Raw genomic sequence first — 288358 nt, 5'->3', positions numbered from 1 at the left:
TAATTACAGCGCCACCATTTAGCCGATTGGGCTCATACTTCTTGAGAACCTGATGGACATCATTTCCAGTTATTGGGCAAAGTTTCATCATTTTGGCTCATTCCAGCTCACAGGAATCTAGCCCAAGGCAGAAGAAAAATAATAATAATAATAAACCGGGAGGAAAACAATAAGGTTCTACCCCTTCGGGGTTTTAACCCAATTAATATCTAGATCATTGCTTCCCAACCTGTGGGCTATGAAATTGTAAGTGAGTGGCCATTTTTCTCCACTGTTTTTGGGTCACATTTTTGGTTATTAATTTTATTTATTTTAAGTAATGTTATTTACAATGTTCTTTATTTTCCCTTAATTTTTATTGTGTGTAGTCGTCTTAAATGTATTTATATCTATATGTTTTATATCTTATTTTTGTTAATAAATGTTTTACATTTGATCTGTTTCATTATTAACATAATATTTGAACCTAAGGAACCCTTAAGACATTTTTCTGCAATATGTCAGACTTATACATGTAGTTGTTAAATTTTCACTGGTAGCCCAAATTCAGGTTTCATTTAGCCTAGACATAATTTTGACATATATTAGACATATATATACTTAATATTGCCTCGGTGTGTGAATATGCAAAAACGATGTCGGACTCCGTAGTTTTCTCTGGACCCCTCCCAAATCTGACCACTGATGGCATGTTTAGCTGCATGTCATCATTTAATCGCTGGCTGTCCAGGTGGTGTCCAGCAAACAAAGTGGGTTTCGTTAATAATTGGCAAACTTTCTGGGGAAAACCTGGTCTTATTAGGAGAGACGGCATTCATCCCACTTTGGATGGAGCTGCTCTCATTTTTAGGAACCTGGCAAATTTTATTAGTAATTTAAATCCCTGACAACCCAGAGTTGAGACCAGGACAGAGAGTCGCAGTCCTATACGCCTCTCTGAGCTTCTAGTTCAGTTACCCAGCCATAGTTTTCATAGTTTTATACAAATGGTGTCTGTCCCCCGACCACCTAAATTATTTAAATCTAAAATTAAACAAAGAGGAGTTGTGCATAACAACCTCATAAAAATTAAAACCTCTTCTGTGACAGAAAGACAAAACAGAAGAATTAAATGCGGACTGTTAAATATCAGGTCTCTATCGTCTAAAGCAGTGTTACTAAATGAATTAATATCAGATAATCATATTGATTTACTCAGCCTCACTGAAACCTGGCTGTGTCAAGATGAATATGTTAGTCTAAATGAGTCCACTCCTCCCAGTCATAATAATACCCACATTCCTCGAGGCAGTGGCGGAGGAGGGGGAGTTGCAGCCATTTTTAACTCTAGTGTGTTAATCAGCCCTAAACCTAACTAGATAACTAGATAAACTAGAAACTTCTTGTGTTTATTTGAACTCATTTGAAAGCCTCGTTCTTAGTCTTTTACATCTGACCTGGAAAACCTCACAGCCACTTTTATTTGTTATAGTGTACTGTGCTCCTGGCCCGTATTCTGAATTTGTATCTGAATTCTCAGAGTTTTTATCCAGTCTAGTTCTTAAATCAGATAAAGTTATTATTGTAGGCGATTTTAACATTCATGTCGACGTTGATAATGACACCCTGGCTACTGCGTTTATCTCATTATTAGACTCCATTGGCTTCAGTCAGGGTGTACATGAACCCATTCACTGTTTTAACCATACCCTCGATCTAGTTCTGACGTATGGAATTGAAATTGATAACCTAACAGTCTTTCCACAGAATCCCTCGCTATCGGATCATTATTTGATTACTTTTGATTTATTTTTACTCGATTACACGCCACTCAGCAACAGTTACTATACTAGATGTTTATCAGATAGTGCTGTCGCAGAATTTAAGGAAAGGATTACTCCGTCGTTAAATTCAATACCAAGTCCTTCAGTAACAGAGGTTTCCCGTACCGACTTTAACCTCTCCCGAATTGATCATTTTGTTGATAGCGCCGTAGGCTTGCTGCGAACAACACTCAACTCTGTAGCTCCTCTTAAAAAGAAGTTAACAAAGCAAAGAAAGTTAGCTCCTTGGTATAACTCTCAAACCCGTAAGTTAAAACAAATATCGCGAAAGTTTGAAAGGAATTGGCAATTAACCAAACTGGAAGAATCTCGTCTAATCTGGGCAGACAGTCTCAAAACTTATAAGAGGGGCCTCCGCAATGCCAGAGCAAACTATTACTCAGCATTAATAGAAGAAAACAAGAATAACCCCAGGTTTCTTTTCAGCACTGTAGCCAGGCTGACTGAGAGTCAAAGCTCTATTGAGCCTTGTATTCCTTTAGCCCTTAGTAGTAATGATTTTATGAGCTTTTTTAATGACAAAATTCTATTAGAGGCAAAATTCATGACCTCCTGTCGTCAGATAGTAGGCCTACCTATCTAACCTCAAACACAGCTGTAAAACCTAATATATATTTAGATTGCTTCTCCCCAATTTCTCTTCAAGAATTGACCGCAGTGATTTCTTCATCTAAATCATCAACGTGTCTCTTAGACCCCATCCCAACTAGGCTACTTAAGGAGGTCTTACCTTTAGTTAACACTCATGTATTAGATATGATCAATATATCCTTATTAACAGGCTGTGTACCACAGTCTTTTAAGGTAGCTGTAATTAAACCTCTCCTAAAAAAGCCCACCCTGGATCCAGAGGTGTTAGCCAACTATAGACCAATATCTAATCTTCCCTTTATGTCAAAGATCCTTGAGAAAGTAGTCGCAGACCAGCTGTGTGATTTTCTCCATGATAATAATTTATTTGAGGAATTACAGTCAGGATTTAGAGTGCATCATAGCACTGAGACAGCACTAGTTAAAATTACAAATGACCTTCTGATTGCTTCAGACAAAGGACTTGTCTCTGTACTTGTTTTATTAGATCTTAGTGCGGCGTTTGACACTATTGACCATCAAATTCTGCTACAGAGACTGGATCACTTAATTGGCCTAAAAGGTTCTGCACTAAGCTGGTTTAAATCTTATTTATCTGATCATTTTCAGTTTGTTGACGTTCATAATGAATCATACTTACGTACTAAAGTTTGTTTTGGAGTTCCGCAAGGTTCTGTGCTTGGACCAATCCTATTTATTCTATATATGCTTCCTTTAGGCAACATCATTAGAAATCACTCTATAAATTTCCATTGTTATGCAGATGATACACAGTTGTATTTATCGATGAAGCCAGAAGAAAGTAATCAATTAACTAAACTCCATAAATGCCTTAAAGACATAAAAACCTGGATGAGCACCAATTTCCTGATGTTAAATTCAGACAAAACTGAAATTATTGTTCTTGGCCTCAAACAACTCAGAGACTCTTTATCTGATGACATAGTTTCTCTAGATGGCATTGCTCTGGCCTCTAGCACTACCGTAAGAAACCTCGGAGTAACATTTGATCAAGATTTGTCTTTTAATTCTCATTTAAAAGAAACCTCACGGACTGCATTTTTTCATCTGCATAATATTGCGAAAATTAGGCCTATTCTGACCCGAAAAGATGCAGAAAAATTGGTCCACGCTTTTGTTACCTCAAGGCTGGATTACTATAACTCTCTATTATCAGGTAGCTCTAGTAAGTCCTTAAAAACTCTCCAGCTAATTCGGAATGCAGCAGCACATGTACTAACAGGAACTAAGAAACGAGATCATATTTCTCCTGTTTTAGCTTCTCTGCACTGGCTCCCTGTAAAATCCAGACTTGAATTTAAAATCCTACTGTTAACTTATAAATCTCTAAATGGTCAAGCTCCGTCATATCTTAGAGAGCTCATAGTGCCTTATTATCCCACCAGAACACTGAACTCTGAGAACGCAGGGTTACTCGTGGTCCCTAAAGTCTCCAAAAGTAGATCAGGAGCCAGAGCCTGCAGCTATCAAGCTCCTCTCCTGTGGAATCATCTTCCTGTTGCGGTCCGGGAGGCAGACACCGTCTCCACATTTAAGACTAGACTTAAGACTTTCCTCTTTGATAAAGCTTATAGTTAGGGCTGGCTCAGGCTTGCCTTGTACCAGCCCCTAGTTAGGCTGACTTAGGCCTAGTCTGCCGGAGGACCCCCTATAATACACCGGGCACCTTCTCTCCTTCTCTCTCTCTCTCTCGTATCCTATTACTGCATCTTGCTAACTCGGCCATTCTGGATGTCACTAACTCGGCTTCTTCTCTGGAGCCTTTGTGCTCCACTGTCTCTCAGGTTAACTCAAATCGCAGCCGTGCCTGGATAGCGTGACGTGTGCGGTTGTGCTGCTGCCGTGGTCCTGCCAGATGCCTCTTGCTGCTGCTGCTGCCATCATTAGTCATTAGTCATTAGTCATACTTCTACTGTTATTATACACATATGATTATTATCACACATGTATACTGCCAGATACTAATATATACTTTCAACATATTGTACCACAGTAGCCAGAACTATAACAATAATATTATTACTTTCATTAATGTTGTTGTAAGCTACTGTCATTACATCTGTCCTGCATCTCTCTCTCTCTCTCTTTCTCTCTCTCTTTCTGTCTCATTGTGTCATACAGATTACTGTTAAGTTATTATGCTGATCTGTTCTGTATGACATCTATTGCACGTCTGTCCGTCCTGGAAGAGGGATCCCTCCTCAGTTGCTCTTCCTGAGGTTTCTACCGTTTTTTTCCCCTGTTAAAGGGTTTTTTTTGGGGAGTTTTTCCTTATCCGCTGTGAGGGTCCAAAGGACAGAGGAATATTGTATGCTGTAAAGCCCTGTGAGGCAAATTGTGATTTGTGATATTGGACTTTATAAATAAAATTGATTGAACTGATTGATTGATATACATGTAGTTGTTGATTAGTCGTATAATTGCTGACATCTGTATTTGGGCTATGGTTAGACGTCTGCTAAATTTTCACTGACAGCCCAAATTCAGCCGTGATTTAGCCTAGACATAATTTTGACATCTAATAGATGTATACATGAAGTCGTTGATTAGACGTATGATTGATGACGTCTACACTATGGTTAGACGTCTATCAAATTGCTGGGCCCAGCAAGCATTTTTTGGTTTAAAAAAACGTCTAATAGCCGTCTACATGAAGACCTGACGTCTAGGCTAAATCACGGCTGAATTTGGGCTGTCAGTGAAAATTTGGTGATGTCTAACCATAGCCAAAGTGTAGACGTCATCAATTACACGGCTATGTAGAGACCATGTCCAAAAAATGGAGATAAACATATTTTAATTACTGTTGACTCTCCATACATGATTGAATATCATACTGCACGCCATCTGCAATGGCGAAAATTACATTTAATCAATTTCAAAATTAAATCGGCTAGATTTGGGTTACATGTAGCTAGACTAAATCAGAGCTAATTATAGCCAATACGTTTAAATCACGACTATTGCTTGCTGGGGAGTTTCACAGGAACACCTGATCACTGTATCACTGTGAAATGCCTGTGATCTGTATTTTTAGCATGCTGGGACTCAGATGGCAGCCCAGTCACACTTCTGCCATTGTGTGTGTATTGTGAGTGACTGACTGAAAATAGTTTTAATCCCACACAACTGGAGCAGGAGCAGAGCTGAACAGGCTCAGATAAACCTCATTCCCAGAAGAGGAGGAGCGGCATCTGATCTGTGGTCAGCCCTGTCAAGTCAATTTATACTGGACATACGGAAAATTGAAATTTCATAACTCTCAGACCCGTATTGCAGCGATGTACACATAAATCTAGAACTAAAAATAAAGAAATATATACAATATAGATCTAAGTAAGCTGTACAGAAAAAAAAAAGTCCGGAGAGAACTACAAATTTAAATAATAGAAAAATAAAGATGAGGGTCAAGAGCTTGTGTGTGCGGGGGGCAGCAGGAGGAGGGGGGGCAGAGCAGGGAGGGAGTTGAGTGCCCTGACAGCTGGATGTATGAAGCTGTCCCTCAGTCTACTGGTCCTGGCCCAGAGGCTCTGTAGTCTCCTCCCCAATGGCAGCAGGCTGAAGAGGGTGTGTGACGGGTTAGTTGCTAAAAGAACTTTTAAGCATTTTGTGGATCATGAATTTTTATATGACTTTTATATGACGTCTCTTAGGCCTCTAGTTTCCCAGCGTGGTGCAGGGTGGCGCAGGGTGGTGAACCCCGCGCAGAGCTAGTTTCGAGCAGCGCAACCCGAGGTGCGCTCAGTTTGGTTGTTTGGCAGACTGAGGTGCGCTGAAATGGGTGTGGCGGTGCAGCAGGGGGAGGTGTCGACAGAGCCAGCTTGGTGCAGTGACAGTTTGGTGCCAAAAGGCTTCGCCGAAGGTGCGGTAAAAGCTCGCCAGCTGAAACCAGGTCTACTGTCAGCGCAGGCAGAGCACAGCCGGTGTAGCAGAAGTTTGGCTGGTCACAGGCAGGTTTCCAGAATGTCAGGCACATTAACAATGCAATAAATACCCACAGAAACCACTATGCAATGCAACTATCTGCAATCAGAACATAAATGTATCTCTATATCGACTGTTCCGTCACATCTGATGTCAGATCAAAGGTGACTGACACCGTTTGGCATGCATAATGGAAACCCAACCTGATTTGATTAAAACAGCTGCAAACAAATGAGTTCACATCCCTCTCAGCCAACCACAAACAGCCACAGCATCAGATAGGGAGTATATATTCAGCATCTGTCATCTTAGAAAAGTCAAAAGAAAAGAAACAGAGTGAGACTGCGAGAGAGAAAGAGAGAGCGCGCGCACATGAGAGAAACACAACATTGATTTACAGTTGTAGTGACCTCCTCCCAGGCTACCTTTGCATCATCAGCCCATGGAGGTCTGCTCGCAGTTCCGTATTTTCGGACACTGCGAGCAGACCTCCTGGACCAAAACATTGGTTTCCTCCTGGGAGAAGTTTGGCCGTCTGACGCTGCTGCTCTCTTCTGCCATGGCATATTCAGTAAACTCTCATAACGCCTTCGCGCGGCGCATTTAAGAGCGAGGAGAGGGGCTCATTTGATTGGTGTGATGTGAATCGGCTGTGTAAAGCCCACTCCACGGCTTTTCTCCTCCCTCTTTCTGACTTGCGCAGGTAGGAGGGACAGAGGTGGGAAAGAGGAGTAGCTGCATCAGCGCACACGGTGTGCCAAACTTGCAAAATCTGCCTGGCGACACCCAGTTGGCGAAGTGCAGGTGTGCTGCGCCTCCGCCTCGCCCAGTCTGCGAAACTAGAGGCCTTAGTGATATCTGTTCTATAACTGCTATCCCTGACCCTAACATAGCTTTAAATTATTTTGTCAAAACATTTAATTCTGTTGCTGATAAACACGCACCTTTTAGGAAATTGAGAGTCAAGAACAGAAGTAACCCCTGGTTCTTTCCTGAAATTGCTGCAATGTTGCGTAATAGGGACATTGCCTGGAATAGGGCTTGTGCCTCTGGACTGAGCAGTGATTGGCAGTATTTTCATTATCTCCGAAATAAGTGTTTTGTCGCAATATGTAAAGCTAAATCATCTTACTATGTCACATCTTTATCAGACTGCTGTGGTAATCCATCAAAGTTCTGGAGAACTATCAAGACTCTCTCAAAGAGCCCCTCCTCATCCTTACCTGTGCAGATCTCCCAAGACTCTGTCTCTGTTTCCAATAAAAATGAATTATGTGACATTCTTAATAAACACTTTGTTACTGCAGGTCATATCTTCCAGAGCTTAGGCCCGAATGTACCAATCAGTAACTCTACATTTATGTCAACAAACACCGGACACCCTAGTTTTTCCTTTAGGCCCTTTACTACAGTTGAGGTGTTCAATGCTCTCTGTAATTTAGATCCTAGAAAGGCTATTGAGGCTGACAATTTGAACCCAGGACTCCTAGCACTTGCAGCACCTATTATTGTTGATGTCCTATGGCACATTTTTAATTTGACTCTCTCAACCGAATGTATTCCTAACTTGTGGAAAACAGCTTATATGACTCCTCTACATAAAAGTGGTCCTTCAAATGAACTGAATAATTATCGGCCAATTTCAAAATTACCCTGTTTGGCAAAACTATTAGAACGCCTGATAAGTGATCAAATTTGTTCCTTCTCATCAGAACATGACATCTTGAACATCTCCCAGTCTGGTTTTAGACCTGGGCATAGTACTGTGTCAGCAACCTTGAAGGTCGTGAATGATATTGCACATGCTTTGGATAACAAACTTGATTGTGTTGCCCTTTTTATTGACCTGTCTAAAGCCTTTAATACAGTTGACCATACTGTACTTCTAGAACATCTGTATAATATTGGGTTTGATAACAAGTCCTGTAAATGGATTGAGAATTATTTATCTGGCAGAACTCAAGCTGTGGGGGCTGATGGTTACTGGTCAAATTTTTTAAATGTCTGTAAAGGGGTGCCACAAGGGTCTGTTTTAGGACCACTGTTATTTTCCTTATATATTAATGATTTTAATGTTGGTATCAAAAACAGTTTAATTCATCTGTACGCGGATGACTCAGTCATCTACTCGCTTGCCCCCTCAGTTGATCTAGCTCTGCAAAACCTACAGTCTGATTTCTGTGTAATCCAAAGCACTCCTGCTAAACTTAAATTGGTGTTAAATCCAGGCAAATTGAAATATATGATTTTCACAAAACTTTCTGTTGATTTGAATAAGAGTGTCATAACTACTTTTGATGGGACTCCTTTAGAAAGGGTTTCCTGCTATAAGTATCTGGGCATCTGGATTGATGACAAGTTGTCTTTTAAACCACATGTAGCAGAACTTTTAAACAAGCTGAAGCCTTTATTAGCATTCTTTTACAGAAATAAATCTTGCCTTCCTCAGTACTGTAGGAAGCAGATAGTACAAGCTACATTTTTATCAGTATTGGACTACGGAGATGTCATTTATATGCATGCTTCTCCCTCTACACTTAAACCACTTGACACAGTTTATCACGCTGCAATTAGATTTATTAGTGGTGATGGGTTCATGACCCATCACTGCCAACTGTACCAAAATGTCGGCTGGACTTCATTGACTCTGAGAAGAGAACAACATTATTTACTGTTTATTTATAAGGCCTTTCTTCACAAACTACCTGTTTATCTAACAAACTTGCTTACTTTTAAGTTATTCAGTTACTCCACTCATGCTCATAATCCCTTGACTCTTAATATCCCAAATGTTAGGACTGAGGTAGGAAAAATTGCCTTTGAGTATTTCGCACCATTCAAATGTAATAATCTTTTGTTACAGCTCCAGCTGGATGCCTTGTTTCCCTTTAATCACTTCAAGCATATTATCATGGATTCCATGCATTCTGAGTGTACATGTACTTTTTGAAATTGTTGTTTTTTGTATTACTGCTTTATGTTAACACCTTGCATGTATATTGAATGTGTAGATTTGTAGATATATTTATTTAAGAAACAAAACAAGGAGAGTGCATATTGATCATAACCTTTACATGTAAATATGCAAGATTATAGCCAGTGGCTAATTTCCATCTTTAGTCCCGGGGGGCAGGTTGATGTTAAGTACAATAACATTTAAAAAAACAATTAGATAATAAAAGTACAGTAGTCAGACAGATAAACAATAAGCATAAAATCCGTGTACTCTTGACAGAACCAGAATTTGGGGAGCCATAAAGTGCTTGAGTGCTAAAGTGCTAGTTGCTGTAGTATCAAAACTTGCTGGTATTATTGCATATTTTGACATATTTCTTACACACAGATAAGTTTACAGGTATTATTGCACTTGTTAAATGTACACAGATGTATTTGTGTACGCACTATTCACAGTATTCACTTACATAATTATATGTATGTATACAAGGTCACAAGGACTGGTGTGACACCAGCAACATCACCAAAATTACAGCCCAACAAATAATCCCACACATTACAGCAAACAAATACATACAGTACATTCAGAGGATTAAAATAGGATATGAGTACAGTACTGATTATCTAGGAACCATGTTTTGAAGTGTTTAGTGAATGAGGTAAGGGTTGGTATATCTCGTATGTCACTCGGTACTGTGTTCCATGTATGCGACGCTCGATTGATGAATTGTTTGTAATCAGGGCGTCACTGGAAAAGAGAGCTTGCTCTCAATTGGCCCTCCCTGCATAAGTAAAGGTAAAGAAAGAAAGGTACCATACCAAACCATGATGCAGCTGGTCAAGACGCTCTCGAGGCTTGGATGTAGTGTTTACATGCTCATGTGTTGTGTTATTCTCAGCCAACAAGCTTCACATTCTGCTCAGTGGGAACATCTGTTGGCAATAAGCGAGTCAGTAATGACTTTGTTTACCGAGTGTTTGTGATGTTCATTTAGTGAATGTGTTTTACTGAAGGTATTTTACATGTGTTGTTTATTAAATAGCGATGATGTGAAGGTGATGAAGGAGACTCCGCTGACACTGTCTTGCTTGTATATAGAAAGGTTTATTACAAGAAGTACAGCATCAAATCAAGCACCTAGGATTGCCTGAGAGAGGGTTCAAAGCCAATATGAACTACTCTGAATAATAGCTCCAACTACCCTGCTTATATAGGATGGTTGTTTTTGTGAAGTGTGAGACAAAATGAAACAGATGACAGGGAGACACCATAGTTGGACTTCACCAATCCTTGACCTGGGCCATAAATACCCTCTTGACCCTGGCCATATATACCTTCTTGACCCTGGGCCCCAAACTGGGCCCCTAACTGATCATCAGACCCAGGACGTCACATACCATGTAGAACTTCAGATACTACACATGCACACACAAACACACTGCAGATTCTGCAGATTCCCTCCTGCAGTAGTGTTTGGTATGCTATACATGTTTGTACTGATGTGGATAACTGTTTCTTAGACTACACAATTTGACCACTGTATCTGTGCAACCTCAGCCCAAGGAGATTTGGATCTACAGCAATGACATCGGAATGTCATTCAAACTAGATAAGTGTGGTTGGATGGTGTCAAAGAGGGGAAAAATGATCAGAACGGAGGGGACTGAACTACCAGAAGGCAACATTGCAGATGTTCAGGACAGCAATAAATACCTTGGAGTCCTGCAGGCAAATGGGAACCATGTGGAGGCCACAAGGAAGTCTGTCACAGCCAAATGAAGCTCAGCGTAAGTTCAATCAGGAAGACCTTTCCGTGCTCATTCATTCACAATAGAGTGTGCCAGTAAACCCGGAACTCCGTTAGCGCTTTTAGTACTTCCGGTTCTCTCGTCTAAAAGTCAATATGTTTTTTGAATGGGATCTTGGTAAAATGCCTCAAATAAGGTCTGTGGTTAACAAAAGCTTAAGCGAGATTCAGGTTTTGTTCTACGACATAAAACACGTCAGTAAATACCCTACTTGTGAATTTTGAAGCTTTTACATGTCGTAAAAAAGGCGGTTGCTAACAAGTTGCTCAATACGGCTACAAACTCTGTCGGGGGCATTAAACGTCATCACCACCGAACAGGCGAGAGTGCTGGCAGTCCACCATTACAGCTTCTTATTTAGCTTAAACAGTCCGATTTCCCCATTATACAATGTTTTTAAAATAAAGCGTCCGAAATCAGTTGAAAGCTTTGTGGCGGTGACGTCAAGAGTCACGCGACAGTGGAGTAGTCATGTAGTCCGTTAAAGCCTAACATTAGCTTTTTACTTCTGGCGATCGCATTTAAGCTTCAAATGCGGTATGAAAGGTGTTCATATGTGAAGATTATCTCGCTGAACAAAACCTGTAAATATCATAAACTTGTGTTAGCCACAGAGCTTATTTTCTGACATAATCCAAAATGCAAAAATCACATTCACTTTCTCTTCTGGGAACCAGCGCAATGCTAAACTTCCGGGTTTTGACGTCAGCCCTGGCACACTCTATTCTCCCTCTCTCACTCCCACTGCTTCCTCCAATCAGCTGCCTCCGGGCGTGCACTCTTCTAGCTGTCCTATCGTAATTAGCCACGACCTCCATCAGCCAATCAGGTTGTCACTACGAGATTTTAAATCTGTTCTCTCCTCTTCCGCTTTCAGCTGTCATTCTAGGCAGAATTGCTCACTTTACCTTTATTCCCTGCAGTCTGTTGCTGATTGTCAGCCTCTTGCGATTCCTCAGCAGCAGCGGAATCATCTCTCACTCATCACTGTGGTGATAAGTTGTTATTCCTTCTATCCACTAGGTGGCAGCTTAGGCCTGTGTTGTACCAGTGTGCTACAGTTAAACCTCATAGAGATACATGATAAAGTAGCGTAGAAGAAGAACTGGACACAGGAGCAAAGGCTAACCTGGTGAATAAGCATGACATCAAGGCCATGAAGGTAAAACCGCACATACATCCAAATAACAAGCCGCACAAAGCCTACAATGGACAGCCCATTAGTACCGCAGGCACATGCAGACTTAAAGTAAGAGTCAAGGAAAGGAACACAGCCTCATGTTTGTTATTGTACCAGAGAGACACGAGTCACTACTAGGTAATACAGCATGTGAAAGACTGGGTTTAGTGAAAAGAGTGCACCACATCCACAGTAATGCACCAAACAGTGTGGAGTCAATAGCGAACCAGTACCCAGACATCTTTAAAGGATTTGGTGTTCTGCCATTCACCTACATGATACAGTTAAAAGAGGATGCAAAGCCTGTTATTCATGCACCCAGATGTGTTCCAGCACCACTGTGTGACAAGTTAAAGCAGGAACTCAACAGAATGACGTCACTGGGAGTCATCAAGAAAGTGGAGGAGCCCACGGAATGGGTTAACTCCATGGTGTGTGTTAAAAAACAGACTGGTGATCTACGTGTGTGCATGGATTCAAAAGATCTCAATGCCAACATAAAGAGAGAGCATTATCAGATTCCAACAAGGGATGAGATCACAAGTGAAATGGCTGGTGCAAGGTTCTTCAGTAAGCTGGATGCATCGCAAGGATTTTGGCAACTGAAGCTGCATGAAGACAGCACAAAATACTGCACATTTAATACACCTTTTGGCCGTTGCTCCTTTCAGAGGATGCTTTTCGGAATCTCCTCTGCCCCAGAGGTGTTTCACAGGTCTATGGAGCACACAGCATTGACGAGGTCCGGGTGTACGTGGATGACATCGTGCTTTGGGGGTCCACCCTTGAGCAGCATAATGAGAGGCTCACCAAAGTGCTGCAACGTATCCAAAAATATGGACTGAAGCTGAACAGAGCCAAATGTCAGTTTGGAGTGACTGAAATCACCTTTCTGGGAGACAAGCTGTCTGCAGCAGGTGTCGAGCCAGACAGAGATAAGGTGAAAGCGATACTGGAAATGCCACGCCCTGAAGATAAAAAAGGTGTGTTGAGAGCACTGGGCATGATAAACTTTATCAGAAAATTCATCCCAAACCTGTCTTCAAAAACAGTGCACGTGAGACAGTTGTTGCATGATGGATGTGAGTACCAGTGGACAGACAGTCATGTAAAGGAGTGGTCGCACCTGAAAATTACACTCACTACCGAGCCAGTGCTGGCATACTTCGACCCATCTAAAAAGACAAAGATATCCACTGACTCTTAAAAAAATGGGATTGGAGCAGTGTTACTGCAAGCTGATGGAGAGGATTGGAGGCCAGTGGCCTATGCCTCAAGGACAATGACTGCAGCCGAATGTCGATACGCTCAAATTGAAAAAGAGTGTTTGGGACTTGTGTATGGATTTGAGAAATTCCACAGCTACGTCTATGGCCTGCCAACATTTGTGGCAGAGACAGACCACAAGCCATTGATTGCCATCATTAAGAAAAACCTCAGCAGGATGTCACCACATATCCAAAGACTGATGATGAAGCTGCAGCGCTATGACTTCAGCCTGATCTACATACCAGGTAAACACATTGTGCTTGCTGACGCTCTCTCCCGAGCCACAACATACAGGGACACACACAGTGAGAGCTCCACAGGGACTGATGTAAACCTCCACATAAACCTGCTCACTGAATCACTCCCTGTATCTGACATGAAATCCAGGCTGACTGCGGTGGAAACAGAAAAGACGCATGCCTCCAGAAAGTCATACAAAATATGAATCAGGGCTGGCCTAGAGGTGACTGTCAACAGTACTATAACATCAGAGCGGAGCTGAGTGTTGTCAGTGGGCTTCTGCTCAGGAAGGACAGTTATCATTCCAACTGCAATGAGACCTGCCTGAAACATCAGGCAAAACAGCCAAAAGAGCCCTTAACAATAACCGACTTGCCAGAGGAACCGTGGCAGAAAGTTGGGACTGACCTGTTTCACCTGGATGGGAAAAATTACCTGCTGGTGATTGACTATCTTTCAAACTATCCCGAGATGGCACTGCTTCCTAGCATGACTGCTACATGTGTCATCAGACGAATGAAATCCATATTTGCCACACATGGAATTCCTCAGGTTGTGTACAGTGACAATGGACCCTGCTACGGTTGCAAGGAGTTTCAGACCTTTGCTGAGGAGTATGATTTTAGGCATGTGACTTCCAGCCCCCTTTATGCCCAGTCAAACGGTAAAGTGGAGAAAGGAGTGCACATAGTCAAACAGTTACTCAGAAAGGCACAAGACAGTGACTCAGACCCTTATCTGGCTCTTCTGAGTTACAGGGCCTCACCATTGAAACATGGTAAATCTCCCGCTGAGCTTCTGATGGGACGTAGGCTACGCACCACGCTCCCCTACACTGCCCAACAGAGGAAGCACAAGGAGGTCAGACAGAAGATGAAACATCTTCAAAAGAGACAAAAACTGAACTTTGACAGGTCCTCCAGAAGTTTGGCTCCACTGGCTAGACATGACACTGTGAGAGTGGAAGACTCCAACACTTGGAGCAAGAAAGCTACGGTGCTTGCAGAAGTCAGTCCAAGATCATATGCACAGGTGATGTGTTGGTCTGCTCAGCTGACACGCTGTTGTCTGTTACAGGAGGTAGTGTATCAGATGTTGCAGTGACACCTTCCTGCTGTGACAGTGTCTCTCTCATTTTCAGCAAACTCCTTAGATTTCTCCTCAATATCTGTCCATCCTCTGTTTTGACAGGTTTACAGTTAGTAGTGTGTTTATAGTATTTAGGTTAGTTGGTCAAGGAGAGGCGGTGAGGCTCGGGAGTATATGTGCGGGGTGGCGAGGGAGGGATGTGGAAGGCCACTGCGCGGTGAGAGAGAGCTGAGCCTCGGGGGTATATGTGTGGGGCCGCGAGGGAGGGAGGGGTGGATGGATGGATGGATGCGGTGGGCTGCTGCGCGGTGAGGGAGAGCCCAGGCTGTAAACCTACACTAAAATACACTATGCTAACAATACAATTCGACAAATTACTAGCTATTCTCTCTGCTCTACTACTCTCTCTGCTCTGATCCAACCTGCTTGCTATCAGTTTGATAACTGCGGACAGAATGGTTTTATAGTAAGGGGAGGAGGAGTAAAGGGAGGAGGCTTTAGCGTGGACGGTTAGTGACGTCATTCGCCTCGAAAAAGAATCATTCGCCTCCAGTGTAATGTAATGTAAATTCAAATGTAGTAACCAGGTTTCAAGCTGTAGAGGGCACTCCATACCACATTTTTAAAATAAAATGTAGATTTTCAACAGTTTGCACTAAACTGTCAAGATTTTGAGCAGGATCAGTCAGTAACACTACTATACAACCAGAAACAATGATTATCAGCTGAAAAAATGGTTTTAGGGTTTAGTTACGCTTTAAATGGGAAAACAATTACCGTAATACTGTAATAGCGGCGGACCTCGATTTTCGGCTCACTGGGTTTCATCAAAGTAAGCATATTAAGCAGGCACACTATGCCCTCCGTTCTCAATGGCATTCGCTTTAAGATAAGCGACTTTTCCTCTCGTCTTCATTCATAAAATAAATAAACTCACGTGTGCATCATGCCGCTATCTTACCACACTTCCTGTATCATTTCAATCATAAGCCCTTCAGCGATTCTCCAGTGTGGGTTGTGCGGGTTTTTCAGGTGACCGAGAATATACTTCTAGCACAATCAATTAAAAACGCCTCATTGCAGCACTCGTATTTACTTGCATTCCCTTTCTTTCAGGAAACACAGCGTAGTTTGCATGTGTGTCTACAGTATGCACGTGCCCTCACAACAGCTGTTTCATCAGGTGGCAATAAAATAAATAAATTATTTTTTTTTAAATACTCAAAAGATAAGTCTGGCGGCCTCTATTGCAATACCATTACCTCCATCTGCCTGATTCTTGTCATTTATCATATTTAGAACTCGGCCGCCCGGATCATCACCTGTATCTAATTATCTGACCTCATCACCCCTGTTCTCATCCAACTTCATTGGCTTCCTGTACAATACTGCATCCTCAAAAAAAAAAAAAAAAAAAAAAAAATGGCATATTCACTCTATCTGGACACTGTGCACTAGCCTACATTTGTTCCTATGGTGATGTTTTGTTTTAATGATGTCTTACTGATCTTTTCTTCCATGCTCTGTAGGTGACCTTGGGTGTCTTGAAAGGCGCCTCCAAATACAATGTATTATTATTATTATCATTATCATTATCATTATTATTATTATTAGTATTGTTATTATTATTATTATTATTGTCATTATATGCACAGTAATGCAGAAGTAGCCATTGGCACGTCTTGGGCTCCCTCCACCATGGTTGATTAACATGCACATTAAGAAAGGGGCAGTAAGCCCGCACCTGCAGGGCTTTTATTTAGTGAGATTTATTTCACCTAGTAGTGACGATGTTTTGAACCACCATTCTGATACACATCGTGGTCATGACGGCTGGGGCTCAATCATCGTAAATGGTCTAACGTAATTCTAGCTGTCCTTCACAATTATATCCATCACAGATTCACCATTCACGATGTCATCCATGAATCGGGCCCGGAACATGCCTCAAGCCCCGTCATGCAGAGCAGTATGCAGGGCAGCCTCTAATCAGCCTGATCTTTTCCTGTTTTCACGCACTTTAAGGACATGTATAGTAGTTGTCAACTCATTTGAGCTCAGCAAGTAGCTGTGCGATCGCCCCCTCATGCACATGGCATCATTGCACCATGACGCTCCGTTCGTATTTCGCAGTGATCCAGAGCATCATTCGTCGACTGCCTGCAGGGGAAATGTAGCTGGTCAGCATACACTCAAAGATGCCCATGCAATCTCTAATCCTTTTAGTGACATTCGTCCAGTTCAGCGGTAGGGCTTTTATCATAGGACCCACTACATCTAATTAGGCAATAATCTTGATGCACTTCCCAATCAGTGTTAATATCTATTAAGGCCGAGCAATATAGGGAGGAAGAAAATAAATAATTGAATAATAAATAAATTCATCTCTTTAAAAAAAGAAATAAATAAATAAAAAGTGATCAAATAACATACAAAGACTGGGATCTTATCCTCTTTTGAAAACATGCTGCAGCATAATGTTACTCCTCAAACACACTGTCAGCAGCGGGCCCCTTGGAGTGCTGCTAAGCATGACTGGTTCAAGACTCACCTGAAACATGCATTGGTTATGGCTAAGTGGTGAAATTTTCAAATGTAAGTTCACAATCAGCTTCACTATCACTCGCAGCATTCTCAGACATAACTGGTCTTTTCTGGACACTTTTTCCCCACAAATGCATCATGCTAATGTTTAGCACAAGCTAGAGCATTTTAAATTGCATAAAGTAGCCTCGCGGCTTGCAGACTCTCCCCTACCTATGTCAATTCTACCAAATAAAACCAGTAGCATGGCCATCTGACCTTTTCAAGCTGTTCTGGCCATTGGTGACCCTATGTCAATCATCATAATCCCAACTGCCACAATAATTGCCAGGGCAGAATTTTTGAACGGGTACACAGTAAATTCCCCAGTGTAAAATTGTCAAAGTTTAAGTACTTCTTTCAGAGTTCTTACAACAACAGCCTGAGTAAGATGCCCCCTAGTGTTGGTGAAAATTTTCGTAGTTAGAATACATGGTGTAAAAAGTACTCTGGAAAGCTCCGCCCACCTCGTCCTCGTTTCAAACGGACTAGAAGTTTCGCCAGCGCCATTTTTCTGTCATCGAAAGAGGGAAGGTAAGTTTCTCCTATTTACCTATTAAACCAATTATTTGGCATTTCAACCGAAGCATAATAAATAATAAATAACTTTATATTGTTGTTCTTTATGCACTCCAGCTGGTTTGTGTCTTAAAATACCAAATTTTACATGGCTAATGTGACCGAGTTGATAGCTAGCTTAAATGTGCAGTGGGTGGTGTTGGCGCAGTGGGCTCCTCCGTCGGCGCCTCTCCCTCCGTTGCTGCGTCCCTCTCTGGCCCGGCTTGTGCGCGATCCATCTCCACCCGAACGGGATTCGCTGTGATATACAACATTATTGATAGTATTAATTAATTATTAATGATATTCAAATTATCAAATTTAGGTTCGAACTTATAAAAAATATATATATTCGAATATATTTCGAACTTCGACAGCCCTAATGGCAGTATAACAGAAGTATGTGTAACTGTCTCCACCACCCTACACATTTGGTGCCCTTTTCCCATCCTTTCCTTCTGTTGTTGTATCTAATTTGTGTATGAGTATGACTTAATCATTTGAAGCATTAAAAAGCTACTGTTTGTGAATGAGAAGTAGTTTCAAATGCTGGATCATTTTGAATCAGTTGTTGCATTCACAAAGTCAAACCTGCATGCCTAAGGCAAAGATAAAACGTTTCACATGCATATCACCATGGATTACATACACTTGTAAACCTAGGAATTTTTGAGCTTTATCTTAATATCATTTTGCTGTTGAATTGGAAGTGACATCTGTCATTTATCTGTTGCAGGTAGAGCAAGACTTCATCCTGCTATTTGGAGAAAATGTAGCTGCCAAGTTTTTGGAGAGGTTAGTCCCAACTCTATATTATTCCTAGTCCAAAAACCCAGTTTGTGGGTTTTTGAGGTGGTCCTCCAATTGACCCTTTTATTGTAATCTCATTCTCTGTATATTACATCTACACTTATTCATTCCACACTGGGATACTTCAGAATGAAGCAGTATTTATATTGTGTAAATTGTCCACAAGTTGGTGCCATGTTGGCATGGCAAATACAATATGGTTACTTGATATTAGAGACAATGGGTTTTTATTATTATCACTAACACTACATTTATTTGCTTTTGTTTGGTATTTCAGCTATTGGTGTTTGAATTTCTCTATGTTGGATGAATATATTATCTCTCTATATCTAGGTGGCCTACTACATTTAAACAAAAGGTCATCCAGCAGAGCAAGGCTCTCCCTACCTCAAGCGACCTTGAAGAATTGATCCATTGCGCAGAAGCTACATCATATGGAGAGGAAATGGATGATTACACTCTTGACTCTGGTAGTTTGATTTAGTTCCTCTAGACTTTTTCCTGTTTCAATTTCCCAGATTTTTCTTGTTTCAACTTTAGCTTTAAAGGAATATAACATTTATCTCTTTTTTGTGTATAGGATGGGACAGTGATCTTTCTTCCATTATTCTCCTCCTCCACCTGATTCCTCCATCAGCCCAAGGCCGGAAAAGACCAGGCAAGGTGTCTGCAACCCACGCTGAGAAGCATCTTGTTGTGTTCAAGAAGGTTGGTAAAGATGTCAAAAAATATTTTTTTCCTTTTGAGACAAGCCTAGTGTTTTCCCCTCATTTGTAATGTATGAAATTGGTTCTGGTCTAAACATATTTTACTCATTTCTTTATCCTCAGAGTGGAACAAGCATCCAGGAGCATGTTGTACCATCAACAGCACCACTCAACCCTATCTACTTGCCGTCGGGATGAAGAGGAGCGCCATCCATGAGTTCTTCATCATTCTGGACAAGCAGGTCATACCATGCAAGTCGACCAGTTCTCTTGGAGCTTTTGATGAACTCTTTAAAGCTCACTTTGTATTTGGTATGATTTACAGTCCGGTGCTCCACAACATGTACATCTTCATACAAACAACTGTGTACAACATAGATATTGGCAAAGTCCAGGAGAGCCCACGTGTTGCCGAGGTCAGGGCTAGACTACAGTAGTTAATGCATACAGTGACACGGGGGTGGGCAACATATTTGCCGCTTATCTGTCGCACAATGGTATTGTTTTTTGGATATTGTGAGTGATTTTCTGATTTAACCCTGTCTTATTTGATATCATGGGTGTTTGATTTGTTTTGTATGCCAGACTCATTTTGTGAGTACCAACATGTTTGTGAGGCATATGTGATTGATTCATGGTTTCTGTCCTGGTAAATCACTTCGCCTGACATGTGCTCAGGCAGGATGTTGTCATGTTTTTGGTACCTTTTCAGGCTTCAGGAAACATCCAAACACAAAACATGCAGACAAAATTGATCATGTTGAAACCGATGATATAGTAGACGCGGATGGTGTTGCAGTTAATGTCACAAGATTGTGCAGTCACAAGATTTTGAAGAAGCAGCCAGTAGCTCTCAAGTCCTGCCAGTATTGAACATGAGTACTCGTGATATGTGTGCATCTGCTATTGCACAGCTTCAGGTTGCTGGTGTAGGCCAGTCTGCTTTAAATAGTTTTGTATTATCCATGGAGGAAGTAGTACTAGAGGTACAGAATCAAGCTAAAGATGCAGCTTTGAAATGTTTATCTTAGGATACTGGTACAAAAACTAAAATTGAACAGAGTTTTGAAAAACTTGGAAACCCTTTTAGTTCATTGAATTCTGAATCAAAACGAAATGCATATTTTGAACAGAAATGGAGAACTGTGGAACCTGTCGAAAAGGTACTCGGTGTCAGATTTGAAAACAGAAGAAACAGAAGTACTGGAACTTACGATCAGGAAGTTGTAACAGACAAATTTGCCTATGTTCCAATTCTAGAAAAACTGCAGTCTATTCTCAAAAATCCAAACCTCAGTGATATGTTTATGTCGAGTCACACTCCCAAGGACGGTGTATATTTTGATTTAAAAGATGGCTTGTATATGAAGAGACATCCTCTTTTTTTCTAATGAAAATGATGCATTGCAAGTTCAATTATTTTATGATGACTTTGAGACTGCTAATCCATTGGGTCCAAAAAGGTGTACATAAATTGGGGGGTATATATTTTACATTAAGAAATTTTCCACCAAAGTTAAATTCATCTTTAGTCAATATTCATTTGTGTGCTCTTTTTCATGCCCAAGACATAAAACCCTATGGGTTTGACACCATACTTGAGCCAATCATCAATGACCTGAAAGTGCTTGAAACCAACGGGATTAAAGTTCCCATGTTCAAAAGTCCTGTTGGTATACATGGACTGTTTGGGTTTGTGGAATCGTTCAGTGCTTGGAATTGTTGTCGTTTCTGTTTCATAGAGAAAAGTGATTTTCAAACAGTGTTCTGTGAAGATGAAGAAAGCGTGATATTATGAACAAAATAATAAAAATAATAATAATAAATCAATTTTATATAGCACCTTTCAAGAAACCTAAGGTCGCTTCACAATTGCAAACAACCACAAAATCACACAGACAACCACAAAATCACATGACATGAACAAACAGAAAACACAACTAGCTGGCAAAAGACATGCATACAGACCATTGCCATACTATGCAAACAAATCCACAACTACCTCATGTATATGGCGTGAAGCGTTCATGTTTGTTGAACTCTCTGAAATATTTCAACACAACTGATAATTTTTCAGTCGATATCATGCATGACATTTTAGATGGAGTTGCACAGTTTGAGGTAAAACTTGTATTGGAGTATGTGCAGAAGAACTTCTTAACTGCTAAGGAACTGGCTGGTAGAATACAGTCATTTAACTATGGCTACACTGAGAGGAGAAATCGTCCACCTGCAGTTAAGTTATTTGATGGAAGTAATGATTTGGGCCTGAACGCCATACAGTCCTGGTGTTTGTTGCGCAACATGCCATTGATATTTGATGATCTAGTGCAAAGGGACGATGAGTACTGGCATCTTTTAATATTGCTTCTGCAGATAGTGAATATTGGGTTTGCTCCTGTCCTAACGGATGGTATGACAACCTTTCTGAAACACATTATTGTTGAGCATCATCAGCTTTTTAAGCGCCTGTTTCCTGCTAGAAATCTCCTGCCTAAGCACCATTTCATGACGCATTATCCTCGCTGTATAAAAAATATTGGACCACTTCTGCACATGTGGTGTATGCGTTATGAGGCAAAGCAACTTTTTCAAGACCCAACTAAAGAGTTTCAAAAATATCACTAAGACATTAGCCAAAAAGCACCAAAGATACATGGCCTTGTATTGGGAATCTTTCACCCAGTGCAGATTAACTATTGGTCCAGGAAAGATGGCGCAGCTTGGAGAGTTGAAAGAAGGTCCTGAGATTGTTGCCAAACTTAACACTGCAATATCTACTAATGTTCTGTCGGTGAAGTGGGTAAAGCACCATGGCACTGAGTATGGCTTAATAGTATGTGTGGAGGTAGTTGATGAGATGCCAGTATTTTGTAAGATCAGGCATATTATTGTGAAAGATGATCAAGTTATTCTTACTAGCTCAGGTGTAGAGACCATTTGTTTTGATCAACATTACCATGCATTTAAAATTTTATTAAAGCCATTCCAGGCACTTAAGGTGTTTGATGTTGAAGAGTTGCTCTACTTTAAACCAGTGGATGTTCAAATGGCATATGGACCAACAGATTCCTCCCTTTTTATAGTTCCTTATTGCGCCATCTAATGCAATATTCAACACTGGAGTGTTAAAGCAATGTTGACAATTTTGCACATGGATGGATTTCCAAAGTGGAGCAAGTTTTAAGATGCTGACTTTTGCAGATGTTTCCTCTGGAGGGTAATCAGGTAGCAGGATGAGACGGAACAAGATAACCAAAGAATTTGTCAGTGTGAAATCTAATTTCTAACACACATCTCGAATATTTGATAATAAACGTCAGTCATTTATTGATGATCACCAAAGGTTGTTGGTTGTGTGGCTACAGTAATCCTGCTTCCATATATATCCTCAAAATTCCCTTTGTCAGTTGAATTTTCCTAAGGGTGGTTTGTTGCATTTTAGCGATGTTTTAAAAAGGATAGTTATTGTAATTCATCCTAAAGACAGTTTTCTATCGTCTGGCACTGTACTGAGTGATATCATTGATTCCAACCAGCATTTTTTCGATTGAGCCACTCTGGCTGTCACTATTCTTAAAGGAAAAATTTGCAGATTTTCAATCTTGTCTCTATCTATCCACATTGGGATACAGTGTGGAAAAACAAACGCCTGCAGTTGTTGCAGATGTTCTCTGTGTTTCTGGGGTACTGTGTCATGCTGTAAAATCTGTTTTTCCACTACCAGGGACATCATTTGACGTGTACAGTACCCCAAAGACACAGAGAACATGGGCAGCAACTGCAGGCATTTTTCACACCATATCCCTAATGTGGATTGATCAAATAAGGTTGCAAATTGGCAAATCTCTCCTGATTATGGCTAAGTATGTTCTAGGTTGAAAATGGTTGGAATTATCCTCTGATGTGTGTATCCTCCGAAATGCACTTTAAACACAGTGTTAAGAGAAATGGTTTAAAATTTACAATTTTAAATGTACAATGTCTTTTAAAAGCAATGTTTTTGTTTTGTTTTTCATCTTTTAAACTGAAAGTGAAGTTTGTTAGGTAGCATGTGATAAAGGAGCTGCCTGTCACACTTGAATCCCAAAACAAAGAAAATGTAAACCAAACCTGGAGGGTGAAGTATTTTATTTTTAATAAATTGGTGTTAAGACATGGATATAATGGTGTTTGTTGTTTTTTCACCCTGTAAATATTTTAAGTTTTACTTGTTTTAGTGTTAGTTAGTGTTAGTTGGTAAAGTAGAAAATTGCAAAAAAATAAGAAGTAATTCTATTAAAGAAAACATTATATTAAAAATGAGTAATCATAACACTTAAAGGGTGTAAATACATGAGTAAATTATGTTTAACACTAGTAGGAGTCAATCTAAAATCAACACTGTGTTGGGAGTAATTTCTTAATCAACACTTAGGGCTCTAGTTTCGCAGACCGGGCGAGGCGGGGGCGCAGCGCATCTGTGCTTCGGATTTTGCAAGTTTGGCACACCATGCGCGCTGGCGCAGCTACTCATCTTTCCCACCTCCGTCCCTCCTACCTGCGCAAGTTGGAAAGAGGGAGGAGAGAAGGCGTGGAGTGGGTTTTACACAGCCCATTCACATCACACCAATCAAATGAGCCCCTCTCCTCGCCCTTAAATGCGCCGGGTGAAGGCGTAATGAGAGTTTACTCAATTCGTCATGGCAGAAGAGAGCAGCAGCGTCAGACAGCCAGACTTCTCCCAGGAGGAAACTGATGTTTTGGTCTGGGAGGTCCAAGCTCACAGTGTCTGAATATACGGAACTGCGAGCAGACCTCCACGGGCTGATGATGCAAAGGTAGCCTGGGAGGAGGTCACCACAATCGTAAATCAATGTTGCGTTTCTCTCATGTGTGCGTGTGTTCTCTCTTTCTCTCTCGGAGTCTCACTCTGTTTCTTTTCTTTTGACTTTTCTAAGATGACAGATGCTGCATATATACTCCCTATCTGATGCTGTGGCTGTTTGTGGTTGGCTGAGAGGGATGTGAACTCATTTGTTTGCAGCTGTTTTAATCAAATCAGGTTGGGTTTCCATTACGCGTGCCAAACGTGCCAAACAGTGCCAATCCCCTTTGATCTGACATCTGATGTGACGGGCCAGTCGATATAGAGATACATTTATGTGCTGATTGTAGATAGTTGCATGGAATAGTGGTTTTTTGGGTATTTATTGCATTATTAATGTGCCTGATATTCTGGAAACCTGCCTGTGAGGTTTTGGTGACGTGTGAGCACTGTCCGCCGGTCAGCCAAACTTCGGCTTACACCGGCTGCGCTCCACCTGCATTGACAGTAGACGTGGTTTCAGTTGGCAAGCTTTTAGCGCACCTTCGGCAAAGCCTTTTGGCACGAAACTGTCACTGCGCCAAACTGGATCTGTCGACACCTCCCCCTGCTGCGCCGCAACACCCATCTCAGCGCACCTCAGTCTGCCAAACTACCAAACTGAGCGCACCTTGGGTTGCACTGCTCGAAACTAGCTCTGCACGGGGTTCGCCACCCTGCACCACCCTGCGCCGCGACGGGAAACTAGAGCCCTTAGTGTTAAGTAGGTTTGACACTGATGACGAGTGAATTAATAAGAGTAAATTCTGATTAACACTTAAACTCTACAGTGTCAAATGTAAATAACACTATGAGTGTTATATCCCTCATAGTGTAAAAGTTGATTTACACTTCTCAGTGTGGTGTAGTGTAAAATATTAACTCTTATCAGAGTTGAATTTACTCTGAAAATTCAACACTATGTTCAGTGTAACTTTTACACTCTGTAGATTAGGACCATATGTTCACTGACTCAGTGTTAAAATTAACTCTTTAAGTGTTGGATTAACACTGCCAATTTTACTGTGTAGCAAGTACCCACTGGTTTTGGGGGGGGGGGGGGCTAGGTATGGCTCCATTCTAGCACCAATTCATAAATCAAATTTCTGCTCCCCAAATTCTCACTAAGTCATTCAAATAGCTGGTGGTGGTCTTTCGTAGTTTCCTCTCCTGCTCCTTCAATCAAATCCCAGTTATGGTTTGTCCTATTCCCCACCTTTATATTTGATGGAGCCACAGTCATGCATCAGCCATTTGCCATTTCTGTTTGGTTTTCTTATTGTTATTGCATCTTTGCTGACCTGAAATTTGCTTGTTGTTCAGTCCTATGTTCCTTGCACTTGTTCATGTTTCCAATTCCGTCTGCCTCAGTTCGGTTAGGATGGCTGTCATTTATCCCACATTCCCTCAATACCCATGCTCTTCGCGTTCTCATGCCGCTGCTCAGTCATCCGTGGCCCTCTAACTACATGCTGCATGCATGAACACCTCCTCATCCGCTACTGCTCACCTATCATTTTATAATCCTCAATCATGCATCACCCATGAATATTCCATTTTGGTTATATAATCACAAATTCTTTCTGCTGATTCTCTATCTTCTGGTCCTGGGACATATCCTGCTGTATTCATTTATTCAAGTTGGCCGTGAATTAATGCAGTTTTATTGGTTCATTTCCTTTTACCTCGTTTGCCTTATCTCTCGCTCATTTACATGGTATTCGGGACCTCACGCAAATGCACAATCACGGTTTGTGGGACCTCATGCTGTATGCACTAACAACCTCAGTCTTCGGACCTCATGCAAATGCTCTGTCATGTTCTGTGGGACCTCATGCTGCATGCTCTAACACCCCTGGTCTTCGGGACCTCATGCCAATGCCCCACCATGGTCTGTGGGACCTCATGCTTTATGCTCTGCCTCCCTTGGTCTTCAGAACCTCATGCAAATGCCCCATCATGGCCCATGAGACCTTATGCTGTATGCCCTAACACCCTTGGTCTTCAGACCTCATGCAAATGCCCCATCATGGTCCGTGGACCTCATGCACCACACCAAGGTCATTGGACCGCCTCTGAATGCTTCCCCTGCAACACTTAATTTTCTTTGGTCGTGGGACCCATTTAATTTCTGTTTGTCATATTGGACGTAATTCATGTTTGGTCGTCGGACCTTATTTTAGTTTATCCATTTTATTTAAGTTGGTCTTCCGAAATTAGTTTCTGTTTGGTCATGTGACCCTTTATTTTGTTCGGCTTTCCGACCTTTTATTTTGTTCTAATGATGGTCTTTAGGACTCCAGTTTGTGCACCCACGTCTACGGGACCTCATGCTTATACACAGTAATTTCTTTTCGGCCGACGGGCCATAATTTCAGTTTGTCAAGATGACTTTAATTTCTTTTTGGTTGCCGGACCTTATTTTACTTTCACCATTTTATTTGAGTTGGTCTTATGATCTTAATTTTCGTTCGGTCTTATGACCTTTTATTTATGTTTGGTCTTTATTGATCTTTTATTATTTTCTGCACACATAGGCCCAGGTCACTAAGACCTCACACCAGTCACATTAATCTCAGTTTGGTCATCAGACCCTTAATTTCTGTTGCTGTCATGCTGAAAATTGCTGACTTTAATTTATGTTTGGTTGCCCCACCTCTTCCTTTTGTTTGCATTATCTTAAGTTTGGTCTTCTGACCTTACTTTATGTTTGGTCTTATGATCTTTCATTTCTGTTGGTCCTTGTTGACCTTTTATTTCGTTGAACATATAGACACCCATGGCCTCCAGAATCATGCCCATCCCCAGCCTCCCCTCTGCCACTTCCTTTCCATGCTCATCTCACATCCCCTGTTTTCTAGATAGCAGCTCCCCATTTGTTGTCCCAGTCTCATCCCGACCATATGTTCTCATCAAGGTTAAATTACCCCATTCAGGAGTCATGCAGGCCTGCATGTTCATTCACATTCACTGCCTCCTTGTTTCAGTTTATTCATGCTTCTTTTGCAATGCATTCCCTACTAATCTTTATCTGTTTGTTTCGTTAGAAGCCTGTTGCCTCCTGGTAAGGTAAGGATTGCCTCACGTCAAACGGTTTGTCGTCCCTCTCACTCCTTACACTGTTTTGGGGGGTTCCCTAATTGGCTACGGATCCATCACCCTCCTTATAGATCTCCATCTCAAAGGGGTCTAATCGCCAAAGACTTTTCACATTTCCACATTTTCACATTTCATTCTCATGTGCATTTGTAATTAAATATTTTCTTTCCTAACCAAAAAATGTGTCTCTCCTGATTGAAATGAAGCTCAGCGTAAGTTCAATCAGGAAGACCTTTCCGTGCTCATTCATTCACAATTCTCTCTCTCTCACTCCCACTGCTTCCTCCAATCAGCTGCCTCTGGGCATGCACTCTTCTAGCTGTCCTATCGTAATTAGCCATGACCTCCATCAGCCAATCAGGTTGTCACCAAAAATATTTTCTTTCCTAACCAAAAAATGTGTCTCTCCTGATTGAAATACCTACAGTAAGGCAGGTCCTGAAAAGTTGGTTGAATGGTAAGAACAAGGTCCGAGCCATCAACACGTAGGCCCTGCCAGTCAGCAGATACCCTACTGGTATAATACGGCCGTTAAGTCTGACGTCATGCATGACTTCCGGGTCCAAGCCAGTCCAGGCGTTGCTCAGTTACGATCGGTAAACAATGGTGGAACTCGTAAATCTTTTCACTATCACATCTTTCTTTCTGTAGTGAGACCTCTCTCAGAGTTAAGAAAGGATTAAATTCTTTTAACTCAAGTAGAGTGCTTAGTGTGTCAGTTCTTCCTGGCAGTTTAATCAAGGGTACTGTCCAGGCATCTATGAAAAACAAAGTTTACAAGGTTGAGGTGAGTTAGCAGTTAGTAGTAAGTTTGCTAGCAAGTAGGAGTGTGATATGTCGTTCACGATAATATCCTAATTGTTATTTTCACGTTGTGCCATTTCACAATCTAGTAGGCATTAAAAACCAATCAAAAACACATCAGTCCCAGTGATGTTGCTAGTGTAAGTGTAGGATTGAGCAGCTGTTCAATCCCACGCTTACACTAGCTACGTGTCCTGCTTCTCACACATAAATAAATAAATACTTGCTACTAGTCAGGTGTTGGAGGGTTACTGTTAGTGGAGTTAGGTTAGCTGCTACTCATGGCTAGCAGCAGAAGTGTTGTTAGGTTCATAAACTCAGAACTGTGTCCTGTAGGGTGAGGATGAATCATAGGGATGAAACTGTATACGTGCAGGTTAATGTTGAGAATCAGGCAGTTAGGTTCAGCTCCTGTGAATGCCCCATTGGTAAAGACAAGTGCCATCATATGGCTGCCTTGCTGATCTGGGTGGAGAAAAATGTATCCCGCACCGATGTTGAGGTGCGGGATACCGATGAGGGCGAAGACACCCACAACAGACCAAGAGAGCCAAGAGAGTGTCTGAGATTACACCTTCCACAACACGGGGTGAGTATTTAATAAGTAAGTGATCATTATTTGATTGCATGGTTTAGATAATTTTCTTAAAGCTATGCAATTGTATCATGTGAATATCAATTATGGGAATCAAATCATGTTAACATGCACTTGCAGAAGAAGTACAGCCAGCTTGGCCCTATTCACTACTAATCATGTAAAAGAATCTCAGTCACTATAAATAATGCTATTACCCTTCCTAACTATCTCAGCTGGCATCAAAAGACCCATCACCCAGGAGGACAAGGAATGGGCCCTTGCATCCTTGTCACAGCTTGGGCGTTTTACTGGGATGGGGTGGATCTTGTCTCCAGAGACTCTCAGGTATGACAGTTTGTCTTTTTTTAACCTCTGATGTGCCCTCCATGTTACCGGAAGCATAACATTTAGGCTCCACTATCAGTGACAATTCAGCTATGGTAAAGTTATCTCACAGTGATACAGCATTTTAAACTATTTTAAAACAAATATTACACAATTTTGGCCCATGCCAAATTTGATTTGATACATGTACTACACAGATACCTTTAGTGTTAATATACAAATGTTTTGTTAATGCTACGTTGCCAAAAGCACTGACTTTCATCTCATTTCAAGTATACATTTAAACATATACATATGTTTGTATTTTATGTGCTTAATTTTTAAATCTAGACTCTGCCTAGCAAGACCTTTGATGGTCTGGTGACGAGCCTGGGTTTTGCCCAAGCTCCAGACAAGGCCCTTTATGTAATGCAGTTGCTCGCTGTGAGTGATAAGGAGAAGCAGTAGATCGAGGAAGCCACATTTGGGCAAGCAAAGAACGCATCACGGTAAGAAAATAATTAATGAAAATAAGTACGTTTTTCAGTCAAAAAAAAACAAAAAAACTCTGGGTTTCAGAGGAAAGCTAAGGTGTTGCAGTATCCAAAAGGAAGTTGTAGTCACTGTATCCAGCAACTTTTTTGAGGAAATACAGCATCATTGTATTTCTGCAAATGTTGAAGGATCTGCGCTTCTGAGCAGTGGCGTGCACAGACATTTTGGGGGGCAGGTGCTCAGTGTGGAACCCCTGGCTGCCTTATTATAGCAGTATGAGATTAAAAAAAACAAAACATAGCTGTGTTCTGCAGACAAATTTTAATAGGCTATTTGTCATTGTCAAAGTTTTAACAATAGCCTATTAAGGTAAATACAAGATTACTGATGTGTTGTAATGTAGAAATAACTTATGGTTATACGGTACAGAATAATATAATTAGCTAATATAGCTTCATGCCTGATTTAGTACTGCCAAACCACTTTGTGTAGTTAAAATAAATCAGCTTTTAAGATATTTCAATAAAATTAGAGGAACAGTTCAACTTTAAAATCTGAGCTTTAAAAGGCCCTTAACAGTTAACATGACTCTGGTCTTGACTCTGACCTTTCTTCTTCATCAGTGGGAGGTACATCTTTTGGGGCATTTTGGGACATTGTTATTACATGCTTTTAATCGAGAATTGATCGATGATCATGTCAACATGGGCCACATACAGTACACTGTAAAAAAACAAAAAACAAAACTAACTTTCAGAAGGGCACTTGCTTGGTCCAGAGGGCAAAGGGCAGGTACTATAGCACCACCTAGTGTCTATCTGTGCACGCCACTGCTTCTGAGAGTACACTTAGTGAATGCTCTTTTCCTTTTCTTTAAGGCATGTAACTTGGAAATATGGCATGAGCCAACGCAAAGCAGTAGTACACTGAGCGCACTGGTGTCATTGTCCAGGAGAGGGGACTGTTCCTGTCAAACAGTGGACTGCTTGGTGGATCTCCAGATGGGACAGTATCTGCTGACTGCATTACTGAAGTCAAGTGTCCATGGGTAGCAAGAACCAAGACCATCCTGGAGGCAGCAAAGTATCTGGACTTTTTCCTGGGGTTAGATGAGGAGAGTGGCTCTCTGTCACTGAAAAAAACCCACGCCTACTGGCATCAAATCCAGGGCAACATGCACCACACCAACACCAGCAGCTGTCACCTGGTTGTGTGGACCCCTCTTGACCCTGTCATCCTGCCAGTGCTCAAAGACAACACATGGGCTGTCAACATTGACCACTTGGAAATGTTTTACAAAGATTTGTTCCTTCCACACATTTTGACACAGATATAAATTGTTCTGTTCAGTGTTGAGGTACTGAAGTATTTTGGTGCTACTTTTTACTGTTCTATGCCAGAGATTATAGTTACTATTGTGTTATAGTTCTGTACATATTGTGAAAATTGTAAATTCTCTTTGCACTTTTTCTTATAAAATGTTCAATTCAGTAAATTCATTTGGAATGTTTTTCTTACACTGCAGTACTACTAAAGTGAAACATCTGAGTATATTTTCCATCACTGATAATTATCTTAATTATCACAGTTATGAGAATTTTTTGGCACTTAAAAGAATGTGTTTGGGCATATGTTTCTGGATAAAAAGAACACTTGTGTGGCAAAGTGAGACGGGTATGGCTGCAGACTGGAGCCTCTCGTCTCATGGCTCTCGTCTCATGACCTCTCGTGTCATGACATGGACGTGTACAACAGCAAGTCTACAGGGTCAAAAATGCAAATTCGCGATTTCTTGACACTCTTGCCACCAATAAATCAAACCGAGAGGAGAAGAAGAAGATGGCAGCGGCGTTACAGGTAAATTCCCAAAGAGGCCAGTTTTTTTTTACAAAAATAAAACGGTTAAACTCTTAACTTTATAATTTTAACCATCTGGATAGTTTGTAATGTTGCATTTGAAACGTAAGATGATACTACGTGTCCCTTGGGTTAACACATACATCTTTATTTGAAGAAACGTTAGCGTTTACGGGGTTTTTTTTAGCTATTACCTAACGTTATGTAGGCTACTCTGTACAAAACTGCGCTCAGTGCAACTATACATTTAAGAGCTGCATGCCAGGTATTCACACTGTGCTTTTAACAGAATTCAAATGTTCAAATGTTACTAAGTAAAATGACTTTGTGTCTGCAACAAAAAAAGAAATCTTAACACCATGCACATGAATATGCTTTTGTTTTGTTATTGCTATACCCACAGGTTATGTTGGACGTGGGAAGTTGGGAGAGCTCTGGGGGATTTATTCTGAGGATCCCCACCCTGGATTTTGCAGCCAGTTCTACCAGCTGCAGTCTGGATGTTTTGACTAAAGAAATAAAAAAAGCTGCATTCTTTAAAAGACTCATTTTATTTATATATTTTATATATGTATTATATATTCCTTTCACACATCACAGGGAAATTGTTACAAGTGCTTATCCTGTAGTGTGAATGTGCGTGCATGTATGTGTGCATATGTGTGTGTCATCTAACACATAAACAGGACAAGCAGCAGTGCCAGGCAGATATCTACAGAGCCTGCAAGCTGAGACACACAATAACACTGAGGCAAGGCGAGGCAAGTTGTATAGCACATTTCAGACAAAATGCAACTCAAAGTGCTTTGCATAAAAAATAAAATGATTTTAAGAAAGGACAACATGTAAAAGCAACACAAAGCAACAGTACACCGAAGAGGATTCAATACTATGTATAAAACAACTTTTCAACCAGGATTCCTAAAATACAATAGGAGAAGTCATGAGACGAGAGACTCCAGGCTGCAATCATATGTTTAACACAGGAGAGGTCATGAGACAAGAGGCTCCATGCTGCAGTCATATGCTTAACACAGAAGAAGTCATGAGACGAGAGGTTCCAGGCTGCAGTCATATGTTTAACACAGAAGTCATGAGGCGAGAGGCTCCAGGCTGCACACATGTTTAACACAGGAGAAGTCATGAGACGAGAGGTTCCAGGCTGCAGTCATATGTTTAACACAGGAAAGGTCATGAGACGAGAGGCTCCAGGCTGCAGTCATGTTTAACACAGGAGAGGTCATGAGACGAGAGGCTCCAGGCTGCAGTCATATGCTTGCAGGAGAAGTCATGAGACGAGAGGTTCCAGGCTGCAGTCGTATGTTTAACACAGGAGAAGTCATGAGACAAGAGGCTCCATGCTGCAGTCATATGTTTAACACAGGAGAAGTCATGAGATGAGAGGCTCCAGGCTGCAGTCATGTTTAACACAAGAGAGGTCATGAGACGAGAAGCTCCAGGCTGCAGTCATATGCTTAACACAGGAGAAGTCATGAGACGAGAGGCTCCAGGCTGCAGTCATATGTTTAACACAGGAGAGGTCATGAGACGAGAGGCTCCAGGCTGCAGTCATGTTTAACACAGGAGAGGTCATGAGACGAGAGGCTCCAGGCTGCAGTCATATGTTTAAAACAACTTTTCTACCAGGAAACTCTACCAGGAATACATTACAAAACACAAGATTATGTTTAAAACAACTATAGTGTCAGGTGCGAGCTTTTATTCTGAAATTTAGAAGCAGGAAAATGTACCAGGATTCCTAAAATACATTACAAAATACAATATTACATTTAAAACAACTATAGTGTCAGGCGCGAGCTTTACAAAAAACAATATTATGTTTAAAACAACTATAGTGTCAGGCGCGATCTTTACAAAATACAATATTATGTTTAAAACAACTATAGTGTCAGGCGCGAGCTTTTATTCTGAAATTTAGAAGCTCGGGGGGCGTGGCTTCTTTATCACCAGAGGAGAGGTCATGATACCAGAGCCATGAGACGGGAGGCTCCAGGCTGCAGCCATACAGTCTTGGGCAAAGTTGGAAAACTTTAATTTACATTTGTCTTTGATGAAGATGTGTTGAGATTTATTATCTAAAACTGTCTGAGACTGTTGAGTCAAGATAGTTTATTTACTTTATTAATCCCCCTGAGGGGAAATTCAATGTTTTCACTCTTGCTTGTCAATTACACACAGGTCCGAAAGACACACACATGCACAAACAGAACCTATACATGCACAAGGTGGAGAGATGTCAGAGTGAGGGGGCTGCCCTTGGTGAGGCGCCCCGAGCGGTTGGGGGGTTCGGTGCCTTGCTCAAGGGCACCTCGGCAGCGCCCAGGAGGTGAACTGGCACCTCTCCAGCCACCAGTCCACGCTCCATATTTTGGTCCGGACGGGGACTCGAACAGACGACCCTCCAGTTCCCAACCCAAGTCCCTATGGACTGAGCTACTGCCGCCCCAGAAAAAGGGAAATTCAAGCTTTTGCTCCCTTTATTTTAGTTGAATACCCCTGCTCTAAAACATTAACAGCATTTAAGTATGATTATACAGCTAAATGAAAAATACCAATATATACAATACTTTTTTGTGATCAATTTTTTATTCAAAGATTATTTACATTATGGTGCAAAGTATCATCACATTCATAACAGTGACATAAGATGACAAAGTAAGATATGAACTCTACACCTCCCCTCTCCCCCCAGTAACCCTTCAGCCCTCCCAGTCAAAACCCACCCCAAGACCCTTGATATAAAGACATCACGGCAGAATATATAATTGGAAACAAACCAAACAACAACAAAAAACAAGACAGATAATATCAATCACTCACACACACACACACACACACACACACACACACACACACACACCCTAGAAGAACGCCGCTTTTTATTTTATTCTATTTTTTTTTTTACCAGAAACTTTGAATACAAAACCAAACACTTTCTATATATATAACCAAGCCAGATATCGTCTGATCCATAACTGACAGGGGTAAACAACTTTCAGAGAGAGAAGAAGGAAAGAGAAGAAGATGAAGAAAATAGGAACATGAAGTTCATAAAACAATCAAGCATGGGCATTTTACATTTATATACAATACTTGACAATACACATCAATTTCAATCAGTCTGACATTCATCAGGCAGCATCACACATCATTGCCAAATCATGCAATTTCACAGAGAATGGGTGTTTGTAAGTTTGTAAGACACACATAGACTTTTAATATTTTGTTGATGTTTTTCTGATATTGGTGTGGGATGTGGTGCAAAATGCCAAACAGCTTCAGCCTCTGAATAGATCGCTCCACATGTATCCTGGCCCTGGATATCTGTCTGTTTTTGCTTACTTCCTCCTGTGTAAACTGTCCATCAACAAGGAAAGATGGGATGTTAAGTGAAACTCCCTCTGGCAAAATGTCTCTGATGGTGGAAACCCTTGTCTGCCATTACCATATCACCTGGTTGAAAATGCTGGAGAATTCCACAGTCAGCTGTTATAGCTTTGTCTGAGGCACTCCCACCATAAAGGTCACTACCAAAGGTGATCACTCCATTGGGAGCCACACCAATCAGAGCCTTCAGTGTGGTATGTCCTTTGTGCTGTACAAATGACTCTGTGTCTCCAGGCTCACTGTGTTAGAGACAGCTACCTCAGTGCAGTCAAGAACTATTCTGCAGTTCTGAAAAGCATGAAAACAGTCTGGCAGTGAGGTCTGATTTTTGGCTGTGGAGGGGATGTTGTTTTCCATCATACCAACATACAAAATATCATACAGTGCACTTACAATGGTGGTAAACATATTTGTTACAGTGGCTGTGCTACAGTTAAACCTGGTTGCCAAGTCCATATGCCCACAATTTAGCTTGAGCTTCATGAGGGTAAGGCGAAACTGATCAACTAGGGGCAAAATTTGTACAGTCCAATCAGAATGATACTTTAGTTCAAATTTGGAGAGATGTGCTTCCAAAAATAGGACAGTGGCAGCATCAGGCAATCCGGTGTAATATTGCACTAGGTCAGGATTGGATGAAATTTGGTTGAAGGAAAAAATTTGTTTCTGTTTCTCGAATTGTTTTTTTCAGTTCTTCGTTCTCTTTTTTAAGCATCTCATTTGCTATCTGAAGCTCAAGACTTGTTGAAGTGCAGGGGGTCTGCACAGCTGCACTGTCAGCATCTTGCAGCAGATCTAATCTCTCCTCCTCCTCACCACCAGTAGCAGTAGCGGTGCTTCCTGCCTTGTGTTTTGGGGTATGGCTGGGACTGTCAGGGAAGTCTTCCCCTCGTTCCATTTAACACAGCAGCTTTTCCATTTGGGAAGTGCCAACTGCACACCCTGGAGTTGCAGTCTGGGGTGAAATTTTCACGCCTGTAAAATAACAATTAGATCTTAATTGGTTACATGCTTAGGTAAAAGATGAAACAGTGTTCATAAAGGCCTGGTGTGACTAGAGCAGTGTTTCCCAAACTTTATTTCTGGGGACACACTTTTTAAAAATGGCAAACCATTGTGACCCAGCTCACAACAGGTCTTATCTAAACAACATTCTCACGGTCATAGAAAAACTGGAAAAGTCCTGGAATTAAGTAAAATCATCTAAACTTTTGGAAAAGTCATGGAATTTTGTTGTCTGTGATGTTATCAATTAGGCTATCTTATATTAATCATGGGCACAAGAGCTCCATCTCTCCTAAAACCTTCTCCAGGCCCCCTAAACTTTCCTCAACTGGGCTGAAAAAAAATAGAATAAAATAAAAAGCGGCGTTCTTCTAGGCTGTGTGTGTGTGTGTGTGTGTGTGTGTGTGTGTGTGGTTACCCTGTGCCGCTGTGTGCGCATTGTGAACCATGGTGCGGTAATGTGTGGTGGTTATATAAACTGATCAGGGCTGATTAGCTGAAAATCTGCCGATCATCATGTTGTTTCCCCTTTCATAGCCACGGTCAGCTTGTTTCACATCGTATAATAATATTCACATGTACTATGCAAAATGGCATGATTTTCAACTCAGCCTTTAAATGTCTTGTTATAGTTCAGTCTAAAACTAAAGCTACTTCTTTATTTGTGTGACTGCAGTCGCTAGCATATCGGTATGTTTACCAGCCTATTAGCTTCATGCTAATTTCAGAGCGTCGGGTGTTATAAAAGTTATTTATAAAGTAGGCTGACCAAACATCCTCTTTTGCCCGGACATGTCCATTTTTCACATCCCGTCCGGGGCCTCCGGGGGGTTTTTATAAACTGATGATAATGTCCAGTTTTCCGTGTGTTTGTGTGTGTGTGTTAGAGTGCGGCACAGGCCGCATATTTCTGCCGAACCCGAACCGAGCCCGACATTATTTAATGACCAAAGCACTGAGTTTGTGTCACACAGTTGTTATGGTTACAGGCTATTTAACAGGTTGGGCGTGCGCCGGGCGTGCTCAGCGGAGAGTGAGACCTCCGTGTGTGAGACGGGAGCGGGAGGCGGGAGGTCCGAAGCTTCCAGCGAGAGGAGATGGAGACATAAAACAAAATAAGCTAAAATAGGAAAAACCTGTCTCCCTCTTTTATTTTATTTTCAGTGTTTAATCAAGGCGGAGGCGGGCGGCTGGAGGTCCGAGACTTCCAGCGAGGAGAGAGGTAGAAACAAACAGCCAATGTGTGTCTGTGTGTGCTATGTTCAGGTGTTGTCACGTAAACAACAGTGCCCAAGCAATAAACAGGACAGACAATAGGATTTTATTTATTTTTACACTACATTTTTACTGAAAGCTGACCAAATCCGACCTGAGCCCGAATACAATTTATATAGCTATAACGGGTCGGGCCGGGTTTGGTCAAAAATGTAGCTCTACATTTTTGACCAAACCCGGCCGACCCGTCAGATACCGTTGGGCTTGGATCACCACACTCTAGTGTGTGTATGTGTCTCCTATAGAGGCCTATCTGAATTTCTGTCTTTGAGAGATATTATTTTGTGATAAAAGTGAATTTTCTATTCATAGGCCTACATATAAATTTTAAATATATTAAAATGATAAGGCATCTTTGAGTAAACGGCAAGTATCATTTAAGTAGTCGTGGCCGGCTGAGTGTCCTCTTTTTTGGAAATCAAAATATGGTCACCCTAGCCTTTTTGACTGGAAAATACTGTTTCATTGATGCAATGATCCCAAATGGTCTCTTCTTTATCAGAAAGAGGTAGATATCCTTCAAACTGTTCCAGGGGTACCAGAGTACATTTAAAGGGTAGGTTCACATTTTTATTCAAGTCTACATCAGTAACTGCTGATCCTGGTACAGGGTTGCAGAGGGCTGGAGCCTATCCCAGCTGACAATGGGCGAGGTTGCCAGACTATTACAGGTCGGACACATAGAGACAGATAAACATTCACACTCACATTCACACCAACAGGCAGTTTTAGAGTAACCTAATCTAACCTGCATGTCTTTGGAATGTGGGAGAAAGCCAGAGGACCACAGCTGGCAGCTGGATTCAAACCCTCTTGCGAGACGACAACGCTGATCACCCTAACTAGGGGTAACTAGGCCGCACCCCCTCCCATCCACCCCCCCCCCCCGCACCCCATCAGCCTAAAAAAGCTTAAAAAAAAAAAGAATCTGAATTTAAACTCAATTTGTCTGACTTAGATTTATCTCTTTCATATCATTAATGCATAGATCTATGCTTTCAATGCAGCCTGCCTGACTACATACTGAGGCTGCGCTCAGAGGTGGAGCGGCGTTTTGATCAGGAGGGACTCGCGTAGCTGGCAGTTCTTGAAGCGGCTCAGGGGAAACGAGTGGATGTGGGTTCCCCGGAACTGACCCCCTTTCCACGAGAGTGGCTAATAGAGCTTAGATCGGGCCCAAAAAAATCCAGCCCGACTCGGCCCGAGCCCGTGCACGTTATGTCCGGGACCGGCCCGGCCCGTCCAATTAACTGTAATTATGGGCCCGAGCCCAATTTAAACCCGACATTTTTCAATAAGTTGGCTGTTATAATTAAGAGTATTAAACCGCAATTCTTGTTATTTGAATGGCGCAACACGGAAGCATGATTATGTAATAAAACAGGTGTTTATTTTAGGATCCAGGTGGTGAAGGGCTGTGCGTGCACAATGTCCCAACAGGGGACAGCCCTCCATTCCGAAACCCCCCCACTCCGAAATTGATTTTCAAGTCCATATCGAGTTTCCTGCATCAAACACTGCCGCCCGCTCTCCGTCTCTCGCACAATTCTGAAATTCGTTGTACTACAAAAGCTTGAAATGAACGTTCAACTCGTTGTTTTTTATTGAAAATGTCACTGTCTTCATTTATTAGGCTATGTATAATTTCTCTAGCAGCAAACACATTTAAAGGAGACGCTTGTCAAGTCTTTGTACACGCGCTGGTGCTGAAATCCCCGCTGCAGCCGCCGCTCTCTGCTGACAGCAGACCAGGGGAGAAAAAAAGACATTTCTTTGCTCTGTGCTTTTAGAAAATAGTTCCACTGTGTTTGCCAGGGCATATCAGGCTGTGTGATTATGCACAAAGATTGGTTAACGCATTGGAGCAATTTCATACAATTGCGGACATTTAACATGATAAACTAATTTCAATTCAACATGGTAATTTACTAAGAAGATTCAGCTGAAGCATAATGAGTGTTATATGTCATTAAGATGAAGTATTTGCTTGTTTTGTGGTTAATTATGCACATGATCCATTTGACCCCATCATGCGGCCCGTTCGTCCGTGCAGACAGGGTTATATTGTTCCTTAAATGGCTTGATTTAGTTATCAAAGTTTCATCCCCCCAGCTTGCTATGCTAATCAGACGTGCGTGCGTAGACACGTCGTCTGATCACAGGGGTCAGAAGTGTCAGCTGTTGAAGCAACAACGCGTCGTGTTACGGACGTGTGACACGTAGCGACGCTATGCTAACTAGCTTGCTATGCTAATCAGACGTGTATGCGTAGACACGTCATGTAATCAGAGGGGTCAAAAGTGTCAGCTATTGAAGCAACAACGCGTCGTGTTACGGACGTGTGACACGTAGCATCGCTATGCTAACTAGCTTGCTATGCTAATCAGACGTGCGTCCGTAGACATGTCATGTAATCAGAGGGGTCAAAAGTGTCAGCTATTGAAGCAACAACGCGTCGTGTTACGGATGTGTGACACGTATATATATATATAGACTATATAACTACTGTATATATATACATGTATATACTGTAGCCTATATATACACAGTAGGTATATATATATATGTATATATATATATAAGATAAGATAATATAAGATAAGATACACCTTTACTGATCCCATAGTTGAGAAATTCCAGTGTTACAGCAGTCAAGGAGAAAGAGTCAGATTAAAGATTTCAAAATTAAACTTAAAAAACTGAAATAACTAGGCATGCAAGTAAGTACAAAAATACAAGAGATGGCGATAAATAACAATAACAATAATAATAATAATAATAATAATAATGATAATAATTATAATGAAAATAATAGGAAGTGGATAATAATGAACAGCAGTGAATGAAAATGAGCAAAAAATGAGCAGTAGATAAAGGGAGCACATCTAGTGCAAGTGATTGTATGTGCAAAACAGCAGACAGCTGTGGTGTCCATAAAGTGTCCATAGTGGCAATAAAGTGTCAATAAAGTGTCCATGGTGCAGTCTACTGTGAGCAGTGCTGGTTATGTAGCCTGACAGCAGCAGGCAGGAAGGACCTGCGATAGCGTTCCTTCACACACTTTGGGTGAATCAGTCTATTGCTGAAGGAGCTCTCCAGAGCTTTTATCTCCTCCTGCAGAGGATGGGAGTCATTAGTCCTCAGAGATGACAGCTTGGCTGTCATCCTCCTTTCTCCCACCACCTGCACAGAGTCCAGAGAGCATCCCAGGACAGAGCTGGCCTTCTTCTTGATGACAGGTGGGGATGTGGTATGAAAAGTCTGCAGTGTAGAGGGTGAAGAGGAACGGTGCCAGCACCATCCCCTGCGGGGCCCCCGTACTGCAGACAACCAAGTCCGATACACAGTCCTGGGTCCTGACATACTGCGGCCGGTCCATGAGGTATCCAGGATCCAGGATGTGAGGTGATTAGCCACCCCTATGTGCTCCAGTTTGTCCCTCAGAAGCGCAGGCTGTATGGTGTTGAAAGCGCTGGAAAAAACAAAGAACATGATTCTCACAGAGCTTCCAGGCTTCTCCAGGTGGGAAAGAGCTCTATGCAGGAGGAAGATGATGGCGTCATCCACCCCAATGCCAGGCTGGTAGGCAAACTGCAGCGGGTCCATTGAAGGCAGCCGTGATGTCTGGGCCAGGGGAGGGGCAGACTGATCAAATCTACTGAAGAACAGATTCAGATCATTCACCCACTGCTGGTCACGTCTGGCCTGGGAGTCTGGTTGTTTGTGTCCTGAGATGGTTTTCAGACCTCTCCAGACTCCGCTGACGTCGCTCTGCTGCAGCTGTTCCTCCATCTTCTTTTTAAATCCTTCCTTTCCCCGCCTGATGTTTCTCCGTAGCTCCTTCTGCACGGCCTTCAGCTCCTCCTTGCTTCCAGAGCTAAAAGCTCTCTGCTTCTCCTTCAGGAGAGCTTTTAACTCTGGAGTAATCCAGGGTTTGGTGTTGGAGAAGCAGCTTACAGTCCTGGTGGGTACGGTGTTTTCCACACAGAAGTTTATGTAGTCCGTAATGCATGATGTCATACTGTCAATGTCCTCTCCATGGGAATCGCTGAGTACCTCCCACACAGTGGCCTCGAAGCAGTCTTTCAGGGCCACCTCGGCCTCCTCAGACCATCTTTTCACAGTGTGGGTGGTTGCTGGTTCTCTCTGCACCAGAGGTCTGTAGACAGGCAGAAGATGAACCAGGTTGTGATCAGCTCTTCCCAGGGGGGACAGGGGGGATGAGTGGTATGCCTCCTTGGTGTTGGCATAGAATAAATCCAGTGTTTTATTGTCTCTGGTGTGGCAGGAAACATACTGGGTGAAGGTGGGCAGCGTGGTGGATGGACAGGCGTGGTTGAAGTCCCCAGAGATCAGAAGGAGGGCCTGAGGGTGCTGTGTTTGCAGCCTACTTGTAACAGAGTGGACAATGTCACAAGCAGACTCAGCCTTTGCAGACGGGAGGGCATACACTGCTACCATAATGACATTAGAAAACTCCCTGGGTAGATAATATGGTCTCATGCCAACAGCCAGCAGCTCAATGTCCCTGCAGCAATGCTGTTCCTTGATAGTGATGTGCCCAGAGTTACACCATCTATCATTCACAAACACAGCCAGTCCTCCTCCTTTCCTCTTACCGCTGTCTGCTGTCCTGTCGTGCCTGATGAGCTGGAATCCGTCCAGCACGGCGATCGTGTCCGGTACTTCCGCGTTCAGTCATGTCTCGGTAAACACCAGCACGTTGCTCTGCCGGTACTCCCTCTGATGGCGAGTCAGTGCCGACAGCTCGTCCATCTTGTTGGGGAGCGATCTTACGTTCCCCATGACGACGGACGGGAGGACAGGCTTGTACTGTCTCCTCCGTTGTCGGCGCTGCACTCCAGCGCGACATCCCCGTTTCCTTCTCCGCAGCTCGCCGGGAATGTCGTGCCTCTCCTCGGGCCGTACCGCGGTGTGATGCAGTGCTAACAGCTGGTCCCGGGTGTAAACAATGGAGGCACGGCTGGGCGCCGGGTCCCCGATACGATCGTATCCATAGCAAAATGGGAGAAAGACCGCTATAAAGAGAGCCGTCTTCGTCTCCGTAACAAAACAGAACATAAGTGCTAACTAGCTAACTGAAAGAAAACTCAGTAAGAAAGTTAAATGAAAAGAAAGTGAAAAAAGCTCAGTGGTGAGCAGGAGCTGCTGTAACAGGCGTCCGCACTGGGGGCGCCATCTTGAGATATATATATATATAGGCTATCTATCTATCGATCTATATATATATATATATATATATATATATATATATATATATATATATATAGGCCTATATAGTATGCTGTAAGTGTAGCCTAGGCAATATATATTTACACAGTTTCTATCTATCTATCTATCTATCTATCTATCTATCTATCTATCTATCTTTTTATTTTATTTCCTTGTTCAGGCACTATTTTTAACACTTCTACAACAGATCATTTTTTAGCCTATACTAATAGGATACTTGCAGCTTTATGTTGTTAATGAATTTAAAACATAAATTTTAAGGTCAAGAAAGTCATACTTTGTGGTAAAACTGTTGAGATATACAGTGCCCTCCAAAAGTATTGGAACAGTGAGTCCAATTCGTTTACTTTTGTTGTAGACTGAAAACATTTGGGTTTGACATCAAAAGATGAATATGAGACAGGAGATCAATATTTCAGCTTTTATTTCCAGGTATTTACATCTGGATCTGATACACAACTTAGAAGATAACATTATTTGTAATGGAACACAAAATTTTTAGGTGAGCAAAAGTATTCGAACATATAAACTTAAAATAGATTAAAGTGAATGAGACTTAATATTTAGTTGCAAATCCTTTGCTTTCAATAACTGCATCAAGCCTGTGACCCATTGACATCACCAAACTTTTGCATTCTTCTTTTGTGATGCTTTTCCAGGCTTTCACCGCAGCCTCTTTCAGCTGTTGTTTGTTTTGGGGGGTTACTCCCTTCAGTCTCCTCTTCAGCAGGTAAAATGCATGCTCTATTGGGTTTAAGTCTGGAGACTGACTTGGCCAGTCTAAAACCTTCCACTTCTTGCCCCTGATGAACTCCTTTGTTGTTTTGGCAGTGTGTTTTGGGTCGTTATCTTGCTGCATGATGAAGGATCTCCCAATCAGTTTGGTTGCATCTTTCTTTAAATTAGCAGACAAAATGTTTCTGTAGACTTCTGAGTTCATTTTGCTGCTGCCATCATGTGTTACATCATCAATGAAGATGAAAGAGTCCGTCCCAGAAGAAGCCATGCAAGCCCAAGCCATGACATTACCTCCACCGTGTTTCACAGATGAGCTTGTATGTTTGGGATGATGAGCAGATCCTTTCTTTCTCCAAACTTTCACCTTTCCATCACTTTGGAAAAAGTTAATCTTTGTCTCATCAGTCCATAAAACTTTTTCCCAGAATTTTTGAGGCTCATCTCTGTACCTTTTGGCAAATTCCAGCCTGGCCTTCCTATTCTTCTTGCTAATGAGTGGTTTGCATCTTCTGGTGTAGCCTCTGTACTTTTGTTCATGAAGTCTTCTGCGAACAGTAGATTGTGATACCTTCACTCCTGCCCTCTGGAGGTTGTTGCTGATGTCACTAACAGTTGTTTTAGGGTCTTTCTTTACAGCTCTCACAATGTTTCTGTCATCAACTGCTGATGTTTTCCTTGGTCTACCTGTTCGACATCTGTTGCTTAGTACACCAGTGGTTTCTTTCTTCTTCAGGACATTCCAAATGGTTGTACTAGCTATGGCCAATGTTTGTGCAATGGCTCTGATTGATTGTCCATCTTCTCTCAGATTCACAATTGCTTCTTTTTCACCCATAGTCAGCTCTCAGTTTTCATGTTGGTTCCACCTCTAAATGCAGTCTGCACAGGCAAAACCTATCGTACCCAATCTGAAACTTAGCTCAGACATTCAGTGCTATTTATTGTTTGAATAATCAATGTAATTGGGAAACACCTGGGCAACAAAACACACCTGTCAGTCACATGTTCCAATACTTTTGCTCTCATGAAAAATGGGTGGGTTCAAACAAAAGGTGCTATCTTCTAAGTTGTGTATCAGATCCAGATGTAAATACCTGGAAATGAAAGCTGAAATGTTGATCTCTTGTCCCATATTCATCTTTTAATGTCAAACCCAAATATTTTCAGTCTACAACAAAAATAAAGGAATTGGCCTCACTGTTCCAATACTTTTGGAGGGCACTGTAAGCTTTTTAATTATAAAGACTAAACAGGAGGAGGTCGCGTATGTGATGTCATAGCTTTCGCTTGCTTCCTGCAGCTTGGCCTCCCTGCTGAAATTCCACTGTTAAATGATTAATCGATTTATGACTGAAGATGTCTGTGTGTTTTACATTGCAATTACGTTTTGTTTTGTTTTTTTTCAAAAAAAAGGAAAAAAGAGGCTACAGTAGCCTAATTAAGTAGTAAGTAAACAATAATGACCCCAGGGGGGTCTGAGGACTCAAACTCACCATCCATGGCACATAGTTTGATCGCATATGAATTAATGTATTCATTAAATATCACCCTTAAATAATGATATATCAAGTGGGTTAAGTCATAGTGACCTAACCATTAATTAATTAGGCTAATGTTGTGGACCATTAATTAATGATGAGTTAATGGTGAATTAATGTATTAAATGTATAAATGTGAGTTAGGCCTACCTCAATATCTTAAATCAAATTGTTCACACTATGAGGCTGATGTGGGCAATTGCTCATGAAACAGCCTTCACTGCAAGATAGGGCAGACATTGAAAGAAACTAGAAGAGTTGAACTTTCCGTAGCTGTGAGTTGCTTGTTGGAGCGACATCCCAGTGCTGAGAATTGAATTAACGTGATGGAAATCGTCTGCACACACATTTGCCTACATAGGCTAGCCTACTTGTTTACATAATTTATGAACTCGTTTGCACAGATATGAAACAAATGGAGGAAGAACTGAAGCAGCTTTGTGATGATGCTACTCAAATATTTTCACACGTTATGAGGACAGATCAAACTTATTCTGCAAAGTAGCCTATGGTTTACTAATTTCCCATTTAACTGTTATCACAGACTTGTCTCTCCGTTGTATAAATCAAAAAGTTCATATCACTTTGTGACTTGCTGCATATCATAAATAAACAGCAGATCAACCAAAGTATTTTTGAGAGATTCGGCTTTTAATCAACAGCACACTGATATTGACAGATTCCAGACAACCTCAGTTATACAGTTACATTAACTGGTTTGACTTACTACAAAAAATATGTAGTCAATAATAAAGGTGGTGATGTTTATTTTAAAGACATACATTTAATTTATCCAACAAAAGAAATTCTTAAAATGTACAGACCTTCTGTCTGAATCCTGTGTATTCTGCAAACTGACACAGAAACTATTGTTCATTTATTTTATGAATGTATTTATGTTCAATTATTTTGGATTGATGTTGACAATTTGATTCTTTCTGTGGGGTTAAGATTAATTTGCAAAAAAAGGAAAAAAGGACATTACTTTTTATTTGGAGAAAAACAATATGGACAGAAGACATCTTTTATTTTTAAACCATCGTATTTTAGATGGAAAGTTTCATATCCACAAAAGCAAGTGGACGGAAAGGAAACCCAATATACACAGTGTTGACGCACCGTTTAGTTCTGTTAAAGGACGCGTGGCTCCTCCTGTGGCTGGCGTGCTCTCATCCTCCGTTGTCGTAAAAAACACCAATATATTTCAAAATTCACAAAATCAGCCATCCACACTCATATGGCTTTTGAGGGGATATGTCAATCCACTGATTTTACCGCTTGGAGTTCACAAAATTCAACAAAAAAAGCACTGTCATCACACAGTCCATGCCACGGTCAAAACAATAGACCTCCAGTATGTGCCACGCCTGTGTCAATTAGTGTGGCCTTTAAATAAACAGGTATATTATTGTCACAGCACCGCCCAGCGGCTGCTGATCGAAATGGCTCCAACAACCAGCTAAAATATGAACTGACCAATATGAAAGCCATCAGGACTTTGAATGTTTATGAAGCCTTAAAATCCTCTCTGTAACTTGAATGTACTCACGACTTTGTATATTTGTTTTTTATTGATTTACATTCATGTTCATGAATTAAAATAAAATTGGAGGGAAAAAAACAGTTACACAATAATGAAAAGATATCCCGGCTGCCAGCATTTTCTGGTGAGATAGGCTATGTTAAACAGAAAGTAGTGGGGAAATGTCTGGAGGAACTCTAGAGGAAAGAGAAGTTGCAGAAGAGCGGGCTTCATTATTGAGCAGCTACAGTGGCAGTGGAATTAATGCAAGTGTATTTTCTAGAAAATAGCTTTTTTAAAATAAGAAAAGTCAAATATGAGGTGTTTTCTCATATTTGACTTTTTAGGAAGGCTCTTATTTTTTCTTATTCTACATCAGAATCAAATGAAATTTAGTGTGTGACATTCTGAGGTGGTCTACTATCAATCTGAAGTGAAACCATCCTCTGGAACCGTGAGATTTCATTTTTATTCAAAATAAAAATGAAATCTCTATACAGTCTGGTATTATGGCACTGACTCACAAACCCCAGACTCCACCTTGTGGCAGGAACAGGCAACAACACACAATACCCCAACTGCTGTGGAAATAAGTAGGTAGCTATAATAAATAATATAACAATTTCATGAGACACAATTTGTTCCCCTTGATATAAAGCTGCAAGTATCCTATTATTATAGGCTAACAAATTATCTGTTGTAGAAGTGTTAAAAATAGTGGCTGAACAAGGAAAGAAAATAGATAGATAGATAGATAGATAGATAGATTCTATTCCCCTGAAGGGAGTTGTTTTCCCAGTATTCACCAGCTCATACATTATCTGGCTTATTACACGGCTAATTATCAGTTAAATAAATAATTTGAGACAAAATATTGATTAATTATATGATTTTTATTGATTTATAAATTAAATCGGGAGGAGAGAAAAAAAACAACTGCGGGCAACGGCTGAATCTCCTTGGGCTACATAGCAACGGTCATTAATATCAGAACTCTGAATGCCGCAACTCAAAATCAGAATACAGCATTTAATAGAGCTGTGTAATATATATATATATATATATATATATATATATATATATATATATATGTACAGTATATATGGACCGTTTCATTGCTATTCTGTTGCTAGGGTAACAACTTTGGTCCCTGTTTACTTCCTGTCAGCTTCTGCATTTACATACATTCAAACAGGAAATACAAAGAGACCCATTTAGAATGTGTATGTTGTCCAGTTTGAAACGGTCTATATAGCCTATATAGTATACGTGTCACACGTCCGTAACACGATGGGTTCTTCAACAGCTGACACTTTTGACCCCTCTGATTACATGACGTGTCTACGCACGCACGTCTGATTAGCATAGCAAGCTAGTTAGCATAGTGATGCTACGTGTCACATGTCCGTAACACAACGCGTTGTTGCTTCAACAGCTGACATTTTTGACCCCTGTGATTACATGACGTGTCTACACATGCACGTCTGATTAGCATAGCAAGCTAGTTAGCATAGCGATGCTACTGCTCCTGATACTGATAAATCCGTGGAGCCTCCTTGGTGCACAGAATTATTTCAAAGTTAAGATCCGGGCTGTTCACTCCTGGTGTTAACAAAATGTTGGAAGCCATTCTTTTAATGGCGTTTTATGGTTTCATGAGGTGTGGGGAGTTCACCACTTGGTCTCTTTCTTTCAACCCTCTGCACAATCTGTTTTTCTGATTTAATATTAGAATATGATCATTTCACTGTTTATTTAAAACATTCTAAGACAGATGGGATAAATAAAGGAATGCCTGTGGTGATTGCAAAAATTAATACTGCTTTCTGTCCTTTCGCCTCCATGCTGAGCTACCTGAAAACCCGACCTGCTCCTGCTCCGAGTGACCCGTTTTTCACCATTGATGGCAGCAAGCCCATGACCAGATCTTGGTTTTCCAAAAGGCTGCGTGAACTCTGCTTGAGATATATTCGCTTCAACAAAAATGAAATTCTGCAGGCTCAAAAAATCAGAGTGCTCATGCCCTGTAATTCGGCTTCAATAAATGTTCAGCTGCACATTACGGTTGTGGTGGATTGCTGGGAAGTGGGTTTGCTGCTAATTATCCTTTTAGGCTTAAATAGACTGACAGGGATGATTCTATGGTAGATGCTCCACCATTCTCATAACTGGGCAGCTTCAGGCTCTGCATCTCAAGCTGTTGGGGGTCTTGCAGTTTTGGGGGTCTGCTATTCATTCCCTGTAATGTCTGTCATGCAGATCATTTTCAGGGAATGAATAAATTGAGATAGAGCCTGACGCCAATCTTGCTTCAGCCATGCTAAAATTACTCATGCTCTGCTTCAGTATGCAAATACTTATGCTCAATAAAAATGCTAAATTCAATCCAGAGTTGTCTGACTGAACTGTTGTAGTTGGTTGGTACCAGATATGCTTAAACCATTTTGTGGATCATAGACTGACACAGTACACTCCACACATATCAAATAACAATAGTCACCACTCTATTATCTACATTTCTTTTACAACTGGAAATATTTCATGTCATAACATTGATAATATGCATAAATGAATAATATAATCAAGCAAACATTGATGAAGGTGGCCAAGTCAGAGAGTGAGTTGAGCAGAGGGACGGTGAGAAATAGTGATTTGGGCCACAAGTGCTGGGTGCAGACCCTCAACCACTTTTCCGATGTCAGCTAGCACATGAAGGAAGGTGTCAGGAAACATGGGCCACTCCACAAAGACCTTGTTGAACTTGGCCACAAACGTTTTGAGGAGAACAATCCCTTCAACCACGATTGAGACAAGCAGTTGCTTGTGTCCTTCTCAGCAGGATTCACGAGCATTGCAGATGATGCAGTCAACATTGAGAGAGCGGCTGAAGTATGGAGGGAGATGCAGATAAAGCTGGGTGGACAGTCAGTGACATAGAACATGGAGGTGAAGTTCAAGGTACAGGCCCTGTCATCACCTGTCATGACAGGTCAATGACAAGAAGATTCACCTAAACTCACTCAAGTTGTTCAACTGACTGATAAGCTTTGGCCAACATTCAAGACAAGCATAGAGCCTATTTCTAAGCGGCAAAGAGAAATAGAGAAGTTAGTCAAGGAAAGGAGACAGTTAAGAAAGCAGTGGAAAAAGGCTACAGAAGAAGAAAGGGAGGGAATTAAGGTGTTGCAAGAGGAGTTGAGAAGCAGGCTAGCAGTTCTTAGAAGGGCAGAGCATCTCAGGAAAAAGAGGAGGAAGAAGGAACATGTCAGGACAGGTTTTTTCAGGGACCCTTTTAAGTTTGTGAAAGGATTGTTCAACCAGGAAAAAGGGAGGGCAGCTCAAAGCAGAAAGACTAGAGGTTGAAGAATATTTGAGAAATACATATTCAGATTTAGAGAAGAATAGGATAGTAGGTTTCCCACCCAATATCCCTCCATTAGGAGGGACAGAGCATGAGATGGATGTCAGGCCACCTAGGTGGAAGGAAGTTCAGGAGGTGGTCAGGCGTGCAAAGGCTTCTTCGGCCCCAGGGCCTAATGGAGTCCCCTACCGGGTTTATAAAAGCGCGCCTGATATCCTTAAATTTTTGTGGAAACAGCTAAGAATAGTTTCGGAGAAACAAATTATACCAAGAGCGTGGCGTAGGGCAGGAGGTGTCCTTATTCCTAAGGAGAAGGAGTCTGTGGACCTTAGCGAGTTCCGGATGATTTCTCTCTTGAATGTGGAGGGGAAGATTTTCTTTAGTGTAGTTGCGCAGAGATTAGCTAGCTACTTAGAAAGGAATAGCTTAATAGAAACCATGGTGCAGAAGGCAGGAATACCAGGTTTTTCAGGGTGTTTAGAGCATACTAGCATGATCTGGCACCAGATTCAGGCAGCGAAGATTAAGAAAAGGGACCTGCATGTAATATTTTTAGATCTTGCAAATGCGTTTGGTTCAGTACCGCATAGCCTCATTTGGAGTGCGTTTGACTACTTCAAAGTGCCACAGGTAGTTGTTAACAAAGTGAAAGCATACTTTAAGGATATTAGGTTGTGTCTAAGTACGGCAGGTTTCACAACAGGTTGGCAGAGGCTAGAAATAGGCATCATGGCAGGGTGTACAATTTCTCCATTAGCATTTACTATGGCGATGGAAGTAATCATCAGGGCTTCTAAGTGGGTGGTTGTTGGGGAGAGACAGCAGAACGGGTTGCATCTTCCACCAGTTAGGGCTTACATGGATGACATGACACTGGTGACCACAACAATGCCATGTACAAAGAGGCTACTAGAGAAGGTAAATAAGAACCTCAAGTGGGCCAGCATGAAGATCAAGCCTAGTAAGTCTAGAAGCATCTCGATACGTAGAGGGAAGTTAAGTGACAGGAAGTTTTTCATAGATGATGAGGAAATCCCAACAATTAGGGAAAAGTCAGTAAAGAGCTTAGGTAGGTGGTACAATGTAGAGTTGAATGATAAGGAACAGGTGGTGAAATTTAGAAAAGATGTGGCTGAAGGATTGGATAGAATAGATAAATCAGAACTTCCAGGAAAGTTGAAGTTGTGGCGTTTGCAATTTGGGCTATATCATAGGTTAATGTGGCCATTGTCAGTTTATGAAATTCCATTATCCGTTGTGGAGAGAATTGAAAGGTCGGTTAGCTCCTATATTATGAAGTGGTTGGTCACTCCTAGGTGCCTAAGTAGTGTTGCATTGTATGGAAAAGGGATACTTCAGCTGCCAATAAACGTTTGTTTTCAAAGCCATGAAACTTACCGAGTGGTCAGTGGTGTTCGTTGATGTTCTGACATAAAAATCGTATCGTATCTTGTTTTTGCTGCGTGCGTTCATTAGTGACCGGGCCCAACAGCAGTGGACTACTCACAAAGCAGTCCTCGCCGAAGGCGAAGACCCTTCCCATAGTTTTTGCTGCATTTATTCCTACAGACCAGTCCTTGCCGAAGGCGAGGACACTATTGTTTTTGCTCCGTTTATTCTTTATTATTATTAGGGACCGAGCCTAGAGGCAGAGGACTGCTCAAGGAGCAGTCCTCGCCAAAGGCGAGGACCCTCTTGTTTTTGCTGCGTGCGTTTATTAGTGACCGGGCCCAACAGCAGTGGACTACTCACAAAGCAGTCCTCGCCATAGGCGAGGACCCTCCCTATACTTTTTGCTGCGTTCATTCTCACAGACCTATTGTTTTTGCTGCGTTTATTATTATTAGGGACCGAACCCTAAGGCAGAGGACTGCTCACAGCGCAGTCCTCGCCAAAGGCGAGGACCCTCTTGTTTTTGCTGCGTGCGTTCATTAGTAACCGGGCCCAACAGCAGTGGACTACTCACAAAGCAGTCCTCACCAAAGGCGAGGACCCTCCCTATTGTTTTTGCTCCGTTTATTCTTTATTATTAGGGACAGAGCCCTAAGGCAGAGGACTGCTCACAGAGCAGTCCTCGCCAAAGGCAAGGACCCTATTGTTTTTGCTCCGTTTATTAGGGACCGAGCCTAGAGGCAGAGGACTGCTCAAGGAGCAGTCCTCGCCAAAGGCGAGGACCCTCCCTATACTTTTTGCTGCGTTTATTCTCATAGACCAGTCCTTGCCGAAGGCGAGGACACTATTGTTTTTGCTGCGTTTATTATTATTATTATTATTAGGGACCGAGCCCTAAGGCAGAGGACTGCTCACAGAGCAGTCCTCGCCAAAGGCGAGGACCCTATTGTTTTTGCTCCGTTTATTATTATTATTATTCTTTCTCCCGCCGCCTCTTTGAACTGGAATTTGACCCCCTAAACATGCTCAAAAACTCACCAAAATTGGCACGCAAATCAGAACAGGTGAAAAATTTTAGAAAATCATGACATTAACCCCTAAAGTGCCAAAATGGGCTCTCTAGCGCCACCTAGGCACACAAAAATGGCCGCTACGGCCTGTAGGAACGTCGTAGAAACATGAAACCAAAAGTGGCGTGTTCGTCTCATGAAGACCTAAAAATCACGCGCTGACACCCCTGACCTAAATCCAACAGGAAGTGAGCTATTTGCCCTTTCAAAGTAAGATTTTGCCTTAAAACTGCCTTTCATAAAAAATCTTCTTCTCATACAGCGCTTATCCAATCGGCTTCAAACTTGCACAGATGACAGATCAACTCGTTCTAATCAAAAGTTATTCGTAACTTTTCCATTACTCGCTTAGTTTGGATTTTATGGGCTCCATAAGGTGAGATGTCAGAAAAACGTCCTGACGATCTTCGAAAGCTGTCCCATAGGAAATGAATAGCAGCAGGGGGAAGAAAGACACCAATCTTAGGGCTTTTTCTAGCATTTACAGCGTCTCCATACTTTGTGTTACAGACTCCATTCCAACTCTCAAATATTGCCATAGGTCTCATCTATTCACTCATGTTTTCATCTTTTCCATATCTTTTACCGTTTTTGATCTGTGCCTCTCAAAGTACCATGAGCAAAAGTGGAGAAATTCTCAGTTTACAATGGGTGTGTATTGCACGGAATGCTGTGAGCTAGAGTGGAGAGGGCTCTAAAAATCATCTAAAACTTTTGTCTTTAACTCGCTGCCATGGCCACAATTTTCACTGTACACACACAATTTATACCACAAAACGTAGGAAAATTTGTCCAGCTCACAGATATGTTGACATGGAATCTCTCACACGTACACATTTTTGCTGAGTGGCTCCAAAGCGAAGGGAGCGCTGATTTTTTTCTCATTCACTCCCATGTAAACTCTGAGGAGAAATTTCTGGAAACAGCTTAGGTGCAACACATTTTAAACTCGCTCCCCTGACCACATTTTTGACTCGAGAAATATAAAACGCGACACGTGCGTTCACGAGACGTGGCTGGCTCTCAAAATCACTTTATTTTCTTGCTTGGACCAACGGTTTGGGTATGCGAAGCATTTGTTCCAAAAGTTAAATCCCTTTATAAACAGCCTTTGGTGATCTGCTTTCCTGACGTGTCTGTGTCTGCCGCAGGTGCGGGCAAGTCATTAATCGCCATGACAACGGCTGCACACACAGACACAGCCACAGGGTTCTCTGGTCTGTTTGTCTCACAATCTTTAAAGGACAGCTTACAGCAGCAGAAACTTCATTTGAAACAGAACACACACATTATTAACCCCTACAGTGCCAAAATGGGCTCTCTAGCGCCACATAGGTGCACTAAACTGGCCACTGCAGCCCGTAGGAATGTCGTATCAAGATCAAACCAAAACTGGAGTGTTCGACCTACAAATAACATGCTAACACCCATGACCTAAATCCAACAGGAAGTGAGCTATTTGCCGTTTCAAAGTAAGATTTCCCCTCAAACGTGCTCTTAAAAAAAAACACATCTCCTCCTACACCGTTTATTGTGTCGGCTTTAAAGACGCACACATACCAGTTCAACTGCTGCTAAACAGATCTTCTGTATAACTTTATCTCTCTCATGATCACATTATTTTGATGATTGGACCAACAATTTGGGAATGGGAACAACTTCTTCGAGGAGTTAAATCTCCACTAAAACAGGTCTCTCTGTGTTCTGTCTGTCTGTCTCTGCTCTTCTGCCAGGTGCACCTACTTCATTACCATGGCAACTGCTGTCACACACAAACTCACATGTTACATGCAGACATGACGGGGGCACAATCTCCATTTTAACCCTTTAGGTGCCAGAGTTTATTGAGGAAAATATTCCATTTTCATTTCAACATTTCAAAAGGCTGTGGCTTGAAAGTGGTGAGAGATAAAGGCATACTGTAAATGAGAAAACTATTCATCACGACCCAAAGTTTGTCATGGGAGTAAATTAACTTATCTAATTTGCATATTGTGACGTCACTAGGCGGCGGCCATATTGGATTTCATACATCTCAGTAAAACAACATTTTGAACATATTTACACAGTAAATTTATTTTGTTTTGTGTTGTTTTTGTTGTCTCTTCCGCAAAATAAAGGACGAGGAATCTGATGGGAATAAATTCACTCATCTAATTTGCATATCGTGACATCACTTATCCATACCTACAGCTACAGAAAGCATTCAAACATCAAAACGTTCAGCTCTGTGAGGATTTTTTGATGTTTGTGGCAATGTGTTTGATATTTCTAAATAACTGACAATGGCGACATAAGCTGGGGGCCGAAACGGGCGCGAGTGCGAGGTCCTGCCAAACACTGCTTGCAGCTTTGATTGTAATGGATATTGCAGCAACCGGCAGTGCAGCTGCAAGAAGAATGGTGTCAAGTGTGTCTCAGCATGCAGACGTTGTAGAGGAATTACATGCAAGAACTGTATCCATAATGATGTCTGGAGAAGACTCAGACCTAGACTCCTGAGACATTTGACTTTATAGAACAGTATTATTTTCTAACTAGTATTTGAGATAATGAAATAAATGAAGAAAGCTACTTTTAAAATTTACACATAAAATTAGGGAGGAGGGAGTGGTTTTGGTGCAAAACAAATGCTTGCAATCAATTCAGAATCCCTAAAAAAAAACCCTAGTTTGACCCCTTACAAACTACTTAAGGCAGAGGTTAACATTTTCAATTTTTCACCAAGGTTCCGGGTAACCCAACTTTCAGCAGCTGTCACAGATTTTCCTATGGGAGTTGAATTTAAACCTTTTTATATGTGTTATTAGACACCTTACAAACACATAAATTTTTTGGTAAGGAATTTATTCCCAGATTTTCACAATATTCCCTGACTACTGGGGACTTTGAGATTTGTTATTTTCTCTTGCCCTTCAAGTTACAATGTCTTCCACCCAGCTGTGTTGTGACAAGATTGTCACCATCAAGGTGAGAGGCAATGTACAGTCCAGTCTGTCTGTAGCTTGCAGTTAGATCAGGGGTGGAGATGATTATAAACTCATAAGGTCTGATCTGTAGCAACAGTGGTTAGAAATGTTACCGTCAGCAGTGAATGGCTCCTCTATGCTTGTATATACATATACATATATATATATATATATATATATATATATATATATATATATGTGCATATATATATTTGCATATATATAATGATTAGTTGAGAGCTGTGAGGTCTCGGTGCTTGTCTCAGCTTGTAGACACATTTTCCTCTGCCTCCCTGTAGTTCCATCTTTACTGAGCACACGTCAGTGTTTCATACTCTGAGTGGTTACTGAGAAACAGATAGCCAAGTGTTTACAGTAATCATCACATTCATGCACACACACTGTCTCTTTCTGTGTGTGTGTGTGTGTGTGTGTGTGTGTGTGTGTGTCTATGTGCATTTGGCAGCTTACACTGTGCTGCCCTGTAATAAGAGGAGGTAATAAGAGGCACTTTACCACTCCTCAGAGACATTAGTGGGCAAGTTGGTTGGTTGGTTGGGGTGGAGGGAGGGTGAGTAGGAGTGTTGCACCCCCTATCCACCCCTCCCCTCTCTTTCAGGTTTTTACTGAGCTTGGCAGCCTGCCAGAATGAATGGCCAAACTTGATGGTTGGACTGGGTTTCACACAGCAGCACTGATAAGAGGCTGCTGCTGTCAGTGTGAGAACTCGTAAACATTACATGCAGTCACAGCACAGCTGCAGCCAGGGCGGTAGAAGTGCTTTAGCTTGTTGCTGTCTGGTGAAAACCTACAATTAAATCTGACTGTGAATATACATGTTTAACTGGAGAATTAAATCAGATTGTTAATCCTTAAATGTCCACACTAAGAAAAAAGCAATTGAATTTTTTTTTAAAATTTTATATACTTTATTAGGGGGGAAATTCTATTCTTTTACTCCTTTGTCATTAACACAAAGGTCAGAAAGACACACACATACACAAACAGGACCTATACTTGCACAAAGTGGAGAGATGTCAGAGTGAGGGGGCTGCCTTGGTCAGGCGCCCTGAGGGGTTGGGGGGTTCGTTACCTTCAGCTTCTCTACCTTTACCAGAAAGGCAAAACGAAGTGTTCGGTAGATCATGTTTTTTTGTTTTTTTTTAAAATTATTATTATTAGGGACCTCGGCCAACGGCCCATTTATTCTTTCTTTCTCCCGCCATCTCCCAAAACCTGACTTTGACCCCCTAAACATGCTCAAAAACTCACCAAAATTGGCAAACATGCCAGGACTAGCGAAAAATTTGATAAAATGAAAAAAATAATGCCAATAGTGCCAAAATTTCTAGCTCTGTAGCGCCACCTAGACACACTAAAATGGCCGCTGCAGCCCGTAGGAATGCCGTAGAAAGATCAAACCAAAACTAGCTCGTTCGTCTCATCAAGACCTACAAATCACATCCTGACACCCTGACATAAATCCAACAGGAAGTGAGCTATTTGCCCTTTCAAAGTAAGATGTCATTTTTCAAAAATTCTCTTTCTCAAAAGATATCTACTCCTACTCCATTTAGCATATCGGCTTCAAACATGCACACATGACAGGCCAGCTCCTGCTAAACAGATTTTCTGAATCACTTTGTCATTACTCAAACGTTTTGGATTTTATGCCCTCTTAAAGGTGATGTGACACAAAAACCTCCTGACAATCTTCGCACCACCTAGACACACTAAAATGGCCACTGCGACCTGTAGGAATGTTGTAGAAAGATCAACCCAAAACTGGCTTGTTCGTCTCATCAAGACCTATAAATCACCCACTGACACCCCTGACCTAAACCCAACAGAAAGTGAACTTGTGCCTCTGAAAATAACATGAGCAAATGTGGAGAAATTATCAGCTGTGACCTAGACATGGGTGCAGATGGCACTGGGGACGGGGGGGGACATGTCCCCCCCCAGATTTATAGTGACCCCGATCCGTCCCCCCCACTGTCCCCCCCACACATAGGTAAAAAAGAGGATCAATGTTCCGTTAGTTAGGTTAACTTACATTGCAGCACAAAGTTGAAATGGCAGCGGCAGTAGCCTTGTCAGTAATCAATCCACATTACACCGATTCAAGAAGGGGAAAGGCTGGAGCAGATCCTTGCTGAGTTGGGAAAGCAAGGTGTTCAATTTTCCACGTAATTTTCAGTTAATAACACTGCACAGCTGATCCATTGATAGCCCGGTGTTTGTGCTACGACTAAAGGTGCGTTCAGTTGTACTCGTAAGTCGGAAAAGCATTGAAATCTAGCATCTACAATCATAAATGTTGGGTTTTTCATTTCATTTCATTGTCCTTTGTTTTTTCGAATTCTATGTTCCATGTCCCAGTTTTTAAATTGGGAAGCACTCACTTCGGAGGTTGCATTGTTCGGAGCTCCGAGTTCCGACTTCCAATGTAATTGTAACGCACCATAAGGCACAGGAGTCTTAAGAGGAGCTGGTAGCTGTGCCTGTGCCTGTAGCGCTAACCATAGTGATCATATACAACTGTCTAATGACTGAGCTGGTGATTTTTCTGCCACATGAAGCCAGAGAAGAAAGAAAAATAATCACAGCGTTTTTTTTTTTTTCAAGAACCAAAACATGTAAATATCCTATGCCTGATGACTTTCCTAGATGTGGCAAATATTTGTTTTGTAATGTTGAGAAGCTAGTCTGACAATAAGAAGGCATTTGGACTTACCTGAAGTAGGCTAAATGTAAAATAATAGCATTCTAGGCTGTAGGTGAATATCTTTAATGTTGTTATTTTTATGTATAATGTTATTTTAGTAAACAGCAACAGTTTGATGATGGATGGCTAGTGTTGATCAGGTAGGCCTTTGTTTACCAATGTTCATTCAGTCAGAAAACTCACGATTCTAATGTTTATTGCAGCTTCAGTACATATATATATATATATATATATATGTATATATATACGTATTTACACAAAATAACTAATTGAGTTGGAATCATTTGCTGACAGCTTGGTCACCCCCAGTTCAAAAATTCCATCTGCGCCCCTAGACCTAGACATCTGAAATCCGCATTTCTGACTCCACAAACATAAAAACTACATGGCTAACTTCAGGACGAGTGTATCTCTCTGCTGGTATACTCAGACTGACAATTGGACCCACAGTTTAGGAATAAAAGGGAGGAGTTTGAGACATTTTAAAGCCATCTCCATGCCTGCTCTCACACTGTCAGTGACGGACTCAGGATGTTTGAAGGGCAGGGGCGAAAAGGAAAAAAGGGCACCTACTGCATGACATGGGGCCCCATTGGTGCGCAAATGGCCACTGCCGCCCGTAGGAATGTCATAGAAAGATCAAACCAAAATCACATCCTGACACCCCTGACCTAAATCCAACAGGAAGTGAGCTAGTGCCTCTCAAAATAACATGAGCAAATGTGGAGAAATTGTCAGCTGTGAGCTAGAGTGGAGAGGGGTCTAAAATCATCGAAAACTTTTGTCTTTAACTGTCTACGTGAGCTGGAGTCCGAGGTCCTGTCCAACGCTGCTCGCAGCTTTAATTATTATTATTATTATTATTATTATTATTATTATTATTATTATTTGACCTTTGTTTTTTTACTTTTTCTATAAAGTTACATAAATCTGTTAAGTAAGACCTCTGAACTATAACAAACTACAACAAAAATACACACAGAGCCTTCATGTCTGGAGTTACTTTATGTTCATTACTAACCTCCTGTAGGAGGTGAACTGAAAGGCATACTTTTTAAAGACACAGCGACACCTAGTGGATTTTTTTAGCGTAACATACCTAAACTGAATGGTAGTGATAGCTCAATCAGTTTGGGTTAGGTTCATCACATTTTTCATGAAGATAGAGTGACTCAAAATATGCTCTACCAAATGGTTGAGCAGAACATTAAAAGTCTCCAGCGTTGGAGTGAGAGTGACAAGCTCTATTCACTTCTCTTTAACATTTCAGCCACTTTTATTGTCCTTTGTTCTGCAGCTGACCTCACCTCACATGCTGATATACGGCCACCTCTGTTGACATGCTTTACTTCATCTTGCAATAGGCTATTGCACCTATTGCAATATTTGAGGAACCACACTAGAGGACTGCAATGAGCATGAACCTGCGGGACCCAACGCAAATCTTGCAGGAACAGGCAGTCAAAAATAAACAGATGTATTTTTGGGAGATTAAATCTGAAGAAATTACTTCCTTTATGTTTGAGTCAGTGATCACTCTGTCTTGAAATAACTGCTTTGAGTGACGGGCTGTCTGCTGATACTGTCCTCAGTTTCCCAGTCAGATCCACCCTTCGCCCAAACATGGTCATTCCTGGCTCCACAAAAGCCAAGATGGTGAACAGCCAAAATGCTGAACTCAAGCCTATGGTCCTCCTACATGATGGTGAACTAGACTGAACCTGAGCAGGTTCATTGGCGTTGCCATTGGTAAATATATAAGGTATGGTAGCTTATAATGACCAAGGGCCTCATTTATAAAGCTTGCTTACGCACAAAACAGGGCTTGAAAGTGGTGTACGCCACTTCCCACGCAAAGGTTGTGATTTATAAAAATAAACTTGGCGGGAGAATGTGCACACCTGTAAGCAAACTCTGAGTCATGCGTGCACACATTTTAGAGGCACTGGGAAGTGGGGACTCAGACGGCGAGGTGGAGTCAGATTTTTATTGATGTCTCACACAAATTTAATGTAACGCTATCCACCTTAGATCCACGTTATCATTGAAATTAAATCCAGCAGCCTTATTTTGCGCTTGGAGTGAGTGATAATTGTTTCATAAAAACGTTGTAAAATCCAACTCAAATCCTGAATTGAAATTCTTTCTAAATATGTATTTAATCCGCACTGCCTCTAACGTCTCATTGTCCACTCTGTGAGCGTAGGAGGGGGAGAGGATGGTGCGACTGCATGGAATATATTTATTTATTTAGCTAAATATTTCCAGTGCATTTATCATGTCTTGAAATACAGCCATTAAGCACTCATTTCATCAGCCCTACTTAGACATTTGCTGTTCATGACAAAACCGGCATGAAGAAACGTGTTCGCCTATTACATTTTCATCTTTGAATTGTATTTCAAATTACACGTTGTATTTTGGGACAGGGATACCACTGGTCATGCTGTAATTCAGGCCGGGTGTCTGATCAGACTAATTGCCATAAACATAAATACTGCGGTGATCCTCGTGCGTAATTGCGCAAGATGGCACTGGCACATACTCCTTTTTGCCTCCACCTTTAATAAATGTGATTCTTTATGTTGCACATCAATGTCAAACATCCTCAAATTTAAAAGCAACACATTAACTACATGTTGGTAAAGGAGTAGAAATATTTGGTGTACCTTTAGATCAGACCACTTTTTTTTTCTGTCACTGTCCATGCAGTCCCACAGACACATCAGCTGACAGTATCAGCAGCGCTGATGTGTTGCCACTTTTCTCGCTTTCTTTTATTAGTGATCCCGCTGCTGTGGCCACCAAATAAAATCTTTCTTCAGTCCTCCACCTCCCGTTAAAGGGTCTCGAGCTCAGTCTCGGAGAAATTCCGTTTTTAGGTTCGTTTCTCATACCTGTCGCCGTGACTCACAACGAGAACACTCGCATGCCGTCTTATTTATATGCAGATCGCATGAGGTGATTTGCATGACCATTTATGGTTGAACTAGGGCGTGTAGAGGGCGGAATATGAGGCGGATTTGGGTGCGCAAAACTCCAGGAGGTCTGTGATTTATAAAGGGAACATTGCGTGCAAGTGTGCGTGCGCACGGTTTTATAAATCAGATTATTTTTTGGCGCACGCCATTTTCAGCTTTTGGGCGCACGTCAATTCTTAGTATGAATCCTAAGCACTCTTTTATAAATGAGGCCCCTGGACACTTGTTTAGTCAAATGAGCTTCAAAAATCAAAGTGTCATGTGTAAATGTAGAGGGGGACAACATAATTTCACTATGTTATTACCAAGACTTATGCATTAGAGGACTATTGAGATTAGGATCTCATGAAACCCAATGCAGATCTTGTGTGAGTGGGCGGTAATGGTCAGAAATGAGGAGCAGGATTAAGAAAACCGTTGGCGCAGGACTCCAGTGCACAAAATCAACACTCTGAAGGAACGTAGCATTTGAGGGGTAGCCCTCTAAACACAAGTGTTAAGGGCAAGTATATCGTATACTTGCCCTTAACACAAGTGTTAAGGGCAAGTATAAGTTTAAAACTTCTGGAAGTCTTTCTAACACATTGGATGGAGAAATTGAAACAGCATTTTGATTTTTTAAGAGGATGCTGACACACACCAGGGGTCTGGTCCACATTTATGAGATCATACAGTGGTCCTGAAACATTTAAAGGAAATTGCTCTTTTTTTAAATTACAAATCAGATTTTTAATGTAGATATTAGAAATGAAACTCCAGGCCCTTGTGCACAGCTCTGAACAAGTTAATTTCAAATGTATATGCCAAACTTACCTCTTCTATGAAAACAATACAATGAATGCAGTTGGCTGTTGATAAGGCTCAGGAAAATGGAAAATTTGACCAGTTTAGCTCACATAATAAAGATAATACACTATTGGTACTATATAAGATAGACTTTACTGTCCCGAAGGAAATTTGTCTACATGCGGTATTTGTAATTAAAAGATACAAAAAAGGGTAACACTACATAATACAGCCCGCGTCCTTAGTGTTATATAAATATGTGTATACATATGTACATAGATACACACATACATACATACATACATACATACATACCTACACATACACATTGTGTGGTTAAGATACAGTTAGCTTCCCAGGGGACAAAAGAGTCCCCAGGGAACTTGTCTTTGATTTAAATATTTCAGTGCAGAGACAAAACTGGCCAGCTGTGGCCCATCTATGTGGAGTTTTTTTCAGTCTTTGTGAGTTTTCTCCATCTTCCTCCCTTAGTCCAAAGACATACAGGTTAACTGATGACTTTAAATTGCTTACAGGTGTAAATGTGAGTGTGAACGGTTGTCTGTCTCTATGTGTCAGCCCTGTGATCATCTGGCAAACTGTTCAGGGTGTACCCCGCTTCTTGCCCTATGTTAGCTAAGATAGGCCCCAGCCCCCCCTGCGACCCTTAAGAGGTTAATGCATTCCAGTACAACAAGTCAGAAAGCCATGATGTTGTAAGCAACAGCAGTCATCACATACCAGTGCTTTGTCAGTGACTTCCAGCATCAGACACAGACAAAATAAGCTGTCCTTTCATGTTGGCATAATAATACCCAGCTGCGTCATGGGGAAACAATGCTGGACAACAACGTAAGTTAAGGGGGCAGAAGTCTGACTGGGACTTGGACAGGACTGTGTGTATGACTGTTTGGATGAGACACAAATAAGACAGAAGTGCTCATTAACAGTATATTACTACAGCTTTCACTAGTGTCAGTGGAGCAGCTGTATTGGATTTTGAGGTCAGGGTTGATGGAGTTCTGACTTCAGGGGGCGATGCAGTTTAAATTTCTGAAGGGGAACTTAAAAATTCTGACTTCCCATTGCAAATTAATGAATACATTTTTATTTTTATTGACTAAACCATCATTCAATGATCATTAATGTTTCATGGCACTGAGCATACTAACCACAGGTTACCTGGGTGTCTGTGGACTTCAAACTGAGCCACAATCATCACTGCTTATCATTTCTTATTTAAACCAGGTTATTTGACTTATTTTCAACCAAAAAGTCCTCCAAACATACACCACCATAAAGTGGAGTGAGAATTTTTTTTGCATCACATAGAAATGAAAGAATTACAAACAAACTTAGTATCAACAGTACAGAACAAAATTATGCAACAAATGAAGATGATGCCACGGTGTACTGTGCATGTCATGTCACTGGGTTGTTATGTAATGAAGTAGCAAACACATATAGTTTGTAGAAATACAGAATAAAAAGACTGTTCAATTCAATTTTGAATTTTATAAGTCCAATATCACAAATCACAATTTCCCTTAGAGGGCTGTACAACAACATCCCTCTGTCCTTCGGACCCTCACAGTGGATAAAGAAAAAGTTCCCCCATAAAAACGTTTTAATGGGGGAAAAAATAAATGGTAGAAACCTCAGGAAGAGCAATTGAGGAGGGAATCCTTTTCTAGGGCGGGCCGATACATAGAGAGACAGAGACAGAGAGAGAAATTGAGACAGAGAGAGAGAGACAGAGACAGAGAGAAATGCAGGGCAGACAGTAATCACAATAGCTACAATAACATTGATTTTAGTAATAATATTATAATAATAATAACGATAATTGTGGTACAATATGTTGTAAGTATATATTAATATATGATAGTATATGCATCTGACAATAATAATCATATGTGTATCATAACAACAGAAGTATGACTAATAATAACAGCAGTAGTAGGAGGCATCAGGCAGGACCACAGCAGCAGCACAACCACGACACACCATCCAGGCACAGCTGCAATATGAGGGAATCTGCGAGACAATGGAGCACAAAGGCTCCAGAAAAGAAGCCGAGTTAGTGACATTCAGTAAAGCCGAGTTAGCAATATGCAGTAATAGGACGTGAATGTAAGCAAGTGAAGAAGAACTAACTTTTCAGACACTGAGGAGAAAAGGGGTTTGGTGTATCATGGGAGGTCCCCCGGCAGACTGAGCCTATCTCAGCCTTATTAGGGGCTGGTCCAAGACAAGCCTGATCAAGCCCGAGCTATAAGCTTTATCAAAAAGGAAAGTCTTAAGTCTAGTCTTAAATGTGGAGACGGTGTCTGCCTCCTGGACCAAAACAGGAAGATGGTTCCACAGAAGAGGAGCCTGATAGTTGAAGGCTCTAGCACCTGGTCTACTTTTGGAGACTTTGGGAACCATGAGTAACCCTGCATTCTCAGAGCGCAGTGTTCTGGTGGGATAATAGGGCACTATGAGCTCTCTATGATATGATGGAGCCTGACCATTCAGAGCTTTGTAAGTTAGGAGAAGGATTTTAAATTAAAATCTGGATTTTATAGGGAGCCAGTGCAGAGAAGCTAAAACAGGAGAAATATGATCTCTTTTCTTCCAGGTTCTTCCTGTCAATACACATGCCGCCACATTCTGGATTGGCTGAAGAGTTTTAAAAGACTTCTTAGAGCTATCTGATGATAAGGAATTGCAGTAGTCCAACATAGAGGTAACAAAAGCATGGACCAATTTTTCTGCATCTTTTTGGGACAGGATAGGCCAATATTTTGCAATATTAAGCAGATGTAAGAAAGCAGTCCATGAAGTTTGTTTTATATGGGAGTTAAAAGATAAATCTTAGTCAAATATGACTCCGAGGTTGTTGACATAATGTTTCTAATAGTCCTCTTTGTTTGACATAAAGTAGGAAATATCAGTACAGATATAATGGCCACACACACACACACACACACACACACACAAACAGGAAGCTGGTCAGTTAACATTATGTTCAGCAAAGATCCACCTAGCGAGATCCACAGCTTTAATCTATGTCTGCGATGAATTGCATGTGTCTGGTGTAGGTAAAATGGATAATTACTTAATTTTCTATCCTTTTCAGAATTTTGTTTATTTTAGGTATCCTCTAATATCATGTTTTTCATGTAGATCCAGAAGCTAACACTGACCAAAGAAATTGCTTGAACTTCTTTGGTGGAAGTATGTGCTCTCAAAGTGCCATTTAATTCTTTGCAGGTTTTCTCAGCGGGCTAAAACTGTGTCTGTAACAAGACATCATGCAGGTCTGGGCAACTCAAACAGGTGATTAAATTCTGGACCAGTGTTATCAAGCATTGGGGAAAACATAGTAATCATCTGGAGCAGCATATTTGTGAATTTAGTCAGCACACGAGCATAAAGAACAGACTTTCTTGAGGAGAGTGGTTGAATTGGTTGAGGTGGTTCAGCCAAAAAAGAAGATAAAAGAATAAAAGAGTATGAGGTAGGGTAGGAGTTTTCCAGTATTCTATCCCAGTATGCACCATGGGTGGTAGTAGAAGTAGAGGTATATGTGCCCACTGGAAGACATGAAAGGCTTTTGTTTTGAGAGCCTGAAGGTCTTCAGGAGACCTTGCAGGCACTTGGCTTAATGGCTGTAGCAGACTCGTGTAGTGTAGTGAGCAGGAACCTACAGAGGCTGTGAGGGGTTGATGAATGGGATTCATAAAGTTCATAAAATAGAGCAGGTGAAACAACAACTTTGATTTACAGCTGGCAGGAAGGTATGAGAGACAGTGACACAGTGTGTAATCCTCAGGTTAGAAAGCCTCACAAACAACGCTGCTTCCCAGAGTGAGCAGTTTGTCAGGACATGAGTCAGTCATGAAGCTATGTGTTGTCCAGACTCATTATACGAGCTATTTATTACATGCAACCAACATGTCATTTAAACAACTGCTTTCCCATTTGGAGAAAATGACACGCAAATTGCCACTTTAAGCCTCTAGTAAATATTATCCACTATGTAAAACAGGCTGAACATCTGCAACAAAAGTTTATGTACAGAAACCAAACAGTCATATGCTGCTCTCAAGTCAGAGGATGTCATGAGGATAACTTCACACTTTTAGAGAGCACATTTGGCATGGTGAAAACCACATGTCAAAATTGGATGCAGTGAGTGTAGAAAACCTAGAGTGGTTGTTGTGGTGTTCCACAACAGTGACAGTGAAACCATTCACCCTGCACAACAAAAGTCATGATAAATCAGGTTAGGGCCTGTGTCAACATTGCACTTTTCTTCAGCAGAAAAGTGGTAGCAGGGCATTTATTTATTTTTCACACTCACAGATGTGAAATGTTTATGGGCTGCCTCTCCCTATAAAGGCAGTGGTTTGAGATTTCTATTATGAAAAACAAAAAAGGTTATTGAATATTCAAATCAGTCACGTTGCACTTTTAGAATGGTCTTTAACTACACTTGTAGTCCCAGGTGCATTGGGCAGACATTCAGTTCATTGCGCTCTCGACTGCATTGTCTTTTCTGATGATTTTGAGTTGACTAAAACTGTGAAATATCTGCCTAAATTGGCTTTCCAACATATCCAAAAACTGGGAGAAATACGACGATAATAGCTACCAAAAAACTGTGAATATCAAATATTAAACTCACCCTCAACTTTTCACCCCATGTCCTGAGATGCCTGTGCAGTGTTGACATGTTAATATTTATGTCGTCCTCATTTTTGGGAAACATTAATATTGCTCAATGTCTCATTCCCAGATAAAAGCAGATGAATTGCGATAGTGCCATAATTCACTGTTCAGCAATGATTGCAAGAGCTTGATCTTATAATTACAAGATATTTTTGTCATAATTACAAGATCAGCATGTCTTAATTACGTGATCTTTTCTCATGAGTACAAGATCTTCTCATTACAAGATAAGGTGTCAATTTTTTTTTCTGTTCAGTGAATGCAATGTAATATTCTGATGTAGAAAACTGAAATAATGAGTTGTTTCCAACCTGATTGCCAGAGAAAATCTTGGCGTTTTACATTTCTGCAAACCTTTAACATTTGCACATTATTATTTAATGGATAATGTAGTTAGGTTAGGCACAAATACATCATGGTTATGGTGAGAAAAAGATCATAGCTGACATAGGTGACAATGGCCGTGGCTGAGGTTGTCCGTTTGTCCATCCGTCTCATACTTGGGATAAGAACGCCCTGAGGAAATTCATTACATTTGGCATAAATGTCCACTTGGACTCAAGAAAGAGCTTATTAACAGTCAAAAGTTCAAAAACTTCCAGCACACACTAGAATATCAGGATTGACACAGAGTTTATTCAAAAATGTTTAAAAACAAAAGGAGCGAACAACGCGTTTCGCATGTTGCTTCATCAGAGTCGCTGATGAAGCAATATGCGAAACGCGTTGTTTTTTGCTGTGAGGAGAGCAGACACTACCTAAACCTTTCCCAAAGCTGCTGTCAGCGATCATCCCAGTTAGGGTGCAGTGTCGTAGGGTGGGACCACAGGGTGCAGTATGGTCCGTCTTCACAGAATATGACTGACATTACAGTAGCTTGGAAAAAAGCAATATAGAGCACTGAATTTGATGAATTTATGCATAATTATGGATTCCACTACTTTTCTTGCCAAGTCCCAGTCTGTGATATCCCCAAGAAAACAGACATAAGTCCACAGTTCCACATCCACAGGTAGGTTGATGCTACATGTGAAAGGAGGGAGGGAATGGTGGTGGGGTAAAATGTTATTTATGTGACCGAACCATTAAAGACTTGAACCAGAGACTGTTATACCAGAAATATTTAGCATAAAATATATTTTGATTCAACTGAGGAGCAACAAACGTTTCAACATGAATTAAAAGAGATCATAATAAACTTACAGCAATAATGTAGTTAAATGGTTGATTAATGTGATTAATGTGATTAATCTGTTAAACAAATAAGAAGTGGGAGGACTATGCTGCACCATAAGGGAGGCGGGGGTATAGGGCTACGCAATGCACAATGAAAAAAACAAATAAATCACAAATTATGTAGGCAAACTATGGATTAAACACAAACACAAAATAGATCAAATTAATCCACAACACTCAAAATTTACGTACTTATAGAAAAATCAAACCACACAAAGCACAAAAAGATGTTAAGGGCAATAGCAAGTGAACCCAAATGCAGACACGAGCAGGAGTCAGGAATCGGTTAATTGTAGAGCCAGGGATACGGGGTTTGGAGGTAGGGCAGCAGGTGGGGAGTGGATCCAGAGGAGTTGAGGGAGAGCGTGGTTGGGGACAAAGAGGTATGAGCTGAGCGGGTTGGTGATTCCAGTGGAGATGAGGAGGCAGGAGCGGTGAGGCTGGAGACACACAGGAGCAAAAATTAGTCACGGGGAAAAAACTGTCAAAAAACAGAGCACAAATTCAAGGCTTGAGCATAACACTAACTATGTAGAGATTACGATCTGGCAGGGTGGTGATGGCAGAGCTGTATAAGAAGAGGTCTCGATTATGGCAACGAGGTGCACCTGGTGGCTCCGCCCTGACTCCGGCACACCTGCAGGCACACACACACACACACACACACACACACACACACACAGAGAAAGAGAGAAGGGAGGGGGAGGAAGACTGCTACTGTGACGTTGTTCCAGGGGCTGATGTAACAGTACCTCCCCTTCTATGGGCGTCACCTGGCGTCTGACCAGGCTTGTCAGGGTGGGTGGATGGCATGGAACTCCTGAACGAGGGAAGGGTCCAGAATCTGTTTACAGGGCACCCAGCAGCGCTCCTCGAGTCCGTATCCTTCCCAATCCACTAAATACTGCAAGCCACGGCCCCGGCGGTGCACATCCAACAGCCGTCAAACCGTATAAGCCGGATGGTTGTCAATCATCCGGGGTGGTGGAGGCGCTGCAACGGGAGGGGACAAAGGGCTAGAGCGGACAGGCTTCATGAGGGAAACATGGAAGGTGGGGTGAATCCTGAGAGAGGTTGGCAGTTTAAGGCGTACAGCAGAGGGATTAATGACACTCTCAGTTTCAAAAGGACCAGTGAACCGAGGGCCGAGTTTCTTTGAGTCAACTTTCAGGGGGAGGTCCTTGGAAGAAAGCCATACCTTTTGGCCAGGGGCATATACTGGAGCGGGGGCACAATGACGATTGGCTTGAGTCTAGGACCTGGTGGAAGCACAGAGAAGAGCAGCCCTGGCCTTTTTCCAAGTATGCCGGCAGCGGCGCAGATGATCCTGGTTTGAAGGCACTGCAACCTCTGCTTCCTGAGATGGGAATAACGGGGGTTGGTAACCGAGTGTACATTCAAAAGGTGACATACCAGAGGAAGCGTTGACCAGGGTGTTGTGTGCGTATTCCACCCAAGCCAGTTGTGCACTCCAGGAGGATGGGCTGGTGGAAGTCACACAACGTAGAGCCGTCACCATCTCTTGGTTGGCCCGCTCGGTCTGGCCATTAGACTGGGGGTGATATCCAGAGGAAAGGCTGACATTAATGTCAAGGGCAGAACAAAAAGCTTTCCTTACTTGGGAGGTGAACTGAGGTCCTCTGTCAGAAGGGATGCCATGCAGACGAAATACATGAGTAACCATGAGGTCAGCAGTCTCCCTGGAGGAGGGGAGCTTGGGCAGAGGTATAAAGTGAGCTGCTTTAGAAAACCTGTCTATGATGGTTAGTATGACTGTGTTACCGTTAGATGGGGGAAGACCAGTGACAAAATCCAGTGCAATATGAGACCAGGGGTGGCTGGATATGGTAAGGGGGCGCAGCTAGCCAGTGGTGGGTTTAGTTGAGGTCTTATTTTGGGCATAGACCAAGCAGGCAGAGATAAATTCTTGAACATCCCTCTCCAAGGATGGCCACCAGAAGCGGCAACGCAGGAAGGCAAGTGTCCGATTAACACCAGGGTGGCAGATCAGATGGGTGGAATGGGCCCACTGGAGAACATCAGAGCGTACAGAGTCAGGAACAAACAAGGCATTAATGGGACCGTTACCAGGATCAGGCTGATTCTGCTGAGCTTGACAAACACGTGATTCAATCTCCCAAGCAGCAGTGGCAACAATGCATGTGGATGGCAGGATGGGGTCTGGCTTGGAACTGCAGCTGTCAGCACTGAACTGGCGGGAAAGGGCGTCTGGCTTGGCGTTTCTAGAACCAGAGCGATAAGTGAGTGAGAAATTGAATCAACCAAAAAACAGAGCCCACCTTGCTTGCCAAGAGTTGAGACATTTGGCTGTCTGGATGTAGGAGAGATTCTTGTGATCCGTCCAGACTATGAAGGAGTGAGCTGCACCTTCTAGCCAGTGACGCCATTCCTCTAAGGCTAACTTGACTGCCAGGAGCTCCCGGTTTCCAGTGTCGTAGTTATTTTCTGTGGATGAGAGTTTTTGGGAGAAGAATGCACATGGGTGAAGTTTATGGTCAGAAGGGGAACGTTGGGATAACACTGCACCTACCCCGGTGTTTGAGGCGTCCACCTCCACAATGAACTGAAGCTCAGGGTCAGGTTGGGTGAGGACAGGGGCAGAGGTGAAGCGGCGCTTAAGCTCCAAGAATGCTAAGTCAGCCTCAGGAGTCCAACAAACGGGAGTGGAGGTGGAGGTTAGAGCAGTGAGAGGTGCAGCCAGACTACTGTAGTTGCGGATGAAACGCCTGTAGAAGTTAGCAAACCCTAAAAAGCGCTGTAGCTGCTTCAGGTTGGAGGGTGTTGGCCAATCACTGACTGCAGAAACCTTGGCGGAATCCATTTGCACCTGTCCCTGTGCTATGACATACCCCAAGAAGGACACGGATGGGGCATGAAATTCACATTTTTCCACCTTGACAAACAACTTGTTCTCCAACAGCTGTTGGAGCACTTGGCACACATGTTGCTGGTGCTCTTCAGGATCTTTGGAAAAAATGAGAATGTCATCCAAATAGACAAAAACAAAACATCCAATCATGTCCCTCAACACATCATTCACCAGGTTCTGAAACACAGCTGGGGCATTAGTGAGTCCAAATGGCATTACCAGATATTCAAAGTGGCCTAGCGGTGTGTTGAATCCTGTCTTCCACTCATCTCCCTTTCTGATACGGACTAGATGGTAGGCATTCTGGAGATCCAGTTTAGTGAAGACTGTGGCTCCATGGAGAGGGGCAAAAGCAGAGTTGATGAGTGGCAAGGGATACTTATTTTTCACAGTGATATTGTTTAATCCCCGGAAATCAATGCAAGGCCTTAGAGTGTCTTTTTTTTCACAAAGAAAAAACCAGCACCCACCGGAGAGGAGGAAGGTCTTATAATACCTGCAGCCAGAGAGTCGTGGATGTACTTTTCCATAGTTTCACACTCAGGGCGAGAGAGGTTATACAGGCGGCTGCTAGGAAGAGGTGGTCCAGGCTGCAGGTCGATGGCACAGTCATATGGCCGGTGGGGTGGGAGAGACAGGGCATGATACTCAGGAGGAACAGCAGAGAGATCAGGGGGATCAGAGACAGGCTGAGGCACAGTCAGAACAGGAACCAGGGCAGATTGCAGACAGTTAGCATAACAAAACTCACTCCATGAACAATTCTCCCCTCAGACCAGTCAATTTGAGGGTTGTGCAATTTCAACCAAGGATGACCAAGAACGAGTGGGGAATGTGGGCAGTTAATAATATGAAAACTGATTTTTTCCTGATGATTACCTGAGAGATGCATGGCAATGGGGACAGTCTTTTCACAAACCCGGGCGAGGAGCTGGCCGTTGAGAGCACTGGCCTCGATGGGAGAGTCGAGGGGTACGGTGTCAATTCCCAAACTGAACGCTGTCAATGAGTGTTGGCAAGGTAATGGACTGACCTTTCCACACGAGGATGCCATTTAGCAAGGGTCTGGAGGGAGATGGGCAGGTAGTATGGCTCAGAGAGATATACCCCACTACTGCTGAGCCCCTCCTTTTACTGGACGTAGAGGACAGGTGGAGAGGAAGTGGCCAGCTTGACCACAGTACAGACAGCTCTTGTTAATGCGACGCAGTCTTTCTTCAGGAGAGAGGTGGGCCTGGCCAAGCTGCATAGGTTCAGGTTCAGAAACAGACTTGGGAAGAGAGTCAGGCAGAGGAGAGAGGCGAGGCACTGACACAGATGAAAAAGTATCACTCTTACCTGCCCTCTCTCTCCGACGTTCCCGGAGACGATTGTCAATGCGGATTGCCAAGGTTATGAGTTCATCCAGGTCGTCGGGTTCCTCTCTGGACACGAGTTCATCCTTGATGTTTTCGGATAAAGCCTTTTGGAAAACTTCCTGGAGTGCCACCTCGTTCCAACCGCTTTCAGCTGCAAGAGTGCAAAACTCAGTTGCCATCTCCGCGACACTCCGGGAGGCTTGACGGAGGGACAGTAGCCTTCTGGCGGCATCTTTACCACGAACAGGGTGATTAAAAACCTTCCTCATTTCCTCCGTGAAGAGCGTGTAGGAAAAGTAGAGCTCCGATTGTCACTCCCACACTGCCGAAGCCCAGGAAAGTGCAGCTCCGCGTAGGCAGCCCATCAGATAGGAAATCTTGGCTCGTTCACAGGCATATGTAAGGGGTTGTTGCACAAAAACTAGCGAGCACTGGACCAAAAAAGATCGACAGGAGCCGAGATCGCCATCATATGGCACCGGAGAAGGGACAAAGGCCTCACGAGGCGGGGAAGAGGGGCTGCTGGCTGCTAGCGACGGGCCAGGGTTGGGCTGGAGATTTTGAGTTGTGAGTTGGACATGTAAATTTGACAGGGTTTGTGACATCTCTGTTACCTGAGCTAGTAGGGTCTTGAGAGCCTGGTTGTGCTGGCTGAGGAGATATCCTTGCCCGGAGAGAGCTTGTTGAAAAGCGTCCAGGAAGGGAGCAGGTGAAGATGACGGGGAGGGGGAGGGTGAGTCTGCTGGGTTCATAATAATGGCCAGATCGTACTGTTAAGGGCAAGGAATCAATTAATGTATTTATTGTAGAGCCAGGGATACGGGGTTTGGAGGTAGGGCAGCAGGTGGGGAGCGGATCCAGAGGTGTTGAGGGAGAGCATGGTCGGGGACAAAGAGGTATGAGCTGAGCGGGTTGGTGATTCCAGTGGAGATGAGGAGGCAGGGCCGGAGGCAGGAGCGGTGAGGCTGGAGACACACAGGAGCAAAAATTAGTCACGGGGAAAAAACTGTCAAAAAAGAGCACAAATTCAAGGCTTGAGCATAACACTAACTATGTAGAGATTATGATCTGGCAGGGTGGAGATGGCAGAGCTGAGTATAAGAAGAGGTCTTGATTATGGCAACGAGGTGCACCTGGTGGCTCCGCCCTGACTCCGGCACACCTGCAGGCACACACACACACACACACACACACACACACACACACACACACAGAAAGAGAGAAGGGAGGGGGAGGAAGACTGCTACTGTGACGTTGTTCCAGGGGCTGATGTAACAAAAGATTTGCTGCCCTACCAATCAGTCTCCCCCTTTAATGTGGCAACAAAATAAATGGCCAATGAAATTAATATATCAAATGTGCAACTAAATCAACTAATTGTGGGAAAAACAGTGGTTGGCTCCTCTATTTAGGTGTTGGTTTTAACTAAAACAAACAAAAGAAAAATAATATAACAGAAAAAAAAACGTGGCAAACATTTTAGAAAATATGTAATGTTCAAACAAATGATATACCTTGTAAAACAAGAAGAAAGTCGTTCCTCTCAGTCAGAGGCTTGCAGGTGATTGGACTCTAAATTTACAAAGAACTGAGAAAGAACTTTTGAATAAAATAAATATAACCTGTTTTATTAGAAACTGTATTGTTTGGCATACCTTAATTCTTGGCTGGCATGCTTCCTCAACCACTCCAAGGTTTTATTTCAAACAGACTGACCTTAGTCAGACATTTGTAACCATTATTTTAAAAGTTTTCAAAAGATTTTTTTTTAAAAGAATCTATTTCTCCATGACCTAACAACTATTTTCTTTCTTAACAATCATGGTTTAAAATGTGTTTTATCCAATAAAAGCCTACCAAACCAAGCAGCAAACAATTGCAGGTCTCAGCTTGAGGAGTCTAAAGTAGTCTCCCGACTGTGGATGGAGGTAGCAAATGTATTGGAGCCATATAAAAATAGGATGACCTAAAAAAAATCACAATGAAGAGGCTTACATTCTCCACAAAGAAACACGCTGTGTATGATTCATGTATCACTGATAAGGATAATTACGTGTAAAACACAACTATACTGACCTCTGCAACCACATGGTTGTCAACGTGATAATAAGTCTAGATTGAAATTTGAAAATATAATACTGAGATTTAAATTAAAACAAATTAGCACCACAATTAAATAAAGTCCAGTAAATAAAAGTACAGAGAATTAAAGAGATTAAAAAGAGACAAAAACAAGATAAAAATTGTCCAATAAAGAAATTAAACACATACAACAGAGCAGAACTGTAAAGATCTTTGGGCTGATCATTTTTTAAAAAGAATTTTAAGAAGTGATTTAAAAGATGTTACTGTTTTTAGCCTCAGATCTGCAGGCAGTGACTCGAAAGCAGAATGAAGCAACATACTCAGTCCCTCCAGGATGTTGCAATGCTTTTGTTTTGTTTTTGTTTAAATAGATATTTTTTTTGGGCATTTTAGCCTTTAATTGACAGGACAGGTAAGCGTGAAGGGGGAAAGAGACAGAGAGGGAATATCATGCAGCAAAGGGCCACAGGCTGGGGTCGAGCCCGGGCCACTGCGGCAACAGCCTTGTACATGGGGCGCCTGCTCTATCCGCTAAGCCACCGACGCCCCAGGATGTTGCAATGTTGTGATCACAATGATCAACTGAAGTTTAGCCAATCAGTGTAAATTCTACACAGCCTTGCAATTTTGTCCATTCACTGTAACTTGAACTCAGATTTGACTGTTTAAACCAAGTAAAATCTTGTGTCATTGTTGAGCTGAGTGCAGCATATGGATTTGCTCAGCCCCTCTCCCTCTGTCAGTTTATTATGAGACTACTGCTGCGGCACTGGAGCTCTGTTACTTGGACAGAGTCACACATACAGTGACAGGGCTAACTGTAAGCATCACACGGGTAACATTACCCAATGCTACTAACAGGTTTAACATCAGAGTCAAGCAGTTTCCGTGTTAATGGCTCGGTATCAGATGTTAACTGCTGCTTCAGGAGTGGAGCTTTGGTCGGTGTTGGCGTGTGGCTCATCAGGATGAAGAAATCAACTCACCAGTCTGTAAACTCTCCTCTTGCCAACTTCTAGCTAGCTAGCCAGGTCAAGGTTCTAAAATAATAAATGAACACTGAGGAAAGATGGAGAAAACATTAGCATCAGCTTAGCTAGCACCTTGCTAACCATTGGAAAATAAACTGGATGACCCTCATGTCGCATCAGTCTCCAGTGGGATATCAGGAACTGTAAATCCTTGACAACACCATTCAGCTAGGAGGTTCTTGTTTTATATGCTGACCTGACAGAGCAGAGGACTCTGGCCAGAGAAGGAGAGGAGGTGTGTGCTTTATGAATAAGGACTGGTGTGACAGTGAGAAATGTGAGGTGCTGTCCTGTTCCTGCTGTGGATCACTGCTATACGCTGTTCAGAGGCAGCCGCAGGGCAGTAGCTTCACTTGTTGTGGGAGGAGCAACTATGAGGCTGTCTTGAGGTTGGGATATGTCGACGGTTAACCCTATGGGCCCGAATGACGCATAGTGCGTCCAAATTCACACCTGTTCTTCTCTATTGATTTTCTCCGCGACCGTGCATCATAGCGAGAAGCCATGTATATCACGTGAAACAGCAGAATCATAGCTTTCGGACAAGACCATGCACTTGTCGGTAGTCCAATGTTTTCACAGCGAAAAAAAAAAGATAAATTTACACTAAAATCATGAATAACAGAGCTTTCATACAGCTCTGCACACACATTACTCTTGGATGGATTACTTGTGAATGCAGGGTCGCACAGAAATGCCACGCATATCACATGAAAGCGCAGGGCCAGAGCTTTCCATTGATACCACACACATCATTGTGCTGTCATCCCATCATGCTGTAAATACAGATTGATTTTCTACAAAATAAAAACCTGACAAATTTCTTTACAATCCATCTTGTGATCAGTCACTTCATATAGTGAGGAATATCGTATCTTACCATGTCTTAGGCTTGCGTGTGTTTCTCCCTGTCTATCCACATTTGTAGTCTGGCTTTCAAGATGTAAATATCTCCATATTGTCCAGTTGACAGCCACTTCACCTTTGCACCCAGACAACTGTAGCCTAATTATGCATGCATGACAGGGCCGTAGTCACCATATACATTGAGGGGGACACATGCCCCCCCACCAACAACAACAAACTTTGTTTACTGCAAACAAAGTGGCAAATATTATCTTGGAGGACATCATTGCACTTGTGTAGCCAGGTGAACTAGAGGCAGACAGTGTTTTTGAGCTGCCCCAGTAGTATAACTGATACGCACACATGATTTGCCTGGAGGATCAGTATTATAGTGAGTATTTATTTTTGTTTTCATACTATGTTATCTGTCACATCATTTCATATGTTGGAAACTGGTTACCTTGCTGAGGTGACGCTGTCGCTTTAAGAGCTTCTTCCTGGCAGATCCCGCGCTACGCCTAGCTGTCGCGGGACTTTAGAAACAAGGAAGTCGGGAGGTTACCGGTAGTTTGGAGTGTGTGTTCCTGCACTTTTATAAGGAAATATCCAGGGAAACACTGCTAAGATACATAAATAGTCACTGGTGCCCATAGATAAGAGTGTAACTATGCTGTAAGCTAAAACTGACAGGGGATGATCTTGTATTTTTGCCAATGTCTGTAGGTCTGTTGAATGTGTCCTAAATGTGTGTGAACCCCACTGCGCTGAGGGAAAACGGAACAGCAGGACAGCGTGAGTGCTATTAAGGTACACATATACGGTAGATGAGGTCATGTCATAGTATGCTGATTATTTCAACCGACTGTGTATTGTGTATGTTCCTGACCGAATTAGAGGGGAGAAAAGGCACAGAAGAAAGCCGTGATTTGCTTCTGGGTGTGTTTGGCGCGCAAGCAGCACACCGGAGTGAGAGAGTGAGTTTGATTTCGTGATTTGAACAATTTATTGGAGTTCATGTAAAAAATATTCCAGTTGTTCATGAACGTACATTGGCTGTGAATTAATACTTTTTCATGTAAAGTGACTGTGTGTTATGTGGCTCAAGAAGTGTATTTATTTGTGTTTATTTTTTTTATTTTCTTTTACTCAGGACTGAGCCACTACTGTTGTCTTTGGATACCATTGTTGCCTTGATATTTTTGATGATGCTGACACTGTTGCTAATACTGTTTAGAGTTAAGAGACAGCATTAAGCTCTTGTAAGGGAAAGTGTGGTGAGACGTATTCACTTTATTCTAGAAAAGCAAGCCTAAAGCTATTCTTTTTATTTTGTCTGTTGTCTCAAAATTAAATAAATTAAAGCTGCTGAGTTCTGGCAGTCGGGGAGTAAAAGACCCACAAAAAGTAGTTTCTGTGTCAGGTCTCTTCATTTTATGACCAGGCTACACTTGGTTGACTATTTTTATCTTAGATGTAAATATTGCATGTTTCTTTCAGATAAAACACATTTTTGACTTGTGAATGAGTCAATGGAATTTCTTGCAATAATGAAAAAATACTGGCAATCATGTCCGCCTAGCACAAACCACATGTTTTGGACAACTGTGAAGTGACAGAATGTCCCAGCATCATGGTTCTTATATTACCAGATTCCAGAGAGTCTCCCCTCTTCATATATGGCAGAATATGTCAACTTCCAACTTGCTATGGTGAGATACATGTAAAAATGTAAGAATTTAGTAACACGGATTTGTTTTTTTCATTGATAGAAAAATTAATACAAAATTCAGGCACATATAAGAATATGTAATGATGGCAAATCTGGGTAGCCCAGATTGTCCTGAAAAAAAACAAGATATAGCATGTGTATGTAGCCTTTATAATGAATTTAAATGATATGAGCTTAAAAGTAAAGGCAGGAAAAATACCCCAAAAAGGCCTAGGGCCCAAAGGGTTAAACAGTGATATTAAAAGGAAGGTGAGAAATTATTTTCAGCCTGAAAATTATTTTATCTTCAGTGTTTCTTTTTTTTTAAAATCCACACTTGAATGTTGGGCATTTTCAAGAAAATATGTAGTTTTCTTAAAGTTACAATGTGTAATTTATGTGTTTTTTTATTAGCAAATATCAACTATTGCTTTCATAAATATATATTTACTTAAGTGTAATGCAATTCACATACAAATGGAAGCTTCCTCATAGGCTTAGAATGATTTCTCTATATATACACAGGCAGGGCGCGGTCTGCTGGAGGCTGCCCTCTTGCGTCGCCATATTTGAATACAGTGGCCGAAAGGGATGTACGCGCTTCGCCTTTCGCGTTTACCTAGTTACGGTGAAGATCAATCTGGGGCGCTTCTGTGTGAACCTGCTTTTTACTTTTATGATTCTGTCGCACTTGAAATGGAAGACCACGCATATGTTTTGCCCTGTAAGAGGGAAACCATGCCACCAAATAAAAGAAAAAGATCAGATAAGCGAGGACGGGACAAAACGCGAGTGAATATTGGCGGAGGTTGCCTGCTTTCTGATAGACAGGTAATTCAATCTGATATTTTAAAATCATTTTGGCTTCATGTTTGCAACTACTTTTCCCTCTCATCTAAGTTCGAGGGACGGCTATATTTACCTGCTAACTTTATCCTAGCATTGGCTAACTTTATCCCAGAGCTACAGCTAAATGGTTAGCCTAGCCTACAGCCTAATCTGTTAATTCCTCTTGCACTGCTGCGAAGGCTGCCACCCTCTCCTCCTCCTCTTCCCTCTGGGTAGCCGAGACACTAACGTTACCTTCTCTCCTGGCCGTTCCTGCACCGCCTCTACCCCCTCGCCCCCTTCCTTTCCCTGGTCTTCCTCCTCTCCCTCTTCCTCTTCCTCCTCTCCCTGTGTCCTGTGGAAGAACACTCTGGAAATGCATATATTATAATCGTACCAACCTATATTTGCCGCACTGTGCCGTGACTATCACATAAAACGTGTTATTTTAGCAGTACTGTGCTAGTGTTTGCTCGTGTTACCAAAACAATTAGAAATAAAACACTCCTAACATATATCTCACAGATAACCTATATCTCACTGGTAAGCTATAACATATCGTAACATGGTTTAGATTCCTAAGTAAATATTCACCTCGTCGTTTTACTCCTGAAAAACTCGAAAAACTCGTGGATGATGCCATCACTGCTGTCTGCACAAGGCTTTTAGTCCTACGAGGCCACCGTCACTTACCCGACGGGAGGGGTGAGCGAGTGAGCGCAAGCGAGTGAGCGCTGCAATCTAGAATTTAACCGCTGATGTCACTTTTACTCACCATTTTTACACACTGAGGGCCGAATTCACAAAAGGATTGCGTGGCTTTTGCGGCCGCTAAACCGGTAAAAATGGAGCAAACAGATACCGTCTAATTCACAAAGCACACGCAGATGGTGAAATGCTCCACTAACTGCGCTGCCAAGCAGATTGCGTCTCGGTGCTCCGGTGTAATTTGCACGTATTTAAATGAGGTAATATGCATATATTTGGTGCAAAAATTGCCCCTTTCTATGCAAATGAGCCACATTGATAAACAATGTCTAATTCACTAACACCAGTGCTAATAGCCACACGCAGTTTGAGTGAAGTAAATAACGTCTTTAGAAAGCTGGTGCAAACTGGGCGCTCCTCTGTAGATGCCTCTCGCCCAGACTTTCCAGTGATCGTGGCAGCAGTGATCGTCTGTTAAATCAGTCTGTAAATAATATTTTGACATTATTATTATAATCATTATTACTTTAATGGCATCCGAAGATATTGATGCGTTGAACAGGTGACAGTCTGTGGTCGTTTTCAAAACGCACTTTTGTCACGCACTTCAAAAGCAACTTTCAATAATTTATTTTACAAAACGGGGGAAACAAACGTGAACAAAAATGGTTCCATAATTCATATTAAATTCAAAAGATAACGAAAAAAGAGCTACAAGTGAGAGGGAATAGTGATAAAGTGGTCAAACTTGGTCAAATCCACAGCCTCAACCCATCCGACACTGTTAGACTGACTCACCAGCAGACATCACTACATGAGGGTATACAGTATTCAGTACTTTGCCAAACACTTGCTATGCCATGCCATGTGGCTAATCGCAATCAGGGGCAAACTGCACTCAGCTGCCAAACTTTGTGGGCGTGTTTGCGCTGGTATATCATTAGCGCAATATCCTTTGTGAATAGGACGTTAAGACGGAGCAAACTGCGGATGCAAGTGAAGTGCAATTCAAGGTGCTATCAGCGGCCGCAGTTCATTCTTTGTGAATTAGGCCCTGAGGCTTTAAAAATCAACTGGAAGAGTAATGTCATGTGCTTGCATAAGATTTCTGCTCAGTCATTCTAACAAAACCATGATGAGCTTGTTTTCTTCACATAGAGGATAACTATGGCCAGCAAGCAAGGGCAAGAAATATTAAGAACAAAAAGCATGACTATGAAAATCTCTGGAAACTTTTATGAGATAGGGAAGAGTGGGGTAGGCAGCCATAGAATTGGTCCTATGTATTTTGTATTATTTGTATTTTTAATATATTTTTATATTCAATTTGCAATTTGCATAAGTTTTAATTTGCACTCCATGCCCTGAAGTTGGGAATTTTAACCTACAACATTTATATTTGTATGAATAAAGATCAACATTTTTCCCAATTTCTTTTTCATTTGTTTCATGAAGGGGTTCTTGTTTAATTTATATGATTTAATTAATCACAATTAAAAATTAATACCTTAGATACTAGGGTTGGGAATCTCTCTGTGATAGACTATTCGATACATATGTAGATACACGGGTTACGATACGATTCAAAAATGATATATTTTTAATACGAAACAATTCGATACGATTCGATACAGTGTAGGACCGATGCGGTTCGATACGATACGATTCGATTCGATACGATTCTATGGTTAACATTTGTTGATGTAGACATTAATCATACATTATAAAATAAAGAAGCCAATTCTATAAAAGTGACATTCTTACAGTATTTTCAAATTTGTAAAAGACCACATCCCTAAGAATTGTTGCTATATGGCACTGGCAAAAATAAAATAAAAAGACAAACAACAACAAAATCCCATGTCAAATGTATTTATTTTTAGACATGGACCAAAAAAAGATTTGCTGAATGAACATCATTTTGTTGGATGGGATCAATATAAAAATTAGAAGAAGTTTTAAACTTTAAGTGAAGTGAACTTTAAGTAAAATGTAAGTGTTTTAAACCTACCTGTTGTGTTGTTTTTATTGTATTGTCTGTGTTTTTGTATGTATCTTATATGGACTTGAGTCTGGAATAAAGTTTATCATAACGCTGTACAATATAAACATAAAGCAGAATAAAATAATAACATGCAATGTAGGGGCAGAATCTGACATCTCCTGTTATTAGTTGATATCATGGACTGTGATGACTAGCAGCTTATCACTGACAGCATGTCAGACTATTTCTCTGTGTTTGCTACACTTTGTGTTTGTCATTTATAAAAAGATAAATCACTTTTCTATAATACATCACTGATATTTCAATGGAATAAATTACTTATTGACTTATGCATACTTCAAAAACAGCACCAATAAGTGATTAACATAGGGGGGATCAAAATAAAATAAATAAACAAAATCAAAATCAACCAGCCACCCTCCTCCCCTGACAAGTAAAGAACAGTCCCTAAACTGCGCTGAGGTTTACTGAGGTCCTCTGACACGTCACATACCTGTGTGCTGCTACGGCTTGGCTGTTCAGGTATTTCTGGGCAGTCATGACACCGACGAAAGACTTCTTGGACCGGGCTTCTCGGTCGCCGATAAGCCATTATCTATGGCCGCCGTATTTGACAGGAATACGTATTTCTGTCTGTGTCTGTGACCCCCGTTCAACCCACAACCGACAGGATTCGCCTTTAGTTTCTGCTGCGGCTTGGCTGCTCCCTGGTTTATCCACCCAGCATTGGCTTCTGTTCCTCAGCTCCACCGGTCAAGCTGGCGCTGATATTTACATCCATTATCGTTGTCAGTAATGCCTGCTACGGTCCGGAGCATGCCGCTGGCTCTCGCGTTGTTTTAGAGATGTAAACTGTTAAAGCCAGTCAACCGATTGCTAGTCTCGCAATACCCGAATGCATGAATCTACAATCAATTCATCTAAGGATTCTTGGCTGATTTGTATCTCTTGCTTGTCAAACCGGATATCCGGTCGTATCGGTTAATCGTTCCCAACCCTATTAGATACCAGTTTTGATCATACCACTAACTGCTTTTTTGAAAAATACACTGTAATCCAATATTCTAAAGGCAAAATTGACTTTGATTATTATTAGTCTCATCGATTGACCCATCTGAAGAAATGATTTTGCACTTGTCCTGTGCATTTGACCCTAACTATGTAAGAGCAGTGGTGCTATGGCAGACCCTCTGCACTGTCATCAGCACAAATTATGTCCCCATGTGATAAAATCCACCATCCCCCCTGAGGTGGGATAACTGCCCATAGGGCCGCCTAAGGGTGGGGCGTAACAAATGGGGGCTCGTCCGGGATCTGAACATCCATGACGTGATGTAAGTTTTTGCGTGTATCTCGTGGCCTTTTTTTGTGTAGAGGTCATCTCTTTTGTTAAATTCTTTGTGGTTGTTGGTCTATGTTTAGTTGAAACTTTAGTTTTGAGCACCTGACTAGTTAGTCACCGGGAGGGTAAGATCTTGCCACTTTGTTATTTTGCCTTTTTTATTTTTGGTGGTAATCCTGAGTGGGGGCACACTTCAGTGTGTTACTGATGACTACTTCTTTGGTCTTCTGTGATGAACTGAGTTCAGCGTTTAAAGCCGCCTTGAGCTCGGCAGGCCACTGAAGACTAGCTAGGTTAGTTAGCTGGCTGAATAGGTACGTCAGGGTTGGGGTGCCTCAATAACTTGTTTCCTAGTTTTTGGCACTTTACAGAGCAACTTGGCACTTTACAGAGCAACTTGATAGTGATTTTGTTTTGCTTGAGATGACTAGTTTCTGTTTAGTCATGGTTTTGTGTAGCTGTGTGATAAATACTTGTGCAGTAACTTGTGGTTTGTGACTGTTAGGGTGGTGGTCACTGCACTCCACATTTGTTGGGTCACTTGTTGGTTGCTGCTTAGGTGTAAGTTGGCAACATTTGTGTAGTGGTTAACTACATTGTGTCCATTTTGTGCTGTGGTTGTTGTAGTCCACTTTTTGGTGTGGTCACTTGTGTGTTACTGCTTTTGGGTATTTCTTGTAGCAAATTCATTGTGACCTTTTTTGAGGTTTGGGATGTAGTCAACCCACAAATCATTGGATCTTAGAGTGGTAGGTGTGGCTTCCCAATTCATCAGGTCTATTTGTGTTGCTGGTTTCTTGCATCCATCACAGTAACTTGTGTGTGTGGTTGAAGACCATATGGTGTCCATCTTGTGTTGTGATAGTGGCAGTGCACTTTTGTTGGATCCTTGTGTTGCTGTTGGTATGGCAGCAACTTTGTAGCTGGTCTATGTGTGATGATCCTTTTGGTATGTGGCTGTTGCACTCCACTTTTGTGTTCACCTGTGTTACTGTCTTTGGTGCTGGTAAATGCAGTAACTTTGTTTGGCTTTGGTTTCTTCACCTTATGGTTGTAGCCATTTTGCACCTGGTGGGAGTGGCACCCACTGATTTGGCTACTTGTGCAGCCGTAGCTTATATTTTTAACTAAGTGGCAGCATTTTAGTTTGCCCTTTTATGATTCGATCTTGTTTGATCCAAATTTGACCCAAGGTGACACCTTATCAGTGCTATTAATCTGGGTGTTTGCTTGTATATCTTAACATACAGCCTTGGTAAGTAGCACTCATTTTCCTCTTACATTTCAAGGAATGAACAGCATTTGCCAATGAACGATGGGGTGTTTTAACTGTAATGTATTACCTTAACTGTCTCAGTACTTGAGAATGACAGTGTGAGAAATTATTTATTTATTTGTTTTTGTTTGTTTTTTTAAGGGTGGGGGTGTTACAGCTGTGTATGTGTTCTGTGCTGCTGTCCCTTTTTCCCTCCCTTGTAGATCTGCTCAGGTGTGCTGCATTACCTAACGAGGTGCAGCACACCTGGCATGGAGGAGGTGCTTAAGAGCTCCTGTGCCAGCAACAGAGGAGGGAGGCCTCTGGTGTGCGTACTGCTGGTCCTGCTGCCTCTAGCCTCTAGCCCCATAGGGCGGCCTAAGGGTGGGGCGTAACATGTTAATCCATCCATGGAGGCAGAACTCTTGAGTGGCCATTTTATGTTGTTAAAGCCTCTAAATATTGTGACATGATATAGAAAATATGCAGACAGGTGATACATTAAAATGTTAGTGTTGGTCCACCATGAGCCTCAGGTAGGGGAGTTTTTATTTATGTTGTCCTCTCAAGGAGGAAAAATTAGACAGAAGAACAATGTAAACATATACCCTTATTTCAAGTTGTCTCCCATCAATTGAAATAAGAAATGCATCTATAACAAAGGGCCCTGGAAATATGACTTCAGAAAAAAGTGTTCCTGTGGGTCAACTGGCCCTACGTTAGGGGCGAGTGGATCCAAGTCAGCGGGTAAGTTGAGCCATCTGACTTTTTAAGTATAACTGAAAAAAATATTTACCTCTAATGATACATTTCTGAACTTCCGGTTATGGCGTGGTGCTGAGCAGACGTGGGTCAGAGCTTTGTGAATTTTGGACAACCAAACACTTTTTTTGAACTGGAGGTGGAGGTGTAGTCCCAATGGCATGGAAACCGGCGAAACACGCACAAAAACCTGCGAAAATAGACTCCACACCTGAACCTACACAGCAAGCTAGCAGCATTGCTATAGCTAGTGGAGAAGGAACAGGTGCTAGCTTGATGGCCAGCCCAGACCAAATCCTCACCGCTATTAAAGCAATGAAGGAAGACTTTACGTCTAGATTTGATGGACTGCTGAACGTGATGCAGGGAGTGAAAAGTGAACTGAAAGCGGTCATAGTGCGTGTCACAGAGGCTGAAGACAGAACTAGCTCCAACGACGATGACATCGCGTCTCTGCAAGCCCAAAATACTGCCATGAAAGCGACCATGGAGAAGTTGGTGCTTAAAGTCGACGATTTGGAAAACAGCAGCCACCGTTCCAATCTTCGTCTGGTGGGCCTCCTGGAAAAGAGGGAAGGGGCTGATATGTGCAAATTTCTGGAGAAATGGCTAACTGATATGCTTGGTGCGGATAATTTTCCTGGACCACTGCTGATTGAGAAAGCACACAGAATTGGCCAAATTAACGAAACTTACCAACAATCAGCTGAGCGACCCAGGGCAGTGATAACGAAGTTCCTGAACTACGTGGACAAGACTTCGGTAATGAAGGCTGCCAGAAAGAAACGTCTGCTGTCTCTTGACAACCAGAGGATCATGCTCTTCCCTGACGTTTCCGCCGACCTGCTCAAGAGAACGAAAATCTTCGACCAAGTGAAGAAAGATCTGGCTTCCCTTTCCATTCCGGAGCTACGCTATGGGATTATCCACCCAGCTAAAGTCTTGGTAACCTACCAAGGGAAACGTCACATATTCAACACTACAGCGGCAGCGGAGAAGTTTGTACAGGGATTACAACCAGATGTTTGTGGGTAAGTGAAACACCAACACTAAAATTGCCTTAATAGCACTAACACAGCTTGAACTGCATTTTGGCACAATAGGTAATGGGCAGAAATGAACAATGACAGTCAACACTAAATAGGACTTTATGTCATTACTGCTCTGCTTATATCTGTTTATGTATGGCTTCAAACTATACAGTGGATTATAACTTTATGATATTGTTTACATTCTAATAACTAAGTCATAGTGTTTGGTTGTCCTAGTTTATAATGTTACTGCTTAATACTGGAGGGCTTGGCTCAGTATGTTAGGCATGCTGTTTCTCTCCTTGCTGATGGCAATGGTGGACCAGCAAAGCTCCATAGTTGGGCCCGGTTATGGGCTCCTAGGGATCTGCTTATTGTGGGATGGGTGGGTGTATTTCAGTTGGGGAAGTGCACCCAGTTATTATTCAAGTGTTCATTCGCCATTTGTTGTTGTTGTGCATTCCTGTTATTGTACACTTTTTTTTTTTTCTGTTTTGGTGTAGCTTCTGTTAGCAGCCAACTGAAGTATATCCAAGCTACCATAACTGAAGATATAACTTACACTGATGACCTCTGAACTTCAGTTCACCTCTTGGAATGTAAGAGGACTAAACAAACTTGTTAAACTAAAGCAAGTCATGAGTAGGATACAGCAATTAAAAGCCAAAGTGGTCTTCCTCCAGGAGACCCATTTAACCTCTGAGGAAATCCTTGGAGGAAGGCCATGTGTTTACAGCTTCTTTCAGCTCACACTCACGGGGAGTAATTACCGCACCGCTCCCTGCCGCAGACAGAAGGGTGTGAAACACATCTTAAGAGGCGGTCCTCAGGTATAAATGTTTAAGCTTTCCCATGCTCGGGGTCTTTCTTCATTCTGACCGCTCGTGTGCTGATTGACCTTTTCTTTGCAAAGAAAATAAAAACCTTGTCGGCTGGCAGAAGTCTCTATTTCATTATTCACCAGCAGCAGAGAATTTCCACAACAATTTGGTGTCAGAAGTGGGATCCCTCAAGCGGATCGTCTGGGATGGAGTGCGGACAGTGACAGGCCATCCTGGAAGGAAAAAGATTTCCAGCCTCCAACCTCAAATCCTCTTCTGAGAAGGGAGGACTGACTGCAGACGTCCCAGATCATTGCCGCTGGGATTCCACAAACTCAATTCTGCAAAATTCATCTGGTGAGCACTGAAATATTGACATTTAAATTCTTTTTTTTTTAAATTTGGGTTTTTAATTTGGCATAACATTTCCATTTCTCATATTATCCACAATTGATCTGCTTTTTGTCGCTTGTAGCCTAAACGAAGTGACCAGCTTTTTATCACTTGTAGCCTAAACGAAGTGATCTGCTTTTTGTCGCTTGTAGCCTAAACGAAGTGACCGGCTTTTTATTGCTTGTAGCCTAAACAAAGTGATCTGCTTTTTGTGGCTTGTAGCCTAAATGAAGTGACCGGCTTTTTATCGCTCGTAGCCTAAACAAAGTGATCTGCTTTTTGTGGCTTGTAGCCTAAATGAAGTGACCGGCTTTTTATCGCTTGTAGCCTAAACAAAGTGATCTGCTTTTTGTCACTTGTTGCCTAAACGAAGTGACCGGCTTTTTATCGCTTGTAGCCTAAACTAAGTGACCGGCTTTTTATCGCTTGTAGCCTAAATAAAGTGACCCTTACAGAGACGTCTGTATTGTAATAGTCGTGTACGACCTCCACATTTGGAATGAGGAGTAAGATTTCCGTAGAGGTTGGACCTCCGGAGGGGCCTATTGTGGATGTTATGAGAAGGAAATATGGGGATAAAAGTTTAAAATATTTAAATGTCTGGACAATAGGGGGATCCCTCAGTTTAAAAACTGAAGGGAAAAGAACAAGAAATGAGAAGGAAAAAGAAAGTTTCTGTTAATAAAAAAAAAAAAAAAATTAGAAATTATGGAAGGTCAAAAAGAATGTTTACAGATGTGGAAAGGAGAAGAAGAGACACGAAATAGGAAAACAATGCAGAAACAACTACCCTTTCCATGCGAAAAAGTTGAAACAAATAAAAAGCAAAATTCACACTTGCAAAACACACATCACATAACTGGGAAGATTTGGGCCCATTTATAAAATCATGTCAGTGCGCAGCCGATTGGCAAGAAGATCCCGCAACAACTTGATTTCTTGCTGCAGTTCCTGGTATGTCGCCAGTTGTCGTTGCAGGTCACAGTTGGCCTGGGTAAGGGAGTTGACTTGAGCACGCAGATCAAGTAGCTCTTGACAATCCTGCCGGTGCTGTTCCACTTGGGACCAGTGGTTTTCTGTCTTCCTAATTTTATAGGTGCCGGCCTGCAGCCTACGCAGCTTTGGCCGTAACTCAGGAGAGAAGCTACGCACCAGCAGGTGACAGGGAGTCACAGGGACACAATGATAGGTGGACTGGGACTCTTAAAGGTGACAATTTTTGCACCACCTAGACACACTAAAATGGCTGTTGCACCCTGTAAGAATTGTGTAGAAAGATCAAACCAAAACTGGCTTCTTAATCTCCTCGAGACCTACAAATCACTCATTGACACCACTGACCTAAATCCAACAGGAAATGAGCTAGTGCCTCTGAAATTAACATGAGCAAATGTGTCAGCTGTGAGCTAGACATTGTAAACTTGCGACTAAGATCGCTTTTTTGAGTCCACACACATGAAAGCTATATATGTCTGAGTTCGGAACGAATGTATCTATCTGGTGATATCTTTAGATTGATGATCGGAGGATTGATGATGGGAAGAGGAAGGACTAGTTTCAGAAATTTTACACCCATCTTAAGTACTTGAGCTGTCACCTTGTCTCACTCAACTACATGCTGCTCATTAATTAGCATAACAATGGCTTCACTCTGACAGACACAAGCCTGTGTGTGTGTGTGTGTGTGTGTGTGTGTGTGTGTGTGTGTGTGTGTGTGTGCGTGTGTGGTTACAGTCTTTAAAGGAGAGATACAGCAGCAGAATCTTCATTTGAAACAGCATCTACACATTATATTTATCAGTGTTTTCCATCTCCTACATACTACTACAGCCTTTATTACTGATAATACTGTTGCTACCTTTGTGATTATGACTGTTAAATACATATTGTAATGTATTGTATTCTTATACACACATAGTGCTCAGTAATTCTAGCACATGTAGCATGACAAGAAGGGATGGGTATCATTAAGATTTTAACGGTACTACTACTCTCATCGATATTGCTTATCGATCCGGTATTTTAACGGTACTCTTATCAATACTTTTTGAGGAAGAAAATAAACAAAATAAGAACATAAATTGCTTTATTTTCTCAATTCTCATTATGCAACAAAATAGTTTTTTAACAAAACACTTTACTTTTTACAACTTGAAATGTAAAATACATAAAATAATAGTGTTGTCATGGTACCAAAATTGGGACCCACAGTACGATACCAGTGAAAGTATCACGGTTCTGAGTAGTATCACGACACCACAGCAAAAATGAGGCAGACGTGCCTTTTGTTATTTATAAAAAGATCACTTTTCTATAATACATCAATCATATTTCAATGGAATAAATTACTTATTGACTTATTCATACTTCAAAAACAGCATCAATAAGTGATTAACATAGGAGGGATCAAAATAAAATAAATAAATAAAATAAAAATCAACCAGCCACCCTCCTCCTCTGACAACTTAAGAACAGTCCCAAAAGTGCGCTGAGGTTTGTGGACCGTTACCTGCCACAAAGAGTAATGTGAATGGCTCGTTCCACCTCTGACATGTCACATACCTGTGTGCCGCCACGGCTCGGCTGTTCAGGTACTTCTGGACAGTCATGACACCAACAAAGAGGAAAATATTGGACCTGGAGCCGGGCTTCTCCGTCGCCGGTAAGCCGTTGTCTTGCCCTGTGGAGCACTATGGCCGCCGTATTTGACAGGAATATGTATTCCTGTCTGTGTCTGTGACCCCCGTTCAACCCACAACCAACACGATTTGCCTTTTGTTTCTGCTGCTGGTTGAAATCTGTACTCGCACAGCGTGCTCCTGAATGATTTCTTTTACTTGCACTAAACTATTTTTAGTCGCAAATGCAGTAAAATGCTTGCACCGTGGAGCTCTGTGGAAAACAAATCACTGTAGCATATATAAACAAATCTAGCCTACGAGTAAAAATATTAAGTATTCTAGGTATGTTAGGTATTCTAGGTAATATAGACGCACCCAGCCCAGGCTATAATTATGGTTATATTCATGCATTTAGAAGTATCTGAAAAATACACAAATAAAATCCCAAATCTGAAACCCTATATAGTAAATAGGGTCGCAAAATAGCTAATGGTTATTAACTCCACATTTTGGCTGCTAGCATAATGTTACAAACCTGGACTGGACGTAGATGAACTAGCTGTGCTAGGGCAGTCAAACACTGTACATCTTTCTGTCTGAATATGATGCACTTTCGCAAGGTGTTTTGACAAATTACTAGTGTTGCCGCCTTTACAAACAAAACATTTGTCACACTTGTGACAACGCGCTGTGTCTGCATCAACTCTTGTAATGTAAAGCCATGCTTTTAACCGTTTGGCTCTCTCCGCCATCGTTATCTATCTAAAGGTAGGCTACGAGCTTGAGTCGGTGTATGTGCTGTCTTATGTGTGTGTGTGTGTGTGTGTGTGTGTGTGTGTGTGTGTCACTAGAACAACAGAATTGTTAAGGTCAGAGCTTATCAATACTGCGGTCTTGAAGAATGTAGCCCCGGGGCTCGTTCACTACTGGGGTCCGGTACCCATCCCTATTCTTTGGAGCCTTTGTGCTCCACTGTCTCTCAGGTTAACTTCTATCACAGCGGTGCCTGCATAGTGTGACGTGTGTGCTTGTGCTCCTGCTGTGGTCCTGCCAAATGCCTCCTGCTGCTGCTGTTATCATTAGTCATACTTCTACTGTTATTATACACATATGATTATTGTCACATATGTATACTATCAGATATTAATATATACTTTCAACATATTGTACCACAGTAGCCAGAATTATACTTATAATATTATTACTTTCATTAATGTTGTTGTAAGCTATTAACATTATCGTCTGTCCTGCATCTCTCTCTGTCTGTCTCCCCTTCTGTCTCATTGTGTCATATGGACTACCGTTAATGTATTATGTTGATCTATTCTGTACATCATCTATTGCACATCTGTCGCCCTGGAAGAGAGATCCCTCCTCAGTTGCTCTTCCTGAGGTTTCTACCATTTTTTTCCCTGTTAAAGGGAGTTTTTCCTTATCTGCTGCGAGGGTCCTAAGGACAGAGGGATGTTGTATGCTGTAAAGCCCTGTGAGGCAAATTGTGATATTGGGTTTTATACATAAAATTGATTGATTGAGTGATTGACGGCTTCTGAAAACCAAACTACTGACGACATCAATCAAAGTTCTACTCCCAAGTCATGAGTTCCAGAGCATGTGAGTGGAGCGGAGCTAGAGCAGAGCTGAGCGGGGAGCAGAAGGAATTTGCGTTGAGCGAGGAGTGGATATTTTTTTTCAAAGGTGGAGCGGAGCCTTTTCTCTCACTCCAATTTCGCTCCGGTCACTCATGCTCCACCCAGAATGTATCTTTGCACCTGCACACACCCACAATATTTTCTTTCAAAACTATGGAGTTTACTGTGTACTTCAGAAAAGAAACTGAGAAGAGAAGCAGTGGTACCTTGGAGAACGGTCCCTAACTGCAGGGAGAGGCGAGAGGGCTTCCCCAGAGGTCGGCAGCTTAACCCGGTCCGTCTCCTCCACACTTTGACTTATTTCCACCTGCCAACAGCGGTACCGTGGAGAACGGTCCCTAACTGCGGGGAGAGGGTAGAGGGCTTCCCCGGAGAATCTACCAAGCTCATGTTTTATTTGTGAATAGAAGATTACAGGTTAGGGTAGTATGATGCAGTTTTTTTGAGCGGAGTGGTGAGCGAGTGGAGCGGGATAAAATTTATGATGGAGTGGACCGGAGCGGAGCGAAGAATGTGCAGAACCAAGTGGTGCGGACAAGCGGCGCAAAGTGACAGGTCTGCGAGCAAGGAGTGGAAATTTTCACCCGGTCCGCTCCGCTCACATGCTCTGATGGGTTCATTTCCAAGAATGACCTTGCGTTCCATTGACATTGCTTGTTTTATCGACATTTCGACTCTTACGAATAGGCCAATTCACACTGTCTATGTGAGCTGGAGGCCGACAGCGAGAGCCGGAGGTCTCGAACAATGCTGCTCGCAGCTTTAATTGTAATTGGTCCTGTCAGCATAACTGACACACAAATTCCGGTCCAATTGGTTGGTAGCACAGCTCTCACCTGACGGTCTTGTTCGCACATCCAAAATATGTGTGAAGTTATCGTACCTGCACTGCATCAGCTCATCTGCTTCTTGGGGAAGACAATGTCTCTTGCCAAATGCACTACCGGGGGTACCTGAAACTCCTTAAGGCTTATTGGGCAAATTTTGCTATCATTTGCGTACCTTGCTTTCCCTGCCGCCATCCACATGGCACACTGTGCAAAGCAGGCATCTCGCCGCTCACAATCCTCTATTCCTGGGAGGGGCCTGACTCTGGGCAGGCCCATCCTTCTGTAACAGGCTTTCGTTGAGCTGTTGGTTACCTGCTTGGCAGAGTATTCTAACCACTGGTAAAACATGTTGGACCTCCAAGTGGTAGTTCTTATCAACTCCACTCCCTGGGCTGGTGCATTTCTTGGTCTCCAATGGGGTTCTGGACTTAGTTTGAGGCACTGTTGCGCTACTTCTGAGGGCACCATGTGCCCTGTGTCTGTGTTGGTGCAACCTTTTTTGCCACACCAGACTCTTGCTGTCACTATACCTTCAGCACTATATTGTGGTCCTAATGACTGACCATGCAACCTGATGTTTTCTGGGCCCTCCACCAATACATTGTCATAAGCATGCGACTTATAGTAGGTTAGCTGCACTATCTCTTTACTGGGCATCTTTCCCTGCTTTGCGGCCAGGGTTCCTAATGTGACTAAGCAGCTCTCTATCTGTTTCTGATTGTGCCCGCCTTGTTCCGCTCCCTCACTTTGGTTTACCCCTGCCATGACAAGCAATAGTGTTAGTAGCACTGTAGCAATTACTCCTGCCTTAACCCTCCTCTCTGTTCTGGCCTTTCCCTCTACACCTCCTGAGGCTTCCTCGCTATTTGGCCTACTAGGGTGCTGGTCCCTCTTCTGGGTCTGATTCTGAGCCTTCTTGGCCTTCTGGCGCACCTGCCTCTGAGCTAGGGCTTTCTTCTTCTTCTGCTGCTTTCTCAGCTTCCTCTGCTCTCTCTCCCCTTGTGCTCTCATCAGCATCCCTACGGCTGTCAGGTGATGACTCATGAGACTCATTGCTAGCCACTGTGGAGGGGTGCTCCCTCCCGAGATACTCTCTGATGATACCCTCTCCGGGAGCGACCCACTGCTGTCGCTCTGGGCTCTGTTCGGATCCCGTCTGGCCGCCAAATGTAAGGACCGCCTTGTCCCCTGCTCCTGCGGGGAGGCACTTCCGGACTTGCCTTCCTTCCACTTCCACTTGCCTTCCCCTTCCGGATGACCCCCTACTCCCCTCGGGGCAGCTTCGCCTTCCCCTTGTGCCCCAGAGGGAGTTGTTCTCCGTCTGGTCCTGGGTTGGGGTATAGGTCTCTCCGGTGTGTTAGCTCTGCAGCAGTGGTTAAGATGGAACCAAACATTCTTACCTTCAACTTTCAGGGCTGTTGGGGTGGCTAATATGACCTTGTATGGGCCTTCCCTTCTTGGCTGGTCCCACTTTCTTTTGAACACCTTTACGTATACCCACTCTCCTGGGAGTATTCTTTGAAGGTCTTCTGGGATCTCAACCCCTCTGTCTTCCGTGGCTCCCTTCACCTGCTGGAATATGGCCCTGTGGATACGAGTCAGACTTCGTAAGTAATCAAACATTTCATTTTGCAATTGCTCCAATGGGGGCCCTTCGTAGGGACCCCTCAAATATGGTATTGGCGTTTCATGCGGTGTTAGGTGCGTGATTCTGCTAGCTTGTGAGTGCACAGACATCAATGCAAGCGGTAAAGCGCCACCCAATTAAGCTTGTCCCCACTGTCTGCCGCTATTTTGGCTATTTTTGTTTTCAAAATGCCATTAGCTCTTTCTGCTGCTCCCTGTGACTGAGGATGGTAAACGCAGCCAAACTTTTGTTTGATGCCTAACTGTTGAAATGTCTCCTGTATCACGTTAGATACAAAATGTTTACCGTTATCAGACGATATGGTGTCTGGCATCCCGAATCATGGAAAAACTTCTCGGCAAAGAAATTTTGCGACCGTCCTGTGGTCCGAGCGGGTAGTGGCTGTTGCCTCCACCCATCTGCTGTATCTGCATATGACTACCAAGACATATCTCATTCCCCTTTCTCTAGATTGTGGTCCCATGTCTATGTAGTCTAGCATGAGGTGTCTGAAGGGACCGTCTGGGGGTGGGATGTGAGCCAGTGGGGCCGTGAAAACTTTTCTGATATTGCATCTTGCGCAGTGTTCCCATTCACTTAGGACTCTGTCTAGTGTGGCAGCCATGAATGGTGAATGGCCATGCATGTCTTAACAACAGGGTGGGCAAGACAAAATGGCCATGACTACTTCTCCAAACGCCATTGGCCGGACCCTGCGTTACTGTTCTGATGGCACCTTGTTTAACCCATAGCCGTTTTTCAGCTTCACTAACTCTATTTTGGGTGACTATAAGAGATGATAGAGTAGTGAGGGGAGCACAATCTTCTATGGTTAGTATGGGTGCGATTACTGTACCCACCGCTGCCTGTTTGGCAGCTGTATCTGCTAGGTTATTGCCCTTAGATATTAGAAAGTCAGTTTTTTTGATGGGCTGGGCATTTGATTATAGCTAAGGCTGTGAGAAGGAGCATGGCTTCTAGCAAGTCAAGGATGGCATCCCCATAAGTGACAGGAGTGCCATCAGTACATGACCAGGTGCAGTGTAAGAATGAGCCCTCCTCTACACCACATCTAAAACACATGTTTGATAATTCAGGTTTATATTTATGCAGTTGTTGTGGTGTCACATGGAGTTTGTTGGGAACATAAATTCGGGCTTCACACAGAGGCACAAAAATGTTGGGATTTAAAATCGGGCTTCACACGGAGGCACCAAAATGTTGGGGTCAACACATTAGGTCTCACCAATGGACACCAAATATGTAGGGATTTAATTGGCTATCGGAAATAATTAATAATTATTATTAATAATTAATAATCATGTTAAATAATGTGACTTAATTAACATTAAATCACCTCGTGGGGCACCATTCCCGTAAAGGGAAAAATGATAGCCAGTTAAAGATATCAGTCTCATAAAATAGTCTAAACTATTAATTTGGAGTTTGATTAATAATTAAATTAATGACAACAACCAAAATTAACGGTAATGCCTGAAGGATTTTGGAGTTCTTGACACAGCAAAGGTTGACTATTCATTCACTCTTGTGCAACATTAAACAGACAGCAGGCATGATTCCAAAGAATTATATTTATTCACAAACTAGCAAGCAAACCAAAACACACAAATTCTAACTAACTATATACAAGCTTGGTGTGTATATGTGTGTGTGTGTGTGTGTGTGTGTGTGTGTGTGCGTGTGTGTGTGAGAGAGAGAGAGCGAAAGAAGACAAAGACAAAGGCGGGTGTGGTGATCAAGGAGCCGTTTGGCCTACAAAACAAAATGGCTGACAACTGAGAACTACAAGATGGCCGAATCAAAGCTGGCTTCAGATCGGGGGAGGTGTTTGTCTGACCGTGTGGTCAGGACAAAGACAAAGGAAAAGAAGCGGGAACTTTCAATTTTCAATTTTCAATTTTATTTATAAAGCCCAATATCACAAATCACAATTTGCCTCACAGGGCTTTACAGCATACGACATCCCTCTGTCCTTAAGACCCTCACAGCGGATAAGGAAAAACTCCCCAAAAAAAACCCCTTTAACGGGGAAAAAAAAAAAACGGTAGAAACCTCAGGAAGAGCAACTGAGGAGGGATCCCTCTTCCAGGACGGACAGACGTGCAATAGATGTCGTACAGAACAGATCAGCATAATAAATTAACAGTAATCCATATGACACAATGAGACAGAGAGAGAGAGAGAGAGAGAGAGAGAGAGAGATGCAGGTAATGACAGTAGCTTACAACAACATTAATGAAAGTAATAATATTATAGTTATAGTTCTGGCTACTGTGGTACAATATGTTGAAAGTATGTATTAGTATCAGACAGTATACTTGTGTGACAATAGTCATATGTGTATAATAACAGTAGAAGTATGACTAATGACTAATGATGGCAGCAGCAGCAGGAGGCATCTGGCAGGACCACGGCAGCAGCACAACCAGACAAACTTTGACACTGTTTGGGTGTAGCTCTGTTGAAAGCCTATTAGTTAATGAGTCTATGTGAATGTGATATGGGTTGCAAACGGTCTGGTTTAGTGCAGAGATTGTTTAGTTGTGTGCAAGAATCTGCTTGTGAACAGTATTCACAACCTAAACACTTAGCTTTGGCGAAGCCAACTAATCAATGACCTAACTGCAAACAATCACAACAATAACTCAATGACAGCATTAAATCACATACAACAAGTTAAACAGTCTTGCTTAGCCTGTAAAGCTGTGATAAGCTATGCCCAGTTGTTACGTTACCGATCCTTGAATGGATGGGAGAAAGAGTCACTTGGTGGTGTACTGCTTTGTTAGCTGGCAGAAGAAGGCTGGGAAGATGGTTCCAGGTGCAGTCTTTGTTGTGTCCTTTGTTCCAAAGTTGAAACTCTGAGGAAGCTGGTCGCTCAGGGTTTAGCAGAGTTAGACGCTGGGTGCTAACTCACTTGGTTCTCTTCGTTGCTGGAAAGCTAGCTGCAAACCTTGTGTTTGCAAGAGAGTCTATGATCAATTGCCCTCCCTTTAGTGGTTTGGGCTATGGAGCAAGGGTCAGGGACAGTACTGTCTAATCAGGTTGTGAGACTTGTGTCTCACTGAGGTGTGAGGTGAAACCTCCTGGAGATGGGTGTCAAATAGCTGTCTTTGTTTGGAAAACAAAGAGCATGCAGAGGAAAAAGCCTTTAAATCTCCAATTTAGATTTTACCAAATGACAAAACATCTGTCGTCCTGTGAATCCCAACAAGTTGGTGAAGAAAGTTGTAATGGATCAATCTATATCTAGCATTAATTGTGGCAGAGACCTTTTTTTTTACACAATTCCAACCAAATCTCTGCATCCCATGTTATACCCAAATCGGACTCCCATCTCTCCCTAGATTTATGCAACCCTGACTTAGAGGCCCCATCCATCAATAGAAATATACACTTTTGAAATGAACCCAGGTACGCTTCCCTCATGAAGCAGCTTTTCTATATCACTGAGCAGAGGGAGAATCATTTCAGGTCCCAGAGTGGATTTTTGGAAGGATCGCAGTTGAAGATAACAAAAAAAGTTTTTGCTGGACAGGTCATACTTCCTCCTGAGATCCTCAAAAGACATTAGGGATCCATTGTCATAACAGTATTCCAGATAGTGAATCCCCATCTGGTGCCACACTTCCAGAATCTTATTATCCAGAGTCATGGGCATGAGTCCATTCTGCCTCAAAGGTGATTTGGGTGATAGATTAGTCTCCAGCCTAAGAGTCTTGCAGACCTCATGCCATATTTTGATAATATGTATCAAAACAGGGTTGTCAGTCTTGGTGGTTATGGTCCTTGGGGTCCATTTGTAAAGGAAATCACTGGGTATCTTCTCTTTTAGAGCATACATTCCAATTAAGGCCCAGGAGGGAACACTGTGTTTCTCAAACAAGAAAGAAACAAGTCGCATCTGCGCAGCCAAATAATATTTTTTAAAATTAGCTAATTGAAGGCCACCCTGTTTATAGTCCCATGTGAGTTTCTCAATAGAAACCCTTGGGGTTCTGCCATTCCATATGAACTGTCTAATATGTCTATTAAGGGTCACAAAGAAGCTCTGTGGTACTGAAATAGGTAAACACTGGAAAAAATACTGTAACCTTGGTAATATATTCATTTTAATACAATTTATTCGGCCGATCAAGGTAATAGGTAAATTTATCCATTTCTGTAGATCCACAGCTATTTCATTAATCAAAGTGAGGTAGTTAAGTTTACACAAATTTTTAAGATTGTTATCTATTATAATTCCAAGGTATCTTACACCATTTGAGGACCATTTAAATGGGCTTCTTTGTTGATACTCCATATAATCAAAATTTGTAAGTGGTATAATTTCACTTTTTTTCACAATTTACTTTATATCTTGACACAGCTCCAAAAGTATCTAACAATGTTTTTAATGTAGCAAGGTAATCAAATGGATTTGTCAAATAAACAATTATATCATCCGCCAGAAGATTAGTTTTGTGGGTTGTTGGACCCACCTTAAAGCCCTTAATGTCTGCATCTTGCCTGATTGCCTCTGCTAGGGGCTCAATGGCGAGGACGAAGAGCCCAGGAGATAGGGGGCAACCTTGTCGGCTAGATCTACTCAGAGAAAAAGAAGGAGACATTTGTCCATTGGTAATAATTCTAGCTTGAGGATTTTTATAGAGCATTTTGACCCAATTAATAAAATAAGGACCAAATCCAAGTTTAGCTAAAACCCTGAACAAATAAGGCCACTCAAGCCTGTCAAAGGCCTTTTCAGCGTCCAAGGTAACAGCCACACTAGGCTCTGCCCTGGAACTTGGCATATGGATGATGTTAAATAACCTACACAAATTACTGGCTGATGATCTCTTTGCAATAAATCCAGTCTGGTCCGGGTTGATCAGTTTTGGTAAGTAATTACTTAGCCTGTTTGCTAGAGCTTTAGAAATTAACTTTTAATCTGAATTCAGTAGTGAGATAGGTCAAAAAGAAGAGCATTTTAATGAGTCTTTGTTTTTTTATGGATTACTGTAATTATAGCCATGGAGAATGAATCAGGGAGGCTTTGAGTTTTGGATGCTAGATTAACTACATCCATAAGGAGAGGAATGAGTAAATCCTTAAATTCTTTATAAAATTCGGGGGGAAAACCATCCCCTCCCGGTGATTTATTCGATCGTAGAGAATTTAAGGCCTTCTCAAGTTCTTTTGAAGTAAATGGAATATCCAGGTTTTCCTGTTCCTCCAGGTCCAGTTTGGGCAACTGAATATTGGATAAGAACGCCTCTATTGCCTTCTCCTCTGGCAATTCCGATTTATACAAATCATATAAAATTGCTTAAAGGTTTCATTTATCTCTTTTGGGTTATGTGTAATGCATCATTACAGCAGTCTGTCCTCAGGAGTGATTCCTGTAAATTTTAAACATGCAGTTGTGCAGCCACTGATTAAAAAACCTGGACTGGATCCTGCTGTTATGGCTAATTTTAGGCCCATTTCTAAATTGTCCTTCCTTTCTAAAATCTTAGAGAAGACTGTATACTCTCAGCTAATGGACTTTTTAAATGAACAAAATGTTCTTGAAATTTTCCAATCTGGTTTTAAAACATTGCACAGCACAGAATCAGCGCTGTTAAGAGTTTTTAATGACATCTTTTTAGCTACTGACTCTGGTCACTGTGTAATCCTTGTGCTCCTAGACTTAACTGCTGCATTTGACACAGTGGACCATGACATCCTGATTGCTCGTTTGGAGCAGTGGGTGGGCATCAGGGGCTCGGCGCTGGAATGGTTCAGGTCCTACCTGTCTCATCAGACATTCTGTGTCAGCCTTGGTGACTCTGTGTCCTCCACTGCTCCTCTCTCATGTGGGGTCCCACAGGGTTCAGTGCTGGGCCCTCTTTTATTTTCTTTGTATCTTCTCCCACTTGGTTCCATTCTCAGGAAGCACAGCATTCTATTCTACTGTTATGCTGATGACAGCCAGATCTATGTCCCCCTTAAAAAGGCTGATTCATTCTCCCTTAAGCCACTGTTACACTGTTTAGATGAGGTCAAGGCCTGGATGGCTCTAAACTTTATAAATTTTAATGAAAAGAAGACTGAAGTGATGATCTTTGGTGGCACCTCTGTGACCCCCCAGTCGTTCTGGGTTCCTTGGCACAGTACGCCAAACCTATTGTTAATGATCTGGGGGTAAAAGTGGATGCGGATCTCAAGTTTGACAGCCAAATTAAAGCTGTGGTGAAAACAAGCTTCTTCCAGTTAAGGCAGCTGGCAAAAGTAAAACCTTTTCTCCAGAGACAGCACTTTGAAACAGTAATTCATGCCTTTGTGACCACTCGGCTAGATTACTGCAATGTACTTTATATGGGGGTCAGTGGGTCCTCCATCGCACGTCTTCAACTGGTACAGAATGCAGCTGCACGTCTTTTAACTGGCACAAGAAAGTTTGAGCATATTTCACCGATTTTAGCTTTACTCCACTGGCTACCCGTCCATTTTAGAATTTATTTTAAAATTCTTTTATTTGCTTGTAAATCTCTAAATGGTCTTGCCCCAGCGTACCTCTCTGAGCTTCTGCACCCCTACACACCCAGCCGATCTCTCAGGTCAGCTGACCAGCTGCTCCTGAGGGTTCCCAAAACTAGGCTGAAGCTCAGAGGGGACCGAGCATTTTTGGTTGCAGCTCCAAAATTGTGGAATGAACTGCCACTGCACATTAGACAGGCCTCCTCACTGTCTAATTTTAAAACTCTTCTTAAAACGCACCTCTTTTCTTTGGCTTTTAACACCACGTACGTTGTTGATTTTATGTAGTATTTTTTCTTTTTATTATGTTTTATTGTGTTTATTTTACTGTACAGCACTTTGGAAATTTTTGTGTTTATTTAAATTGTGCTTTATAAATAAAATGGATTGGACTGGATAATGTTACCAACTTCATTTGGAATTTGATTGATTGTTTGATTGTTCTCGAGCTTTCCTCTGTCTTTAATTGCCAGGACAGGACTTTGTGAGCTTTCTCCCCTAATTCATAATATCTGTCTTGTTCTCAGAATGTTTTTTTCCACCTTGTAAGTACTTATTTTGTTATATTTAAGTTTTTTATTGACCAACAAACGATACACCTTTTTATCTCTGGATTGTTGAAACTCTTTTTCCAATTGATGAATTTCTCTTTCTAGCGCTTCTATTTCCGCCGAATATTTTCTTTTGAGTCCTTTAGTGTAAGAGATTATCTGTCCTCTTAAATAAACTTTTAATGTATCCCATAACACAAAACTATTAGGAGAGGAAGCACAGTTTGTTTCACAAAACAGTTTTATATGTTCTCTAATATATCTACAAAAATCTGTATTTTTAAGGAGGGTTGGATTCAAACACCACCTGTAAAAATTTTGCTCTTTCTCAGGCATTAAGATGGATAAGGTTAATGGTGAATGATCAGAAAGTATCCTTGACAGATATTCAGACTCTAATACTCAATACGTCACTTGCGTTGACAATAAGAGGAGGTCTATCCTAGTATGAGAATTATGAAGTAAAAGGAGTAATCCCTGGTTTGGGGGTGTATTCGTCTCCAAATGTCGGTTAGATTTAAATCCTTCATAAACGGCAAGGTGGTTTTAGCTGCCTTAGTTTTAGCAGTAGCAGTTGCCGACTTATCCAAAACAGGATCTAAACAGAAATTAAAGTCGCCCCCTATGAGCATTTGTTGATGGCCTCCTGATGCCTTAAGAAAAATGTCCTGTATAAAGGAAACATCATCATAATTTGGGGCATATAGATTCAAAAGTGTCCAATTTTCTAAGTGACAATGTATCAGTACATAACAACCGAATGGGTCACTAATTGTTTCCTGTATAGTAATGGGGATGTTTTTATTTATTAGAATAGCAACTCCTCTGGCCTTAGAGTTGAAGGATGAGGAAAACACGTGTCCTATCCATTCTCTCCTTAATTTTTTTGTGTTCTTGCATGGTAAGATGGGTTTCCTGGATAAAGGCTATGTTGGTTGAATCTTTTTTAAATATGTTAGCACTGGGCGGCATGGTGGTTAGCACTGTCACCTCACAGCAAGAGGGTTCCCGGTTCGATCCCGGGTGTGGGAGCTCTTCTGTGCGGAGTTTGCATGTTCTCCCCGTGACAGCGTGGGTTCTCTCCGGGCACTCCAGCATACTCCCACAGTCCAAAGACATGCAGACTGGGGACTAGGTTAATTGATAACTCTAAATTGTCCGTAGGTGTGAATGTGAGCGTGAATGGTTGTCTGTCTCTATGTGTCAGCCCTGCGATAGTCTGGCGACCTGTCCAGGGTGTACCCCACGTCTCGCCCAATGTCAGCTGAGATAGGCTCCAGCCCCCCCGCGACCCTCAAGAGGATGAAGCGGTTAGAAGATGGATGGATGGATGGATGTTAGCACCCTCTTCCTTTTGACGGGCCCATTTAGACCATTAACATTAAAACTGACAAATTTCAATACCCTGCTCATGTAAAAAATAAATAAATCTGCAACATGTTCACCATGTAGTCTATTTGAAATGAATCTACAAAAGATATTGTCTCTCTTTCAATATGACAAAACTTAAGAAAAAAACAAAAGAAACAAAAACCTCCCCGCTCCCTTAAGCACCAAATCCCTGACCCTAAGGCACCATCCAAAATCACAAAACGGGACCTACATTTAGCACTTTCTAAAGTAAACATACTTCACTAATTCCCCGTCAAGCCTGGAGCTGTTATACAGTAGTTTGTTTAAGCACTTGTAATCACTCGGTATAGTAACATAACAAGAAAATACAGAAACACCCTCTTAAGGGAAAAACTGAGCCTAGAAACAGTGTATTAAGTGCAGCCTCAAAATGACAATTTCGCTTCTAAAGTCCACTGTCTCATCACCTACCTTGACTGAGATTCTGATGTATTGCTTATCTTTAGAAATATGGATGTATTTGTTATTGGTGGGTAACCACTCTCGCACCTGCAACGCACACCATGGGACCTAGATGATGAGACTCATAACCCTCCGCCACTAACAGTGTGACGTGTGGTGTGGAATTTGGCACTTGGAACCATCCAGACAAATCTTCTGGGAGGTGGACTGCTGCTGCTGCGCCCTGTGGTCCCAAGTATATGTCTTCGCTTGTGATCAGACATGGCTTTCTGTTGAGCACTGCATCCCAACATTCTTGATAATCTACGTGAGTCTGATCTGCGTCGTACATGAGTGTGCAGTGCAGCGGTAGAGTGGGAGTATGTGCTGTGTCAAAGTGTAACCTGACCCACAATTCCCATTCAATCCAGGCCTGTTTGAGATGGGACTCTTCTGGTGTGAACTGGAGCCAGTAGACCAGTGCCTGCTGTGTGCTTACTGTGTCTTGGAGTAGCTGTGGCATCATGCTTTGTGGAGGGTCCTCAGGGAAGTCCAAATTATAGTCCATCTTGGGTATACATGATCTTAGCCTTAAGTGGACACAATATGTCTCTTCCCAGTAGGTTTACTGGAGTATGGGCTGAATAGAGCAAGGGTGCGAGTATGACTTTTCCTACAATGAGCACAGGAACGGGCTCCGTTAGTGGTATGACTTGTGATTTCCCAGAGAAGCCTACTGTTTTTATGGATGAGTTGGAGAGGGGGAACCTGGAGCCTTCTTTCCCAATGCATGAATACGGAGCCCCTGTGTCTACCGTGAAGGGGTATTCACATTCGTGTATGACAACTGATATGGTTGGTTCGACATGTGGCTGCAACGAGATAACTGGTGACATTACTTCCCCCTCAGGCTCCTCTGGGCAGCCCTACCACGGGCGCCCTTGCTCTGTGCTGGACCAGTTCTCTGCTGGACCCGCCCATGGGTTGACAGAACATTCTCGTTGTCGGTGGCCTGGTTGACCACATCCCAGCACAAGTTGTCCGCTACAGCAGGATTTGCTCCTGGGTAGCCTGTGCTCATTTCTTGCGGGCCTGGTGGGCAATAGGGTGCAGTCTGTTGGTAGGCCTGTGGCTGGGGTGGCTGAGGGGCCGATTGGAAGGTTGGGCCCTCTTTCCATCTGCCACGAAGTGCTGTACCTCCCCTGAGCATGTCCTGGCCCCGCCCCTCGGGGGCCACTGACCGTTGTTGTTTCAAGGTGCTTGGTGTGGGTAGGAGTAGTGGTGATGTGTATTGACAGGGCTGGCGTACTCTGTTGCGGTCGGGTCTGAGGGGACCATCTGTTTGGCCATTTGAGGCGTCGTCTGGGGTTGAACAGGTTGAGGAGCTGCCTGGTTTGCCATGACGATGGGACCTTGAATTTTTGTTTTCTCTTTTTCTTTTTTGGCAAGCTTGCTCAGTTCTCCCAATTGCAGCTGTGTCAGCTTCTTGGCCAGTTGTTTGTTGTCATCTTCTTGTTTCTTCTTCTCTTTCCTATAGTGTTCCACGTGATCGGCCAGTTCATCTTCATCAATCCCACCACGCCATCCAGGCGTCGCTGCACATCCTCTGGCATGGCCTTTTAAGCCATCATCTTGAATAGACTCTGGGTTGTTTTATTAGCCTTCCATGCTTCTCCCGTCTCTTCCTTCCATCACCGCTGGAAGTTATGCAGGAACCTGGAGGGACAATCGTCATCTTTCAGTGTTTCTCCTTCCAGCTTGGAAGGGTCTCTCTTTTCTGGGTACTGTTTCCTTAGCTGCTGCCACACCCTGTTGCGGTGCTGTCCAAAGTCTTTATCATCGTATGCGTTGCTAGTCACTGCCAGGCCCAAACGAGCCTCGACAAACATGTTGTGGATGGTTTGTTTTCCTGCCACATACGTGAGCAGAGCCTTGACGTCCCCCAGTGCCAGGCGTATGCCAGCTGTAGTCTCTTCCAATGCCATTATCCATTTATCAGGCCCATCTGTGAGGACTGGCAGGCGCTCGGCCAGCCGTGTCATATCCATGAAGGGCCATAGCTTGTATTGGGCTCGTCCTGAGGCTCTCGTCACTATGGGGCACATGGGCTCTGGTTCCGTGTCACTTTCATCCTCAGAATAGACAGGCCCCTTGACTTTCTTTCCTCCTCTTAGCGTCATTCCATTACCACCTTCGCTCAGGTACCCTTTATCTCTTCTTCCTTCACGCCCTCTCCCTGCGGGTGTCTTGCCTGCTGGCTCTGTCTTGCTTGTCTCTAGGGTACCTTGAAGTTGCAGTGTGATGTGCTCTCTTGAGGTGCCTGCTGGGGGCTCACTCTCTCTTTGTTGGGGAGCCTTTGAGCTGTCCAATTGTTTCTCCAGTTGGTCTATCTCTTGGGTCATTCCTTGCATTCTCTGGTCACATTCTCTCATGGTCTCATCCCAGAGTTGTAGTAGGTCTGTCCGCCATACGTCTTCTGGCAGTGACCATCTAAGGGTGCCGGCCCTTGGGCGTCAGTCCTCACCATCAGTCTGTCGGGTGGCTGTCATTTGGTCTCTGGTCGGCGGTGGGTCAGTGGGAATCATTCGGCACATCTCGTGGGTCATGTCGTCAATTTCTGCCTCTAGGCGTTCCAGCCGTATTTGTCTTTCAAGGTCGGCCATTGATTTTCTTCTCAGCGCTGCCTCCTCCTTTCGCTCCCTCCTGTGCAGCTCAGCTGGGTCTCGTGCTCTTACTGTCAGGGTGCTTGTATTTCTGCAGAATTTGTGGGCTTTAGACCGTCCTTCCTTGAGATGCATCTGCCCACCGTCCTCTTTGCTTGGCCCTTTACCTCTCTCCAGTTGTTCTCTGGCTCGGCTGTGGTCCGTGCCATCCTGCTCTGCCACTGCTGCCTCCCTTTGTGACCCACGCTGACTCTCCTCATCTCGGCATGAGTCTCTCTGGTGTAGCATAGCCTCCAGCTCCCTGTCGGGGTCCATTACCTCATCTTCTGAGGCTTCGCTGTCAGTTGTTCACTTTTCTTCCTCTGATTCCGCGTCAGTGAGTGGCAGTGACTGTATTGTTAGTTTACTATGTGGTCTGGCCAGTCTGCACTTTTTGCTTTTGGGTTCAGTCTTCAGTCTATTGGCCAGTGTCACTGTAAGCTTTCCTTCCAGTTGGCCCTTCATTGCCACTGCTTCTTCCTCCCTCAGTGGGTACTGTCCTGCCTCTGACAGTGGTGTGTCCTGTGGGTATAGGAGTGGTGCTGCTGGTAGGGGTGGTGCCGTGGGTATCACGCCAATGTGTGTCTGTGGTTCCTCTGTGTGCTCCCTGTCCTCTAGCTGCATTATTTGCTTCCTACTCCTTGCTTGTCTGAACCAGCCCAACACTTCCCTTTCTTTAGCCCTTTTGTTATTTTTCTTGTAGCTGGCTTTTGTGTCTTTGGCTTCAATATGTCTCAATTCTGTCTCCACTTCATCACAGCATGCCAGATTGAAGGTACCATCTTTAGGCCAGCGATTTTTTCCTGATGTGCCATTTAACCACACAGTGTTGAATTCGGTTCTTTCGAATCGGGTGTTGCTGTATTACTACCTTCACGGGGCTTATGACCCCTTTTTCCATCTTTCCCTGGTTGGCCCCCATGAAGCCCTGTTTAACTTCGCTTACTGTAGTGTAAAAGTCAAAACCCTCATCAGATGTTAGACCATATAAGTTGGATAAGATACAAATAGCTGTATAACCATGTTAGTGTGTAGACGTTTGCAAAAAACTAATCCTGCATTCATGTGTAATATGCAATATAACGGTGTGAACTCTTAGTGACATCTCGGTTGTGAACTCTTATTGACACACATAACCTATCACGCGCTGTGTAATGATATAATGCATTAACCTACACTCACATGATGTTGTGAACTTATAGTGACACTCATACAAGTTGCCACGTGCTGTGACAGCACACTCACTTGATTGTACTGCCTAAATGCACTTAAGAGTTTATATAACACGGGAAAAGGTCACACACACACTCAAATGATTGTATCACAAGGGACTGTAGCATGTGAGTCCCCAGAGATCACATGTTTTTCAAAAATAGAGCACGAGGGACTGTAGCATGTGAGTCCCCAGAGATCACATGGTTTTTTAAAAAATAGAGTGAGAGCGATTCCGGAAATACTGGTGGCAGATTCCAGTTGAGCAGGAATAAAGGCAAAAGTCTGCTACCAGTAAAAACGGATCGAAATGGGAAGGACTACAGAAATGGGTGGAGATCTCTTCGACTTCCACCAGCATATAAGCCAGAGCGCTGAAAGCAGGTTTTCAGTCGTCCTCCGGAGGCTGACTCGTGAGTTTGTCTGTGTTGTTGTCTGTGAACACAATAAACTCGATTGCACCAGATTCTGCCTATCTCCAGTGTTTTTCTAAGTACTTGCCAGCCAAACCTAAGATACTGAATTGACAACAAAAGACATTTTAGAAGAAACAAGGAGAACGGGGTCGGGAGCCGTCAGGCCCAATTCCAGGCACCGATTTTTGTCACCTCAAGTGGCGCAGCCAGCCAGGAGGCAAGGAAGGTCGAAGCCAGAGATCGGGAGCACTGGGCTGTACGTCAGACACACAGGTGGCGCCACCAAATAAGGTAAGCAGAGCCTTTTTCTGTTTAAAACCGGGTGTGTCTGGGGTGCAGTGCTGGAAGCCGCCCAGGTCAAAAGTATTTGACAAATTCCTCTCCTAAAGAACCTAGTTATATAATGTACTGATTAAAGAGATAACACTGAAAAAGGAACTAACATCACTGGAGACGGGTAACTCTGCCGCAATAAGGTGTGATTGTGGAGCGGAAAGGGTGAATGTGTGTGTGTTGGATGAATAATAACTAATGAGGAACAGGCAATAAGGTAGTAAGAGTATTTAAAGTATTTAAAGAGACAAAAGTGCACAATAAGAGAAGAAAAGAGTCAGAGATACTCAAAAGCATATACGTGGTTACCACTGCCGAAACTTGCCAACACTCCCTTTAGCCTGTAGGGGCGGGGGTGTTGAAGCCAGCCGGCAGGTTTGCGTGGGCGGAATGCTAAGCAAAACCGCGGATACCGCTGTTGGCTTGCCTAGTACACCTTTAAAGCCTATTAAAGAAGGGTGTGTCTAGGGGAGACATCAGGACTGCATGGGCGGTTTGCTGTAAAGAAGAATAAGTGAATAAAAGGCCTAAAAAGCTTCTGTGGATACCGCTGTTTTGAGGAAAGTGACCTCCCAGCCAAGAAGGAGGGGGAGTCACCGTAGACAAAACGGGACTGAACGGGCAGAAAGCTAAAAAGTGAAGTTAAAAAGCTCCTGTGGATACCGCTGTTTAGGGGAGACCTCTTAGCCAAGAGAGCAGGGGAACCACCTCAGAAAACAGGTCTGAACGGGCAGGTAGCTAAGGAAAAGGAAAAAGGAAAAAGAAAACGTTAACTGATCAATCTAAGTGTAAAAACTGTAATAAATCTAAAAGTAATCTGTAAAAAATAGTATAAACATAATCCTTGAAGTCGTTGTGCATGTCATCTATATAGTGTTGTAAATATAGTAAGCTATAGAGGAAATTGTAAAATTGTGGATGTAGAAAAGTGTTGGCAATAGAGATCTAATTGAGTTGTTGAATAAACCAACTAAACAGGCTGCATGGTTGCGACAAAGATTGTGTTAAAGGGAAATCAATAGGGCAAACACGTAGAGTCACTACTAACAGCTAAAAAGGTGAGGGCAAACATAATTCACAGCTGCACCTAAAAATAGATGGAAGAAGGGGAAATCATTGAGGACGAAATTTGGGGAGAAGAACACTGTCTAACAGAGGGCCCTGTAGAATATAGCGGAGTGCGCACACACTTTTGGTTAGAATGGAGCTACATAGATAGCGAAGGGGCTGAGCATTGGCAAGACGAGCAAGCGATCCAACAGAAACTCTGGCAAATCACTAAATTTGTTAATTTGAAGAGAGTAAAGGAAGAGTATCCAGGGGCCCCGTGGGAAGCGATTTTGCGAAGGCTGTGGGTTCCTTATTCACTAAATCCACTACTACAGAGTCTGTGTGACAATTACCAGAACGCACCAGTAGCCACACTTCCTCTGCACCAAATACGCATACAAAGTCCAGCAGGAGGGGAAATATACAACCCGCGGCTGCAAATTGTCATTGTGCCCAGAAAAGTTGAGTGGGAAACAGGTAAATTTGGGTGTCTAAGTAGACGGAAACCCCAAGAGGACGGGTCATGTGACTTAAAGTATAACCCTTATAGAGAAAAGAAATACAAAACTGCCATAACAGTAGGGAAAATAGTGGGGTTAATACGCACAACAGAAACAGACGAACAACCAGAAATCCCAAGAGCTAGTACAGTAAAACAAGGCTTCATGGGAGCCAACCAGGGAAAAATGAAAGAAGGGGTTCTGACCCCGATAGAAATGGTAATAAAACAACACCCAAGTCGAGCAAAGCGCATTCAGCGCTGTGTGACCAAATGGCACAAAAGAACATCCGGGAAGAATCGCTGGCCTATGGATGGTACCTTCAATTTGGCATGCTGTGATGAAGTAGAGTCAGAATTAAGACACATTGAAGCTCAAGACACCAAGGCAAGCTACAAACTAAAAAACAAGAGAGCCAAAGAAAGAGAAGTGCTAGGGTGGTTTAGACAAACTGGAACAAGAATAATGGTGCAGCTGGAGGAAAGAGACAAAGAACACCAGACACAGGAAGAAGTAACACCCACAGCACCACCCCCACCCATACCGCCACCGCCCCCATACCTACAGGAGCCAACACAGCCAGCAATGGGACAGTACGCAAAAGTTACGGAAATGGAGGGCCAATTAGAAGGGAGATTTACAGTGACCCTGACAAAAAATAATGAGGACAGACCCAATAGGAGGGGGCTACAGGGGCCGAGGAAGAAGTTAAAACTGGAAACAGAACCGTCCTCAGAAACAGAGAGCACTGATGGGTCAACAAGTGACGAGGAGGATGGAGAGTTCACTGAGAGTGAAACTGGACAACCTCCAATGATATACAAACATCGTAGTAGAAGGAGCAGTGACTGCGCCAGAACTACAGCTAGAGATACGACAGACAGCGCCAGTGATGAAGGCTCTCGCTCCACTGAAGGGCAAGCACCAACTGTGGGATGCAAAGACAGAGGGAGACAGAAGCAGGAGAAAAACAGAAGCAAAGCTCACCATAAAAGCTGTTCGAGCCTCCCCACAGAGAGATCTGGCTCCCCCGCAATAGAATTGCGTAAGAAAAAAGGAAAGATTGAGAAGTTGAAACCCAGGCCCATGAGTACCTTTGAGTATGAGCACTGGCAACAGATGTTGGAATGGGAGACAAAGAACCGCCAGATGCGCGAGGAAGAAAATCGCCAGAGGCCAGCTACCATTAGCCCACCACCATATCCAGACCCACCGACGGAAAGAGAGCCACACAATGAAAGTGATCACAGTCACCAAGAACACACCCCCAGAGGTGCGTCACTGATCGACACCCGAGGACAGGAGCTGCTCAAAGAGCTGGAAGGGATCAGCCGGAGAACTGAAGGCAGATTGCAGCAAATGAGTCAGCTATTGGAGACAATACAAGAACAGCAGTTAAAAGAAGAGGGTTTCCAGCAGGAGCCAGAGGAGCCTCAAGCCAGCCCAGCCACAGAGCACATCACCTTGACATTCCAAGGTACAATGAAATCGAACAAAACGCAGCCCAAAGAGGTACGGGACACCAAAAGACGACCAACAACAGACAACAGAACTCAGAGTCAAGGAGGCATGAGATTGAGAGGAGGAAAAGTCCTCGGGGAGACTGAGGATCTCATATATCTGTTTGATGAGGAAGGTAACAGAACCACCATGTGTCCCCTTATAACACAGCCTAATGGACAAAGGCAGTACGAGTACGAGCCCTGGCCTTTCATGGACATGATAGGCCTGGCTGAGTGCCTACCAGCACTCACCAATGGCGCAGATAAATGGATAATGGCTCTAGAAGAGACAACAGCTGGAATACAGCTAGCCTTGGGAGATGTCAAAGCTCTGCTCACCTATGTGGCTGGAAAGCAAACCACCCAGGAAATATTCACAGAAGCCAATGTGGGAGCGGCTATTGGAAACAATTACAGTGACGATGTGGACTTTGGGCAGTACCGCTCCAAGGTGTGGCGCCAATTGAGAAAACACTACCCGGCAAAGAGAGACCCATCCAAGTTGGAAGGGGAGACTTTGGGAGAAAACGAATGTCCCTCTAAGTTCCTACACACCTTCTAAAAGAAGTGGAAAGAAGAAACAGGAGAAGCATGGAATGCCAATAAAACCACTCAAAGCCTATTCAAAATGATGGTTAAGAAGGCCATGCCAGAGAGTGTACAGCAACGTTTGGAAGACGTGGTGGGACTAATGAAAATGGACTGGCCACTGTTCTCAGAACACATCGTCCACCATGTTGAACTCTATAGAAAAGACAGAAAGAAAAAGGATGAAGAAGACAAAAAACTAGTCAACAAATTGACCCAGCTGCAGCTGGGAGAACTGAGCAAGCTGGTCAAAAAGGAAAAAGAGAAATCTAAAATTCAAGCTCCCGTGGTGGCAGCGACTCAAGCAGCTCCTCCAACCATCCAGCCCCAAGCACCTCTGCAGCCACCCCCCACTGACCCCAACGCAACAGGAAAAGAAACCTCTGCCAACGCCACACATCACCATTATTATTACCATCAAATACCAAAAGGTGGTGGCAATCAGCGAACCCCCAGAGGGCGGGGCCGTGGGGGACCTGGAGGAAATGCACTGTCTGCAAACTTCAGGGGAGGATGGAAAGGAGGCAGAAACTACATACCAGGGAACCACCATGGTGGCAGCACAGAACTGGCCCAACATGAAACAGCCACAACCCTGGTAGGGGTGCCCAGAGGAGCCTGAGGGGGAACTAATGTTACCAGCTATATCGCTACAGTCACATGATGAACCCATCGTACCTGTTGTCATCCATGACCGTGAGTATCCTTTTATGGTTGACACAGGAGCCACATACTCATGCATTGGAAAAGAAGGCTCCGGGTTCCCCCTCTCTAAGTCATCCATAAAGACCATAGGCTTCTCTGGGAAATCACAGATCATACCGCTAACGGAGCCCGTTCCAATGCTCATTGCAGGCAAAGTCATATGTGCACCTTTGCTATAATCAGCCCATACCCCAGTAAACTTGCTAGGAAGAGACATTCTATGCCCATTAAAAGCAAAAATCATGTGTACCCAAGATGGACTGTACCTGGACTTCCCAGATGAACCCCCACAAAGCATGATGTCACAACTACCCCAAGGTACCACAGACAAACAACAGGCCCTGGCCTACTGACTTCAACTGACACCAGAAGACTCACACCTTAAACAGAAATGGACTGAGTGGGAGAGGTGGATTCGCATGCACTATGACACCGCACATACCCCCACTCTGCCGCTGCATTGCACGCTCATGTATGACAGTGATCAGACTCATGTAGATTACCAGGAGTGTTGGGATGCAGGGATCAATAAAAAACCATATCTCATCACCAGTGAAGACATGTTTTTGGGGCCAGAGGGCGTGGCAGCGGCTGTCCGCCTACCGGAAGAATTATCTGGATGGTTTCAAGTACCAAAGTCTATGCCGCACATCACGCTTTTAGTGGCCAAAGATTATGAGTCTCATCATCTCGGTCCTATGGTCAGGCGTGCCCTGCAGGTGCAAGAGTGGGTGCCCACAAACAACAGGTACATTCACATTTCTAAAGATAAACAGTTCATCAGGATCTCAGTCAAAGTAGGTGATGAGGTTTTAGCAGACAAAGTGGTAGTAGATGGAGGCACACCCACACAAATGGCAGTCACCGCAGAACATGAGGAGATGCTAAGCAAAGCTCCATCCCAGTTATGGACAGCACACAAGACTGATGTAGGCTTGATAAAATCAGCGCAACCAGTTCACATTAAGCTAAAACCACACGTTAACTTACCATATCAGCAACAGTACCCTCTCAAACAGCATGCAATTGACGGTATCAGACCAACAATCCAAGGTTTGGTTGAAGCGGGAGTTTTGGTTAAAACTAGAAGCCCCTGTAACACACCCATTTTTCCCATCAAGAAACCAAATTCAACAGACTATCGTTTAGTCCACGACCTGCGAGCTGTTAACGCGGTAGTAGACGGAGAAGTACCACTTGTGCCAGACCCACATACGTTGCTTTCAAACATCCCTCCAGACACCCAGTGGTACACAGTCACTGATTTGTGTTCAGCCTTTTTCAGCGTACCACTACATCCAGATTCTCAATATTTGTTCGCCTTTACGTATGAGAATCAACAATATACTTATACCAGGCTGGCTCAAGGGTATTTGGATTCCCCCTCCATCTTTAATCGTGTGTTGACACAAGACCTCGCCAGTTTGAACGTGCAAAGCACAGTATTGCAATATGTAGACGATCTGCTCATTTGTAGTCCTACAAAAGAACAATGTGAAAAAGACTCTATTGCAGTGCTCACGGCCTTAGCAGAAGGCGAACACAAAGTCAGTAAAACTAAACTACAGTTTTGCCAACAGTCAGTAGAGTACTTGGGGAGAAGACTCTGTGGGGACAAAAGGTGTATTGCACCATCCCAGTTAGAGGCAGTGATTAAGGCCCCTCAACCGCAAACAGTGGGCCAAATGCTATCTTTTCTGGGCATGACAGGCTACAGCAGACCTTGGATCTGTGACTATGCTATAAAAACTGCTCCCCTCAGGGCTCTGATAAGAGCAGCAGGACAAACAAATAACACAGCACAGTTAACATGGACAGAGGAAGCGGAAGGTGCATTCCAAGCCCTGAAAATAGACATGCAGTCCGCTCCTGCTTTAGGGACGCCAAATTATGCTAAACCTTTTCATCTCTATGTTGCAGAAAAATCAGGCTTTGCCTGTGCCGTCCTGATGCAAGACACACCCACAGGTAAACAGCCATTGGCGTATTATAGTACTAAACTGGACAACATCGAGGCTGGCCTGCCACCCTGCTATCAGGGACTGGCAGCCGCTGTTTTTGCCTTTCAGAAAGCTTCATCGCTGACCATGGGACATCCTGTGACGCTGTATACTTCCCACCAAATTCATGCACTACTGACTAGTCCACGATTCGTCTTAACACAAGCCAGACGCACGGGCTATGAGGTAATCCTGTCAGCCCCTGAACTCAATATTCAGCGCTGCACCGTCATTAACCCCGCCACTAAACTGATTTTGCCAACAGAAGGTACTCCACACGACTGCATTCATGACACAGAGAAGTTTATGCGGGCTAGAGAGGACCTGCATAATCAGCCAATTCCTGCCGACCTCACATTGTTCGTGGATGGCTCATGTTTTCGTGACGCCACTGGTAGCCATGCAGGCTACGGGATTATTCAGCTCAAAAATGACGACCAAACCTTCGCCACATTACAGGCACGTAAGCTTGCTCAGCCCTGCTCAGCCCAACTCGCAGAGATAAAAGCGTTGACAGAAGCATGTAAATTAGCTGCAGGAAAATCGCTAAACATCTACACGGACTCTGCGTATGCCTATGGCGTGTGCCATGTTCACGCTAACATTTGGAAACAAAGGAGCTGATGGCACCCCTGTAACTCATGGAACTGCCATCCTCGATCTGTTAGAAGCCATGTCGCTTCCCACAGCCCTAGCTGTCATTAAATGTCAATCAATCAATCAATCAATTTTATTTATAAAGCCCAATATCACAAATCACAATTTGCCTCACAGGGCTTTACAGCATACGACATCCCTCTGTCCTTAAGACCCTCACAGCGGATAAGGAAAAACTCCCCCAAAAAAAACCCCTTTAACAGGGAAAAAAACCGGTAGAAACCTCAAGAAGAGCAACTGAGGAGGGATCCCTCTTCCAGGACGGACAGACGTGCAATAGATGTCGTACAGAACAGATCAGCATAATAAATTAACAGTAATCCATATGACACAATGAGACAGAGAGAGAGAGAGAGAGAGAGAGAGAGAGAGAGAGATGCAGGTAATGACAGTAGCTTACAACAACATTAATGAAAGTAATAATATTATAGTTATAGTTCTGGCTACTGTGGTACAATATGTTGAAAGTATGTATTAATATCTGACAGTATACTTGTGTGACAATAGTCATATGCGTATAATAACAGTAGAAGTATGACTAATGACTAATGATGGCAGCAGCAGCAGGAGGCATCTGGCAGGACCACGGCAGCAGCACAACCACACACGTCACGCTGTCCAGGCACCGCTGCGATATGAGTTAATCTGAGAGATAGTGGAGCACAAAGGCTCCGGAGGAGAAGCCGAGTTAGTGACATCCAGAATGGCTGAGTTAGCAAGATGCAGTAATAGGATGAGAGAGAGAGAGAGAGAGAGAGAGAGAGAGAGAGGGAGAGAGAGGGAGCCCGGTGTATTATAGGGGGTCCTCCGGCAGACTAGGCCTAAGTCAGCCTAACTAGGGGCTGGTACAGGGCAAGCCTGAGCCAGCCCTAACTATAAGCTTTATCAAAGAGGAAAGTCTTAAGTCTAGTCTTAAATGTGGAGACGGTGTCTGCCTCCCGGACCGTAACAGGAAGATGATTCCACAGGAGAGGAGCCTGATAGCTGAAGGCTCTGGCTCCTGATCTGCTTTTGGAGACTTTAGGGACCACGAGTAACCCTGCGTTCTCAGAGCGCAGTGTTCTGGTGGGATAATATGGCACTATGAGCTCTCTAAGATATGACGGAGCTTGACCATTTAGAGCTTTATAAGTTAACAGTAGGATTTTAAATTCAATTCTGGATTTTACAGGGAGCCAGTGCAGAGAAGCTAAAACAGGAGAAATATGATCTCGTTTCTTAGTTCCTGTTAGTACACGTGCTGCTGCATTCTGAATTAGCTGGAGAGTTTTTAAGGACTTACTAGAGCTACCTGATAATAGAGAGTTACAGTAATCCAGCCTTGAGGTAACAAAAGCGTGGACCAATTTTTCTGCATCTTTTCGGGTCAGGATAGGCCTAATTTTCGCAATATTACGCAGATGAAAAAATGCAGTCCGTGAGGTTTGCTTTAAATGAGAATTAAAAGACAAATCTTGATCAAATATTACTCCGAGGTTTCTTATGGTAGTGGTAGAGGCCAGAGCAATGCCATCTAGAGAAACTATGTCATCAGATAAAGAGTCTCTGAGTTGTTTGGGGCCAAGAACAATAACTTCAGTTTTGTCTGAATTTAACATCAGGAAATTGGTGCTCATCCAATTTTTTATGTCTTTAAGGCAGTTATGGAGTTTAGTTAATTGATTACTTTCTTCTGGCTTCATCGATAAATACAACTGTGTATCATCCGCATAACAATGGAAATTTATAGAGTGATTTCTAATGATGTTACCTAAAGGAAGCATATATAGAGTAAATAGGATTGGTCCGAGCACAGAACCTTGTGGAACTCCAAAACAAACTTTGGTACGTAAGGATGATTCATTACGAACGTCAACAAATTGAAAACGATCCAGCCCACCAAAAGACCAACACACTGATAGCTACAGGCAATAACCTTGCAGATGAAGCAGCCAAACAAGCAGCAATAGGGGCAGTAATGGCACCCATACTAACCATACAAGATTGCAAACCTCTCACATCCTTGCCCTCCCTTATAGCCGCTCAAGATAGAGTAGATGAGGCTGAGAAACGCTTATGGGTAAAACGGGGAGCTATTAAAAATACGCAAACGGGCCCAACACGGGGTCCATTGCATGGAGTTTGGCTAGATGCCCATGGCCGCTTTGTACTACCAACCTTACTACTAAGACATGCAATAATTTGGGCGCATGGTAGTGACCATTGCACAAGGGGGGAGATCCTAAGGAAACTGCAAGCAGTATGGTGGTCGCCATTCATGGCAGCCACAGTGGACAGAGTACTAAATGAATGTGACGTTTGTGCAGAATACAACATCAGGAAAGTTTTTTCGGCCCCATTGGCACACATACCACCCCCAGACGGACCATTCAGACACCTCATGATGGACTATATATACATGGGACCGCAGTCAAGAGTAAGGGGACTGAGATATGTTTTAGTGGTCATATGTAGATATAGTAGGTGGGTGGAGGCAAAAGCCACTGCAAAATCAGATCACAAAACAGTCGCAAAATTTTTGTGTCAGGAAGTTTTCCCGAGATTTGGAATGCCAGACACCATATCATCAGACAACGGCAGCCACTTTGTGTCCAATGTCATACAAGAGACACTAAAGCAATTAGGAATCAAACAAAAATTTGGCTGCGTTTACCATCCCCAATCGCAGGGAGCGGTAGAAAGGGCAAATGGCATCTTGAAAACAAAAATAGCCAAGATAGTGGCAGACAGCAGAAATAAGCTTAACTGGGTGGATGCTTTACCATTTGCACTAATGTCTATGTGTTCACAAGCCAGCCGAGTCATGCATCTAACACTGCATGAAATGCTTACGGGCCGGCCCATGCCGCTACCATACTTAAGAGGTCCCCATGAGGGACCGTCCCTGGAACAGTTGCAAGGTGAAATGTTTGAATACTTACGAAGTCTAACTCGTATCCACAGGGCTGTGTTCCAGCAGGTGAAAGGAGCCACAGAGGACAGAGGGATCGACATCCCTGCAGACCTCCAGAGAATACGGCCAGGAGAACAGGTGTACATCAAGGTGTTCAAAAGAAAGTGGGACCAACTGCGAAGGGAAGGTCCATACAAGGTCATATTAGCTACACCAACTGCCTTGAAAGTCGAAGGTAAGGACGTTTGGTTCCATCTTAACCACTGCTGCAGAGCTAACACCTCAGAGAGACCACCTGTTTCCCGACCTAGAGCCAGACAGAGAGCAGTAACTCTAGAGCCACAAGGGGACGGCGAAGCCGCCCCAAGGGCAATAAGGGATCAACCAGAAGGGGATGGCGACGCCTCCCCACAGGAACAGGGGGCAAGAAGGTCTACACGCGTGGCACAGAGACGCAGGGCACAGAGAGCCCAGAGTGACAGCAGCGGTTCAGCCCAGAGTGAGAGCAGTGGGTCCTTACCAGAGAGGGTATCAACAGGAACAGAGAGCTCTTCAGAGGGAGGCTCCTCATCCCCCGGGACTGACAGCCAACCTCAATCTCATGAGTCATCACCTACTAGTGATAGGACAAATCATGAGGGGACAAGTGCAGAGAGAGAGGTGGCAGCAGAGGCAGAAGGATCGGAGGGAGTGGGAGCAGAGACAGAAGGAGAAGAAAGAGAGGAAAGCCTTAGCTCAGAAACAGGCGAAGCTAGAGACCCAGAGAGGTCAGACTCAAACTCAAGCTCAAGCTCAGACTCAGACTCAAACTCAAGAGACACAGACACAAGAGACTCAGACCCCGGAGAAGGACCAGCCCCCCGGCAGACCTAAGGGTTCAGTCAGCATGCAACGAGGAGCTAAAGTAGGAACAATAGCTGTAATATTACTAACCCTCGCAACAAGAGTACACCAGAGTGAGGGAGCAGCACAGGGTAAAGAAGGCCAGAAAGAGAAAGCCGAGTGCTTGCTGGTGCTAGGAGCTTTGGCTGCAAAACAGGGAAAGCTACCTTACAGGGAAACAATACAACTAACCTACTATAAATCACATGCTTACGATGATGTATTGGTGGAGGGCCCAGGAGACATTAGACTGCATGGACGATCCACAGGATCACGCTGTAGCGTGGAAGGAATGGTGACAGCAAGAGTTTGGTGTAATATGAGAGGTTGTACTAATATGGAAGTAGGGTTCACTATATCCCTAAAAGTGGCACGACAATGGCTTCAATTAGGCCCCAGATCCCCAAGAAAGCCAAGAGATGTGCCAGTGCAACGGGTGGAATTAGTAAGAACCTCCATTTGGAAGTCCAATGCCTTCTATCAATGGCTGGAATACTCTGCTAAACAGGTAACCAATATTACGTGTGTAGCATGCCACAGAAGGAGGGGCCTACCTAGGGTGAGGCCTCTCCCTGACATAGATAATTGCTGGAAGCAGGATAAATGTTTTGCTGCATGTGTCATGTGGATGGCAGCGGGTAGAGAGAGATGGACCAACACAATGGCTATCTGTCCAGAAAATCTTAAAAACGCCTCTGATCAGTTCCAACAAGAATTCCAGGTACCTCCAGTAGTACATTTGACACCAGACCTCATATTCCCATTTTGCGTAGCACGAGGAAACAGGATAGAACATTGGCTAAATAATGCCACCCATACTAACACTTCCCTGGAGGCGGAGAGGCTATTCTGATGCAGGTATGAAAAGATCATAGGAAATGTGTCCTCGTCAGCAGGTACTCTGCAGCTCTCAGAGGCGCAGAAGGTATGTAATACAACTCGAGAAGCCAAAATCCAATGCCACCAGGTGGTCAATGGAGGTGATGATTCCATAGTTCTAGGCCAAAATTATAATGATACCACCTGGATTTGGGTACTAAACTTGACCGATGGTACCACTCCACTGGCGGACATATTTTGGATATGTGAAAGTGACCTTCAGATGAAAGCAGTACTGCCAGCCAATTGGACGGGACTCTGCGCCCCAGCAATGTTAACAGGACCAATTACGATACTCAGTTTAACTAACAGCACCCCAGCGAGACGCCGTAGGTCATCTGAACCTCAGGGACGTTCCTGGGAGGAGGATGCTAGTGTATACATTACATGGGATCAGGTACCACAAGGAGTTCCTAGGGATCAACAGGCTATGGCAGATGAATGGATAGAGACGGGCAGAGTATTGGGCTCATGGCCAATTTGGGGAACCGTAGTGAATGCTCAATATATAGCCCGTAATAGCCGTTGGGTAAATTATTTGTGGTATAACCAACAAAGATTTGTGAATTGGACTATAAGGGCCCTTGAAAGAGTAAACGAGCAATTACATGCCACATCCCTAATGACGGTACAGAACAGACTTGTCATTGAGACCCTGCTAGCCCATGATCAAGGCGTCTGCGATATAATAGGGGAACACTGTTGTACTGTCATTCCAATGCACACGGGGGAGGGTGGCAATTTAACCAAAGCTTTGGAAGGCATGCGTACCTTACGAGATAAGCATGTACAGCACTCAAACTGGAACACCAGGATCCCCTCAATGTGGGACTGGTTATCAGCATTATCCCCTGAAAAAATATTAAAAATGATGGGAATGTTATTGGGAATTGTTGTGTTGGCCCTTCTCACAATAGCCTGCTGTGTTCTTCCCCTGGTGCGGCTTGTAATCAAGCGGACAATGACAAGTGTTACAGGACAATTTGTCGTAATAGACCAAGGGCCACGGCCCACCGACGACATGACTGGTTCCCAGAGACAGGTCCTTAAAAAACAAGAGCAGGGCACAGGTAAAAAATGTAGAAATCAGTATGAGGTAATGCTACAAAACAGGGCATTGGGAACTGTTCAATATGGTCAGAGATCTAAGTCAGCAGAAGAAGTGTATGATGAAATTGCATAAGAAGACCCTGATACCTTTGCTGTCACCAGACCATTACTATTACTCACCAACATTTAAGCTTCATTATCACTAATATACTAATCCTTCTTGCATGGCTTATGTGTAACATAAACCTAAGAGTAAATAAGGAAGAGGAAAAAACTATTATAGGGAGAGTGCACTAAAATGTTCTTTACACCTTTAAGATAAAAACAGAATACGGCTGGGTCTTGGAGAACACCACATCCATACCAGCAGAACCAGGGAGACCAGCCTGTGTTCTGGTACCAGCAGCAGGGACCATGTGTGATGAGACCCCCTCACCCTCCACCCTACCCCGTGACCAGCCTTCCACCGCCAACCCATCCCCCTGAGTTGCCACTGGACGAGCTCTACAATCAACTCCACACCCCACAGCCAGCGATCCAGACACTGAACCACCCTCCATCGACCAACCTGATCCGCTATCTACTGTCCTGCCCAAACCCAGAACCAGTTGCAGGCCCCAGCTACGCGGGAACCTGCCCTGAATCACTCAACCCAACTGCCAATACCTCCAGCCAGGAAGGTCAAACCCAGATGGGTCCTGGGCCAGGAGCAGATTGGCCTGTTCTTACTCCAGATTGGACTATTGCTACTCCAGGCCCACATTACCCCCCCACCCCGTACCAGCTGCCTGACCCAGTACAGCCCCAGATGCCCTCCACCTCACAAGCACCATCCCAAGATGGACCCCCTCAACCCAATGATCACAAAGACATGTTGCCAGTATTTTCCCCCGCCTCATCCGCCACGACAGAGGACAGTGCTGAGCATTCACATAGCTATTCACCAACCACCCCACCACCTGTTAAGCCACGTTGAGCTAGCCCACCACCTCGAAATGTGGGTCACCTGAGCGTGCACGGGCTAACACCGACAACCCGCACTCTCCTAGAGAAGGAGTACAATGTGGACCCGGACGCAGTAGAAATCAGCCTCCGATGTCTGCCAGATGGAGCACCAGTAACAGCACAACATCTGAAACTGACAGCCGAGCTGCGTAACCAGCTTCATTTTGTTCCCGTGTTGCCCTTTTGCCGGCTGGTGCGCAGCCTTCCCCTCGACCTGCAAAAGAAGCTTCGTAGAGTCCGCCACGGTACCTACGCAATCAGGAAGGGAGAAAATAAGGGAATGCACAGGGCGCACTTGCATCGACTCGAGCAGCAGGTGCTGGATCTGCGGGGCCAAGTCCGCGAACTGACTCAGGCCAGGGACACCTTACAGCAGCAACTTAATGCTTATGAGGCCACACAAGAAGAGGTTGACGCGCTGAAGGGTCAGCTGGCAACATACCGACGCTTGCGGTTGCCAGCCTACGTGTTCGAGGGACTGTAAGGGGACAATGTTAACAACCACGGTAGCTATGAATCCTGCCAACTGTAATCACTATATGTGAAACTTATCAGGTATTCTCTGTAGCACATGTTAGTACTGACTGTAGTCATAATCACTGTATACGAATGTCATTCTATATCCTTATGCCACAAGATGACATTATTAGGCTAGCTCTTATTCTCTGTGACTTATGTGTGATATATGTGTGATATCTACTAATGATCTACTGATATAATCACTGGAAAATGAAATTATGTATGGTGCTAACAAACCTTAAGCTAATGTATGGGACTATACAGTCCCAAAGGGGGGATATATATATTTTCACCCCATTTTCTGTGATTTAAAAGTGTTGTGTGGGACTATGGAGCCCCAAAGGGGGGAATGTAGTGTAAAAGTCAAAACCCTCATCAGATGTTAGACCATATAAGTTGGATAAGATACAAATAGCTGTATAACCATGTTAGTGTGTAGACGTTTGCAAAAAACTAATCCTGCATTCATGTGTAATATGCAATATAACGGTGTGAACTCTTAGTGACATCTCAGTTGTGAACTCTTATTGACACACATAACCTATCACGTGCTGTGTAATGATATAATGCATTAACCTACACTCACATGATGTTGTGAACTTATAGTGACACTCATACAAGTTGCCATGTGCTGTGACAGCACACTCACTTGATTGTACTGCCTAAATGCACTTAAGAGTTTATATAACACGGGAAAAGGTCACACACACACTCAAATGATTGTATCACAAGGGACTAGCATGTGAGTCCCCAGAGATCACACGTTTTTCAAAAATAGAGCACGAGGGACTGTAGCATGTGACTCCCCAGAGATCACATGGTTTTTTAAAAAATAGAGTGAGAGCGATTCCAGAAATACTGGTGGCAGATTCCAGTTGAGCAGGAATAAAGGCAAAAGTCTGCTACCAGTAAAAACGGATCGAAATGGGAAGGACTACAGAAATGGGTGGAGATCTCTTCGACCTCCACCAGCATATAAGCCAGAGCGCTGAAAGCAGGTTTTCAGTCGTCCTCCGGAGGCTGACTCGTGAGTTTGTCTGTGTTGTTGCCTGTGAACACAATAAACTCGATTGCACCAGATTCTGCCTATCTCCAGTGTTTTTCTAAGTACCTGCCAGCCGAACCTAAGATACTGAATTGACAACAAAAGACATTTTAGAAGAAACAAGGAGGACAGAGTTGGGAGCCATCAGGCCCAATTCCAGGCACCGATTTTTGTCACCTCATTACCCTTGGGATCTCTGGCTGTTCGTCTGTTTCTTTTGTGCATATTAACACTAGTATTTTCCCTACTGTGATAGCAGTTTTATATTTCTTTTCTCTCCACGGGTTATATTCTAGCTTGTTTGATCCATCTCCTTGAGGGACTTTGGTTAAACAGCCAAATTTTCCTGTCTCCCACTCAACCCTTCTGGGCACGACAACAATTTGTAACCATGGGGCAAATCCTACCCCGTCTTCTAGATTTGGTGGTATCACCTGGTTCAGAGGAAGCGAAGCTACTGGTCCACTCTTATAATTATCGCACAGATACTGCAGTAGCGGGTCTAGTGAATAGGGAATCCACAATTTGCGCAAAATTGTCTCCCACGGTACGCCTGGAAATTCCTCCCATACTTGTCTCAAATTTGTGAATTTAGAGATTAGCCAAAGTTTTAGTCGTATCAGTTGCTCATCTTGCCACTGCTCCACACCCTCGTCGTCTATATAGGTTCTTTCTAACCAAAAGTGTGTTCTTATACCTTGGGTTTTCACAGAGCCTTCTGTTGTGCAATGTTCCTCAGCCCAAATCTCATCTTCACTACTGCCTCCCTCTTCCTTCTAATTTTGTATGATACCCTTTTGCTCCCAGTCTTTATTTTACATTTATCTCTTTATTTTAATATTTATCTCATATACCCATTTTACTGTTTATTTCTACTCTATCCACCTCCTGATCCACTTCTCTAGTTCTGATATGTCGGTAGTCTGTTGTGTCAGCAGTCTTTATACATTTTTACATTTTTATTCACTCTTACTATATTTACAACAACTTTATCTATCACTCTATAGTATAGTTTTACACTTTGATCGATCGTTGCCACTGTCCCGTAGGCCCCTTAGTGGCGCACGCTGTAACTCTGTGTTTTACTTAGATCGCCGTCCCGTAGGCCCCATAGCGATTCTCTTTTTCTTTTTACTGTCGCCGTCCCATAGGCTCCTAGCAACTTCTCTTTAATTCAACTATCGGCGTTCTGCTTGTGCAGACCTGTTCTCTAGTGGAGCACCTCAGCTCTCTATGCTGAGGCGCCACAAGACTAACAGTGGTATCTACAGAAGCTTTTATGAATTATCTCTTTCTTTGTTTAAATCACAAAAGTTATTTTTGTCATCTTATGCACTTCTTACACTTATATGCTACACTTACTTGCAATTACGCTTAACAATGACTCAAATTTTATCCCATACTAGTTCAGCTTGTTACAATGCATTCAACACACACACATTCACTCTTTCCGCACCATGGTCACACCTGTTGCACTAGACTCAGCTGTCTACAGTGACGTTAGTTGTGTCTCAATGTTTCATTAATTTTAAAACAATTATCATATCGTAATTAGGTTCTTTAAGAAATGAAGTTGCCAAATACCTTTGACCTGGGCGGCACCCGGCACTGCACCCCAGACGCACCCGGTTTAGGCAGAAAAGGGCTCTGCTTACCTTATTTGGTGGCCACCTGTACATCTGGTGTGCAGTCCAGTGCTCCTGGTCTCCGGATCTGATCTCCTCGCCCTCCAGGCTGGCTCACCATTTGATGAAGCAAAAAATCAGTGCCTGAAGCTGGGTCAGATTGCTCCAGGCCTCGCCTTCAATGCCTTTAGTTGGACTCGCCTTTAATCAAAAAGTATTTTTAGACTCAAAAGGATAGTACTCAGAAAATCACTGGAGACACGTAGAATCAGATGCAACTGAGTTTAACATGTTCACAAGCAACAGCACATACAACTCATGAGTCAAGCTCCGGAGCAAGACTCAAGTTTCACTCTCTGCGCTCTCCCTTTTATGCTGGTGAAGATTCTGCTGAATCTCCACCTTTTTTCCTTAACCCTTCACACTTGAGCCAGAACATAATGGTGGCATGGTTTTCCCCTTTGCTGAGTCAGATCTTAACTGTGTAATCTTTTTGAGCCACCTGGGTATGATTCAGACTGGTGTACCAGACTATATCAGTCAGGGCTGGAATTCCCCAAACTTCCCCACTATTATGTTCGAGCCAAGTTTCACTTTATTTTTTAAAAATATTGAATCCTAGGTACTTTCCATTTTAGTCCCAAGTGCTTACATGCAGTACATGACCAGATGTGTGTGTGTGTGTGTGTGTGTGTGTATGAGTGCAATACATGAATACATGAAACAATGTGTAAATGAGTGAAAATGAGTATACTAATTCAACATATATTTCAAACTTAATCAACTTATGTCGGTGAATACTTACTGATTGTTATTTTATCACTTTTTGCACTTAAGGCTCATTTTACACTACAAGTTTATTGGAACACAAATTGATTTGTTTTTTGAAAATAATCCTGACCAAACATCGGCATCTGTGAGGTGGGAAGCTTTTAAAGCCTTTTTAAGAGGCCAAATGATAAGATTTACAAGCTTTAAATACAAATCCCAAATATTGGAAATGGAACAGCTTGAAAAAGCAATAAAAGAAATTGAAAACCAGATTTACCAGAATCCTAACCAACAGCAAATTATGGAGCTTCATAAACTGAGGGCAAAGTATAATGTTTATCTACAAATAATGCCACAAGGAGCTTGTTGAGACTAAGACAATCCTTTTATGAGCAAGGCGAAAAGGCCAGTAACTTGTTGGCCTGGCGCATTAAACAGATGCAAACAGAAAGAACGATAAACTCAGTTCAAACAGACAAAGGGATGATAACTTCTGACCCAAAAGAAATCAGTAACACATTTTTAAATTTCTATCACAAATTGTATAGCTCTGAATATTCAGATTCAGCTCCAAATCATCAAAAAAAATAATTCTAGACTCATTGGATTTTGTTCCCTTAGACAAGGATTCTTTCGGCTCATTAGAGTTTAATCTTGGAACCAGGGGCGGAAATCCCGGGGGGGACAGGGGGGACATGACTCCCCCTTCAGTAAAGCTGTCCCCCCCTAGAATAATTTGAGACACAATTAATAATTTTTGAACAATGCAGTAGTATTTATTAAAAGCACAATGTAAGCGGTGCTCATTATAATCGTGCAATAATGTGCTTTTTAAATCTTAAAAGATTTTAGTCCCCCCCTCCCATTCCTAGTAGTGGTATATCCCACACTCTTTCCAAGGGGCGGGGCTGCTTGGCAGCAGTAGCAGCGTGTGGCTGGACCCGCTGCCCACATCGCACATCGCGGGGTAAGATACACTCACACAGACACAGTTTAACTTACACAAGTTACAACACATCCCATTTACTGTTACAACAAGCCCCAGGCCCAGGCTGATAATATAAACTGTCTGCAACATTTCTCCTGCATTGTTCAAAAGCCTACTCAATTACGAGTGCTGCTAAGCTAAAAGCTAATTTTTAAGCTCAGAGTTTAGTGATAGTCAGAGAGGACAGGAGAGAAAGAAGAGGGAGAGGACAGGACAAGAGCAGTCAGTGGCGGAGCGGCTCGTAGCTAATGGGTACCTGTCTGTAGGCTCTCCACCTGTCAGTGAGACAAACATGAAAGACGTGCAGTCTAACTGACAAGGAGCGGTCATTACGCGCGACTATTACGCACGGTTGTGGCGGAGCGGCTCGTAGCTATGGGTACCTGTCTGTAGGCTCTCCATCTGTCAATGAGACAAACATGAAAGACGTGCAGTCTAACAGACGAGGAGCGGTCATTACGCACGACTATTACGCACGGTTGTGACGGAGCAGCTCGTAGCTAATGGGTACTGTCTGTAGGCTCTCCACCTGTGAGTGAGACAAACATGAAAGACGTGCAGTCTAACCGACGAGGAGCGGTCATTACGCGTGACTATTACGCACGGTTGTGAGGTGCGCAGCGGCAGATCTCACAGCACACTGTTTATAAACCAGTTAACCAGTTTAATTGCAGGAAATGTTCAGTTGTTAAGCCATTTCTCATAAGTATAGACATTCACTCTGCCTGTTGGAGAGATAGAAAGAAGATTAAAGCGTCAAATTGCGGTAGAAGATGCTGTAGACAGGCTACAACTTTTTTTCCTTGTCCCCCCCGGAATTATTCTCTAAAATTTTACTGTTTATTGTCCCCCCAACTATGAAATGGGATTTTCGCCCCTGCTTGGAACCCAGGAACTGTCTGAGGCTATATCCAATCTGAAGGGAGGAAAAACTCCTGGATCAGATGGGATCCCAATCGAAATATATAAAATATTTAAAACTAAATTGATACCACCACTACTTGAGATGTATCAAGAATCATTCAATAATGGAGTCCTCCCTTTCTCTCTCAATACAGCAATAATTACATTACTATTAAAACCTGGGAAGTCACCAAATCAATGTGGATTTTACAGGCCAATATCTCTTATCAATTATGATTTTAAAATACTGTGTTAAGTACTGGCTATGAAGTAGGAACTTATTTTACCTAAAATGGTTCACTCCGACCAGAATGGATTTATACAGGGAAGGCAGGGCTTTCACAACATAAGGAGAGTGCTTAACATTCTCTTTGAAAAATCTGGCCTCCCTGGCCACGCAGTCCTGTCGTTGGACACAGAGAAGGCCTTCGACAGGATAGAGTGGCCGTACCTATTTGAAGTCCTACAGAGGTTTGGCATTGGGGGAAATTTTCTCAGGTGGATTCGCCTTCTCTACCCTAACCCACAAGCTGAAATCTTAACCAATGGCTTTATATCCAATCCTTTCAAACTTAATCAAGGCACGAGACAGGGTTGTCCCTTATCTCCCGTGTTGTTCACCTTGGCTATTGAACCTCTGGCCATGGCAATTTGCAATCACAACAATATAAAAGGAGTAACGGTTGGAGATATTGAACACCACACAGCCCTGTACGCGGATGACGTTATTTTATTTTACGCCAGTTTAAAACAAACCTTACCTGCCTTACTTGATAGGCGCTTTTGGCGTCTTTTCAGGTTATAAAATAAATAATGATAAATCTGTAATAATGTTTTTGACAGAAAAAGAGAGACTCAGCCCTCCAGTTCCAACTCCATTTGTAGTGTCAAAAGAAGGGTTTACTTATCTAGGGGTTAAAATCACGCCCACTGTCAATGAAATCATCTCAGCGAACTATAACCCCCTTATGCAGTTATACAGCTTATAAATAGGTGGACAAAATTACCAATATCCTTGATTGTACACATCAATATCCTAAAAAAGACAATTTTACCTAAATACTTGTACCTCTTCCAATCGATCCCACTCTCTCCTCCATTCTCTCTCTTTCAGTCATTAAAGAAAACATTTTCAAATTTCATTTGGAACAATAAACGACCAAGGCTTTCCTTGTTATATCTGCCATATGACAGAGGTGGTTTGAAATTACCAAATCTCTTATGGTATTTCTTGGCAGCTCAGATTAGAGCAAGCATGTTTTATTTCATTAAGGACCACTCCCCAGTATGGGTAACAATTGAATCTCACTCGATCTCAATCCCTTTAAACCTGTATATGTACTCGGCAGAGAAGAAAAAAATAATTAAACAGACAAAAAAACCCTTTCTGGAGAACACAATAACAATTTGGCATAACGTTCTAGTATACATTGATGAAACACAACAACTATTGCAATTTTCACCTATTGTAACTAATTGTAATGATAACTTCCAACCAGGCAAAGCAGATCCAGGCTTTAAACTCTGGTCCACTAAAGGTATATCTAAGGTGTCTGACCTTTACAATGGATCATGCCATTTGAAGAACTTAAAACCACATATGATATCCCCACAAAGCACTTTTTCAAATATCTCCAATTACGAAGTTTTATAATGTCTAGACAGGGTAATAGTTTGGAGCTACCACCTTTATCTACACTGGAAGAAATAATTTTAAAGCATCTTGAAAACAGGGGGCAGGTGACCATATTATATAATCTATTTGTCAGCAAGTCTGCTTTAATCCCGATATTCCTGACACGTGTATTAAATGTAATCATCAGAAGGGGTCACTGTTCCATTGTATGTGGGAATGCCCTCTGATAATTGGTTTTTGGGGAAAGGTTTTGGATCTAATCAGTCATATTATTGGTAAAGACGTACCCTGTAACCCTAAAACATGCATTCTAAATATTTACCCAGATGATTTTGTCATTTCAAACAACGTAAGGTCCCTGCTGAATATTTGTTTACTTGAAGCTAAAAGGTGTATTACCCGCTCATGGAAGAATCAATCAATTGGTGGAATTGGTGGTTGAAGGGAATGTCCTTTAATTTTGCCCTTGAAAATTTAAGTTATTTCACTAAAAATAAACTGGATATGTTTTGGAAAATTTGGTATATACATATATATATATATATTTTTACAATTATTTGGAACAGAATGAGATCCAAATTGATGCTTGGAATGATGAACTGAACTGAGTGCAAATGGCTGTTTTTTTTTTCTTTTTTCTACCGATTATTCATTATTTTATTTATTTATTTTTTTCATTATGTTTGTCAATGTATTTGTCTTCTCTCGAAAAATACAATAAAGAGATGTTTTTTGTTAAAAAAAGATACATTTTCCTTTTCCAAATAGTCTTATTTCTTTCCTCAATGCTAACTGAAACAACATAAAACCAACCGACTAGTTTAATATTCGAACATCTTTTAATGTTTGCCTTTGGTGGAACCATTGTAATAAATTCTATTAAATGAGGGTAGTCCAGGCTAAATAAAGGTAAATGTAAATTAAAAGGACAGCCAGCATAGCTTTGAGGAGCAAAAAAATAATAATCCTAACAAAACTGTTAATGAACAAAACATGGCATTTTGTCCCATATAATAAAACAAATAAGAGTTAAGCAGAAAAATTATGAGAGCTAGTGGTGTGCCATAAAATTCTTGAACCAATCTCAACGTAATAGAATATAATTCATTCTACTGTATTTAACTACATGAGATAAGTTAGCTCTTGCAGACCTACTAACGCGTATAATGTCCTGCACACCCTGCCTGATAAAACCTTCTTTTTCCAGCTGTTAGGAGCAGCAACATTGTTTTTTTGTCATTTCTACTGCCAGTTCATAGCCTTTCTTTAGAGTAACAGACAAAGAAACAAGCCAGCCTTTTACTGTAGATGTGGTCTGCAAGCTCCTTCTCCACAACACCTCCTCTGTGTTCCACTATTCCACTGTACCTCACTGTTTCTTCCTTTACCTCCCTTTATTTAAATGTACCCCTGCAGGGTGACCTGTCAATAGTTTTGTCTTTTCCCCATATGTTTTCCACCCTTGACATTTAAAATGTGATAATAACCCACCATTGTGTAGTATAATATTGAAATACCATTTTATACTTGAGAAACTATTTAATTTCAGTGCCTTATAGTAGGGTGAGTTGGAGCATTGGCTCAATTTATCTCACAGCATTTGTCAGATTTTGCCCCATAGCCACCATTTTGGAAAAAAATTGCTGGATTAGCAACTCAAGCTAATCATTAGTTAAATGATACCCATTTTTAGACCTGGATACAATTACTTGTGTCATAACAATTTTACTTGACATGCTGAAAAATTACTTTTACAAGCAAAAACAGTTTTTATGTGTAAATATGTAGCCTATGTAGTGAATGTTAACATGAATATCATAAAATATCAAGGCAGTCAAATAAACATCGGACATTTCCAAAATAATCGGGAGCTCCAAAAATATTTTTTTCCATCATGTACTCATCTGAAAGCACCCGAATAATCCAAAAAAAAAAGAACATTTAAAGTCAGTTGTTCTGAGTTTTTACTTTTTTTTTTTTTTAGACTAAAACTGGATTCTTCACTCACTCTTTGTCCTCAGATGCATTTTACTTACTGTACAAGCCCTGGTTACTCCGAATTTGTGTTTTTTTTTCTTTTCTTTTTTTCTATTTAAGTGTTTGAGTTTGTCCTCCAGCGCTGTTCTTTACCTTTATGACTCCTATAGGAAATGTTGTGTCACCTCTGACATTAGAGGAGCTGCTAGGCTGTGATTGGAGGAGAGGGCGTGTTCACCGCAGGAATGTAACGCTCAGGTGGAGGGAGAAAGAGAGAGACAGAGACAGAGGGCAAGAGCAGCAGTTCGCCCACACAGCCGTGGACGGTATGACGGTGGAACAGCGGAACGCTGCCTGTGGTTCTCTGCGCTCTTTACAGGGCTCTTCTGGCGCATTTTGGACTCGTTCAGACTGAGAGGAGGATCAGAAACGAAGAGGGAAAACACAAGGAAGAACCAGTGGAGCTATCTGCTGAGGCAGATATCCATGCAGGACAGGGCACAAGTGCAATCAACTAGGCTACCTGGAGGCGAACAGACTCTTAGACACACTTCAAGGACAACGTCGAGGCCTACTTTTGGAGTAATGTTGAACACCCATGTGAATCACAGCCTGTGGGTTTTAATGTAAGAAAGAAACAGAAAAAGGAACCTCATGTCAGAAACGACTTTTATTTGCATCTGACCGTTCAGCAGAAGATGCGCCTTTTAGTGTCCCGAAAGACAAAAGTGATGTGATGCGTTTTGGGAACTGGGTTAACAGCTCTTTTGATGCACGAACTCTGCAGCTGAGAGGGAGAAAGCAAAGTTCCTTTAACGTTTTCCTTAAAAAAAAAAAGCAGAGGAATAGGACAGTACAGGAGGGAGTAGGATATGGATTGTGTGTCTGAGCCTGTTGGGATGCACTGCGCATCTGAGCTGCGACGTTTCACACCATGATACAGGAACAAAGTGCACCTGACAACCAATGTTACATAGCTTAAGCCAGTCCACAAGGATCTACTATGTCCTCACTACAGACAAGGTAAGACTTTAAAATATGTCTCTGGCTGCCCGCAGAAAAGATTGCATGAGAACTAAACGATGGTGATTTATAAGTGTTGAACATTGATATGAGGTGGTCAAGTCTAGAGACAGGTAAAACTTTTCTTTTTTCTACTGTTTGTACTGTGATTGAGTTGCATCCCAGGAGGAAAATATGTGGTGGCCTTAAATATTTACCCAGCTGAAAAACCTTAAACTTTTTTGCAGCACAGTGAAGGATGGAAGGTGATAAACTCAAGGGACATTTGAGTTTTTCTCCCCTTAGTTGGAAGCTGTTTGTGGTGTGGTTCCCATCTTAACAAGAAGTTCAGAAAAAGTGATGATTTCTAGAAAATAAACAACAACAAAAAATAAAAACCTCCTGAGTTTTGGGTGCATGTTTGCATGTTTGCAGCATGTCATGTATTGTTTAACTTTAGTATTGAAGAAACTTCACCTGTTGTAGTTTAGATTATCCTGTATTCCAGTGTATTTTTTAGGCTTGGGTGCCTGAGGCTCCAGCCCTAAATGTTTTATTAATGGCCCCGAATCTAAATATATCAGCTGTATATATAATTCAAAAATAAGAACAGGCCTTATAATAAAACAAAAAGCCCCAATTTAATAATCTGTCTTTCCATTCATGCGTGTAAGACAGAGAACACCAGTTATCACTTTAACGTTTAGTCTTTATAGTCCACATATTCTCAATAGAACGGTTTGTATGATATCTTACGAATTATTGCTGCACAAATGACGTTACATCCTTACCATACAGTTAAGTAACTGTATGTTAAGGATAATGTCATTTGTGGGGCACTACTTAACGTAAAGTGATGGAGGTTAGGTTCAGCCAAGTAAAGTTACCATGGTTAGGTTCAGGAAAAGAAACATTGTGAGGACATACCTCAAAATGCTTCAATGTTCACTTAGAGTTCAGGGAAAACACTTGTGGAAAGTCCTGGTTTTCTCAGCTCAACATTAGGCTAATATTCAAGAGGGGTTAATAACTGCAACAGACTTAATTAATATGACAACAGTGCAACAAACACACCTAACAATCATAAAATACAGAGAAATAACTAAGCAATTTAAAATTAACACCACAGCAGCAATATTGAACTTACGCCATCAGCAACTTCTGCACCAGTGATGACTGAGTCTCTAAATGAAAACTATAACTACAAAATTAGAGCCTCAGAACTAAATTGTTTATAACATGAAGAATTCACAACACTCCCATCAGCACATTGGTCACATAATTGCAGTCTTTCAAAATATGTGAGATATGTGGGAATTTGGGTGCATTACTTTTCATACAAAAACATACAAATTTTGTGCGAAGAGCCTGTTATAGTATATATATACTGCTGGGTACTTTTAATCTATTACATACATTATCCTTTATTAGATGATTTTATTTTGTATTTTTAATCTGAGTCCTCAAAGTACTTTGTAACTTTAAGATGTAAAGAAGTAGAATGATTCAGTGGCATAAAATGGAAATTCTCAAGAACCTCAAAATTCTCTAAATTTTAATAAGAGCAGTTGCAAAATATTCTGTTTCTACTTAATACTAACAATTACTAATATTTTTTAAATCACAAGAGTGCATCCAGAAGCATAAAAATAGAGCTTGTTCATCAAAAAATTTCCTGGGGGAGGATCCAGAGAACTGGGCTAAGTCCCAGATGTTCTCAAATTCTACACACACTCCTGCTGTATTAGCCTGTAGTATGTGAAAGTTTTCTCAAGGGGCAGATGTCCTATCCAGTCTCCTGTAGGCTACCTCTTGCCAGCAGGTGACATAGTCCTCCTGCCACACAGTATCTGTGATTCCACCCATCATGCTACACTACCTTTATCTCCTAAATGTCACCGGCTATAAATACCCTGCTCATATTTGATCTAATCCCACGCCTGCTACAGAGAACACAAACGCTGAGGACTGCAGAGGGTCTGAACTCAGGTCTTGATCATTATAAATCTGTCTCTTAATATCATAAACTTCAGTTTACCTTGACCATGCCTTTTCCTCTGGATTACTCTCCTCAGTGGAAACACAATGTGCTGACATCTCTGCACTTGACCTTTTATGGGCTTCATTCGATATAATGTGTCAGGAGAAATGTACAGACTGTCTCTAGACGGATATACTAGAATACCCATGATAACCCATGAGTCCTTAGTTGCTATGGAGAAGAAGGCAGTCATATTGAAAGTGAATTGATGTAAAGTGCTGATTTTTTGATGATTCAGGTTTCAATGAGCTTCTGCTTCTGGTTACTCTTATTGGTACATAGAACAGATTTTAAATGTCTTGGAACATTTTTTTTACAGAGCCATATAACATCTCATTCAGGAACCACCATAAGGCCTCCTTAAGATTTTTTTGAAGTAGGGTTGTATGAGGCACTTGTCTTAAGTCAATGTATTACACACAGTAGATGTCAGTTGGCACACCCCCAGTTTGGAGAAGCAGTCAGGAGACCAACATAGAAGCTAAGCAATGTACTGCTCTGAATGGGGGTTGGCAACAAAATGTGTTTTAGCCAAAAAAAAAAAACAATATCAGTTTAAGCATATGCTACATTGAGAGTATTTGAACTGTTTTACCTTTCTATCAGACAGCCAGTTCCAGTGGCTTCTGTTCCCTGTTCATGCTCTTGTTAAGTCACCAGTCTCCATTGACAAAAACAGTCATTTTAGCTCGCTGAACACAGGAGCTGCTGGTCTACCACTCAGTCAGTCGTGTAGTTTGTGTTAATGTGTGACTTTGGTGAATCCAAACTAACCCTTTTAAAGGGACATTGTGTAACGTTTTCAGTTTATTGGCAAAAATCGATTCATAAATATGTCATCATTGGTGTATTATTATCTCCACCAATAATCTGACTTATTCGCGATTTGTTTGTACATTGGGCGGGTAAGTCGTTTGGGGGTTCCATAACATTTTGCCATCTTGAAAATACATCTGCCAGCAAGGGACATATAGCACTACCAGGGATTAGCCCCGCCTTCAGTGTTTTCGTTGAGAGCAAGGCCAGTGCTGCGTGACTGAGAAGCCGAAGGAGAGGAGCAAGAGACCTTCGCTACTACCCCGGCAAATTTGAAAGCCTGCACTACTGCTGCATAACAAAGTCCCACTCTTTGAGCATAATGCAGGATCATGCATATGCAGCATCACAGGAGACGGAATCCTCGTCGCCAAGAAAGTGCAAAAGGGAATCAAAAAGGCAACGTGACCGGCAAATTCAAAAAATGAGGGTTAACATTGGGGTAGCCTTTCCCAGCTGGAAAGAGCTGCTGAACAAGAAAGTTTTTAAAAGTCACTTAAGGAATATCATTGTAGTTTTAAAGGTATAAATGACTTGCACAAAGAGAGCTGGCTGAGATTACCCAGACATATCACACATAAATTACGCATATACACACAGAATAAATAATCTAAATAGTCTAGAATAGTCTAACCAATAAAACTTTACCCTAGCTTAAGATGCACTGCTCATAATAATTTATATACATCACACCCCTGCCCATGCTTTGTTTAATTGTGTAATTGCCATAGGAAGAAATTCGTTTTTGGCCCGATTTGTTCTAATATTGGGATGTCTATAACTTCGCCCCGAGGGGAGAAGCTTAAATTCCCCTGAGAGTGGGTCAGGGCAGGAACACCGATTTCCTAATTTGGCCCTGTGCCCTAGAAAAAAATATCTGCCCTAAGGCCACAGTGGCCTTGATGCCCCGCCCACACTGCTCCAGGTGATTTTGCGGTTTTCTCCTCTGCCTCTTTCCTGTCAACACGGCTTTGACACCTGCGTCTTAGGGGAAAAAAATGCAATGACAACATCAAATGAGACGATGCGTACATCACCAGTGGTGGGTTTGATTCAAGCCTCGCATGAACGGCTCGGACAGTCTATAATGACAGTTTGACACCAATCTATCACCGGCCAACCAGGAGACTTCATCAAACGCCCAGGAAGGATTGGTACCGAGACCTGGTATTAAACAACCCAAGGTAAATTTAATCAAGACTGTAATAATAGTAAGCTCCGCCATTATCAGCGTTACTTTTTAAAGTTTCGGTTTCATGTAGCCTATCATCATTCTGCAGCGGTGGAGCCATGGTGCAGATGCAGGGAATATATAACTTCAAGATCACTCTAGTTAACGACAACTACGCTTGTTACTGCGAGTAAGTGCACTAAAACCTCTGCCAGTAAAAAGCCAATACTTTATCAATACATGAGATCAGCATGTAGAAAGCCATATTTCAACCCGCTCTGTCCGCAGTCTCTCATTCACCGCTATTATGATTTATGGTTATGGTCGACACAAGCACATCGCGCTCGCGGTGCTAACAGCAAAGTGTTAAAGACAAACTAAATGAAAGCTGTCTGTATGTAGGCTAACACTTTATCTGAACATGCATCTGAGGCAGCCGACCTGCAGACAGTGAGTGTCCTCAGTAGAGGGGGGACAGAGAGCAGGATCAATGGCTGATACTGATGTCTGTGTTCTTCATGTTTAGATAATGTGACTTTCTTCACTCAGTATTGTGATGTCAGGAGGAATATTTATATTCCAGTGAAATATTATTGGGTTTTAAATAATGTCTTTGTTGTTGTAAACATGACTGTTGCTGCCATGGACTGTATAAAACTATATTCTGTGTAACTGAACTATAAGGAAAGCATCAGGAGGTGAGGTGTGTGCATGTATGTGTGTGGAGGAGAGGAGAGAGGGAGATGCTGGAAGAGAGATAGTGTGTGTTATTAGATAGTGTTAATGTCACTTATTATGCTTCTGTGCATTGATAGCTGTTTTTTGTCTGTTTCTGCATTATGTTGAGGAGAGCCATGCCTGTAAATGTATGCAAAAAAAAAAAAAGTGGATCGGTTGCTCGCTGCTAAAAATGTGGCCCATTGACATTATCTGGTTTTGAAATGTGGCCCAGTTGAAATAGTAATTTAATAGCCCTGCTGTAGTTTGTTTGTGTGTTAGCTATCTAACAACACATCAAAAATAATTGTAAGCCAGTCTTGTTCAGTGAATCACTTTATCATGTACACTCAAAACATATTTAGGCCTACTATTTAAGATTATTTTTAAAACATACAGTACAGGCCAAAAGTTTGGACACACCTTCTCATTCAATGCGTTTTCTTTATTTTCATGACTATTTACATTGTAGATTCTCACTGAAGGCATCAAAACTATGAATGAACACATGTGGAGTTATGTACTTAACAAAAAAAGGTGAAATAACTGAAAACATGTTTTATATTCTAGTTTCTTCAAAATAGCCACCCTTTGCTCTGATTACTGCTTTGCACACTCTTGGCATTCTCTCCATGAGCTTCAAGAGGTAGTCACCTGAAATGGTTTTCCAACAGTCTTGAAGGAGTTCCCAGAGGCGTTTAGCACTTGTTGGCCCCTTTGCCTTCACTCTGCGGTCCAGCTCACCCCAAACCATCTCGATTGGGTTCAGGTCCGGTGACTGTGGAGGCCAGGTCATCTGCCGCAGCACTCCATCACTCTCCTTCTTGGTCAAATAGCCCTTACACAGCCTGGAGGTGTGTTTGGGGTCATTGTCCTGTTGAAAAATAAATGATCGTCCAACTAAACGCAAACCGGATGGGATGGCATGTCGCTGCAGGATGCTGTGGTAGCCATGCTGGTTCAGTGTGCCTTCAATTTTGAATAAATCCCCAACAGTGTCACAAGCAAAACACCCCCACACCATCACACCTCCTCCTCCATGCTTCACAGTGGGAACCAGGCATGTGGAATCCATCAGTTCACCTTTTCTGCGTCTCACAAAGACACGGCGGTTGGAACCAAAGATCTCAAATTTGGACTCATCAGACCAAAGCACAGATTTCCACTGGTCTAATGTCCATTCCTTGTGTTTCTTGGCCCAAACAAATCTCTTCTGCTTGTTGCCTCTCCTTAGCAGTGGTTTCCTAGCAGCTATTTGACCATGAAGGCCTGATTGGCGCAGTCTCCTCTTAACAGTTGTTCTAGAGATGGGTCTGCTGCTAGAACTCTGTGTGGCATTCATCTGGTCTCTGATCTGAGCTGCTGTTAACTTGCGATTTCTGAGGCTGGTGACTCGGATGAACTTATCCTCAGAAGCAGAGGTGACTCTTGGTCTTCTTTTCCTGGGTCGGTCCTCGTGTGCCAGTTTCGTTGTAGCGCTTGATGGTTTTTGCGACTCCACTTGGGGACACATTTAAAGTTTTTGCAATTTTCCGGACTGACTGACCTTCATTTCTTAAAGTAATGATGGCCACTCGTTTTTCTTTAGTTAGCTGATTGGTTCTTGCCATAATATGAATTTTAACAGTTGTCCAATAGGGCTGTCAGCTGTGTATTAACCTGACTTCTGCACAACACAACTGATGGTCCCAACCCCATTGATAAAGCAAGAAATTCCACTAATTAACCCTGATAAGGCACACGTGTGAAGTGGAAACCATTTCAGGTGACTACCTCTTGAAGCTCATGGAGAGAATGCCAAGAGTGTGCAAAGCAGTAATCAGAGCAAAGGGTGGCTATTTTGAAGAAACTAGAATATAGAACATGTTTTCAGTTATTTCACCTTTTTTTGTTAAGTACATAACTCCACATGTGTTCATTCATAGTTTTGATGCCTTCAGTGAGGATCTACAATGTAAATAGTCATGAAAATAAAGAAAACACATTGAATGAGAAGGTGTGTCCAAACTTTTGGCCTGTACTGTAGATTATTCAGATTCAGGGCCCCAGGTCCTTTTTTACATATCAGGATCATTTCTGCTCTGCCTTTGTCTGAGTGTCTACACCCTGGAAAAATTGTAGTCAATAATCCAGTCAAAAGATTATTAACAAAACCACAGAAACTGTTACAATACAAAACCTGACATTCCACAGCTTTCAAACTAACAGGAGGTTAACACATGTTGGTGTAGGCTATAAACCACGGTTGCATCTGAGGAACATTTTGAAGAACCCCCTCATGTCATGTCCCACTGCAACATCCTGCTCCTCTAAGTAATGTTTCCAGGTTACTTTGAACCCAGTCCTGAACTTGATGTGCTTGTTTTCTCTGTCAGAGAGAATTAAGTCAGTTTCAAGGTTCACTCAGATAAGAGTTTACTGCTCTGTGTTTGTCTCTCTACACCAACCCGATGAAAAGCCTGGACTTTGAAAGGTTTGCTTCCAAGCAGGAGCATTATGATTGTGTTTTTATACATTTGGTGCATTTCAGTGTCTGATTGTCACAATTTGATGGACAATTGATTTGGTTTTGGTGGTGATTAGAGCTGACCCAAAAAAATCGAAGCTTCGAAGCTTCGAAGCTTCGAAGCTTCGTTCGATGGGACGGGATTCGATTGTGAAAAAAAAAATTCGAAGCTTCAGTGCTTTTTTTCCGTTTTTTTTGGGGGGAGGCCTTAAACGCAACACTAACCCCCACCAGTCCAATACTGACAATGAGCGCACTCAGAGCTGGCAGACATGTCCAAGAGGTCATCAGATGTGTGGCTGCACTTTAAAATATGCCCGGACAACCCCCAGAAAGCAGAGTGCCAGATTTGCCAAAAGCAATTGGCATATCACAACTCAACAACAAATTTGGGAAATCACTTGAAAAACGTAAGTAGTAATTAGTAGGCCTAATATTTGAAATGGATAAAGGTATTTTTTACTGGTGAGTCAAGGGAGAATAGCCTATATATCATGTAACTAAAAAAGAAAAAATCTCTGACAAGGAAATAGAAAGCCTGACGCACAATGGAGACCTGCTGTTATCCTGCTTGAACACAGATGACTAAATTCTTTCAACAATGTGACTCAAAATAATGATAAAATAGATTTTATTGATGTAAAATATGCATTTTCCAGTTCCACCAGTCCGCTCTGAGACTGATGCTCTGAGTTGCGCATCTGTTTGATTGTGATTTTTGATTTTGATTGATTTAATTTAGTGTTAAATCAAAAGTTAAACACTACTTATCACCGACCATAATTTTCTTTAATTTTTTTAACACCCCCCCCCCCCCCCCCCCCCCCCCCCGTCAAATACTTCGAATTAAATTTGTTCTCAGCTCCGAAGCTTTGAATGTCCATAAATGGATTCGAAGGTCAGCCCTAGTGGTGATCCAGATATGTGATTTCTGCTACCTGACCATTAGTGTTCCTTAGCTGTTATTATGAAACTGTTAAGGACAGAAACCTCTGAAACTCCCAGTGCTGCGGGGACATTTGCAGCTCCAAGACAGCTCTTTTTATTTATGATCTAAGTGTCAGCTGTAATGTGAGCCTGGATGAAGAGGCTGACAAGGAGTCTTCTTTTCAGACTTCCACTCAGGCTTCACTGTTGACATGTACCTGGTAGAAGAAGTGACCCTCAATTGTGTCTGCTTTTTATTATTTCAAAGTTTTGGGGTTTGGTTCATTGTTCATTGTATTTGTGTGTTTTTCTTTGTCAAAATATTATTTCCATGCATCGCTGCATGTTTCCCATGTTGCTTACATGACTGTAGATGACCTGAGGGGCGCTGCTTCAGTCAAAGTGGCTGTGAAAAGATAATCTCATAATCCCTGAGGTATGACAGTGTACCAATTTTGTTCTCCCTGTTGTGGAAGGAGTGAGTTAAGTGCAGTGCAGTGAAGGGAAGGGAAAGGAATGGAAGGGACCATATTGAGCAAGATGTTGGGTTTAGACATTTTGGCAACAACAAAACCAACAACACCATACCAATGTCTGTCTTTCATTTAGTCATTTACCACAACTGTTTCTGGGTGTTTTGTCCAGATATAAAATGGTATTTTATTTCTTTTTGCAAAAATGTTTTACTACATCTTCAAGCAGCGCAGCTGCTGAGACACAGAGATCCTCCACTTGTGTTCAAAGAGGCTCATTTTGTCAATACATGCTGACCGAGGCCACTGAGCTTTTGATTGTTGTCGCCTCATTCATAATTAATACAGATCCAAGGGTCATAGCTGACCACAGAGCATTCACACTGAACATCTGTTTAGGGTTGTGTCAATTCATTCAGCAGCATGCTCCATATAACCACCCGGCCCTCCATCGAGTTCCCCCAAACACTGGCTGGGTCATAGCTAAATCTGCGGGCGGGTTAAAGGTTAACACTGGCCCCTGGTTGGAAGACATATTGCTTTTGCAAAGCTGATGGGTTTGCAGATAATTGTAAAAGGAACGCTTGTAGGTCACCATAGAGAAACACTTAGACCAAAATCCAACACAAAGAAACTAAAGGACCAAAGAAATTCAGTCAGGTGTCTTCTGTGTTGACATGACTCACATCAGGTCAAAGTGCACATTCTCACCTGCAACGCACTCTTAAACAGTACACAATCATAGCATAAATGTAACTATATGATAACAGCATGGAACTGTTGTTTATTTGAGCAGGGTGGGAATGTGAGAACTACCTGTGTGTCAGGGTGTGTTGAAACAAATGTGAGTTCAGTGGTTAACAGAGTAATTATGGGGTCAGATCAGTCTCATAATGAATGAACTCACGCAGGGTTTTTCACGAATGCGCATGCCCTGGTTCACAGTTGTATTTCGGACTCACTAATGCACACGATCTGTTTCACAAATGCACACACTCTGGTTCACAAATATAATGTTTATGCAAACTTGTAATATAAATTCGGAAATGCACACAGTCTGGTTCACATATATAATGTTTATGCAAACTTGTAATATAAATTCGGAAATGCACACGATCTGTTTCGTAAATGTACACACTCTGGTTCACAAATATAATTTTTATGCAAACTTGTAATATAAATTCGGAAATGCACATGCTCTGCTTCACAAATATTATTTTGAGGCACACTTGTAATATAAATTCACAGATCATGCGAATCGCTGAATGTGGATTTACAAACTGCTTCTCATTTGTGAACCTCTCTACATTTGTGAGAGAAATCTGTGTGGTGAATTTTGAGACTCCCCTGACATCGCAGGTCAACGAACGTCACCACTGGCTGATAAATCTGTCACTCAAATTTATGATTCTGATTGACAGATTCATCAGTTAATTAGGTGTGTTCGCTTTCAGCCAATCGTATAGCTCCTTACATTTTCTCCACACTTTTAAACCAAATGCAGAGCTACTGAGCTACTGTTGGCAGTGTTCAAATGGTGGAAGAGACATGGATCAATCTCAACCTGTAAGTAACACATTTATCTTATTATCCCCTCGTTGTAAATCATGCAATGTTATTGAATTATAATGAGTTGAAGCGTTCTGCTTAGCCAAGTAACATGTTTGAATGAACATAAACTATGAATACACCCTATGTAAGGAGCCATATGATTGGCTGAAAGCGAACACACCTGATTAACTGATGAATCTGTCAATCAGAATCATAAATTTGAGTGACAGATTTATCAGCCAATGGTGACGTTCGTTGACCTGCGACATCAGGGGAGTCTCAAAATTCACCACACAGATTTCTCTCGCAAATGTAGAGAGGTTCACAAATGAGAAGAAGTTTGTAAATGCACATTCAGCGATTCGCATGATCTGTGAATTTAAATTACAAGTGTGCCTCAAAATAATATTTGTGAAGCAGAGCGTGTGCATTTCGGAATTTATATTACAAGTTTGCATGAATTTTTTCATTTGTGAACCACAGTGTGTGCATTTGTGAAACAGATCATGTGCATTTCCGAATTTATATTACAAGTTTGCATAAACATTATATTTGTGAACCAGAGCGTGTGCATTTGCGAAACAGATCGTGTGCATTAGTGAGTCCGAAATACAACTGCGAACCAGAGCATGTGTATTTGTGAGAAACCCTGCGTGAGTTCATTCATTATGAGACTGATCTGACCCCATAAGTAATTATCAGTGAGGGTGGGGAACCTCTTTTCCCTCTGCTGCAGATGCTGGCTGGAGAGTATGTTGCCATACTCCATACTTGTTGTCATCCTGTCACTTTGCTCAGGATGTTGGTGGTAATGTCCACCTGGACTTTTATCATAACACAACCAGAGTTTCATTTTACAAGATTACATTGAACACATCATGAAAACGTTATAATTTACCTTCATCAATTACTCATCTTTACTGAATAGAGCTGGAATGCATCATAATGAAACACAACAGCAACCTCTGTTAGCTGCTGGTTTCGGCCACTGGCTGCTAACAGCTAACAGCTAACAGCAAAAGTTAATTAGCTCTCATCCTGCCGATATCAACATGGGTTTGTTGATCACAATGTAGAATTATCAGGGAAATAATAGGGTGTGTTACTGCACCCCTGTCTCCCGATGGCATCCTGGGGAAGATCTCTGTTTGTCCAAAACACATTTTCTATTGTCCCTGGGATGACGGCACAATGTTAGTCTCCAGCCCTGCTTTTTAGACTGCGTGAAATTGATGTGTCACAACAGAAAAACATCGTCTACTGCCATCAGTGAATGTCATCTCATTTGCTGATAAGCTGATGGCAGGCAACAACATGAGTATCGGCAGATACTGATGTGCAGCCGATAAATCGATGATCCCTTTTTTATTTATATATTTTCATTAAGGTATTGCACTGGTCTACCTGTAGTATGTCTTGTCTGTTTTGTTTTATCATGTATGCAAAACTATTATACATAACATTTTCAAAAAAGAAAGAACTGATAGTGTTCTGCCAAGCTGCACAATGGACCAATTTGGAGTAGACATCACAGACATCATGGTGACAGAAAAACAGCGGAAACCAGAGAGAAGCAGATATACCTGGAATAAAAATGTATTTTTGTGCCATTGCATGTCAGAACAAGAACACAAAAAAGATCATCTTCATTTTTATAGAAAACCATCACAGAGGACGCTGTTTGAAGCTAAACGAAGACCCTTTATGGTCGCTAGAATTTTAAATAAACAAAAAAACCAACATAATATTCAAATATGCAATTCATAAAGCCATACAGTTACAGCATGAAATAATATTTAGGCCAGTATTAACTAGGGCTGGGTTAAAATAATTGATTCATCTGATTAAATTGATCTTTATTGGAATTACGATCGATTCATAAAATTCCAGATTGATCTTTTAATATACGCTTTTTCCCATACGCTTTTTCCCACGGATGTGTGGCGCTTTAACCCCGTTAATCTCGCAGGTAGTAGCACTAAGTTATGAAGGACCGTAATATTGAGAAGCACCAACGTTACCGGCTCTTTTATCTTTAAGTATTAGCTTACTTTTTTACATTTGGGTTTAATTTATTATCATGCTGCAGTGTCTCTTCCTGCTGTCTGTGCGTCCTGGCTGCTGCGCCACTTTTGCGCACACACATAGGCACACACAAACACGGAGTAAGGATTCCGATGTGGAGACAGAGGTGAAGATAACGTGAGCTGACAACAGCTACGCTTGTTACTGTGAGTGCAATAAAACCTCCTTGAGGAAAAAGCCAATACTTTATCAAAACACCTGATCAACTAGTGATATTTCAGTCTGTTCTATCCACAGTCTGTCATCCACCGCCGCTAATATTATGTTATTAACAAGCACAGAGAGCTTTCCATCTAATAGCAAATTGTTACTAACAAGCTAAAACAACAACAACAACAACTGTTTACGTTTAACGGATTAGCACATTTTGTCTTGTAACTTAAAACTTACTCTTGGTCATGTGACCTGCAGGCAGTGACTCTCCTCAGCAGCAGAGGGAGGAGCAGAGATGACAGCAGGACTGATACTGACTGGTGTCTGTGTTCTTTATTATTTCTGAACTTCACTCAGTATTGTGAAGTCAGGAATATGATTTATTTTATTGACATTTTAAACTTGATTCCAGTGTGGCTTTGCTGTTTTAATATTACTGTTGCTGCTTTAGAAACAACATTTAGTGTTTTATTCCTGTTGTGAACTTTTTAAAAATAATTCCTTGTAAATGTTACGTTATTGGTTACCCCAGAGTCTCTTTCACATACTAGCTACAATTGGTATTGCAACTGAAAAATCTCAAGTTGAATCGATATCGGATCAAATCGGGTACCCTTGAATCGAAATCAAATCGATTCCGGAAATCAGTGGCAATACCCAGCCCTAGTATTTACATACACCTAGTGCCAGCAGTATTTACGTTAAACAACAAGAACCGAGCCATAAAGTGCAGTTTGCTGTCAGTATGTAGTTGTTTATCTTGTTCTTTCTTTTTTTTTTATGTAATGATACAAAATGTTTGGATTTTTTAAATTTAAATCTGCTTTAACATACACGTAGTGATAGGAATTAATTAGATAGATGTGCAGTTTAATAATTCATTACATGTGCAATTAATTTACATTACATTGGTACAGCTGATTATAAAAAAGCAGCAGAATTGTTACAAAGGCCAATGTTAAAAAAAACAAACAAAAAACAAAACAAAAAACAAAACCTGAGAACATCTCTGGATCTGGACCAAAAACTTAAGTTAGTAATGATTTTACCTACTGATTAATGTACTGGTACCGGTTCTGGATAAAACGTGTTATACTGTCTTAATGTAATGTTATTTGGAGTAAGAGATTGGAGAAAAGGCTTATAAAAATATTAAAATGTCAACAAATAGTGAAAAGTGCTGATCAACAGTTCCTAGAGCCCAAAGTAGCATCTCTAAATATTTGCTTTGTCGGTCCAGAATCCAAAAGTACTCAGTTTACTATGACTGAAAACCAAGAAAACCAGAAGACATTTGAGAAGCTGGAACCAGACAATGTTAATTTTAATATTAACAATATTTAATATTTGTTTGGAGCTGAAGAAAAAATCTGAGTTCTCAGGCCAAGTGACTCCCCTGTTTACAACAGTAAAGTATGCATTTGAAAAAGCTCCATGGCCCTTTAGTCATGCAGCCGAGATGCTGGAAATGAAATTAATTCAGTGTGCACATTAAAAGGCTTCTTACATCAAGCATGATTTATGAGCCCATTACTTCTTTGGGTCAATGCGACATTCCTTGTTGCTCTGATATGAACTCCCCCATGTAAGGCCAGGAAGGGAGCCGAGGTGGCTTGAGGGAAGGGCTGGTCAGCCAAGTGTGAGGGAGATGTGTATCGTTTAATTGGACAGGGCAACTACTGACCTGGGACTGAGCCAAAAGATCTGGAGCAGCTCCATGTTTATGGCCTAGGGAGCGATAACAGAGACAGAACAGACTGAGACAGATAAATGACAGATAGGCTGGAGGCTGATGAAGGACAAAATACGATGTGGGAGAAAAGGTCAGTGAAAAAAGATTAAGTTGCTGCAACTTTCCAAATGCAACCTGTCTGATATTTTTCCTCTAACTGTGTTGTTGAAAATAAATGACATGCTTCATCACAAAACAGACACTTATACATATGACACACTACTGCTGTCAACAGCACAGCAGTGCTAGGAATCAATTAAAAAGAAGGGCTTTCCCAGAATCACCAGCACTTCTGAGAAAAGGCACTTGTCCCTTTGATGAATCAGAGGGAGAAAAAGACCGATAGTCACAGTTGCCTCACTGTGTTTGCCCAGAGGTAAAGAAGGCGAGGAGGCAGTTGGTAGAGCAAACACTATAGACTCAACACAAGACTCAGTAGTGGTCTTTTCTTGTAGCACATCAGAAGTGGCTTACTGTGTTGGTGCAACAGTTGCCTATAACTGCTTTTGCTTTTGTTACAGGAATGTTCAGCTCCAAGGTCAGCATGATTTCCTAAATGATATCAAGGCTGATCAAACTCAGATTCTTTGTTTTAGTGTAGCACTGGACTTGCCTGCTGTCAAAAAAGTCCTACTATATTTAGTAGGTTGGTACTAGAGTGCACGCCGGGCTGCATATTTCTGTCTGAACTTAACCAAGCCAGAGAGAGTAGCAAATTAGCGCAACCAGAACCCGACACACATTCTGTTTTTAGGTCTCAACCCAACCTGAGCCCGACACCGTTAATGTACTAAAGCACTGATTTTGTCTCTTTAAAGATATTGTTGTTATGATGGTTACAGCTTGCCTTTGTACAGTGATTACACGTGCCACCATGTAAATGACTGATTGTAGGAAAATAATGACTTTTGTCCACAATGCTTGTTTAGCCTTTGTGACAGTCATTCAGAATTTTGCAGGCTGGTTTTGTGATTGTTGCAACCTGAAATGCCTGATTTACAGCAGTTTTTCTAAAAGAAAATTGCTGTAAATCAGGCATTTCGATCCATATTTTGAGGTGTTTTTTTCCAGTAAAATTGTGGCAGCAAGGGAAAACTGCAAAAATAGTTGCAATGCAATCTTGGATTTGGAGTCTACTGTATAGTGCATTTAGTATTTCCCACCGACTTGGAATCTCTTTGTGATGGTAGAGGGGGAGGGGGCAGCAACAGCTGGCATGAGCTAAACCAGCAGCAGTGGCTAACATCCAACACGAGCTGTAAGCGGTCCCAGCAATCTCACACCGACACTGAAATGGCTTGACTTGACTTGACTGGTCTTTAAACCGGTTAACAACCATTAGGCATGTGATGCTAACAGTTAGCATTGTCACTGTGTGTGTGGCTCTGTCCCAGGCACACATTTAGCCTGGGACACAGCAGTGGTGAGCAAATCAATAGGCACCTCTACAATGAAATGAGATTTTACCCATTTTAAGACAGTCAAATATATGGTAAAGTTGCAGTGATTGGACAAAATTGCAAGGTTACACAGAATTCATGGAGATTGGCTTAATTTGAGTTAATTGTTATGATCGCTACGTTGTAACATCCTGAAGGGACTGTTTAATTTAGGCTATAAGTCACACCCATTTAATTTGTCAGAGAAATTTAAGGTGTTTTGATTGATTCATGGCGTCAACTCATGTACTGAGTAATATTACAAGTTAATATTCCACCTTAAAAGTTGCTGGCAGTTATGCTGTTTTCATTTAGTACAGCTGCTGCAAGAGGCAGCAAAACATCTTTTAATTTTAAAGATTAAAGATTAAAGTTCCACTGATTGTCACACAGCTGAGTGTGTGAAATTTGTTCTCCACATTTGACCCATCCCCTGAGGGAGCGGTGAGCAGCAACGGTGCCACGCTCGGGAATCGTGGTGATTTTATTTTATCATCTTTTTTATAGTTATAGTTTACTAATAAAACTCTCCACGGTATGAACAGTGGTTACATAAGCCTCAAAACCAGCCACAACTCAGCCCTAAGCACAGTGACCATCCGCTATTGACCAATCAACGGACTGCAGTGTTCACAGCTACACCTTTTTGTACCAGATCTGTGTGCTAGGTATCCCAACAGAAGGGATACCCAAAATGGGGATGGTATGGAACAGTTCCATTGGTATCATCCACAACTTTTAACTGTGGAAACGGACAAAAAACGTACCAAACTGAACTGTATTGTACCGTACTGCTTGGTGGAAACAGGGCTTATGTGTTGCATTCAAGTGTTATCACTTAAACAACAAAACCCGTCCGAACCCGGCCCCAACCTGTGCCATTGGTTCCTGTTGAGCACAGGTTGTATCCACATTCTAACTGGTACACATTGTACAATGTCAAATTAATTCACTGGTGTTCATCATGGTGAAAACAACACAAAAACAGACTGTGATGAGACACATTCAGTCATTGTACTTGAGGACAAATACTCACCCTTTATTGCTGACCTGCCAGTGGGTCAGTCATTACAAACTCATTCAGCACAGCCAAACATTATTTAAACCCTCAGAACTTTATGTAAATTATAGCAGAGATCCTAAGTTTTCCAAAGATCTGATATTTTGTGAAGCCACAAAAACATGGAGGGTGGGTTTGGATATTTCACTCAGCATAAACATCATATTACTTACTTGACAAAACAGTCCCAACTCAAAGGTGCAATGATGTCTGACCATTTCACCACTCATCCAGCGAGTAAATGCTTTTGTAGCTTTTTTAGTCTAATAAATAAACCAAATAGACTCACAGAACGTTAGGAAAGGAAACATTGTTACACCTGTTTTCCTTAATAAACAGAAAAACACAACTCTGAATTCAAGTTTCTCAAATTGAGACTAGCTCAATTAACTTGTTAAAAGAATACTCTGACGATTTGGGAGTTATGCCCTTTCTTTTCTTTTTTCATTTTCGTAGTGAGACAACATAATCGATATCTTTTTTGTGTCTGTACGTCCAGTGGCTGGGTCTCAGCGGTTAGCATTGCGGCTTAGCTTAGCGAATACAATTGAAGTCTATAGGGGGTCAGTAGCCTACTCGGTAAAAGTGAACAAATAAATGTTACAGAAACCCTGAAGCTGGCATTTCTGCACGTGCATTTAAAATAAACATGTTTAAACATTAATTTGAAAAACGAGAGTCCCTTTTAGTCGTTTTAGAAGAAGTTTGATACACAGAACTATAGTGTGTTTACATCCTGCGCTGTGATCCGCGGAGGGATACACCGGTGAGCAGCCACAGGCGCAGACGTAGCCTGTAAACAAAACTCAGTTGTTATTTTAGCCTAATGATATCTCCGGACTATAGTAGCTGCAATGGACGACTTTGAACGCAATTTTGAAGAGTTTCTTGTAGCGGACACAGATCCAGAGCCATACCTGTGTGAGCTGGAGTATACAGATGAGGAACTCCAGGTGTTGGATGCTAAGCGGGCGAGAAGAGAGGCTGAATCCTCCGAGGCAGCGGAACAGCAAGGGGCCGAGGGGAGATGGAGGTCAGGGGAGGATTGGTGGTGTAGCTGCACGGCTTGCCAACCTAGGCCTATGGAGGTGGAATCATTTTGCTGCACAGAATGGGATTTGGTGCTACCATCGTTGGGGAGGCTAGAGATATATCATCAGGAGGAAAACCGCTGCAGAGAGTGCATCACAAGGAGTGAAAACTTTGCAGCAATCACTAGTCCTGGCGTGATTGAAACATTTTTTCATGTTCCTAAGATAAACTGGAAAAAACGCCCCAGGCCTGCCTGAGCTGATGGACAGCTTTCAGTCGAGTGAGTAATAACGTCTGTGTCGTCTCTTTGTTTGCTTTTCCCGAGTGACCTAGCGCACCTGTCCCAGAGCCAGCTGCAGCTGTTGCTCACCCCTGTTGCTCACCCCTGTATCCCTCCGCACAGGGCATAAACACACTATAGTTCCTTGTATCAAACATCTTCTAAAATGACTAAAAAGGACTCTCGTTTTTCAAATAAATGTTTAAACATGTTTATTTTAAATGCACATATAGAAATACCAGCTTCAGGGTTTCTGTAATGTTTATTTGTTCACTTTTACCGAGAAGGCTACTGACCCCCTATAGACTTCAATTGTATTCGCTAAGCTAAGTCACAATGCTAACCGCTGAGACCCAGCCACTGGACGTACAGACACAAAAAAAGATATCGATCATGTTGTCTCAATATGAAAATGGTAGAGAAAGGGCATAACTCCCAAATCGTTGGAGTATTCCTTTAACTCTTTGTAAAACACGCTTCAACTCAACAGAAGTCAAAATAAAACTTGCGAAAACTGGCTTGGTTAACATAAGTCTCTCCACTATTCCAACTCTGAAGTGGACAAAATAACTCTCCAAGTTAGATTTCAAAATATGCCGGGTACGCACTGATTTCTACTCTGTCTCTCTCGCTTGTTCAGACCATTAAATTAGCAAAATATGAGGTAAAAAACGTAGTAAACATTTAGGCTAAATTTGAGTCGGTGCAGCCGGCTGTTAATATCAACTGAGCTCTTATTGTGATTAGTGGACTTAAAAGGCTTCATGTGAGCACAGCAGGTTATACAGGTTTTCTAGCATTTCTTGATGTAACAGAGGTCAACAGTTGAACAGGGCTGGGTGAGGGGAGAGGTGGGATTCAGTCAGGCAGGCGGTCCCTTCCTCTCAGGCTGTGTGGGAGTTAATAAGGCTGTGTTGGGGTGGGTGAGGGGACCGTGCAGGCAGAATTAATGATACTTGCTGGATGGGGGGGGCATTCCTGACCTTGGCTTCTGCCCACGGGGGTTCCCAATAGAACAGCAGCTTATTTGTGGATATTATCACTGACCTAAAGACCTCTGCTGTTTGAGTGCCAGTCGTGTCTTTCCTTTTTGTTTCCTCTTGTTCTTTTTCTCAAACACCTCTGCTGTAACAATTTCCAAATCCTCCTGTCTGTGTTTGTAAGTTCCTGTGTGCATGGTTTGTTAAACAGTGAGGGCAGTGTTCCTTATTGAGTGATGGTGTTTGTTTCTCTGCCTGTCTGCAGGAAACTGACTCTGTGCCAGGCCCTGACCTTTGTCCTGCTGCTGCTCGCTCCCGTCGGCCTGACGTCCTCACACAGCGTAAGTGTGCCATGCCCTCATCAACACAAGTCATTGTAGAGCCTCGGCAGAGATGCCTCTGCTCACATCACCTAACACCTCATACTATATTGACCCTGGATTGATTTACCACAGGTCCTTTTTATGATGGAACCATTGGACAGAGTTTCTATTCATTTCAACCAAACTGCTGCAACTAACAATTATGTTCATTATTGATTAACCTGCCGTGTTTTCAATGGATCAATGAATTGATCCATTGATCAATGAAATGATACATTGGTGGAGAAAGATGGTAGAGAAAAAAATAGATTGATGCTTGTAAAAGTTTTGCAGGAGAACCCAAAATAATTTACCTTTTTTTTTACCCATCAGTTTTTTTCTCATCTATCTATCTATCTCTCTCTATATATATATGTCAATTTCAAATTCAATTCAATTTTATTTATAAAGCCCAATATCACAAATCACAGTTTGCCTCACAGGGCTTTACAGCATACGACATCCCTCTGTCCTTAGGACCCTCACAGCGGATAACGAAAAACTCCCCCAAAAAAAACCCTTTTAACGGGGGAAAAAAACGGTAGAAACCTCAGGAAGAGCAACTGAGGAGGGATCCCTCTTCCAGGACGGACAGATGTGCAATAGATGTCGTACAGACCAGATCAACATGATAAATTAACAGTAATCCGTATGTCACAATGAGACAGAAAGAGAGACAGAGAGAGATATGCAGGACAGACGGTAATGACAGAAGCTTACAACAACATTAATGAAAGTAATAATATTATAATTATAATTCTAACTGTTGTGATACAATATGTTCAAAGTATATATTAATATTTGATAATGTACATATGTGACAATAATCATATGTGTATAATAACAGTAGAAGTATGACTAATGATAACAGCAGCAGCAGGAGGCATCTGGCAGGACCACGGCAACACACGTCACACCATCCAGGCACCGCTGCAATATAAATTAACCTGAGAGACAGTGGAGCACAAAGGCTCCGGAGAAGAAGCCGAGTTAGTGACATCCAGAATGGCCGAGTTAGCAAGACGCAGTAATAGGATACGAGAGAGAGAGAGAGAGAGAGAGAGAGAGAGAAGGAGAGAAGGTACCCCGTGAATTATAGGGGGTCCCCCGGCAGACTAGGCCTAAGTTAGCCTAACTAGGGGCTGGTACAAGCCAAGCCTGAGCCAGCCCTAACTAAAATCTTTATCAAAGAGGAAAGTCTAAGTCTAGTCTTAAATGTGTAGACGGTGTCTGCCTCCCGGACCGCAACAGGAAGATGATTCCACAGGAGAGGAGCCTGATAGCTGAAGGCTCTGGCTCCTGATCTACTTTTGGAGACTTTAGGGACCACGAGTAACCCTGCATTCTCAGAGTGCAGTGTTCTGGTGGGATAGCATGGCACTATGAGCTGTCTAAGATATGACGGAGCCTGACCATTTAGAGCTTTATAAGTTAACAGTAGGATTTTAAATTCAATTCTGGATTTTACAGGGAGCCAGTGCAGAGAAGCTAAAATAGGAGAAATATGATCTTGTTTCTTAGTTCCTGTTAGTACACGTGCCCCTGCATTCTGAATTAGCTGGAGAGTTTTTAAGGACTTACTAGAGCTACCTGATAATAGAGAGTTACAGTAATCCAGCCTTGAGGTAACAAAAGCGTGGACCAATTTTTCTGCATCTTTTTGGGTCAGGATAGGCCTGATTTTCGCAATATTACACATATGAAAAAATGCAGTCCGTGAGGTTTGTTTTAAATGAGAATTAAAAGACAAATCTTGATCAAATGTTACTCCAAGGTTTCTTACGGTAATGCTAGAGGCCAGAGCAATGCCATCTAGAGAAACTGTGTCATCAGATAAAGAGTCTCTGAGTTCTTTGAGGCCAAGAGCAATAACTCCAGTTTTGTCTGAATTTAACATCAGGAAATTGGTGCTCATCCAGGTTTTTATGTCTTTAAGGTAATTATGAAGTTTAGTTAATTGATTACTTTCTTCTGGCTTCATCAATAAATACAACTGTGTATCATCCACATAACAAGGGAAATTTACAGAGTGATTTCTAATGATGTTACCTAAAGGAAGCATATATAGAGTAAATAGGATTGGTCCGAGCACAGAACCTTGCGGAACTCCAAAACAAACTTTAGTATGTAAGGATGATTCATTATGAACGTCAACAAACTGAAAACGATCAGATAAATAAGATTTAAACCAGCTCAGTGCAGAACCTTTTAGGCCAATTAAGTGATCCAGTCTCTGTAGCAGAATTTGATGGTCAATAGTGTCAAACGCCGCACTAAGATCTAATAAAACAAGTACAGAGACGAGTCCTTTGTCTGAAGCAATTAGAAGATCATTTGTAATTTTAACTAGTGCTGTCTCAGTGCTATGATGCACTCTAAATCCTGACTGAAATTGTTCAAATAAATTAATATCATGGAGAAAATCACACAGCTGGTCTGCGACTACTTTCTCAGGGATCTTTGAAAGAAACGGAAGATTAGATATTGGTCTATAGTTGGCTAACACCTCTGGATCCAGGGTGGGCTTTTTTAGTAGAGGTTTAATTACAGCTACCTTAAAAGACTGTGGTACATAGCCTGTTAATAAGGATATATTGATCATATCTAATATATGAGTGTTAACTAAAGGTAAGACCTCCTTAAGTAGCCTAGCATACGCGGAGCGTACGCGGAACGGACTCCGCGGAGGTCCGCGCGGACTCAAAGCGGACATCCGCAAGCCCTGTGTACCTGCGGACTCTGCTTCGCGCACCAGTGACTGGTCGGCATGTATTTTTCACATCGCGGGGATTTTCACGGACATTTTTACAGGAAACTACAACGCGGAAGTGCGCTCGACTATGGAAGCCCGAATGACTGCGGACATTCCTCGCGGAGTCCGTTCCGCGTATGTTCCGCCGGAGTATGTTCGGGCCTTAATAATGAAATAAACGCAATAGCCAGGGAGTCATTATCAACGTCAACATGAATGTTAAAATCGCCTAAAATAATAACTTTATCTGATTTAAGAACTAAACTGGATAAAACTCTGAGAATTCAGATACAAATTCAGATTACGGGCCAGGAGCATGGTACACTATAACGAATAAAAGTGGCTGCGAGATTTTCCAGGTTGGATGTAAAAGACTAAGAACAAGACTTTCAAATGAATTATAATCTAGTTTAGGTTTAGGGCTGATTAGCAGACTAGAGTTAAAAATGGCTCCAACTCCCCCTCCTCGGCCGCTGCCTCGAGGAATGTGGGTATTATTATGACTGGGAGGAGTGGATTCATTTAGACTAACATATTCATCTTGACACAGCCAGGTTTCAGTGAGGCTGAGTAAATCAATATGATTTTCTGATATTAATTCGTTTACAACCTGATCTCACAGAAATACGTGAAATGACCACGACCTCTTAACACCGCATTCAATGCAACAATGAAAACAATGCCAATATAAAGTCAATTAGGATCCTCTCCCGTGGTGGACACACGGATTCCCCGATTCAATCACGTCACGTCAACCTCGTTTTCCTCAATGATATCTTTAACAGTCCTGTACACACACAAAAACACGGAAGTGTCCTTGATAACTCAACAATATGACAGGTTAATGTCAAGGCCATAAAATAAAATAAATAATAATCTCTAAATGTATTTTGCCAGCTTTTGATAGCGTAGGGCTTTAAGAGCATTGTACTGTGGGCGGATGGGGTGCGTTCCACTACTGTTTTGTAGCTGCTGTCTGCCGTCTGTGGGCCTCATTCCATTTCAGCTTGCCATCCGTCTGCCGTAACTGAATCCAAACGCAACTAATAAATAAATAAATAAGAAGATAGAAGGCAACCCGGCCAACCTCCACTCCACCAGGGGAGAGTGGACCCCAAGCCAGTGCCACAGAACCAGCGGCTGCCCTGCTGGTTATACCTCTGACCGTGGCAGCTGTCTCACAAACCGCTGCTGAAAATTATACATTTTGATACAGGTAGGCTATATACATATTGCAAAACTCTGTAAAAGTACACCAAAGCATATTTTCGTTTCCAAATATTTATTTGAAAACGAAACCATTCATACGGTCAACATGGGCATGGTAGTGGGGGGAAAAGTGGACCTGACTACCCAGGGCCCGAGTAGGGAGAGGGGCCCATGAAAATTCTGATTTTTTTTTTTTTTTTTTTTTTGATGTTTTTATTTCGAATGAATTGGGCCCTCCAATTAATTGGTGTCATAATTTATTTCAAATATATTGATAACATCAGCTGAGAGAAAGAACTTTATGTCACAGTCCTCCCACATATTGGACATTCTGGGGGCCCCCTCTTGGAGGCGCAAAATGGTTTAGTCCGCCCGACAGCGACCGGTGACAAGTGTAACGTCAGTGAGCCCAGATTGAATGACCTGGGGGCTAGACATCATGCTGCCCAAAAAGCATAAATCGGGGTATCAAAAGAAGAAAGACAGGAAAGAAAAAGAAAGAAGGCAGAATGAGGGGAGGCAGCTGTTGACTGCTGTCTTTCCCAAAGGTGAACCGAGTTTGCTTGTTATGCAAAGTCCAATTAAAATTAACGTAGTCCACTCCAGACAGCTGCTGCTGATGTTTGTATGCTCACTTGAAGTCTTCAGCTTAGCTAGTTGCCAACCAGGCTGCGTGCGGCTGTAAGTATAAAGACAATTATGGGCCAGCTAACGTTAGTTGTCAACATTAACCAGTTTCAGAAACAAATAGTGGCGCTGGAGCAGCTGGAGCAGCAGTGGCCAGTCCTGGCGGCTCTTCTGAAGATGAGGCTGAGATTAGAGATGAGCAAAGACAAGGTGAGATCGTTGTTCAAGTAGGCTATTCAAGGGCGAGCTCCCCCCTCCGATCCCCCCTTACGTTGGTATGTTGGTTCGCGAGGGAGAGAGAGAGAGAGACAGAGAGAGAGAGAGAGAGAGAGAGACAGAGAGAGAGAGAGAGAGACAGAGAGAGAGAGAGAGACAGAGAGAGAGCGCTTCCCGACATGAGTGTTGGTTCACGCACGGAGAGAGAGAGGGAGAGAGAGAGAGAGGGAGGGGGAGAGAGAGAGAGAGAGAGAGAGCAAGCTGCTGACTGGTAGAATTGCTGCCTAAATGCGAGTTGTTTACCTTAAGTTTAAAGTAAGTTAGCCTTTTGGTTCAGTGCGTGTGCTATAGCCTATTGTCTACTAACACAGCAGAGCTGAAAGTGAAACTCCGTGCTGAGACTTAATAAATGATCCACCTAGCAATATTTCTGTTGCATATATATCAACATGTAAATAGCCTACCAATATCACTGTAGGCTCAAGTGCACACTAGTAATATATTAAATGAGCAATAAAGCAATTTATTATTTTTGTCTGGTAAAAAGCCTTAGCATTGCAGTGCAGTGCTGTGCTTAAAAGCTATTGTAATGCTCAATAAATTCATGATGTTACCAAAGCCAATGCCAAATTTTTTCCATACATTTTTGCCATAGATAGATAGGTAGATAGAGAGAGAGAGACAGAGAGAGAGGTGTAGGTGGTGAGAAGAACATAGAAAAACAATTAGCTATTCCTCTCAATCTGGCTGAAAAATGGCTTAAAACATTTTTGCCTCTGCAACTTGCTGACCATGATGAATACTGTGTGTTATAGCAAATAATTAGCAACCTTTCACATTATCTTTGTACTTGTTCTAAATGGTAGATGTCAAGCACTGTCAAGCGCCCTCTTGTGGATACTTACCAGTTATGACTGTTTGGTTGACAGCCTTAGAGCTCAGCCCATAGCAACACAAAAATGAGCCCCATTTAAAAGACAACCTGTCAACATAATAAGCAATGCTTGGCCACATGTTTAATTATTGTTAGCAGTTTATCTTGCACTGAAATGGTTCTAGAAATACAAAGTGAGCTTGCTTTAAAAAGTAGGTTGGGTTATTTGTATGTTAAGAGGCTAATACCAATTCTTTATTCTTGTAGATGTAGAGAGTTCTGCATCAGATGCAAGGAAGGGTGTAGCTTAAAACCCTATTTATGCTTTTTTATTTTAAATAAATGAACCAATTCCAATGTTCATTCATTCATTCATTCAATCGCGTGTTCAATGTGTGTGTGTGTGTGTGTGTGTGTGTGTGTCAGAGAGGAGTATCAATAAAAAAAAAGTTTCCAGTAATTATTTTGGTGTTTATTTCTTTTATTCTTCCGTTATTTTTAATTAAAATGCGTAATATAGCCAACAATATTATAGACCAAATGTTAATCTAATTATTATTGTAGAATGTATTTAGCAAATCACCACTCTCAACTGGAGACAACAGCAAAAAAAAAAAAAAAAAAGGCATCATAAAAAGCCGACAAATAGTGTTAATTAATTGACGTGAGACACTGAGAGGTTGTCTCCTATAGTCTGTAATTTTTTATTTTGTTTTTATCATAACTTCTCGGAAATTACTCAAAAGTAGAACATGCTAAAAGTAAATACAATAATAGGCTAAATAGTATGTAAGCAATAACAAAGTGTCTAAACAATAATAAATATTATCTAAGTTATCTATTAGGCTACCATTCCACTCTGTAAATAGATTTTAAAATTTCAATATGATTTTAATATTATTTTTGCTTATTTCATTATTGTTATTATTGGTTTTACTTTTTAGTAGTATTGTATTGTCTGAGGATGACTCATTTTAGTAACTATCTACAGTGAAAGAGATAAAAAAAAAACAAGCAAAGAAACAAATAAAACTCATTTTATACACGGGTCCTTCAAAGTGCTCTCTGAAACTACACCTGGCATGGCTTGTGTCCAAAAAATGAAAAAATCTAAACTTTGTCGTAGAGCTAAACCAAATACATCATTGGAAAGGTCTCTGGAGAGTAACATATGTCAGTATGAAGATTCTACATGGCTCCTGCTTTCAGCCATTGACCTTTGAACCTTGACCTCAGTGCATGTTTGAGGGCTTATAACTCAGCAACTAAAGGGGGTACAGACATGGGATCAACTGTTATAGAGTGCTCTTGACCTCAGCTATCATGTGAGTGTAGTCAACAACTGAGGGTGCTGTCAGATATGGGTAAAATATGGATAAAATTAATTTTCACCCATTTAGAAATTAGATATTTAAAATCTGATTTCACAAATGTGTTTACCGTCCCCTCAAAGTCCACAGTGTACTCTCAATTCAGTATTTACAACTTCCAAATCTGGGAAAAACACTAAAAAACTACAATTCCCTGGGACCGCGCCATGCAATTTGATACATGTCAGCAACATAGTTGTAGTTTTTCTGATTTGCAAAGTAGGGCTCTAAATAGGGTTGTAAAAAGATATATACTGAATATATCTAATATCAAGTAAAGCCGGACTAGTTATTACACTGCACCTAGATGAATTATGGTAAGAAAAAGTAAAGATATCAGCTAATTTTCGATATTTTAGCTAATACACTAGAAAAGATGTTTTTGGGACAGTAGGTTCATTTGCGGCTTGCTGTAAAATAGGGTCGTAAAAAGATAGATCTACTGAATAAATCTAATATCTAGTAAAGCCGAAGTAGTTACTACACTGCACCTAGATGAAATATGTTAAGAAAAAAAGCAAGGATGTTGGCTAATCGTAGTTATTTTAGATAGTACTCTAAAAACGGCGTTTTTGGGACGGTAGGTTTTTTTGCGGCTTGTTGTAAAACTGGGTCGTAAAAAGATACATCTACTGAATATATCAAATGTCTAGTAAAGCTGAACTAGTAATGACACTGCACCTAGATGAAATATGTTAAGAAAAAGTAGGCATGATGGTTCATTTCAGATATTTTAGCAAGTTCTCTAGAAATGGCGTTTTTGGGATTGAATATTTGAATAGGCTATAACAAATATCTAGAACAGCCGAACTATCACGTTATTATCATTATTATTATTATTGGTGGGAAATTATAACAGAGGAATATATTTGCCGTTTTAATATCAAGAACATTTCCGCGTTTTGTGTGTATACAGGAATGTAGTTCGTTGTTGTTCGTTTACTAACACTGTTTTCGGTGATAGAGACCTGATATTTAACAGTCTGCATTTAATTCTCCTGTTTTGTCTTTCTGTCACAGAAGAGGTTTTACTTTTTATGAGGTTGTTATGCACAACTCCTCTTTGTTTAATTTTAGATTTAGATAATTTAGGTGGTCGGGGGACAGACACCGTTTGTATAGAACTATGGGTGGGTAACTGCACTAGAAGCTCAGAGAAGCATATAGGACTGCGTCTCTGAGTCCTGATTTCAACTCTGGGTTGTCACGGTTTTGAATTACTAATAAACTTTGCCAGGTTTCTAGATATGAGAGCAGCTCCATCCGTGTGCTCAAAGTGGGATGAATGCCGTCTCTCCTGATAAGACCAGGTTTTCCCCAGAAAGTTTGCCAATTATTAACGAAACCCACATTGTTTGCTGGACACCACCTGGACAGCCAGCGATTAAATGATGACATGCGGCTAAACATGTCATCAGTGGTCAGATTTGGGAGGGGTCCAGAGAAAACTTCGGAGTCCGACATAGTTTTTGCGTATTCACACACCGAGGCAATATTAACTTTAGTGACCAACTGGCGTAACCGGGTGCCATTGCCGCCGACGTGAATAACAATCTTACTATATCTACGTTTAGCTTTAGCCAGCAGTTTTATATTTGATTCAATGTCGCTCGCTCTGGCCCCAGGGATACATTTGACTATGGCCACTATTGTTGCTAACTTCACGTTCCTCAGAATAGAGCTGCCATACACACACACACACACACACATATATATATATATATATATGTGTATGTATGTATATGGGTATAGAGTGAACCCAATTGCAGCACAAATGAACCAAGTTTCTTGTATTAACAGTCTTTATTCAGCAGGTTAAAGCAGGAACACAGCTAACCAGAAGATGCAGCAGAGCAGAGCAGGTGAGTATGGCAGGATTTGAACCCGGGTCTCCCGTGTGCCAGGCAAGCAAGTTATCACAGGACCAACGGGGCAGGCGGGGAGTGCGCGGGACTCGTGAGCAGGTAATTGTCCAAAAGTTCTCAACAGGCTCAACGAGTGTGGTGGAGGGGAAATAGCACAAACTCACTGCTGATGGAAGTCTTACTGGAAAGTGGTTCAGATGAGGGCTGGGTGTGGATCCGGACCTTGAGACGGAGTTGACGGGGCTGATGGCACCAGAGGAGGTGAGCTGGCAAGGTGAAGCTGACAAGGTCGGTCTTTTGGCTGAACAGGAATATGCTGAGTGCCAACCAGCCACAGGCAGACGAGGAAAAGAAAACAGGCAGGCAATACTCGTAGTCGGGGATAGAAGGCTGGTGGATTTACCGGGGCTGAGACGTGAAGCGAAGGTTGGAGGCAAGTCGGGTCGATACCAGTTAAGCAGTCCGGGAACAAGTGCTGGAGAGTCAGGCATGAGAGCAACGAGAATCTGGCAAAGAGTGAGTTGAGTGAAGCTGCATATATACTGGAGATGGTGAGCAGGTGACAGCAGCAGGTGGAAGCAGTTAAGCTGATGAGGGGTGTGGCTGAGCAGCACAGCAGGAGAGGGGCAGAGCAGACTGTGACACCCCCCCCCCCCCCCCCAAGGGATGGCTCCCGACATCCTAAAAGGCATCAAACTGGGTGGGAGGAGGGGGAACAGAGGTAGACCTAAAACTCCTGGGAGTAAGGAGGGTTTCCCCGACATCTGACATCTCCCCCACAGAACGGTCTTCAACATCCTGGACAGGTGGGGGCAAGATGCGGGTCCCTCGACGAGCAGACTCATTGGCTGGCTGGTCAGGGTGTTGCCAATGAAAGTTGGCCACGAGGTTGGGGTCCACAAGATGGCAAGCAGGAACCCAGGATCTCCACAAGGTACTGGAGACCTCTACCCCGCTGACGAGAGCAAATCAGGCGACGCACTGCATACACTGGACCGCCATCAACCATTCGTGGAGGGGGAGGTGGTGGTGCCGCAGGGACCAAGGGACTGTTGTGGACTGGCTTAATCTTGGAGACATGGAAGGTTGGGTGAACTCTCATGGAACGCGGGAGCTTCAACCGGACTACCACTGGATTGATGACTTTCTGGATAGTGAAAGGCCCGATGAACTTAGGTGCCATCTTTTTGGAGTCTCGGGTGGAGAGGTGCAGGTAGGTGCAGTTGTACGGCGGTGGTTGGCAGTGGCAGCATAGTGACCCACAGAACGAAGGAGGGTGGAGCGAGCTTGGAGCCATGTTCTGCGGCAGCGACAGATGAAGGCTTGGACTGACGGACAGGAAATCTCCTTCTCTTGGGCTGGGAACAGTGGTGGTTGATAGCCGTATGCGCACTGAAATGGAGAGAGGCCGATGGCAGAGCAGACAAGGGAGTTGTGAGCATATTCAACCCACATTAGTTATGACGACCAGGAAGAGGGGTTCTGGGAGGCCATGCACCGCAGGGCTGTTTCCAGTTCTTGGTTCATGCGCTCAGTCTGTCCATTGGTCTGGGGGTGGAATCCAGAGGACAGACTGGCGGTAGCACCCAGCAAACTGCAGAACTCCCTCCAAAACACAGAAGAAAACTGGGGACCACGGTCCGACACCACATCAACAGGGAGGCCGTGCAGGCGGAATACATGGAGCAGAACCAACTGAGCAGTCTCTTTAGCAGTGGGGAGCTTGGGCAGAGGCACAAAGTGGACCATCTTGCTGAAGCGGTCCACGATGGTCAGGATAACAGTGTGGCCGTCAGAGGTGGGAAGACCAGTGACAAAGTCCAAGGATATGTGAGACCATGGGCGGTGAGGAACAGGAAGAGGTTGAAGCAGCCCAGCAGGAGGCCGGCAGGAGGTCTTGTGTTGACTGCAAGTTGGACAGGCTTTTATGAATTCCTGGACGTCCTCCTGCAAGGTGGGCCACCAGAAATGTTGGAGAAGGGCATGCCATGTCCGTTGAACACCAGGGTGGCAGGAGAGCTCAAGGCTGGAGGAACGAAAAGGCAGTTTGACGGGCAGGAGCTGGGACCCGGCTGTCCTTCTGTGGCTGCTCTCACCCTCTCCTCTATGTCACAGGTCAACATGGCAACAAGGCAGGATGTAGGGAGGATGGGCTCAGGTCTATCAACAGAATCCTCTGTCCTCTGGAACTGGCGGGAAAGGGTGTCGGGCTTGGCATTGCGGGACCCTGGACAGTAAGAGAGGGTGAAGTTGAAACGGGCAAAGAACAGGGACCAGCGGGCCTGGCGAGAGTTCAGTCTTTTAGCTGAGCGTATATACTCCAAATTTTTGTGATCTGTCCACACAAGAATAGGCTCCTTGGTGCCCTCCAACCAACAGCGCCACTCTTCTAGGGCCATCTTAACTGCCAACAGTTCCCTGTTGCCAATGTCATAATTTCTCTCAGCTGAGGACAGGCGTCGAGAGAAGAAGGCACAGGGATGGCGCTTTTGGTCAGTGCCCGAACACTGAGACACGACGGCCCCCACCCCAACATCTGAGGCGTCCGCCTTGACCACAAACTGGCGTCCAGAATCAGGCACCTGGAGGATGGGCGATGAGGTGAACCGATCTTTGAGGGTCTGGAAGTCTGCTGCTGCTGGAGGTGACCACTGGGAGGGCACTTTGGAGGACGTCAGGGTGGTGAGGGGAGCTGCCACGGAGCTGTAGTTGTGGATAAAGCGATGGTAAAAGTTGGTGAACCCCAGGAAATGCTGAAGCTGTTTGTGGTCTTCAGGAATAGGCCAGGAGGTGACAGCAGAGACCTTGGTTGGGTCCATCTGGATGTTTCCTTGTGCTACAGTGTTCCCTAGAAAAGACACTGAAGAGACATGGAACTCACATTTTTCTGCTTTTACATACAGGGAGTTCTCCAGGAGGCGCTGGAGGATGGACTGGACATGATGAATGTGTTGCTCTTTGGACCGGGAGAAGATGAGTATATCATCAAGATAAACAAAGACATATCAGTTGAACATGTTTCAGAGTGCATCATTTATCAGTGCCTGGAAGACGGCAGGGGCACTGGTGAGGCCGAACGGCATTACGAGGTATTCGTAGTGTCCAGTTGGGGTGTTGAATGCCGTCTTCCACTCATCTCTTTCTCTGATGCGGACGAGGTGGTAGGCGTTGCGCAGGTCAAGTTTGGAGAAAATGGTGGCCCCCTGGAGCAGTTCAAAGGCAGTGAAGATGAGTGGCAGTGGGTAACGGTTCTTTATAGTGATATCATTCAGTCCTCGGTAGTTGATGCAGGGTCTCAATGTCTTGTCCTTCTTCTCCACAAAAAACCCCCTGCTCCAGCAGGAGATGAAGAAGTACGAATGATGCCCGTGGCCAAGGAGTTGTTGACATAAGTCTCCATGACTTTTCTCTCGGGCTCAGACAGAGAGTACAGGCGCCCCTTGGGAGGTGACGTACCAGGCAGGAGATCTATGGCGCAGTCGTAGGGGCGGTGTGGGGGCAGAGACATGGCTCTGGCTTTACTGAAGACCTGGCAGAAATCATGGTACTCAGGTGGCACCCCGGTGAGGTCAGGTGAAAAGCTGGAGCTGGAGGAGTGAAGCGGAGTTGAGGCTTGCTGCAGGCACCTCTGATGACAGCAGGAGCTCCACTCCAGAACGGCCCCAGTGGCCCAGTTGATGTGAGGGTTGTGAAGACGGAGCCATGGATACCCAAGGATGAGTGACAGGCAGGAAGAGCTCAGGATGTGGAACTGGACTGTTTCGTGATGATTACCAGAAAGCAGCAGGTGAACAGGAGAGGTCTGATGCGTGACGGTGCCCAAGATGTGTCCATCTAAGGCTGTAGCAGGAACCGGATGAGGCAAAGGAACCCGCTCGAACCCCAGCTGAAGGACCATCTCCTCATCAATGATACAGGCATCGGCCCCAGAGTCAATGAGGATAGCCAAGGTGTGAGGGCCATCTGGGAGGAGGAGGCGGCCTTGGAACAGAGGTCTCTGGCTTTGGGGAGGTGACAGGGCAAGCACCAGGGTCTCCCCAACTACTGGTGAGCTCTGGCTTTTGCTGGACAGCTGGAGATGTAGTGTCCCGCTGCCCCACAATAGAGGCAGAGATTGGACTTGCGGCGGCGCTCCTTTTCTTCCAGGGAGAGGGAGGTGCGACTCAACTGCATGGTCTCAGGATCCCCAATCTGCTGACCCGGTGAGGTGGAGTTGACTGCAGCAGCACTCCCACGAGAGCGAGGTGGAAGAGAACGTTGGGTTCCCCCTTGACACTTCTCTTGTCGACGAGTCTGGATTCGAAGGTCGATGCAGATGGCTAAATCAATCACCCCGTCCAAGGTGATGGGGTGTCATGTGAAACCAGTTCATCTTTAATGTAGTCAGCCAAACCATGGAGGAAGGCATCACAGAGGGCTGAGCTGTTCCAACTGTTTTGGCTGGCTCTGGTGCGGAAATCAATTGAGTAATCTGCCACCGTTCACTCGCCTTGTTTCAGTCCCATCAGTCCCCTTGCAGACTCAGAACCACAATTCTGGAAACCGAAAACCTTGCGAAGCAGCAAACAGGTCAAAGGAGGCACAGGCTGGAGACCGCCTCTCCCACTCAGCTGTTCCCCATAGTTGAGCTCTGCCTGTCAGGTGGTTGATGACAAATGCTACCTTCGCTGGTTCAGTGGCGAAGGTGCGGGGCTGCAGGGTGAACAGAAGAGAGCAGTTGGTGAGGAAGGGGCCACAAGTCTCTTGATCACCATCGTAACACTCCGGGGTTCCCACCCGGGGCTCAGGAGCATCTCTGGGCGGTGAAGAGGCTGGTACAGGTGCAGGAGCAGAAGCCGATGCTTCAGAAGAGTGGGCAAATACAGTGGATGGAGAGAGCTGGGAGAGTTGGCCTGCTAGCTGTTGCATCTGTCCGGCTAACGTCGCTAGTGCTCGTCCATGAGTCTCAGCAGCCTGTCTGGCTTCAGCAGCAGATGCAGTCATCATGGCCTCATGTTGCTGCAGGACGCCCTCAATCGTCTCGAGGCGACTAAGTGGTGTGGGATTGTGTGCTGGGTCCATAGCTGGCCAGATTGTACTGTAACGGGTATAGAGTGAACCCAATTGCAGCACAAATGAACCAGGTTTCTTGTATTAACAGTCTTTATTCAGCAGGTTAAAGCAGGAACACAGCTAACCAGAAGATGCAGCAGAGCAGAGCAGGTGAGTATGGCAGGATTTGAACCCAGCTCTCCCATGTGCCAGGCAAGCAAGTTATCACAGGACCAACGGGGCAGGCAGGGAGTGCGTGGGACTCGTGAGCAGGTAATTGTCCAAAAGTTCTCAACAGGCTCAACGAGTGTGGTGGAGGGGAAATAGCACAAACTCACTGCTGATGGAAGTCTTAATGGAAAGTGGTTCAGATGAGGGCTGGGTGTGGATCCGGACCTCGAGACGGAGTCGACGGGGCTGATGGCACCAGAGGAGGTGAGCTGGCGAGGTGAAGCTGACAAGGTCGGTCTTTTGGCTGAGCAGGAACAGGCTGAGTGCCAACCAGCCACAGGCAGACGAGGAAAAGAAAACAGGCAGGCAATACTCGTAGTCGGGACAGAAGGCTGGTGGATTTACCAGGGCTGAGACGTGAAGCGAAGGTTGGAGGCAAGTTGGGTCGATACCAGATAAGCAGTCTGGGAACAAGTGCTGGAGAGTCAGGCATGAGCATGGCCGGATCTACCGGGGTGGCATGGGGTGGCAAATGCCACCCCTGCTGCCACCCCAGTTGGCAGCAACGAATTCAAAGAAAAGTTATGGCCAATTTGACTTTTACGAGCTTGAATCTCCAATGTCCGACTGCAGTGAATGCAGCACAAGATAACACCAGAGCGGCAAGAGACTGCTTTGTTTGGAAAACTGAGTGGAGCCAGAGGGGTAGCCTATTTCAGAAAGCGGGTTTAGTGAAAACTCTGAGTATGTTAACCCTGAAATGAGGGAAACTCTGGGTTTTCAGTTCCAGAAAGAGAGGTAAATCAAACTCTGAGTCAATCACCATGGCAACTGAGTCTGTGAACCTAACCTGCTCGCTGGTTAGGTTTTTCTCTGTCTCCACCCTCTTACACGCTGTTTCATTTCTTCATTCATTCAGTCCGTGTCAAAGCTTGTATCGAAGTGCATTCATTAGCGGAGATTTACCGTCTGCCACAGTCTAAATCCTGCTGGGTATTAGTTTGTTCCTCAGGACTGTCTTAAGTTACTGAATTTATGCACATCAATCATTTCTTTGGACATCAGTTTTTGTCTTTACATTCAAATATTATACAGCGAGAATTCACCCTCAGCTCAGAATCAAACCTCTGTCCTTTCTGTATTTATTTTTTTATAACACTGTGCACAAGGATCAGACTGTCAGTCTGTTAGAGCAGCTCTGAAATGTTTATTGCACATAATGTGTAGGTCTAATTATTTGAATTTTAAAAATCGGTATGAAGCTTTAGACATGTAGTATCAATGACTAATGATCTCTATCACTGATGTCATTGGTCGCACTGATGGAACATAGCCTACAGTAATTCCTATAGCCTAATATTGGTGATTATATGTTAATATTTCTGAGTGAGCAATGGTGCAGCATTTCAGTGTCTTTAAATTTACTACATTTGTAGCTGAAAAAAGTCACTGAATGCTGTTGAGTCAAGATACAAATAGATGTCCAACATTTTAAAATCTACTGTATTTTAACCTCAACGTCTTTTCAAGTGCAAATTACCAAACATATTATTACTGAGTCAGACTGTGAGTTTACAGTCATATCTTTATGTCTTTGATCTATAGCCTAGCTAGCCTATATGTTTTAAATCTTCCTATTATTCAGTTGCTGCCTCCTGTGTTTTTCCCCATCAGATTAAATCTGAACAAATATATTATTATATATTATTAATATAATGTAATGTATCTACAGCCTGATACACAGTCAGATTCCACCACTTTATCTTCATTAAGGAAATGTAAGTATGATAAATGATGAATAAACACACAACACTGAATAAAACTTTTTTATAAACTTTATGGTTAACTTATTTCCTTTTTCTCGCTCTGACTCAGGCTCTTCTTTTAAAGATAAACGTGCACTGTCTGCTACACCTGCATTGATATCTCTACATCCACTGGATTAAAATGGAGGCGCTGTGTTTTATTTACCTGTTGCCATGGTGAATCGTGGAGTCGGAGCTCCATTGATGATGGCTTTTTATTGTCGGCTTAACTCAGAGTGAACATACTCAGAGTTTACTGAACTAACTCAAATCAGCTGTTCTGGAAGCGGTAACTCAGAGTTTCCCATCTCAGGGTAAATCAACTCAGAGTTCAGGGTTAGACTCTGGGTCTCATTCATGAAACATGAGCAGAAAGAATTTGTGTGTAAACTGTTCGCAGACGGAAATTTACGTGCATGTCCGCATTCATCAATATTTTAGTAGCTCCAATCTTTTCGTAGCTACTAACAAAATCTACTCCTGCTCCTGACCACTTGTAGTGCTTGTGTAAATTTAGTAAAGTACATAAATATTGCTAGTCACTATTGGAAATTACAATTTTAACTCGTATTGCGCTCTGTTATGTACACAATACACAGATGCCTTTGAAACGCGTAATCTAAACATGGCTATTCATGGGCGGGGATTTATGCTAATTGCTGATTACTGGGAGCGCGCTGTCACTTTACGATGGATTGGCATTCATGATCATACACACGTGTTTACGATCAAATCTGAGTTTCCCGCAGCGTTCCTGAATCCGGAGTAGGTTTTTAGTAGAGTAGGCTTTTATGTGCAAATCTACACACAGATTTACTCACTTTTCATGAATGAGACCCTCTGTTTGTTGAACCTCCTTCAATACTTATCCCTAATATGAACTGTTTCACATGAAACCTCAAATGCAAGACATTGTTTGCATGAGATTAAGTTTGTCTGTATGAGATTGTAAATGGCAGCCCGTGCCCTTATGTAGTGTGAACATACTATTTCTCATCAAACTGTGATAACTGTGATTAAATTCAGTATATATACGTCTGCCATATGTTGCCACCCCTCAAAAATTCCTGCCCCCCTCTTGCCACCCCATAAATATTTTTCTAGATCCGCTCCTGCATATATATATATATTCATGTCCCTTCAGGGTCTCTCTCTCTCTCTCTCTCTCTCTTTCTCTCTCTCTCCCTATATATATATATATATATTGCAAATATTTCATTATATCTTTGGGACAACACTATAGAAATGACACTTTGATATAACTTAAAGTAGTCAGTGTACAGCTTGTATAGTAGTATAGATTTACCTTCCTCTGAAAATTACTCAAAACACAGCCATCAACATCTAAACAGCTGGCAACATAAGTGAGTACACCCCACAGTGAACATGTCCAAATTGTGCCTAAAGTGTCAGTATTTTGTGGGCCAACCATTATTATCTAGCACTGCCTTAACCCTTTAGGGCATGGAATTCACCAGAGCTCACAGTTTGCTTCAGGAATCCTCTCCCACTCCTCCATGATGACATCATGGAGCAGATGGATGTGAAGACACCTTACGCTACCCCCACCTTCAGCTTCACCTGCCACGATTAGTTGACTAATCAATGACTAATCGACTATTAAAATAATCGGTGACTATTTTAGTAGTTGACTAATAGGTTTGAGTAATTTTTCATAAAAAAGTACTATAAAAGTACCCCAAAATACTCTTATTGCAGCTTCTTACGTTGAAATATATGCGGCTTTACACACTCTCCCATGACAGTGAACTAAAACCCTTCGGCGTGAGTAGGAAACAAGACATTAGATGACGTAATTTTGGGGTTTGGGTGAGATAGGCCGACATTTTTCAACATTTTAACACATTTTTCGATGAAATGAGTAGTCGACTAATAATTGACAGATTAGTCGACAATGAAAATAATCGTTAGTGGCAGCCCTAATATATATATATATCTATATATATATATATATATGTATGTGTATATATATATATATATATATATATATATATATATATACAGTCAGGTCCATAATTATTTGGACAATGATACAGTTGTCGTCATTTTGGCTCTGTACACCACCACAATGGGTTTTAAATGAAACAATGAATACCTGCTTAAAGTGCAGACTCTCAGCTTTCATTTAAGGCTTTTTTCAAAAATGTAGTATGAACTGTGTAGGAATTACAACCATTTCTTCACACAGTCCCCCAACTTTAAGGGCTCATAAGTATTTGGACAAATTAACATAATCATCAATTAAACAGTCAGTTTTAATACTTGGTTGCAAATCCTTTGCAGTCAATGACTGCCTGAAGTGTTGGACACATAGACATCACCAGAAGCTGGGCTTCTTCCCTGGTGATGCTCTGCCAGCCCTTTACTGCAGCCGTCTGCACTTCCTGCTTGTGTTTTGGGTGTTTTGCCCTCAGTTTTGGCTTCAGCAAGAGAAACGCATGCTCAATTGGATTCAGATCAGATGATATGACTTGACCATCACAGAACATTCCTTTTCTTTGTCTTAAAAATGTCTTTGGTTGCTTTTGCAATATGCTTCAGGTCAATGTCCAACTGCACTGTGAAGCATCGTCTAATGAGCTTTGAAGCATTTGGTTGAATCTGAGCAGATAATGTAGCCCCAAACACTTCAGCTTTCATCCTGCTGCTCTCACAGGGTGAGAGGGTGATTTTTTTGTTTGTTTGTTTTTTACATACCCTGTGGATTCATCACAGAGGACAGTCTCTTTTACATGACACATCATTCATTTATTCATATGAGATACTGATTTAACATATAACACATAACATTGAATTAATTAAAGTTAAATGGAACCTCAGCCACTCTCTTTATAAAGGCCCAGCTGAAATAACCAGACATAAGCATAGAGACATAAACACAGATTTATTTATTAATTATTTTGAGTTTGATGTTCATTTCCAGATTTATATAATCCAATATCCAATCCAACACTGGTCGACCTCTTGTTGCTGGTGTCTGTTGGCCTTACCTAATTTTACCATCCTGCTCTCATACACTAAAATGATATCCAGTTTGTCATCTACCATCTGCCTGAAAGCATGTGAATGCAGCAAAAATGTTGTCTCTGTCTTCCACACTTGTCCACTTGCTGCCTTTAAGGTTTCTGTCAGCCAGAAAATCAGACATTACTCTCAAGAAATCAGTTCACCTGTATGTTAGATTGCAGAGTCTGTGAATTTTTACCTTCAGCCTAAAGTCCTTTGTCTCTCTCTCCCTATTTGATGCAGTTTACGTTTTTTTTCTTTGTTCATATTCTCTTGTGAGTGTTGGGGGGGGTATATTGTAAAGGTCAAAGGTCACTTTAATTAATCTAGAATGTCAGCCCATCCCACCTCCAATTTACCAATGCTAATTTGACTGTCGGTAACACTAATGAGGGCGTGTGTGTGTGTGTTTGTTTCTGTGTCTCTGTGTGTGTGTGCATGTCTACCAGTTCTCTTCTGTGAGTCACAAAGTCAAAGTACATCAGTCAGCCTGTTTTTCCTCTCACTGTATCAACAGGACACAACCTAAATGTCAGGACAGTGAGGTGCAGAATTTGATGTTTAACTGGACAGTTTGGTGTATGTGAGTGGACACTTCTGGTTCAGAGAAAATGGCCTTTAAAGATAACAATTGTAAAATTCTATACATTTTTAGACCAAAGATTAGACACTACAGGTGAAAAGGGGAAAAAGTTTAAATGGTACAGGGGTTAAAGTTCTCCGGCACAGTGCCGGATTTCCGGCGTGGCGAAGTTTCTGTCCAGCACGGGCAGAAGTGCTCTACAGTGCGAGCATTTCACTCGCATTTGCCCCTAAAGATATATATATGTGCGAACTGGGAAAATGATTTAGGCGCACAGTGTGCAAGTAAACACAACCTACTGTTTACCATAATCGGCATTGGACGTTTTTTCATTGATAACCGATCAAATAAATGTATTTTAAAACTTGCTCCTTTGGCTCTGATACAGCCGTCTCCCTACCTGCCTGTAGCCCCCACTGCACTTGGCAATGTCCCGCCTACAGCCCCCTCTGATTGGCTACACGGCACAAGTGATAGCCAATCAACACTGACGCCTGTGCATGCTTTCACATCATGTTACATTAAGACACAGAGCACAGATGGAGCGGGAAAGGCTCCAGTAAGCCAGCGGTAATTTTGAAGGTAAGGTAATAGAAATCAGACAGAAATGAAAGTTGCAACAAAAATCCTCTGTGCTGAAGTTTTAAAGTCACCACCACAACATTATATGATCCATTTCAATGATGACATGCTTGCCCAGAGGCGAAATTTCGACATAACTGCCTGTTTAATTCACATCAAGTGCGATACAATTTTGCAAACAGCCTAAATGATTTAGCTTCTAAAAATAAATAGCACCAAGGCAAAAAAGAGAAGTCTGGTAACCACTGAAAGTTCAATCTTTATTTATAAACTCATTATGATAATTTAATCTTGAAATTAACTACTAAAGCTATAATCTTTTTGTTCATTTTGATAATAAACACGTTCCTTTGCAACACATGCATTTCTGTTTCTTCATTTTGTGACCGCAACACCAAGCCCCCCACTCCGGAAAAGATTTCAGGCACACAAATCTTACGTGCTCCACATTTCAGACACAATTTTTTTCTTGCTTTAACCCCTGCTGGTATCACCATGAAATTCCCCCATTTGATGATTTACATTTCGGGTTGGGCGATATAAGATAAGATAAGATAAGATAAGATACACCTTTATTGATCCCACAATTGAGAAATTCCAGTGTTACAGCAGTCAAGGGGAAAGAGTCAGATTAAAGATTTCAAAATTTAAACTTAAAACTTAAAAACTAGGCATGCAAAAATTAAGTACAAAAATACAAGAAACAGCGATAAATAACGATAATAATAATAATAATAATAATAATAATAATAATAATAATGAGAAGTGGATAAAAATGAGCAGTGGATTAAAGAGAGCACGTCTAGTGCAAGTAATTATATGTGCAAAAAACAGCAAACAGCTGTAGCTATCAATAAAGTGTCCATGGTGCAGTTTACTGTGAGCAGTGCTGGTTATGTAGCCTGACAGCAGCAGGCAGGAAGGACCTGCGATAGCGTTCCTTCACACACTTTGGGTGAATCAGTCTATTGCTGATGGCCTATTTAAAATATCGCAATATTTTTAGGGTATATGTAGTTATATATATAACTACAGTTACAATCAGGTTAAATAGAATAGCTAGTGTTATATAATGCCATTTAGTAAAGTACTGTTGTAATACTGTTAAATTAGAAGGCGTTATAATGAAATCAGTCAAACTGAACCACTGGTGCTTTTATTCTGAAGCACCCGCCTTGTCTTGGCCGGAATTGTTGATGTTTTTGCTATGAACTTCAGGTCTAACTGCTCAGTGGTTAGATGTTAGCAGTTAGCACAAATTAAAACCATTACTGCTGCACTGTTAAATGTGATTGATCCACTTTAAGCTGGAAACAAACTCTCCAGGTCATATATTATGAATATTTGCAAGTCGCACTGGTGCGCCAGGGTTACAAAATGTGACTAAATAGTCACAGTCTGGAGCCCTGCAGTTACAAAATATCATGCCTCACCTGCTCATACACTATCGCCCAAGAGCAGGCGGCAGTAGCTCATTCCATAGGGACTTGGGTTGGGAACCGGAGGGTTGCCTGTTTGAGTCCGGACCAAAATATGGAGCGTGGACTGGTGGCTGGAGAGGTGCCAGTTCACCTCCTGGGCACTGCCGAGGTGCCCTTGAGCAAAGCACCGAACCCCCCAACCGCTCGGGGCGCCTGACCAAAGGGCAGCCCCCTCACTCTGAGATCTCTCCACTTTGTGCATGTATAGGTCCTGTTTGTGCATGTGTGTGTCTTTCAGACCTGTGTGTAATTGACAAGCAAGAGTGAAAACATTGAATTTCCCCTCAGGGGGATTAATAAAGTGAATAAACTTAAAACTTAAACTTAACTTAAGAGAGCGAGGTCAGGATGGGCGTGGGAGTGTGTGTTGCAAATCAGGTTTGTCATGCCAGCGGCTTAAAAAAATGACGTGACAAGTTTATTTTTTTATTATTTTTTCTCATTTTATACATCCCACCTGGAACAAGTATAATGTTGATTTTCCACCCCTCCTCACATTAAGACAATTATTTAATTTTTGTATTAAAAATTTGATATGTAAAAATGAGGAATTATATACTTAAACACACACACACACGTATATATCTATATCCATATCTATATATCTATATCTATATATATATATATATATATATGTATATATGTATATATAAAATCTCAAAATTGTCTAGTGCATGGAAAAAATAAGTTTTCACATGTGGTGTCTCCCCTCAATGAAACTTTTCACTAACCTGCCAGAGTGCCACGGACCCCACTTTGAGTCACTGGTTTAGATCATTTATCAAGAACAAATGCAAAAGTTGTCTTCAAATCACTTTTCAAATATGATTTTATTTCAGTTATTTATTTATTTTTACCATTTTACAGATTACATTAAAAACATTTGAAAAAATAATTAAGAAATTATAAATAATATATATATATATATATATATATATATATATATATATATATATATATATATATATATATATATATATTTATTGTAAACAGAATAATTAAAATGCAGAGTATGTCAGATGCATCCTACTTACAGCACACTGCTTCTGCTTTACAGTAGAACATTTGATCACACAGTGGAGAATCCTTCCTGCTGCATAAATTGTTCATTCTCGTCTTGCGCAGCAGATACTCCAGATGACTTCATCACTTTCTGATAGAAATGTAACCAAAGCAGAGTTTCACTGTGGGTTTATGTGTGTTAGTGTGTGAGTTAAAAATGTGTGTGAGCCAGCTCCTGTATGAGAAACTGGTGGGAACACTGCCAGTTTCAGTTCCCCTACGGGGCAAAATCTCTGGAATGTGTTTGAGGAGCGGCATTGAGATTTCTCTAATCACTTTCATTGTTTGACTCTGATGTTTCTGATCCACCAGGCTCACAAGGTTTTTCTTCATCTACTCTTTTAATGTATCTGCCTGTTGGATTCTTGGCTATAAATAATGTAGGGTTTGATGGGCGTCACAAAAATGATGTCACATTAATCTGCCAACACTGTAGTCTCTCTCTGTCTTTGCCTTATTCACACACACACACACACACACACACACACACACACACACACACAGCCACCTGACAGCTTTGAACACAGTATGTGAGTGATGCTGCACAGAGATCACTGTAGAGTGCAGGGAGTCATGTTGTCCCTGACTGCATGACTCCACAGTGTCCAAGAAACACAATACAAACAGAACAAAGCCAAACAGGTGACTGCTCAATGTGATGTCTGAAAATACTGACGAGTGTTGATATTGTACACATTGCATTGATATACAAATGCAAAGTAAGATTTTACATTCATCAGTAATTGTGTTCAGGGTTTTCAAAATGTTACTTATTTAAAAAGTAATGCTTTACCAGTGGTGGAAGAAGTATTCAGACCTTTTACTTGCATAGAAGTAAAAGTAAAAGCCCTGGATTTAAAACTGTACTGCTAAAATACTGTACTAAAATACAAAAATATTAGCAACAAAAAGTACTTTTTAGTGGTGGAATTTTTTTCCGCTTGAGGGATTCAAAGTGCTCTGGCAAAAATGCCATGTGCCTAGAGTGCAAAAATGCAAGGTGTGTAGCAATGCAAAAACAGCAAGCAAATAGCTTCATTCTCATTTAAAACAATTACAAAAAGCTGTCTCCAGTGGGTAAAACACTTTCTGTGTGATCAGGGCCTTAAATGGAAATACTCATGCACAAGTACATCAAAATGTTACTTAAGCATAGTTAAGTATATAAATGTATGTCATCATTTTCCATTTACGCTGTTTACATAGCAGCACAAGTCAGTTTCATACACTTGTAGTGTTATTGTCTACACACTGAGTTGTAGGTATGTTTTCCATTGCTTTTTAATAAGTGCTACAAGAAATTAAACAATATGATTAAACTTTTGACAATGTTCTGTAAAATATATTACTGACATTTTAATTAGGATTACCAAAAGAAAGTAATTGAAATGCTCTAATGCTTTATCAACAAGTTGTAAAAGTGCCTCAAAATACACTGCCAAAATTTCTCTTGAAATACAAAGTCAAAAAACATGTATGAGGTAATGCCGCTATTTTTAATGTGTGTCTAGGTGGCAAATATGAAAATAATTGTTCCACTCAGAAGACATTAAGGCTTAAAGAGAAGTATAAGATAAGTTTGTTCATTAACAGGTGTCTCAGCCATTTGCGTTTACTTTTCAATAGATACGTGGTCAAATTTGCCCCAGACCACCTCAGCATGTGGTTGAAGTGATCAGATCACAGTGCATCTTGGTTGTCATGCTGTCCACCTGTAGTCAGATCGCCCAAGATGCATATTAATGTCTTGCATAAACAGAGTCTTGATTCAGATTCAGATTCAGAATACTTTATTAATCCCCGGGGGGAAATTGTTTTTGTTCCAATGCTCCGTGCAAAGTAGAAATAGAAATACAGCATGAATGGAAATGAGATAAAATGAAGATGTAAATAAAATACTAAAATAGACAATGAAATAGATAAAATATTAAAGTAGACATTAAAATAAAATAAAATAAAATATTAAAGTAGACATTAAAATAAAATAAAATAAAATAAAATATTAAAGTAGACAATAAATAAAAATAAATAATAAAATAGTAAAGTAGACAATCTGAAATATATACAATATACAATGAAATAGTTGTAGCGTTATAAATGAAATGAGAATGACTATTTATATTGTTTGTTTTGTTTTATAAATAGCCAAATGAGTCCGATCATCAGAGGGAGGAGTTGTACAGTTTAATGGCCACAGGTAAGAATGACTTCCTGTGGCGCTCAGTGGTGCATTTAGGAGCAAGCAGTCTCTGGCTGAAGGTGCTCCTCTGTTCGACCAGAGCATTGTGGAGAGGGTGAGAGCCATGCTGAAGTATCGCTCCCACCCCTTCGAGAGCATCCTCCTGTCCGACACTGCTGTCAAAGAGTCCAGCTCCACCCCCACAATGTCACTGGCCTTTCTGATCAGCTTGTTGAGTCTGTTGGCATCGGCTACTCTCAGTCAGCTGCCCCAGCACACCACTGCAAACAGAATAGCACTGGCCACCACAGACTCATAAAACATCCTCAGCATAGTCCGGCAGATGTTAAAGGAGCGGAGCCTCCTCAGAAAATAGAGGCGGCTCTGTCCCTTCTTGTAAAGGACTTCAGTGTTCTTAGTCCAGTCCTGTTTATTGTCGATGAACACACCCAGATACTTGTAGTGTTCTATGATGTCCACGTTATGCCCCAGGATGGAAACTGGGGTCACTGGTGTCCTCGTTCTCCTCAGATCCACCACCAGCTCTTTTGTCTTTGTTGTGTTGAGCTGCAGGTGGTTCAGCTCACACCATGAGACAAAGTTATTCACCACAGCCCTGTATTCAGCCTCCTCACCCTTGCTGATACATCCAACTATAGCAGAGTCATCAGAAAACTTCTGAAGATGACAAGACTCTGTCTGGTAGCTGAAGTCCGTGGTGTAAAGGGTGAAGAGGAAAGGAGAGAGGACAGTCCCTTGTGGGGCCCCGGTGTTGCTGACCACTGTATCTGACACACAGTGCCGCAAACGCATGTGCTGTGGTCGGCCAGTGAGGTAATCCACAATCCAGGACACAAGGGGGGGATCCACCAGCATCACTGTCAGCTTGTCACCCAGTAGAGCAGGCCTGGTGGTATTGAAAGCACTGGAGAAGTCAAAGAACGTGACCCTCACAGTGCTCCCTAGCTTGTCCAGGTGGGCGTAGACGCGCTTCAGCAGGTAAATGAGGGCATCCTCAACTCCAATCCGGGGCTGGTAGGCGAACTGGAGGGGATCCAGGTGCGGCCTGACCATTGGCCTGAGCTGCTCCAGGACGAGTCTCTCCAGGGTCTTCATGATATGTGACGTCAGTGCCACCGGTCGGTAGTACGAGAGACCACTGGGCTGCGGCGTCTTTGGCACTGGAACGAGGCAGGACGTCTTCCATATCACAGGGACCCTCTAGAGGCTCAGGCTCATGTTGAAGACACGATGAAGCACTCCACAGAGCTGTTCGGCGCAGGCTCTGAGAACCCGTGGGCTGACACCATCAGGGCCTGCAGCCTTACTGGCGGGGAGTTTGCTCAGTTGTCTCCTAACATGTAGAGGTGTAAAGAGTGCAGGTTGAGGAGGGGGAGAGTTGAAGTCCAAAGTGAGAGGAGGGCAGGTAGCATGGGAGCCAGAGGAGGTGTGAGGAGTGGGGGATGGGTGTGAGTGGCTCATCAAGTTGGATGAGGTGCTATCAGGAGGAGGAGGGGGGGTCAGAAGTGGTGGTGGCTGGAGACAGTCAACAGGAGAGCCAACAGGGGCCGGGGCTGCAGTGTCAAACCTATTGAAGAACAGATTTAACTCATTAGCCCTAGCCACACTACCATCAGCTCCACCGCTAGTTGGTCTGTAACCGGTGATTGTCAACATACCACTCCAGACCTCCCTCATATTATTCTGCTGGAGTTTCCTCTCCAGCTTCCTCCTGTAGCCGTCCTTAGCCTCTTTGATCTTTGCACTCAGCTCCCTCTGAATGTCCCTCAGCTCCTCCCTGTTGCCACCTCTGAAAGCCCTCTTCTTCTGGTTGAGTACGGCTTTGATGTCCTTTGTTACCCAAGGCTTGTTGTTTGGGTAACAACGCACAGTCCTTGCTGGGACAATGCCGTCCACACAGAAATTAATGTAGTCCGTAATGCTCTCAGTAAGCCCATCAATGTCCTCTCCATGTGGCTCACAGAGTACATTCCAGTCAGTCATCTCAAAACAGCCCTGCAGTACCTCATAGCAGTCCTCTGACCATGTCCTCACTGTCTTTGTGGTCACAGACAGCCTCTTCACTAGAGGCACATAGCAGAGGGTGAGAAGCACCAAGTTATGATCTGATCTTCCCAGCGGGGGAAGGGACGTGGAGGTGTATGCGTCCTTTACATTAGCATACAGCAGGTCCAGGCTCTTCTCCTCTCTGGTTTTACAGGTCACATACTGGGTGAATTTCGGGAGTGTCTTTTTCATAGAGACATGGTTGAAGTCACCCGAGATTATAATGAGAGCACTCGGGTGTGCAGTCTGTAGTCCGGCTATTGTAGAGTGGATGACGTCATATGCCGACGTCAGGTTAGCGGACGGGGGAATATGCACAGCCACTACAATAGCATGTGAGAATTCACGGGGTAAATAGTAAGGACGGAGGCCCACAGCTAACAGTTCAATATCTGGGCTGCAGATGCGGTCATTGACTGTGATGTGACCAGGATTGCACCACCTATTTTTCACGTAAACAGCAAGCCCACCTCCTTTACGCTTACTGCTCATAGTGCAGTCCCTGTCAGCCCGGACAGTGTGGAAACCCACGGTGGAAACATTGTGGTCAGGAACATCCGTGTGTAGCCATGACTCCGAGAAAATCATCAGACTACACTCCCAGTATTCCTGATGACTCCGGGTTAGCGCTGTAAGCTCGTCCATCTTATTCCCCAGTGATCTCACGTTGCCCATGTTGATAGATGGGAGACACGGCTTGTATGTCTTCCTCTCCATAAGTCTCCGGTGTTTCACTCCTTTCCGCCGCTGTAGCGATCCTTTCCCTCTGCATCCCCGGTGTGTTTTCCTCCAAAGTTCAGCGGGGATATCTTTCATCACCGTAGCCAGGCTGGCCAGCTTCAGCTCCATCAGTTGATCCCTGAAGTAAACAATGCAGTGTTGCTGAGCGACGGTCGAGTGGCAGAGTAAAAGGAGTGATTCCACCACAAGCGAAACAACAAAAACTCTCCACACAAGCATGATTAGAGAGGACGTAGCTTAATAAATAACTAAAGTAAAAACAGAACAAGTGAAAACAAAGTTAAAGTAAGCAGGAGCGACTGGAACAGGCTGCATACACTGCGGCGCATGCGCACTCAAGGGTTAATAATAAAGGGTTTGTGTTAAATGTCGACATTTAAATATTTTTCTCTGTAATTTGTGTCTCAGTCTTGGGTTTCTGCATGGCATCCCTCCGGTGAGGCCTCATCTGGGCATCTGGCACGCACCAGGCGGCAGCAGCACTTCAAGAATGAGTGGGCAACATGGAGCGGCTGGTCTGTCTGCTCACGTAGCTGTGGGGGCGGAGCATCAGTGAGAAAACGCACCTGCATCACCAGGTAAATGTTCAACAGGGTCATGTAGGATAAAGTATTTCAATTAGGTTCCCAGTGATCCTCAGAAATCATTTCAAAAGTCTGCTGTTTATTTTTTAGAGGTGGAATGTAACAACGTACATTTATTGAAGTACAGTTCTGAGGTACTTGTATTTACTTGGGTATTTCCATTTTATGCTACTTTATACTTCTACTCAGTGGTGGACAGTAATGAAGTAAGTTTACTTGAGTACTGTACTTGAGTAAATTTTTTGAGTATCTGTACTTTACTTGAGTATTATTTTGGGGGGATACTTTTACTTTTACTCCACTACATTTGAAGGACAAATATTGTACTTTTTACTCCACTACATTTCTATTGATGTTCTCGTTGCCCCCTACTTTTGCTGTTACGTCAGCTGATGAATTTTCTTCTTTTTTTTTTGCTAAATTCTGATACCAAAGAAAATAAACTGTTTCTGCTGATTCGTGTATGGTTTGTCTTAGTCGTATTGCCGTACCTGTAGTACGTCATGCTTAAAACGAAATTTCTTTTTTCATATTACAAGCAAAAAAACTTGCTCCACTGGCAGATTTTCTACTTATTTCAAATGAAAATTAGCTTGAAACAAGTGAAAATTGTCTAAAAACAAGTTACCTTTTAGGTGATGTTTCTTATTTTAAGTGTAATGAGATTTGTTTTGACTAGAAATGAGACATTTTGACTAGAAATAAGAAAAATATTCTTGGAAAGATTTTGAGATTTTGCAGTGTATACTTCATAATGTGTTCAAATGTAACTACAAGAAAATGAAATTTGGGTTTTTGTGAGAAAAATACAGTTGGGGGTGAAATTTATTTTCTTGGCAATATGAAGCAATTTCATTTGTTGATGAATGCAGATGAGTTTGTGTTCTGAGGCTTCTTGCCTTTATTTGTTTATTTTTGAGCTATAAACATTTCTGTAGCAGAATTGCATCAGAATGACAAAGCTACTTTCCTTTCCTGTATTTCCTGAGATTTTTTTAAAGTACTTTTACTTAAGTAATTTTTTAAGCAAATACTTTAGTACTTTTACTTAAGTAATATTTTGACTGAGCTACTTATACTTGTATTGGAGTAATATTTGACAAGGAGTATCTGTACTTTTACTCAAGTAGTGAAGTTGTGTACTCTGTCCACCTCTGCTTCTACTTCATTACAGTTCAAGGGCAAATGTTGCTGCTCTTCTGTAGCTCTCACCTATCTCTTCTGTCCTAAGACGACCACAGGCAGATGTGTGATGGTGTCACAGCGGGTTGATCCGGCAGCGCCTGGTCTAACCTGTATAACCTGTATGTACAGCAGCAACAAAAAGTTAGCTGATCTGGCAGGGAGTTGGGGCTGTCTGATCCCCCAGAGGTGGGGTTTGCACTAGCTGGATTTGGTTGCTGTAGCCACTGACTGGGGGTCAGTCTCCAGAGCTGCTACCCACTCTCCTCTCTGCAAGGTGGTCTGTAATGATGCAAGTAAGGTGGAGGATACACTGTAGTTTGAGGCTCTGGCTAATGTTAGCTACATAAATGTGATGATCATAAAGCTACTGCCATGAGTCTTTAGCTCCAGTTAGCAGAATGTTAAACTATATATACAACTTATCTGTTCTGTACGACATCTATTGTACGTCTGTCCGTCCTGGAAGAAGGATCCCTCCTCAGTTGCTCTTCCTGAGGTTTCTACCATTTTTTTCCCCATTAACCCTACGGGCCCGAACGACGCATAGTGCGTCCAAATTCACACCTGTTCTTCTCTATGGATTTTCTCCACAACCGTTTGTCATAGCAAGAAGCCACTTGTCGGTAGTCCAATGCTTTCACAGCGAAAAAAATGATAAAGTTACACTAAAATTATGTATAACAGAGCTTTCATACAGCTTTGCACACACATTACTCTTGGATGGATTACTCGCGAATGCAGGATTGCACAGAAATGACACGCATATCACATGAAAGCGCAGGAGCAGAGATTTCCAGTGATACCACACACATAATTGTGCTGTCATCCATATACACTGTGGGGAACACTTGCCCCCCCACCAATGCCCAAAATGTCCCCCCAATATATAACTGAAACTGAAAAACAAATATTATCTTGGAGGACATCATTGCACTTGGTTGACTATTTTTCTATTGTCTTAGATGTAAATATTGCATGTTTCTTTCAGATAAAACACAGTTTTGACTTGTGAATGAGTCAATGGAATTTCTTGCAATAATGAAAAAATACTGGCAATCATGTCCGCCTGGCACAAACCACATGTTTTGGACAACTGTGAAGTGAATGTCCCACCATCATGGTTCTTATATTGTCAGATTCCAGAGAGTCTCCCCTCTTCATATATGGCAGAATATGTCATTTTCCAACTTGCTATGGTGAGATACATGTCAAAATGTAAGAATTTAGTCATACAGATTTGTTTTTTCATTGATATAAAAATTAATATAAAATACAGGCGCATAGGAGGACATGTAATGATGGCAAATCTGGTTAGCCCAGATTGTCCTGAAAAAAAACAAGATATAGCATGCCTTTATAATGAGTGTGATATGAGCTTAAAAGTAAAGGCAGTAAAAATACCCCAAAAAGGCCCAGGGCCCATAGGGTTAAAGGTTTTTTTGGGGGGGGGGGGTGTGTTTCCTTTTCCACTGTGAGGGTCCAAAGGACAGAGGGATGTCGTATGCTGTAAAGCCCTCTGAGGCAAATTGTGATTTGTTATATTGGGCTTTATAAATAAAATTGAATTGAATTGAATTGAATTGAATTGAATCTCTCCATCTCAAAAACACTTTTCAGATAGTCCCTTTTTTACTCTCTCTTTGATAAGTCTGTCTCTCTTTTTTGGGTTGTTTTGTAGTGAAGGCAGTTTTGTTGCCAATATGCATTTATTATGTTCAATTGAATTGAATTGAATTGAATTGGGGTGGCACAGTGGTGTGGTGGATAGCACTGTCGTCTCACAGCAAGAGGGTTCCTGGTTTGATCCCAGGAGGGAGCCTTCTGTGCGGAGTTTGTATGTTCTCCCTGTGTCAGTGTGGGTTTTCTCCAGGTACTCCGGCTTCCTCCCACAGTCCAAAGACATGCAGGTTGGGGATAGGTTAATTGGGGACTCTAAATTGTCTGTTGGTGTGAGTGTGAATGTGAATGATTGTCTGTCTCTATGTGTCAGCCCTACGATAGTCTGGCGACCTGTCCAGGGTGTACCCTGCCTCTTGCCCAATGTCAACTGGGATAGGCTCCAGCCCCCCTGCGACCCCCAAGAGGATAAGCGGTTATGAAAAGGGAATTGAATTGAATTGGATGAATTGTATGCTGGAATATCAACTTTTTCTGCGGCATTCTCCAACATTGAATCAGGCTTTCACCATCTAAAGGGACATGCGCACACATCTTCATCTGTGGGGCAGCCAAAAGGAACACCCTCTTTCTCTAAAATGATCTGTGATGGGCCCAAGTCTCCTGTCATAGGCTAGATTTTCTTAAGTCTTAAAACAGAGCCAAGAGTAGGTGCAGATGTGTAGTTTTCTCTTAGATCACTTGAATTACAATATGCTCAAATTTATTTGGGATTTTTGCCCAGTGATGCCAAAATTAAACGGCCTGTCCCAGTTTTAATAAAAAATATAAATCAACTAACAAATGATGATGTATTATTATAAACTACCCAACAGTATATGAAGTACTTAAAATGAGCTCCACCTTTACCAGCTGCACCATTAAAGCTATGAACACATTAATGCATCAATAATTATAATTCAGTAATATAATATGTACTCTTCTGCAAAATCAGTAATTTTACTTTTAGTATATCATGTATGTTTTGATGCTGACACTTTTGTGCTGTTACATCAGAGTCTGAATGCAGGACTTTTACTTGTATTGAGTATTTCACACCGTAGTATAACTGCTTTTGATCTGAATACTTGCTTCACCAATGTCCATTTTTGTATTGTCAGAGAAACCTGTAACATATTTTAAACAATATATTTGATTTTTTTTCTTACAGCGGAAACAGTTTTATATATGTATGAATGTATGTATGTATGGATGGATGGATGGATGGATGTATTTATTTATTTATTGCAAATATTGGAACAACATTCAAATGCTTTGCTAATACATTTAAAATGTATCTACATGTGGGCATTTGCCAGTAACGTATTCTATATTTTATAATCAAGTTCAATAATTTCCACCGCAAAATGCCGCAGATGTGTATGAGTCTAATTTCTAACCCAGATTTTATGTCTCCATGCACCCAAGAGGACACTGATCACAGCAGTTTTATGGTCAGTCAGAACAGTTTGCGATGAGACATACAAATCAATGCTAACATACAACTACAGACTGGATACGCAGTAAACAATATCATTAAAATCAAACATTCACCTATTAAAATAAATACTAAAGCCCCATTTTATAAAAAATGACACTGAAATGAAGTGTGTTTTTTATGTGTCAAATCTATATGCGTTTTGTGTATGAGAGACAGTAGACTTAACAGCAACCTGCACACTCTCACTACATACACTAGTTTCCAGTTGACAGTCAAACTCTTTTTGTTTTGTTTGTTTTTGTTTGCCATTTTTAGTCCCATAAATCTCTTTTTTCTTGTGTGTTCCAGGAACCCAGTGGGTGGACCATGTACAGGAGATCCCAGACAATACAAGATCTGCAACACTAAGGTCATTTCAGTATTAAGCTTTTCACATTGCATGAAAAACTGACTTTCGATCCAAGTGTTTTAGAACAATAGATGGTGTTTGCTTTAAAAGTTGGTCATAAAGGTGTATTGGGGGCAGGTATAGCAGGGTGTGATCTGGAATTTCACTGTGATATCAACTTGTGTCGTCACTGCACTGCTTTGCACTGAACTCTGTCAGGCATCAGACCTGCTATTGTGTTGAGGTCAGCAGCTGTGTGTCAGACATGGTGTGTGTGTGTGTGTGTGTGTGTGTGTGTGTGTGTGTGTGTGTGTGTGTGTGTGTGTGCGCGCGCGCGTGTGTGTTTGTTTGGGGAGGTTGGGTTTAGACAGCCAGTCACTGTGGCCTATATTGATTAAAGGAAAAACACAGATGAGTTGCAGTTAGTTTAAGCATACTTGGATGTGTGTGTGTGTGTGTGTGTGTGTGTGTGTGTGGCTGTTTGTTTTGTGTGAGTTGCTCAGAGCTTCGAATGAATGGACACAATGGGCATGATGTTTTCCAAACATCTGGGGACTCACCACAAGGTTATTCATTTACTTGAGGGCTTGATTAGAATTATAACAAGGTGAAGGTTTGGATGACAGTAGGGTTAGGTATGAAGTTCTCTGGTTGAGTTTGAGATAAACTTTAAGGGAATGAATGGAGTTATCACAATGCAATACAAAATTCTGAAAATGTTTGTGTGTGTGTGTGTGTGTGTGTGTGTGTGTCTGTGTGTGTGCAGGATTGTCCCCCTAGCTCGGAGGATTTCAGAGAGATGCAGTGTGCTGCCTTCAATGACAGACCATTCGTGGCTGGGAGCTCCTTCAAATGGACCACTTTTCATGGGGGCAAGTGAAGACAATTCAGTGTTAAGCTGCTGAGGACTTGCTGTTTGGCAATACAATGTTTTTACAGCTGTGGTATGGATACAAATGTGATTCTTCTGCAATACAAAGTGGTTAATTCTTGTCAATATACTGGCAGGAGATAAATACGGATAAATATAGTTATGTCAGAACAAAGTTAACAAACTTGTAATGCTTTAGTAAAGCAATCTTATTACATAATGATGTGGGATTTCTAACATACACTGATACTCTTACTGTTTAAAGCTACCCATAGCTACCAGATTGTGCAATGGTTGACACCCTTCCTTTGTCCTCTAAATGGAGCCTTCTTTTTCTTGGGAAATTGTACTCGGTGGCAGACAGGATTGCACAGTGAATTTGATTTGATTCAGTTCAGGGACCTGCGATCGATATCAGACCACAAGTAAACAAACTTTTTGTATTGTTTTGCCTGCTTGCCATTATCTGCTCAAGCCACTAGCAGTGTGTGAATGTTTAGGAAGGAGGTGTATTTACAAAACAATGTATAGACTCAGCTGTGGCTCAAAGGTAGAGTGGGTCGTCCACCTGCTGATCTGGAAGATCAGTAGTTCGATCCCTGGCTCCTCCAGTCTGCATGTCGAAGTATCCTTGAGCAAGAAACTGAACCCCAAATTGCTCCCAATGATGCTTCCATCGGTGTGTGAGTGTGTTAAAAACTGAGTAGCAGGTGGCACCTTGTATGGTAGCCTCTGCCACCAGTGTATGAATGTGTGCGTGAATGGATGAATGTGACTCGTGGTGTATAAAGCGCTTTGAGTCGTTGGATGACTAGAAAGGCGCTATCCAAATGCAGGTCCATTACAAAAGTTATCCCTTTCAGTCGTCACTTATGACCCACTACAAGTGTGTGGCAGTGTTTGTATCTGCAGAGACTCTGTCCTTTGCCTGTATTGCCTTCTTATTTTGTTGTCTTCAGGACAATCTAGAAAACAGTGTGCAGGTGAGACTGGGGCTTTATAAAAAAGGTTGCAACCAGTTGCCAGAGTGTAAGAAGCATGCATCCAAGAAGAAGCTACAAAAATTGCGGACACACTGACGAAAAAGTGCAAATATTTGGAGGCCTGTGCTTGTGACAGCAAGAGATGTAAACTTTAATGGCTTCCTCCTCGGCTGAACTGTAATGTTAGCTAGCTCAGTTGAGCTTGCAGTCGATGCACACTTCCTTCTGCGTGGTGATACAATTAGTTCAGTAGAATGAAAATAGTTCCAACATGAAACTGCTCAAAACACAGTCTGTGGATTATCTTTAGTAACGGGTCAGTACACGGCAGTAGCTCAGTCCATAGGGACTTGGGTTGGGAACCAGAGGGTCGCCTGTTCAAGTCCCCGTCCAGACCAAAATATTGAGTGTGGACTGGTAGCTAGAGAGGTGCCAGTTCACCTCCTGGGCACTGCCAAGGTGCCCTTGAGCAAGGCACTGAACCCCCCAACTGCTTGGAGTGCCTGTCATGGGCTGCCCCACTCTGACATCTCTCCACTTAGTGCATGTATAGGTCCTGTTTGTGCATTTGTGTGTTCAGACCTGTGTGTAGTTGACAACAGAGTGAAAAAAAAAGTATATACATATATATAAATATTTCTGGAAAGAGACATTGCTGTTGAGTTTTTTGATTTATTTTTTTATTTTTTATTTTTTGGTGTTTTGAGCACCACAAGTGCCATCTAGTTCTATTATAATGGAGAGAAGATAGACATCTCCAATACTAATGTCTCCAACACTCAGGAACTCACACCAAAACTATCTAGACTGATAAATAGCACTACAGGTAAGTGGGAAAATATGTATTTTTGATTTTGGGGTGACCTGTATCTTTATGCCACAACCTTAAATTGGAGTGGAGATGAAACCCTGGACAATTTGTCTGTGGTTTGTTTGATTTTTACCTTAGTCAAGATATGACACTGCAATCAAACCTGATATCCACCTAGATTTTCTAACAAACTAAATAGTATTTCACCTTTCCTTCAACAGGGAGCAGCCATCTTTCAACAAACTCACTGGTGATGTCAATGGTTGTTTACAAGGAGTGCTCAGAACTTCAGACTAGTTAAGTGTTTTTACACTGAAGTTTGAGAGTTTAGATGAGATACAAAGAACCAGAAACCCAAGTTTAAAACCAACTGCCTCTGCTTTTTAAGCCAATAAGACCAAATATAGAGTTAAGACCTGTTTTGATGGAGTTGAATTACAGTGGCGACAGTGAAAGTGAAGAGCAGCTTGAACTTGACTAACGCTCCATTCAGTGTCCGCTTGCTGCAGCTGACAAACCACACCAAACATTTCTACATCCCAAATATGTGCTCTACCACCGTCTCCATCAAGCTGTTACAACAACAACATGAGATGCTTTTAATGTTTTATTAATGTTATCATGTTACAGCCATAGGAATCATTTTATTTCTATGGTTGCAGTTGTTGGGACCTGACCTCGTAACAGGCCTCCAATTAAAATATTAAAATTGCTATCATAAATAATAAACTATTATTAATAATAATTAGTAATTATGTTAAGTAATGTGACTTAATTTGATTTAATTTATGTGCGTTTACAGGCCACCCAAACAATGCTCCTCTTTTATGTCAGACTTTTCAGAAATGCTGTCAATCATCCACACTAACCACAACAAAGTTATTATCTTTGTGATTTTAATCTGCACGTAGACAAACAATTTGACTCTTTTGCATTCAAATTTTTAAGTTTACTTAACTTTATGAATTTAGTGATAACCCATGGCTTCTCTGCACATATTTCTTTAGTTGAGGATGTAGGGATTTCTGATCATTTCTTTGTCTTTTTTATTGTAAATGGTTTTATATAAGAGGATATTCCAAAACAAAAGGAACCGCTATCTTACTGCTGAAGTGGCTGCAAATAATCACAGCACAGAGACGGCATTGGTCAGGGTTGTTAATGACCTGAGGTCAAATACAGACATGAAAAAACTCTCTGTACTAGTAGTACTCGATCTTACTGCAGTCTTTGATACAGGCGACCACTCAGTTCTTTTAGCTAGACTTCACAATCTGGTTTGCCTCTCCGGTACTGTTTTTACCTGGTTTAAATCTTATATTTATGACAGAGAATTTTATGTAACAATGGATGACTGTTCATCAAAAAGCTATGAAAATAAAATGGATTGTGGTTCAATTTTAGGTCCAACACTTTTTAATCTTTAAATGCTGCCACTTGGAAACATCACCAGGAGGCACAGCATCACTTTCCATAGTTATGCTGATGATACACAGCTGTACATCGCCATGTCTCCTGATGACTCAGGGCCAAGTGATGCCCTTTTTAATGGTATTTTAGATAGTCTGGATGGCAGAAAACTTTCTTCAACTCAACCAGGACAAAACTGAAGTCTTAGTTATTGGTCTTGAAGCTCAGAGACAGAAACTCAACACAAAACTGCAAGAACTGGCACTACAACCCTGTCAACAGGTGAAAAACCTTGAAGTTACGTTTGATTTGAATCTTAGTTTTGAAACACATATTAGAAGTATAGCCAAAACTGGATTTTATCATCTTAAGAACATTGTCAGAATGCAACCGTTTCTCTCTCAAGTCAACACAGAGACACTAATGCATGCTTTTATTATCTGCAGAATTGATTACTGTGATGCTCTACTTTCTGGTCTTCCTAAAAAAAAAACTTTGCTCAGTTGCATTTACTTCAAAACTCAGCTGCACGTGTGCTGATGAGGACCAGAGAGAGAGCACACATCTATGGAAGCATAACAGTTTCATCATCAGTTGAAATTGAATTTATAACACTGAATTTTTTTTGTATTGAATTTATAACACTGAACTTTTTTTGCATTGAATTTATAACACTGATTTTTATTTACATTGAATTAATGTATCAGATTTTTTTTGCACTGAATTTGTGTATCTGAATTTTTTTTTGCACTAAAATTTTGTACCTGATTTTTTTTACTTTTGTTTTTCAATGTTCACAAATTCAGAATAAAAAAAATCAAGTCTGAAAAAATTGAAAATATAAAAACAAATGTATATTTTTTCAAACTGCTCAAATTCAATGTGCTCAAATTCAGATGCAAAATTCGCTGTAGATAATTTCACTGCAAATCTGCTATCCAAGGAAGAGCAATCGATTGTAGATTGAGTCCAACCTACATCCAGCCAATCGTGTTACGCTCCATTTGTCATGTGTCACCAACAAAGAAAATGTTGAAGTTCTAACGCGAACCAGAACGCTTCGGTGAGTGTATTAACTCTTATTTGTCATTTGTGTAGTTGTGTAAGATTCAGTATTAGACAATAACAATTATAATAATAATAACTAACAGAATTTACCGGACAATACGTGTGCTGAACGAGGTGGCGTTTGGTAAAACTGTGTTAGTAATGCTAGCTAACCATTAGCATCAGGACGTCACCTGTTAAAAACCTCTGGGGTCAGCAATGTCTCATATGAGATGACAGTTTTAATTGTTTCATCACAAACATTATTGTCCAAAGGTTACAGCTCTGGGGCAGTGATTTTGACCTGTTGAAACCGCACAGTAACTCACCTCCAGTCAATTCAGTGAGGGGGAGAGCAGCAGAAAATAATCTGTTTTGGTCACGTCTGGTGGCAACACGGCTTTAAAAACGCATTGCTTTTTGAGGAGCTCCTTGATCTAACAGGTGTGATGGTAGTGAGAGCGGTCTCACTTTTAACTGTAACGAAACTGTTTATGCTAATTTAAGTTTAGTAACATGTAGCTATTTGAAATGTAATGTTTGTGCTACTGATCTGTAATATTCTTATTGTTTGTGCTGTATTCATGATGACAGGGTAGTCACGCTGATATTGAGCAGTCTGCCCGGCACCTGCTAAGCTTGATTACATCATCTGGGTTAGGGTCACATCTGGTGGCGACACGGCTTTAAAAACGCATTGCTTTTTGAGGAGCTCCTTGATCTAACAGGTGTGATGGTAGTGAGAGCGGTCTTACTTTTAAAAACGAATGAATGAACGGCAACAATGTAGTCTGCCCGGCACCTGCTAAGCTTGATTACATCATCTGGGACACAACTGGGCACATCCAGTGATAGCACAAATCAAAACAAAAGGTTCAGAATTAAACTTGCATTCATGTACATATTTTATTAACTTATCAATTCTAGATTTATTGATGATTAATACATTTTCTTGAAAACAATCCTGCAGAGAACAGAGACATGGAGGTCCCAGTGGCAGCGCAGCCCAGCCCTCACTCCAAATGGAAATGACCAGGTAAACACTTTAAGGACAAATGTGCCATTTTTTAATGATAGCCATATGGATACATATTTGGCATGTCGTTGATTAAATTCCACCGGTTACTGAGAGTAACTAATGATAGTCATCATTGTATTGTATTGCATGCTCAGCTTCTTATTGCAGATATTACATCAGTCACTAAACCTTCAAAGAAATCATCTGATGTTTTCTGACCACAGTGTTTCCCACAGGATTTTGTGAAACTATGGGGGGTGGACCATGGACCCTCTAGGTGGGTCCAGGGTCATGGCCCCCTGGGGAAAAAAGTGTACATTTCAAAGTTAAATGCATTAATCTGGTTAAACTATGAGAACCAAATTAAGAGGCTATATCTATAAAATCTCCTTCAGATACAAAACACACCACTCCCATTCCATTTATTCATATGAAACCATATTAGACAAATAATTAGATTATGGGGGCATAAATTAGACTATGGGGGGCCACCATAGTCTACTCAATTAATGGGAAACACTGGACCATGCAATAAAGACTTGTTTCAGTCAAAGTTAATGTAAAATTTGTTTAAGAAAAGGGAAAAAATGGGGTTTTGAAGGTCTAAACTAGGGATGCAAACAATTAATTGATTAATTGATCGCTAAGAATTAATTGATTAAATTAAATGGATTGCAATTAATCAATTTTAAATTGTATTACATTTTCTATTCAGAATATTTTGTTATGCTGCCAAAAAATGCTGTTGCCTGCCTGCCCTAAACTGTATCTTAAATGATACAATAAATCTTAGATTAGGGAATATGATATGGATGTTTTCTGTATATCATAAGGAATAATTAGCTTTTTATGTTATGTATAGATAGAACCTATTGATTCAGAGGGAAATTCAGCTTCTCAGGAAAATTGCCGCTTATCAATTAATTGATAATTGATTGATAAGCCGAATCAACATAATTTACATCCCTAGTCTAAATGATTGCCTATCGCACTTCACAGTGTCTCCCCAATAATTGGCCAGGACAAAAAAAAAAAAAAAAAAAAAAAATCTGCCAAAAATACACTACATATTCATTCAGAAATCAATAATCATATGTGTTTGGGAGCCTCTGTGCAGCGCTGTTTCACAACGTGGCATGAGCATGAACGTGAATCATCCTGCCTCGTTGCCTAGTAACGATGCAAGTAAGTTACCGCTGTTGAGAGTGATATTATGGGATGCTGCAGGTTTGTAGCAAGCTAGCGTAACTATGGTGCCGTCAAAAAGAGAAAAACACTGGTTTAATAAAACAGACTGAGTGAAAGAGGACGCTTAAATGAGGATGAACCTGCAGCATGCATACACCGAGAGACACACTAGATGGAGCTGTAAGCACACTGATAGGCTAGACTGTGAACAAGTACGGCGGCTCATAACAAACAAGAGTGATCATATAGCCAAATGATCTACAAATGGGTTTATTAACCATCTAGTCTATTATGAGGGATGTGAGATAAGAAGAAAAAATATATGATCATTTACACCTAAAACTAGGGATGCAGGATAACTTTTCTTTTAAACCGATACCGATAACCGATAACACACACACAGATACCTGAGATATATATATATATATATATATATATATATATACAGTATATATACATGTATACCTAAGATCATGACATCAGTACTATGAACAAAACCAAAACAGTTTTGACTCTTTAAATGAAGAGATATTTATTTTTTCCAATGAAAAACTATTGACAAGCATCTCTACCATTTTCGAAAAGATATCAAACCGAAAAACTATTTGATATCTCAAATGAACATCAATTTAAATAAGGTGCATTACTTACTGATATAAAAATAAAGGCCCCTTGAACTGATGCAAATACATGCATCGGGATTACAAACTGAAAAAGTTCCTTCCAGAAGTTCAAAAAAATAAATATATATAGAAAATGATTGCACTGAACAAGTTAGTTGTCTATGTAAACAAACTGAAAAAGTGCATTCCATAGTAACAAAAAAATAAGTTTAAAAAATTTTGGCTTATGGTTCCATTCAAATGAATACCTTTTCACTAAGGTAAATGAGGTTCAGTTGTTCTTTTATCTCATATTAGGAGAGAGAGAGAGAGAGAGAGAGAGAGAGAGAGAGACAGAGACACAGAGTCTGTGTGTGTGTGAGATAGTGTTGTCACGGTACCAAAATTGGGACCCACGGTATGATACCAGTGACAGTATCACAGTTCTGAGTAGTATCACAATACCACAGCAAAAATGAGGCAGATGTGCCTTTTGTCATTTATAAAAAGATAAATCACTTTTCTATAATACATCAATGATATTGACTTATTACTTATTGACTTATTCATACTTCAAAAACAGCATCAATAAGTGATTAACATAGGGGGGATCAAAATAAAATAAAAAAATAAAATAAAAATCAACCAGCCACCCTCCTCCCCTGACGGTCCCTTCATAAGTAAAGAACAGTCCCTAAAGTGCGCTGAGGTTTGTGGACCGTTACTGACACAAAGAGTAATGTGAACGGCTCGTTTCTCCTCTGACATGCCACATACCTGTGTGCTGCCACGGCTCGGCTGTTCTCCGTCGCCGGTAAGCCGTTATCTTGCGCCACGGAGCACTATGGCCGCCGTATTAGACAGGAATACGTATTCCTGTCTGTGTCTGTGACCCCCGTTCAACCCACAACCGGCAGGATTTGCCGTTATTGGACAGTGCGCGCCGTTATTGGACGGTGCATGGACACTCACCCTCTTGTGACTGGACTTTGAACTTATCCCACAGCAGTGGTACCTGAGGTACCGTAGTACTACGGTACTCCAACATTATGGTATCATATGTACTGTGTGTGTGTGTGTGTGTGTGTGTGTGTGTGTGTGTGTGTGTGAAAGAGAGTGTGTGCGTCTGTATGAAATTATGACCGGGTTAACGAGTTGTTTTCCGACATGAGGGGGTATTCTTGAATTTTCCCAGTCAGAAAGAGTTTTTCTGATTATGCCGACGTCACTTGAACGCAGCATTCACTGCAGGCCATTCAGGTCTCATAGTGGGAGTGGGGCACTGCCGTGCTGACAAAATTATGTATGTTATCGGGGCTATTTGTGATGACATCGGACTTATCGGAATCACGTAATAATTTCCTGTTATCGGCCCGATAATTATCGGCCCGATAGTTATCGTGCACCCCTACCTAAAACTGCCGGGAGGTAATTTTTATCCCCTCATAAAAACCACTTCATAACACTGCTTCGTATAGACGAATTCAGTAAAATATTCTTGAATACCTAAAACAAAACACAAACACGTGTTGTTGTTGTTTTTAGTCACGTAGCCTGTCCATAATGATTAAATGTCACGCTGCTAGCTTGTTAACGTCAGCACACGTAACGTATGCTAACGTTATATTACACAGTGTTTAATGATACAGTCTATTATCTCCCTATTACTCTAATCTTTCCTGCTTATTGCTCAAACAAATGATTAATTTCTAAATTAATATCGGTACTCATTTAAGATACCTTCATCAGTTACCGGAGGCCACTGTCTAACATCATCAATCCAGCTATTCACGATGCTGTCATTGTAGGGATTCAGTTCACAATGACAGCATAATGAATTGATGACTGACACATGTCACCGCAGCAATGGCGCCGCCGCAAGATGGCGGCATACACAAATCGCTCACTGAATTCGTCTATACATAGAGCCAGCATAACGGTCTCAATCTGTAGTGTAAAGACACGTTTCAGTTATTTTTATGCAGTTAATGCACTTTATTAAGTCATCCTCTCCTTGTGATCTTGAATATATTGAGTGAACAAAAATTTGTATGCAAATATAAATTGCAGACTGCCTGCTGCACCATCTGACCTAATCCGACCGCGCCAATATACCATCCCGTGCGCATCATCTGTTTAGGGTTTTTTCGGTGTGTACCACCGGGCTTGAAAAAAATTCTAGGGTAAACACTGCTGGTTAAAGTAAGGAATAGTTTTTCTTTATTCATCTGTCATGCAAGACAATGTTCAAATATGTCTCTCAGAACAGTGTCATTTTTCAATGTAATTTGAAAAACTAGGGGTGTCCCGATCCGATCATCCCTAGAAAAAACAGATACTTTGGTAGTTCATGTTTTAACACTTTTTATTTTAAAGGTCTTTCCCAGGTATATTTACAAGGCGCAGAGGAAAGAGACGCTTAAAGAACTCCAAAAGAGCAGGATCAAATAGTCCATATGCAGGCAGGGTTGGGCCGTGCGACTGCTCATGTAGATGAGAGCACAACACACGAAGAGGTAATAACAGGCAATTAGTTATTTAGTCTAGCTGTACAGAACAATGACGATCCATATATTGTATATTATATTCTGATATTCTGCGGACATGGATTTTGGTTTTGTCATTTGGTTTATCAAGCTATCTTGTTTCAGAGTATGGAGCTTAAATACATTCAAAAATATATTTTTTCTGGTTTTTGAAGGACGGGTTCTGGCTCTCTTTTGTAATAAACACTTGTATTTGTTTATATTTTGTTTTGTATTTGTTTTTGTCTTACAGTTATGTGATGCCCTCAAAGTTTTATATCCAAAACTGGGTACAGTTAGTGGGTGGCTGCTATACAGATCTTCAGGTAGGCCAACACAAGTTTGTGTGTTAGTGTTGCTCATTCATTAAAAGTACACATGCAGCAACTAACTGCACATAATGCAACACACAGTTACTTTATTCTCTCTATTCTATAGTTCATTTTTTTTGAAGTGGGGTTGTATGAGGTACAAATAGCCACTAAGTATATTAGCTGCAGTAGACAGCTCTCTGCTCTCCCTCAGTAAGCCACAGCAGCGCAGAGTGCAGGACAGAGATTCAGCAGTAAACAGGGAAGTGTTGCACCTAATTATTATTTTTTTGTCCTGGCCAATTATAGGGGAAACACTGTGAAGTGCGATAGGCAATCATTTAAACTAGGGATCCAAATTATGTTGATTCACCTGAGAAGCTGAATTTCCCTCTGAATCAATAGGTTCTATCTATACATAACATAAAAGCTAATTATTCCTTATGATATACAGAAAACATCCATATCATATTCCCTAATCTAAGATTTATTGTATCATTTAAGATACAGTTTAGGGCAGGCAGGCAACAGCATTTTTTGGCAGCATAACAAAATATTCTGAATAGAAAATGTAATACAATTTAAAATTGATTAATTGCAATCCATTTAATTTAATCAATTAATTCTTAGCGATCAATTAATCAATTAATTGTTTGCATCCCTAGTTTAGACCTTCAAAACCCCATTTTTTCCCTTTTCTTAAACAAATTTTACATTAACTTTGACTGAAACAAGTCTTTATTGCATGGTCCAGTGTTTCCCATTAATTGAGTAGACTATGGTGGCCCCCCATAGTCTAATTTATGCCCCCATAATCTAATTATTTGTCTAATATGGTTTCATATGAATAAATGGAATGGGAGTGGTGTGTTTTGTATCTGAAGGAGATTTTATAGATATAGCCTCTTAATTTGGTTCTCATAGTTTAACCAGATTAATGCATTTAACTTTGAAATGTACACTTTTTTCCCCAGGGGGCCATGACCCTGGACCCACCTAGAGGGTCCATGGTCCACCCCCCATAGTTTCACAAAATCCTGTGGGAAACACTGTGGTCAGAAAACATCAGATGATTTCTTTGAAGGTTTAGTGACTGATGTAATATCTGCAATAAGAAGCTGAGCATGCAACGCAATACAATGATGACTATCATTAGTAACTCTCAGTAACCGGTGGAATTTAATCAACGGCATGCCAAATATGTATCCATATGGCTATCATTAAAAAACAGCACATTTGTCCTTAAAGTGTTTACCTGGTCATTTCCATTTGGAGTGAGGGCTGGGCTGCGCTGCCACTGGGACCTCCATGTCTCTGTTCTCTGCAGGATTGTTTTCAAGAAAATGTATTAATCATCAATAAATCTAGAATTGATAAGTTAATAAAATATGTACATGAATGCAAGTTTAATTCTGAACCTTGTGTTTTGATTTGTGCCATCACTGGATGTGCCCAGTTGTGTCCCAGATGATGTAATCAAGCTTAGCAGGTGCCGGGCAGACTGCTCAATATCAGCGTGACTACCCTGTCATCATGAATACAGCACAAACAATAAGAATATTACAGATCAGTAGCACAAACATTACATTTCAAACAGCTACATGTTACTAAACTTAAATTAGCATAAACAGTTTCGTTACAGTTAAAAGTGAGACCGCTCTCACTACCATCACACCTGTTAGATCAAGGAGCTCCTCAAAAAGCAATGCGTTTTTAAAGCCGTGTTGCCACCAGACGTGACCAAAACAGATTATTTTCTGCTGCTCTCCCCCTCATTGAATTGACTGGAGGTGAGTTACTGTGCGGTTTCAACAGGTCAAAATCACTGCCCCAGAACTGTAACCTTTGGACAATAATGTCTGTGATGAAACAATTAAAACTGTCATCTCATATGAGACATTGCTGACCCCAGAGGTTTTTAACAGGTGACGTCCTGATGCTAATGGTTAGCTAGCATTACTAACACAGTTTTACCAAACGCCACCTCGTTCAGCACATGTATTGTCCGGTAAATTCCGTTTGTTATTATTATCATAATTGTTATTGTCTAATACTGAATCTTACACAACTACACAAATGACAAATTAAGAGTTAATACACTCACCGAAGCGTTAGAACTTCAACCTTTTCTTCGTTGGTGTCACATGACAAATGGAGAGTAACATGATTGGCTGGATGTAGGTTGGACTTGATCTACAATCGATTGCTCTTCCTTGGATAGCAGATTTGCAGTGAAATTATTTACAGCGAATTTTGCATCTGAATTTGAGCACACTGAATTTGAGCAGTTTGAAAATATATTATTTGAATTTTTTCAGACTTGAATTTTTTTATTCTGAATTTGTGAACATTGAAAAACAAAAGTAAAAAAAAATCAGGTACAAAATTTTAGCGCAAAAAAAAAATCAGATACACAAATTTAATGAAAAAAAATCTGATACATTAATTCAATGTAAACAAAAATCAGTGTTATAAATTCAATGCAACAAGAAATTCAGTGTTATAAATTCAATGCAAAAAAAATTAAGTGTTATAAATTCAATACAAAAAAAATCAGTGTTATAAATTCAATTTCAACTGATGATGAAACTGTTATGCTTCCATACACATTACACCAATTTTAAGGTCTCTGCATTGGCTTCCTGTGTGCTTCAGAATTGATTTTAAGATCATTTTATTGGTTTATAAAACTTTTTATGGTCTTACTCCTACCCATTTATCAGATTTGCTTTCATTGTATGAACTAGGGGTGACCCCGAATAGTCGATGATTCGGTGATTCGATTCGGAGAAGTCTGATTCGACTGCCAGTCTTGCTGTCGAATCGTCGCAAAATGTGGTTATGAAACAAGACCGTACTATTCTGACTATATGGGGGTGCCCACTGCTGCTGAACATCTTGATTTGACATAGAATGTATTTGTTTTCTAGTAATTCATGATATATAGCCTATTTTGATACAAACATCAGCCTAATTTCTGTTAATAAAGAATTGAAAATGACGTGCATTTAATCAGTAGGCATAATCATTACTACGCATGAATAAATCACCCAGTTGCTTGATCCAAATAAGCTGAGGTGAGTGAGTGTGCTGCAGGACCATCAGAGCAGCATCGAGGCCTACGGTGATTTAAAGTTAAAGTCCCACTGATTGTCACACACCTGAGTGTGTGAAATTTGTTCTCCGCATTTAACCCATCCCCTGAGGTGAGCAGCAGCGGTGCCGCGCTCGGGAATCATGTGGTGATGATTTACAGTGGTGGAGCGCATAAACAAACACTTTAAAAGAGGTATGTGCTCTCAGATCAAACTTTTTTGAAGGATTATTCGTTTACCTTAAGTGTCTTGAAACTAGCCTTGCGTCACCAGGTTCTTCACATAAAGTGAAGAGCCTGGTTTCTATTCACTCTGAATTTTGTCTGGATTCTGGTTCCGGTCTAGAGAGCGGATCCGGAATTCACCAAATTCACCAAAGTAAAAGTGTTCACCAAAGTAAAACTTTAAATTCTGGCGCACCATTGATTTGGGGTGGTGAGGGGTGTAAGAAAATCGATTAACTTAATGGCTTGGGGCTTTTCTTGTAAATTATATTCTTTAAATAAAAAAGTTTCACCGCATTTTTATTAGCTTGGTGCTTTTATTTTGACGGAAAGGCGCATCCATCGAATTCCGGATCCTGTCTCACTCGTCCTGGTTCCGGTTCCTTACCAAAACGGCCACTAATGGCCCCAGACTACTTGAAACGGATTTCACCGCTGATTGTTTTCTTGATAGACTCTGATTTTTTATATGGCTACTTTTTGTCCGACATGACCAAACAGTTGAGAGCGGTGACGCACGGTCCATGTGGATGAACTTGTATGAACCTGAGTTGATTAATGAAGTAATTTGAAGTCAGAAAGAAGGAAAACTGTTTCTAAACCTTTTGATGATGTTTTTGGATGTTTATTTGTGAATGAAATGGCAAGTTCTGACGAGTCAGAAATGACTCCTGTTAAAGACATGGATGAGGCCGCAGCGTGTCTGCACTCATCTAGAGCATCATACCTTGATGAAGTGAAAGGAATACAGATAAAGATAAAATGATAACCCTTTTACTTTTATTATTATTATCTTGTTATGCCAACTGAAGAATTAAATTTGTTTATTTTGGTGTTTTAGCTCTTTTCTCTGGAGCGGAAACTGAAGCAAATGAGCTCATTAATCAATGAGGGGGAAAACAACATGCTTCGACGATTAGTCGGCTAAAGGAAAAATCTGTCAAATCAGATTCGACTATGAAAATTCTTAGTCGGGGACACCCCAAGTATGAACCTTCCAGAACCCTCAGGTCTTCTGGTAGTGGCCTTTTGATCATCCCCAAAGTTAGAACAAAAACCCATGGTGAGGCATCATTTCATAACTATGGTCCACGCCTGTGGAACAGCCTTCCTGAAGACCTGGGCCCTATTTCAGGAAGCACGCTCAACAAACTCTGAGCCTAATCCCGATCTCCGGGTTGACTGAGCCTGAGCTGAGAGACACTGAGTTTTCGGTTCCAGAACAGCTGATCAGCTGTATGTTCAGCCTGAGAGAAGCGCATTCACGGTGAGCACCGAAAGACATCATCAGTGGAGTGCAGACAACGTGATATTCAGTGGCTGAAAGCAGAAAGCCGCTTGTTTCATCACAGCTGAGTTGGAGATTATAATGACCGCGAAATGAAAAAAAAAACAAAAACTAACACGTCAGCTGCAGTTAAACAGCGTGAGATGTGATGGGAACAGACTGCAGAGTGTTAATAGCAGAAATGGGGGAAAGTCATAGCCTGAGCGTCAGACTGAAGCTCCCAGAACCTTCAGTCTGACATTGCCTCCATTGAAGGCAATTTACAAGGGGGAGGGAATTTGATTTTTCCCTAACCAATCAGTAGAGATCAACGACTCACCCAGAATCTGAGGTCATTAGTATCCATGCCTCGGGGGTGCCGAAAACAAGCGAGCATTGCCCATTTAAAATGTATCCGTCGTCGTGCACGCCCAGCTGCACCGCCGTTAAATCCAGTTTAGCAGCTTCCTTAATTTGGTCCTCCATTAATGCGAGTAGTGGCGAAATACCTCGATAGCATCGTTAATGTGGTCTGTAGGATCTGTAGCGGTCGCCATTGTTGCTATCCTCACCAGTTACCCACCGGCGTACAGCTTGACATCAGCGTGGCGCTGATTGGCTAATCGCTAGATCCGCCCCCACCCCCGGCGTTCATTGGTCCGTCCATCGTTTGGATAAGATAAATCGCAAATTCATTGCAGTATGCCAGACCAGAGATGCAAGCCTACTAAGTTGAGTGGGCGAGGTCTATGGTCTGGAACCAGGCTAGGAAAGTCACACATGTACAAGTCACAAGCAAGTCCCAAGTTAGTTGTGGTGAGAATCAAGCAAGTTAAGTCAAGTCCCTGCTATAAGTCAAGCAAGTCAAGTCGAGTCATTGCTCAGGTCAAGCAAGTCACAAGTCAAGTCATATGTCACATACAGCAAACATCTCCTCACGATCTGCTAGCTACATCTCCTCTGATTATGCTGTGAAAAAGTGCACACACGTGAACTCGCTGCCCAGAGAGGCAGTTTGAGCTACAGGCTACAATGAAGCTAAAAACAGATTTCAAACAGGGCTCTACGCTAACTTTTTTCACTAGGAGCAGGTTAGCAGCACAGAAAGAAATTTAGGAGTGCAGTGAAAATTTTAAATAACACATTTAATAGGAAAACAACAAAATACAAAGGCTCCTCTGGAGCCACCCTCTCCTCCATCATGTGTGTGGTAAGGGCCCAGCACACACACACAGGGCTACATTGGGCCTACTGCTCTACTATTAGAGCAGTAGACCCTGGTTGTGGGTTGAACAGGGCTCACAGACAGAAATACGGTGGAGCCCTATGGCCACTGCAAAATAACGATTTACTGGCGAACAGTCCCTTATCAGTGCAAAAACCACACACATTATGCAGCCCGGTTGGTATATTTTAGTATATTCCCTAATAGACCCACAGTGGGCTGGGTGCTAACAGTCAGTGGAGCATGACACCAACGAAGAGTAAATTATTGGACCTGGAGCAGGGCTTCTCGGTCGCCAGTAAACCGTTATCTTGCGGTGGTGGCCGTAGTGCTCCACCATATTCCTGTCTGTGACCCCCGTTCAACCCACAACCGGCAGGATTCGCCTCTCGTTTCTGCTGCTGGTTGAAATTTGTACTTGCACAGCGTGCTCCTGAATGATTTCTTTTGCTCGCACACAACTGTTTTTAGTCGCAAATGCGAGTAAAATGCTCGCACCGTAGAGCTCTGTCAAATGACGTTTTTCCAAACAACTTTCTATGTCGGGGCTTCAGGACACTTGGATTACTACGGACGAGCAGTATGGAGATATTTTGTGGTTTCAATTATGTATTTTTGGATTTTTGAATCTGAGGTGCCGTAAGCCTCCATTAGGTGGAGTTTTTTTGCTACCTCCTCTCCCCTTGAAGTGTTGTGAGGACTCTAAAACTTCACCTGAGCCTCCATCGGCATCGGTGAGTAGATAATGGCTGAATTTTCATGTTGGCCGCACTATCCCTTGAAGAGGTGTGTAAATCCAGGGTAACTAGCAGCAATCACGCGTTCATGACAGAGTCACGGCGTGCCTTTAATATTGAATTAAAGCCAAGTCCTTTCGAGTCATCTGTGTCAAGTCAAAGTCAAGTCTCAAGTCATGAATACGAAGTCAAGTCGAGTCTTTTGTCAACGTTAGTCAAGCAAGTCTCAAGTCATCATATGTGAAGTGATGTTATGTAATGTGATGTGTTAATGCATCTAATATACAGAAAATACAGAAACATTACAAAGAGTTCATATATTTGAATATAATTTGCTGTATCATCTTATTCAGCTGTAATCTGATGGAGCCCAAACACACTGGGCAGCAACTCAAAATCAAGCACAAAAATGTTGTACAGACTGGTAAAAGTTTTGCTTATACTTTCTTCATTCTATTCTAATATTAGGCTGAGGTTAATTGAATTGCTGAACTGCTGTGAAATGACTTCTGATTCATGTAATCTCCTTTATGCTCAGATGGAGCTATTATGGGGTGTTTAGTCCTGTAAATGAGCCAGTTACACTACGGAATCTTTGAATATATGAAAAGTATTGATGAATCATTGCATCATGTAACGTAGATTTATGTCTGATTAACACTGACAAACCTGCAGTTCTTTGGAATTCCTTTTTTTTAAGATTATTTTATTATTTTGTTGCCTCTAATGGCAATGGCAGCATAGTCTAATGTTGAGGGAGAGAGGGAACAACACGCAGTGAGAGGCTGCAGGCTGGGTTTAAACCCGCGGCCGCTGCATCAGGCGCTGGGCGTCTGATCACGGGGCGTCCGCTCCATCCACTAAGCCACCGATGCGCCGTTGCAAATACTTTGATAATCGATTCTGATTTATGTCCAGGGAAAACCACAAAAAACGGGCACAAGTCTTTTCAGAGCCAGTGTCACTTTTCTTACGGCCTGACAAACCGCTGTCTCTCTGATGTGTTCAGTGTCTCTGATGTTATAAAGAAAACTGCCGCTGCCGAAGAATCAAAGGGTAATGCATAAAATTTGCTCCGATGATAATGTAAATCCACAATGTGTAATATTTGATATATCTGGGTGGAACAGATTGTTAAGATAAATGAAAGACTGTGAGGTAAACAGTATCTTTAATACAGACACTCCTCCTGGGAGAAATCCGAACGGGGTCTAATCACCTTCTCTTTACGCAGCAGCCTCTGTATAAACTGTGCCCTAATGTCCACAACTTCATTCACTAAAGGACACGCCATGTCTCTCCTACCTGCGACACGCTCAGCCTCAGGCTTAGATGGAGCAAACCTGCGAGCCAGCAGGTTTGCTTCACGGATTAAGTTGCCATAGTAACTTACTCAGGGTTTTGCTGAGCTGGTTTTCTGAAATGGAAAAAACTCAGAGTTTTCCTCATCTCAGGCTCAACATACTCAGAGTTTTCACTAATCCTGCTTTCTGAAATAGGGCCCTGAGGGCTGCATAGAGTGTTGATGTTTTTGTTGGGGGTTATTGTTTTTATTGTGTGAAGCACTTTGTGTTTCATTCTTTTTGTATGAAAAGTGCTATATAAATTAGGGATGTCCCGATCCAATATTTGGATCGGTATCGGCTGCCGATATTAGCAAAAAACGTGCACTGGCATCGGAGCGGACTGCATGGAAAAATGCCGATCCAAGGACTCCGATCCAGTTTTTCACGGACTCCAATCCAGGTTTTCTGGCCAGCCCATTGCTCCGCGATTCAAGCAGTCCATTCCAGTGATCCGCTCCAGCACTTACTATCAATCCACCAGGCCAGCATGCAGACGGAGGTTAGGAAGCGTAGCGGTCAATTTAGTTAACTGACTATTTGTTTTCTGCTCTTGTGTTTTGAGAGTGATATTTTTATTTGGTTTACACTCTTACTGTTTAAGTAAAGAGCACTTATTGCATTGTTTTGGGCACAATTAGTGAAATTGGAGCCATGGATGGACTATTGCTTGTTTAAACAGTTGTACAATATTGTGTGTGGTTTTTTATTCCCCTCTGTTGGTCCCAGGAAACAGCGGCACCAGGCTGGCAATGACACTACTAAAATAACTGAAAAGGAAAGGCTGCATTGTTTGTTAAATGTCAACAATATCTTGTGGTGTTAATCTATTTTTTATTTATTAGGAGGGCAAAGCACAAGTGTGTGGAGTCTTGCTGATATTTTAATTTCAGTGTTAGACATTTTAAAGATTTCTTGTGTTGATTTATTTTCTATTTATTAAGGGGCCAAAGCAGCCAAAGCAAACCAGCTATATTTTTTATTTAATGTTAATGTTCAAGTTTAAAGTTTGTTTATTTGACCCTGTTAACAATAAACAGGTCAGTTTCCCATACCAACTGTTATGGATCATTCTAACTAACCTGATTAAGTAGTTGTTCTTGTTAGAGTAATATCGCTTGATTCTAACATGACTGACAACAAAATAAGTGAATATGTATAATACGCACTTGGATCGGATCGGTATCGGCCAAAACTCAAGGCTGTAATATTGGTATCGGATCGGAAGTGAAAAAGCTGGATCGGGACATCCCTAATATAAATAAAGTTTGATTGATTGATTGAATCACCTCGTGGGCCACCATTCCTGAAGAGGGAAAAACGATTATATCAGTCTTATGAAATACACTAAACTATCAATTTGGAACTCTGATTAATAGTTAAGTTAATAACTAGAACCAAAGCCAGCAAGCTGATAGTAAAGGTTGAAGAATTTCAGAGTTCTTGACATAGCAGAGGATGACTATTTATTCACTCTTGTGCAATATTAAACAGACAGCAGGAATGATTCCAAAAGTATGTATTGACAAGAAAGCAAAGGAAAGCAAAACATTCAAATTCTAACTAGTCACTATATACAAGCATGGGTGTGTACATGTGTGTGTGTAAGAGCAAGAGAAACAGAGAGAGAGACATGAGGTGTGTGGGTGAAACAAAGGTTGTTTGGCCTACAAAACAAAATGGCTGACAACAGAAAACTGCAAGATGGCTGAAACAAAGATGACTTCAAGCCGGGGGTGGTATTGCCTGACTGTGTTGTCAGTTATTACAAAGACAAAGGAGATGAAGCGAGTCTCCTCTTTGGGTGTAGCTATGTTGAAAGTCAATTTGTGAGTGAACATATGTGTATGCGATATGTGTTGCAAAAGGGTCTGGGTTAGTACAGAGGATATTTAGTTACATGAAGACTGTGTCTGTGACTGTCTGTGTAGAGCATTAGAAAACCACTTAGCTTTGGTGAAGCCAACTAACCAATAACCTAACTGCAAACAATTACAATAATAGCCCAATATACAGCATTAAATCACAGTTGACAAAGTTAAACAGTCTTGCTTAGCCTGTATAACTGTAACAATGCTCTGCCCACTTGTTACATTCCCAACCCTTAAATAAATGGAGGAAAGAAATGCTGTGGTGTTCTGCTTTTGTTAGCCAGCAGTGGAAGGCTGGAAAGAACTGTGGTTCCAGATGCCGTCTTTGCTGTGTCCTTGGTTCAAAGGTGCAGATCTGAGGAGACCGGTCGCTCGGTATCCTTGAAGAGTTAGAAGTGGCACACTAACTTCTCTGGTCTTTAGGTTCTGTGTCTGCTGTAAGCCGGCCACCTTAAGAGCATAGCTGCAGCTTCTACTGTGAGCATGCAGAGGTGAATGAACGGGGGAAGGGTGTACCAGGCCCTAGAATGATGATGTCCTACCTCTTCAGAGGTTTAGGAGCAGAGAGCCTGTCAGCGGCTCAGGAGAAAGACAGGGATGGAGACAAGAAACTTCTCCTTCAGTTGGTTTGGTCACATGAGTCACATGTCACTGTGACAGTAGTGCCCAATCAAGTATTAAGAAGACTGGTCTCTCGCTTAAGCCTAGTTCACATTACACGATTTTCACCCTGATTTTGTGTTGCGGAGACTATCGTAATCTTTTGAGTGTTCATACCTGGCGACGTGTGTTTCTGTCAGCGGGAGTCTCGCCAACTGCGTTACGACCTGTGTGTGCACACCACAAGATTTCTCCACCAAGCCCTTGACGACAGAGCCCCAGATAATGCCGTGATGTCACCAAACTTGGAAACGACACATCGTAAAGGCATGGATATTCTTTATTATCCTTGGTCCAAACACAACGCGCTCCCCGTGATCCTGTGGACGCTGCCATTGTTGTTGTTGCTTGCCAGCTGGCTTGTCAGTGTTGCCAGATCTTGGGAGAGAAACAAGCAACCAGGGCTATGGAAACAAGCCCAAAAGAAGCGACTGCAGTCCAACATATTATCATGCTTTTAAATAACTTATTAGACGGATATATATAGAGGAAGGTGACGTTTAGAGAGCAAGCCCAAATAAGCAACTCCACTTTAGAAACAAGCCCAAAGTCGCGGCTAATAAGCGGACCTGGCAAGTGGCAACCCTGCGGCTTGTCCTCCTCACATTTCTTCTGTTCTCCTGCGTACTGACGTGGGACGTATCCCGCCTCTCATTGGCTGATGCTCTTTGTCAGTTGTGTCAGCCTTCTCCAGTTTTCTAGCCTGTCAGATATCCAGTCCCAGTCACAGACGAGGGGGAGACTTGCTCGTAGGCTTGTTCACTCATGAAGACTCGTCGCGGCAGGCTGTCTGCCGACTCACCTCCGAGCCAAGGTGGCTCTCAAGATCCTCTGCGACATCAAAATCACGGTGAAAATCGTGTAATGTGAACTAGGCTATAATTTTGACAGCGAGGCATCCTGCGGAGATGAGTGCCAAATGGCTGTTGTTTGAAGAACAAAGAACGTGCAGTCTCAACCACCATTTTAGACAGCAAGACCCAGAGAAGAAGCCTTCACACGTCCAATTAGATTTTAACAAATGACGATTTGTCATTCATGTTGTAACATCTGGGCAGTTTGTGATCCACCTGAGCATTTGTTAGCACTATCTATCTTGGCTATGCAAGAATAGTGATATAACACAAAACAAAACCTTCAGGTCACAAAACAAAATCCAGATAAACAACAATGACACTGGCATGGTGCAAAATAATTAAACTGTGTTTCTCAATAGGTGTTAGTAAGAACGGGGGTGTTAGTTATGTAAATGTGTTAGGTGAGATAGATAGAGAGTGGCACCTACAATGATAAGGACATGTGTATGACTTTTTCTGAGGTCATAACGTGGTGTCCTAAGCTGTAAGCTGTAAGCAGTAAGACACTGGTGGTTTTACTGACAAAATACTACAAAAAAATGAATCCAAGTGTACAATTCAATTTAATTCAATTCAATTGAACCACTTTATTTATCCCCAAGGGGCAATTTACTCACAAAGTTGGACAGTGGTGTCTAAGTCCAATTAGAATTTAGAATTTCTAAATTGATAGCAGGGTGCCTGGCCATTACAGTTTAGAATGACTGAGTTTGCTGCTGTTGCCGAAAACATAGGTTTGCCTAACTGCAAGAATTTCAAGGTACCTAAGTAAGTTCAAGGTACTTTGGACTTATAGAGGTGGACTATGTGAGGAGCAAACTCTGGAGCTTCTATGGTTAGCTCATGGCTCAGGGCTGTAATGCTCCATGTAGCCAGAGGCAGAAAGGCATTCACAGGTGCTCTCACTATCTGAAAGATTTTGACCATATTCTAAGCTTTGATCAGAAATGTCAGAGATGCTGTGTTCATCATCTGGCCGGTCAATTGGCAGGTCACAGTTCTAGGCCAAAATTTCTGAGTATGGCCTTCTAAAGCTTCTGTTGTGTGAATGGCCATCTTGAGGCAGTTAGGGGACATAGCGGTTATGCCTGTTGTCTCCCTGCTGTCTTTTCACACCCTTCTTTGAGCTGTTGTGAGCATGGTGTTTTGGGGCAGGAAACCTGTGCGACACTGCAATGTTTGGACTGGCAGGCTCAGTTGGTATCCCCTTGGCTTTGGAGGTTTCCCTTTCAACCTGTGTCAACTTCCTGAGTTCATGCATGGAGGGCATACCTTTACATATCATGAGTGCAATGTCAGTGCATACACAAGGATGCAGGTTCAGCAAGAACAAAGACTTGAAGGTTGGGTTTTATTCAAAGCCCAGTGCATTCTTACCCCGAAAGTACACATGTCTCAAATGTTAATATTAATATCTTGGATTCTCCTGACGGGAATGTTTAATTTGGAGGGCTGCAGCCATTGAAGCAATGTCATCAGCAGTAGAGGAAAATCCTTCTGTCAGTGCTTGATGGAGCCTTTTGCAATCGTCCCTGACACTGGGAGGCTGACACTGAATAAACTTGTGGACAGCTTTAGAGCTGGTCCTCCATACAAGTTTTATCTTTTCCCTTTCTTTTGCAAGGGGCAGGTCAACTAGACAGTTGTCAAGTTCTCTAATTTAGTCATAAATATGTTGATCTCAGTTTTCTGGATCAAACTGTTAATGTCCTTGGCTAAAAACTCAAGCACTACAAGGCGAGAACACTCTGATGTCCTCTCTGGTGAAGGTGAGACTAAATTAGCATTTCTAAGAACGTGTGAATCACGTGCTACAGGTCTTTGTGGTTGAAAGGCAGGGGCTGAAAGGTTTTCAACCCCCCCTCTTGTAGACTACAAATCTACTCAACATCAGTGTCAGAGAGATGGGAAGTCAGGTCACTGTTACCTCTGTCTGTTGGTAGAGGTTGAGGAGCTTACTTGATTCCCAAGGATTTGGGGTCAGGTGGGAAAAGTTTCCATCTTCTGAGTGGAGGAGGTGTTAACCTCTCATCCACGGAGGAGTGTGAATCAGAAAAGCCGGAATCACATCGGCTGAGAGACTGTGGTGGGGCAAGATGTTGCGAACTTAGCCTTAACAGTTCCTCCTTGTGCGAGCAGAGATCTGACTCTGCTGAATGCAGGTCCTCTAAGTGGCCCACGGCTTTCTTGTTGGCCATCTGTACTTCATGGAAGAGAGAAGCATTTTGCGTTCTTATGCATTCTACCTGCTTTTCTAAAGCTGCTTTTTTCTGAATGGCAAGGCTGGTTTGCCTCTGAAAGATCAAGAGCAAGTGTGCATTACACTTGTCACTGAGTAAAGAATTTGTCTCTCTACTGCCCTCACTGAGTCTCAACCTGCTGATGAGCTCAGGACAACTAGGGTTTAGGCTCTGTGCAAGGGTTGAGTTTGAGTGTTGTATTTTTTTGTTAACTCAAACTTGAACTTGAGCAGTAACAGTGAGGTACACAAGTTCCTGCTCTATCTCTTGCTTAGGCTGAAATGCACAGCAGTAACAGCCAGTTCTTTCTCACACAAGCTCTTTATTTTTCACAGGGCTGGTGGTACACTGTGATGAATTACAAAGGAGAAACGCCAATCAAATCAACAGCAAATTCTGACAGTTTGACTAGATTGCATTGAATACCTGGTATTCAAATACTGAACCAAAATCTTACAATCCCTACAGAGTAGGTTTGACTTAAAAAGCCAGCAGCAAAAGCAAACTCTTGGTTTTTTTGGGGGTTTTTTGTGATCAAATTTTTTTTTTATTTATTGATCAGCTGAAATTTGACAAAACACAACATATATTTTACATTCCACAGAAAAAACAAAAACAAGAGAAACACCAACACAGATACAAAATCATATGCAAGACAAAAAGTGTTGGATTCAGCAACCTATGGTGAAAGTAAGCATATATTTACTGGAGCATGAAGGAATGCCAGGACCATCCTCAGCACTCCCCTTTACTCCCCTCAGGAGCTAGACCACACCTTCAACTCTACAGTAGCATCCATCACAAGCACCATATATTATACAGAATCTCCAATCTGCAATATTTGCTTAGGTCACAAAAGCCGCCGAATTAACCAAAAACATAAACCACAACATTAATTGAAAAACAAGCAAAAGCAGCTTAGCAGCCCAGATAAGTCGTTCAATAACAGAACAGGAATAGTCACTGGGACAGTTACAGATGTCAAGTCTGACAGTTGAGAGGCCACATTAGCCCAGAACTGCTCGACCGGTGGGCACTCCCACATCATATGAATGAAAGTACCTGGAGAATTCAAATTGCAAAGGCTACAAGACGGATCATTTATCAGCTTCATAGCATGTAATCTACGTGGGGTGAGATAGGTTCTATGGACATAATTAAAATGAATCTGTTGGTGATTTGGGTTGCGGGAAGCCTCCCTGATATTCGTCCACACCTGCTCCCACTCAAAATCAGGATCTAAACCAGGATGATCATTTCTCCATAACCTATCCAACGGTAAATCAGAGTAAGAAAATCTCTGGAAAAGAGAGTATAATTTGGAAACCAAACCACTGTTAACTTTTTGTGTAGCAACCAAATTATAAAGAGGGTGAACAGATAAAGCTTGCTGTAGGGGAATACTATGTGCAGTGAGAGCATATTTGAGTTGTAAATAAAAAAAGAATGAGGAGCGCGGCAAGGCAAAGGTGTCTCTTACGTCCTGAAAGGAGCGTAAACCTGAATCATGAAAAATGTCACCTAGATAGCAGATGCTACTGTTACTCCAAGGAGATGCTGTTATGGGTCTACCTCCAATCATAAGATTCTTGTTGTGAAATAGCGGAGAGAACATATGCCATTTACAGGATATCTTGGACAGGGATTCAACTGTGCGCCAGGTCTGGATAAGAAAGGAGACTATTGGACCACAACGGAGCTTACATTGTGAATTAGACATGTTAGAAAAGAGTACCCCTTGCAACGTCAATAGCCACACGATATCTTCCTCCAGTTCGCGCCAGGAAACAGATATATCAGCATTAGCCCACAAAAAGAGGTCTAAGGACAAAGAAATAAAAGTACAATTTAAAATCAGGAACTGCTAGTCCTCCGTCTCCTCTACCTCTCTGCAAGGTCGCCAGCTTTAAGCGAGGCCGCTTTTTATTCCAAATAAATTGTGAAATACCAGAATGAATTTTCTTCCAATAATTGACAGGGGGTGCAAGGGGAATCATCGAGCACACAAAGGTAATTCTGGGCAAGACATTCATTTTTACAATGGAGATGCGGGCTTGAAGAGAGTTTGGTAGGCTGGTTCATCTATCTAGATCGGATTTAACTTTATTCCAAATTTCCAAGTAGTTGTGGGAGACAATGCGATTCAGGGTTGGGAAAATATGAACTCCAAGATATTTAAATTGTTCTACAACAGGAATATTGGGTGAAAATTGTAGTGCTTTAGCTGGGTCATTAAGGAGTAATAGGGCAGACTTATTCCAATTAATTTTGAAACCAGATAGATCGGCAAAATCACTACAGATGGTGAGCAGAGTATTAAGGGATTGGACCGGGTTCTCCATAAACACAAGCACATCATCAGCATATAACGGCAGATGATAAGAGGTGCGGCCAACTGAAATGGGCTGCATGGTAGCAGATTGACGGATCATCTGGGCTTAGGGTTCTAGAGAGAGCGCGAACAGCGTACACAATTCCTGCCAAACCCCATTTTTTTCAACACAGCCCACAAAAAAGGCCATTCCAGCCTATCAAAGGCCTTCATGGCATCCAATGAAAGAACTACAGATGGTGTATTTTTACCCGCTGCGGTATCCACTATATGAAGGAGGCGTCTAACATTATCAGCAGTCATCCTGCCTTTAATAAATCCCGTCTGGTCACAATGAACTAACGTGGACATGTGATCTTGGATGCGTCTGGCAAGCACTTTTGCATAAATTTTAAGATCAGCGTTCAGCAAACTCAGAGGTCTATAGCTGGCGCAGTCAACTAGGTCCTTATCTTTCTTTAACAATAAAGAAATTAGTGCAAGGTTAACATCTCTTGAAAAACCTCCTTCATCTATTGATGTTCTTACCGTATCTAACATTAGTGGGCCAAGTTTGTCCCAAAATGTGACATAAAGCTCGGGAGGTATCCCATCGAAACCTGGAGATTTATTCCTTTGCATAGCAAGTGCTGCCCCCTTCAGTTCTTCCAAGGAAATCGGAGCATCCAGATTTGCAGCATCATCCTCTAAAAGCCTTGGAAGGTCTATCTGATCAAGAAAATTAGCACACCTATCACTATCCACTCGAATCTCCGACTGATATAAGTTAGAATAAAAGGTTCTGAAGGTTTCATTTATTTGTTTAGGATCAGTTGTGACATTACCCGTACACAACCTAATGGATGGAATATCTGTAAAAGATTCATTGGTTCTGATTCTAGAAGCCAAAAGATGGCTGGGCCTCGAACCTTGAAAATAATATTGTTGTCTAGTCCTGTGTATCAGGAACTCAGACTGTTGTTTAAGAATGTTATTTATTTCCTTCTTAATAATGTCACGTTGTATTTCAATCTGTCTGGAATAATTTGTTTGCAATAGCGAATCCAATCTAGCAAAGTCTGTCTCTAAGTTTTGTAATGTAGCAGCTCTAGCTTTGCGCATATTCGAAGAAAATAAAGTGGCATTACTCCTGATAAATCCCTTAACAGCGTTCCAAAGAACTCTGGGATCTTCCACTGAGCCCACATTAATGTCTAAAAAATCCTGTAATTGAACGTTAAACTGTGATTTATAATCTTCATTTCCCAACAATGAGGAGTGAAGCGCCATCTAGGTGCTTTTTTAGATAAACTACCAATTAAGACATTGCTGAGGACCCCTTTATGATCTGAAAGTGCCATAGGAAGAAGAGTAACATTATTAATATTTTGAAACAGCTGAGGTGAAGAGAAAAGAAAATCTATCCTCGAAGAGGTTTTGTGCCTGGCTGAGAAAAAGCTGAAATCTGTCAATGTAGGATTAAAAGTACACCAGACATCCATCAATCCTAAACTCTTCACCCAGGCCTGCAAGGCTGCAGTCGCTAGCTCCTGGTCCTTATTAGCAGTCGCAGTAGACCTCTCAGATGCCTGCCAGACAGCATTCACATCAGCACCAACAATAAACAAATATTCAGTCAGTTGCAGCATTTCTTGAGTGAGTGCACTATAAAATTCTTTATCAAATTTGATGGGGGTATAGGCTGAGATAATAGCTACCTTTCTCCCAAACATTTCTACTTTAGCAATTGTCATCCTCCCATTATTGTCTGCCCATGTGTCCAAAACTTTAATTTTCAAATTACACTTACAAACGATGGCTACTCCTCTGCTTTTTGAATCTGCTGAAGAAGCTGCTATGGTGTGATAAAATCTGTTGGCCATGCGAGCTGAGTCCTTTTTTAACAGGTGCGTTTCCTGAAGTAAAGCTATGTCTATTCTCCTTCGTTTCAGCAGAGTTAAGACACTCGTTCGTTTGTGAGGTATATTCAAACCATCACAATTCCACACCAGGATTGATAATTCACCCATTAAATTGCATTATACTCCAAATACTGCTCACTGATCTAGATAAAGTGGTTGATAGTAGGTATAGATAGGATCTCCTCATATCAAACAACATACATTTCTGTGCATATTCCCTGAAATATAAAAAGACACATCCCTCCCAATATTCCTAAAAACCCCAAGGTGGCACCATAACCCCAATAACAAAACCAATACACCCAAAAACATAATATTAACACATACAAAACAATAAAGAAAACAAACGTTTTTATGATGATCCGCGATTGGTACAAACATAGGGCCGCGAAAGAGCAGAACCCAACCCAATACTTAACACAGTAAACCGTTGAGTAAATATAATAGGCAAATAAGAAAAGAAAACAACAGCAGTAATCTTCCATACCAAGATCCGAACATAACAGTCCGGCCCCAGCATGTTGACTTAATAAAATAAACAAAAACAACAGCTGCAATCTTACTTACCAAAATCCGACTATATCAGTCCAGTCCCCATGTTGACTTAATAAAATAAACAAAAACAACAGCTGTAATCTTCTTTACCAAAACCGAATATATCAGTCCAGTCCCCGCATGTTGACTTAATAAAATGAACGAAAACAGAGGGAGAGAGAGCATCCCAGTCTCACATCCATAGGGAAAAATAAAGAGTGCAATCCGGGCAGTGGGCTATAAGTCTGCAGTAAATCAGTCAGTGAATGAGACAAACAGAATAAAATAAAATGTATCCAATGGATCCTTTGAGACTTTAAATCCAAGAAAACTGTCCGCATATCAATAACCATGAGCCAGTTAACATGCTTCGTAATGTCAGTGAAGGAAGGAAGCCGACATAGCATTAGCAGCCAGGATTAAGTTAGCTTGTAGCTCTCCCATGGTTAGCAACTTGTCAACAAACAAGCAGCGTTGTAGAGTAAGGATGTAGTGAAAATATACCGAGTAACGTGTGGCTGTTAAAGCTGGTTGTGGATATAGTTACCAGCTAGTTATCCACATCACCATCCTCCGCCCGGGCCTGTCCTCTCAGCAACGACGTGATATATTCCTCAGCTTTCCCCGAAGATTGGAAGGCTTCCACCGCACCAGCTTTGGATTTGACTTTGAGGGTAGCCGGATAAATCAGGAAGAACTCAATGCCACCGGCTCTTGCTTGATCCATGGCCGTGGAGAAGGCCAAACGACGCCTCACTGTGTGAGCGCTGTAATCCGGTAGAAAGTGTAGTTTCCGACCATCGATGACAGGAGGATTCCTTCTTGCAGCTGCGAGGATGTCTTGTCTGACTGTGTACCGAAGGCAGCAGAAAATCAGAGTGCGGCCCGTCACGTTTGCAGCCCCGGTACAGTTGTACATGCGGTGCGCCCTCATAATCTCTCCCTGGAGGTTGCTAAGAGAGGGGAACCACTTCGGCAGGTTTTCAGTAAGAAACTGGATGGCATTAGATCCCTCCGTTCCCTCCGGCAATCCACTAATCCTCACATTACAGCGTCTACTCCGGTCCTCCATGTCTGCTAACTTAGCGCGCATCGCTGCCTGCCCGGTGTCATGCTCAGCTAGCTTGCCGGAGTTAGCTCCCACGTTAGTATGCAGTGTGCTAACCTCGTTTCTGATTTTGCCAATTTCCTTCTTTTGCAGTGTAAAGTCCGCTCGAATACCAGACACCTCTCCCTGAAGATTGTCGAGGCGTGCATCAAAACCAGCCAAACGGGTGTCCATACAAGCAATATGAGCGTCTATTTTTCCCAGCACGCTGTCCACGCTGGTTAGCCTCGATAGCACAGTGTCCATTTTAGCTTCCAACTTGGCCATTGCGCCCTTCCCCGATCTCAAAATTACCATCAGGCGAAGCCTATCCTGTATGAAAACGTTGTGGCTCCTTACTCAACGTAAAAATAGCTTGCTGTCCGAGAAAAGTCACTCAAACGGTTTTTATGAACAAAATTGTAATCAGTAGGCTGAGGAGCTGAAATCTAGGCAGCCATCTTGTGCAACCGCTCGCCGGAAGTCGGTGAAGTGAATTGTCACCACAATGTACAATTGGAAGTACAGCTACATGTCTACTGCTGTAGCAGACAAGTGGTGTGAATGTAATGTAATTGTAATGTAAGTGGAATCAAAAATTTTTGATGTGGACCAAAAATGTACAATGATATTTATATTGCACAATTATAAATAAATGTCAACGGTACTATGCCTCACTCAAGGGACACCATTTGTTGGGACCTGACCTAGTAACAGGCCTCCAATCGAAGTATCACAATGGTTATTTAGCATAATTAATAATTATTATTAAAATTATTAATTATTTACAAGAGCGATTTTGATACTATAATTGGAGGCCTGTTACGAGGTCTGGTCCCAACACAGCAAACATAGCTAGCCTAAGTAGTCATGTCCACAAGCCCCCTTATATCACAATGAACATCATTCACAAAGCATCAGTAAAAAACACGAACGGTATCACTCACCATCAGAAGAACTGTTGGAGCTGAACTTGTCCTGTTTCCCTGTGCGCGTTGGGTTAGATAGCTGGTGGTGTTCAGTTTTGCATTTGTGCATCCATCCTCTTCTTGGTGTACATAATATACTTTTATCCTTAGCGTGAAGACACTACCAAGATCTTGCAGGTTCCTTGCTAGACTTTTGGAAACTAATAGCTCCCTCCCCAGTAACAGGATTGGCTTTTAACATTAGGCTGTGTATAATGCTAGCTTGACCTTTGATCACAAGTCAAGTGTGTTTACTCTTCACCTTTCCCACAATGGCTTCTCTCCCAGTTTTGCCAATCCATACAAGTAATCCCAAACTCAATTATTCTGTCAAACGGCATGTATACCTGCAATGCCACCGGGACACTGACAATGCAACGTGTGTTCTACCTGTTGGGCGCCATGTGACTTCATTCATTTGTGCACTACTCTGGCCATAAAAACATGTTTTCAGAGAACGAAACAATCATCAAAGAACAAAACTTCCTTCACAGTACTGACCTTACCAAGCCTAGCTCAGCTACTAGCAAGTAAGCAGACAATAGACATGTACCATCCCAGTGAGATCGCCAGCTGGCTTGTGTAAAGATGGCTGCGTCCTGCTGGTGAAAACATGAAATACAATCTAGTTGTCCAGCAAATCTAGATGGATACCAAGTTTGATCAGTCATTTTTGCCTATAAGGTGAAAATCAAACAAACCACAGTCATTTTGTTCTGTGTTTCATTTCCTTTTTAAGGTAACCCCATCATCCAAGTAAATGTAAATAATGGCCACCATTTCCCAGTTCCGTCTCTTCACTTGTATGTTCCTGTTTCTCAGCCACCTCCCTCTCTGCCCTTGTGTCTCATCTATTTTCCCATAATAAACTAGTGAGTGACTGACCAAAGGTCTTCCCTGCCAGGCTCTAACCCCTGTGAGCTAAGCTGCTTGGCCCTGGGTCACAACTTCTACTACAACTTTGGTCGTGTGCTCGATGGCACAGCCTGTGACAAGGAGCCTGGAGGACTGTGTGTCAACGGACGCTGCCTGGTGAGTGGCAACAATACTGGATGTGTGTGTTGATGTTTTCTTAACATACATGTTGATGTTGTTCCCCACTTCCCATTCCCATATTCATTTCCCAAGTTTTAATTGAAGGATAATCTTATTGCCCCTCAACATACAGTATAAACACACGAGTCTGCTGGGTAATTTTACAATGATAAAGGGTTAATGGTATGGATGTCAAATGTAGTTATTTCCACTTTGTTTTTACAAACAAAAAAACACTTTTCTTTCGCTAGTTTGGTGTGGTGGTTCAAAACCATAGTTGCCAAATTCATCCAAAATTGATCAAAACTCATAACTTGAGGGATTTAAAAGCTCTCATCATTCAGATGAGAAGATGGCCGCAGCGGGAGTGAGCCGGTCTGAGTCATGGTCTGCTTCCCTTTTTCATCTTAAACTTGTGGCTATGCATTGCTTGATATTAAGTTACATTTAACAAATTAGTAGGACTAACCTAACAAGGCGCGTGACTGGCTTGACTAAGGGGCAGATTTACTCTTCATATCTTTAAGGAAATCAAATCGCCAACAACTGATCAAACAATGGATCCAATCCAAATGAAGTCTCTGCGCGATACCATCCATCAAGTTAAACAGGATTTAATGACTTACTTTGACACTAAAGTTGATCCGATCTTTGGCACCTTGAGTAGTATGGAGAGATCCCTATCCACATTAGGGGATCATTTGTCGCTACTAACGTGTCGGAGTAAATGAGGACAATCTGACGGATCTCTCTACCCGGGTCAAACAACTTGAAAATGATAATAAATACCTGGTTGATAAGGTCGAGGATCTTGAAAATCAGAGCAGATCTGCAAATCTCCACTTTCTCGGGATACCAGAGGCCACAGAGGGCCATGACATTCTTGGATTTATGGCTGGTCTGATCCCTCAACTCCTGGGCAAAGACGACTTTCCCACACCGCAGGCTATCGAGAGGGCACACCGCACTCCTGTCCCAAAGTCCACTCAAACGAGAGACCCAGTCCTAGGCCTATCCTGATCAAGTTACTCCACTTTCAAGATAAATTAAAGATCCTGCACCTAGCTCATGGAAAAAAAGATCTGACTTTTATCGGCAGGCACATCTTCATCTACCCGGACTATAGCACTAACTTGACGAGGAAACGTAAAGCCTTCGACACAGTTAAACGGAGGCTCCGGTCTCGAATATTCCCTTTGTTATTCTTGCACTCTGAGTGTTGTAGTTGATGGAGAAAAACGACTTTTCAGCGACCACAAAGCTGCTGAAGCTGCCTTCATAACATCCATGAACTCCTCCATGAACTCTCCTGTATAGCCTACTGATCAGTAAACTTTTTTGTTGTTTGCCTTTCTCTTCCTTCTTTTCTTATTCTGCCACGTCATTTCCGCAGCCATTCTACTATGAGTTAATTATGGTTACTGACTTCTTAATTCAAGCGCATCTAAAACGTCTTCTCTGTTATTTTGGCTGCTAATCTAAGTTGATGTATGAAGTTGATGCTTACTGGTAATGTTTGCTGTAAGCTGTCTAGCCGCCGTAAAAAGGAAGTGTAGTGTCGTAAAAAGTCGTATTGACTCTACTAAGTCTCCCCTGTATTTGGGAGGCAGATCTTGTTTTGCTCCTATTAAGGATGTTTTTTTGTTTGTTTGTCTTATCTTGATTAAATATGCATTTTCTATTTTTTGTATTTATTTTTCCTATATGTGGTCATAAGTAGTGCCCTTAATAATTTCAAAATGACCTGCTAAAGGCACTTGACCTAATATGTCAATGCAGGTTTTGTTTTGTGCCACTCTAATGTCTTCGCTTTGAAGCAGAAAAAAAACCTGGGCATGGGGACCTGGGTTAATAGGCTAGTCTTGTGTTTGTTTCCTGTTGTCTTGTATTGCCTTTGTGTGTGTGAATCTGTTATGTATTTTGTTGTGTTTTTTGTGTCTAATTGTAATGACTATTTATTTAGTAATTTTGAGTCCTACAAACTACTTCCCTTGACTTTTTCAGTTTTACTATGTTCATTGATCATGATCATTGGTGTTACTCTCTTAAACTTTAAAAATCAAATTGGACAAATAAATGATAAAGGTCTGAAAATAATTCATCTAAACATCAAAAGTCTTCTACCTAAAACTGACATGCTTCGAGCATGGGTTGAGCAGTATAAACCTGCTGTTGTTACTTTATCTGAAACTTGGCTCACAACAAAATTTCTAACAATGAAATTGAACTTGCTGATTATGTCTTATATACCGTAGGGTTGATAGAGGTGCAAGAGGAGGTGGTGTATCCACATATGTGTCTTCTAATTTGGTCTCAGAGTTAATTATTCCAGATATTGAACCCCTGCATTTTGAGTGCATTTTTGTAAAAATAACTCTGCATGCGAATAAGTATATAACTATTGGAAATATATATCGACCTCTGTCTGCACCTGCTGAATCTATAAATAACATGATCTCTACCAGTAATTCTATTAAATTCACAAACAAAATTATACTACTAGGTGATTTCAACAAAAAATGGCTTGATAAATCTGCTACTAAAGATAAAAATAGTTTTGGAAATCTGAATCTTCAGTGAACCCACCCGTGTTACATTAACGTGTCAGTCTCTACTTGACTGGATACTAGTCTCTCATCCAAACAGATTCCTAAAATCAAGAATTATGTCTGATTGTTTTAGTGACCATGCAATTGTGTACTGTATATGGAAAATTAAACTGCCTAAATTACCTCCCAAACTAATTACAATTAGACAATATAAAAAACTAAATGTAGATCAATTTATTAATGATATAACTGCAATTAACTGGGATAGGTATCAGTTAATACCAGATGTCCAGGATGCGTGGGACTTTTTACATTCTGAACTGAATACAGTTATTGACAAACATGCTCCTCTGAAAACTACCAAAGTAAAAGGCAGGCACCTTCCCTGGGTAAGCGCTGACTTAATTAGTCTTTTCAGGCAGAGAGATGCTGCATGGGCCACATTTCATAAGTGTAAGAATCCTGTTGATTGGGATGAATACAGGAGGCTACGAAATCTGTTTGAAAAATTAATTTATAATCAACTGTCATGCTGTCTTAATGAAAACAATATCCTGTCACCTTTTTTAGTCTGGTTTTCGTTCAAATCACTCTACAATTACTGCACTGCTAAAACTAACTAACGATATTCTCACTGCTTCGAACACTTCTGAACTAACTGGTGCAATTTTCATTGATTTGACAAAGGCTTTTGACTTGGTTAATCATTACATTCTTCTGGATAAACTTCACTCTATTGGCCTTTCACACACTGCATTACTCTGGTTCAACTCATACCTTCACAACAGAAAACAATGTGTTGTTATTAATGGAAACAAATCTGACACTTTAACTCAACAGTATGGTGTGCCTCAAGGATCAACGCTCGGTCCACTTCTTTTCTCCATATTTATTAATGATCTTCCCTCTATTTGTAAGTGTTCTGTTCAGCTTTATGCTGATGATACGGTTATACTGTATATACATCACATACAAATATAGTACAGATTGAAGCAGACTTACAGTCTGATTTTAATAACTTACAACACTGGCTTGCAGTTAATAAGTTACTCCTCAATAAAACTAAATCACATACTATGATTTTTGGCACTCGACAGAACATCAAATCTAAATGCAAAACACATTCATGTTGTATTTCCTGTCTGGATGGCACTACATTGCAGAAAGTTGAACACATCAAATACCTGGGCCTATACCTTAATTCTGAGCTTTCTTTTAAATACCATATTAATCACATTGTACATAAAATTATTTATAGTCTTGGTCTCCTTTTCTGTTCCAGTCACTGTTTCCCACTTATGGACAGAAAAAAGATTGCTCTTCAACTTATATTGCCAGTAATGGATTATGCTGATTCTGTGTATTGCATTGCTTCTAATACCTCTCTTGCTCCTCTTACTATAGTTTGTAATAGATTGTGTAGATTTATTCTTAACTGCTCATTCACAACTCATCACTGCACAATGTATGAATTCTTGACTTGCCCACACCTCATATAAGAAGACAGATTCACTGGTTGCAATTTATCTTCCTATGTGTTCATTTCAACTATCCTTTTTATTTAAAACAGCATTTGGTTCCTTTCTCCTCCACTCACCACTTAAGACATACTGTACAGCTTTTCTTTTCAGTACTTAATGTTTCAAAGTCCACATCAAAAAAAGCTTTTATGTTTAAAGCACCTTCTGACTGGAGTAATTTACCAGTAAATATTTGCTCCATTTCATCTTTCAGACTGTTTAAACATGCCTTGGCAACTCATTTTCATACCAACTGTACATGTAGACTATAACACCTTTTCAATTTTATCTCATTTCCAATATTATCTCATTTGTCATTCTTCTCTCTTTACTGAACCACTCAATTTCACTGACATTTTACAGTAATGCTTGGCTATATTTTTGAATGATCATTATTTTCCGTTATTCATTATGTTGTAATTGTAGGCTCTGTATGACTTTGTTGTTTGTTTTGTGTTTTTGTTGTTGTTGTTGTTGTTGTTGTTGTTGTTGTTTGTTTGGTTGTTTGTTTCTGTTTTGTTCTGTTGTGTTTATCTTGGCTGTATGAGTGTAATGTTTTTGTGGTATTTTGTTCAGGACCCCCTTGAAAACGAGATGGTACATCTCAAGGTGTTATCCTAATAAAAGAATTTCAAAGAATCATTCCAGTAAAATTGACCTAAATTTACCTAAAATAAACCTAAAAGGCTTATCCAAACTAAACTTATAATAAAGACTGTTTTTATTCCTTCAAGATAACAGAGGAGCAATTTGTTTATCATTTATGTACATTTGTAACAGTCTATGATGCCAGTTCAAAACTCCTCAGAAGGAGAGATATGTCATTGACTACAAGACCCATAAGCCATCGGGCCAATCACTGGATACTCTGTTACCCCTTAGCCTTAGAAGAGAGGCAGGCCTTTCTTTTCAACATAGGCCCTGTTGGCTATTGCAGGTTGTGGAGAGGACATGAAATCCTCTATTGACTCAAGTGAGGTGTCAATCAAAAGGTCAGAGTCCAGCTGCCATTTTGATACCAAGCTCTCGCCAATATTTACATGCAAACAGGAGTTACTGCGTACAGTCAGAAGAAAAATATGAACATTTGAAATAATGCAATGGCAGTTTGTGGATATCTATGGATGTAATAATGTGTTTGGATGAAATATTTTTGCTGGATTTAGATTGTCTGGGCATTTGGAAGGGTATGAGGACCATTTTAATTGGTATTTTATTGATCTGTAGATTGTAATAAGGCATAATAGGTAAGTTTCTGTCCTGGCCACAGCACTGAAATGGCTCTGGTCAGGGTCAAAAATGACCTTCTGATGACAGCGGACACTGGCTCCCCAGCCCTCCTAATACTTCTGGATCTTACAGCTGCATTTGACACTGCGGACCACAACATCCTCCTTCACCGCCTGCATTCCACCATCAGCCTAACTGATACCGTCCACAAGTGGTCCACATCCTACCTCGCTGGACGAACTGAGTATGTTGCATTGGGAGAGGCAAAATCACAAGTCTATTATGTCACCTGTGGTGTCCCTCAAGGCTCGGTGCTGGGTCCTACCCTCTTCACTCTCTATATGTTTCCCCTCGGCCGTGTTATCAGCAGGCATGGCATATCATTCCATTGTTATGCTGACGACACACAACTCTACCTGCAGACAGATCCCACCCCCTCTGCACTCCTGCCATCTGCCTCACTCACTACCTGCCTGGAGGAGATAAAGGCGTGGATGAAGCTGAATTTCTTACAACTTAACAGCTCCAAGACTGAAGCCATCCTTGTTGGCACCCAGGGTCCAAAACTAACACTTGCCACTCGCCAATTACGGGTAGATTTTGTCTCTGGCTGCTAAATTTTAAGACCACTCGCCACTCTGGCGAGATATTTTTTTACCAGCGAAAAATGCATTTTTTGTTACTGGAGAACGATGCTGGTATCAGCTGGTTTCCTGGCAGAGTAATGTGTATTTCAGGCAGAGACAATCTTTGGTCATGTAAGTGCATCAGTCATGACGTTAACACAGCGCCCTGAGGTGGATAGCTGTTAGGCTCGTTGGCGAGGCGCAGCTGTGAGGCTAGCGGAGCGTTAGCCGCAGCGTGACCAGGGGGAAGCACAGCCAGTTAGCCTCCGCTAGCTTCCCAGCTAGCCCTGGCTCTCCGTTTGGATCCAACCAGAGCACCGAGCCCCGGTTTGTCATTCAGGTTAAAGTGGGAAGAAGCAGCGGGTTTGTTGGGCAGCTGAGTGAAGCTGAGTGAAGTGGAGCCTGCGGAGGAAACACCGGGACTGTCTGGATGTAATAGTCCGTGGAGGTTCTGTGGTGCTCGCCTGCACAGATAGGAAACCCCTCAGCTGACAGGATGTATCACTCTGTCACTCCGCTACTTTGTTAATAGGCTCGTTCGAGATGAACTGCGCCTCACCTGGAAAGTAGACGAGAGCAGAGCGGCCGCAGCAGGGGGCGGTGACAAAAAGCCGCGGTGAAGTCGGACAGTTTCCCGACAGTTTCCAGCAGCCTTCAGTCCATGCAGGAAGTCACAGACACACTAACATCCTGTCTGGAATGATGTCAATTCATTAAAAAAGTGATCAGACCCATATGTCAGTTTGTTCTCAGTCTCCAGTCGTTTTAATTATGATAGATTAATTTATTAAAATGCTTTACAGGTGATCTGTAGTTTATATTCATGGTTTATCCTCCATTTGACATGAATTCTCCTGTAAATCAGCATCATATCAGTTTGACCTGTCCCCTCAACTACACAGGCTAAATAAACAGTCCTTGACTATAAGGTTCATATTTTCAGAGGAAAAAAAATACAAGACAACAGCTTTAATTAAAGATCAGTCAGATACAGTCAGGGCTTCACATCTGTACAGATGTTAGTTTAAGAATCCTCAAATCCCACTGACCACAAGTCTCTGTTGCTAAATACTTCAATAATTAAAAAAGTCCAATATTAAAGCCGCTACAAGGAACTTTTAACTGGATACGCAAAAGTCTCTCGTTTCTGCTGATGTCTGCCTGTCTGTGCATGACTTACAACAGCAAATGAGACCATCGGTGTGAAGATAAGCTATTTCTATATAGTGTATATCCATACCTTTAGGAAACTGGCTCCGGGTCCGCCTCAGGTCGCTTCCAGAACGAAACGATTTGCGGCACTCAGACAGCACATGTCATCTTACCTAGCTGCTTACATTTATAGTGACTCTTATAAATAGTCGCTATTCCTCCTCCTTGACCCGACGTCCGCAGGGAGTTAAAATAGCAGCAATCATCGGGTAAAAGTTCTGTGAAAGCACTGGACTCACCAACAGTCAGCCACGTCTCAGTCACACAGAGAAAATCCAATCCTCGGGAACGTTTTGTTTGCTGGTGATCTAGCATTTACCAGCCCAATCCTGGCAGGAGCCGGCGGGTCCACGGTGTTAGCTGTCCGGGGAGCCACACACAGAGGCCGCAGGTTGCGCAGATTCACCCCGCGCCAGCGGGGACGAGGAGAGCAGGGGCCGCGGGGCTGGAAAACCTCATCCGGGCCGACGACAGGTACCAGCCAGGCGTCGACAGGGTCCAGTGAGTGCCGAGAAATAAAGAGGCAAGGCACCGCTCCATACTCAGTCCAAGAAGCCGTGGAAGTGCTTGCCAAACAGGCCTTCAGCCTTGCCAGCTGAAACTCATTAGCAAAGTTATTTTTACACCACTGACAAAGGATTAATACATGTCTGTGTTTACATATGTCTATATGTGTGTGTGTACTAACATGCGGCATGTGGTGTAAATAAATATATTTATGGGCTGTTGACTCCTCTGGCCAAGGTCAGAAGAGCACAGGGCCTGAAACAGGAATCAGATGCAGCCTGCAGCTGGTGTGGGAGGCTGTGTGTATGAAGCATATGTAGATGCGCTTTCACAACAGTATTGCATGTGCTGTCTCAAAAGTTCTGTATTTTTTTTTTTTTTTTTATTTGTTATGGAAATGTTGATCTGGGAATTTGTTTGTTTATCAAATAACCCAATTCTTTTCTTTTGACAATATGTCATATTGTCAAACGATAGGGAAAGACGTCAATCCTAAGTTGTCAGCACCAAAGTGGATGTTTTCCTTTTTATGCCTCCGTGCTGTGATAGCAGTGGCCGGAGGCATTGGGGCTGTCTCACGCACACACTTTGGTGACCTTTTGCCATGCGGAACGTAGGGCTGGACGATAATGGCAAAAATAGTAATCACGATTATTTTGATTGATATTGAAATCACGATTAATAAACACGATTATAAGTTGGTCGTGTTGTAGACACGACAGCGTGACAAACTTTGCAAACAATTTCCTTTTGCTCGACGTCCATCAACTTGAAGCCAAAGTGTTTCCAGATCACTGAAGTTGTCCTACCTTTCTTCTCAACCAAAGGCTGCCTTTCTACCATGTTCTCAATCGCTCACTCCACATATTATTGATCCACACACGTCACACGCTTGCTGCTGCTGCACGTAACACAGGTGCATTCACTGTGCTTTTCCAGCACAGGAACTTACATACACGCCGCGCCATGCGCCACATTAATTGTTTTTCTTCGATTATAATGTTTTTATGATTGTGAGAAGCCAAAATCGAAATCATGATTAAAATTCGATTAATCGTCCAGCCCTAGCGGAACGTACATTTGCCTATAGTGTTCAAGCACGTATTAAGTGGCCAAGTACACGGGGATATTTAAACAAAATTGGGACAGACTTGACAACGCCCCTTACATTGCGCATTGGATGTTATTCTCCGCGAAAATGCAGCTGATTGTGCTGGCATTGTTTGGCATTCTGCTTGGCCCCACCAGATGCTAAGGCGCAGACGTACGCGAAGAGGGCAAAATGCCCATTCTGACAACCGAGATGTCATGTTAATACATGCGGTAAGCTTAACACACACGCACATACACGTATAGCCTACACATCAATAATGACCTTAGCAGTATAGCTGTCTTTGGAAAAGAACTGAAATTGTTTCCCATTTAGAATCTTTGCTCATAAATCAGTGACAATAAATAAAATAATAACAATATAAAGAATCACTATTTTTCTTACAAGCTAGCTTATATGAGAGCTGCCAACTCATTAATCAACGCATTAATTAAACTCATGCATATGATCCTCTCCACATGAAGTGTTTCAGCTCATACTCTTCTGTCTGGTCTGCACCACATCGTAAAAGCGACATAAAAATCAAAGGGTGTAACGAAATAATTTTCATGTAGGGATGAAAAAAGGTGTGGATAATCAGCAGGGATCTGCAGCTGTGATTTATGTTGAGCTGATGTATGTATGTATATGGATATATGAACATATTTTCATGTTGGTACATGAACAGTTCATGATATTTATTAGTTTACATGCATTTAAGGAAGTCAATTAATATGCTGACATATATAACACTACGTTGGATATCTGAAGGAAAGTTAAAGATTATTAATTAGTGAATAAACTGGTAGGATTAAATAAGTTAACTACTGTTTTGTAATATTTGTCATGTTCGAAATAAAGACATCAATCAAAAGAAATGATGGAGTGGGCCGTCGGTAGTGTAGTGGATAGTGCCGGCGCCCCATGTGCTGCAGCGGTTGCAGGTTCGATTCTGGCATTCAACCCTTTGCTGCATGTCATCCCCCCACTCTCTCTCTCTCCCCATTTCACACTGTCCTGTCAATTAAAAGCAAAAAGCCCCAAAAATAATCTTAAAAAGAAAAAAAGAAGTGATGGAGTGAACTACTCACCTGTATCCATCAGCTGCAGTATTTTTAACCCTGGTAAACTGGTAATCGTTTTCCATTCTTAACTTGATGAATTGGAACATTTGTTCCGTGGTCCCTATTTCAGATCAATTCTGTGGTTAGTAAATAATTCCAGGGCAAAGCTTGATGTGAATTTCTTCACCATAGACACATTAACAAAGCTTCCTAACATGTACCATCATGACACTATGATATGAACAGGACTATGATATAAAGTTAAATTTATAAAACATTTTTCTTACATTGAAATTTCTTCGGCGGCATCTCAGTTGAAATCCTGATGATGGCAGACTCACTGAACTATAGTGGGCAGACTTCACCAGCTTCTCCTTCTTCTTTAGTTTATTGGCGGAACTCCACCAGCTGGTGATGCATTGTGGGATTTATGCTTGGCCAAATACCGCTCAGGTGCGGTCTTACCGTGTGGGTAAAGTACAAATCAAACGCACTGCACTTTTGGTCATCGTAGAAATGGGATACACTTGTGCACTTACACTAAGCACATGGACGCGCACGTCAAGTGTCCAAGTGCGTAAGTGTGATCAAGCGCATAATGGGACAGGCCCATTATGTTTGCAGGTTGTCCGTCTGTCCACCCGTACTTACATCAATCCCATCCTTGTGAACATGATATCTCAAGAATGCCTCAGGGGAATTTCTTCAAATTTGGCACAAACATTCACTTGGACTTTAGGATGAACTGATTAGTTTTTGGTGGTCAAAGGTCAAGGTCACTGTGACCTTGTACATCTCACTGTCTCGTGATCCTGATATGTCAAGAAGGCCTTGAGGCAATTTCAGTCACTTGTACTTGAGCATAAATTGATTAGATTTTGGTGGTCAAGGGCTAAAGGTCAAGGTAGCTGTGACCTTGCATCCATTGCATTCTTCTGAACGCAATATCTCAGAAATAGCTTGAGGGAACTTCTTCAAACTTGGCACTAACATTCACTTGGACTCAACAATGAATTGATGGGATTTCAGTGGTCAGAGGTCATGGTCAGTGAGACTTTGCATCTGTCTCACTCTCGTGAACGTGATATCTTAAGAACACCTTCAGGGAATTTATTTCAATGTGACACAAACGTCCACTTGGACTGCAGAATGAACGTATTAGAATTTTGTGGTTGAACGTCACAGGTCAAGCTGAGCTCACAAAATATGTTTTTGGCCATAACTCAAAAATGCATATGCTAATTATGACAAAACTTCACACAAATATCTAAGAGGATAAAATAATGTGATGACATTTTATATCCAAAAGATCAAAGGTGAACTTCACTTTGACATCATAATGTTATGCATAAAACACTTTTCTGGCCATTACTCAGTGTCATATCTCAGGAACAGAAAGGGAAACTTTTGGTCAGATACTGAATTGGTGACTCTAAACTGTGCTGATTGTACAGATATTCTGTGCTGTCCGGGGGACAATGCATGTGAATCCTCCATGTTTTCACAGACATGGACATAAACTGTAAGAGAAACTTGACTGGTGTGCATAGGCATGCAACTGTAGGGAGGTAACTCTAGTTCCCTTTGTTTTGTTTTTTTATTTTTTTATTTTTTTCAGCCAACACACCAAAACCAACTGTGGTTCTGTCCCTTGCTCACTTTACAATAGATAATGGCTGAATTTTCATTTTTGGGTGCACTATCCCTTTAATGACTTAAGAGGGTAGTAAATTTTAAATCTGATGCTACACAAAAAACTATAAATGCATTTAAGTCAATATTTTGGCTAATCTTTGACATATCCAAGACTGATTTGGAAAAAAAAATCCCCCACCCCCCAACATTTGTTTTATGGAAAATAACTAAAGTTGTGTTTGTTTGTTTGTTTGTTTTTTCATAAAAAAACAACAGTGACATCAAGTAATCAAACTGGCATTTAAATGGTTAAAATCCTCAAAATGATTGAATGGTTGTTAGATATGGGCAGAGCTGAAGTTGTTTAAGAGATTTGTGCAGAAAAAAAACAGAAAAAAATATTAATCTCCTACATTTTTATAGCAGTTTTTTCGTGACTCAAGAGGGTAGTAATTTTTTTTCACAAGGTTCTAATGATGTATTAGAAAAATTGAAATTTGAATTCCAAACTTAGTCAAGAGATAGGCTTTGTTACAAAAAATTGTGCCGTATGCACCAACACAGCCAAACTGATGGTCAGATGAAGAGCAAAAATTTGCCCTACTGGACAAAAATGTCCATAGTGATGCCTCAGTTGCACTAAGTGTATTTATACACTCAAAGTTTCATTAACTTGCATGCTTGAGTTTTTACAGTTTTGCAAGACCCTGGTTGCTCCCCTGGTGGGGCCCTCATGTACTTTACTGCTCTGCCACCAAGTATTCATGCTTAGCATGTTTTTGTGTTTATAACGGGCTTAGGGTGCTGATTATAGGTTCCCTAGATCAGTAATTCTCAACCTGGGGGTCCCGACCCCCAGCCCCCACTGGGGTCGCGAGATAATTTGTGGGTGGTCGGCAAATGGTTTGGGAGAAAAATATATATTATGTTCAAATGTTCAAAATAAGATTACATATTTTGGGCTGGGAATTGTATTTACATTGAATTGTCTTTTCCAGTGATAGAATGATGTTATTGAATGTTTTTTTGACAGTCACATGCACACGAGTTAGTGCTTATGCAAAAAAAAAAAGCCAGTGCCATTCATGACATGGCAAATGATATTAAAAAACAGTTAAAACAGAGTCAAGGAGAGTGCAAAGTTTTCATTGCAAATGGACAAAACAACAGATGTGTCTTTTGATGCGCAACTACTTGCGTTTGTGAGATAGAGATACTCTAGGCACCAGTGCTATGCTTTACATGGCGGCACCATTTGTTGGGACTTCAGCCTTAACGCAGGCCTGACCTTGTAATATATAGCACTGGTGCCAAGATCAGAACAAATAGTATCCCCTCTTTTACCGTATCACCGGTAGATTCCCTACTATTATAATTTACAACATTAATGGTGCCTCCGTGTGATGCCCAGAATTGTTCCCTACATTAATGGTGCCCCTTGGTGAGGCCTAATATTGTAGTTTACTACATTAATGGAGCCCCGTAGCAAGGGGTAGTACCATTGACAATTCATTCATATTTGTGCAATATTAATATCAGTGTACATTTTTGGTTCACTCCAAAAATCTTTGATTCCATTTTGAGACTACCCAAAAGTCTTCACATTCACACCACTAGTCTGCTTCAGCAGTAGACCCCCAGCTGTACTTACAAACAAGTACACTGTGGTGAGAATTAATTTATTCATAAAGCTAAAGCAATCTGAGAGACTGTGTGACTGATCACTGCTATCTTTTAGCCCTCATAGTGTTACACTAGAGTTTGCTATTGCTGCTAGCTTTTCAAGTTGACCTACCCTGTAGAAACTTGTAAGATTTTGGTTCAGCATTAGAATACCACGAATTCGATGTAATCTAGGAGCTGTCAGAATTTGCAGTTGATTCTCTAAACTTTTAGCTGGTAACAGTCTAAATGGTTCTTTTCCCCTTTAGCCTGGAGGACAGAACATCCATGATATGTCAAAACAATCTGAAATGTGGACTCGTCACACCACAACACACTTTTCCACTTTGTGTCAGTCCATCTCAGATGAGCTCGGGCCCAGAGAAGTAGGCACTGGTTCTTGATATTGTTGATATATGACTTTCACTTTGCATGGTAATAGTATCAATGATAATACACTGTACTTAAATAGCGCTTTTCAAGGCACTCAAAGACGCTTTACAAATTCAGGGATGAAAAAGTGGAGTGGAGCTTACGGGGGTAATGAGTTCACGGGTACGAGAGTGGGTGAGCAGAGTTCTGGATATACTGGAGCTTACTGAGGGTTTTTGAAGATGAGCCATAGAGTAGACAGTTGCAGTAATCCAGACGGGAGGTAATGAAGGTGTGGATGAGGGTTTCTGTAGCTGAGGAGGAGAGGAATGGACGGAGGCGGAAGAAGGCAGTTTTGGTGATGGGTTTAATGTGTTGGTCGAAGGAGAGGGATTGATCCAAAATGACCCCGAGATTTTAGATGTGAGGGGAGGTGGATACTGTGGAGGCGTCGATGTTGAGGGTGAAGCTATGGGTGGATTTGGTGAGTGCTTTTGGTCCAGTGATGATAATTTCAGATTTGTCACAGTTTAATTTGAGGAGGTTGGCTTAAAGCCAGGATTTTATTTCATTTATGCAGTTTGTCAGGGTTAAGTGGGTGGCAGTGGAGTATTGTCTAGGTGGAGATGAGTAGCTAGATATCATCTGCAAAGCAGTGGAACTGGAGACCATGACAGTGGATTATGTGATCAAAGGGGAACAGGTACAGGATGAAGAGGAGAGGACCGAGAACCGAACCTTGGGGGACACCTTTGGGGAGGGGAGCAGTGGGATATATGTAGTTATTGATGGAGATTAACTGAAGTCTGTCAGAGAGATATGATTTGAACCAGTTGAAAGCAGTGCCAGTGATGTTAAAGATGGTTTCAAGTCAGGTGAGAAGGATGGAATGATTGATAGAGTCTTTGTAGATGCAGCGACAAACTGTGTTTACTGACAGTGGTTTTCCCAAGTGTCCCGAGCCCATGTAGTAATATCCTTTATATAGTCATGATGGTTTTTAATGCAGTGTTGCCTGACAGTTGAAGGTCACAGCCATTCAGTGTTGGTTTTCAGCCTTGCCCTCTACGTGCAGAGATTTCTGTGGATTCTCTGAATCTTTTGATGACGTTATGGATTGTAGATGGCGAAACCCCTAAATTCTTTCCAATTGTGCTTTGAGAAATGTTTTTTAACAGTTGTAATATTTGCTTCACAAAGTGTTGAACATCACGCCATTCTTGCTTGTGAACAGCTGAGCATTTCCAGTATGCCCCTTTCATACCCAGTTATGATCCTTTCACCTGTTACCAATTAACCTGTTTACCTGTGGAATGTCCCAAACAGGTGTTTTTTGAGCATTTCACAAATTGCCCAGTCTTTTGTTGCGTCTGTCCCAACTTTTGGAACATGTTGCAGGCATCAAATTCAGAATGAGTGTATATCTCCAAAACACAATAAGGTTCATCTCTTTGAACATTAAATATCTTGTCTTTGAACTGTATTCAATTATATATAAGTCAAAAAGGATTTGCAAATCATCGCATTCTATTTTTATGCATGTTTACACAGGGTCCCAACTTTTTTGGGATCAGGGTTGTAAGATTATATAAATTGACTAGCTGGTATGCTTTTCAGTTTCAGTTTTTTAGCACAACATGCTGTCAGAGAAATAAGTTGAAGCCCAGATGTCCAACCTGATCAAACTGTTCTTTCCTAAACATTTTTGTGTGTCATACAGAAGCCCGGCTGTGACTCCATATTGGGCTCAAAGCAGCAGAAGGATGCCTGCATGGTGTGTGGGGGACAAAACACCACCTGCCTGCACCACAAGAGCGTGTACCAGAGCAACGGTGTGGAGGCAGGTAGGATACACACACACACACACACACACACACACACACGCACACACACACACACACACACACACACACACACACACACACAAAACTTGTCATCATATTAGCTCTAAGAGTCTATGGATAATTTCAGGCTATTCATGTTTTCTCCCCCAGATGTTATTAGTCATTCAAGTTTAGTCAAGAGGTTATTGTTCCCTGAAGAAAATTAACCATGGTAACAGTTTTGCCAAACATAACCTGTTGGCTACCATCCAGGAGTAATTTCAACTTAACAACATGTCCCTCCAAAATTACAGTCCTTAAGATTTCAGGGAGGAGGAGGAAGAACACGGAGTTCTTCAGGCTCCAAATGAAACTCTGGCTCCATGCCACCAAAACATTTTCTACCTACACTGGTACACAGAGCTAACATGGGATCTGAATGTTCACATTACACATGTTGAGATGAGGCTTTTCTCGTTTGTTCATATATCTCATATCAAAAAGGCAGAAAATGAATAAAAGAAGATGGAATATGAAGGCACTGTATCTGTAAATAAATGAGCAGCTTTAACTAAGTTGGAAAGGAGATAACCAGAAAGACAGTCCTGTGTCTGAGTCCATGTCATAACTTTCAGTTTGCTTAGAAATGATACAGATCCTGACATTTCCAGCTGCCTCTGTGTCAGCACTGTTAAATTTGTCCTTTTAGGCTCTTACATCTATTTTGCTTTTGTTGGTGGTGCTTTTTGTGCTTGGCTTTGGACGGTGGTGGCATGTGACTGCAGGTCACTCATCAGTATGAGGAAATCAATTCACCAGTCTGTAAACTGTCGACTTCTAGCTAGCTGCTAACTAGCCAGGTTGAGGTTTTCAAAAGTAAACATCAGTAAACACGACGATAAAGATGGGGAAGATGGGCACCAGCTTAACTAGCATCCTGCTAGCCATTGTACAGGTGTTGGAAAATAAATTGGCTGACCTCTGCACTGCATCAGTTTCCAACAGGATATCAGCAACTGGAATATCCTTTCATTCACCGACAAACAAACTTGGCTAAATCCTTGACAGTTTCATTCATTCATTCATTCATTCTTTCATTCATTCAACCAGGAGACTCTTTTTCTATATGCTGATCTGACAGAGCAGAGGACTCTGGTGAGAGGGGGAGACAAGCTGAATGCTTTATGGTGATTAAGGACTGGTGTGACGGTGGGAATATAAGGTGCTGTCCCAGTCCTGCTGTGGATCACTGCTAACTGTGGCTGCAGTGTTGTGGTGTCGTCTTCAGGAGGAGAAACTATATGGTCATCTTGTTGAGGTCAGGATGTGTGGACAGTTAAATCATTCCACAACCAGAAATCATAGATTACCAGAACCATCTGCAAACATGGACAATTATAAAGCAGCAGCCAATGATGTAAGAAGACGTAAAAAGGGACAGTGGACAAGTTAAAGGAGATGATGGGATCACATTTCACTGGAGTTGTACCATGTATAATTCCATGTCACGATTGATTGATTGATTGATTGATTGATTGATTGAAAGTGTGGACTTTACCAGCTATGTATACATGTCTGTGGAGGAAAAGATTATGATTGTATTTCAGGAGTCAAGGTCTGATTCTCGCTAATGATGTTACACTGCAAACATGCCAAAAAGCTTTTGTAGCTGAGTGCAATTTGCCCTTTTTTGCGTCTGATTGCAATTATCCATGAGGTTAAGTACAAATGTGACCTTTGTGACAAGAGCACAGTAGGCAGAACAATGGTAGAGAGAGAGAAGATAACTGAAACTGAAACAGATAGCAAGGGTTAGGATTAGGGTTAAGGCAAGAAAAGTGCGGAGGTATTCCTGAAAACCTCAGGCAGTCTGTAAAGTCTAGTTGTGACACAGCTTAGAAATGCACTTCAGTTACCATCAACTCTCTAAAGATGCTTATAGTTTCACTCTTACTGCATGTGGCTATTAGCGCTGATTTTTGTGATGCAGTGAGGATCATTTGCATAGAAAGGTGTTAATTTTGCACCAAATGTATTTTATGCATGCAATCTAATTTAAATACATGCAAAAGCATAAGGGCACTGAGACACTATTGCTTGGTAGCGCAGTTTGAGGTGCATTTCACCCTTTGCAGTTGCTTTGAGAGTTACACGGTTTCTTTCTGTCTTCTCTGTGCAGGTTAAAGGGATAGTGCACCCAAAAATGATTATTCAGCCTTTATCTACTCACCCATATGCCAAGGGAGGCTCAGGTGAAGTTTTAGAGTCCTCACAACACTTCCGGAGATCCCAGGGGAGAGGGGGTAGCAACACAACTCTCTGTGCACCGCGCTCACATGTGCGTGCGAGACCAGCGGAAGCACTTGAACACACATGAACACGTTGCCCATGTCTCAAGGTCTCGCACAAGCGCACACACGTGAGTGCGGTGCACAGAGAAGCAGTTAGAGCTACGGGCTACAATGAGGCTAAAAACAGAGTTCAAATGACGTTTTTCCAAACAACTTTTTATGTCCGGGCTTCAGGACACTTGGATCACTACGGACGAGCAGTATAGAGATATTTTGTGGTTTCAATTATGTGTTTTTGGACGTTTGAATCTGGGGCGCCATAAGCCTCTATTAGGTGGAGTTTTGTTGCTCCCCCCTCTCCCCTTGGCAAGTGATGTGAGGACTCTAAAACTTCACCTGAGCCTCCCTCAGATAATGGCTGAATTTTCATTTTTGGGTGCACTGTCCCTTTAAGAGGCTTCTAAAGACGTGCAAACTTTATGTGAATTAACTCCTGAAACTGAATTTAGGTTAGGACAGGTACTGACAGACCCTGTGCTGAAACTTTGACGTTATCACACAAGGGTTGGGGGCAGCAGTTTGTGGAGTTTTGAGTCGCAGGGTGGATAATTGATCAGTTGATCTGATCACAGCTGATCAGATCAGAATGATGGATGAGACGAGCAGCTGCTGCAGAGGCGAGTGAATGCAAACTTTTAGACCCAGCGCCATCTGTGCGAGATGGAGTACGCTCAATGCAGTGAGAGTGTGGAGAAATGAATAATTAAATGGTATATATATATTCCAACAGTGCTGAACAGTCTGGTTGATATTAGATGCCAGATACCAGATGTTGATATTATAACATAATATTTTAAACATTTTAAAAATATGTTATTAAATGTTATTCTTTAAACTTTCTGGGTCTCTGGGCTTCTAACAGTTCACAGATTGTGATGGAATAAAGAACATGACAGAACAATGTCAGCAGTGATGTAGAGGTGAAAGACAATTGAATTAACTTCAATCAAGACTGAAAAAGTTCCTCCTTTAGGTCCTGTGGTACCCTCTCCTGAGTATTGAATCAAATTGTGAGATTTAACACATCATGGACACACCCACACAAACAGAGAGTAGCCAACACTTAAGGCGTGCGACTTGGCTTGGGACCTGGTTCTTAAACAGTGGCTTTCTCACACAGCTCTGTGAGTAGGCAGAGCACAGTGCTGGCCATAATAGCTCAGATTGAGCAAGAAGTAAACAAGCTGATAATGGCTGCTTTGTCTGGGTGGCTCAACAACCTTGGGAGGTTTTCTCTCCTCCTGCAGCTGCATCTACCAGCAGATGGACCAACGGATCTACTAACTGATGGAGGGCAGCTGCACAAAATCACTCCTCACAAGGTCAAATCCAGACGGCCTCAAGCTCACCACTGCTGTCTGTATTTTGGAGACTTCCTCAGTCAGTCAGAGCACTACATCTTCATATAGCTAAAGCCCTGCAGATGTCTCGTATGCATAGCTCCATTGTGAGATGGCTAAACAGGGGCAACCAAAGTTACACGCTCTGCAGAGGCTGTGGCTACTTTTCACTTGGGAGCAGCAGGGGAACCGTAGAGCTGTCCCAGCCTCTTTTTGTTTTGGTTCAGAACTAAAATATCATTGTGCAATGAATGGTTGTGGTTTCAGCACATTAATAAATTGCCACAACCTGTCAGTGTTTGGCAACACCTCCTCGAAGAACCTAATTATCTGGTTACTAATCCAGATTATTTGTGAGTTACTGATTACCTATTAGTTACTGCTTGCTAAAAAATGGCAGATAATGATTTGGTGTTCTATTCTAAGATTAACCCTGAATAATAAGTGCATAGCAAGAAGGCCGGCAGCAATCTATTGTGCTTGAAATTGCTGCATTTTTTAAACCACTGAACTGGAATAACGAGTAAAAAATGTTTAGAGCCATGTAGCTATTAATGGAAAGATCATTCATTCATTAATAGGATTTTTAAAAGAATTTATTATTACATTTTTACCAGTTAAAGGATTTCTTTAGGGGAGAGGGAATTTCAGCAGGATGCCAGCTGAACTGGCATGTACATTGGAAAATAAACTGGATGACCTCTGCACCCCATGAGTTTCTAACAGGATATCAGGAACTGTAATATCCTTTGATTCGCTGAAATTTGGCTAACAAAGAAGGTTTGAGATCAACTTTTGAGTATTGAAGAGTATTGATACTGGGACTTTTGGCCCCAGTATGGGTCAAGTCAAGTCAAGCTTTATTTGTAGAACACAAGCTCCACAAAAATCCTGTATCCTACACTTCCCATAATGCAATTTGATGGCATCCTGTATTACAACAAGTTTACACAGCTTGAGAAAGAGAAGAGAGAGAGCAGCATGTTAACAGAGCAGCGGCAGCTTTAGTCCTCATTTGTGTCTACACAGCATGCAGTCAACAAAAGACATAATGAAACTGTTAAAGGCTGTGTAGCACTCCCTCTGAATAGTAAGTTGACTTTAGTATGTAAATTCATCAGAGTGCCCCTTAAACAAGCTTTTTATTTGGACTATATATGTTACTTCTGATTGTATTTGACCTTTAAGTTGCTTTAGGTCACATCCCAGTATCCCAGTGTAAACAAAACCCTGGTTAAGACCAGTCAGTCACAGACAGTCTGTATTTTGTGATACCAACTTTTAATGTTCTCCTTCATTTAGATTCCAATAACTTCAAATAATTTGTTTTTAAAAGCTTTTCTCTTCTTTGTTGTAAAGCTGTTTTCAGCGCAGCATGTGTGGCCCTAGGCTGTAAGAAAAACTAACTTTTCCTTTAATAAAGTACTTAAAAGGGGTGGGGGGGGGGTTCATATTAAAATCAAACCTCCGAGTGTTTTCCAGGCGGACCTTTTGGATACAATGAAGTGACCATGATACCTGCTGGAGCCACTCACATTCGGGTGACTGATAACAGCAGGAATTATCTTGGTAAGATTCAGCTTGTTACACACACTCACTCACTCACTCACTCACTCACACACACACACACACACACACACACACGGGCCCCCTGGCCTGCTGTGTATACCAGCTTTTTGCAGAGGAATCACTTGCATCACTGGCTCCATGGCTGCAGTGTAAATCAGGCAGTTAAAGTAATTCCTAGACTTGCTATGACTTCCTCTCCCCAGAGAGAGAAGGGACTCAGCAGTCTCATCTGGTCTCTGGACCCGCTGTGTGCTTTCCAGGCAACAATATAACCGAGAGCATTCATTCTCATTCCTGTTTATGAGACTAAAATAAAACAGGCCCCCAGAATGGCACACACTGTGGTCTTGTAAGGGACACTCATAGAGGCTTTATCTGAGCTCTGGGGTGAGGCAAGTGGAGGTGGCTGTTTCCATTTCATGTCATGGAAAATCCCTCTCCCAGCACTGAGCAGAGACAGCTGCTATATATAGCCAGCTGACATATTTATGTTTCTGACAGCCCACCTTTACCTCAACATGACCTACTGATATAGAGAGCTATTTGCTGGCATTTAGAAATTGTTGAGAGACTTATCAAAACCGTAACTTTTCCTTCAAACCTGTCTTCCCATCACCTTTGACCCTCATCCAGCTCTACAGAATGGTCGCTCCCAGTTTGTGATCAATGGTAACTGGAAGATCAGCATTCCAGGCGAGTACAATGTAGCCGGGACGAAGCTGCTGTACCGGCGCTCGGCAGACACCTGGGAGAGCTTCGAGGTACCAGGACCCACTCAGGAGGACCTCCATCTAATGGTAGGGGCTCCAAGATTAAGGAGCAGGACAGTTTGGTCCTCCTCTGGTCACAGGAGCTGGAAATCTCTTAATGTTTTTAAGGAATATTATGCAGGAATTATTGGTTACTGTTTGTAAACACACTCACTTGGCCCCTCCTCCCTATACTGCTTGTATGCAGGGCTGGATTATGAGACATCTGGGCACAGATATGCAAAAGGCCCTTCACCTCTCCTACTCAGGAGAAAGATATACAGGTGGTTGTGATGGTACTCTTATGCATCTTTTGTGGTTGTTTTGTGTTGATTTGTGGTTGTATGGGTCTCTTTAAAGTAGTTTTGTGTCTTATTGAGGTAATTTTGTGTCTCTTCAAGAAAATTCACATCTTTTTTGGTTGTTTTGTGTTATTTTGTAGTCATTTTGTGTCTCATTCTGGTTGTTTTGTCTCTCTTTGTAGTTATTTTATATCTCTTTGCAGTTCCAGTGCATCTGTTTATGGTCTTTTTGTGTCTCTTTGTGGTTATTTTGAGTCTTCTCCTGATTGATAGATGTTAACTTGAGTGACATTGTGCAAGTGAAGGCTGTGGGGCCCTCTGACACTTGAGGACCCTGGGCCTGTGCTCAGGGGCCTCAAGTGTCAGGGGCAGGGTTGACCCGGACGGGACAACAGGACCGAAGTGATCACTATAAGCAGTTTCCACTGTGTCTGTGCAGCTATTATAGTAAAAAATAAGGGCACACGTGTAAATTAACAGTCCCTTTATTCCAAAAGTCATAAAGAAAGCAAGGGAAGAACATTTAATAAAGGAGTGGATGAACCCGGTTAAAGAGTACCTGCCCGGACAGGACGCTCTAAAACTAAAGCGAGCGCACCTGCAAGGAGGCATGGATCATTTCATTGGTCAACAATAAACCTGGCGTTCCATTGGTTGGGGGATTTTGACGGGGTTGTTACACAAAAAAATCTAAGCGCAAGGCAGAAATCTGAGAGCAGAAATTCCTAGAACGCACAGAAGCAGCTTGAGCGCAAGGAGAAGAGCTGAGGCTGGAGCGGGAAATCTGTGCAAGCAACATTGTAACTGAGTGCGAGCACACAGTTTGAGAAGAAACAGAGTAGATTTAATAATAATACTAATAATAATAACTTTAATTTATATAGCGCCTTTCAAGAAACCCAAGGTCACTTTACAATACATAGTAATGAAACAATAACACCAACAGGACAGTCAATACAACACAAGCAGTACAGAAAAGCAACAAAACTATAACAAACAACAGAAGAAAGCAGAGAAACTGTGTGATGGTACACTGGGAATGAGATGGATTATTGAATTGAAAAGCCATGGTGGGGGCTCGATGGCTAAGTGGGTAGAGCAGGCACCCCATGCTCTTCTTTGCCTCCTCAGACAGAGGAGCTCGCTTTCTTTTGCTAGGCCGTTTGTCACTTGTTTTCAAACTTTGTCCGTCTGCCATTGTGCTCGTGACTCAACTATCTCATGCCCAACTCCTCATCAGGACCAGCTCCAGTCCCTGATTGGCTTACCGACCAGTTTCGCAATACATGATGCGTTTCCTGCCGTAAAACAGTTTTTCCATGAAATTTTGACACCGGTGGCAGAAGCTTATTACAAAGAATGCAAAGCCACGAAGTAACCTATTTAAACGCTGATAGTCTGATTTTACTGTGGCCACTACCCTGTGCAACCCACATTATTTTCATAATGATATATTTAGGAAAAGATGCTATCTGTTGCCTCTTTAAATAATAGAGAAGTAAAGGAGGAAGTTAAAAAAGAAAAAAAATTATAGAAGAAAATTGTAAAGAAGAGAACAAAGATAGCCGAGTAGATCCTACTATATTATGGGACAATGTAAAAGTCGCTATGAGGAGGAGGTTAATATCAAGGGCAGCTTATCAAAAACAGACCAAATGGGAAAACTATGAAAAGCTGATTACCAAGTTGAGAAATGTGGATCAACAGCACAAAAACAACAAAGGTTAATCAATACTATAACAAATATCAATAACCAAACAGATAGATGAGGTTCTCAGTAATGAGATAGAGAAAAATAAAGGTTCACTAAACAAGCCTACTATGAATCTGGCCCTAAAGCAGCGAAATATTTGGCAAGGCATCTTAAAGAACAGCAAGCATCTAATACAACACATACAATCAGAGGCCCCCAGACAAAAGAATTACTATATGAACATGAAAATCCAACAAATCACTAGGTAGCGATGGGTTCCCGAGTGAATGGTATAAGACTTTCATAGATGAATTGACGCCCCTACTCCTGAACTCTTTTAAATGTGACCCTTAATGAGGGAAGGCTTCCCCCTTCATTGAAGGAGGCTGTGATTTCAGTTATACCGAAGGAAGGGAAAAATAAAGAATACTGTGAGTCCTATTGACCCATCTCAATTTCTAATGTTGACTATAAGATATTCACCTTAATAATCTCTAAAAGGATAGAAAATGTAATATTAGATATTATTGAGGAAGATCACAGTTTATCAAAGGTCAACAGACTCAATATTAGACGTAATTTACGTATTATAGACCAGATCCAGAAACAGGAAGTGAATGCAATATTAGTCCGCCTTGATGCAGAAAAGGCTGTGAATGTGTAAATTGGAATTTTTTGTACCAGGCACTGGGGAGAAACAAGCAATACAGTGCTTTTGAACGCTTTACCAAGAACCTACAGTCAGGATAAAAATTAATGGTAACTTAACTGACAGATTTATTGACAGATATACTTTGCAACAGGGACTTGTCAAGGGTACTGACTTAGTCCCACCCTGTTCGCAATCTGTATTGAACCTTTGGCACAAATGATCAGACAGAGCAGCAGTTTAAGGTATTCACATAAGAGGACAGAAACACATCATTGGTTTATTTTCAAATGATGTTATTATGTTTCTTCAAGATCCAGACAGAACCTTTCCTAATTTAATGACGACCTTCGAAGAATTTTGCCAATACTCAGGTTATAAATAGACTTGCACCAATTACAATTTTTTGGGCCGATACCGATTTCCGATTTGCAGAGTGTTTGTCTGGCAGATTCCAATTTTGGCCGATTCCAATTTCATTTTTTTTTTCAAACCACTTTACAGCACACAAGATATTGCACTATTTTCTAGTTTTGCTTCTTTAGAACATTTTAACCAAGATACGGCTTTTCAATAATCATCTCAAACAAACACACTAAAACAGTGACACAGGTTAAGAAACATTTTCCTTTTTGCTCAAATATGACTTCAGGTACATTATTACAATAAATAAGTAAAAAAGGCATACATAAATAAAAACATGGATAAATAAAATTATAATTCTTGTTGTATAGCATTTGTGGATACTTTTTTTAATAGACAAAAAGTAGAAATATCTCCTGTGGAAAATTTACACAGGTCTTCAGGACGTGCCCGCCAGTAAGCGCGCCTCGTCAGTTTCAAGCGGCACAGTGCAGCAGTGAGAGCTCCGCAGTTAAGTTTAACATGGACAATTAACAACTTTCTCCTTCTCTGTCTTGATGTGTGTGCATGAATGATTAAGGTGAGAATCCACCCATGTTTCACTTCCTCACATCGCTCAAGCGGTGAGTTGCACATGTGCGTATGTGTGCGCTGCTGATGTTACACGATGTCAATTATGCAGCGTGGCAGAAATTTGTCCGGAGTTTTAAATCAGCATATTTTAGACTGACCGGCCGGTTGCAGGTCATGGCCAATCATGTGAAAACCGGCCCGATTCTGAGCACTGCAGATAAATCGGTGCAAGTCTACTTATAAATTAAATGTGACAAAGACTCAAGTCCCCTAACCAGAATATAAGCGCAAAATACAAAATTAATTGGAAAGCAGAAACAATATATCTGGGTGAGGTGATTGCAAAAAACACTGAATGCACTTTGAAATAAACTAGAACCAAATCAACGACAGTATTCAAAAAGATATGAGACGATGGTCGACCTTCACTCTAGACTTCGGCACATTAATTGAGTTGAAATGTGTTGCTGAGTTCAAATCAACACAAGAAATTTGTGCTCTAGATAAAGGATCAGGGCTCAGTGAATAACCTCCTAAGCCCTATGATAAGCTATTTTGGCAAGGCTTAACTATACAGACCAGTAAGCAGTGATAACTAACATGTCTTTGGAGTCATCAGGTGGGAACCTCCTTTCACCAGTGTTTCGTCTAGTTTGTCCCACGACACCTCCAGGAGGCTAGACAGTGATCTCTGGTGTCCCAGAGACACTCCCCTAATGCCAGCTCTCACTGCTCCCCGCACTGACCCAACAACCTCTTTTACCTTACATTACACATGGCTTTCTCAGCCCAAACAGCACTGCCACTTTCAACAAACAGGCTCCGTTTGTGCGAGCTCCAGGTCGTGACCGTGCCGATACTACCTTTCCTAGCACATTCACCATACCCTATTTCACATGCTACATATCATAACTCCAATATAAGCTAAAGTTAAAGGAGATGGAGAAGATAAACTCACAGGCTTTCTCAGCCCAAACAGCACTGCCACCTTCAACAAACCCAGGCTCCATTTATGTGAGCTTGAGGTAGTGACCGTGCCGATACTACCTTTCCTAGCACCTTCACCATACCCTATTTCACACGCTACATATCATAACTCCAATATAAGTTAAAGTTAAAGGAGATAGAAAAGATTAACTAACAGAATCAGCAAACACATTCACCTTGCAGCATGTTCTCAAACAAAAGGGATTCAAATAGGCCACTCCCACACTTAAATGACCCTGCTCTTCCTGGATTTTCTCCTGAGAGGACTGATTGGTGGATCCCTCCACCTGATCTCAAGGAGTTATGTACCCTGCCGAGAAGGTCCCCCCACTGGCCCCCAACTGACATTATTCCGCCTCATCCAAATCCACTGACTAGATCTAGCTGCTTCATCTGACATTGCCTTCACTGTCTTCCTCAAACTCTGTACTCGCACTCCAAGTTCCCCCAGGAGCGAGAGAGCTGATCTTGCTATGAATCCCCTACACCCCACTTCCACTGGACAAATCCACCCTCGCTGCTCAGCTTCTGCATACCTAAGCTTTTTTCTTTCATAGGCTCCTTCCACTGAGTCTCCCCAAGGAACTGTCAGCTCAATGAAATAAACTATCCATTGACTCACTGACCACACCACTATGTCAGGCCTCTGATTGGTACAAACAATTTCCTGGGGAACAACAAGCTTTCCCCCGAAATCTACTTGCATTTCCCAATCACAAGCACCTTTTAGGCGACTACACCCTAGCCTCCTTACTAACTTACCACTTCTGTATTTCTCCCCCTGACGGACAAACTGAATTGCTAAACTTTACAACACCTGGTTATGTCGCCATGTATAGTTTTAGGAGACTGAGACTGATCTATTTCAATCAGTTCCACATGTGATTACAGAAACACAGTTTAGGATTTAGGATAAATGGATATCCAGATGTATTTGGGCTGGTAAGAAACCAAGGGTCAGGTACAAAACACTTCAATTCAATAAAGATAAGGGAGGATTATCTCTGCCTAATTTGAGAGATTATTTCTTTGCAGCACAACTGTGACTCTTAGTATGTGCATCCTGCCCTCAGTATAGTGCTAAATGGAAAGATATAGAAAGCAATATAGAAACTTTTTTTTCAAATCCATGCAACATTAGGAGACAAAGGGAACAAATTACATCAAAACAACAATAATGAAATTATTAAGCAAACACTAAGTATCTGGCACAAAATTGTAAATGAGTACAACATGAAGGAAGACCTTCAGAATATTAACTTAGCCTGTCCTGGACCCAGTTTAATTCCAGGAATCACTGACATCAGATTCAGTGCAGTTCTAAATATGCTTCGTGAAATTGAAGAACGGAGGAGGAGAGAGAGAGAGGCGCAACAGGTAGAGGACAAGAGAGGAGGAATGGCTGCTGCAAGGCTGCTTAGCTCTGGAGATTGGTGGTGTACCTGTGAATGCTGTGCCCCAATGCCCACAGAAGAGGAATGCCTCTGTTGCAAGGAATGGGACCGGTTGCAGCCTTATTTTCAAGGTCTGGATGTGACCGAGGATGAGACACCTCCACCTGGAGTAACGTTAGTATCCAGCTGGGCTTTTTCTAGAGCTCGCGAGATATATTTTGGCCGCGCTTCGGAAAGCAGAGCTAACATGGCACCACACTGGTAACGTAAGACAACACGTTTACATGTCGTTTATTCTAACGATATGAGGCGGTCTTTGTGGGAAAAAAGCTTGTTTAGTGGACTAACCTTGCACTTGAAGTATGCCCGTTCACTTATGTTTTAACAGGTCTGACGCTGCTATGCGCCCTGGCTGTATCTAGGCTAACGGCTAACATGCTAACTATTATTTTTATGTCACTAGTCACTTGAAACAAATTTAGGACAATAGGAGACAGGTTGAAATAAACTGAAATTTCCCTTTAATTTATCATGTTTATCTGTTCTGTACGACATCTATTGCACGTCTGTCCATCCTGGAAGACGGATCCCTCCTCAGTTGCTCTTCCTGAGGTTTCTACTGTTTTTTTTCCCCGTTAAAGGTTTTTTTGGGGGGAGTTTTTTCTTATGCGCTGCAAGGGTCCTAAGTAAAGAGGGATGTCATGTGCTGTAAAGCCCTGTGAGGCAAATTGTGATTTGTGATATTGGGCTTTATAAATAAAATTGATTGATTGATTGATTGATTGATTGATATAAACCAGCTGCATTCCTCAGCTCCAGAACCTGGGTCAGCCTGTAGATAAACTTCACATCAAACCTGACCTAAAGATGGATCGTTGTTAACCCATCTCCCACCACACAAGTTGCAAAGCAATTATGGTGCCTGATTGGATCTTCTCTCAGGACTCTGTGGGCGTGTACAGACTGTGAATGACTGACATTTCTCTCATCTCCTGTTAGTTTGCTGCACCTGTTATCTCATTGTTATCAGTGAAAACACCTGTGAGGGTGTTCAGGGATTTCACTATGATCAGAGAGATCAGAGGGATGTAGTATGCTGTAAAGTGCTCTGAGGCAAATTCTTATTTGTGATATTGGGCTTTATAAATAAAATTGATTGATTGATGATAGAATTTTACATTTTTCTCGATGCAGAATTTGAAATAAGAAGATTAGAATCTTCTTAGAATTAGATAGAATTTCTTAGAAGCTTCCTTCTTTCTCACAAGGCTCACAGCGGTTGTGACATTACCCTGGCCAGACCTAGGGTTTTCAATCAAGGGGAAGTTTATTCACACTCGCCTTCACAGAAACAAAGGGCTGTGCACTCTAAGGCAGCCTTTTTGCATTTGCACTGCCCAACACAACCCTTCTTACATTTGCAGGAGACAAGTTCATAGATAGACTGGCTTGCATCCGGTAGGCATGTCCAGAGGGGTTCATAATATCCCTCAGATGTCTTTGACCAGCCCCATTTACATGGCGAAGGTAGTTGTGGGTGTGGACACCAGCACTTGACCCCACACATGGCCTCCTTGAACACTGCTCTCTTTCCAGTTCCAAATGCCAACCAAAGCTCATGTTCTGGCTGTAAAGTCTGAGCCACTGTCACAGCCAGCACCCCAACATCAGTATCAACAGTTTGAATCATGATATTCTGATGGCCATTTCTTGCTGCATGGGCAACATGTAATAACCTGTGACTATCGGTTTCCTCATGCGTACAAGGGGCAATCGAAGACACATCTAGCAATGATGGCTTTCTGAGGACTTCCCTATCTGCCCAACCAATTCTCACGCCAGCGACGAACGCTGGAAAAAAGGCTGGCAACTGAGTATTTTAGATTAATTTCAAACAGCCAGACTTCAGAGAGGGGAGAGGAGAGGAGAGGGGCAGACTCCGCCTGACCGGCGTACCAGTTGAGTGAAATGGAGTGCAGCCAAATGTTTCTGTGGAAAACTAATCTCTGATTGGTGTGCAATCCATATTTGCGCTTTGATTGGGCAGCTCTAGTCTCACAGTCAGCCAACTATGGGCCGTTTCACGCGGCGCCGAGGAGGACGTGACTTTTCAAGTGAACTGAGAGACGCTTGGCTGAACTTGAAGAAAAGTAAGTTGGCTCACTGGTAGTTTAATGTCTTCGGTAGCGCCCGGACTGTATACTGGATACTAGGGGTGACCCCGAATAGTCGATGATTCGGTGATTCGATTCGGAGAAGTCTGATTCGACTGCCAGTCTCGCCGTCGAATCATTCCAAAATGTGGTTATGAAACAAGACCGTACCATTCTGACTATATGAGGGTGCTCACTGCTGCTGAACATCTTGATTTGACATAGAATGTATTTGTTTTCTAGTAATTCATAATATATAGCCTATTTTGATACAAACATCAGCCTAATTTCTGTTAATAAAAAATTTAAAATGATGCGTGCATTTAATCAGTAGGCATAATCATTACTAAGCATGAATAAATCACCCAGTTGCATGGTCCAAATAAGCTAAGGTGAGTGAGTGCGCTGCAGGACCATCAGAGCAGCATCAAGGCCTACGGTGATTTAAAGTTAAAGTCCCACTGATTGTCACACACTTGAGTGTGTGAAATTTGTTCTCCGCATTTGACCCATCCCCTGAGGGAGCAGTGAGTAGCAGTGGTGCCGCGCTCGGGAATCATGTGGTGATGATTTACGGTGGCAGAGCACATAAACAAACACTTAGGAGGAGCTATGTGCTCTCAGATCAAACTTTTTTGAAGGATTATTCATTTACTTGAAGTGTCTTGAAACGAATTTCACCGCTGATTGTTTTCTTGATAGACTCTGATTTTTTATTTATTTATTATCACTAGTCTGTCTGACCAGTGCAGCCGGGAGTGGGGATTTCAGTACCACGGACAGCGCGTAAAATGACTTGACAAGCGTCTCCTTTTAAATGTGTTTGCTGCTAGCCAAATTATACATAATAAATAAAGACAGTGACATATTTTCAATAAAAAACAATGAGTTGAACGTTCATTTCAAGCTTTTGTAGTACAACGAATTTCAGAATTGTGCGAGTGCAGCCAGAGAGTGGGTGTCTGTTTGATGCACGACTTGAAAGTCAGTTTCGGAGTGGGGTTGGTTCGGAACAGCGGTGTTTCGGAATGGAGGGCTGTCCCTGGCTGGGCAGCGCGTCTGCGCTCATCTAGAGCATCATACCTTGATGAAGTGAAAGGAATAAAGATAAAGATAAAATGATAACCCTTTTACTTCTATTATTATCTTATTATGCCAAGTGAAGAATTAAATTTGTTTATTTGGGTGTTTTAGCTCTTTTCGCTGGAGCGGAAATTGACGCAAATGAGCTCATTAATCAATGAGGGGGAAAACAACATGATTCAACAATTAGTCGGCTAAAGGAGAAATCTGTCAAATCAGATTCGACTATGAAAATTCTTAGTCGGGGACACTCTACTACTGGATACACATACTGGATGTCCACTGGATCCGTCGCGTGCACGATTTGCCCGTGGCACGGACTCGCTCCGTCCCGTGCCAGGCATCAATGTCCACTGGAACTTTAGCGGCGCGCACGCAAGCGGCTGGAATTGTCGGATCGCGAGATCATAATGTCACGCGATAATTTGCAGAAACCCTGGAGGTATAAAGCAGGGCTGGACTGGGACAAAAAAATGGCCCTGGCATTTTTGGCCATGGCGGCCCACTATGATTGGTGAATGCCATACGCACACACTACACTGTTATCAAAATTAAAATATATCTCAGTAGTACCCTACGTGCCCTGGAAGAGAGTACCAAGGCTAGAAAATCAATGTGCTCATTCACTTCTCATATACATCCTGGTGGTAGTAGATGGCCACGGAGTACACAATGCCTATGGTGAAAGCACTTCTACAAGATTTTATCATTTAAATTTTTAATAAAATGTGTGCAAGTACAAATAAGATACATAAATGTCAGTTTTTTGTTTTTGTTTTTTTTTTGTCCAGCCCTGTACACAGGTCATTGAAAGTCCTTGAATTTATCTATTTCTGTATGAAATTGCATGAAAATAGGATTTCATAGTGTGAATTTCAAAATTTTCTCGGGGGACAACTCCCCGAACCCCCCCTTGAAATCTTTCTGTCTGTCACAACAGGACATATTACTGGACTTTTTTATGCAGATGCCTATACTACCATAGATTGATGAAATCGACCTTGATTTGCACCGTAAAACAAATATACATCTATGGAAGTATGTGGGGCTTAGGCCTATAGATATGAATATGTAAACGTACACTCATTTCTTCTGTTTGCCACATTGCCGCCGTGTTCACGTATGTTCATGACCACGCACGCACAAGCAGATATTGCGTCACAAGCTAAAATCTCACTCCAGTCCTCTGACCAAAGTTGGCAACCCTGCCCAACATAAGGTATAAGGAAAACATGTGATCCATTTAGTTGCCATGCTTTTTCACTCATCCCTCATTTAGTGTAGTAATCCTAGGGATTACAAGTGTAAAAGGACAAAAGAAAGGAAATGGACACCTGGACCAGTCCTCCAAAAGAGCTCTGTGGAGTACAAAGAAAATAGTTGACATTCAAAGTAGATTCTTGACCTTAGAAAAAGTAGTTGATATAACACCACACCATAAGATTTATTGTATATTATATGATAGAGGTGAAGTTGTAAAGGTTACCCTGTACACTGCACTTCAAGGTATAATATGAAGGCAGATTAAATCAGAAAAGAGGAACTGAAACCTTTTCAGGCCAACCTAGATGTTTCCATGCTCTCCTTGTGTGTAGGTGCTGGCAACAGACAGCAATCTGGGCATCGAATATGAGTACTGGCTGCCACCAGGCCAATACGCCATTCACCATGGGAGAAGGAGTCCACTGCGTCAAGCTCACCACACTGCTAACTACCTCCCCTGGGATCAACACACCACCACCCGGCCTCCCCCTGTCACCACTCAACCCCACTGGTGTAAGTCCTGCCTCCAGCTTCATTTAACCTCCCTAAATACTGTATATTCATACATGAAAGCATGACTTTAAAGGAATAACTCAACTCAAAATGGAAGTTAATACATTATCTACTCTTCTCCAAGTCCAGCTTCATTGAAGTTGGGAAAAAGCTAAGGTTGTGTTCAAACAGACACAGCTGCCTCATTCATTTCAATCAGGCCATTGCAGGGGCACCCCCAGGCATCTGCAAAAAAAACAAAAACAAAAAAAAACAATGTAGGGTCATCTGGCTGGGCCTGGCTCAACTTTTGCCAGAACAACACAACATCTTAAAGTGGAGTGCTGTGTTAGACAATCAAATGCATGCAAGCACACATTCCTGGTAGCTTATCGATACCTTGTAATGTAATTCTACTGTTGTAAAATCCTTTCTCATATTATAAACCATTGTGCAGTGTTTTGGTGTATGATATTCAATTCAATTTCAATTCAATTTTATTTATAAAGCCCAATATCACAAATCACAATTTGCCTCACAGGGCTTTACAGCATACGACATCCCTCTGTCCTTATGACCCTCGCAGCGGATAAGGGAAAACTCCCCCAAAAAAAACCCTTTAACGGGGAAAAAAAAACGGTAGAAACCTCAGGAAGAGCAACTGAGGAGGGATCCCTCTTCCAGGACGGACAGACGTGCAATAGATGTCGTACAGAACAGATCAGCATAATAAATTAACAGTAATCCGTATGACACAATGAGACAGAGAGAGAGATGCAGGTAATAACAGTAGCTTACAACAACATTACTGAAAGTAATAATATTATAGTTAAAGTTCTGGCTACTGTGGTACAATATGTTGAAAGTATGTATTAATATCTGGCAGTATACATGTGTGACAATAGTCATATGTGTATAATAACAGTAGAAGTATGACTAATGACTAATGATGGCAGCAGCAGCAGGAGGCATCTGGCAGGACCACGGCACCAGCACAACCACACACGTCACGCTGTCCAGGCACCACTGCGATATGAGTTCATCTGAGAAACAGTGGAGCACAAAGGCTCCGGAGAAGAAGCCGAGTTAGTGACATCCAGAATGGTCGAGTTAGCAAGATGCAGTAATAGAATACGAGAGAGAGAGAGAGAAGGAGAGAAGGTGCCCGGTGTATTATAGGGGGGTCCTCCGGCAGACTAGGCCTAAGTCAGCCTAACTAGGGGCTGGTACAGGGCAAGCCTGAGCCAGCCCTAACTAGCTTATAAGCTTATAAGCCTAACTAATAAGCTTTATCAAAGAGGAAAGTCTTAAGTCTAGTCTTAAATGTGGAGACGGTGTCTGCCTCCCGGACCGTAACAGGAAGATGATTCCACAGGAGAGGAGCCTGATAGCTGAAGGCTCTAGCTCCTGATCTACTTTTGGAGACTTTAGGGACCACGAGTAACCCTGCGTTCTCAGAGCGCAGTGTTCTGGTGGGATAATATGGCACTATGAGCTCACTAAGATATGACGGAGCTTGACCATTTAGAGCTTTATAAGTTAACAGTAGGATTTTAAATTCAATTCTGGATTTTACAGGGAGCCAGTGCAGAGAAGCTAAAACAGGAGAAATATGATCTTGTTTCTTAGTTCCTGTTAGTACACGTGCTGCTGCATTCTGAATTAGCTGGAGAGTTTTTAAGGACTTACTAGAGCTACCTGATAATAGAGAGTTACAGTAATCCAGCCTTGAGGTAACAAAAGCGTGGACCAGTTTTTCTGCATCTTTTCGGGTCAGGATAGGCCTAATTTTCGCAATATTACGCAGATGAAAAAATGCAGTCCGTGAGGTTTGTTTTAAATGAGAATTAAAAGACAAATCTTGATCAAATATTACTCCGAGGTTTCTTACAGTAGTGCTAGAGGCCAGAGCAGTGCCATCTAGAGAAACTGTGTCATCAGATAAAGAGTCTCTGAGTTGTTTGGGGCCAAGAACAATAACTTCAGTTTTGTCTGAATTTAACATCAGGAAATTGGTGCTCATCCAGGTTTTTATGTCTTTAAGGCAGTTATGGAGTTTTTAGTTAATTGATTACTTTCTTCTGGCTTCATCGATAAATACAACTGTGCGTCATCCGCATAACAATGGAAATTGGTCCAAGCACAGAACCTTGCGGAACTCCAAAACAAACTTTAGTACGTAAGGATGATTCATTATGAATGTCAACAAACTGAAAACGATCAGATAAATAAGATTTAAACCAGCTTAGTGCAGAACCTTTTAGGCCAATTAAGTGATCCAGTCTCTGCAGTAGAATTTGATGGTCAATTGTGTCAAACGGCGCATTAAGATCTAATAAAACAAGTACAGAGACAAGTCCTTTGTCTGAAGCAATCAGAAGGTCATTTGTAATTTTAACTAGTGCTGTCTCAGTGCTATGATGCACTCTAAATCCTGACTGAAATTCCTCAAATAAATTATTATCATGGAGAAAATCACACAGCTGGTCTGCGACTACTTTCTCAAGGATCTTTGACATAAAGGGAAGATTAGATATTGGTCTATAGTTGGCTAACACCTCTGGATCCAGGGTGGGCTTTTTTAGTAGAGGTTTAATTACAGCTACCTTAAAAGACTGTGGTACATAGCCTGTTAATAAGGATATATTGATCATATCTAATATATGAGTGTTAACTAAAGGAAAGACCTCCTTAAGTAGCCTAGTTGGGATGGGGTCTAAGAGACACGTTGATGATTTAGATGAAGAAATCACTGCGGTCAATTCTTGAAGAGAAATTGGGGAGAAGCAATCTAAACATATATAAGGTCTTACAGCTGTGTTTGAGGTTAGATAGGTACTATCTGAGGACAGGAGGTCATGAATTTTGCCTCTAATAGTTAGAATTTTGTCATTAAAAAAGCTCATAAAATCATTACTGCTAAGGGCTAAAGGAATACAAGGCTCAATAGAGCTTTGACTCTCAGTCAGCCTGGCTACAGTGCTGAAAAGAAACCTGGGGTTGTTCTTGTTTTCTTCTATTAATGCTGAGTAATAGTTTGCTCTGGCATTGCGGAGGCCCCTCTTATACGTTTTGAGACTGTCTGTCCAGATTAAACGAGATTCTTCCAGTTTGGTCAATCGCCAATTCCTTTCAAATTTTCGCGATATTTGTTTTAACTTACGGGTTTGAGAGTTATACCAAGGAGCGAACTTTCTTTGCTTTTTTAACTTCTTTTTAAGAGGAGCTACAGAGTCAAGTGTTGTTCGCAGCGAGCCTATGGCGCTATCGACAAAATGATCAAAGTCGGTACAGGAAACCTCTGTTACTGAGGGACTTGGTATTGAATTTAACGACAGAGTAATCTTTTCCTTAAATTTTGCGACAGCACTATCTGATAAACATCTAGTATATTAACTGTTGCTCAGTGGCGTGTAATCGAGTAAAAAGAAATCAAAAGTAATCAGATAATGATCCGATAGCGAGGGATTCTGTGGAAAGACTTTTAGGTTATCAATTTCAATTCCATACGTCAGAACTAGATCGAGGGTATGGTTAAAACAATGAGTGGGTTCATGTACACCCTGACTGAAGCCAATGGAGTCTAATAATGAGATAAACGCGGTAGCCAGGGTGTCATTATCAACGTCGACATGAATGTTAAAATCGCCTACAATAATAACTTTATCTGATTTAAGAACTAAACTGGATAAAAACTCTGAGAATTCAGATACAAATTCAGAATACGGGCCAGGAGCATGGTACACTATAACAAATAAAAGCTGAAACGATTCCTTGAGTAACCTGAATAATTCGATTACTTAAAAGCCTTAAGGCATATTATTTGCCTCAAGGCTTCGTTAAATTCAGTACAACTATACAGCGCACTGAGTTTCTGTTTATTTCTGTTAGACAACCCACTTACGTTACTTCTGCTGTAGAGCTATAAATTATTATTTATTAATTATTATTATGATTATCGTCAATAATGTGTTTGACATGTTATAATGAAGATTGAAATATCACTGCCATGATGGTTTGCAGGTAGGGCTACATGTGATGAATTAGTGGCATGGGCACTATTAATAGCCACAGCCGTGCGTAATGGTCGCGCGTAATGACAGCTGTTCTGTTGGAGAACCACACTGGTGCGAGACACTCTGTAAAACTGCACTTCTTCTCTGGCATTTTTATAACTGACAGATCTAATGAGTGGTGGAGCGGGCACAGATAACGATGTGCAAACTGATTGAAGGGAGTTTCTGCATCAGTTTCACATTGTGTGTGAGTAAACAAAGCTTGTGCATCTGCGCCCACTAGGGTTGTCACAATACTAAAATTTCAAACTTGATATCGATACTCAGGAAAATATTCAATACTCGATACCATTTTAGATACCGCGGGGGTAAAAAATGACAAATACTTAAAGGCATAAAAAATATTTTTATTAACATGAAAAACTCAAAAAAAGGTTTTTCAATCTCAACATGGAACATGCTTTCTCAACAGAACCGCAGATGCTAGTTAAATAATCAGAAAATGAAAAAAAACAACAATAAAAAACAAGATAATCACATTTTGTTTTCACTGAGTGCAAATAAATGCAAAATAATTAACCCAAATATAACACAATTTGAAAATATTTTAAGGTTGTCTGAGGTATTATTCTTTTAACTTAGTGCAAATAATCCAAAAATCTAAAATTAACAATAGAAAAAATATGCAAACAACACTTGTCTGAGGTAATGCAAAAAGAAACTGGTTTTCTGGGGTAATGTAAACTGCAAAGAACAAAAATAGCAACAATGACAACATTTTTGGTTGTCTGAGGTAACACAACACACAAAAGAAACAACAATTAGAACAATATTTTGAGGTATTAAACTATACAAGTAGACAACAACCAGTTAAAATGAACATCACACAGTTGAAATGCTGTATTCTCAGCTATACTTTTTGTTTTGTTTTTTAAAAAAATGGCTGAAATTGAAAAGTGCACATATTTATTAAGGCACACAAAAGTTCAGAAAATGCACTTTACTCTATGAATGACTCTTTAAGTGTCAGTCTCACTGGCCTGAATTTTCTTCGCTGTTTGAAGATTTTTTGCAATAAAGACAAGCATGTCAATGTGCTCCTCTGTGAGTCTTGCCCTTCTTGGGTTGCAAATGAGCCCTGGTGTACCAAATACACACTCTGAGGCGCAACTTGAAGCAGCTATACACAGGTATTTCTTGGCAAGACGGGCAAGAGTAGGTGAGGCGCTCTCATGCATTTTCCACCATGTTAGGGGGTCTTTCTCAGCACTCAACTCAGGCATGGTTTCATATAATGTCAGCTCATTCCTGAACCTGCATTCTGGATCATCATCTGCAGATGCTGCTGGTGATGTATCATCTCCATGTTTCTTTTTCTCTCCCTGAATGTTAGACAAAAGTCCCTTCAAATCTGTTTTTGATCTCTTTGAAGGCTGTGTAGGCTGGGTTGAAGGTGATGTTTGCAAACCTGGGACTGTCTGAGTCTGCAGACTATGTGCATTGTCCACAAGATGTTGTTTCACCACTTCTTTTAATGCGGTAAAACTGTCCTTGAATCTGGGGTCAAGAAAGGTGGCTGTGTTCAATGCCAGCTGTAGGTGCCTGTCCTCGTATCTGTACTTCAGATCATTTCTTATTTTTTCCTTCAGCTGATGTTCTAGGTTACTGCTTCTGCCCTCCTCAGTTGTTAAAGTGGAAAATATCTAGGGCTGTACCCAAATATTCGGATATTCGAATATTCGTTTCTATAGGTAGGTATTCGTTATGAAAATTTGGTATTCGATATTCGTTTTTTAATTTTTTTTTTTTTACATATTTTTTTTGGTGCTAAATGTAGTCTTTTGTTGTTGGTAAATGTAGGTTATCAATAAAAATCAAAACTTTTAAATTGCATTGTTAAGAATGTGAAAATATAGTATGCCTACCAACTGAGCTTGTGCGCACGGCACGCTTGAGCGCATCCGTCTGAGGCTGTGGATCAGTGCCAAGTTTTACCACTTTATCACTGTTCCCTCTAACTTGTAGCTGTTTTTTTCGTTACCTTTTGAATTTAATATGAATTATGGAACCGTTGTCCCGTTTTGTACAATAAATTATTGTTTAAAGTTTCAACAAGTTTCTTTTGGAGTGCGTGACACAAGTGTGTTTTGAAAACGACCGCAGACTGTCACCTGCTCAACGCATCAGTACTTTCGGATGCCATAACAGTAATAGGTTATAGATTAATTAATTAATATAGATTATAATAATAATGTCAAAATATCATTTACAGACCGATTTAACAGACGATCACTGCTGCCCGACCCGCAGGTCCATTTGCAGGTCCCGCGGGTTACGGGTCGACCCGCGCATCACTACTCAGCTAAGTCTATAAAGGCTGTACACAACAGTAAGGCTAAAGACATTATATTCTATTCAGGCTGGCAGAACCAGCAGCGCATGGGCTCTACAGTGCACGGCACTGCTGATTAACCATTTTATTGCAACACAGAGTGTCTGCCAGCAACCAATTACTTGCAGAGGCTTCCTACAACTTGTTTCAACGGTTCCGATTTAATCAGAAGACAAATTAAACAGGATGACAATGTGAAAATCAAAAGAAAGCATAGAATAATGTACTGAAGGAGACTGTTGTGCCATCACATTTTTTGTGGTTTGAGAGAAAAGATCCGGTCGCCGCTGTGCAAAGGTTTCTTCACTGTGTAAATAGGAACCTGATCCTCACAGATGTACTCTGCCACAGCTCTGTTTAGTTTCACAGCTTCTGGTGACTTGGGGCCGTATTTTTGTTGCTTGTCAAACAGAAGTGGTAGAGTTGGCTGTGCTTGCTTCTTCTGTTTAGTTGCAGGTCGAGTTTTCTCTACTTCACTCTGCAACTTTAATGGAAAACAACACGTTTGAGTAACGTTAGCTAGCTAAAGGCTGCTAGCCGCGGCTATTGGCTAATAACAAAACAACCAACATTAATTGAGCAGCAAGCTGAAGCACTGTTTACACACAGGCTTGTCGAGATCTTTAGGTTTCCCTTCTTCGTTTGCCTCGTATGCAAAATATTTCCAAACAAGGCTTTTGCCCTGTTCATTTTCAACCAAGACTGGTGGGTCTGGCCCTCCTGCAGCTGCACTGGCCATATTGTAGCAGCAGTAATATGTGCGTGCATGCACGATAACACCGGGTCGCGGTGAGGGCTCTCTGCCTGCCAGTCGGACGCTGTCTGGCCTGCTGCACTGCCTGTCGAGTGCGCACAACGGGCGCTGTGGGTGCGCACACTGCAGTATCAATACCTTGGCAAATTAGTATCGTATCCGATATTTTTGACAACCCTAGCACCCACCTCCACCTCCGTAATTATGGCAATGATGACACTGAGTGACAGACCTGCCATTATGTGACATTCTCCTCTGGATTTAATATTTCTTCAATATGTCTCCTTAAACTGTTTCCACAGAAATACGCACTGTTGCCAACTCCTCAGTAAGAAAAGTAGCTATTGGCTGCCCTAAAAGTTGCTGGAAGTCGCTAAATGACATCATCGCCTAATTTGCATAATTGTCCATATGCATGTAATTGTAATGGCTGCTGTAGGAGAGAGGAGTAACGTCGTGGGAGAGACAAAAACTGAGTAGAAAAAAACCCTGAATATGTTTAGAACTACAAATGAACCTTCTTTCAGTGATTTATATTAGACAAAGAAAATTTTACATTTACATCCCGCCCTGACTGTAAACCAGGTTGGGATCAGAGCGATAAATCAGCCAGCGGTGGTTCCGCGCATGCGCAATTCACTTGCAGTCTGGACGTGGAGGGGTTAACGTCTCCTGCTCTAACTGCTGCTGGGAGGGAGGACTGGGCCGTCTGTGAGTGATTTGGGGCGAGAGAGGAGCCCACGGCAGCATCCGCTGACCGTTAAGAAGAATAAGAATGATACGTGCTCTCACAACAGAGTCTCCAGAAGTCTTCAATAACATCAGAAAAAGTCGCTAGGTTTGTCGCTAGTTGCTTTTTTGAAAAAGAGTCGCTAGAGGGGTCTGAAAAGTCGCTTAATATAGCAACAAAGTCGCTAAGTTGGCAACACTGGAAATACGGGACAAATTGCACCCCATACTGAATCAGTAAGGGACAGTACATTTTATTTTTCAATACTGGACGAGGGGCAACTCTGTCATCTCATGCCTTGGTGTGGCGTCAGTCACATCACTTATCCTCAGTTTTACTATCCTTACTTTTATCCAGACTTCCACAGGAAAAGAGTTTGCTGCATTTCAGAGTTTTTCCTGGGAAAAAGAGTTTGTAACTTTTATGGACGCTAATGCACTACTCGGTCAATCAATTAACTTCACTACTGAAAAGCTATTTGACTCAGAAAGTAGTGACGTCACCGCCACACTACTGAGAATGCTGTTAAATTCATAAGGGCACACCTTGTAGTGAGCTACTTCCCAATACTGATTATTTCTGACAGCATAAGAAATAGCGGCGTAGCATGAGTGCATATGAAATCGGTCGGACAGCTCTGACTTTCAAAAAAGGAAACAAAGGTGTTGCTCATTTCTCTCATTTCAGAGACTTTTCTTATTTTCTCTTTTATATATTGTCCTTAAATAAAGCTAAAGTAATCTAATAAAAACATGCAGTGTTTCTTATCCGATTACTCAATTAATCGCCAGAATAATCGATGGAATACTCAATTACTAAAAGAATCGATAGCTGCAGCCCTAATGATAAGCCTTTAGACTCATGATTTAAACTAGACTTCCTAGATAATATTTCATCAATCACCAGTACCTGAAACAGCACACCCCTACCAGTGCAGCCCCTGATGCTTTGTTTTCAGTTTGAACACTCAGTACATTCACAGTTAGCCCCAGCAGGTTCTCAGTGTTCCCTCAAGACACGGCCAGACCAAATCCCGACTGTGCAGTCTGGAACCTCTGTGTTTAATTTCGATTTCAGAGGGCGTTACCAACGGCTGTATACTAAATTGCCTGTGGATGCAATTGGAAAGACCTACAACCAATCAGAGCAACGAAACATGTGACATAGCACTAAGCAACTGACAAATGTAAACAGACTATGGTGTGCAGAGATGAGCTGTGGTGGTGTAGTATCAGCATGTCTGTGAATGAGTGCTGCTGTTTTTGCCCTCAGAATTTGATCACACATCAGCTGCAGCCATCTTGCTTGTTTTCAGAAAAGCCTCAGCGGTGCTACTCTTTACTAAGCTAGACACTATAATTTACAACCCATCTGATTGTCTTTGTCTTACCACTCGTGTTTATGTTCATTCAGACTCTGTAGCTGATTTACCAATGTGTTCCCAGATTTTTAGTTGGGTCATCTCCAGCAATTCTGTGACCGTGGAAAGCGGAGGTTCGTTTCTCAGTGGATTTATCATCTATGAAGGTTAAAAAACAAATTTAGCCCCCATGCCCCTCGTGAAAATGCGGGCTAAATTTTTGAGAGCCCTAAAACTAAACTAAAAATGGCTACCGTCGACCATATTGGAAATGATCTTTTCAATGGTTTGGACAACAGTGCTGCATAGTACATTGTTTCAGGGGACTTTTGCGGTTAAGGAATTCATAATTGTTGTCATTTTGATGATCTGACCTATTTTCCGACTTCAAATCCAAGATGGTCGCCGATTTTCAGCTCCGAAAGTCATCCTAGAGCCTTCATATTAGGCTCTATTGAAAGCTCTGCTCATGCTGAGTTGAATAATAAACAGTAAACAACAAGTAAGTACACAAAGGTCATCTCAGAGGTCAAAATGGTCAGTGTTTGTGATTGATGAGAAACAAAGCTTTGTTCTCTATGGTCACTAATTTATCTCTATGGTCACTAATTTCTGAATGAATTCAATTGAATTCAGTGATACTACTACTACTGCTACTCTCATTTGAACAGTCATGAAGTGTGAGCTGCTGGGGCAAAGGGGGAAGGGTGTGACGCACTGGTCTGCACTTCCCATTCAAGTTCCCAGCCATGACCAATGGGAGAGGGATGTTCGAGCAGGTTGTAATGGAGTTGGCAATACGCAATATAGTTTGTCCTTTCCACATGAAGATCTAACGAGTCGTCACCAGGTGGCAGACGGATTGTACACTTCTTCAGTTTGTGCCACTTGGAAGCTCTGGCCTGTCCGCAGGTAACATCTGCATTCTCAGCGTAGATGATGGAGAGGACAAATGCCTTCATATCAGCTCTGACTCCATCTTCTAACTCCAGATTCTCACCCACTCGCCCCAGGAGCTCTCTTGCCTCAGGATCAGTCATCACCTTCTCCAACACCTTCCTCTTCCCATGCCCATAGAAGCCTGAGGTGTGATCACCGCCAGTGATCACATGGAGAGGTATGATGATGTCTGCAACCTCTTCTGAGAGCATGTCATGGCAGTTGATGAACGCATGCTTGCGTTTAATCAGCCGATGCTGTGCCATGCCATCCACGATGTGGTCTTGTTTTGTCATGGAGAGTCCCACCCACAGATGAACGCAGGTGCTTGGGTGAAAATTGTTCCTCTGTCTCATCATCATATGCCTTATGAGCTTGCATTTCAGAACTTGATGTTTGACTTGAACACTGAGCAATGTCACGTTTTTTTTTTTGTGCTTTCTGACCTTTTCAAACTTGTCTGAAGATGAGATTGAGATATAACATGTCTGATGTATGTAATGACTCCCCGGCCCATCTTGCCATGAAGTGGTGGTGTACACATCACCATATTTGTCAAGTCCTGACCAGTTTTTAGTTTTTGATTGTAAAATCTCCCATTTACCTTGGCTGATAGTATCAGAGGACTTACAAGGCTTGCCACATTTTAGTACACAGTCATAAGACATGCTTGGTCTTGTTGATGCTGTGAAAGTATATAGCAGCATGCGTGTAGATCTGAAAAAATAAAAGAACATACAAAACTCAGTTAAAATATGTGGACATGTTTGCCTTACCCTAACTCTAACTACTAACGGGGTAGAAAATTTTTAGCTAAGTTAGCATTAGCTCTGTAAGTGACAAACAGATTAACATCATGAAAAAAAGACATGGGTGAAAGTTTATGCTCACCCTACTTTACTCCTTTGAATTCCCTCCAAAAAAATGTCAGTTCCTGAAAATGATTTCAGTGAAATTGTAGTCTCTTCTTTCTGGAAGGCAAGAAACTACTAATTCATGAGGACAGAAATGTCGCTGCATAACAGTAATGATACATATATCAATGCCTTGTGTATACCTTGACCTTTTTGACCTCTGAGATGACTTCTGTGTATTTATTTGTTGTTTTACTGTTTATAACTCAACTCAGCATGAGCAGAGCTCCTAGAGCCTAATATGAAAAATTGATCTTTTGGAGCTGAAAATCAGCAGCCATCTTGGATTTGAGGTCCGAAATTGGTCTGATTATCAAAATGACATCAATTAGGAATTCCTCAACCCAAAAAGTCCAAGAAACAATGTACTAAGCAGCATTGTAGGCCAAACCATTGAAAAGATAATTTCCAATATGGCCGAAGGTAGCCATTTTGGTTTTAGGGCTCTCAAAAAATTTAGCCCGCATTTTCACAAGGGGCATTGGGGCTAAATTTGTTTTTTAACCTTCATAGATGATAAATCCACTGAGAAATGAACCACCACTTTCCAAGGGTCACGGAATTGCTGGAGATGACCCAACTATTTAGCAGTTCATTACAGTGGTAGGTCAATAGGAATGATTTACCAGATAAGACTAACCCCCTGATGTCTCTCAGCTCATGTAGCAGTTTGTAGCTATGGTGATTGAACTGGTGGTCCAAAAGTCTTGTATTTAACATATAATGCTCAAGGTGTTTCTCACAGCCTGGCCAAGGTGCATTCTCAGTTTGACCCCAAGTCTGCATCAGCAGCAGTGTGATATTTAGAGGAAGCATTAGAAATAAGTTGGGATTTTTCCATCAGCATTGTGTTTCAGTTTTACTGATCTTGATCATAGTGAAATCCCTGAACACCCTCACAGGTGTTTTCACTGATAACAATGAGATAACAGGTGCAGCAAACTAACAGGAGATGAGAGAAATGTCAGTCATTCACAATCTGTACACACCCACAGAGTCCTGAGAGGAGATCCAATCAGGCACCATAATTGCTTTGCAACTTGTGTGGTGGGAGATGGGTTAAAAACAATCCATCTATAGGTCAATCAATTTTATTTATAAAGCCCAATATCACAAATCACAATTTGCCTCACAGGGCTTTACAGCATACGACATCTCTCTGTCCTTAGGACCCTCGCAGCGGATAAGGAAAAACTCACCCCAAAAAAACCTTTAATGGGGGAAAAAATGGTAGAAACCTCAGGAAGAGCAACTGAGGAGGGATCCCTCTTCCAGAACGGACAGACATGCAATAGATGTCATACAGAACAGATCAACATGATAAATTAACAGTAATCCGTATGACACAATAAGACAGAAAGAGAGACACAGAGAGATGCAGGACAGACGGTACTGATAATAGCTTTCAACAACATTAATTAAAGTAATAATATTATAATAATAATTACGGCTATTGTGGAACAATATGTTGAAAGTATATTGATATCTGATAGTATACATATATGACAATAATCATATGTGTATAATAACAGTAGAAATATGACTAATGATAACAGCAGCAGGAGGCAGGACCACGGCAGCAGCACACCCACACACGTACATTGTCCAGGCACCGCTGCGATATAAGTTAACTTGCGAGACAGTGGAGCACAAAGGCTCCAGAGAAGAAGCCGAGTTAGTGACATGCAGTACAGCCAAGTTAGCGAGATGCAGTAACAGGACATGAGCAAAAGAGAGAGAGAGAGAGAGAGAGAGAGAGAGAGAGAGGGGAGACAAGGTGCTCGGTGTATTATAGGAGGTCCCCCGGCAGACTAGGCCTAAGTCAGTCTAACTAGGGGCTGGTACAAGGCAAACCTGAGCCAGCCCTAACTATCAGCTTTATCAAAAAGGAAAGTCTTAAGCCTAGTCTTAAATTTGGAGACGGTGTCTGCCTCCTGGACCCCAACAGGAAGATGATTCCACAGGAGAGGAGCCTGATAGCTGAAGGCTCTGGCTCCTGATCTACTTTTGGAGACTTTAGGGACCATGGGTAACCCTGCATTCGCAGAGCGCAGTGTTCTTTTGGGATAGTAGGGCACTATGAGCTATCTAATAGCTGGTATACACTGTGCGATTTTGGGCTGTCCCAAATGAAAGATGACCATCGTGGGAGAAACGTGGCGATATCTTTGGTCGTGGGTCTAAAACGGTGGTCTTACGTCGCACTGTGAGACAGGTTCCAGGACGGCCGTTGTCAACGTCTTGCAACCAAAGATAACCTGAGATAAAATTCTGACAGTGTCAGAAATTTAGGATGACTATCTCACAGTGTGACAGCTGTTACGACCTACGTCTTCTAATCAACCAATAGAAATGCAGCACGAAATGACGCAATGGTCACCACGACACCGGCACTAAACCCAAACAAATGATCGTTTGCCATGGAGGTAAAACGAACAAAAAGAAGTCTATGGAACTCCCAGAAAGAGGAAAGTTTGGTGGAGCTGTGGCAGCAGAAGCTTTGTTTATTTGATGTTTCCTCCAGCTGCTATCATGACCGCGAGAAAAAAGACGCTGCGTGGAAGGAAATTGCGGAGGAACTGCAACTTCCAGGTGAGCAAGCTACCTATGGTGGTGCAGATGGATGATGTACGCTGATGCGATGCACGCCGATGACGTTGTATATTGACATACGTTGTAACCTGCGATTCAGTAGCAAACGGCCATCGTACAATCTGCACACATCAAACTTGACATCGTACCAAAGTTTATTAGATCCACGTCTCACAGTGTGTCATGCAGTATTCTTATAAGATTGCTAAAATCGCACAGTGTATAGAGGGCATAAGATATGACGGAGCCTGACCATTTAAAGCTTTGTAAGTTAACAGTAGGACTTTGAATTCAATTCTGGTTTTACAGGGAGCCAGTGCAGAGAAGCTAAAGCAGGAGAAATATGATCTCGTTTCTTAGTTCCTGTTAGAACACGAGAGAGTTTATAAAGTCTTATTAGAGCTACCCGATAATAGGGAGTTACAATAATCCAGCCTAGAGGTAACGAAAGCGTGGACCAATTTTTCTGCATCTTTTCAGGTCAGGATAAGCCTAATTTTTCACAATATTACGCAGATGAAAAAACGCAGTCTGTGAGGTTTGTTTTAAATGAGAATTAAAAGACAAATCTTGGTGAAATATTACTGCAGTGCCATCCAGTGAAACTACGTCATCAGATAAAGAGTCTCTGAGTTGTTTGGGGCCAAGAACAATAACTTCAGTTTTGTCTGAATTTAACATCAGGAAATTGGTGCTCATCCAGGTTTTTATGTCTTTAAGGCATTTATGGAGTTTAGTCAATTGATCAGTTTCTTCTGGCTTTATCGATAAATACAATTGTGTATCATCCGCATAACAATGGAAATTGAGTGATTTCTAATGATGTTACCTAAGGGAAGCATATATAGAGTGAATAGGATTGGTCTGAGCACAGAACCTTGTGGAACTCCAAAACAAACGTTAGTACATAGAGATGATTCATCATTAACATGAACAAATTGAAAACAATCAGCTAAGTAAGTTTTAAACCAGCTTAGTGCAGAACCTTTTAGGCCAATTAAATGTTCCATTCTCTGTTGCAGAATTTGATTGTCAATTGTGTCAAATGCCGCACAAGATCTAATAAAACAAGTACAGACACGAGTCCTTTGTCTGAAGCAATCAGAAGATCATTTGTGATTTTAACTAGTGCTGTCTCAGTGCTATGATGCACTCTAAATCCTGACTGAAATTCCTCAAATAAATTATTATCATGGAAAAAATCACACAGCTGGTCTGCGACTACTTTCTCAAGAATCTTTGAAAGAAAGGGAAAATTAGATATTGGTCTATAGTTGGCTAATACCTCAGGATCCAGGGTGAGCTTTTTTTAGAAGAGGTTTAATTACAGCAACCTTAAAGGACTGTGGTACATAGCCTGTTAATAAAGATCTGATCATGTCTAATATATGAGTGTTAACTAAAGGTAAGACTTCCTTAAGTAGCCTAGTTGGGATGGGGTCTAAGAGGGGTCTGATGATTTAGATGAAGAAATCATTGCAGTCAATTGTTGAAGAGAAATCGGGGAGAAGCTATCTAGATATATATTAGGTCTTACAGCTGTGTTTGAGGGCAGATTGGTTCCATTTGTGGGCAGGAGGTCATGAATTTTGTCTCTATAGTTAGAATTTTGCCATTAAAAAAACTCATAAAATCATTACTGCTAAGGCCTAAAGGAATACAAGGCTCAATAGAGCTGTGACTCTCAGTCAGCCTGGCTACAGTGCTGAAAAGAAACCTTGGGTTGTTCATATTTTCTTGCTGAGTAATAGTTTGCTCTGGAATTGCGGAGGCCCCTCTTATACGTTTTGAGACTTTGTTCCCAGACTAAACGAGATTCTTCCAGTTTTGTTAATCGCCAATGCCTTTCAAATTTTCGCTTTATTTGTTTTGATTTTCGGGTTTGAGAGTTGTACCAAGGAGTGAACTTTCTTTGCTTTGTTAACTTCTTTTTAAGAGGCGCTACAGAGTCAAGTATTGTTCGCAGTGAGCCTGCAGCGCTATCAACAAGATGATCAATTGGGGAGAGTTTAAAGTCGGTACAGGAAACCTCTGTGGGGACAGCCCTCCATTCCGAAACCCTGCCATTCCAAAACCCCGCCGTTCCGAACCACCCCCACTCTGAAATTGATTTTCAAGTCCATATCGAGTTTCCTGCATCAAACACTGCCGCCTGCTCTCCGGCCGCACTCGCACAATTCCGAAATTCGTTGTACTACAAAAGCTTGAAATGAATGTTCAACTCATTGTTTTTTATTGAAAATATGTCACTGTCTTCATTTATTATATATAATTTTGCTAGCAGCAAACACATTTAGAGGAGACACTTGTCAAGTCTTTTTACGCGCGCTGTCCGTGGTGCTGAAATCCCCGCTGCAGCTGCCGCTCCTGCTGACAGCAGACCGGGGGAGAATAAAAAAGACATTTCTTTGCTCTGTGCTTTCAGAAAATAACCAGGGTTAGGATAAGAAAGACCAACGGTCTGTACAGCAGTCCCACTGTGTTTGTCAGGGCATATCAGGCTGTGTGATTATGCACAAAGATTGGTTTAACGCATTGGAGCAATTTAATACAATTTTGGACATTTAACATGGTAAACTAATTTCAATTCAACATGGTCATTTGCTTAGAGGATTCAGCTGAAGCATAATGAGTGTTATATGTCATTAAGATGAAGTATTTGCTTGTTTTGTGGTTAATTATACACATGATCCGTTTGACCCCATCATGCGGTCCGTTCGTCCCTGCAGACAGGGGCAAAAGGATCAATGCGCAGCCTCCGTTTCCTTTGCGTCCGTCTTGTTCGTTCAAACTTTGTAAACACGGTTGGGATTTGTAGGGGACATATGTATGCTGCTCACTATAAAATGTGTTTACTATAAATAAATGCATCTCTGTGCAGAGAGGTAAATATTAAAAAGTGATCCGTTCATTCCCGCCCTCCCCATAAATGAAGACAGTGACATATTTTCAATAAAAAACAATGAACGTTCATTTCAAGCTTTTGTAGTAGGCTACAGCTTATTTCAGAATTGTGAAAGCGCAGCCGGAGAGCAAGCGGCAGTGTTTGATGCAGGAAACTCGGAGAAATATGGACTTGAAAATCAATTTCGGAGTGGGGGGGTTTCGGAATGGAGGGGTTGTCCCCAATATTTGGAATAGCGGGGCCTTTAGAAAAAATGGGAAACCCCGCCATTACGAAGAATGGAGTTCTATTTTCAGAAAGGCGGGGTTTCAGAAAGGCGGGGTGTAACCAACCTCTGTTACAGAAGGACATGGTATTAAATTTAACGTGGATGGAATCTTTGCCTCAAATGTTGCGACAGACAACGCTATCTGATAAACATCTAGTATAGTAACTGTTGCTGAGTGGCGTGTAATCTAAGACTGTTAGGTTATCAATTTCAATTCCGCACGTCAGAACTAGATCGAGGGTATGGTTAAAACAGTGAGTGGGTTTATGTACTGACTGAAGCCAGTAGTGCAGCAGATAATTGCGTATTTCACAAGTATTGTTCAAATTGTGACACAACCATGAAATTTGGCACAAATACTCTTCTAGGTCCACTCTTTTGAAAAAGGGTGCTGGCCACTCAAAAATTCATAATGGACGCCATTTTTCAAGATGGCTTCCAGGTGTTGTACCAATATGTCCTATATCGGCATGTAATTGTTATGGAATAAATTCATTTGGGTCTAAACTGTTTTATAGGTCTCACATTTCATTATTATAAGTGTTGTTTTTGTCATCACTGATATTTAGTAGTTGGAGAAAAGCTTAGTTTCATAGAGTGAATGTCAATGCACAACCAGGGCACAATGGTGACATCACTGCTGTGGAACTCAGCATGGGGTTTAGTGTCAGCTAGTTGTTGACTAATAGTGATAGTATAAATTAACTTAGTGTCCCAAATGCTGTCTAACAGCCCCCTTCAATTAGCTATTAAAAATAGTAAGTAGATGTAGTTAGATAGCCGTGCCTGAATTGAGCCTAGGGTAAGCGGGGCTGTACATGACTCATTCATGTACACTTACCCGGAAGATGTACAGATCACATGGGACTTAAATGGTCCTGGATGAATGATCAGGCTAGGTGTAGGTCACCCGAACCTCCCATATCTGAATGTGCAGTATCGCTTTGATTAAGGTGGTAAAAGGATAAACCCTCGGCCTTAATCAGAAATCAATCCTCAAAGAATGGCAAATGCAAATCCAGTGTTAGCCAAGAGGCAAACTGATTGGAATACATGTTGTCTTTATAAAGACAAAAGAAATGAAGTCCTTGTATCACCTCCTATCCATCATGTTCCTCAACATGATGGCTATACCATGCTTGCCACCAATGTTCGACTCTTTCATGAGATCAATGAAATGCCGATGATCATGGACCCGGCAAAGCTGGATGAAGAAACTGGTCAACTACACTGTAGAAACCAGTCTCAGTTCTGATGGTCCTGCCATTTCCAGTCAACCCAGCGTCAGCCAGAAGCAGAGAGTCCTGCTGACTGGGGATGGAGGAAGGTTGATGAAGAATGGCGGGTCTTCTGGACAGCCAATTCACCAGTTGCAGAGAGTTGTCAACAACTCACCAAGTGTGGCTGCAAATCAGGGTGCTGTGGAAGGTGTAGATTGGGTTTCATCTGCACAGCACTGCAAATGTGAGTAGAACTAACAACTTTAACAAAATGCACCGTGAAAATAAAAAAAAAGAGAGAGAGAGAGAAAAAAATTAATAATAAAAAAAATTAAAGCTGTTTCAGGCAAAGTAACATCCCTATAAAAAAATTGACCACAAAAATCTGGGTTTAGACCATAAACAGTTGAGTGGCCAGCGCCTTTTTCCAAAAGCGTGGCCCTTAGAGAGTATTTGTACCAAATTTTATGCTTGTGTCACAAAGTGAACGATTTTTTCAGTTATCTGCTGCACTACAATGGAGTGTAATAATGAGATAAACGCGGTAGCCAGAGAGTCATTATCAATAATAACTTTATCTGATTTAATCAATCAATCAATCAGTTTTATTTATAAAGCCCAATATCACAAATCACAATTCACAATTTGCCTCACAGGGCTTTACAGCATACGACATCCCTCTGTCCTTTGGACCCTCACAGCGGATAAGGAAAAACTCCCCAAAAAAAACCCCTTTAACGGGGAAAAAAAACGGTAGAAACCTCAGGAAGAGCAACTGAGGAGGGATCCCTCTTCCAGGACGGACAGACATGCAATAGATGTCGTACAGAACAGATCAGCATAATAAATTAACAGTAATCCGCATGACACAATGAGACAGACAGAGAGAGAGAGAGAGAGATGCAGGTAATGACAGTAGCTTACAACAACATTATTGAAAGTAATAATATTATAGTTATAGTTCTGGCTACTGTGGTACAATATGTTGAAAGTATGTATTAATATCTGGCAGTATACATGTGTGACAATAGTCATGTGTATAATAACAGTAGAAGTATGACTAATGACTAATGATGGCAGCAGCAGCAGGAGGCATCTGGCAGGACCACGGCAGCAGCACAACCACACGTCACGCTATCCAGGCATCGCTGCGATATGAGTTAATCTGAGAGACAGTGGAGCACAAAGGCTCCGGAGAAGAAGCCGAGTTAGTGACATCCAGAATGGCTGAGTTAGCAAGATGCAGTAATAGAATACGAGAGAGAGGGAGAGAGAGAGAGAAGGAGAGAAGGTGCCCGGTGTATTATCAGGGGGTCCTCCGGCAGACTAGGCCTAAGTCAGCCTAACTAGGGGCTGGTACAGGGCAAGCCTGAGCCAGCCCTAACTATAAGCTTAAGAACGAAACTGGATAAAAACTCTGAGAATTCAGACACAAATCCAGAATAAGGGCCAGGAGCACGGTACACTATAACAAATAGAAGTGGCTGCAAGGTTTTCCAGGTCGGATGCAAAAGACTAAAAACAAGGCTTTCAGATGAATTACAATCTAGTTCAGGTTTAGGGCTGATTAACAGACTAGAGTTAAATATGGCTGCAACTCCCCCTCCTCGGCCGCTGCCTCGAGGAATGTGGGTATTATTATGACTGGGAGGAGTGCACAACTCCTCTTTGTTTAATTTTAGATTTAGATAATTTAGGTGGTCGGGGGACAGACACCGTTTGTATAAAACTATGGGTTGTCCCCTAAGAAAGTCTTTTATAGCTTTGATTTTTTAAAATCAGAATTTAATTCTTCCTGTTGTCCCTTTTTGCCTCTTTTACTGCTCTTCTTACATTGTAGGCTGCTGCTTTAGGCTGCTGCCCATCTTTCCAGAATGCAGTTCTAATTTATAGGCTTAAAGAGATAGTGCACCCAAAAATGAAAATTCAGCCATTATCTACTCACCCATATGCCGATGGAGGCCCTGGTGAAGTTTTAGAGTCCTCACATCCCTTGCGGAGATCGACGGGGGGAGCGACTAGCACACCTAATGGCAGACGGCGCCCCAGACTAAAGGCCAAGAAGAACAATTGAATCCACAAAGTATCTCCATATTGCTCATCCATAGTGATCCAACTGTGCTGCAGCCACGACATAAAAAGTTGTTTCGAAAAACGTCATATGAACTCTGTTTTTAGCCTCACTGTAGCCTGTAGCTCTGACTGCTTCTCTGTGCTCCGCGCTCACGTGTGCGCGCTTGCCTGAGACCAGCGAAAGCATGAGCTTTGCTCACCCGTGTTTACATCACGTGACACGTGCACCGCAGGGAGAGACAACAGTAACCACAGAGCTAAAAGATAATTTGCAGCTTTAAAGACATGATGTGTGTCAGTGCACATGTTGCATTGCTGCTAGTGACACTAAAATACATTAATTTGTCTCAAAAGTGTCAGGGTGACTTTTAATCTTAATGAGTGGCTATAGTCCGAAATGTTAAAATCCAGCACAATACGAGTTTTGGCATAATTTCATCAAGATTAAATAGATTAATTTCATGAGTTCACGTAACTGTTTACAACATTTTTGACAACACTGTTTGTGATTTTTGTCTACTAGTTTTGAGGCCTGTGAAGCCGCCTCGCCAAACTCCCCACCACAATCACCGCCAGCACCCTCAGCAGCCCGTCCTGCCCCGCCTGGAGCGAGAGGAGAACCACAGAAACCTCCTGCCTCAGCCCTCACCTGGAAGTATGTTCACTGTTTTCTCAGCTCAACCTACCCCATCCTCCATCAAGCTAAGCCTAGCTAACCAAATGTTAAAAGCTAACACAAGCTAATGTTAAGGGGAAGCTCAGATATTTCTGGGAAAACTGAGGAAACTTGCTTATATCTTCCCTTATATATAACACAAGCAAGCATGCCTGTTCCTCAAAAAATTACTTAATAAAGCAACATATTCTCATAGAATGGTTTACTAACCAAAAACCTCACCAATAAGATAAAGATTTCTAATGGTTTATTACATATAATGTCTTATGGGTTCAGAGGAAAGCGTTAAGGGGTGAGGATCGAGGGATTCGAAAATGAAAGGATGAGGATGGGGGAGGAAGGGATGAGGGTCGAATGGATGAGGGATGAAGGGTTGAGGGATGAACAGATAAGGGGCGAGGTTCAAATGGATGAGGGATGAAGGGATGAGGGTCGAATGCATGAGGGATGAAGGGATGAGGGTCAAATGGATAAGGGATGAAGGGTTGAGGGATGAAGGGTCAAATGGATGAGGGATGAAGGAATGAGGAGTGAAGGGTTGAGGGATGTAGGGATGATGGGATGAGGGTCAAAGGCCAGATGGATGAGAGGTTAGGGATGACAGGGTAAGGATCAAGGGATGTAGAGTGAGGAATGAAGGGATGAGGGTTGAGGGATGAAGGCTGGGTTCCTGGATAGCAGGCGAGCGCGATGATGAATGTGTTGGGTCAAAGGTAGGAACGCAGGAGGGATCCCGGGAGTGAGACTGAGTGGGTATAGATATAGATAGAGATATAGATAGAGCCCCCAAGAGAGCTTCAAGAGCGCAGGGAAGTTTCAGATGTTGTTTGGATCGTCATGTGCTGTTTTCTGAAGAAGACAGTGCCCCAGAATCTTAATGTGGTCAAGAATTTTCTGCCTATAAATGGTTAAAGTGGCTCCATGCGAAGAGACAACCCACGTAAAAACCAGTTGAAAGAAGGTGGTGCTGGTGCTGGTGCCAGTACTCAGAATTTCTAGAATTAATGATGGGAAAACAAGAGTCGGCGATTGAGGATATGGGATGCTCGGATTGATGAATTGGTGCAGGTATGAGGCCAGGGTGAATGTCTGCATGAATAGCATGTTGTTAAGTGAATGCAATCATGCCCCCAAAGGGATGGCTGCTATAGAGACTGGGTACGTTTTGTAGGTTGTGGACGAAGGGGTGGGTGTGGCTGAGTTTGTGTACAGTTGGATGACTCCTGGCTTAGTGTGATCATCACGAAAGGGGATGTCGTTCTGGGAGAATTTTCGGACTGGTGTTGTTTAAGCTTCTTGGGTGATGATAGAGATGAAGAAGTTTTAATGTGTCGTAGCAGTGAAGAAGTTGGGCAGGAAGGAAATTTCAAAAGACTAAATGGGCTTTCGCGTCAGGGACCCGGGCCCAGATCTGTGCATGCTTAACCTCAGTCAGGTTCTTTCGATAAATGTGAAGAGTTAACACCGCATCAGGGAACAGAACACTGACCCCTGTTCAAGTCCGCTTGAGAGGTTAATCTCAGGAGTTCATGGTATGCAGTATGGTTCCAGCACGGAACATGTCAAGTGTGAAAATCAACTATGCCAAAAACATGACTGCTGGGCAATCATATTATCATATTTGGGGACAGCATGAATCACTCGTACCTGATATGGCAACACTTAACAGAATTTGGGCGGATTTGCTTGGTGGGCAGGGATGCTTGGATTGAGATGGGGTCGGGGGAAGTGGATGATGACAATGCCCAGGGAGAGAGGGGATTGAAAGGAAGGATGAGTTGGAGGGAAAGGGAAGGTGGGTGAAGAAAACTGAAACGAGGGCCTACTTAAATACGATCTAGTTAATGATTTTTATGTTAAAAAGCAATGAAAATTTTGATTACAAGAAAGACAACGGAAACCAATTGTGTGAGGAGGAAAACAAGGTATAAGTAGTAAGGCGTTGTCCTGCTCCCAGACTTAAGCCAACTAGTAAACTGGCTTACTAGCATGGACTGTACCATGACCAAGCGATCTGTAAAGATTTAATGAGATGGGGAAATATGAAATGTTGAGGAAGGATAAATGAATGAGCAAAGGGGATAAACATGGGGCAGGAGGCTGTCCATTAATGTTTGTCTGGGACAGATATAAGAGGGTCTGGGAGGAGGAAATTGTTACCACTATTGCAAGCGTGGGAGCGAATGTGGTGGCCAGTGGTGGAGGCTGCATTGATTTATTTCTAAGGAGTGAGAACTAGAGAGAGTTGAAAGTATGAAGCTGCGTTAGAAAAACTGGGACGAAATGTAAGGTTGTAGATGCGTTCGGGGGAATTTGGAGCACTGCGGGAAGTGACCAGCGGTGAAAGCTGCATTGATTTACTTTTTGGGAGTGAGAACGGAGAGAGGGAGTCTGAAGTATGAAGTTGTGTTTGAAAAACTTGGACGAGGTGGAGGTTAGATGCACTGGGGCGAATTTAGAGCACTGCAGGCAGTGATTAGCCATGGGGGCTGCGTTTATTTACTTCTCGGGAGTGATAACAAGAGAGAGTCGAAAATATGTTATATAATATATAAGTTGTGTTAATAAAACTGGGAAGACGTTGAGTCATAGATGCATTGGGACGAATTCGAAACACGGTCCATGAATGCTACAGAGGGATTGACTAGGGGGGTGGGGAGCCTGAAGAGAATAGATGCAGGTGTTGTAAATTAAGATGAACAGATGAGGGTCGAGGGTCAAATGGATGAGGGATGAAGAGTTGAGGGATGAATGGATGAGGGACAAGGGTCAAATGAATGGGGGATGAAGGTTTGAGGGACCAAGGGGTGAGGATGTAAGTCTTAACACGGGCCTGACCTCGTAATAGATCTAATCCAATTAAAGTATCTAATTGGCTATCTGAAATAATTAATAATTATTAATAATGATTATTGATTATGTTAAAGAATGTGACTTAACTTACCTTAAATCACCCCGTGGGGCACCATTCCCAAAAAGGGAAAATGATAGCCAGTTAAAGATATCAGTCTCATGAAGTTCACTAAACTATCAATTTGGAATTTTGATTAATAATTAAATTAATAACAATAACCAAATTAAATAGTAAAGCCTGAGGGATTTCGGAGTTCTTGATGTAGCAGAGATTGACTATTCATTCACTCTTGTACAACATTAAACAGACAGCAGGTATGATTCCAAAAGATATATATTTATTCATAAAGGAAGCAAACAAAACACACAGATTCTAACTAACTATAGACAAGCAGTGTGTGTGTGTGTGTGTGTGAGTGAGAGAGAGAGAGAGAGAGAGAGAGAGAGAGAAAGAGAGAGGTGTGTTGATCAAAGGGCAGTTTGGCCTACAAAACAAAATGGCTGACAACGGAGATCTACAAGCTGGCCAAATCAAAGCTGGCTTCAGATCAGGGGAGGTGTTGTCTGACCGTGTGGTCACAACAAAGACAAAGGAAAAGAAGCAGGACTTTGAGTTGCCTGTTTGGGTGTAGCTCTGTTGAAAGCCTATTTTTAACTGAGTCTATGTGAATGTGATATGTGCTGCAAAGGGTGTGGATTAGTGCAGAGGATGTTTACATGCGTGCAAGACGTTGTCTGTGAACAGCATTAGCAAACTTAACACTTAGCTTTGGAGAAGCCAATTAACCAATGACCTGACTGCACACAATCACAACAATGACTCATAAACAGCATTAAATCACATTCAACAAGTTAAACAGTCTTGCTTAGCCTATACACCTGTGTTAACGCTATGCCCAGTAGTTACATCACTAGTCCTTGAATGGATGGAGGGAAGAGTTGCTTTGAGGTGTGCTGCTTTTGTTAGCCAGCAGGGGAAGGCTGGAAAGAGCTGTTGTTCCAGATGCAGTCTTTGATGTGTCCTTGTTCCAAAGGTGCAGATCCGAGGAAGCCGGTCCCTCAGGGTCAGTGCAGAGTTAGACAATGGGGTGCTAACTCAACTTGGTTCTCCTTGTTGCTGAAAAGGTAGTTGCAAAACTTGCGTTTGCGCACTAATTTCTCTGGTTTCCAGGTTATGGTCCAGGGGAAAGAGAGTCTGTGAGCAATTGCCCTCCCTTTAGTGGTTCGGGGGCAAGGGCATGGGTCTGAGCTGGCAGCTCAGGAGGAAGGAGGCCTGTCTGGGCCCAGGAGGAAAGAGAGCCTGTCTGGGCTGCTCAAGACCCAGGAGTTAAAAGAGCACCTCTGGGCTGATCCACAGCTCAGGACGAAAAGGAAGATTTATGAGTGAGCACAACTTTCCTAAAGTTTGCTTGGTGACATCACAGAGGGTCATGTCACTGTCAAAGTCCTGTCCAATCAAGTTTGACAACTGGTCTCACTTGGGTGTGACCATGAGGCATCCTGTGGAGATGAGTGTCAAATAGCTCTCTTTGTTTTAAGAACAAAGAGCATGCAGAGAAGAAAAGCCTTTACATATCAAGTTTAGATTTTAACAAATGACAAATCATATGTGGTCCCGTGAATCCCAACACAGGGCTATGAAGGTCGGAAGTCGGTGGCAAGCGTTTGCCATAAGAGCAGAAACCTTTGGCAAGTGTTTAACATGAGAATGTATGTAGCGATTTGCAACTGCCAGTGGCTAGATTAATGGAAAGCTGGTTCTGAAGACATACAGTGCCCTCCAAAAGTATTGGAACAGTGAGGCCAATTCCTTTATTTTTGTTGTAGACTGAAAATATTTGGGTTTGACATCAAAAGATGAATATGGGACAAGAGATCAACATTTCAGCTTTCATTTCCAGGTATTTACATCTGGATCTGATACACAACTTAGAAGATAGCAACTTTTGTTTGAACCCACCCATTTTTCATGAGAGCAAAAGTATTGGAACATGTGACTGACAGGTGTGTTTTGTTGCCCAGGTGTTTCCCAATTACATTGATTATTCAAACAATAAATAGCACTGAATGTCTGAGCTCAGTTTCAGATTGGGTACGATAGGTTTTGCCTGTGCAGACTGTATTTAGAGGTGGAACCAACATGAAAACTGAGAGCTGTCTATGGGTGAAAAAGAAGCAATTGTGAATCTGAGAGAAGATGGACAATCAATCAGAGCCATTGCAAAAACATTGGCCATAGCCAGTACAACCATTTGGAATGTCCTGAAGAAGAAAAAAACCACTGGTGTACTAAGCAACAGACATCGAACAGGTAGACCAAGGAAAACATCAGCAGTTGATGACAGAAACATTGTGAGAGCTGTCAAGAAAGACCCTAAAACAACTGTTAGTGACATCAGCAACAACCTCCAGAGGGCAGGAGTGAAGGTATCACAATCTACTGTTCGCAGAAGACTTCAAGAACAAAAGTACAGAGGCTACACCAGAAGATGCAAACCACTCATTAGCAAGAAGAATAGGAAGGCCAGGCTGGAATTTGCCAAAAGGTACAGAGATGAGCCTCAAAAATTCTGGGAAAAAGTTTTATGGACTGATGAGACAAGATTAACTTTTTCCAAAGTGATGGAAAGGTGAAAGTTTGGAGAAAGAAAGGATCTGCTCATGATCCCAAACATACAAGCTCATCTGTGAAACATGGTGGAGGTAATGTCATGGCTTGGGCTTGCATGGCTTCTTCTGGGACGGACTCTTTCATCTTCATTGATGATGTAACACATGATGGCAGCAGCAAAATGAACTCACAAGTCTACAGAAACATTTTGTCTGCTAATTTAAAGAAAGATGCAACCAAACTGATTGGGAGATCCTTCATCATGCAGCAAGATAACGACCCAAAACACACTGCCAAAACAACAAAGGAGTTCATCAGGGGCAAGAAGTGGAAGGTTTTAGACTGGCCAAGTCAGTCTCCAGACTTAAACCTAATAGAGCATGCATTTTACCTGCTGAAGAGGAGACTGAAGGGAGTAACCCCCCAAAACAAACAACAGCTGAAAGAGGCTGCGGTGAAAGCCTGGAAAAGCATCACAAAAGAAGAATGCAAAAGTTTGGTGATGTCAGTGGGTCACAGGCTTGATGCAGTTATTGAAAGCAAAGGATTTGCAACTAAATATTAAGTCTCATTCACTTTAATCTATTTTAAGTTTATATGTTCCAATACTTTTGCTCACCTAAAAATTTTGTGTTCCATTACAAATAATGCTATCTTCTAAGTTGTGTATCAGATCCAGATGTAAATACCTGGAAATAAAAGCTGAAATGTTGATCTCTTGTCTCATATTCATCTTTTGATGTCAAACCCAAATGTTTTCAGTCTACAACAAAAGTAAACGAATTGGACTCACTGTTCCAATACTTTTGGAGGGCACTGTAGTTGTGGGTAGAGAAGGACAATTTCTTTATTATTATTATTATTATCATTTTTATTATTATTATTATTATTATCATCATTATCATTATTATTATAATTATTATCATTTTAAGGATACAGCGTATGGTAAAACTGTGAATGAATGTGAGAGAGGAAAAGGGGAGCTGACACTGGCTAGTAAGGTGGGCTGAGGGTGTGCTTTGGACGAGATCGTTACGGATAGCTTTCTGTGAAGCTGATGGAAGGTTTTCCGGTTGTGGAACTGATAAGCTGTGACGATGTTAGGGATGTCCCGATCCGATATTCAGATCGGTATTGGCCGCCGATACTAGCAAAAAACATGCATCGGCATCGGATCTGCATGGAAAAATGCCGATCCCAGAACTCCAATCCAGTTTTTCATGGAGTTTTTCCGGCCAACCCAGCGTTCCGTAATTCAAGCAGTCCATTCCAGTGATCCGCTCCAGCACTTACTATCAATCCACCATGCCAGGATGCAGACGGCAGTGATATTTTTATTTGGTTTACACTCTTACTGTTTAAGTAAAGAGCACTGATGGCATTGTTTTGGGCACAATTAGTGAAATTGGAGCCATGGATGGACTATTGCTTGTTTAAACAGTTGTACAATATTGTGTGTGGTTTTTTTGTCCCCTCTGTTGGTCCCAGGAAACAGCAGCACCAGGCTGGCACTGACACTACTAAAATAACTGAAAAGGAAAGGCTGCATTGTTTGTTAAATGTCAACAATGTCTTGTGGTGTTAATCTTTTTTTTATTTATTAGTGGGCCAAAGCAAAAGTGTGTGGAGTCTTGCTGCTATTTTAATTTCAATGTTAGACATTTTAAAGATTTCTTGTGTTGATTTATTTTCTATTTATTAAGGGGCCAAAGCAGCCAAAGCAAACCAGCTATATTTTTTATTTAATGTTAATGTTCAAGTTTAAAGTTTGTCTATTTAACCCTGTTAACAATAAACGGGTCAGTTTCTCATACCAACTGTTGTGGATCGTTCTAACTAACCTGATGAAGTAGTTGTTCCTGTTAGAATAATATCGCTTGATCAAACCTTTTCTAACATGACTGACAACAAAATAAGTGAATATGTATAGTACGAGCTTGGATCGGACCGGTATCGGCCAAAACTCAAGGCTGTAATATTGGTATCGGATCGGAAGTGAAAAAGCTGGATCGGGACATCCCTAGACGATGTGATGAAGCCTGCGATTGCAGAGATGACAAGAATGATGGAATGACCTGAGAACAGACAAACACATAGGCTTCTAGTTTTGCAGATGGAGTGAGCTAAAGGGTGCAAAAGATTTATTTACAAGTTTCCAACATAATAACAGTAATGATAATGATCATTAAAATGTATTTACTTACAATATTTCAGTAGGCCTACTATGCTTCTTATACTGAAACTTGCTTTGATACCAGCGGCAAAGTACTGAACTAGGCTACTTTGCTATAACCATTAATTCAGCTATAGTCCTACTTCACACAAATGACCAAGCTGAAATCTCTAGAACATGCGCTGTTCAGTCATTCAACTGACTTCAGCTCATGTATGTTCCAGACTGTCTTCTAGTTTAGCTAGCAGAATTATTTTTACTTTTTTTTTTTTTTTTTTTTTTTAACCACAGGAGCTAGATAGCTAACTAACTAGGCAGACTCATTCCCGGCTACAATCAGATTCAATGTATTTGTATTTGGTGGCGTTGCCCAGATGGCTCTTAGCGCTAAGAGCTTCTTAAGAACGCTCTTAAGCCTCCCGTGAAAGAAAAATGTGTTTCCCAGATCGCTCTTAGCTTAAGAAGATCTTTCACTAAGAAGGAGTTGCAAGATCGAGCTAACCCACTCTTAACAGTCTTCTTAGCGACCAAATGCTCACAGAATTAGCCGCGTCAGGCAAATTAATATTACACTAAGCTTTCTGACTAATTACTGTCTGAGTAATTTTTTCCCTGTTTTTCTGAGTAATATTTTCTGTTTTTCGGAGTAATTTATTCATTTTTCGGGTTTTTGGTGTAATTTTTTCCTGTTTTTGGTGGTAATTTTTTTCCCTGTTTTTGGTGGTAATTTTTTTCTGTTTTTCGGGGGGGTTCTGTTTTTGGTGTTAAGTTTTTTCTGTTATTCATGGTAATTTTTTTTCCTGAACAAGGAGACGAGATACTTAAAAATCTCGCGAGAAGCTCCCACCTGGCACCTGCAAGTGACCGGTGCCTGCGTAAAGTCGACAAACTAATGATAACACCATCTATATGACTTAAAGACAAGAGTATCTCCCAGTGTCTCAAACCCAAAACAAAGTGAAACTGGATTAAACTAAACAAGCGGGTCATGTTGGCTTCCATTATATCGAGCTCTCAAGAAAGGAATGAAAGCGTCTGTTGTTCTATTGGTCTCTTAAAAAAAATACCACGAAAAACAGAAAAAATTACACCGAAAAACAGAAAAATAAAAAAATTACTCCGAAAAACAGAAAAAAAATACTCAATAATTTATTTGTCAAGTGAATGCAATACGCTTCCGTAGATATTGAAACAGTGCGTACCGTATATATTTTGATCTATTTTATACTTCAGATTTATATTGTTTAGCATTAATTGATAACAGAAAAGAATGGATTTCATTCTGCAGGGAAACGCAGTCCTTATTGTGCGTATGACAATAAACACTTTGAATCTTGAATCTATATGTTTTATGAAGACCCTATGTGCGCTCAAAGCTGTGGCACAAGTTACGCACTGAAATCTGTCGGAAGAAAAATAATAATAATAAGAAAAATAAGTATGAGGAATAACAAGTGTGTTCCTGTATGTGCTGTGCACATCAGGCGCACAAATAAAATGAATCATCATGACTATCATTTATCATAATTTGTCCGCACATATCCCACATCTGTATGCACATATGAGATAGTTTACCACATCCAAAAAATGCATCAGGGCACAACAGAAACACATCCACTCTCCAAACCTGCGACATTCTGATATCAGGCAACTGACAGGTGTAATTGAGCTCAGCTGGAACCACATCAATGGATGCTCCACCCGCTACTCTATATAAAGGTGTTGCCACATCACACATGTGTGAGATACCATGGCTGCTTTACAACATATTGTCGCTGCTAACCAACAGCGTTGCCGTGTGTGAAGCCAAACCATATATGTAAATGCATTTGTGCGTCAGCACTTCAGCCCACTCGACGTGCTGTCAGACCGAGCTGTTCAAATGAAGTACCGAGATACAATGCCTCATCAACTAGTGTCTCCACACATTTGAGGGCAACCTGGTGCAATTTTGCCCTCAGCCTGGAGGTGCAATGTCTGGCTGCGCTGCATTTTTACGCAGTGGGGAGCTTCCTGGACGTGGTGGGAGACGGCACCAGCCTCAGCAAGGCGTCTGTGTTTTTTTGTTTAAATATAATACATTTCCTTATGATTCTCTTACCAAGACTACTTCTTATTTAGTTGTAGTCTTGTTTTCATCATGAAAATAGGTCATTAACAAATATTTATCGTCTTAGTTTTTCATTAGAATTATTAGAACACACATACACATGAGCAGCAGGGAATTAGTACATTAGGTAGCAGCGCTGTGTGTGACTTATGCGCTGATTAAGTGGTGGGTGATTGATTTGCCTAACATCGATTGTTTCAGCACCGCGGTAGTGGACAGCTCCTGTTAAGAGCTTCTTAAAGAGCGATCTTAAGAGCGATCCTTAGAAGGGCATTAAGAATGCATCTGGGAAACACTCGTATCTTAGCGACCCTTCTTACCAAAGACGTTCTTAACTGTGCTCTTAAGTCTTAAGATCGCTCTTAACTGGGAAACACAGCCATTGTCTGTACATAGTCAGTCAGTTTACCTGGTAGGATGTTTATGTCAGAAGTGCTCTCTGTCTCGTCACTTGTGCATACTGTAGCCTACTCATCATGTTGCCTACTGATTACATCGCTACTGGCATTAGCTACTGATGCTCTAGAGGGCCATCTGCTGATAATGATGTGCTTAGCAGGAAAAAATAACCACACATCCCAGTAAATGATAACTAATTACTGAATAATACATGAAAGTAAAAAGTAATTGAAATATTTTTGGGGTTCATTAAAAAAAAATTTAAAAAGAGGGGAAAATGTTTTGTTTTTTGTAAGCAAATTTTTACCTTGACCTTGACCTAAATGCATTTTCTTGAATTCCATTGATTTCAAGAGTATCACTAACTGAATGGGCACCGTAAACTTAGTTGGAAATGACTCCTTAAATGTTTTTCTATTGTGTTTGGTTCCAAAGTTAAGCCTATTTGAATATTATTGGCGGCCATCTTGAATTTGACCTCTCCCGGGCCTCAGAGGTCAAATCTGACTTCCCTCCACATCTGAAAATAAACCTTATGGTATGTACTAACTATGGTAGAAATGTCATGCTTTTTTCAAAAAGTGCACAATTCCTCATAATTTGAGAACTTATCCGCTGTACTATGTGTGTTACAGACTCTGGTGGTCAGAGGATGATGTGCAAAAAAAAACTTAGATATTACTTTCATGATTCACTGACATTCATTTATAGGCCCAAGAAAATTTGTTTCAAATAATCAACATCCAAATAGTAGTCAAAATCGTTTTTAATTGCAACAAATAATTCATAAGCATATAGTAGTCGAGATTAAATCATATAAACACATTAACAAATTAATGATTGTTTCCTATTTAAAATTAAATGCTACATTACCATTAGTAGTGAAATTGGAAAGTGATATGGGTATGTCCATCATAGTGGCATTTGAACTGTCCATTTCGTTGTCTTCTTGGTGTTGGGCTCATCCTTCTCATCTTCTAAATTATTTAATTCTTCCAGTGTCACCTCCTTGTGCTGTTTCTCCCTTTCTTTTCATTCTCTATCCTCTCTTCTTCTGCATCCCAGTCATCAAAATTATCAGATTCATCAAATAAATTAAATGAAACGATAACATCACTCATGATGCCCATTGTAATCCGTTGCCTCTGCTCTGAGTCTCCGTTGCTATGGTTACAAACTAGCAGTTGAGCCAGCACAATAATTTAGAGCCTGTCATCAGGCATTTTGAAAGGAACGTCTTTTTAGCTGTCCTATAACACCTTTTAACGGACACCCTGCAGCCAATCAGAATTGAGTATTCACCCAGATCATGGTATAATTATTAATAAAAGTTGTTAATGTTGTACATGTTTTGTTGTTATTTGTTCAGTATTCTTAGGCCTATGTAATGTTTGTTATTAGGTTTCTGAACAGTATAAGCACAAGCCAACATTTTGGTGACTCCCTCTGAGCCCTTCAAAGTGATTTTAATTGGTCACGGTAATACCGTATACCCCAGGAAAATGAGGGGAAGGTTTTTTCTTTTCTTTTCTTTTCTTTTCTTTTTTTTTAAGATTATTTTTGTGGGCTTTTTGCCTTTAATGACAGGACAGAGTGAAATGGGGAGAGAGTGGGGACTGACATGCAGCAAAGGGCCGCGAGCCGGATTCAAACCTGCTGCCGCTGCAGCGAGGCAATGCCTCTGTACATGGGGCACGGGCACTATCCACTACTCTACCGGCGCCCCAATGAGGGGAAGGTTTAACGGTAACAAAATGTGGATACCACCCAACTCTAGCTGACAGTAGACCTGGTTTCAGCTGGCGCGCTTTTAGCGCACCTTCGGCGAAGCCTTTTGGCACGAAAATGTCACTGCGCCAAGCTGGATCTGTCGACACCTCCCCCTGCTGTGCCGCCACACCCATCTCAGCGCACCTCAGTCTGCCAAACTACCAAACTGAGCGCGCCTCGGGTTGCGCTGCTCGAAACTAGCTCTGCGCGGGGTTTGCCACCCTGCGCCGCACCGGGAAACTAGAGGCCATAGGGTTATTGTTTGTTTGTTAGTTTGTTTTACTAGTGTGGTTTCCTTTTGTACAAATGAAATGAGCAGTGGTTACTTGAGAGATTTCCCTTAATATGTATTAAAAGGGCATTGGTAGAAGGAACCTGAGATTTGAGATTACTGTTTGCCAAACAAACAAATGACAATTGTTTCCTCTAATTGCATGTGACAATGAGTAACTTAAAACTTTAGACCATACAACCTGGCTCCCTGTTAGTGGGAGCTTATGGTACTGGCTGCTGCCCTCGAGAAGTTGGAATCTCTGTGACGCCACGGGTGGCAATCCTAGCATGGATGTCTCGGGGGATGATCCCTACATGCCAGCAGTTACATAGGCATGGCGTTTAATGGAGCGGCGTGGAGTTGGAACCCAGCTTGTGGCCGCAGCTGAAGGGAATTCCTTTTCCTTTCTGGAAGTGGAGACAGTCTGCCGTCTGGTCTCTGATGTCCAGTTTGGTGTGAGAAATGTGTTGAAGGGAAAGAGAATGCATCAGGTGTGCTTAAATACTATTGGGCGGAAATGGGATGTGTTTGAGGCGTGGTCGTTGTTCTTGAGCCTAGTTTATAAAACTACATTTGTATGATTTCCTATGAAAAATGCATGCACAACTGTTCATATGATATCCTAAGAATTTGTGCCCCATGAATGATCAGGGTTTCCTCCAGGATTTTTTGAAACTGTGGGGGAGGGCTCCGGTGATGACGGAAACTGAATGTTTTTATAAATACACTATTTATTCACTACACAACTGTAGCACAACTATATACACAACTGTAGTCTAATCTAATGGCACAGTTTGCAGCCTGGCTGGGAGCACTTTATTTTTCTTGATTTTTTTGAAAAAGAGCTCTAAGGCTCTGTTGTATGAGGTGGCCCATTGATGCTGCCTGTTCCTCAGGTCTGTCCTCACCTACACATAAAAATAGTTAAAAGTGTGTTGAATACTTTTGATCTTGAATGTGCTCTTACACTGACCAGGTTGTCTGGTGTCTTGACATGGTTAACAGGTAGCAGGTGTCGCAAATTAATAAATGCCCCCCCCCCCCCCTTGACGGCGCCACTGGCGCACACATGTGAGTTGTTGACAACTTGTGTGTCGGCTTCGTCTAGTGTACCAAGTGCAGCACCGTGCTGGTATAGGACAGCAAAAAGACGGGGACATCGACACTTAAGAGGCACATGACGAAGGCTTGCCATGGAAAGAAAGACGAGAGTCAGCCTTCAATGTCCACGTTCGTATCCTTAAAAAAAAGTCGGGTTTAAACCGGGCTCGAGCTCATAATTACAGTTAAAGGGACGGGCCCGGTAGGGCTCGGACAGAACATGCGTGGGGTTGGGTTGGATTTTTGGGCCCAATCTAAGCTCTACACAGCACTACCTATCTCTCACCCCTTTTCTCTCCCTCTACTTCAGACTGTCGTCTCTTTGCCTCCCTTCCACTCTTGAGCGTGCCGCAGTACAGCCAGACAGGCAGGTGATGACTCCGGTGTTCGTTTTTCAAAATAAAGTTAATTGCAGCGTAGTGTCACATAACATTTCATGATATTTGTGTGTGTGTATGTGTGTGTGTGTGTGTGTGTGTGTATATATATTCATTCATACAATATACTTCACATTGTTTTAACATCTGAAAAAAAAAATCAGCATTCTGAAGGCGTGGCGGCTTTTATTTTGCCGTGGCGGCGCACCACGATCAATTACATGTAGCAGAAACTCTGAATGATGTTACGTCCTTAATATACAGTTATATATAATTAGCATAAAGTTACGGAGGTTAGGTTTAGGCAATAAAAGTTAGACTACTGTGGTTAGGTTTAGGAAAAAGAACCATGTTTGGGTATCTTTAGGTTTAGGCAAGTAAAGTTACTGGGCTTACGTTTAGGAAAAGAAACATGGTAAAGATGTATCTTAAAATGACTCACAGTTCACCCAAAGCTAACACAGATCCATACACGCCAACTCCAGGGGAAGTCACGGGTAAAAGTCCAGTTTTTTGTGACCCATCTACCACCCCAACCTGCTTACAAGCCCTCAGGACGGCTTCCATGTTTACTGCCATCAGTGCAATGGTCACTTGATCACAGCCTTTCAAAAAATGTAGGATATGTATGAATTTGGGTGCTTTGCTTTTTGAAGGAAAACATACAAAAAAATTGTGAGAACAGCCTGTTTAAAGTCTTTTCTCTTTTATCATGACTATCTTTGTTAGCTTATTTTAGCTTGGTTTAACTTGCAGGGCATTGTGGGAAGTGTCGGCGGGTCAAAGGTCGAAGGGAACGCCAGAGACAGTATTGCCAGAAGGACTTTGGTGAGTCTAAAGCTTGTAGCTGTGCTGTTTTTAAATAAGTTGTGACAGGATGCTAACTTGAACATGGGATTTGAAACATCATATTAAACTCTGTTTCCTGTTAGTTTTCCGTGCTCGAGTTCTCGGGAAGCTGTACAGAGGCGAGGAGACCCGATACGATGTCCAGATTATCCACACCTACCGGAACAGCTTTCGCCTGGAACACCGGGAGTTCTTGTGGGTCCCTAATGTGTGTGACTGCCCCCACCTGGAGGAGGGGAAGCAATATATACTGATGGTGCGTCGCCACATTAACTATGAGCACACACTGAACCGCATCCTGTTGGAGGAAGAGAGCTACGTGGTGCCCTACAGACCCAGAGAGGACGAGCTGCTGCGACCTCTTGAAAGACTCTGCAGCAACAGAGGACCCAAACAGCCAGCAGAGCTGATGGGACAAGTGTAGAGACAAACTATACGTGTGTGTGTGTGTGTGTGTGTGTGTCAGTCAGAGAATGAAGCTCACTATAAAGCTTTATTCACCTCCATTGTTTAATTTCTGGACCTTCAAAGCATCATCAGACTGTGTGTGATTCATGTGACCGCCTGATGAATTCCAGAGTGGCATCTTTGGAGAACAATGATCTTTAGATCATCGACATTTGACATTTAACATTTAACATTTAAAACCTGCCACATTAAGAAACCAAAAAGACTCCATGTTTATTTGAAAACCTGACCGGCTTATTGTACCATACCAAGCACTTTAGGCGGGTGCTTGCGCCCAACTTTAAACACATACCAAAGATAAGAACATTGACTGAAATGGCCTTTTTGTTATTGCTGTTTTTCCAGTTGTCATTTAATTTTTGTATGTGATTGTATTTTTGTCGGTGTAAAATTAAAAGAAAAATCCACCTCAAAACATTAAGATGAAGTACCACTGAACACCATTTTGACATATTGTCCTCTACTTATTTCTGAGGATACATTGACTCATCTATATATTTCCAGCAGCTCAGTAGAGTTGGTGATACCAAATGTTTTTAGCAATCAGTAAGTGTTAGGTTTTGGTATCAGTCCCTCAGAGTTAAAGTGTGGAGGGCGGTCTTTCTAGAGCTGCCTTAATGTAAACCCGAATTATCCTTAAATTACACCTGAGACTCCATTGTTCCTGTGTTGAGGAACATTGAGGATTGAGGAAAACCAGCTGCTCTTCCAACACAATGTGGGGAGGGATAATGGACTTTTCCATACCTCCCATCCCAACATGTTCTCATCCCAACTTGACAAATATTGCCGCTTTGTCAATGGACTTTTTTGTCCAAATATAATGCACTAGATGCCTGTGTCTGCTCTTGGATGCTCAGTTTACATTCGTTACTGCACTTGTATAGTGCTCTAATTCTAGTCTGCCGACCACTAAAAGCGCTTTTTACACTACATGTCACATTCACCCATTCACACACACAGTCACGCACTGGTGGCCAAGGGTACCATGCATGGTGCCACCTGCTACTCAGTAACCTTTCACACACACTCACACACTAATGGAACAGCCTTCGGGAGCAATTTGGGTTCCAGTATCTACCACATGCATTGTGTCTTTCCAAAATTACACTTGTCCTTGAACAGGAAATGTAAAATTTCTGCACGTTAGATCCATACAATAGTTTTCAAAATAAACTTATGTCAGTAAAACATCTGGTTTTTATGTTTATTTCCTTGTGCAACAAAAGCATGTGGTTGATTTAGAAAAAAAACATAATGGTGTGGCTCAACATTCAAACAGGAATTAGACAGCAGGCTGCTGGTTTAGAGTCTGGGGTTTGTGGGACCCATCTGCCACTCCCTCTACCTGCCCTATAGAGACTTTACAGCTCCTTATATTACATTGTTTCCGGCAGCATTTCAAACTGACACCGTCCAGCAGTGTATCATACCGCTGGGTAATGTGTCTTTTTTGCATTGTCTAATGCCAAAATCACTGACAAAGAGGCACCATTTGATGAGTTTGTAATGAGACAGAGCTGCCTATCCCTTTACTTCCGGCAGCCTTGCTTGAACCACACCCAACTCCAAACTCTACCTTCATTTTGATCTTAACTATACATCTGTTTTTTGTGTCTCCATCTTGCATTATTGTGACATTATCGTGTTAACAAAATTTGTCCACAGACAGACAAATAAACACCTGGCAAAATACTCAAATGGCTGCTGTGGTTGTTCTCACTACAATAGGTGTCACCAGGATTACATTTTACCATGATGACACACACACACACAAACTCATCAGGTGAAAACAGTACCAGCCATCACAACCAGATTCTTACTTCTTTCTTCTTTTAAACAACTTTACATTAAAATCTAACATATTATAACTCTGCTTTCACCTATCATCTGCCTTTCAAACAGCACATGTAACTGAATGTAAAAGCAACAAGTTCATGGTGCAACATGCAATCAGGATTTAGAGGTGGATTTTTTTTTTGAACTCCAGATATTTCACAACATATTGCTTCACCATGTATTTATATATTTAAAAAAATATGCTCAAACATAACACATTCAGTTGTGTGTCACTTGTTTAACATCTTTTATAGTGTCTGTGTCGTATTCATTTTTAAAATGTGTTATATCAGGTATGCTTTGTGATACTTTATGTGAAAGAGATTATAAATTATACAGTATTTTATTGTGTGGCACTGATTAGCTACAGATATACTAAAGTATAATCTGATTTTAATTCAGAAAACCTTCAGTCTGTTTAATGGTCAGTTAACTTCTGTGCTGTGTGGTATGCATTTGAAATATTTATATAAACATCTTGTCTCAAACCTCATCGACATGTGCCAAAATAATGTCTTTATAATTTTTGTCCATGTTATGTATGAATTATAATGACCCACTCTTCTGAATATTTACTTTTTGTAGACAAAAAGCAATTGAATTTGGCATTAAACATTTTAAAATTATTTGTGCTGCTTAGTTTGTAAGAAAACAATGTATTCACAAAAAAGCATCATATCTACAACAAAGGAAACATTAAACTACACACAATATAACTGTATATGTTTAGGTTTTGATTGAGACTGATTACTGCTCCTTAACTGTGAGGAAGTCATCGCAGAAGGCTCAGTGTGCCTTCAGTGGAAAAGCCAGTCCCACATTTCCACATACCAACACCAGCATGAACATTCGGGGGAATATGGGGGCTATTTTAGATTCACAACACAGTTCTCCTCAGCAGGCGTGACTACTTCATCTGAAGGCATGAGACAGAAAGCTTCTATTATCTCTTGAAGTGATTTTAGGTTGTTTTTTTTAGGGGTTTTTTTGCACTCTTGGTTTCTATTTAACGGTTTCAAAATAGAGTAACAAATACAAACAAAGTGTAAACAAGAATCAAGTGATGGGCGTACTGTAAAGCAACATAATGTGAATATGTAATATTCCTCATTTTAAGTCAAATGTGAAGTATTTCTGCCTTGGTTTAACAAACCTCTGGTGTTGAACTTCATAGAACACCATTATTTTCTGTTTAGCTGCCTCTCAGCCACTCTGTCAGACCATCCAACTGTGCACTTAAAGGTCCATCATTTAAAACAAAAAAAGATGCAGAGAAAGTACTGAAAGAGAATCTGTTATCCCTGTGGCCCATGTACGAAAGCCCAGAGAGGTAACAAAAAGAAATTCTGGTGATCCAGTCAGTTGTAATGGGTTTTCTCTCGTGTGTGTTTCCGACTAAAGAACAGGTTAAAAAAAGGTTTTGTCAGGATAAGTTCTTGGCAAAAAAACTTTTTTCATCTATAGAAACAGATGGAAAAAAATAAAAAGTTTTGGCAGGTGAAAAGAAAAAATATTTTTATACCATGTCAGCCACAGGAGGCTGAAGGGCACCATAACCTCTAAAAAAGAAAAACCATTCCAGGTTAGTTTTCATTTTTCCATGCCCTCAAAACATAGAAAGATAGATTAATAAATCTGACAATTATAACACTGTTTCACCTGAAGACCTTTATCACATATGCCTAAAACTGTAGGCAGTTCAGTTACACAATAAAGCTACAAGCTTATTTCCATTGTGATCCTCTGGGGGAGGGGGTACATATATTATGTTAGCAAGTTATGTAAAATTACTGTCATGTCTCTGTTTGGGCAAAAAATTTATTTAAATCTGCACTAATCTGCAACTGGTGTCGGATGGCTGTGGCTCAGGAGGTAGAGCGTGTTGTACATTAATTGGAAGATTGGCAGTGTAACCGAGTCTTCCAGTCTGCATGTCGAAGTATTCTTGGTCAAGATACTGAACCCCAAATTGCTCCCAATGACTGTTCCATCAATGTGCGAGTGTGTATGACCGAGTAGCAGGTGACACTTTCTATGGTTGCCTCGGCCACCAGTATGTGAATGTGTGTGTGAATGGGTGATTGTGACATGTAGTGTTAAAGTGCTTTGAGTGGTCAAATGACTAGAAAGGTGCTATATATGCGCAGGTCCAAGTGGCCAAAATTAGTTTCCTTCGTAGGGTTGCTGGGCTCAGCCTTAGAGATAGGGTGAGGAGCTCAGACATCCGGAGAAAGCTCGGAGTAAAGTCGATACTCCTTTACATTCAAAGGAGCCGGTTGAGGTGGATCAGGATGCCTCCTTGGCAGACCTAGAACACACTAGAGCTGGAAAGAGCTGGAAAGTGTTGCTCGGGAGAGGGACGTCTGGAGTTCTTCGCTAAGCCTGCTGCCCCGGCCCTAGATTAGCAGATGAAAATGGATGGATGGGTGTATGGATGGATGGACCTGTTCAAAAACTTACTTGTTTCAAAAATGAAAAATATAAATAAGGAACTTTGAAATATTATTCTGGAAAAATCTTTTTTCATCTGTCTTTAAGTCATAAACACAGGAGAGATAAACAATTTAAATCAGGTTTAGAAAATGAATCACCATAAGAAAAACTATCATTCTTACTTGCCTCTCAGGGCTTCCATACTCTGGACTCTTCATGAACAAATCTTTCTTTGTTACTGTCAGTGAGGCACTTCAGGATTAGTTCTTCATTGAATTAAATTAGTTGTCTGGTTTATAACTGTTAGCACAAAGTTAAATAAAGTTCATGCTATTATTCTGTGAACTTTGAACTAATTTGCAGCAGTCACTGGATTGAAAAGGCCTTAATTAATAGATGTTCGAGCAATAATTTTACATTTTGGATATGCTTATTGGCTTTTGTGAAAATAATTAGCTGAGAAATTCTATACCACTCTGTGTCTGTGCATATACGGGTCTATAGCTGGATGCTGATTAGCTTTTGCTTAGAATAAAAACTTGAAACAGGGCACATTTAACTTGGTTCTGTCCAAAGCTCAAAAATTGGTCTAACTGCCCCTCTAAA

General features: G+C 41.8%; 2 protein-coding genes and 1 pseudogene across 4 annotated transcripts in view; 1 reads left to right on the top strand and 2 right to left on the bottom strand.

The window, feature by feature from the left end:
* Positions 1 to 34741: 34741 nt before the first annotated feature.
* On the bottom strand, positions 34742 to 41951 carry LOC144465063 (uncharacterized; annotated as a pseudogene).
* An 88353-nt stretch (positions 41952 to 130304) lies between these two features.
* Positions 130305 to 283883, top strand: adamtsl5 (ADAMTS like 5). The gene is made up of 13 exons (XM_033622239.2): positions 130305 to 131063; positions 150271 to 150346; positions 178418 to 178587; positions 183224 to 183284; positions 184030 to 184135; positions 215275 to 215402; positions 230593 to 230716; positions 235869 to 235955; positions 236589 to 236752; positions 247497 to 247677; positions 268343 to 268474; positions 282920 to 282991; positions 283096 to 283883. The coding sequence occupies exons 1-13, from the start codon at positions 131044 to 131046 to the stop codon at positions 283434 to 283436; spliced, it is 1662 nt and encodes a 553-aa protein (XP_033478130.1). The 5' UTR covers positions 130305 to 131043; the 3' UTR covers positions 283437 to 283883.
* A 1602-nt stretch (positions 283884 to 285485) lies between these two features.
* Positions 285486 to 288358, bottom strand: part of serinc4 (serine incorporator 4) — a 100296-nt gene continuing 97423 nt past the window's right edge. For 2 of the 3 annotated variants that reach the window (XM_078162412.1, XM_078162411.1), the window contains exon 11: positions 285486 to 288358. This exon is cut by the window's right edge and continues 1628 nt beyond it. The gene's annotated coding sequence lies outside the window, so the exon portion shown is untranslated. The other variant, XR_013488191.1, reaches the window with a different exon arrangement.

This window comes from Epinephelus lanceolatus, chromosome 2 (assembly GCF_041903045.1).
Source record: "Epinephelus lanceolatus isolate andai-2023 chromosome 2, ASM4190304v1, whole genome shotgun sequence".
NCBI classification, from domain to species: domain Eukaryota; kingdom Metazoa; phylum Chordata; class Actinopteri; order Perciformes; family Serranidae; genus Epinephelus; species Epinephelus lanceolatus.
This window is presented reverse-complemented; position numbering and strand designations above follow the sequence as displayed.

Bases quoted from the DNA above. Each gene is read 5' to 3' on its own strand.
- adamtsl5 (XM_033622239.2), top strand. From the start codon at position 131,044: ATGTCCTCACTACAGACAAG. The intron at 183,285-184,029 runs GTCATTTCAGTA...GTGTGTGTGCAG, and splicing joins ACAAGATCTGCAACACTAAG to GATTGTCCCCCTAGCTCGGA. The intron at 268,475-282,919 runs GTATGTTCACTG...TTTAACTTGCAG, and splicing joins GCCTCAGCCCTCACCTGGAA to GGCATTGTGGGAAGTGTCGG.